The sequence below is a fragment of the Synchiropus splendidus genome, chromosome 3, assembly GCF_027744825.2.
Source record: "Synchiropus splendidus isolate RoL2022-P1 chromosome 3, RoL_Sspl_1.0, whole genome shotgun sequence".
NCBI lineage: Eukaryota > Metazoa > Chordata > Actinopteri > Syngnathiformes > Callionymidae > Synchiropus > Synchiropus splendidus.
The window spans coordinates 23,367,489-23,655,846 of NC_071336.1; the positions used below are offsets into that span (position 1 = coordinate 23,367,489).

The following is a 288,358-nucleotide window of genomic DNA, read 5'->3' on the forward strand; positions in this document are numbered from 1 at the left end:
AGTCATGCACTTTGTCACCGTGGATATAGAAATATGGAAGCTCTCAAATTAACTGATACATGTGATGAGGAAAATGTTCTTAGTGGTGCTGTGATGCAGAAGCTTCTGATCAACGAGATAAAGAAAACCAAATAGAATCTACTATCGTAGGCTCTTTGCTTCTTGTTTTGTCTTTAATGTACCTGTTGTTAAGTATGAAATATCATTTTATTTGGTTTACAAATGTTAAAAAAATGTTTGTATCAACATTGCAATCTTTGGAAAATTAATGAAACAAACAAACAGGCTGCCCAGACGAACACAGATAAGTGACTCTGGAAAAAATTTTATTTTCATTCTCTATATAAAAGAAGACGTGTCCGACTCTAAGCACCTTATCTCTACATTGTCCACAGAATAATTCCATATTATGCGCAGCACCCTTTGAAGCTCTGATGATGTCAGTGAGTCACAAGTTCTATTTCTTTTGAGGAGCAAGTCAACCGGCTCCACCTTAACCTATGTTGATCATCCTCCCCAGTCACTGTTATCCACATCATGACCTATTTTCCCCCCATCCATGGACCTCATTGGTTGTATTCCTCTTCTCCTTTCACCAGGTGCCCTCATTTCGAACATTCCTTGTTCACTGTCTCTCCTCTCCATGTGTCCAAATCTTATCATAACTTATGTCCTTATGACATGTGCATCTTCAACTCTGCCTCTTCCAACTCTGCTTCTTGTCTTTGTGTCATCCATCCATCCATCCTCATCCACGTATCCGTTGCTGGGTCACGGGGGCAGCAGCTTCAAAAGGTTGAAATGCTCCCAGGACAGTGAAGAGATATAATCCCTCCAACAAGTCGGTCTCCATGGCATCCTCATGAGATGCACAAACCACCTCAACTCCTTTCAATGTGCTCCGAGTGACAGCACTTCTCACCCTATCTCTTAGGGAGAGGCTCGCCAGCCATAGAGGAAAACTCATTTCAGCCACTTGTATCCGGGATCTTTCGGTCATGACCTAAAGTTCATGACAATAGGTGAGGGTTGGGATGAAAATTGATCAGTAAATACAGAGCTTTGCCTTTTGGCACAGCTGTCTCTTACACACAACAGTACGGAAGAGAGATTGCAATTCCAACCTGCCATGCCAATTCGCCGACCAATCTCCACCTCCCTTTCTCACTCGAGAACAAGACCCCAAGATGCTTAAACTTTTGCACTCGAGGCAAGAACTCATTTCTTAACCGGAGCTAGATATCCATCTGTTTCCTTTTGAGAACCATGGCCTCAAACTGATCCTCATTCCAGGCTCTTGAGTAATATGATTTTATCATTAACGCTTAATAAAATATCTTGAACAAATACCTTGTAATATAGCGCCTTCATATTATAGCATGTTTTAGCTGTAGTTCTGAGACCTAGTTGCGCAACATTTTTATAGATTTTATGTTGATGATTTATTTTAGGAACCATTAAACAAAATGTTTATTTAATAATGACATCACATGTTTTCTGCCTGTTACCTGGATCCCAGATGAGTGAACTCCTCTTCCTCGACACCTGGCTGCAGTGAGGAAATCTCTGCATCTTTAACATCCATCTGAAACTACAAGAAAAAGCTAAGAATCTCATATCAGTGAGCCATGTTTCATGGCGCGAGCAGTTATTCAGACGAGTCATTCCAACACCATCCCACTCTTCTGCGTCTGGCAGTCCAGCATTGTTCCCAATAGGACTGACACAACCCACAATTTTAATTGGCTGACATACTCTGTCGGTAATGGGTGTTCATTTAAAATCAAACGTCAACAATTTGTCAGAGGTTTGTTTTAAAAACAGTGGGGCCTAAAATAACCGCATAATTATATGAGTCACTCTGCCACTCAGGAAAAAGATAATTTTTTCTCCACCAGAAAGCAGCCACTCCATCTATACATAAACACGCGCACAGTGTGGCTGTGTGCGTAATATTTTTGGATCATGAGGGGAAGAAAAAAATCCACTGGCTGTCAAATTTTATGTTCAGTTCATTGGCCAAAGTAAAGGTTTGACAAGAAGGAACACAGTCATTACTACTGGCAACCATAACTTGTCACCCCGGTGCTGACAGCTACCCAGACTGCAACATTGTGATCTGATTTCTGGCAGCAAACTCGCAGCACATAAACAAACAGGTGACTTGCTCAAGAGATTGCCAACCAACTTGAGTTAAATCAACACTTGCTCTGCCTTTCTCTGTCCTCAGGTGAACACGCTGCATTTGACACATCTGCCAGTCGGCCGCCATGCATCGCTACTTTTAGCTCAGCGAGGAGCGCCAGACGGGAGAAGAGCAGAGAGAGGAGGTTATTAATGGTTTTCTTTATTTTAAATGACAGTATGAAAACAGTGGTGGCACCATGCGGGTTCGGCTCGCTGCAGGCTGGTCTTCCATCCCATCTGTCTTCCTGGCATTTGAGTCATCTTGGTCTTAATGGGCCAGAGGCTGCCGCTCAACTGGCTCAGACACTTTCCTGCGTTGTTTCTACCTGATTCTCATGGTCCAGCACTATGCACCTTTGACTGAACATCGAATTGGGAGGAACAATTCGAGTGTTTCCAGACCAAACCCACTTGAGATGCAGCACTCTCCATTTATTTAAATCTTTGTAACAGACAAGACAAGATCTTGAGAGGTGCTGTGTTGTTTATCTCTCCAATTTTGCAAGGAATCGAGTCCAAAATGGAAGGTTTATCAGTGAATTCACTTCTACATCTTTAGTCTCTCAGCATTTTCAACTATTTCTATTCTATGATCTTGACTGATCGGAACCACCATATTATCTCAGCATGAACTACATCTGTGTAAGATCCTTTGATGGTTTAAAAATCTGTAATTCGCCTTAGTCCTAGCTATTTATTTGATTTGCATTTACCACATCAGCCCTCCCCGACCCTGCTGTCCTTAAGTGGTCGGCTCTTAAGTGTTGCCAGAGTAAGAACACTAACAAAGAGAAAGGGCTCTTCAGCCCATATCAGTGGACCCAACAGCCAGAGGACTACAGAGAGTGTTGATATTTTTAAACATGGACTCCTTTTTTGCACTGCTTTCAAATTATTCATCCATTTTTTATGCTTCTATGACCATATTTGTATACTTTTATTTCATATCAAATCTAGTTAAGTCCTTTTATGCATTCTTTTTCTCATAAACTGCTTCACTACATTTTGTTTTATCTGTACTTTCCCAGTGCAGCTCATCTATTACTCGTACTAGAAAGAATAAGATATCATCAGCAAAATAAAACATTGAGATGACAGTAATCCAGCAGGTAAAACATCCATGAATAAAGTTGTTCTTTGTATACAAATACACATCCGGTTCTGAGCACATCAAATTAGTTTCTCAATTGTACAGCTTTATTGCAAAACTTTACATGTATTTTGAGGTAGGAAAATATACAAGAGACATGGAAACGAAAACGTAACGAATTTGTCATGGCAGGACATATAAAGACAAACAACTAATATTGTGTCACAAACAGGTTAATCCAAATTTCTGAACATTTAAACTGTAGTTTTCATTCGGCAACCTTCCCGCCTGCAGGAGAGCGTTTCATGAACAAAACCAAAACTCCTGTTTTATTGAAATGAAAGTCATGAATTCTGTAGCAGCGTTTTTAATGACTCATACTGATACCTAAGAAGCATATAAAAAAATAGTTGTGTTAGACACTCATTCAAATACAAAACCCTGTACTAGAGCACTTGTAAAAATGTGCCTTGAAATAATATATATCAACGAGCCGTAAGTGCCATTACACACTGCTATAGCATAGGGTTTACACCATCAATACTCGGACACAAAACGCAACCAACCACTCAGTTTCAAAACATCAGCAAAAAGTATTTACAGTTCATAAATGTCCCGTGAATTCCAGACAGCTTCTTTTCATGCAGGTGTCAAGTTTTTGTTGATGCTGCCATGGAGACGACCTGTGACCCACGCGGCGGAGCAAAGGCAGAAATATTTCAGTCATTGACAGCGGGGTTCTGATCAAGGCCTATTCATCAGCACGCCTCCGGTTTACAGCCGTGTCGCGGGTCACTCAAATCACAGCAAACACCCGGAACGCCTTCCCTCCAGGGGGGTTTTGAAGACTGCAGGTGAAAGAGAAACATGTGAAGTCAGTGTGTGCCACATACGGAACATTCCTCCAAAGAAATGGTGACAGGCACACACAAACAGATACATGTCACTCTGTGGGAGAATTGTTAGCGCCAGCATGTTGTGTGACAGATAGGACACAGCAGAACAAGGCGGCTCAGATACATCACTAATTCTGTGCACTCTCCAGGGGCTGTTTGTTTTCACCAAAACATGCTGTGATGCTTAAAAAGACGGACACTGACAGGCATCATGTCTCGGTGCAGGCTTTGTGTGCTTGCACGTGCGTTTAAAGTACCCTAAACTGAATCAGTCTGACAAGTTTAGAAGGCTGGGCTGCAAACTTTAAAAAGAAAAGACCCTATTTCTTCAACGTGAGACTTTTTCTTATACATTTAAATTGGTTTAGTCCTCAATTGTTGATTTAAGCTTCTTAACATTCCGGCCGCTTCTGTACAAACCGGCGATGTCTCTGGTCTCTCCATGTTAACACGTGAAAACACACTTGGTTGTCTGCACTCGCTTTTCTCTCACTGAAAAGAAATGTGCCTCTATTCAGGCGACTTTTTGTTCATTAATTCTGCTTGCAGCTGAAGGTGCGTTCTGTGCCCAGGTCTGATCTACGACTTTGCTTTTCTGGAGTGCAGAGGAAGTGAATGAAATTGATGTTAAAAAAAGTCAGTATTGACGGAAATGGTCTCAGTGGCCTCAGAGAAAGAAGGTTGTCGGTTAAATTCCAGCTGGAGGCGACTCCTTTTTGTTTCAAGGTTCTTCCCGCTGCTGCTTGGGTTTCTCCCCGGCACTCTGTTTTCCTCCCTTCGTCCTATAACTGGTTAATTGATGGCCCTGAATTGTCCGTAGTTGAAGCATGAATGCATGTTGACTGTATGAGTCCACTGCGACAACCAGTGGCATGCAGTTCAGGGAGTCTCAGGCCTCCTGTCCTAAGAGCTTATTTCAATGTTCATCCGCATCTTCTTCACCTCCAACGTCTTACCTTTCAGAGTAAATGCCATTTTGATAGGAAGCGCTATATTGTCTCCGCTTGTCTACGGGCATCACATCTATGTATCCGCCCACATGGTTCCTGATGACTCCGGCGTGTATCGCTGCCCGGCATATGCTGGAACTCTGCAAGGTCAGCGAGAGCGGTTATCACCTGCCACGTGCGGCGAACATTTTAATAATAACTCACATCTGAGTATATTCCAGAGCCAATGACCCTGTATTCACTGGAGTTCTCTTCTAAACAATTTCCCGGGCAGTACAACCTAGTAAAGAAAAACACAGTCAGAAAACAGGATTTAAAGAAGCGAAACTGACTGAGGGAGCGCTTCAAACCTCGGACAGTGTCTCACCGGCCTCTGGTATGGACACAGCTGCGCAACTGTTGTCTCACACGTAATCGCTGTGACTGCAGGAGAGAAATGATGAAAAGATAATCATCCTCAATTCTCCAACTACTTCAACTACAACGCACCTGCTACTCTGGAAACTGTGAAGGAATTGGCGCTCTGATATTTCCTGTCCAGCAAGACGCAAGTGTTGTTCCACAATATTCTCAAATCAGATGAATAAATGAATAGTACGGTTCTCACCCGAGAGTCTGGACGCCGTTCTTGTTGGACTTTATAAAATAGTCCTTTCGCCCTTGCCTCGTGACGTCGAGCCATCCTCCATCATTATCAATGATACCAGCATGCAGACCAGCCCTGCACACACTTGATTGCTGCAACACAGGATCCACATTCGCCATCGTAATTCATTTACTGGTGAGTTTGATGACATAAATGCTTATATTCCAAGAAGATTAGCACAGTACAAGCAGTGCAAAAGAAGGCAAAAAGGTCGAGCTATCATCCTTACGGTACACACCATTTCATAGTAAACGGTCCCAACCACTTTTCCTGTGGCATCCAAACATCCAGCTGGACACTCGTATCTATGTAAATACAAAAATTCTAGCATGTTACAAATGTTTTTTTTCCCTTTAGATTCACTGCGTTGCAGCATTGGAACCTGTTGCACGGCGTTCCTTTACATTGATCACGTAGCTTTGTGTCACAGGTCACTAGTTGTGCTGGAAGAAAAACAAACAACAAGAACATCATTCATTCATTCATTGTAAATCTGTAGTCAAGCATAACTTTAGCTACACTTTGACAGCATGACAACTTAGTTTTCAAAGTGAATACTAACATTTTCAAACATCAATTTTATTTCTGTTCTGCGTAAGTTCATCAGACCTGGAACTTCTAGGTTCTTTTTAAAATCAATAGTTATTACAAAACTATATCTCAAATTACTATTATTATTCTTTTTCATAAAACCCCATGGTTTTCTTGTAAAATACAAAACCCACCCAGATCTTTCTCCTTTTAAACACATTTTCTCCCTGCACATCTAGCCACAAATGTTAAGGCTTCCTGCTGAGAAGAAAGTATATCTTGTGAGCTTAGTAAACAACATGAGTGGGATGCAAACCAAAGTAACATAAAAGCTATGTTCGCTCTCGTCGACACATTGCACAGCAGATAGAAGCGAAGATAACTTTAAAAATGGAAACCCAGGTGATGTTTTTCTTTTCTTTTTCTTTCGACATCGGCCACATGTTTTAAACAGCTTTTCTTGACAAAGATTTGCAGAAGAAGGGTTTCTAATTTAACTAAGGATTTGACCTTCATGTCTTCAGAAGTGAAACAGAAGCCTAGCTGAACAGAGATTTCTCTTGAGATTAAGATGGATCCAACTGGTTTCTAAGAGCAACGCAGCCATGAGAGCTCAGTAATTTGAAGAGCTGTCCGTCTCACACCCGCTGTCCGTTCGGGTTTGTCACGATGCACGTTCACCATCATCCACAAAAGACACCTAAACTGGTGTGAACATGCTGAAGCTCAAACTGAAACGCAGCCTTCTATTGTGACGCTTGAAATACTGAAGAAGAATCTAGCAACGTAGTTCGGGGTGGTCAGCAGAACTGAGGGATGTGTCTCAGCTTTCAAGCGCAGGCCCCTTCCAAAGAAGAGTGGGAGCCATTTAGAAACCACAGCGAGCCCTTCTCGGCCTTCTTCAGCAACCAAAAGCAAATACACACTACAAGGATCACGCTTAAAAACAGCTCCCTGCTCAGAGGGACGACTGGCAGTATGAAGCACACTCCAGGAACTGTCAGGGTTCATCAGGAAAGTGACAGATAAACGCCACAGAACATCAAGACAATTTACGATTTTTCTTTCACGCTCATTATCCTGCATTGCTTGTACAGCGCCAAACAAGCAGCTGATTCAAAAATTCTTCTGGTTTTGACCAGATTCTCTTGAACTCATCCAATACAATACTTCCCAAAGTGAAACCTCCCTTGCGGAGAGGAAACCAGATCCAAGGTAAATAGTGAAATGGCAGCTTACACATCTGCTCTGTGTTGACCACTTCATTCTTGTTCTCGTCCTCTGTGGGGGGCACAGTGGGGGCTGGGGTGGGGATACCAGCAGGCTCTGGTTTAGGGGCCTGGGGCCGGAACCGCTGTGGCGCACGGGGAGGCTCTTGTTCAATGAAGTTGTTTTCTTCTTTTTCCTCCGGAGGACGGTTGGGGTTGTCATCTTTACAACAACAAAAAAAAGAGAGATTGTAAAATATTCCTAGAGGTCTCTGGTTTTCAGTTTCTCAGCACATACTTTTGTAGCAGAGGTTGTCCTTGCATCCACCTCCATAGCTGGGGGGACAGGCGGAGCATGGGGTCCCGTGTTTATACGGAGCATGGCCCCACCAGTTTCCCCTGCAGATCAAAAAGAAAACTGTCAAAGACTTTCTCAGTAGTTTTCTCTTAGGTTTCCTCAAAAAAACAGCTCTTACTTTGGCGAGTAGTTGCAGACCAGATAAACAGCTTTGGCCCAAATCTGACCCCACACGTTCATGTTGTAGCACAAATTCACGGCGCATCCAATCCGGCTGCTTGTGGCCCACACCAGCTGCAGAAAGGAGATAAACCTTGAATTCAACAGCAATATTGCTTCATAAAGTCGGACCTACCTGAGTGTAGTGAGTGCACACAGGACCAGAACATCTGTAGGGGCAGTAGGGGTTACATTCCTGAGGGTACGGGAACGAGAAGTCTTTGACTTCATCGTACCAGGCCTGGACGTGGAAAGTGGGTGGGCGATACCTACAGATGATTGACTGAGTTACTAGGACATTGGTAGTGAAGTAATATGACCCATTAACATAAAAGGTAGATGCATATGTCGTTTATAGTGGTCCTTGTAGGATTCTCGATTCTTGATCCAAATCCACTCCTGGATTCCATCCCCTGCTGCCACTGCAATGACCTGCTTTTATATATTGTGGAGGTTTTAGGCCAATGGTTTGACTCTGAACAACATATTTGGACCAGATAAGATGAGCTGTCGATATTTTTTTTTTTTTGCATTTTTAAAAATCTCTCCCAATTGTTTGAACTCCTGTTTCTTAACTTCATTTCTCCAGTGAATTCTGGAGCCTGCAACACCCACAGATGTAGCTGTCCGGGACCATGATCAACTGTTTAGTGGTGAAAAAGCTTCAACTTCAGGATGAAGTGTGACAACATATTTAGTGTTCATTCCGCTGGGAACAATTTCTTTTGAGAAGCATGAGGATGCTTTTCATTTCAGAACACAAATTCTTCACCAGAAATCCCTGTGGAAGGCCCTAACCCAACCAACTGCTCTGCTTCTCATCCGTCAACCATGAGGTGAATCTTGTACAAGGATTACCTTGACAAGAAACCGGTGACCTGGACCTCAAGTCTTTTGTTCGATGTGCTTAATTCATGCGTGAATGTGTATTATTCAATATATTGTGGGGTCATCCAAGAAAGTGACAATAAATAAATAAATGAAATGTGACAAATAAGATGTTGTCTGACAATTATTTTTCTAATAAGTACATAGCAACAATACAGCATTCAAAGTTAAACCTTGCCAATGGCTAGTTTCCTAGTTCCTAGTTTTATTCGCAACATCAGCACTGTAGCTTGTGAGGCTATATCCGGTTACGTTTTTTTTTTTTTTTTTTAATGAATCCGTGATTGTTGGCTGTCTACTACAAACGTACAATACATCGACTAAACTACCCTAACTGACTGACACAGAGCAGAATGAGGAGAAATCATGTAGCGTCTGTCTCTTTCTGGTGTATTTGTTTCTAGTTCAGCTGCTGGGTTGCCCTCATAACATTTCAAGTAACACCCGACTTACGACTGGGATCAGTTCCGACCAAACGGTCGTACGTCAGATTGGACTCAAGTGGAAAGCCATTCAAAGTAGCCGACGCAAGGGTTATAGGTGCTACTGTAGTGGTAGATCTCTGTGTGAGAGTGTGATGCTGGGAGACTGTGCCGTAACTGTCGTACGCGATGCCAGGCTGCTACGTGCCGCGATACCAGACATTAAAAAAAAAAAGCATCTGTTGGCCGTGGCCATAAGTACGGGTGGAAGTAAGTCGAGCAGGTTGTAAGTCGGCTGTTACTTCTATTGCAAACTCATACAGTATGAACTAAGTAGCTGAACCAGAGAGCAGTCTGGGGTTAGTAGCTAGGACGACTGCTACAGCAAGAGGGTTGCAGGTTAAGGCAGCCCTTTCATGTTTTCCACCTGCTTTCACCGGGCACTACGACTAGCACTATGACTACTCCAGACTATTGACCCTGACTATTGTCCAAAGAAGCTGGAATAGGCCTGTGTCCCGCTGTGACCCATGGCAGATGAACAAATAAGTAGTTAAACTGTTAGTACAATAAGAACGGTAATGAATTTAAAACTCTGTCGATATGACTCTCTGACTAGGACTCAACTGTACACCACAGTGAACAGTCTCGCCAGGAAAAGATTGGAGTTTCTGCTGGGGACATTAAATGCCACAGCATTCTTCTGGTTGTTGGTGAATTCAGGTGAGAACAAAGTTCTTTCTCCATCTGTGATTTTCCATCTCAGACGAGAATTCAAACAACTTTTGTATATTTATGGTACTGCTGCACTTCTGGCCCTAACCATGACTGACCAGATGTGTCCTCAATATTCACCCAACCCGTGCTTTTTCTTTTTTTCTCCCATTTTCGATCTAACGTATTATTAGTTGTTGCTACTAATGTTACAGTCGTTGGTTGGTGTCACCTTAAAATGATATTGGACTGATAGCAAACTATCAAGAGGTCAATGACCCACAGAATTGTAACCAACTGTTCACAGCGGACTTTCAGTTGAAATATAAATGAGTTTTAGATGGAGCAGTCTCATGACGTGGCACTGACATTGTGTGTAGAACAGATGACCAAAGCAGAGTTGGAAGGTCACAACCTTCCTATGATCTTATCGACCTGTCTCATTCATCGCCTTCAAAACCGAGCTCAATTGCAAGTCGATATATTGCTGAGTGTGTGAGGTCCAATCATTCGCAACAGTGAAGTCAGTTGCAGTGCTCTGAATAGTTCCCACGATGCCTTGCAGCCTCGTCAACCGATCACCCGAAATGTATGGGCAAACAAGCTTTATGTCGTCAAGACGGAGATCAGAACATTGGAATTACAGGCATTTTATGAACATTAAAGTGCTTAAATGTGCTGTTTACAACCAGTCGGTCTATGGAGGCGGAGCTGCTGGGACTCTGGTCTCAAATTGACCAGGGTGAAAACGTTGTGTAGGAGTGCTTCAATGTCAACAAAACACCTGCAATTTTATCAGTCTTATGCGACATGTCAAATCATATTGGCAGCATGATGTGTGTTCTAAGTTCTTTTTCATCACCAGTCTCGATGCTGGACCCCGTTTTCCAAACTGGTCAGAGGTGATGCAACTGCGACCACCTTATTTTTTGAGTTATGTGAAGAAGTGTAATGTCATATTCCTCTTTTGTTTTATTGTTAGAAAATAAAAAAATCATTTCATTTGCATGTGTTTTCAAAATGTTTTGTGTTTTTTTTGTTTCGGCCACCGAATTGTAGCCTCTTTTTCTGTACCTGCTGCTGAGAGAAAGAAAAACAAACATGAACAATAAAGAATACTCAATATATTTATAAATATTTCATGGTAGGTAGATCATTGTGACTAGGTCATTTGACCATGTTGACCATGAAAAGGTCTGAGCACCTGGGAGTAGAACAAGAAGTCTTGAACACATATGTCAGAATAGCTGCAATTTTTTTTTTCTCTTACGAGAAAAAAACTGGTTGTAATCCATTTTGACTTGACTCTCACCTTCCCCAGTGAGCCCCTAGATTTTGTCCAATCTGGGGTAACAAGCCGGCCGGGCCGTGCTCCCACAGACAGGTCTCGGCCCACTCCTCTGCTGTGCGCTCCAACTCCGTGTCCCATTCCTGCACAGGAGACGACATGTAAAGATGCTGAGGTTGGTCTGTGCAGCCTGCAGGATCTACCAAGCTAGTGCTGAAATGATCAGGAAAAGAAAAGTTACAGAATAAATGAAGACACTTCGAAGGAATATCGCCCATCGGACGGCTGCACCTGACGCCTTTTCCCGCAGTTGCTGATATTAAAAAGCTGTTTTCCTTCAGTAATCCCTTCCATATGTATATCCACTCTCCAAATTCCCCTCTCGGTTTAGTTAGTCAGCCATCACACTCCCATTCTGGGTTTTTTTTTAGGAATGCAAAATGTGTCCTTCCTCTCCACTGACCTACATTCTACCGCAGGAAGAAAAGAAAAAATAACACCAGCTGTAATTTCTCCTAAGAAACTCATGTTATTGCACACCTCCACTTGCACACTCACGATCATAGCAATGGGCATTCTAGGAAATTCAATTAGGCAGTGTGTGTTTACGGGTGCGTGCGTGTGTGTTTATGTGTACACTTGTGGAGGTGTCAAAACTTTTCGCACTTCACACTTGGGCCCCTGGAAGTTGTAGCTTACCCACAGAGAAATCTCATCCAATAACAGACACAGAAATGTGCGGGCCACAGTCAGCACCACCTACTCCATCCACCGTCACCCACTTACACACCCGACGGCTGTTCCCTGCTCCACCACAGAAACACATGCCACCCCAACTACAGGATGTCTGGAAACTAAATACAAAGTAGCATTTTACGTGAAACAGCTACTAAAGTGATTTCTGTAAATTGTGTCACGTGGAGCGGCCGGTAATGTTGAGCAACTGTTGGTTTGGTGCAGCAGAATGGGTTCACAAACCTTTGCTCAATTGAAGCTTGCTGCTTGACAGGTTACTGAACTCAAAAAAAAGATGATCGGTGTCTTTCTTCTTTGTCTTTTGGCATTTATCGTCAGCAAGTCGCCCACCTTAATCTCCCTCGATCATTCTCCTTGGCCACAACTATCTTCAACTATCAACATCCATGAATCTCAATAGTTGTCTTCTTCCTTTTTCCTTCTTTTGCGGTGCAGGTTCCTCCACTTTCAACATTCCTTGTCCAACATATTCCCTGTCCCTCCTGGATGATCCGACCGGATCAGTGGCAAAGAAGCAAGTTTCACAACATATGGGGAGTTTTGGCTCCACGGGTTACTGTCAGGAGGTTTCAATACCTGACTTCACAACAATAGTGTGCAGTGTTGTAGTCGAGACCACCTACTCAGGACCAAGCTGAATACCGAAGCACAAATCAGTCATATAGAAACACATTTATATCTCACTGCAAAGGAAATAGTGTTTTGTTTTTTTCAACATAAATCAATAACGTAAAAAAGCACTTTGTTTTGGTCTCGTCCCTAGTTCGTGTCAACCCGGTCTAGGATTTGCTCAGGTCTCAGGTGAGGTGGTCTCGACTACAACACTATCAGTGTCACCACAAAGGTGCCAATAAATCAGCTTTGAGGTGATGAGCAACGAAACAGGAACCAAGTTTGAGTTGGTGAGGACGGGTTTCCTTTGAGATGATGCTATGGAAAGCCACTTCAGGCATCAGGCTCAGGGGAATAATGGACAAGGCAACAACAGAGGTACAGAGGAGAGTGCAGCCAAGGTGGAACAGGTGGAGAGAATATACAGGCGAGATCAAAGGAAGAACAGTAGCAAGAGAATAATGAAAGCCTTATAAGACCGTAGTGAGACCTGCCACAATGTAGGGCTTAGAAACAGCTGTGGTACAAAGACAGGTGGCAAAGTTGGATTACAGCTTATACAGTTGAGTACCATAAGGTACATGAATGTGCTAACAAAGACATGAGGAGGATGAGAGTGACTAGGGAGGACGTGCAAGATGGAGATGAGAGCCTCTAATGTTTTCAGTGTAGTGTTTTCACTTTCAAATGGACGATCTGGTGCAGTGGTGCTTCAATCCTTGTCTGATTTAATGTATTTCAAGACACACATATATACTCCATCAAGAGTATATGAACAATGTAAATCTTTTTGATTGTTGCGTCTTCATATATTTTGGGAAGTTTTGAAGCCCTCACCATGACTGACCAGGGAAGTTTACCTGTAGTCACCTGGCCCACATGAGGTTGGCATGAAATAATGAGTTGAGAGATGCTGATACATGTTTAATGCATTAGCACAAGTCTGAGTGATACTCTGAATTTAAATAAACTGTATAACTGTATCTTAAATATTGGGTAACACTGAAATAGTTTGTGTTTAAATATTTATACATACTTATGAAGTTAAACCATAACTACACTTATTGTCATCCATATTTATTTGATGAGGAGGGTTCCGTCCTAAATATTTTCTACAGTAAACTTTCTCCTGTTCCTCCAGCAGAGGAACCGTAGTCAACAGCTGCTGCACCCACCACCCTGTTCTCCATTCTGGTGGGGCCTGTTAAGAAAACAACTGCCCTGTCAATGTCCGTCAACACTGTGCACGCTTTATTGTTTATTTCGCTTAACACTTCATTAGCAGTTGGGAGTCTTTTCTTTTTTTTTTCGTCTCCTCATCTGGTTGCGTTCCAATGAGTGTGTAGCTGGGCTTTCTCTGCAAGCTGAGGTGTCGGGTACTGGCAGAGAACACAAAGAATTGCCTAAAATGGTCATTGGTTACTGGTAGAGGGCATTGCATGGTTTAACACCTCGCAGCTTAAAGAGCTTAAGATTGCATCACCCATAGTGGAGTCATACAGTTACTACTATACTGCAGACAGTGTCCTCATCATGTGACCCATAATTCACCAGAAAAATGGATTCTAGCTACATAAAACTCAATTCTTTTTGAGCTTCTTTATGCACATGATGTTGAGGACGCATGCTTGGACCACTTCACATATGTCTGTGATCCTGTGGCATGTGCATCCTGATCACTTCCAGTAAAAAGTCAAGATTTGTGAGGGGTGGACAACAGCACGTCACATGATGGAGAACTGTTTGGCATCTCATACTTTTGCAGATGATTCGCTCCTTTCAAAGTGGAAGAGTTCAAGCGTCATGAAATCAACTTTCTTAGCATTAGTAGCTCAAGTACAACGACACATTGATGGTCCAGGTAAAGAACGATTTTGTCAGGAATCAAAATAGGGTCCCTGAAATAATGCGTCTTTCGGTTGTCTGGTAAGTAAACAAGGAGGAGAATTCTGGGTCGAGAGATATAAACTGAACTGCGAGACAGAAAGACAGGTGCTTAACAGTAAGATGATGATGGTCTGTGGTGGGTTGATAAGTATAAGAAAGGTAGAGCCACAATGCCTTTATCAATCACAGCAGAGCGTGGACGTTCATCCAAGGGAATTTATGGGCCTCTGTGTTGCACAATGACAGAATGAGAAGGGATCCACATGGATAAGAGAAATGGAGTCGGAGAGCATGAAAGAAGGAAACAGACAAGGGCTTTGGATCGACGCTATCTATGGCTGTCACAGATTGAAGGAGATGGTGCTCCTGGACACACATCTCACTAAGAGTAAGAGTTGGGACATACTTCACATCACCATCCGGAGCTGAAACAAATCTAAGGAAACATGATCAGGAAATGTTGTAGCTCACTAATAACCTCAAGTACATCAAGTATTGGCAGGTATTCATGCGCACGGACACAAACCGCAGCCTGACCCTGCACACCAGAACCTAATAAGAGGCGATGGCTTGATGGAACGACCGCATCTGGGCGCATCTCAGATAGAGGGAGATGAACCTGTCCCTGTCTGACTGTCTCCTCTTCTGTCCCCTGCACATAGGTGCATACCGTGTGCATTAACATGACTATTGTCCACCTTCAAAAATATTACCATCTCCCTTTTATTCCTCTTGAATTTAACATGTGGCCTGACTCTCCATATTTCACCCCAAAGTGCCCCTGAACTAAAAAAATACAGACAACTGTAACAGGAGACAGTAGAAAGGAGCTGCGCACTGCTGGCTCAGCAATTCTACAAACCCGGAGGCCTGCCAGGCAGAAACACACATCCACTCACACATCCACTCACACACACACACACCCACAGTCACACACAGGGGGTCCTCAAAATTCAACCTCTCAATTACACAATTACACAGCCCAGGCAATGGTCCCGAGCAGGAAGTGTTTATTTGCCTTCACTGAAGAATAACACTGGCGCGTATTCGGTCACTCCAAAAGCTGAAGATGGACGGACGATAAAACCGCCGTGTGGTATACAGATATTTTCCCTGCTAATACAATTTGGGCCAGCGTGCAACGGCCGTTTTGTAACGTTCTGTACATATTTGGAAGAGGTCCAGATGTTCGACAGGGAAGCACTTGACTTTCTGAGGGCGGGTGGGGTTTTTTTTTCTGTGTGTCAGTTGGGGGGGAGACAGCTGGTAAAACATGCCTCGGCGCTGCGCTCTGATTCTAATTGCACTGTGTAACGTGATCTGGCACTGTACACACGCGCGAGATCAAGTCAAACAAATATTTTAGCAGCAACTTTTGAAACATCTGATGTGTTTACAGAATCATTTCAACGTGGGGTTTGTATGTTTAGCGTGAAAGTTTGAAGCCAGTTTAAGTTTGAGAATCGTGGTCCCAGCAAGCTTAGAAACATCTGGCTCTGCTTATCTGAATCAAAAGGGTGGATATTCGATAATATCTCGGGCTATATATTGAATGGAGCAGCATATTTCTGATGATTAAAAAAATCGTTGTTTCAAGCTGTGATGTGTTCAAGTAGACAGCGAATAAAATTTCTGCAATGTATAATGAAACTAAAGAAAAAAGACCTGCCACACGTATAGAAAATGTTTGCAAATCTTCGATATTTCTGATTTGGAATGGATTGTCGCATATGTCATTGTGATGTCAACGGAAATGCACAACTCCCTGCTTAATTTGAATAATCTGACTTTTGGAATCATCTGGCTTCATTTTGTCACGTTCATGAACTGGATTTAACATTATGAAAAATGTCACCTTTTGTGTTTTTTTATTTCCCATTTGGCCAAATATTTGTTTGCCAACTTGTGTCCCTTAAAAACACATATCCAGCTAGTAAGGGACAATTGCCGATTCATTTATTATTATTATTTTTATTTTTAGACTTCATCAAGGATATCATAAACATTTTATCAAATGTGGAAAAAATGGTGAGTCAGGAATTTGCGATTTTGAAAAATCCCCGCGCTAAACATGGCTGGGCGCTGACAGAACCGGTATTCTAACCATGGACTTCTCCTGTACTGCAGAATGTCGTTGTTCAGAGTGGGTCAATAAGTCGTATCTCGTTGATGGCAGAGAATCCAGGGAAAAGAAATGTGCTGTGAAATGTGTTATGCAGGTCAGCACACTTGAAAGACGCTATCATAAAGTTATATTGACGTAACCTGCTGGGACTGTGTTTGAGAGCCAAGAGAAACGTGTGCCAATTAGTCTGGTGACTGCCGCGGAGCTTAATAGTACCACAGGGTACACTACTCCCAGAGTTCAAGCGGAGGTCGCACATTTCGCAACTCACCATGTACTCCATGTTGGACGCAGGTGGGTAGACCTGACCTCGGAGCTTGTTGTGCAGGTCTAGAATGAGCTGAGCGTCAGTGTCGGAAATGGCCCTCTTCCCCCTCTGCTTGGCCTTCCACGCCTCCCCGCTCTCGTCCAGGTACTTGTCCAGAATCTGCTGCCAACTGGTGGAGTTCTGTGGCATGGCCATGGATGTCGTCGGCTGGAGCAGCAGAAGCAGGGACACGCCCATCAGTAGGCTTTCACTTCTCATCCTGGTGGGAGCTCAGGTTCTTGAAGGACTTGGGGAGAGGATGGACCAGCACACAGATCCAGGCAGACTAGTGAAGGGAGATACATGTTTGTTTTTTTCAGTGACAGAGGAGAGGCAGGCAAACAGGGTCGTCCCTCCAATCAGGTGGAGTCATGCAGAGCCTAATAGAGCCATGTGAGTCACTATATCCTCCGAGTCCAACATTGTAGCTCAAGTTGGAAAAGATTGTAAGATGCTCCTGATCACTTCTCAGTTTAAGGTGAAAACCTTCAGTCTGCATGAACTTGTGAAATGTTCACACTAAAATATAGTCTAAAATATGACAATGTTGAGCATTGCAGAAATGACGTGATGGAAAACATATTTACATTATATTTACATCATGTGATTATATCATTAACAAATATAACAAAGTAACTAACAAGATGTTGCATTAAAATCCAAATTGTTTTATTTAATTTACCATCAAAAAAAGCTAAAATGTGTACAAAATAAAATTAGAAAATTTGAAATAAAATACCAAGACGACTAGACCCAAAATGCTTAAATCTATTGACCTGCAACTTAAAACATACATTTTGTCCCTTTCGTTTCACGACAACACCGTCTGAAAATAGCAGTTAGAAACGTGATGCTTATTTTGCTACCATGTGAAACACCACGTCACATAAACAGTAAAAATCAGGTTGATATATATATTTTTTTTTACCTTGACAGATGAAACTCGCGTCTAATAAAGCTGAAGCGCACGACGAGTTTCTCCACTGTGGCGCACAGGGTTCGGTTGAGAAGAAAAGCCCACTTTCTCAGCCGTTCCCTTCTTCTTACGGGATTTATGCACGAGTGCGACAAACTCATCTCTGACCAACATTTTATTCTGAATTTGGCTGCAAGCGTGCGGGGTCCGCCCCCTCCTGCACAGGCCCGCCCCCCCTCCGCACTGTGCCAAACCCCAGAGGTCAGCGAGGACTAAAATACCAGCAGCACGAAATGTTGTGGTCAGAAACTTCAACTTCACGTCCCTGTCTCTGTCCCTGAGGTGTATGCCTTGAACTAAAGTGTTGGTCAAAATGTCCTCTGATAAGCTATATATCCATCCATTTAAAACCTCAATATACTGTGTATATATAGTGTATAGTATAAGAGTGATTCATGAACCTCTGTCTGTTTTTGGAACATGAGAGGAAACCAGAGTTGCCTCAAGCGAAACAAAAATTTATTCATCTTGTCTACTTATCTATCCGATATCAATGAATCCAGTCAGTCCTCTTTTACATCCTCCCATCCATCACTCTTCCAGCTGTCTGTTCGCCATGAGGTGACCACTTTTTTTGCAGTGAGGTTCCGTTATTAGAGTCAAGCAAAAAAAAAAAAAAATCAACCTTATGTTTTGGTCTCCTCTACCTGGAAACGTGTTAAGCTAATGCGATCCAGATACGATCCCGGCAGAAGTGGCCCCCTGCGCTTGTGTTGAACCATTCACAGGTGATTCCTGAGAGAGATTAAAACACAAACACGCTCTTTGTTAGTTCCCAAACGTGCAGTCACTGTTTCCCTTCCTGCTCCGACGCAGTGCGAGTTCCATAATGGAAACAGGCAGGTTTTGTCTTTGTCGTCTGGTCATTTTCACTGTTCGCCGCTGCCGCACGTGTGGAAACAGGAGCTAATCACCTGGCCCCAGTGGGGGCCTGTGTGTGTGTGCGCCCCCTGCTCATACTTTCCAAAGACACTGTTTGAAGCTATGCAGGTCTGAGCGACATGAAGTTCAATACGCACTTTTCAGGCAAAAGTGACTTACAACTTGATTTCTAAAGCCCCCATTCAGACTGCATTGATGCTCACTGCGATACTTTATTAATCTGCAATCCATTTTGTTCAGCGTGTCTAAGGTCATACAGTATCATGGGGGCAGCAGCCGATGTAAAGAGGTCCATCCTTCCATCTCCTCAGACATTCTCCAGCAAGTTTTGAGTGAGAAGTACAAAGAGGGTCTGGAGAAAGCTTCTGAAAGCGTTCCAAAAGAAGAGGTCAGGGGAATCCGAAAGGTATCTGGGCATTGGACAGGACATGTATGAGGGCCGTGAGTTAGGGGTGAGGTGTGCAGCAGGACCGACGGAGGGCTTCATGATGAGAGTAGGCATGAGACTTCATGAACCATGATGTTGGCAGATGAAATAGTGATTTGTAGAGAGAGTGAAGAGAAGAGGAGTTGGATGTCTGAGTTGGAGAGATGTAATAGAGAATGCATGTGGGTGTTGATGAAGAGGACCTAGTGAAGATGAAGGGTTTGGAATGAGTCACGACAGAATCAAGGGAGGAGAAAGAGAAGCCAGGCAGGGTGAAACAGGAGCAGATGACTACGACAAACGGCATCAAAATGTAAAGGGGAGCTTTATAGGGAAGAAGTGAGACCCGCTGTGATGGATGGTTCAGCGCCGCTGACAAATGCAAGAAGCAGTGTGGGAAGTGTCAGAGTTCAAGATGCTCAGGTTTTCATTGGGAGTGACGAGGAAGGACAAGATTCCAAACAAGTATATCAGAGGATCAGCTCATGTAGGAAGGTTTGGAGACCAAGGTTTGAACATGTGGAGATTGAGAGACAGTGATGGACAAACAATGGTGGAGAGGGAGATGCCAGATAAAGAAGAGCTTGAGAGACAAGGACATGAAGGGGGGCGGGAGTGAGTCGGGAGGATGCTCAAAATGAGTTTAGGTGGAGGAGGCCAGCTATGGAAACTCCTGTGGGAAAAGTCAAAAGAACTACTGCAACAAACTGACATCTGTTTTGGTTTAATGTCGATAATGCAAGTATGTAATACTGCAATACTCAACCTCATCTAAAGTAGAATTCCACTTCTTAGATGGCACCATAATCTCTTAATGCCAGGAAAGACAAAGAGAAGAAATGATTTTATCACGCTAGTTTGTCCGCCCCGTGGCTCGGCCATGTTCACCTCCGATAGCCTCCAACAGCCCCCTCCACCCCAAACGCTTCACCCACAGCTGAAATAGCACCACGCTTGCTTTGCTCAAACCTCCCAGGAGAACAGCTCCACTGAATCATCCATCAAATTCAGTCACCTCTTAATCAAAGCGCCGAGCTGATTGTGACATAACACAACATTGCATCCAACGTAATACGTCTGTTTTCTTATTATCAACATAGCTTTTTTAAACATCATTTTTACAACCTGAACATGAATTTAGACCCTGGGAGGAAACAAAGAGTCGAGAAACGTTTACATTCTAAACCTGCTCTTCGCCGGCCACGACTCGCCTAAACCAAGTATCCCACTGCATCACAAAGACTTTAGATCCCATGAGTAAGGAAGTGGAGGATTTAAAAAAAAAAAAAAAAGGTCTCAGAGGGACCATTTAAAGGAGTTCAGCACTGAACTGTAACTTTTGGTATGTTCAGGTAGACAGTTAAGATTAAATAGCGCAGATGGCAGACTAAAATACAGACCAGGCACAAAAAAATGACCAGATTAAATGATTGTCTAAAAGAGTCACAATACAAACATAACAATGGAAAAATAGAACGTTACAGGCAAAAACAGAGCCACCCAAAGGTACAAACAGTGAGCTTTAGTATGGAGTTTGAATATCTGCTGGGTCATGTTAAGAATGATGCAGTCATCTTCTGAAGCAGTGAAATAAAAAACGCCACTCCTGCAGGACTTTCTCTTCTCATAAACTTAAAAAAAATCTGTATCGCAGCTGCTAAACATACAAGTCTCTCGTTGCTGCTTATGCAAGCTCTCTTCCATGCAGACCCACAAGCAGGTTCAGATTTTTCGATAAGCAACTTCATCCAGCCGGTGAGAAACTCGGTGAACCCAGCAGAACGCATCAGGCCTGCCAGGGTTTTCTTCCACTCAAACAGTATCCTCTGGATCAAACGGAAAACCCACATAAACACTCTTCTTTTTGCCGCACGTTATCTAGCCCCACATTTCCTCCCTAATGGTGCAGGCTGAGTCGAATCAGAGGAGCTTTGAGGTGAATGAGAGTATCAGAGGGCATCAAGGTGATTTAGCACATCATTGCTATCAGCAGTGAAGGCAGTGGGTCGGCCTTATCTGTCTCTACCACCTAGTGGTGAACAGAGGATAAGGGATCTATCAGGAGAGCTCCATAGAAAGTCTGATTCTACTGCAGACAATGCAGCATCAGCCAGAAGTCCCACTCACACCCATCACCCAGCCTACATTTTACTGCTGATTCCGGTCATTCTTTTTATGAGTGTCTCATAAAAGGGTTTTTTTCTTTCCTTCTGATGGAATAATTCTGTCATCTTTCACAGGATGCTGATATTTTCCAGATAAAAACGATGAACATTAGAGGAATTGCTGAGAAATTCACTTTTAAAACGGGATATTGGCTCAGTCATGTATTACACTCAAGTCATGCTGTTAGCCATCGGTTAGAAATTCCATGTCATGTTTTTCAAGTGAATATTGATGTAAAAAAATGTTTGTAGTATTGTATTCCCACTATATTTGTTTCATATATTCGCCAATCCATTTGTCTGCGTTTGTCTGCTACAAAATAAAGTTGAGCAGGTCAAATGGCCATCGCATCTGGATCCACAATTCTTTTGAAGGATTTGTTATCTTTTTCTGCCGAGGAAGTTTGGACGCTACTGCCGCCTACTGTCCAATTGAGCTCATTTGAAATAAATAAATAAAAAAATCACTGCAAAGAGCGCACTGTGCGTTTTGACATTTTATTAATATAATCCAGTTGTTGGTTTTGCAATAAAAATGTAAGATGCATATTTTCTGTTTCCCCAACAGTCTAATTATGTTTGACATTGACTTGAATGACATGTCTTTCTATTTTATTACGTTGCGTCCAAGATTTCATCCTACATTTTAAAGAGTTTATAAAGGAGCAAAGTGCAGGTCCCACTTTTCCTGGATATTTGTGTGAGCTTTTCTCAGTTACTTCTGATCTTTGAAGTCGTTTTTCTACAGTCTTGAAGTATGGAGCTGGATACTCTCGTGAATTCTGACACATTATTTTCTGGTTGTCCTTTTTCAGGCGGCATGGCCACGTAGAAATGCAGCGTCAGCGCGTTATCCGATTAACCACCAGGTGTCAGTGTTGTTCAGCAAAAATCCAACTTTGAACCCAACAGGTGCTGTGGAATTAGATTCAAAGATTGGTTTCCATCTTCTTTTTGTCAGAAATAAATCCACTTTTGTAGTGACTCAATACGACAAACTCTTTACAGGAAAACAGCATGAGTAACCACTGTCCTTACAGTCATCGTCCTTTCCAGCAAATACAAAAAACTAAGTGGCGATGATGCAAATGGCCACATTGTATTTGTTTTATAGGATAAGTGAATGAAAATGAAAACGCTGACTTTGACTGTAATAAGCCACCTGAGTCAAAAATAGACATCTGCATGCTTGAAACTCTGACTCCATGTCTGAAGTTAGGTCAGTACACATTTTCAGCGGTGTGCTACCATTTAAGGTACTGTGAAATCATCCCTCCAAGTAGTGAACTCATGAGGTCAGCATTGTTTAGAGCCAGACATCACAGACTTGGTTGCACACGTTAAATATGATAGTCATAGAGTTTAAAAGCCAAATCCTCCACGCTCTGAAGAAACAATGCACAAAAGAGATTCCAAATCACCGTCTGCAGTCGGTGCCCTGGACCAACACTAACACTGGGCACTGGTTTGATTCCCAGCGCCTCCTCACGTGAGCTAACCGGCACATAAAACAGACACATGCTGAATCTCTCAACAAAGTCTGGCTGGCCTTTACCTTTCACTGTCCAGAGGGCTGCCTAGTGTTTCTGTCAAAGAAATGCCTCACACGTGCTAAAACCACATGTGAGCTGAGCTGTTAGAGCGCAACCTCGTACCACTTTGTGACTTCAGATGACAGCAGATGGCGATTTTACTGACATCACATAGGTGTGAGTTCATGAGAAGCAGCCAGAGGCTTGATGGGAATGTTAATAAATAAATGCTGGAATACTTTTATAAACACTGACACGTCGGTGTGTTTTAAATGTGAGGTTCAAGTGAGAAAAAAAAACTCTTTCCCAAAAAAGCAAAAGGAATTACAATACTATGGAAGATTCCTATCAGTAATATGTACAGTTTGCTCATAGTGTCGTGAGACATCCTCTCAAGCAAACCATGGCCATTTGACATGAGGATCAACAGACCCATTTTACCTTTCCTGTACAGATTGTTGACCAACTGTTTAACTCACTACATCCATGCCCACGGTTCTGACTTGAACCCTGTATAGTCTTCCCATTCCACACCACCTGTTTCTTCATCAGTTATTCATTTATGAAGTTATTCCTGTGACACCTGTTAAAAAATGGCTTCGAAAGAAAAACATTTCAATTGCTCCAGTCTCCAGCTACTTTTGGTCTAGTATGAATAATGGTAATGCATAATTTCTAACTCAGTCCAGACAATAACAAGTCACTTTTCCTCGAGGAACGACTCCTGTACTCTCTTTACTACTGTGTTTGCCTGGTTGTACACAGGTGTGAATCTTGTTGACCTACTTCTTATGACTGTGGTCATGAGATTCTAGGGCCTTGGACAAGCCACGTCAACATGACATGCTTATAAAAGAAAACAATTACAGGCAGAGTGATTCCGATGACCAGCCAATTGTGTAACAAAACCACATCATTCCTGCTGTTACTGTTGCAGAGCATTTTGACCACGTGTCCAACCTGAGGCGCAAGGGCCCAATCTGGACTGCCATGTTGTTTTATTTGGCCACAAGAGCTTTGCATCCAGTTCACTCAATATGAAAAATACCAATTTAAACTGCACTGCAAAAACTATATTGCTTTGTGGCGTGGGGGGCTGCTGCAGGCACAAATGGCTTCTTCTCTGCTACTGGATATCTTCTCTTTTTGTAACTTTTGGAGGATTGATTTAGCATTACAGATGTTGGATTAAGTGCTTAAGGCTTCGCAGTGACCTTGTCTGATAACTGACACATATTTTGGATTTCAGTTTTCAGTGAAAACTTCTGAACTCAGAGCCAGAAGCCATTAAGCTAAGTAGCTAAGTTAGTTGCTAACATTGGTAAAAACAAACAGTCTAGTCCAAATGTTGGTCCAAAGAAAACTATCAGTGGTAGAGATCGAGGACATTCACTTGACTTCCTTACTGAAGAAGACTCGGTTTGGCAGCTGCTGCAAGTAACATCACTCCATATCCAGATCGCAGGAAAGGTGGAGAGCTTTCATGACCTATAGATACTACAGTGATCAAACTATGCCAGGCGACAGGTGACATTCTAACTGTCTAATGTGAACGTGGACACTTCCAAAAACCCCAAAGTTGGAAGAGATTTAATGAAATATATGAAGGTGATTGTAATGTAATGCTAATGTTATGAATTTGAGTCAGTTAGGAAGGAGCAGAATGTATCTATTTCCAGCCTAATGGATCAGCTCAATGGAGGGTAGAGTGGGAATTGCTTTTGTTTAGACTCATGTGTCCTTTGCTAGTTTTAGACCGTTCAATGAACAAACCTTTTTTGGGCCAATCCAATTTATTTATTACCCATCTCTGTAGCTCGATGCACCCGCACTTTTTTAAATTTTATTTTATTTATTATATTATTATTATATTTATTTTTAGTCAAATAGTCATCATCATTGTTGTTGAGAGATTTACTCTCATCCATGCAAACCAAAAGCACCACCCATCAATTTCACTCACTCTTCACTCTTTTGTATCCAGTCCAACACCTTTTCAACACCTGACCGCCTTAATTTATGTACAGCAAGTCACGTTGTGTGATTGGATAGGTCGTAAAACAGTTTGGACTCCTACAATGTCAAGCCAAGAAGCCAAAAACTGTTAAAAAGGGAACAAAATGAACCTCTTCCTGCAGACGGACGTGGTCACTCACTACACACATGTTGAAACCTGGCAGAGGCCACTATTTTTTAAAAACATATTTCATGTCAGACTTAAAATAGTCAAATGAACCCGAAGTTATTTCACAGATATAGACTTTTATTTCACCAGCAAAGGTTTCCTGTCCATTTATTAGCATTTTAACATCTTAAATTTATTGTCTTGGCACAGTATTCACTGAAGATTGATCATCAGTACTCAATACAGTTCCTGGAAATGTGAAAAAGACAACATTGCAAGTATAACAAGGAACCGGGCTCACTGGTCTCGGATTAAAGGTTTCTTGACTGTTCAAACTGCTGAGGGAACTAAGTAGAACTGGAAAGTAAATATAACTCAGACATGACGTCTAGAGCAGGACAAATACACAACAATATAGATTGAAAAACAAATGCTTTTGCTTCTGTGAACTGTAGCATTTGGAGTTGTTTGCAATTGAAGGATGCTTTTAGACTTTTGTTTAGATCCACAAGCACCTCTTAGGTGCCGTCATGAGAAGAACGTACCTTTGCATCAATCACTCTGTGTGTTCTCATTCGAGTTGTCCTTCAAACTCTCATGACACTGAACCTGCTCAGCTGAAAAAGATTATCTGACACATCAGTAAATTTTGACCACAGGAATCTCCCTGATGCGTCAGCAGGTCTTGGCATACGCTCATTTAGTTAGATGTCACTGACCCAAGCAAAGTCACTCATGTATTCTCTCTCTTTTATGACTCTTTCCATTGGGTCTATCCTTTATAGCAGAGGTGGGTCTCTAAATTTCTCAAGGAGCCAGGTTATACAGTATATTGTGTCAAACCCAAAGAAAGGAGGGTAAGAGAAAAAATAAACCTTATCTGTGACTATGAAATTAGGCTTCAAAAATGCACAGAAAATGTTGCTGTGTGCTATTTAATTTAAACCACATTCCATTTAAAGATTCTCAATGTGTCTCATACATTTCAAAATCTACTTTCAATTCTGATGTATTTTTATGGACAAGAAATAAAAGTAGCTGACAGAAAAGAATCAGAAGACAAAAGACAAAAATGTCTTGACTCCAGGAGGGCCACATAAATAAAGTCAAAGGGCCGAATTTGGCCCCCGGGCCAAACATTGCCCAGGTCTGCTTTATAGCATGTGACATTTAATGATCTATCAGCTGGGGAAAAAAAGCAGAAATGACCAGTATCTGTCATGTAGTTGCCGCTCCATTTACAACATATTTTCCCCCCCTTTGACACACGTCCTTAACATTTTCTCACGATCTCGTGCTGACAGAAGAGCGAGGTAAAAGTCAACAGCAGCTCCTTACACTAATCATATCACGTCCGTTGCTTTTGGACTTAGGATAATTGTCTTTTGGCCCCGAGTGATATGCAAAGTCTTCCAGGGGAGTTAACTGGGGCAGCTGGGGACTATGGAGTTTCAAAACATAATGGACTGTAAGTTTTGAATAACAATGCCAGGTGCAGTGCGTTGAAAAGTGATCGTCTGCGGAACGTTCCACAGTCCTCTCCGCACATTAACAGTCAATTTTATAATGCATAAAGGTCACATCAGTAAAACAGTTATTTTGGAAACTCAGTGTCTGGACTTGCAATTCGTTCTTCAGGGGCACTCAAGGAGAATTTGAGAGTCAAACCTCAGACTCTGGAGAAGCAGTGTAGTTCTTGGCCTGCACTTTACGCTCAGAAGGGTCATCACTGTTTCAAGGGATTTTCCCCAGTCAGTCCACATAAGTTCAGTGGACTAGTTGACCAAGTTTTTTTTCATTGGTAGCAGACCAAACAGAAGATCCACCATCAACTTGGTTGATCGAAGGAAAAAGGTTGAATTGGTTTTCAATGGCAAGTGAGGGGACAATGGAGTGGAAAACATTCATTCACCTGTTCATTGTTGGGTGTCTTTGCCTGACAGTTGAACACGCATGTCTTGTACTGCAGATGCCTCCCTGGCGAATCCTCTGGAGACTAGTGTTGTAATCGAGACCATCTAACCCAAGACCGAATCGAGACCAAGACCAATGGGTGGCAGGAAGTACAAAACCAAAACCACCGACCAATCCCGGATAAAGAAACGCTAGACTCTTATTTATTTTCAGAATAAATCAGGGAGTGATTTGGATTTAGTCTCACCCCCCTCATGGGTGTTGGGCTTGACCCAGTCTTGTCGCTCACATCTTTGGTCTTGGCCTTGGTATCTGCATGTTCTGGTCTTGGTCTGAAACACAGCACTATTGAGAACATCCATCTTTACATATTGAGCTTATGCCGTTGACTCCTTCGGGCAGTTTTGGGAGAACATGAGTATTCGGTCTTGTCCCTCCAGTCTATAAGGGTGCAGCATTGGCATCATCTCTTCACTTCAGACAGACAAAACATCTTCGGATTCTTCTCTCCATAGAGATGGTCAAACATGTCTCTTCCTTTGAGAAAACCTTTTCATCGGTAGTCAACAAAATAACACTGTAAAGCTGCATAAAAAATGTCTTTTTATTTTTTCCCCCACAAATGTCAGCCTTCTTGGCCAGGCTTTGATTTACCATTTCTGTTTTGGCTTAGCATAGGAATAGGGGGGCCACACACTGTCTCTTCATTTTTGTTGATGCTAGCAAACAGTGCCAAAGTCAACCTTCCTTATTAGGATCCACGTGAAGGCCAGCCATGGTTCTTTTTCTCCTGCAACGAAGATTGTTGTGGCTCTTTTTCTACAAGAGTGCAGGCTGAGAAGCAAAAGCACTGTAGCATAAAAGGCGATTTGATCAAAAAGGAAAAAAACTGAATGAAAATAAACAATTTTATTAGAAATACAAATCACAAAAGTGAAACCATAAATATGTTGTTGATATAAATACAGTCAGTGCGAATCTTTCTCCATTGCAAAGTTTTATTTGTCACATTTGGAAAAAAGAAAAAAGGGAGTAAGCTAAATTTAGAATTTGACAGAAAAAAAAACTTAACTAAGAGGAAAGGTAACATCAATTGCCAGTTTCATGTTGGCAGGCAACTCGATCCATTTGAAACATCTGACATCAATAAAATCACTGGTTTTAGATCGATATCATTCAACTGAAGAGAGGTTCTAAAATAAAACGCTCTCACTGAAATCGTATTTGGCAATGTTTGGGATTCCTTATTTGAAAGAGGTGTTTTAAGCAGGTGGATGAACGCTTGGTGATCTATACCTGTGGAACAGATGTTTCAAATGAAAGTGATTTCAAACAATAAAAATATGAACTGCAACTGTGTTTTGTTAAAACATCACTGGTAAACAAACAATTGCCAGTGACCTATATTTCTTAAATAAAATTAAAAAAAATCTTTAAAAAAACAGTTTATTTTCCAACATAAATACTGCTGACAGGTGAAAACCCTTCTCCAAAATTATATGATTTAAATGCCATCCTGTATTAAATGAATAACTTATTGAGTAAAGGAACTTGTAATATATTCAAGGTATATAAAAAGGCATAATAATTTCCTTGTATTTTGGAAATGTACAAACAATTAAGGTGCACTTGAGTGCCTGCAGCCCCAAAACACAAATCAGTGATTATAGCAAAAATATTAACAATGGATTTGTACAAAAATATTGGTAGAAAATACCAAATGAAACCGCACCAACCAAGTGTGTGATACAGGAAAATGTACCAGCGTGTGTACAGATAGCACATATGAAGACGACGTGCTGGTGTGACTGAAGTCAAGCAGTATTTTCATTTGTAAATCAAGTTAAGTGCACTTTTGTTGAACCAAATTGAGGAATAGAAACCACAGCAGCCTGAGTTTGCAGTTCTGAGCCTACATGCTGACTATCCCAGTGTAGGTTTTCACTGTGAGGTTAAAAGTTTTGATCTTCATATCACAACATTCCAACATCGGCCGAGCACACAACACCAAGGTGCGACGCCGATAGAACCACAGTGAGCAAACAGGAGCAGCTACGATGGTGTTTCATTCTTAATTGCCACATAGTTTGTGGCCAAATAACGCTGCTGCGTAAAAAGTAAAAGCAGCACCCTGCATTTCATGTGTTGAACGCTCCATTTTAAACATAAATTATATTCAATAACACATACTGAAGAGATTCATTTACAGGCTATTTACACATGATCACTTGTAATCGTCGCTGCCATCAATGTGTGGTTGTGTCTTTAAATAAGCCATATATACATAAAACAATGTGGTCCAAGACGGTTGTGCAAATTCGATCGGCATTAATGTCTCTGTGGCACAGGAGGTTTTCGGCGTGCGCGGAGAGGAAGCTTATTTGAACCAGTGCAGGTAGTTTGTCTTGAGAGCCGGGAAACACATGTTGTTGCTGCAGGAGCCACCGTAGCTGGGGGGGCAGGCGGAACAGGGAACACCCACTTTGTAGGGAGCCTCGCCGATCCAGTTACCTCTGAAAACCACAAGGGTTTGGTGAGCCACAATGTTCCAGTCCAGACATCTAAATCTTTCACAGTAACCTTGAGATGTGGCAATGTTAATTTACCGTCTATACATGTAACACAAGGCCCACGTCAGAGGGAGAACCTTCTGTTAGCGTGACCTTCAGTGAGGAACAGTTTAGTGAATGATTGATGAGGTTTCATGAAACAGAGTCCTGATACTCAGAGGCCACCAGGTGGCACTGTCTGCTATAAAATGTTTGGACTTGAACAACTAATTCAATGAAGCCTCACATCATTTCTAAACCAACGGTGCCATCTAGTGGCCTCTGAAATTAGGACACTGTTTCATCAACCCTGCAAAACTGTTTCATGATACCTCATCTGCCCAATTGTGACTTTTTTCAATGAGATTTCACCCTCCATGCAAAGGGCTGCTAACTCCAGCACAACAATGTCATGCGCCATTTGTCCAATGAGAATCTTAAGGCTTGTCTTTGATCTCATGCCTGACTCTGTGACTGAGACTTGCGAATGGGAACCAGGAATGTTGAAGAAATTTTATTTCCCTAGACGGGAAGCTATCGCATCCCAGGAAATGTCCATACGAAATCGAAACCAAGAAGAAGATTAAAACAAATGGAGAAACTGATCACTGGTGACTGACGTCTTCTCAGTTATATGAATAAGATCTGGTCTCTGGTCTCGGTCATCATCTGGTGTTATTGCGATGAGATCTGCCTGGATTGAGACCACTTATCTGCTCATTTAGCAAGCTGGAAATCCCTATTATTGTATTCTTTTTTTACCGTCATAGATCATTATTTTGTAGCAAACAGTGAGCCAAGGTAAATGGGTATCCAAGCGGACCAAGTGTAGTCTTGGGAAATCCAAAATAATTGGTAGACACTGGCACAACAGAAAACTGATCTAGGGGTGAAGATCAAGAGGAATATCATGTGACAATAGCTAATCCTGCCTAGTCAAGTGTTTTATATATATATATATATATATATATATATATATATATATATATATATATATAGGGGTGAGAAAACTGTGTGTGTAGGTTGTCGCGCCGCTTTCTGCCACATGTCAGAGCAGTTATTCACAGACCAGACTTTTGGAGACAATGACCTCTGAGAGCAGAAGGCCACACTCAGACGCACAGAGGCCACATTTTCAATCATAAAATAGGTCATCAGTTTTACCCCAACACGCCATGAATGGGTCACACGTACAAATGACATTGGAATTCTTATTTTACTCTAGTCTCAGAGTGCCTCAAGAGTTTATCGCCGTCGTACGAGTTCACAGGCTTGTATCGGGATAAGCTGAATTTCCGAGCCGCATGAGTGCATTTCACAAGAGCAGCCGACTTTGTGAGGATTAGCGCTGCCGTCATTAGGTCAACAGGTTCGCCCCATTATATCATAAGTTTCATCACACTTACTTGGGTGAGTAGTTGCAGACAAGATACGTCGCCCTCTTCCACACTGATCCCCACACGTTCATGTTGTGGCACGTGTGAACCGCACAGCCCACTTTGTTGGTTGTTGCCCACACCATCTAGCACAACACAAACCCCTGCGTCAGTGAAAGGACATTTGAACCTGTCGTGTCTCAGCTTCTCTCCATCCACCTGTGTGTAGTGGGTACACATGGGTCCGTAGCATCTAAGAGGGCATCTGGGATTGCAGTCGCGGGGGTATGGAAAAGAGTAATCCTTGACCTCATCGTACCAGGGTTTCACCAGCTGTAGAATGGAGCGGTACCTGGAACAGGAGTAATAATGTGGTCAGAATAGTATCTTCTTCTTCTTTTTCTTTCGGCTTCTCCCTTCAGGGGTGGCCACAGTGGATCATCTTCCTCCATCTCACCCTGTCCTCTGCTTCCTCTTCTCTCCAACCTACAAACCTCATGTCCTCCTTCACCAACTCCATAAATCTCCTCTTTGACCTTCCTCTCCACCTTCTGACTGGCAGTTCCAACCTCAACATTTTCCTACCAATGTACTCACTATCGAATTGACCTATATTGTCTGACGGTGTCTACTCAGCCTAAACATTCGGTCAATTTCTGTTTATTGAACAACCGATGACAGGAAATTAGCCTTGGCTGTTTCTGTTTAATTTTGGAAGCTAAAGCATGTCTGTTACTAACCTTTGACTCGCAATCACTAGAGAGACATGTATCCACTTTCCCATCTCTTATTTTATGCCCTTCAAACTGCAGCAATACTTTTCTGTTTCCATGTCCAGATTGATTGTTGACATGTATAATCTAGGCCTCTTAGCGAACAGGTAACTGACTGTTCAGTTGAATCTGTGGATTATAAATTATCCTGGCCACATAAAATGGCTTGGTGAGCCAGATTTGGCCCTCGAGCCGTGAGTTTGACTCGTGTGGCATAGGGTGGAAAAAGGTTTAAGATTTAGATTGGAGATTACAGACAATGCTGTTGAGCTGACCACAACAATACTGGTTGTATATAATGAATTACAGTGAATCTGTATTCCAGTATGTATTTCAGCTATTCCTGGCTGGAGACACCCAAGACAGGTTGGCAGTCAATTCTGGGGAACAGAAAAATAACTTCTTCATTTTTGAATGATGTACTGCATATCATTGTCATGTTCTATCACCGAATATGTCATAGCTCAGGATGTATATCACAGCTGTTTGAAAACACAAATGATCGCACAACTAGAACATCAATTGGCCAGTAGAAAACACATTGTAAAGCCATGTGATTTGGGGTCTCTCTGTCGACTTCCTAAGGACTGCCAATTGACTCTTATCAACAGAGAGTCTCTAGTGTAGCGGTGGGCTTAAAGTTCCTAAGGGGCCAGGTTATATATTGAGACCGTTGAGAGGGGTAGTCAAACCCAAAGAAAGGAGGGTACGAGAAAATTACAATAAATATCCAGTGATGACATCATGTGTGATTACGAAAGTACACTTTCAAAATGGACATGAAATGTTGGTTTGTTGTTACATCTACTTTTAATTCTGAAGTATTTGAAGGGACAAGAAATACTCCTAAAATAGCCAACGGAAAAGCCAAACAATTAAGAAAAGTAAAGAGAAAGTTACGTTTCAGTTTCATCATAATGAAAATACAATGCACACAAAAAAGAATGGACAACAACATTGTAAGTTTTGTAGTTATATATACTCTGACTCCAGGAGGGCCACATAAATACAGTCAAAGGGCCGCATTTGGTACCTGTGCCGCACTTTGCCCAGGTCTGCTCTAATGCATGATGAAGCTCTTTGACGGTGCAGCCTCCGTAAGACAGAGATTTACTTTAGTAATTCAGAAATGGGAAATTACAGTGCGATAGAGAATTTCTTCATCTGGCTTGTGGCTGCGTGAGTTTTAACTGAAGTCTGATTTGAGCTCTAAGCTCCTGTAGCGTTTCATTGATGTTAAGTTTTTTTTCTTTGGAATTTTATACAAAAAATGGGCAGTTGAATGATGCATTTGCACACATGAGCCATATACAATAATTCATTTTCTCTTTAGAAATACATATGTTAAGAGGCCTCTACATTGACTGGCAGTCACTGACTTCACCTCCAACATTTCTCGGTTCATTTCCCTTGAGATACTTATTTTAAGTGCCCTTTTTCCAAAGAAAAGTCAAGACCCGCAAAAGGGTATTAAAAAGAGTTGTCCTCGTGGGTTTCGGCTTAAAACAGCGTTTTTGTTTATTTGAGACAAGCATTCCTGAAGCAGTCACTAGGTCACAGTGCAAAAACTTTTAGGAGGAAAGAAGAAGGGGGCTACGAGGCAACGACCATGACTGCTGGGGGAGAAACGTCCCTGAGAAGAGCAGCAGATGTCGGTGTGGGGGTGGGGAGCCAAAGGTCACTCACCGTCCTGTCCTCACTGAGAGGTTCTGACCCAGAAACCTGAGAAGATGAGGTGGTCCATGCTCCCACAGGCAAGCATGAGCCCAGTCCTCAGCTGTTTTAGCCAGGGTGTCATCCCACACCTAAACACACACACACACACACGGACATGGTGAGAGCATGGAAACCATATTACGTAACTTTTGGAAAATATCGTCTTCATCTCAAGCCCCATTCAGAGGGACGATGTGCGATAAGAGGTTAAACGTTGCCATGGCAACAAGCATCAAGTCAACCCTGAAAACTGTTGCATAAATAGAGATGCTTTTGCAATCAAGATACGATCACCATGGCGATAACTTTTCAGAGGCATTACCAATCATTTCTTCCACTTTGACTTCACTACTCATGTCCATGTTCAAACCACATTGTAAGAAGAAAATAAAAACGTGGACTGTATGAACTTCCTAATAAGTATGGACTATGACGTCATGCCTAAAGTGAAATAGGACACATGAGCTCCTCTTCTTCTGGAAGCGCCTACTCTGGTGGTCCGCTGAGAAGCTGATGTCATTTGATTAAAAAAAAAAATCAAAATCAAAATCGAGCTCAGACTCTTGAGTGAATCGCTCACGTCAGATGATTAAGCCGTGTTTCTCTGACGAACCGCCCAGACGCACTTGCCACTTCTGCGGTGACGGACAATGAATGAAAGTCGTGGACTCACCATGTACTCCATGTTGGACGCGGGTGGAAACACTTTTCCCCTCACTTTGTTATGGTAATCGAGGATGGCAAGCATGTCATTCTGACTTATGTAGCGCTTCCGCCTGCTTTTGGAAGTCTCTGCTCCAATGCTGCGCGCTGCGCCAAAGTGGGTAGAATTCGAGGCTGGCGCACTGGTCGCAGCCAGTGCACTTGCTTGGCATGAAAAGCAAAGAAATACGCAGCACAGGACAACTATCACAGGCTTCATTTTGGAGTATGGATGTACCCAAGTCGCGATCTAAAGGAAGGATATAAGAATCCTGTCAGTTCGTGTGAGAATTGCGCGCGTTTTCTTCCGAAATGAATCAGTGGCCAGACGCGACTGACTTACCCTGTGCGGCGCTGCTGTACGTCTCACTGGCGGAGGAAGGGAGGGCTGCTGCTCAGGACTTTGGGGGCTTTGCAGACTTTGTGAGAGCTTCAGCAGCAGTCCCTCACTGTGGGTTTTTATATTGCAGAGGAGGATGCAGGAAGTGCGCTTGCCTCGGAGGTGAAGAGGCGCGACTTCTCTGGCACCTGGACTCCAGCATCACTTGATGAAGATTTGTTTTGGTTCTGACCTGAACTGAACTAAAGATCCAAACTGTGACGCCAAGTCTGCTCTTTCAAAACAGCCACTTTGCGAACGTCAACTGTGGCAGTCACTATTATTTACTATTTACGCTTGATCCAGCTGCAAAACGTTTGGCAAAAACAGACATTAAACATGTAACAAATGCAGAACCATAATACAATCTAGAACAAAGTATATAATTTTGGCGTTAATGGAATCTTTTCAGAAAAGGACTTTTTTTTTAATCATCATACAACAGATGCACTATGACACACATTCAAATCTGAATTAAAAAAATCATATTTTGCGTGTTTAAGAAGCCACCATCGGATGGTGCCACACAAAAGTGTCATGGAAACGTGCCCACAGCTCTTTGCTGAGTTGACAACAAACTACAGTTGCAGATAATTGGTTTTACTATTTATTATTGCTCAAATTATGAGTACGTGGATGTCAACGATACATGAAGTTGAGCTGGGAGTATCAACTCTAATTCTTGATTTGATGACTTTGAAGTGGAGTCACAAATCGATGTCACCGCTGACACTAAAATGAACGTGGGTTTGAATTTGTGTTTGAATATTAGCCTGGCTAACTGTTTGCTTCCTCTCCAGGGTGTCCCTTGCTTTTTGTCCATGGTCTTTACAGAACGCTGCTATAAGTTAGATTTTTACAAAATATCTGAGATTATCTTTAACAAAAAGTGATGTAGCTTTCCACAGCACAAAAGATTGAGCTGTCATTTCTGTCTCTATGTTCAACTCTTTTACTGATGTGTCACTGGTTCCGTCAGTGGTGTTAACATTGGTCTGTTTCATCAGTTATTACAAACACAAGTAGCTGAACATCTAAAGTTGCAGTAAAAAGGCTCTTTACAATAAAGCTGTCATGTCATTTCCACATACAGGTCATTAAGTTTGCGCTCCCCGCGGCCTCCGGTCATCAGACATGTTTTTATAAGTCCTCAGAGAGTAAACGCTGGTTCCATTGTGTCCTCTTGGGCTTCTTTGTTATTTTCACAATCCTGAAAAGCTCTACACTCGTTCAGTGTGTGGTTCCAGCTGTGCGGTTTTGCAGGGCAGATGCTAAGCCAAGTGAACGCACACACTCACACACACAAAACTACCGCAGGTCATCATTTTCATTGGCAGCTGTTGAACAAATTAAAACGACGTGACGCAGGAACCCACCCTCCCCACTTTCTCCCCCCGCTTCTCCAGCTCTTCCCCTTAAAATCTTCTTGGAAATGATGGGCTTTTCAGGTGCAGCCACACCAGAGGGAATTTGTCAGCCACACGATTTGCACTTGCTCTTCACAGGGACATTCAGATGTGGATATTATTGAACTGAACAGAACACTGATTTTGCTTTCTGACTCCACAAAAATGATCCTTAAGTAAACACGTTTTATATGCCCAACTCAAGAGTCCAGAAACAGCTGCTGGAATATTTACACATAAAACTATTGTATTCTTTAAAACTGCTTTTACTGAATCCATCTTTTGAGATTTGTTTTCTGTTTCCCTATAACCACTGTACCATCACATCTGCGCAGTATTCACGCTATTCCTCTGCCAGCGCTGCCTGCCAACCAAAGACACAGATTAGCATGGTGCTGAAATCCTATTCTCAAGTTTATGGCCATATTATTATTCGAATCCTCATTGCCGATGACGTAGTGGTATTCTACACCAGTGCCGATGTTTATTCAGGCATTGTTTTTCAATCCAAGCAGCTATTTCTAATGCACATCGACTTGAGGGTGCCCCGCTTATCCACGTGGAGCAGCTGGGTCCATGCAGAATGCAATGGATCATCGGAGAGTCCAAACAAAAATGGACCAATCAAATGGAAGCTAGCAATACCGATAAAGTCCACCGCTCGAATCAAACACCATGAACTTTCCTTAGAGCAATGGGCATCCAATAATGAAGTGAACTTTTGCACCAGTGACTATTGTGACGTCACCAGTAAAAGCAACACATTTATAAAACGTCTAAATGTTTTACTTACTTTTTTTGTATACAGTATTACACCCCAAACAGTGAGTAGACACCAACCTTGGGTTGCAACACATGGGTTCTGTCGTAACGTAAACGTATGAGATGTCATCAGTCAACGGCAGAAATCCCCGGAAAAAAATTCAACAGTTAACAGGAAAATAATTCATACAATCCGCCTCAGTTCAGTGTCAAATGCAATGTATGCATCTGACAACTTTTACACGCTGGGTCCAGAGCGGAAAACCGTCGCCAACGCTTTGTCACTGTGTAAATACTCCATGAAACTCTGTGTTCTCCAGTGGTAACTGCAATGCACTTAAGCCTTGTGGAAAGAACCACCTGGCATAGCTTTAAAACTAAACCCCATCCACTTTACTTACATGTGGACAACAATTGAGTCAAAAGCCTAATGTGTCAACACGCAACATTAGTTGATATGAGTATAACGTATACTCATATATATTAATGTACTCATATACGAATAGTTTATATTTATATGAAGTATGCAACTCCTTACGAGCTGATTCCTGTTCCAGGACTGGAGTCCATGTGCATTATATAGATATTGTATAGATACTTACCCCAGTACACAATACATTCACCTATTACCCACTGTCTGTCTCTGTGTATTACCATGACATTTTTAGCGCTGACCTCTATGCTAAGCATTTTAATACTATTTCTCTTTCATGTTGAGACTACGTTGAGTTTAAAAAACAGTGTGTTTCGGTTTTCTAGTTCTTGCTATTTGTTAACGTGACTGTAGATGACTGAAGGAAGCTTGTGTCTCTGGAACCGTATGCTCAAACCCCTGATTTACCGGCCCTTCAACATTCAAAAATCATATATCAACATAACAGAAATGACAGACATAAGGACATGAGGTGAGTTAACATGACAAATTCAAGCAAGCTTTGTTTCTAAGAACATCTGACGTCTGACTGTGGAGAGCAGCGTCATTCGTCCGCCAACATTCCATCCTCCTAACCCAGATGGTAGCACAGATCAAGACTCTGGTGTCTAGTCTGCTCAGGTCTAGACCACAGCTCCCTCCTAAATGATCTGCCTGCTCCTGCCGTCCAAACCCTGGATGCTTGTCATGGTTGTGTGTGTGGTCTGGCTGTACCGAGGCCACAGAATATAACGCAATGGGTTTTCCCTTTTTTCAGCGTTCTACTAATCTGATTATTTTATTTTTTCAGTATCATTTGTCAGTGCTTAACAATGAGAAACGTTTGTGGATTAAAAGTGCTGCCAGATTTTTTCAATACATCAACGTATTTGATGTAGATTTGCGGTTGCTGGCTGCTCCAGGATATTATTGAACGCTTGTCTTCCACACTCCATTTATTAGAATCACAACTGCAGGAAGACTGCTGAAGCCAAAAAGCAAAAATCAGTTAGTTTTTATCACGTCGGCCCATGAAGAACAGATGAGTAACCGCGGTACAATACTGTAGTTCTACTGTATGCGCTGCCCCTCCACTCACGCAGACGCACACACTTTTATTTTTCCCAAAGCTCTCTCTTCAGAAGCTGAGAATTCTCCAAGTGCTTATCCTTGTTTTCAGTGTGAACTCGATGACTTCTTCTCACCGCTCTTATCTTATTATTTGTTGTAATTGTGGCTTAATTTGCTGCATGCAGTGCAGCGAGGGTCGTGGGTCTGTTTGGCAAAGACATTCTTTTAAAGATTTCCGCATTTATTTACCTCCAAGATATTGTTCCAAGTTTCCCTGTGCAGTTCCCCCCTTTTACGAGGCCTCACAGGGACCAACGCTGATGTCAGAGCTGCAGACAGACAGAGGTGCACAACTAGAGCGAGAGGGAAGTCAAGAAATAATAAAATACAATACACCTGCAGACAAGAGACAGACAGAGACGAATCAAATAAAAGACTGGTTGCATTTCTGAACGCGGAACAGGACCCTAAAAATCTTGAGCGCTCCTCAAGGGAGCTGTATTAAAAAAATATGTTTTTTTTTAAACATCCACCTAGACAATTTAATAAATAAGACAATTTCTCTGGGTCGGTGCTCCACTCTGTCTGCTTTTCCAGTAATCATAGCACGTGACTGCAGCACAGCTGTGCACTCAACCAAAGGGTTTTGTTACGGTCCTGGCAGACACCGGCGCTCATGGGAAAGTGACCCAAGTTCCATGTAAAAACCTTTTAGTGAACTGCAACAGCTTCTGGTTTATTAGTCACCAAACCTCTAGCAGACACATGACCAGTCAATTATTGCTTGAATCTGAAACTTGTGCTACTATTGACAAATAAATATATATATATATATATATATATATATATATATATATATATATATATATATATATATATATATATATATATATATATATATATATATATATATATATATATATATATATATATATATATATATATATATATATATGCAGTGGTGTTCCTCAGGGCTCAACTGTAGATCCATTACTGTTCTTTTTGGAGACGTCATCCACATGATGATCTGCAGCATTTGTTGGTGGATGTTTCCATGCTTGTTTCTGGATGTTTGGATTTGATCACAGACATGATGTAGTCTAGATATAATGTATTATTTTCCACTAATCTAGGTGTTTGTTTTCAGGTCTATATTTGCAAAACTGCTTCTTATAGCTTAACCTGCTGTGTTTCCTCAGTCACCAGTTCTGGTTTTGGTATTAGGAAGATTTATTTATTACATTATCATTGCGTACCAGTGACTGATCTATGTCAGTGTGGTGAACGAGAGAGATTACACTTATGATTGACACACTATTTCTTGCTTTTAAAATCTTTAAATGAGCTGAGCTCCACAGCTATAGACCACCGAAGATTTGGATGAGCATCTTAGCCATCCAGGTATAAGCGTAGTGACTGCCTGAGAAGGTTGTGGACATCTGAAGGCACATTCACACCACACACGACATAGAAAGTGGTTGTTGGTTTCCAGCAACCAACGCAGCCTTCCTTCTCCTCTCAAGTAGTGTTCGAAAAAGAGGTCAATCTGCAGGGGCACCGGACTAAATTTTGTGAAAAGTCAAAATTGGAGAGGCATATTCGTAGACCATTATCCACTGTGGAAGGCTGTCATAAACATTTGGACGCAGCTGTCGCGCTTCAGCTTCTCTCCCATTACACTTCTTCATATTGTTGATGTTCATTGATTAACATTGGATAAGTTGACTTTTGCGTCCAATAATGAAGTCGAAAGCAGCCTTTAGCAGTGTGTGTTGATGCATTAGCTTTTCAATTGAAGCACATGTTCCGCCTTACTGCTTTTGTCGTCAGTATAGGACACAAAAGTCCACTTTCCCAACATCAATATGTAACACAATGGGAGTGAGGATGGGTTGCATGGCCAGATCCAGGGTTAGATGGGAAGCTAAGACAGTAGCAGTTCAAATTGTAAGAAAGTCAAAGAGTGACTTGTTGTCTTTAGAAAGACTCTCACGGATCAAAGCAACTCACCGCCAAGTATCAACAATTCAATTGTCACAGGTTTGAGTGGCACCTAGTAAGAGACTGTGTTGGGGCAGCTCAGGGCTTGGGAAGTTGTGATGTCACCGCTTTGTTTTCGTTGGCAGAGGAGCGATAATAAATTGTGACATTTCGTGAGTGGTTTACATTGGTCAGAAGCCCAGTCTCTTAACTTTAAGCTGTCCAGGCTGCTTTCTTCCACAGGCTGCTGTTCTATCAGAAGAATATAGTGTTACATAGCAAATACTTGCACCTTTCACACACTCGTCGTTCAGGCTGAACATATGCTTTTTGTGAGAAAGTTTCAACCCTGTGTCACCATCAGACGTCCATGAGAGCTGTGTCAGTTTATGAGCATTATTTTAAGAACAGTGATGAAGATGTCGTGGGCATGAGTGCTGTTTCGGCAGCAGATTTTTGTTGTCGTCTGGAACTATACGACGCTCCTCAGTCAACACTGCATCTACTGTGCTTCCTGCTATAAGATGATCCAACACAACCTAAAGCTGCGCGCGTGTTATATGTGTTTGACAAGGTTGTTTTACCAAACAACAACCTCGACAAACACAGGCGGTGGAATTCTTCACCGTGTTGTCTGGAAACCTGCCGCGAGGGCTCCAATTGCTGATGTTCCACCCAGTCTCCGCAAAATCCTTTGTTCCTAGCAAAGAGTCGACAGCGAATAATCAATGTTCCATGCTTTATTCACAATTGAGGATTCCTCAGGGTTGAAAGGGCCGGCTAGATAAGGCAACTGAGCTCCATTGGGTTTAAGCTGAGATCTATAAAGTGCTTTAAACAGACTTAACAAACATTATGTCAGTAGAACACACACAATTAAAAAGCCATCTTCCACTAAGGTTCTGTTGAGTGTGGGAAAAACCTGAGGGATCACAAGTGGGAGGGGGTCTTCTTCAGGAATAAGTCGCTTAGCTCGTGCATCTATTTTTGACATGTTACATTCCTTTGCCCCCCACATATTCTCACTCATCTATAAGACATTTACAACCATCTTTGATGCTCGGGCCTTGTAAGACCGGGCAAAGAGGAGCTTGCGGTAGCTCGCAGACATTTCTCAGGTTCAGATGTCAGCTGACAGAGAGACAGGCAAACATGAAAAATCCAGCCGCAGCTAAACTTGGAGTTCAGAAGCTTTATGATGTATCTCTATGACAGAGAGTAACAAAAACTATCACCTGAGCCTCAGGTGTGACGTGCCGGAGCCAAAACATCAGCTTTTAGCGGCATGAGTGTGGGACTTTTGTGCCATACGTTAATCTTGTTTCCGAGCTGAAGAGCATTTTAATTGAAATTCCAAACTATTTTATTTTAGTACTACAGTAAGTTTTAAACGATGATGTCTGACGACAAAAACTGTGTCAAGAAAAACCTGAACCAAGCGTTTATTCGGACGGAAATTGAAGCTGCCATTTGACAGACTCGGCCAATAAAACAAAACTAGCAAGGAATTAAGGCGCTAGTGAAAAGCACATTATGCGTTGCTCCTGATGTTGTGCTTTGTTCCCTGCTTTCTGGAGGACCGAAAACGTTTGAGTGGAGCAATTCTTCCGACAGTCTCCAGGTCCCTCAGCAGGAGCTGGCAAAAGTGTTTTCGGAAAGGGAAGTTTGGAATTTATGAGTTTCCATACTTAAATCCAGGTGACAGTCAAGCACCTAAAAACCTCTGAGGCAGAGAATGACAACACATAAGAGCAGCTCTGGTGAATTCAGGCGCACAGGAACAGTCAAGCTATTTATACAGTAGCAACCTGACTGGATACTTTTTCAGTTTCCATCGCCAACCAGTCAAAGCTAGAAGTTCAACATGAGCCACAGCAAATCCTTTGGAGTGGAATAAAACAGTCGAATAAAAGTTATGATTTTGCTACACCATGCGTCGGCCAGTCGCCTGTGCGATAGCGACAGCGCGTCCCATCATTGATCGCTCCGGATTTCCTCTTTAATTAAACACCCCACCGCAGTTCTGAAAAATCCCTCGACGACTGCCAATGTGGGTGGTGTTAGATTTGATCCGTGCTGACTTTGCACATTTGGTTAAGAGCTTTTGCGAAGCTGGGAAGCTCACAGAAGGCTTCAGAGTGCAGCGGTGACATCTGGTGAAACGTACAAGCCGTCGTTAACCGATACGGCGACTGTTGTGTTGGATTACTCTTTATGTCTGCTTTCCTTGATCCTATTAGATCACGATTAATCTGCCAAAAGCAGAGAACAGAGAACAACCAGCAGCATTGTTAAAGTCATTATTCTCTCGTCACATTCATAGAAAATACTCGCGAACAATATTCCAGTGATTCATGAGATGAAGAGCGTGAAGAGCTCACACCAGTATGATATGACTGCATCTCTAGCACAGTTCAGATCTGGCCTGGAGTGAGGTGTTACCTGTCATTGACGCTCAGGAATGGCCAAATACCCTTGTCTGAATGCAGTTTGATAGGTACTGACCACTGCTGTGGTTTGGTAGGTACTATACAGTTTTATCTTCATGTAGTACGACTTAACAACTAAGGTTCTTCTGCTTTACTTGAAGCATTTTATTTTACATGTAAGATACACGTCTTCGTTTCAAAGTTGAGGATGACTTTTTATTGGTTCACAATTCTACACGAGTGATAGAAAGAGAACGAAAATAATAACTTTTGTTCTCTCTCTATGGTTTGTGACATCAAGAGATCAATCATCACTGCGTCATGGCTGAGGCCGTGGTGGCCTTGACGTCAGTGTTTTTCTTGGATCAGACTTATCAGAAGAGCCGTGGTGTTATTCTGCACTGTGTTCTGTCTCGGTGATGGAATTCCAGTTCGGATGAGAAGACTCTGAGATTTATGATATTGCCCGCATTTCTGCAGAAACTGCGGGTTTCCCAAACCTTTAGCAAGTGCTGATGGTAAGACAGGTCAAAGATCCTGTACTTGAATGACTATTTCCCAAAGAGTCAGCCAGAAAGTAGTTGTTTTACGTCAGTCTTGGAGATTGCGACAATGTCTTAAAAACAAAAGCAAAACAGAACTGCAGCTGACAGGAACCCTAGAAGTCCCCATGCTATATATATATATATATATATATATATATATATACATATATATCTTTTGTACTTTGTTTCATTTTATATTTACATGTTGTGTACAGAGCATGTTACGAACAGAATTTCCCTCGGAAAAAAACAAAGTTTTCTGATTCTAATTCTGATTCCGACATATATTCCAGACACTACCATTTATAATGTGAAAGTATTACAGTGAACTTGTGTGGGTGTGTGCGTGTCAGTAATATGGTGCACCTTGATAACCAATAACATTTTCATAATGGTGCAAATAAAGCTGGACAAGCCGTAGACCAGACCCGTGCAGACCCCTTCATTCGTCACTCTGTTTTCCACCAAACAAGGTGACCTCAGATGTTTTGCGCTTGCACCCCTTTTGTGAGGCTTGAACCCGCTGCAGCAGGTGGCATCTCTTGTAAGAATTTACAGCTCAGTTCTCCTGGTTCAGAGCAAACAAGCCGGGTTTTATGGGGCAAACACTGAGAGGTCAATGGCTCCAGTCTTTAACTGTACGATGGAAGTTAAACGTGACTTAATGTACCCAGAGACCAAGAGTCACACTGTCAAGGTCTCGATTGCTCCCTGGTGGTATAGGGACTAGGATTCCCATTAAGTTTTAGTTCTTTAAAGGATTCATTGTTGGTGGAGGGTTACGCTCTCTGAGTGCTTGTCAAGTTTAAGTTTACTACGAAATGGATTCGATTTTCAATAGTGTTCAGAATCCTTGTTTTGTGAAGCGACGTTCAAAGAAAGCCTTCGTCTCTCATGGCACGTCTCCTCCAACACAAAGACCTCTAAGTGGGAGTCCAGAGCACACGGAGGGTCGACTTGGAGGTCTGTGATATGAAATAGTTTGAGACAACCTGCTTGGAAAAGAAGATATACGCGGTCTGTTGGTTTAATACGAGGCAGCTTGCTGTGACAGAAATTGCTTGTTAGCAACCAGGAAATTTGTCTGGGTCTTGCTAGACCCGGGACAGGGCTGCCCTGGGCCAAAACATATCCAACCAGCTGTTGCCTTCCACTTTGGCTTGTTGAACACTGAGTGCATATGATGTATCCAAACACCCAGAGCCAACACACATTTCCTGTCCTTGTTTCCCAAGATATCAAAGTGATACAGAAACGCATCACTCACTCACTCAACAGCGTTTCCCCCCACAGGCTACACATGGTTACAATTAGTGGACGGTCTTTTTCTCAGTTTCTATTGCTTTAAGCAGATGAGCCGCATTTCACCCTGATATCAAGCCTGACACTTCACTGTCGCATGTTTATAAAACGAAAGGCTTTGTAGTCTTTGGAGCAGCTCTCATCGAGAACCTACAGCTGCCTGATGTCCAGTTTGCACCAGCAGGGTCATTTCAAAACAATTTTTTGAATCCATAACATTCTGTTATGGGTTCATTTACAATATGGCTGTCATTTTATAGCACCATGTTGCCCCAAAAATGACAGTGGAAAAGTTAAAATAATAGCAATCTTGTCACAAGACATGAAACAGGGACAGGCGTAAGCTAGAAACCTTACTCGTGACCTCGAAAGTTCCGTAAATGTATGGCATAATTTTCCACCTCGCCCACGTTCTTTTGTTTCATTCATTTTTTCTACAGCATCCTGTGTGCTGGAAGATTTGCAAGTGTCCAATATTGGTCACGCTTTTAAAGAGACCAATGTCGCGTGAAAATGTTGGTTGCCCACTCCGGTGTAGGTAGCACACGTGTCCGTTTGTGGAATGTGTCTGGGCGATGATGTCACGTTCTGCAGTCATGTTCAGATATTTTGAAACCTCTTTATGAGTAACTCACATTTATATTAGACAGAGATCATTTGCCTGACATATGTTTGTTCTTCATCCTGGTCAAGCAACAAATGTCGAACATGTTTCAACATGCTGTATAAGGATGACCGCTGCTTTACTTCTTTTTGAAACCTTGGGAATGAGAATGTCTTTTCCTGGACTGAATGCACCCCCACCCACCACAGTTAGTCTCAGTTAGTTATTTGAAAGTCACTTTTAACGTCTGCCATGTTGATATTGAACGACTGCAATACTGCAGGGTTCAAGCTGAGCCGTTCAACGGGTTATTTCTGAGAACAGGAGATTAGGTTTAATGCTCACAGTGAACCACAGTTAACTTCCTAAAACTGAAAGGTTAATGCAGATGGACGGTGATTTGATGAGAGATGGGGAAGTGGAGGAATGTTTTTTACTTCAAAAGAAAACCTGACTGGCTCTTGCATTAGGAGATGGAGTAGGTGGTGATGGAGTATGGTACTTGTATTTTGATACTAACCACAGGGATGGCTAGCTTTAGCCCCATTTGCTTAGACTCTAGTAGAGCATTTCATTAAAAATAACTTTAATTGACCCTATTGAGTTTGATACCTCTGAACATGCGTCAGCCATATTTTATCTGAGTTTCATTGTAAATAAACTGGACATGCAGCCACACTGAACTATTGACTTGGGAATTGTCTGCAATGTTGATCAGAAGTTGAGGCGGAGTGTTGATACTCAATGGAAGAATGGTCCTAGAAACTGCGTTACTGTCAACATTTTTCATAACTTGAGACCTTTATAAGTAGCTGATCTCATGAGGTCAAATAGCCATTGGCTTAAGAATCACTGTACATGACAAGTCTGTCATGTTTAATACCTAAACACACGGTACGTTCTCATGATAACGTACCGTTCAATTATACTATATAATAACTGAATTAATTTAAAGTAAACATCCGTTTAGTTCTCCCTAAAAGCTCCCACTTAAAGTCATCCTTGCTATTGCAATGTTTGACATCAGGTTTAAAAGTGCTATTTCATCTAGAATTAAATGAATTCTCATGTTACAACTGCATTCTGTGGCGTTTTCTCCTCAACTTTTGGCAGCCAAGAGTGTTTTTAAGTTGATTTAAAGAAGCAAAAATAGTCTCACCAGTGTTGCAGAAGAGTCAACTTTGTCTCAGCTGTTATTATTGGGGGAACAAGAGATCGGTCGAACGACTGCATCCTTCTCGGGATTTGTGAGCTGTAGTCTTGACAAACCTTTCCCTGACCTTTGACCTAAAGAGATGAGTCTGCAGACGCACAGTAGCAAAAGGGTTCCAGATGCTGGAAGTCTGCGGTCAGAGCGATGTTGTCTCTTCAGACTCATCACTATAATTTAATGTTTCAATTGCGTTGGATCGCAGGCCAGTACTCGCATTGGTGTTGACTATGATTGATGCTAGTGCTGAGACCAGCTGGTCCACGCTCCAAACAGTACCAGGTGCTTCATGCAACACATCAGTCTCTGGAAAAATCGACCAGATCCTGAACCATTCTTTTTAATTTGTATAATAAGGAAACACACTGAGGACACTCGCATATCTTCCTAGATTTTTCCAGTACCTGCAACAGACCGAGTTTCATGCAACTTCAGTCCAAGGGGAGATTCAATGATGGTTTCAGCAGAACCATAAATAAGAAAAACAGGTGCTCTTGTGAGTGCAGACTGTTCACATGTCGGGATCCACCGCTGTGAAGTGATCTGTGGTTGTTTCTGAAAGAAACGTCTGTCACCGTTAAAGCACCCTCAGCAAAGATCACTCTGTCGGAATGACACTTGCGCTTTGACTCCCAGACCCATGAGGTTGGCTTGACTTCATCACCTCTGATGCAAGTGCCCGTCGCTCAGCCCTGATTCTTTCTCTTCACAGCGAGTCCAAGAAATCCCCACCATTCCTCCCCCTAACCGGGTTCAGAAATTGAATCATCCCGAATGACTTCTTTTTCCTGGTCACACTTAGGGGGCTTTAAAGATCTGCGACGCTACTATGATGATCTATATTTTGCGGTTTGAAAACCTCAGGGAGCTGCCACATTCTCCATTCATGGGTCTTGCAATAGCACTGTGCACCAGGAGCTTGAACTCTGTGGCGATGCCCAGGGTATTTTTGATTCATCTGCAAATCATTTATAACTCAGGTGACCAGATCTGAGCGCGCTCGTGGCACATGTAGCCGTCACCTCTCACGGACCAACTCACCTGCTGTGACTTTTGAATGGCCAAGTGACAAACTGATGCACAGTTTTAAATAACAAGTGCCCAAAATTTGAACAATATATGAAACCAGATGGAAGCCAGATCCCAACATGAACCCAGTGACCAAGGTCTGGCTCATCTTTTGTGATATAAAAAAAACCCAATATTTTCAAAGATGTCATTTTCTGTCTGGCCAGGAAAATGCAGACCAAAGCTCTTTTGACTATTAAATAAGACAATTTTTATGTAAATTATTGAGACAGTTATTGTAGGCAATTAAATGTGAAGATGATTCACTTGAGGAAAAACACTTGAATTGTTTAGTTTGACGATCATTCAAATTTTCATGGCATGAACTTGAAGACCTAAGCATGAATAATGTACAACCCTGTTATTGCTTAATGCTCATCACACAAAGACCCTGGAATCAATATGTTTCCTTCAAGTTCTCTTAGCTAGTTGTTGCTCCATTTCTCCTCAGCATGTTCAGCGCCAGTGAAGTGACCCATGTCATCAAGAACAGGCTAAGGAAACACATTCCTGGAACTGAACCACATGTGGAGGAAAAGCAGTGGGTGGTAGTGACGTAAAACACAGTCAAAGAACTACTATTAAGACCCCCAAAACAACATTCCCTTCTTCATTGCTTTCACGTTCCTCCTTGCCATGAAGATAGAACGTAATACCAGTCTTGAAAGTGAGGAACTTTTGCAAGTGCATGTTTTTAGGGTGAGCAGATTTGCCGTCATTGGTTGATATGGGGGAACTTATGAGCCACATCTGTTTCTGGGAAATGTGAAAAACCCATAGACCTGTTAGAAAGCAGACAAATTAAGATGGTTCTCCAATAACATAGCTGAATAAAATGTTCACAATGAGTCAATGAATACTGATAAAAACGTGAAGTTAAGTGACTTGCCGTTGTGTCCCTCCAGTTCAGAGGTCAAAGCAAAAGCACATCCACGATTGGAATTCTAAATAAAACTGTGTATATTTGCCTGTTTAGAAGTTAATATTCTTCTTCTTTTTTTACTTCCCGAATTAAATAAAAATGTATCGAGAAAATACCTGGAAATGAAATCCCTTTTCAAAAATAATATTTACGTGTTTTAACTACAGTTCTGTTGCCAAGATTCCCACTACTTAAACAGATCTGCCATCCTAAGTTTTTAATCTAGGGTCCTTAGATAAAATGAAATAATACTGTGTATAATATAATGTCATGTCGTAATTACATGTAATTCAGAGGAGTGGGACTTGTAATTACACAACATCTAAATTTAAGATTCTTTTTCTTTGTTTTGCTGGACGGCACCTTATGTTAGAATGTGGTTCTGTAGGAAATGAAGGGTTGATCCCTGTGGCTGTAAAATCCCACCTCATTTGTATAAATCCTATCAGTGAATTGTATATTGGTTCTGCTCAGCTTTCAATGCACAACAAAATCCTGTCCACTGTAGCATAGATGAAATTCACACAACGATGTGATAAATGAATGTTTCCCAAAAGATCATGTGGAAAGTGGATCCAGAAAATCTCTTACCAGGGCCACCCGTGTGTGAAAGTATGGGGTAAACCGCTGAGTGCAGATGAGCAGTGCGTGGAATATCAATTCAAAACCACAATGTGGGAATCACAGAGATATTTCACTATCAACCTCATGGGTGAACGTTGGGTAACACACACAAGCTCTGAGGATAAATGTTAAAACCCTGTTCCAAGTTCTGACCCAGATGATTTTCCTCACTTCCAGGTTGAACTGAGGAGACCTTAGAAACTCTTAAGGACCCTCTTGTATTCTTAGCATAATCCATTTAATGTAGCAAGCTTGGGCACAGTGGAAATATCATTATCCGGCACGATACATCATCCAACCCAAAAAATCAAAACACTGGCGAACCACATTTTAGGCCAAATAAAGCCAAACACAAATTTAATTACCTGACACACGATCCGTCCTTTGCCCCCATTTTACCCTGCGTGTGTTCACTTTTGCTTTCCCTCAATAAGATGTGGATTCCCCACTTTGAGATGAAAATATACCGTCGGACAGCGAAGGTGTGGGTTGGTTTTCTTCTGTTAGCAGCTAGTGATGGGATTTATTTTTGCTCTGGCTTGTGCCCTGGCTTCATGTTGAGACCTCAAGTCTAGGTGAGGACTTGTGATCTGTCACGCTTGCCATGGGAGTCCACGTTGGTCTGAGTGAAAACATGGTCAACAGCTGAACTCTTGTGTAGGACTTTCTGCCGCTTGGGTGGATCAGTCAATAGATGGTATATTTGTTGAATCCCAAGACTGCGTTCTTTGCTATAGTTCTGATAAAATGTACATCAACACCCAGATTAATCTATCTTGTGGAACATGTGGCCTCACTGCTTGAAATACTTCTGAGGTACAACCACCAAAACTGTTCAGAAGTTGGACGAACTTGCATACGAACTCAATCATCCAGCCTTCATTTCCCAAAATGATTCTCTTCTTAACTGAATATCAAACACGTCCAGTCCTGTTTACCTGAACATTTTTGCATCAACAGTTTGACTCGAGCATCGAATGCACAAAACACCCTTCATGTGAACCTGCAGGACATAATGCACAATGCAATTTTTGACTTAGAATCTGAGTCGCAGTTCACTAGTTTCGATGCAATTTCATCTCAGTTTGTTAATACTTCCTGTCAGCCAAAAATGGCGCCCTCACACCAAACCTCCAAAAGCATTAAACTCATGATATGGCTTTCTTCTTTTCCCCTAGATGCCATGGTAATATAACAGAGACAAACAGTGAGTTCAGCTCCAAACTGTTCGTTTTCCTTTGACTTTACAGCTTTAAAGACAAGAAGAAACTTGTTGAAAATATGCTTTTCATTTATGAATATTGTGATTAAGAACCTCTTCCTTCATTCCCCATGTTTTATGCTTTATTGTCGTCATTAACATGTGCAAGGTATCAGTTCAAGTTTTCAGCTGATGTTATCTGGCTTCACCAAAAACAGATGTCTCGATTAAGTCACATCCCCCCTTCAGTGTCGGTACGATGTCCCGCACAGCTTCACATGAGGTGAACTCGATGTCCCCCATTATAATATTACAACATCACCACAGTGTTTTATTATTATTATTATTTAGACTCTGTCCCAGCTAGCCAGGACCTAACCCCAATGCTCCACTGCTGCTATGATTTATTTAAAATCACTTGTGTGTTAATTCAGTATTTTGTTTTTTTGAAAAGCCGACACCTGCATGCCACCTTGTGCCCAATGATAATAACTTTAATTACAACTTTATTTATTGGAAAAGTAAAATAATACGCTCCGCCAATCATGACAGTTATGTATTGGGGTCGCTGCCCATTCATTTTTAACAGAATAACTTCACAGATGAATAACAGCAATAGCAGTAATAACGGATGACTGTATTTCAATAAAACATTATTGGTTGGTTGGAAATGGGTTGGATGATGAACGCTTGCTTGTATCTACAGTGGCATATACACTGTGTCCTGTATTCTGCTTGGTCTTGTGCTTGTAGCCCACTCGCCCATCTCAACCAAGTCTTGGTCTTGACTCAGTCTTGGCTCTGGTGGTCTTTTGCTTGAATGTCAACTGGTGATTGTCAGAATTTGGACAGATTTTTTGAAGGGAAATGGCTATGGTTTCTATATGCCGCCACTAAGAGAGGGTTTTCAATTTTGGTGATCCCAGGATCTCTTCTCCCTGTTTCCATCTAAATCAAAGACCATGTTTCTCAATCCTAAAGGCCCAGGTGGGCAGGTTCAAGTCACTCAGGTCCTTGCTCAGGTGCAAGGAAGTGATGGGGCATGATTAGAACTGGTGAATTGGCTCCGTAACTTTATGTTAGAGTGATACAAAGTGTTGCTCTTTGACCAAACAGATCTTGGTCTGTTCTTCTTCTCTAAAGGAGCTCATGAAAAACAACTGAAATGTGAAACCACAGCTGACTCCATCTTTAGAACCACCTGATCGGGATCCTGTATGATCATTTACAGATGTGGAGTCTTGATTTTGATAGAAGCCAATGTCTCAGGTGAACTGCGTCACTTGAAGAAAGGGTCAAGCAAAGGGCTTAAATAACTTGTTAAAGCTACTTTTGAAGCGGTTTATAATGTTTATAAATTTGCGAATTATAGCTATTTTCACGAGTGCTTATGGTCAATGGTGAATTGAATTTGCTTATTGAAGCAAGTGATTTTAATTGATTTTACATGAGGAAATGCTGCTGCTATGTTGACCACCAGATGAATGGTGTGTTCTAACAGATCGTTCTGTATCGCTATTTTGGACATGTTTCAGAAATAAAGACCACAAAATGTCAATATCCTCTCTTTCAAAATGGAGTTGGGATGATCCAAGAATTTTGGTCTTTTTTTCCATCTTTTTAAATGCGTCATGGCAAAGTAGTGAAACAAATTACTTTAAGCAGTGAGTAACTTTTTTTAATGACTGCATATACCCGGCTGGGAGAATGGCATAGGCCTGAGCCTGGTCTGCTGGGGAGATGATGTCTCTCCATTGTCCTGAGAAAGTATTGGAATTCCCTCCAAGGAAGCTGGAGGAGGTCTCTGGAAAAAGGCCCATGTTGTTTAGACTGCTGCCCTAGCAACACAACCCCACATGTGGATGATGGATGGATGGATGGATGGATGGAGTGGGTCCGTTCAGTCCAGCTGTGCATGTTAAATAGTTTGATGGTGCATCCCATGTTGAACTCCCACAGTGAATTTACAGAATATATTGTAAGAATGTTTGACTGTCAAATTTAGGCCTATTTTTTTCAGACGACAGTGAGAAGTGTGTGCAGATTTTGGTGGTGTTTAGAGTTAAAACTGTTCATGAGCTCTCCCATCATTAATGGATACAGCTGGATCAATAAAATCGAATCAAAGGACTCATTGTTGAAGTGAATTTAAAAAACCAAGCTCAGCCAACGCTATTAATTTAAGTGGTGACAGCATTTCTGACATAAACAAGAGAATCAAATTTGGACAAAAGCACAGAAGGTTTTTTGTGAAGCACTCTTTGTTTCAGCATAAAATGAGCTAATTTTATTCGCTTACTCCCAGAGTTGGAATGAATTAGGAAAATCGCTGCAGGAACCCACCAACCTTTCTGTTGTTGGAAAGACCCTGGGTGTAGGCGAACAACATTTATCAACAGTTGTGGCTTACTTATGGTCCACGCCATTCAGGTTGGTGTCTGTTTCTTTTTTTCATCCAACAAGTGCGCTCTGTTCATCATGTTCATGTCTGGCAGAATCAATTCAAATCAGGAGAAGATTGCGCTGGTGAGTGAGCTACCGAGGAGCAATCCAGTTTTCCACTCAAACGGCTTTGAGTTTAAGCAGAATCATATTCAAAATGCAGAAAAATAATGTGGTTTACGTTGTTGATTACATTCATATATCATAAGGGCTTTGAAATTGAGGTTTTTCATTTTTCTGTTTGGGGTATTTCTTTGAGCCACCAGTACTTTCTTAGCGCTATGTTGAATTGTGAATGCTCCGTACAAGTGTTTCTTATTACATGTAGTATTGTGCTTGGCGGGATTTTCATGGCCTATCTGCCAAGATCAAATTGAATTTTTCAGCTACAAATGCGGCATGCACTGTAGTTTCAGCTGTTATCCGGTGACCTTCAGCGGTTTAATCATCCAAGTCAGTGTTTTCACTGAATTAGGCACAGTTTACATGATGCATTGTACATCCACTCAAAGCTCCCATGTGAGCACTTTTAACTTCATATAATATAAAGAAACACTGAGTTACTTTCGTACTATAGTCACCTTTCCCCATCCTCAACATATATCAACATATAGTTTCTGTTTTTCAGTTTGTTATTGTTTTCTTTTTTATGTAGAGAATGCTAGCAGCTAAGTTAAAATGCCAATTTATGCTCCCCATAAGTACAAAATTGTCCCCGTCCATTTCAATGTTACCGTCACTGATCACATATGGCATTCTTGACGTTGCCATTGCTGTTCATGAGTATATCCACCAGAGGGAGCAGCCCATAGTCAAAAGTTAATGACCATGACAAACTCCAAACAAACTTAGCGACTTCTTGCACAAAAGAGAAAAACAGAGGCAGCGTTATAGGACGCGGTGGTTGGTGAAGTCATTAAAATATATTGCGACTGGAGGCCTGAGCATTTCCGCCATTGTTATGTTTTCTCGGTGTCTCATTAGAGCTGCACATCAGGTAGTAAACAGGAACACTGCCCACAAGGTTTTGGTGACACTGCACCATGGTCTGTGTCCGTTTTGCGGATATACGGACAAAATGAACGCAGAGCACGGACATGAGGCTCCATCCGTGTCCAGACGTTTAGCATAACATTGAGCATAAATGGGCCTCATGCCTGACAATTTTTTTATTTATTTAATTTTAGCATTTTTTTTTTCGTGAAGAAGGCAAAGTCCATAAATATTGACGTTTGGAAAATGATTCTGATTCATTGTTTATATTGATAGTTAGAAATGTTGGCGTCTACAACGATCATTGAGCGTTAAAAGCAAAACTGTGTCGTCTCTGCATCATTCATCCAAGGTAGCAAGTGGCTGGAAACACTAGTTCATCACACGCAAGGAGCTCTGAGATACATACCTATTACAAATCTGTCAAAGTCATTAACACCTATGGGGATTTAATCTGAAAGTCCGTTTTGAGACAGGAGAAATAGGAGCGCAGGAAAAGAACCACCAAGGACGTGCAGCACCGAACTAAGGTTCATCCAAGGTGGGATTTGAGCCCAGGATCCTCCAGCCAGCCACATTAATGCTGAAGATGTTATAGGCTGTAAGTTTTCACTCCTTTTTTGGAGGTTGTCTTGTTCAAAAGAGAAAAATAAGTTTGCAGGTTTGTTGAAGGGCTGTGAAAACTGTGACAGACAGGAGTTCCATTTTCGACCCACGCATGTCTCTTTGAAGACATTTTGAAATTATTTATAAGATATTGCGATACAGTGGTCTGTTCAACAACTGTGACAGTATGTCCACTCATTTGCTCTCAAGAAAGCAGTTTGTTTTCCTGGATCAGTGTAAACAGATTGGCGTATGTACACTGAGGACTAAACTGAAGTAAACTATTACCTCATTGGTTTTTATAATACAACAGCATTATGCTCTTTTCTCGAACAGCTGCTACAAAAGTGTGTCTCATCTAAACAAACTCTTGTTTCTATATCAACACGCTTCTTGACTCCGGGATTTACAGCCTATATATATGATTATCAGAATGTCATTTGCATAGGCTGGTTGATGAACCTGACTGGTGTACAACAATATGTACAATGTTGTATTTTCATCTTGGAAGTCCTGCTGTAGGTTTGATGATTTAAATTTGAACTTCTGCCAGCCCAGAGGTCAAACGTGAACCTGTCTTGGAATGTGTAGTTTGCTGAAGCTATGTATTTATATTAGGATATAACTCTGAAACGCCTTGCGAGTATCCGATTCTCTACAACAGTTTCTTCGCCCAAGAAAAAATACCGGTAGGTCGACCTTGAATGAACTTCCCAGTTGGACCAGCTAGAACAGAACAACAGAACCATTAATCTGTGTCAACTTAATTTCTGGTAGCAAGAAAGAAATATATACAGTATGTATATACTCACACACCGACCTTTGAAGGCCGAGCAATTTCACAGGATTTTACCTTTATTTTCTGAGACTCTGTAAAACAGATGTCCTAAATTTACGTTGTATCTCTTATGTTATTCCTCAAAATGAACACCACTTGTCTGGTGTGAGCTCAGCTGAACACGAGAGGTAATGTTGAGAAACGAGTTCCCTCCATCTGAGCCAGATTCTAGCAGAGAGGATGAGAGCCGAATATGGATAACAACCAGTCACAAACTGGTCAACAACAATGGCATGCTTGACTCAGCCACGTCTGTTCGCCTGAACATGAATTTGTTCCAGCATGTTCGACAGGGCCAGTTTAGTATTTGAAGTGGGGATGAATGGGAGTGCTGGACTTCATCGTAATACATGAACGGACGAACCACAGGGAGTAAGTGAAACAGCTGAGCTCATTTTTAACAGTTAACAAACACTCCATACTTGCTTGTTGGAAAGGTCCCACTAAATAGACCAGACTTCCCTTTATGCATTGTGACTTGCGTGGCTTGACTGGGTTTTAGCTTCCATACCTCATCTGTGGCAAGCCCATGACAAAGTAGCACGATATGCCAACAGATCTGAAAACTGAGGTTTTATGGAAGATAAGCTCCTATCAGTTGTTTTCATCCTGACCAGAGGTGATCTTGAAAATGGAGAAGGATTCCATCTATTGACTTTTTTTTTACATAATTTGGACTTATTGCCTCCTTGCATTAATGGCATCCTCGCTCGAAAAATGCACATACCTGAGGTTCCTCAAGTGTCTGTACTAGGTTGTCCTCACCCCTAAGCTCTCAGTTATGGACTACAAGTAAGATCCAACTTACGAGATGCTCGACTTACGTCCACCCGTACTTACGACCACGGCCAGCAGCTGCTTTTTCTTTTTTTTTATTCTGGAACCGCAGCATGTAGCAGCCCGGCATTGCGTTCGACAGTTACAGCAGCACAGTATCCCAGCATGTCACTCTCACACAGCCATCTACCACTACAGTAGCACCTATAACCCTCACGTCGGCTATTTTGAATGGCTGAATCTGATTTATGACCGGTTGGTTTGAACCAATCCCGGTCATAATTTGGATGTTACTTGTATTGTGAGGTTCACTTTTGTCTTCAAGCCTCTTGCATGTTGACCCGTAGCTATTTTACTGTCAAATGTTAATAGCACCTCATATGGCTGTCATGAGCTTGTGAGGTGCTGTATACACCAAGTGAATTTCAAAGGAGAAACCTAAAGGAGTGCCACTTACCCTACCCGCATCGACTGTGCAGCCTACTGAGTCAGGAAACACCATGGAAGGGAAAATACTTGAAATGAAAGTCTAAACTGTGTCAAGATGGCTGACATCTGCAGCAATCTGGGATGCAATGTCCACTTGAAAATGTTTTAGGAACACACATTTAACCTCCTCATTCCCCCCACTCCAAGGTGAGGGTGGCATCTCAGACTCAGATCGGATGGACGTTGCCCTTTGCACCTTAGTCTGCACCACCTCCTACTCTACCTGACTTTCATCCAACAGCTGTCCGGATATGGGTCTCAGCAATAGCCTTAACAACTGAGCGGTCACCGCTTCAGGCTCCTCATATGGCAACTATATACTGCAGGTTCACACTGCAGAACGTTAGGAAGCCTTATGGACCCAAAAAGATCCAGGTCCAGACCAAAAAAAAAAAAAGCGCATATTCAAAGAACGCATTTTAACGAAAGATATCTTTATAGCTCATTTGTGCGATGACTTACTTTTGGTGCAACAATACCTTTTCTGCCTCCAGTCCAAGCTTTCTCACTTCCATCCCAAAACCGACCTGAGCCAACTGCGATTGTACGTAGTGTTTGGAAGTTTTGCAGGTTCACCCAGTTGCCAGGCAAACAGCCACATCAAGCAAGTCCTGCTGTCAGCTACTGCTGTGTGGGTTTGTGTTTGCCCAGTCTGTCTGTCTGTGAACATCCAACCAGCTCACACACATCATCACACCACCGTCCACCGTACTTGCTGTGTCAGCAAGAACATGTTTTATGCTCCACTCCAAGACACATCTCTGGGTTTGCCTCCACTTGTCAATGTTTATTTTGAATCCCAGCTCTTCCACTACTCTGGAGTGAGCGCTAATAGACAGATCCCTCATTCAGTCACCAGTTTTGGTGCATTGTCAACTTGACTGATTCAGTTCAGTTCAATCTGTCTGACGCTGTTCAACAAGGTGAAGGAAACGTTTGTGAGATCGCGTGACATTTGGGATGAAGCCAATGCAACTGTAAATTTTAGTCATAGTGGAGACACCTTTGCACACAAGTCACTAAACTATAAACACAACAGTGTCAAACACAACAGATCCTTTCTACATAACAATATCGTTCATCACAAGCACTTCAAGGTCCATTTATTTCCTACATTATATTCTAAATTTGCAGGTGGCGCGATCGGCGCAGCCCCAGCTTTCAGTTCATGCCGTCGTCTCCCTGCGCGACCCTGACATCTAGTGGAGTAAAAACGTTAAAACCACTTGAAACCACGCGTGAGTTGTAAATAATTCGAAAGAGAACTGCTTTTCAAACATAGCAGTTTAATCTGAGCTCTGTCGAAGCGGATGTTTAAAATACAGAAAATCTGTTAATAAAATGAGCAAAAATATTCGCCTTTTTCTTGTTGGTAAAATTGGGAAATGTACCTGCTCCGAGGAATTGTGATGTTTTATAGTATCTAATTTAAAGCATCAACGGTAAATATATGGCAGTATAGATATTTGGCCAATAGAGGTCAGTGTTGTCTCGGTTTTGTGTATTTAGTTTTGGTGCCTCCAACTGTTGGCAACGAATTTTATTTGACCAGAAGAGGTCACTGCTCTGTTGTTGTCGTCTTTTTCTTCTCTGCATGTTGAAACCTTTATACAGTATAGTGTATCATGTACCAGAAACAATGCGGTGTAATTCATATAATGACATGTAAGCTAAGCAAATATGAAATGAAACGAATGTCCATGGAATAGAGGAGATTGGCTCTCATATCCTTTCTGGGGGTCGACAGTGACTCACAGACAGTGTTTCTTCAATAAATAAAATAGTAATATATTATCCTCTTGGTTCTCTCTTCACAGTCCGATATGGGAAGGAGCCAAATCAAGACTCATTGTTGATTGATTATTGATTTCAATTGCAGTTTTCTCGACCCTCGCCTTTTCAATTATATACACACGCAGTATATTTTGTTCATTAATTTATTTTTCTTTTATTGTCATTATCAACATTCAATTATTTTACAGGTATTCATTCCATTCTTTCTCAGTTTTTCTTTTTTAATTTATCATTAAAAACAATAATAACAATGATTAAAAAAAAAACCTATTACTACACCGAAATGTGTTTATTTCCTGGATGAACAATCTTTTCCCACTTTATTTATATTAATAAAGCCAGGTTGAGGTTAGGACGAAACAAAAACAAGTGACCAATGAAGAATGCAGACGAAGGTCTGAAGTAATTACTAGCAAGTAAAGTAATTATGAATTAATGTAAAAATAAATAAATAAATAAAACAAGCATAATAGTAAAAACAACTGTTAGATGTTAATTAATCTTGGTTTGTTTTTCGCTTTCCATTTGAGAACAAGGTTCTTCCACTGAAGGCTAATTACATATTTCACACTTATTTGATCTGTTGCTTTGATTAAAAGAGAAATTCAATTTCAAGTGCTTTCCATCAGATGGCCATTTACTAAGTCTGCTAGAATATTTAAAATCAAAAAAGCACATTAGAGCATCAAGTACTTTATTGACACGCTAAAACAATTCTATTATCCAAACTAATGGATAGAAATTTAGGGTGGTGAAGAAGAGAGTGCAGGCGGAGTGGAAGGGTGACTCTGTGAGTCATCTCCTCTGAGATGACTCAGAGAGGAGTGATGGAAAAGTATCAACAAGAGTAGAAGGGGTGCTTTCATCCTATGACGAATGGCTTAGAGACTGTGACACAGATGCGGGAAGTGGAGCTCGAAGTGGCTGGGTTCAAAATGCTCAGATTTCATTTGGGGATCACTAACACAGACAAGATTGGAAATCAGTACAATCCATGAGGAGGCGGTGTCGACATAAAGTTACTGAGGCCTGAATCTGGTGGTTTGGACGGATGCGATTAGGGAGGATGTGCAAGACAGACGAAGGTGGAGAAGGATGACTGTGCAGATTCATCTATGATACGGAGTAAGTGAGGGGGGGAAATCGGTTCTGCAGAAAACAAGAGCAAAGGAAACAGCAAACTTTAGTTCTAAAACGTAATATTTACAAAGACAAAACCGATATATCAATATCAAGTTCGGCATTTCTTGACAAAAAAAGCCAAATTCCGGAATTATTAATTGTTGAGAGTGGCGTGTTGTTCAAAAATCCCGGTCGATGTGACTTGCTTCTGCCGTATGACGGCAAAATAAAGGCTATTTTGGGAGCGGGTGCATCGCGCGGCGGAGAGAGAGCGAGGGAGAAGAGAGCGCGCTGGGGGCGGGGCTTGTTTGTGACGCGTAGATTGGCCGTGTGTCTCTCGTCAGCGGGGACTCGACGCCTTTCTCGCTCCCTCTTTGATCAGTGGGTGAGCGGGGGAGACGAGCGAACGCGGACGGCTCCGGTAAATGACGCCCACCACTCATACCTCCACACTGACCCCAGCGCATGCCTCTTGTCTTCCATCCATGCCTGGAAGTCGACCATCCTCATCTTCCGACATTTTCTCCCTCTAGTCGTCATCATCTGCTCAGCGCGACCTGTCAAGCCTCCATCGGTCCTGGATCCCCTCACCCACCCCCAGACTCGGTCTGCAGCTCCTCTTCCCCTCAGTGTGTGTGTCTGAATGACGGGCGGACGGTTTGATTTCGACGACGGCGGCACTTACTGCGGGGGGTGGGAGGATGGCAAAGCCCACGGACACGGCATCTGCACCGGACCCAAGGGCCAAGGCGAGTACGCCGGCTCCTGGTCCCACGGCTTTGAGATAGTCGGGGTCTACACCTGGCCCAGCGGGAACACCTACCGGGGCTACTGGTCCCAGGGGAAGAGGCACGGGCTCGGCGTGGAGAATAAAGGCAAGTGGCTCTACCGTGGGGAGTGGAGCCACGGCTTCAAGGGGCGCTACGGAGTCCGGCAAAGTCACAACACACCTGCCAGATACGACGGCACCTGGAGCAATGGGCTGCAGGACGGCTATGGGATCGAGACCTACGGTGACGGCGGTAAGAAGCCTTTCCTCCGCGCGCGTGCGATATGGAGAAGCATCAGTGCATTTGATATGGTGAGGGGTGAAGTCTGAGATTCAGGCACGCAGCCCCCCCCTCCAAACCCTACGTTTGATTTACTGCACCTGCACACCCCACTTTTGGGGCTCTTGGAAATATGCAGTTTTATGATGAGAGTGAGTGTTCTATATCACTGACTTTGTGTGGTAAAGTGAGCGCAGAGCCTTCACTCCCACTTGGCGAACTAAGCGGCCCAAGCAATGCTGTAAGATTTTATTACAATGATTGACAGACACATTTCATAGTCGTCTTCATGGCTCTTCAGTGTTTCATGAGTTTGTGACAAATCCTGGCGTTCGCAGTTACTCGGCTATGACTAAAAAATAAATAAAAATAGCCTCGATGACAAGCTAAGATGCAAAGTCAGGTCAAGTGCTATGTTGCTGTTTGACAGAAAAACCATGCTAGAAACCAACTCAAACAATCATACGTTGAGCTCGCAAACCCTCAACAGTTCTTAAACAAGACGATGCACAGGTGGGTGGAAGCGGAACAAGCCGTGGGATGGCGACTGCCGAGATTGGCACCTGACTGTTGCGTCTTCGCTGTGCCAGTCAGCTCAGAGGATACTCAACACCTTGTCTTAAAGTAGGGGTGAGCAATCCGGTCCGCAAAGGGCCTGAGTTTTGCAGGTTTTCATTCCAGTTGATCCTGCACACACAGTTTAACCAATGAGGTGTCAGCTAAAACAACAAAACAAGCAACACCAAACTGACAACACCCGTGTTGGCCAGCTGATATTATCGGCCAGATAGTTGGATCATTTTAAAGTAAACTGTTTTGAAGCAGGTTTTCCCTCAATAATGAAAACTGATGTTGAATATGTTGAAAATGCTTTTGTGTAACTTCAGTTGAAGCTGTGGTCTTACTTTTGACACACATGTTTAATGGAGTACAGGCACAACAGTCGCAATGATTAATATGGTCATTTCATGACAGCAGATATGATGTGGCCTGAAATGAGTTGCGTACAGTATACCGGTGTTGGTATTTATTGGTATCAGGAAATCTAGTGTTTGGCCAATATCAGCATATTATATAAAATGTCAATATCAGAACAGTATCGGAAGACTCTACAATGAAATGTTTACATAAATCTGCTGAATTTTTGCCTGAATATATCAAGACATTACTCCATTAGATTGAACTCAGTAAATCATAAACTAGGCACCATGAGTTTCCTACAGAATTTTCAGTTCATGTTGTAGAATGACAAAAAAAAACCCAATTGTTTCCTTGATAACTTTAATGCCAAATTTAAATGGATTCAACTGAGAGCCAGAAACAGATATTGAAGTGATTGTTGCCGAAAAAAAACCCTGTTGCATTGCTACTGGTTCTCTCTAGAGGTGAAGGCATCTGACTGTAAAGGTAAAGTATTGAAATAGTTCAGATTGAATCTATGTTTTAGCTCACTCATCATCATAAAAACTCAATTTTAAAGCTCAATGATGGAAGTGATTCAGAGTTTACTGCTCTCTGGGTTTCATGAACACACCATGGGACCGCTGAAACTTTTCATTGAACTATTGAATTAGAAAAACTGAATAGATTTGCTAAATCACATTTGTCACTGCACTTATGTCCCCACTGTGGGATGAATAAAGGCCATCCAATCTAAAAGAGGTGGTTGTAGATTTCCTCTAGCTAGGAGTTGTTGTATTACAATAACTATATTATTTTATCCCAACTTAAAAACCTTCACACTTGTTGGCACAATTGTTGCCCATGCCCGCCTGAAAGCAAAGAACTTGGAGAGTGAAGTGGAATTGAAGTCTGTTGATTATCTTTATGTGTACCATTTGCTACCAAAACATGTTGCTGAATAATCTCTCAGAACAAATCTGAAATCTTTTTTGAGGTTTTTTATTTACAGTTTTATATCGGCGCCCTCTCATGGTCTTCATGACACGATACAGTATTTCAGGTCTGTTTTTGCTGAAGAAGAGCCAGTGAAGTGTCTTGTCAACAAATGCATTCGGTCACACAGAAAGTCCTCGGGTCATGCTGAAAGTGAGTGGTCGATTTAAGACCTCTCTCTCTGAGCTTTCATCTCACTAATAGGTGCTGTGTTTGCAGATTCTGTTTGTCTAGAGACCCGTTTGATCAAGGAGAGAGCTTCCTGGAGAGAGCAGTGTACGCCAGTCATGAAATAGACTTGAGTTTTTGAGCGTGAAAGAGAAAGGAAAAACGTAGCATTCTCTTTTGTATTTTCATCTCCACTAGCTGACGCCTTATTGAACAGAGATAATGTATCACATATGATGGCTGCTGGGGAGGGGGGGATGGGCTTGGAAAATCAGCTGATCCTCTGGGATATACAGAACATCTGGCTGTCTGACCCAGCAACATCCTGATAACTTGTACAGCGGGGTCACCAAATTGAAATGCAGCGCAGAGCCAGCCTGTTAATCTCACACTGTTTATCCACCTAAATTCCTGCCCAGTCAAGTGTACGATCCCTTGCGCCGTAATGGTTCAATCCAGTGATTTGGTCAATTAGATGCCGGTGTCAGGCCCGCAAGTCACGTTCGACGGTGAAAGCATGGTGGCGAGATGGCGCAGTGGCGGCGCTACAGTCGGCTGGCACATGTTGATTGAGCTCAGCGACAGCCAGGATTAATGAAGTATTCCTTTCATTATGTGACTCATAGCGAATCCTGATCTTCAGACACAAACGGATGGTGGTGAATGTGCCTACTGTCAGTGGGGGAGTTGCACACTGTCTTAAAATAGGATCCTGGCTGAGCGATTCACATTTATCCCAAGTGATCTGTGGTGCCTAAATCAAATTCCCTGATTGAGCTAGCATTCCTCGGTTTGTGAAAACATGTTTTCATGGCATTGTTTGTCGAGGTAAATACTGTGCAATACTGTTTTTACAGTTCTGACTCTGTGTGCTTACTCAAAGGTTCTTTTTGATCATGGAGTCATCTTTGCATTTGTTTTCTGTAAAGAATCGTGGCCTCATATTTCCTGATATAATTTATTTTGTGTTAGACGTGCTTACGTCAGAACCACCACTTTGACGGTGTGAGATACCTAAAGACACCTGTGGCATGACAATAGTCAGAGGGTTCCTTTTAGGTTTGAGACTCATCTTTGGCTCTCCGTCTGTTTCTCAGGTACCTATCAGGGTCAGTGGATGGGTGGAATGCGTCATGGCTACGGGGTGCGCCAGAGTGTTCCCTATGGCATGGCTACCGTCATCAAATCTCCGTTGCGTACATCTATGGCCTCCTTGCGCTCTGAGCAGAGCAACGGCACTGTCCTGCAGGATCTCTCTTCCCATGCTGACACTCCCACTGGCAGCCGTGGTGGCTTCGTACTCAACTTCCACTCTGACAGCGAGGTTGTCACGGGCAAGAAGAAGGGTCTGTTCCGAAGGGGTTCTCTTTTCGGTAGCTTGCGACAGCTGCGGAAATCAGACTCCCGGACCTCAATCTCCAGCAAACGCAGCTCTGCCCGTAGTGACGCCACCATGAGCCGTATCAGCTCCAGCGATGCCAACTCTACCATCTCCATCGGTGACGGCGAGCTGCCAGATGAGGACTTGCTTCTAGAGGACCATGTGGATGCCACCACCACCGAAACCTACATGGGCGAATGGAAGAACGACAAGCGCAATGGATTTGGTGTTTCCGAGAGATCAAACGGAATGAAGTACGAGGGCGAATGGCTTAACAACAAGCGGCATGGTTACGGCTGCACGGTTTTTCCTGACGGCACCAAAGAAGAAGGGAAGTACAAAAACAACATGTTGGTGCGAGGAATAAGGAAGCAGTTGATTCCGCTTAAGAACCCCAAAACTAAAGAGAAGGTGGATCGAGCGGTGGAGGGTGCGCAGAGGGCCGCAGCCATTGCCAGGAGTAAAGTGGAAATAGCTGCTTCCAGGTACGCTCTGTTTGTGTTCACTCTTACCTGCCTACATGAAGGTATCTGGTGTGTAAACATGAGCCGCTCAACTCCTAAAAATCACAATGTTTTTCGGTTCTCAGTCAGGCAGGGCTTAACAACAAGAATCAGCATGTTTGTGTCGCAGCATTTTGCAATACATCTCCATCGTCCTCAGAACAAGTCTGTTTTCCTTCATCAAATATTCTGGCCACAGGTGGTTACTGTTTATACAGTATTAGCACCTGACATATTTTTTTTCCATGCTGATAGGGGCCCAGTACCAAGAGGAACCAAGACCTTGAGATGTTATCATTTGTGCGTATCCAGAGTCATTGCACATGAATACAATGCTCTGCCCTTTAATTTCCAAGGAGATGTGGCAGCCAATGACGTTGATGTGCGAATGTACAAGAACAGTGTATCTGTGCATATCATTGGCCAATGATGACACTTTCTCCTCCTGCCAGGTTTTGCTCCGACGTGGCATCTGCTCTTTAACAGGTGGATGCCGTGTGACCTTTTCCTTTAAAACCTTTGCTCCCAACTGGGACACAGTTCAGGGAACACAACATTGCTTTGACATCCGTAGGTTGCTCTGCTCCACAAGAGTTCGATGTGGAGCATGTGCAAATGTCAATTGGCTTAAACTGACATGTCACCAGCCAATCATCGTCAAAAGGATGGTTGAAATGATTTGACAGTGTTTCTACAGGAGTGTACATACGCAGGTGGCCTTAAATGTTTGCGTGCGAGCGGAATGTGAAATGTTCCAGGGGAAAAAAATCTCATACCTTTAAACGGAATTGCTGTACCAGTATTCATCTCCTGCACTTCAGTAGAATATGCATTAGATTGTGTTTACATGACGTGGACGCGACAGGTACTGCTCTGTTCATCCTCACAGTGTGTGCATGTTTGTGCGCATCGTCAAAGAAAGGGATCAAATAAAGGATTGTACATGAATAGAGCTCCTCATCTACCGAATGCCATGGCAACAACGTACAATAGAGCAAATGCATTACCTGATACTGTAATGAAGCAACAAGGCCGAAAGCATTTTAGCCGACGCTGCGTGTTGATACCAATAAACAAGACTGCTGGTTCTGTAAAGTGATCAAATAACTCACATCAGTATCTATTTAGACTGTTGCTTTAAAACATCCGACTGCGGTGCTTGGAAGCCAGTTATGTAAGTCTCGTTCTACAGCGCATGCAAAAGATGCACTCATATCGATCCGCTTGTGGTCACATGTCTGTCTGACCATGTGGATCTGCGGATGCGAAGGGGGACCTGCTGGCTGACATTAAAAGGACAGAATAGAGAGCTAAATGATGCGCACTGGTAGTGGAATATGCTTAGCTTGGGGTTAGAGAAAACCATGAATTCTGAAGACCAAGGGTGTGTAACAGCAGAGATATTCCATCTGCTGGTGGGGTGGAGCTGCTGTCCTGAATGCTGCTGATAGGCAAATATAGTGAGCTCAGGCAGCGTACAGTGACCATGCCCCCATTCACAGGTTATCTGCAGAACATGGACTCACACACCAGTTATTCAATACACTTCTGTGTGTGTTTAGTTGTTAATGGAAGGGGGCGGGAACTGAGAAAACAAACGTGTGTAGATGTGTGTCGGCTTTTGTTCTCCATCACAAATGGATGTTTTGACCTTTATTGCGTTCATGGTGTTTTTAAACATGGGTAATTCCAGGAAGTAGTTGTTGTCAGTTCATGTGGCCCATGAGAGTTTTAAATTTATATAGCGCTGTCTTATTTATTAGCTGTTCATTTTGTGACCCGTGAAGTCATGGAGTCTCAGTCATGAAAATGTTTCATACACCAGGCCATTATACGCTAAGCACTGATCATAAAATTGCAAGCAGGGTTATTTAATGTTTTGAATGTTTTTAAGTGTGATCTATTTATCCTTGTTCATGAAGCAATGATGTCTTTTATTCGGTCAGTCGGTGATCCCATGATTAAAAGGCACATTGACGTTCTGTTTACTCCCATTTTTTCTTTGAATATGATTATTAATGTCATTTCGCAGCTATGTTTTCATAATCTAATTCATGCCTTTTGAGAAGCTTGGTTATCATGGTCAGTTCACTACCTTTATAATGACCAGTTTCCAACAACTACTATCTCTTTTATCTCAAATGTTGCTCCTTCTTTGGGCCCTCCCTCCGTATTTACTGAAAGATAGATTGCAACATGTGTTGCATCATGCCGGCGTTTACCCATCCACCTTCTGATAGCCTGACTTTACTTTAATGTGAACAGTGTAGCATGCTATATAAAATCACGACATGTGACCTTGATTTACCTGAGATAGATATTTAGACCTTTTGGCTTTTTTTTTGTGAATCCAATACCTTTTCATTAGTGCAAGAATAAGACGTGAACAACAGTGGGTGAATCGGTTGGTCTTTCTCATTTCATGATGTGGAGATGGGAACAAAGCATGCGTCTCTGGCTGCTGCACACCCCTCGCCACTCAGCTGTCAAGGCGTCTATTCATGCAGAGTTCATATTGTGCTGCTCTGGCATCCCATCGAAAGACGTGATGTAGTTTTTGTGGTCTCCATGTTAATTTTATTCTCAGCTCCTGGCTTTGGGGCACAAGCCCTTCACTTCTGATGGAGTAAATGGACGAGATTCACATTCTAGTCCATTCTAAAACATTTTCTAAAGCAGTAGGATTTTGGTTGAGAAAAACTGAAGTATTCTGAAATGCAATACCTGGTTGCACTTTATGAATAGTGCACGATAATCTCAGTTGCCATCATGTTATTGATCTGTTCTTTGGGATTATAGTCCTATGGTTGTGTTTTTGAAGTATGTGTCATTGGCAGCTTTCTCTAAAACCTCCTTCCTTTGTTCCGTCAGTCTTATTTAATTGACTTTTTTGTTGTACCAAAGTGAGAGGTTAATTTGATGCATCTATTAATTTCTTCCTGTTCTAAAAATGTATTGGTGAAAGTCTGCGCACGCACGCTGTAGGAACTTGTCCTGCTATACTTGTGGGGACCAATTTTTGGAAACACCTCCGGGTAGGTTGTACGGCCGGGCAGTCCCCACAAGGAGGTTAAGCCTCAGTTTAAGGATTGAAACTTCAAATTATTATAGCTGAATTGAAGTTTGGTTTAGGTCCTGGCTAAGGTTAGCCATTTGTTTTAGACACTGTATTGGGTGAGAGGCTGGGGAAAGCATTATGGCAATGAGTGGTCCCCACGAAACATAAAAACATGAGCACACACATACGCGCGCACACACACACACACACTCACGAACTGTTAGACAAACATACAGTGAGTGTGTCTGTGATGTCTCCTCTGCTAGTGTGTCAGCACAGTGAGTTCTGACTAAATAAGGCAAGGCATCAGTGGCTTATCAGCACCAGCCAAGAATATATATCTGTCCTACCACTGATATAGCATCCCACTGCTACTATCATCTCTCAAGGATGCTTATGTGTCTGTATAAACGAAGAAAAGGTTTAAGTTGAAAGCGAGACGCTGCTTAGGTACAACAGAAACGACACAGATCTGATTCCAGGATGGTTCGTCCATCACCTGCGTTCGTCACCTGCCCATTTTAGAAATAGATCTTACAGCATCTCGCCATGTTATTGGGAATTATTTTAACCATCAGCGCGTCATTTTAGATTCAGTTTACATCTCCAAATAGAGGTGCGCGCGCGGTGGATTACGTCTTGGCGTGTGTTTTTGATACTTCAGAGTTTTTATGATTTGTTTTTTAAAGTGTAGTCTCACACATTTCACATGCCTCCAACAGTTTTACAACGTGACAAATTCTTGGTGGAAGTAAGGCGGCAATTTGACATTTCTTGTCCCTGGCATTTGCCCAAATGACAAGCCAGGAGCTGAGTATAAGGTTTTTACCCAGAAAATTCTAGTTCACAAGGCGTCCATTTAACTTCTGTGATTGTTTGTCAGCACTACACATCCACAGGTGCATGAGTTGCATCTTTGCAAAACTGAAAATAATTTTCCAGTCAGCCAAAGAAGTTGACTGAACTTCTTTATTAGGAACTAGTGTGCACTGATAATTAGCATGTAATACGAAAATAATAGCACCATCTTCATGAACCTTTCTACCTTAAATGTTGATTAGATTAATAAAAAAAACTTGGGTAAAATACTATAATAAATAAATTATATTTTGAAAAGTGATGATTGAGTCCTTTAAGTTAGCTTAGGTTAACTGACTGACTGTACTCTTATCACTGATCTACACAGGTGAGCCAAGGAAATCTTAGAATCTAGGCACAGTATCATTTGAACTCTAAAACCTTTGGAAACAACATCAGAATTAAGCACAATAAAACCCCCACTACTATAACGCAGCTAGACTTGATATTCTGTGTGATGTCGCTGTAGAAATAAACCCTTGGGCCTGCACACAGACTCAAAGACGTTCACAGTGTTGACAATAAAAGTGTCTTCCCAGACTTTTTTCGTCGCTGCGGCGGTACAGCTGAAAGATTGTGTTTCAACGACATGCCGCTCCACCATGAGGCTGTCGCTTGTGATCTCTTCAAGAATAACACTTTTCTGCAACTTCTCAATACTCGAATGAGTCAGGACGCTGAGGCAGGCGCCACTTGGTCAGGCTGACTGGCAGTGATGGGAGTCATGTGGAGCGGAGGACTGTTATGAAGTCCAGAATCACGAGCAGGGATTGGAAATGTAAACGTATTTCATGTTCAGATGAAGAATACCTTGCTGCCATGTCTTTAATGGACAAGATTTTATTTTAGTAAACTGTTTATCTTATCACCTGAGCGTGAATGACCAATGCTTGAGCCCCAGTCGTGCCTTGAATTTGACTTGGAATAACATGAAACTACCTTTTTTTTTAAACATGACTATCTCTGACTCATTTTGAAAACGCTACAAAGGTTCAAAGGTAGTGGTTCATTTAGTCTAATGGCAAAGGGTTTTATTCTGGTTTATGGTCCAAAAACATTCACAGGTTGTCCCTCCGCTTTGGCCCGGTGCATGTATGGGTCACTCTCTGTCTATAGCTGACCGGGTAGCTTTCCAGGGTGTCCCTTGTCATTAAACAGAAGTATCTTCCCTCTGTGATCCAGCATCCCATAAATGCTGTTCCTGCTGTTCCACTTTACCGATCTGCCATATCATTATGACTCCTTTGGTTCTGTTTTGCCATCAAAACTCTGGTCTCCTTTCGCAAGAGCAAAGAAAGGTATTTGTTGCTGAAAGTTTGCAATGTTTAGATGTAGCTAATATTGATCCACAGGTCAAAGAGCAGTAGAGAAAGTTGTTGATTTTATGATGATGGCAACAAGCCTTTTCACCCCTCACTTGTAATTTTCCACATTTGAGCCAGTCATTAACAATATTAGCGTTCATACCATTGAAACTGTGCGACTACAACAGACAAATATTTGGAGAATAGCATTTGCTTGTGAATCATCGCTTACATAATAGTTCTTTTTGATACCTGCAACCACACTGTGCACTTGTAACCTCGGAATATGGCTGTACCTCTGCTGATTCTGTGGAAGGGCTGATTGGCTTGCTACGCTGCTGCCGGCTCCAGATGTTGCTGGATGGGATTATGACTTCTCATGTTGATATAGAGTATTACTTTTCCGCTGGGAATCTTCTTTTGTGAGGCCGTCCTTGTAATCACAGTCGATGATGACGCTGCAAGTGTGTGTGCGTTTCCGTCATACAGTCAGCAAATCCTTTGATTTCATTGTATCTGTGTGTAGCTATAAATACAAGTGTTTTTCTTGGTGTATTTATTTCCCTGCTGCATTTACAGAGCTGTTTTCTGTGGCTTACATCACAATATTGTGGGCAGATGTAACCTAATGCTTCCTTTGACTTGGCTTTGAAGAGGAAATTGATGGGTGTGTGTGTGTGTGTGTAAGTGTATGAGCTGAATGGTGACAGGAGATTGGAGAACAGAGCACAGACCATGATTAAAACTATTCCTTAAGCTTAAGTGGTTGCCAGGCAATGTGACCTTTACTCGCACAGGTTGATCTTCAGAGCTCGGCAGTCAAATGAAACACACCGGATGTGTGTGTGTGCTCATCTGTGTGTCATTGCTGCGTTGTTTCATGCAAACCTGTAGGTTGTGATTTTTTAAAATGCAATTACAATTGCACACAGTGTGCTTTTGCACGGCTTTGTGCCATTACTTGTGTCAATGCTCAGCCATCTGAGATCGTACGACGAGAGTAAGCCGTTGTGTGGGATTTGTTCACTTGTATATTCATAAATATAGCCCAGATGCCCTGTTGGACGGCTTCCTCAAGTGTCTCTGGTGGTTACTATGGATACTGCATCACACTCGTCATCGCCGTGCCTGCCGCTTGTTGCTTTCCTCTTCAAATGAGCTGCGTGAAGAGACACTGGTTGTGAGTATCCTCCTTGTTTCCTAATTGTGATGCTCAACGAGTTCTTCTTCTTTGTGAGCAAAAAAGAGACACACATTCCCAGTCAGACTCACAATGCTTGAATCCCAATGGAACTGTGTGCACACTCGCACTGTTTACACGAGCAAGATAATGGTCTATTGACTTCTTTGCATCGGGGGACTTCCTGAAAATGAGAGTCCGTCAAATGTAATTTGCGCTGCCATCTTAATAGTATTATTTTCATAGTGTTTGAGCAGTTAGTCAATAAAAGTGTAGAGCATTGCACTGAGGTCTATATTGGTGTTTATGACTAAAGCACTACAGTCTGATTTATCACTTGTCATCAGTCATTTTTATTATGTTCTAATTACAGATTTAAGTATAGTCTCAGCTTGTAGAGAGAACAGAAGGGCCATGAACAACACCCATGGCTATGATGAAAACAAATTTTATGCATACATTTCAGTTTTGCTGTTAATTCCCATACTGGGGTCATGGCGGTCGGTGCCCATCCCAGCTATGTAAGGTAAGAAGGCAAGGGAGAGAGGCTCAGTTTGTTCCAGCGCACAAATAAATTACTTTCGATTACACTTTAGCTTGGGGAACAAATATTAATTCACTTCTTATTTACTGTTAGCAATCACTAATTTGTATTGTTTTAAGCTGACTCTGTGTGACCATTCGGGAGTTCAATACTGTCGTGCTTAACAAGATGCTAGTCAGAACTTTAGAATAATTGCCGTAATTTCCACTCTATAAGCCTCTACTTTGTTCTTGCGGTCTGAGCTCTGCGGCTTATATAATGGCACAGCTAATATATGCATTTTTACAGGCGATGAAATCAGAGGCTTTTTATTTACTCTTATAGCTCTGAAAACGTGCTGTTTTCACCCGCGTGTCCGCTGCTCCGCCAACTGTGCCGATTTGTGGAGGACCGGAGACTAGAAGCAGCAGCTGAGATCGGATGTGATGTTGGAACTTCGGAGCATTTTGAACGCTTTAATGTCAATAAAAGATGTGACGCCACTCATCCTGTAACCCCTCCCACATGCTGTGGTTACACACACATACAGCAGACACTCTACATTCACTCTTACACTAGTTTTGAAAAGCATTTTTAAGCCGGAAGCACCACTGACCTCTCTATGGTGCAGACAGCACCACTGCACCCGCGGCTTATCGACCGGTGCGGCTCATGTATGAACAAGATCTATTTTCCTTCGTAAATTTAGTGGGTGCGGCTAATATTCCAGTGCGTTCTATATTGCTTAATATGCTGCCTTTATATATACAGTTTATTCATGCTTCAAGTGTCAGCTAAGTCAAAGACTGGACTTCTGATCTTCACTAGCATCTGGTCATGTTTGCTGCTTGGTTGGCTAATAGGTGAACTTCATTGGTTCTTCATCCTCAAATTGACCTCTGACCTCATCAGTTCCCCATATACCAGTCAGCCACGTACAAGACCATGCTTTACTCAATGAGCGCTTGAAAACCTTTGATGTTAGCAAAGGACGATAGCATTAAGGATGTTTTCTGAGGTCTTTAAACACGATCAATATGACACTGTAAATACTACAAAATCCATGTTAAACGACGTAAAATGCTCAACATTAAGTCAAGTGAGCAGTCTGCCATAAATTAAGTGATCAAAAAGAAGACGTTTAACTTTTGTTTTGTTTGGTTCGCTCGTCTCCCATACGGCCCCCGCCTCAATCGGGTCATTAGCTGCATCAGCTGTGGCCATCTTTCACTGGTGGTGTTGACACTCGGAGTGAGCACTGAGGTCCGTATCCCTGAATCTGCCCTTCACAAGAACCAGAGGGATCATCCCTGCGAAGGATTCAGTGTCATTCTCTCAACACACTCATGAGAAGGAGGGCATGTTGGAGCCTCAGCGTAAAAGGGCCCTTGAGATGTGCAACACAAATGTGAACGACGTAGATGTAATGTTTACGATGCCGTAGCGGTTGTTTATTTAAAAAACACACAATCTTAAGATTGTACTGAACATAGGTGAGTGATTCATAACACCGTCTGAAGTGTGAGTGTACGTCAGAATAGTGTTGTGGAATAGCGGCTAGTGTTGCAGCCTCACTGCAAGAATGTCCATGGTTTGATTCCAGCTTGAGGTGTGTTCGGGGCAGACCGACGTCCCTCGTGCTGCGTTTGTATCTTCACCCAGGCTTTGGTGGGTTTCCTCCGGGCACTTTTAGATCTTCTGACATGCTTAGAGCAAATTGTCAATTTGTTCTTGGATCAATTTGAAATTGATTGATACGACAGATAATGGAAATTAGCAGCAGGTAATAACTGGATGAAAATGTTGGTGGTCTCATATTCTTCTAGAGTTTTATTTAATAATAATGCAATCCATTTATTCTCACTCGTAAGTAGTTTTGTGTGAGAGACAACTCCCCTTTGAAGGACAGTTAGCTACTTGTTTGTTTCCCTAATACCGAGCAAAAGAGAAGGATTAGGGAAACATTTCTTCTCTAATAATGTCAGTCATGCTCGGGTAAGCCTGAATTAATACATGAATTCATCGGCAAGTCTGGATAGAAATTGTGCTGACGTGATACTTTTTTTTGGCTGTGAGACATTTTATTTGCCCCTTTGGATGCAGCAACCAAATTGAATTCCCTGTATATTTAATTCGATTTTGGATCTCAGCTCAAGTGATGAAATTGATGGATGGAGTTCAGACCGTTGAGTGTTGATTTTTACAGAAGACAAGGTCAAGACTGATATTCTGTCCCACTATAGGCTGCACCCGTCAGCATTCCATTTACCCAGCCTGGACTTAAGAGGGTTGGGGGTGGGGAGGGCGACAAGAGGCAAAAACAGAGTAGATCTGTGTCAGCATAAGGGGGAGTCCTCAAATAGGCCATAGCCTGGGGAGCGCATCACTTACAGACTCATGGGCCACGTAAATAATTTCACCTCTAATGAGGCTGTTGCGGTCTCTGTGAGAAGTTGTGTCCTGTCTTGCTGCCCCACGGTATTTGAAAATTATGAATACAGTGATTTGAATCGTAATATGTGGTTCAAGGTGTGGCAGAGAATACTGCTGTCAAACACGGGTAAACTTTAAAACAGTAATACTCCTCTAATCATGCAGTAAAAGCATTGTGTACAGCGTACCTTTAGATGGTTGTGCCGAACATTAAGATTCTGATTTATTTGAGAAGCCAAGGTCATTGCCTTAAAATGAAATAGGAACCTAACTTACCCCATTGCAAATGAAAAGTTGGGTAGGTGAGCTAAAAAAACAGTCCAATCCTTCTTCAGAAGCCAGGCCTCCATGGCTGCACAGCATGACTTCGCTCATGTCTTCTCATTGCAGTGAGTGGACGCATGTAGCATTTGAGTTTGATAGACATTTATTGTCATAAATTATTATGTTGCGTTCAGGCAAGATAGGCGGGGTAGGTCATCTTGAAAAACAGTTTGTACTAGTTACACTTTCAATTCTAAAGTTCATCCCCTTTGCTCTGATTCCTCCCCTAAGCCACGCCTCCTTGGCTTCTCCTCATCAATTTGTTTATGTTTTCCCATAGCCAGTTGCACTGAAACTGAAAATGAAATCTAATCATTTGTTACGGGCCGGTTTTGCAACTGGTCACTGAGGCAATACGAGATTTTACCCTAAAAGTTAAAATTAACTCCAGGGCGAAATGTGGAAGTACTTCCAGCGCCTGGTTCCATCCACCCTCTGGTTGCCAGAAGCAAGGCTTGCGGACCAGGTTGCCATTATTCTGTCGCAGAAAAATCCTAATAGTTCTCACTCCCTAAGTGTCACATGTTAAATATCATCAGATGGACTTTTGCATCTCAGTGTCACGCACACATCAGCCTTCTAGAGTACCTTAGTTGCGTGAATATCCAACTTCAAATCAAAATGTGCTTCAACAGACGAAAGACCTGATGTGTAGTGGTTGTATTCTGCTGTCCTTGTGGGCCAATATGGGCCTCCAATCATGAGTCCCCTCTCACTGTCCTCCACCCACAGAAACTCATCAAGGCCCCTGCTCTCGAGCCACGTCAGCCATCTTTGACTGAGACCCCCAAAGATATTTCCAAGTCTGATAGAGATGGGTTATCCACTCAAACCTTCTCATTTGATGCCAAACCTCCTCACTCAGTTCAGGCCACCCACTTGAGAGCTTCTATTTGGGTAATCTCTGATCCTATCTTGTGATTTTACTGCTCAGTTCTGTAGCTGTTGAGGGAAGGAAGAAAATGATCTAGAGATACAGACAATTCTCTCTTCCATAGGTGTTCACTCGTCCTACAATCCCCACACTTGCAGACAAGAATGTCTGGATACTGAAACCTCTCCTTTTCAGGCAACACATCATACTCACCACATCAGGTGTATGTTTCCAATGCGTTCCTATCCAGTGAGGTCTTCCAGTCACCAAACAATTCTATCTGTAGCAATACATTCCTGAAGTCAGTGACCTGTAAACCATAGGAGACGTGATCCATTCTGTTCTATAACTCTTACAAATCACTACAATCTTTGAAGTGAATTATTTTTGTCACGATTTAGTTGAACTAAATTTTGCCATTATCCAACCGACAATGTTTGACAGCATGTGTAGAGCTTGTTTTTGTAGTAGTACTGTCAGCTTCACCTCCTGTTGAGCATAATTGGAAAGACCTGTTGCTGCACTTGTCTTCAGTGCCTCCTTTTAATGTCTCACCCTCACTGGATCTTAGACACCAGTGCATTACACAGAGAGAAAGAAAGTCTCACAGTAGCATGTCACATCAAAGCATCTATTCGATTTCCTTTCAAAATGATATCCCAGTTCAAAAAAGGAACTGCTGGGATGTCTAGCAATGCTTGTCCTCCTCTGTCAGACCTGTGTGTGGGACGCAGGTATTTGCATGTGTGTGTTTGCTAAATTCAAATGCCTGAATTTGTTTGGAAGGATCATCAACAAACAAAGCTATTCTGAAACACGGTCACTTTTGTTTTGTTTGCTCAAAAAAAAGCCAATGTTCAGAACAGCATCATCCTCTAGTTGCGTCTGACAGATGAGTCAAGTCACATGTCAGAATAGGCTTGGAGTGGCAAAGCTATGTATTGCCAAAATGTTACTTAAGGCCATTTATTTTTCTCTAATTCTCAATGGCTATTAGTCATGTAAGAAAGTATCGATATGCCCAAATATTGCAATACCCCATTGCAATATATTATATTGATATTTTTGCTGAAATGTTGCAACACTTGATTGTGTGATATTGTCTTCCAAGTTTATTACATTACATTAGATGGCCATTATTAATCTTATCGAATCTAATATGAAGATGACAATATTAATATTTAATACATAAATACTTGGATATGCTCCTGTGTTTGTAAGATATTTAATAACGTTTTTTTAGCAATTATATTATTCACAATATTATAATATTATTCACATTAAATTGTACTGCATTATCTGATTTCCCCTTTAAAATGATGACTCTTATTACCGAACCATATATTGCTGAACTTACAGTATCACAATATATGGCAATGTATCGTATTGTCAGCCCTGTATCAGGATGCATATCGTGTCATAAGATCCCGGCCAACACTCAGCCCTAATCGCTACACAAAAACATACAGTGAGACGGTGAGCAGCGACTACAAATCAACAAAGACTTTAGGGAATGTCGACTATGAATTGTGTCACTCCAACTACATGGGCACAACAGAGCTGCAGGGCAATGACATCATCATCTTTAAAAAGTTGTTTGTGCAAAAAAACAGTGTTTTCAAATCTGTAGCTCAGGGACCCAACTTTTCAGTGTCTGTTCCTGGTTTTGTGTAGACGGATGGTCTATCTGACACGGGAGGACCGATATTTATGGTACATTTATTTATAAAATCATAAAGCATATATGACCTGAATCTACTTAATTATTAGCAATATAGCATTACAATAATATTTGCATTACAGCTGTGGTGTTAGTAGTCAACAAACATAGTTGCCTTTGTCAAACATAAGACAAACTGTGGAGTTTTTGTTTGTTTCTTAACCAATTTGGTGCTAGAATTCAGCATATAACAGAAGGTCCAGTGTTTTGTGGTCTAAAAACAGTCTCGTAAAGACAACTTTTTATATTGTGATAACTTGAATGCAGTTATTTTTCAAATAATTTTGAAGATTAAAAGTCCTTCCTTAAAAATATGAAAGAAGAGATGAGACTGAAAATCCAATGTTACTCAAATACAATTCATCTGGAAAAAAAATGAACCCTTGTCTTTCTCCTCCACATGCCCATGTTTTCTCACCTTGCATTTGTCGCTCCTGTTATCCCACTATCACACTTCCACTCCCTCCACTTGCCGCCTGTCACCTCCCACATCCAGACATCCTGTCTCGGCACAGTGGCTTCCTGTATTCGGCCCTGACAGGCCTCTCTACCTAAACAGGCCTGTTGAGATCCTAAGGACATGTCATGACCACGCTGTAAACATTCATGACATGTTCATGTCTCCTTTCACTTGGCTGCACATTCACACATTTCAGAAATAGACCCATTTGTTCTTGTGTTCGCATTTGTGCCAAGTGCAGGAACGTGGAGTCGAGTCAGCTGGCTTGCGGAGTGATGCAACTGAAAGGCTTTAAAGTCACTCTGACATGCTCTGTATTAGAAACCATCTGATTGGTTCTTAGCGTGACACCATCCGCATAGCTTACTGTAAATGACTGCCAACACATTGTTCAGACCGAAAGGAGCCAGAGCTCTCTCACCATCGGTGGCATGAAAACTTCTGCAGGCACCTTAAGTTGTTAAGCTGTTTCCCAGTAGAATGTGTGGCTTGCGAAACAAAAAAAAAAAAAAAAACTTTTCTTCCAGGTTTGTTTTGGGAATTTCAGATGAGAATTTTTTGATAAATCTCTGACTCATAAATCTGCAATAAACAGTCAGACTTTTTTTATATCTCTGTGATTGTTAAGCTCTCTGTTGGGTTGTTTGTTTTTCTTTCACTCAACTGGATTTCTCTACCTTCTAGTCTGCCCTTTGTATTTATGAAGGTTTGAAACCATTTTTACAAGACATTTCACTGAGAAACTTGATTTTTGTTTTCTCATTCTTCTGTAATTTTTGTCATTTCCCAGCGCTTGGTGTAAAACTAGGGTACAGGATGGTACAATGCTCCATTAATGTACTTTCTTTTCACTTACAACCCTGGTACACAAAGAAACCAAGTGTGACTTTTTTTTCCGACAGTCGACAACATCACTGTCAGTGTGTCCTTTGTCTCCGGTTGATGCTGTGACTTATTTTGGGAGTGGAAACGATGCCTCATTCTCCGTGGTTCCTCATGCATTTTAATAAGTTTGTGTCTGAACTTGTCAGAGCAAGGGCAGTGTGAAGGAGGACATTCGGCAAGGTTATATAGCAGCAACCAAACATGGGGCATTTCAAGCTGAAAAGGTGGATGAGGCCATGCGTAGTAAAGGAAAGTGTTGCTTCCGTGCAATTCACGTGTTACTGTGATGGATTGTGTTAATATGCAGTTACATAATTGAAACTGATGGAACCTAATGGAGGTCTGGCCGTCACTGTTTGTGTGTTTTCATGTGTACACGTAGTAACTCATGGTTTAGCATAGAGGGATTTGTTAAACAGGTCACCCTCGGCTTCTCTCTGTCTAACCATGGTACGCTTCCATAATACCTCCCAGTGCTTATGCTAAGCTCTCTATGATCCAAAACCGTATTACTCTTCTGCCTTTTGGTTCTACAGCATCCGTGGTGCTGATGCAAGCATCCATCACGTCATGGCTTTAGATGCAGGCACTGTTTTCATACCTATTACTTTTGGATTAGTTCCTCTGTTTTCATGACATTTATGTTTAGCTCAATGTGATTCCGTAGGCAGGTAAATAAATGCTCATTTTATTATTCAGCTAAGATGGTGCTGAGACGCACACTATCGTGCTTAAATGTATTTCTTGGGGCACTCTGGTTTCGTCCCACAAACTGACTGTGTTTGCTTGTGAATGGTCTGTCTGTAAGAGCCCTGGCGACCTGACCCGCGTCTCCAGTCGCTCGCTCGATGTAGCCAGATATCCTCCAACCTCTGTGAACCCTTCGAAGGAACTAGGCGAGAGGTTTTGAATTAAGCAAGTACCTTGTGTTGATGATTCAATTTAACTTTTTTAAAATTCAATGGTCTTGTTCTGTGTTATACATTTGGCATTATGTGTAATACGCTGTAGTTATCTTGATATCCTGCGTTTGCAAAATAAAAGAATTCAAAAGTAAACAATAAAAAATAAAGGATGGAATAAAAAAAGAAACAGTTGCACTTTGGTCCATCATGAGAAGTAAAAATCCATTTTCTGAGACTTTTAGACGTAAATACTGTGGAAGCTGAAGTGGTTTACAGTTTTAAAAAATGGAAGCTAGAAAGAAACTAAAAAGAACATTTGCTGCACACCATGATAAGCATACCTTTCCAAACATTTTATGAAGACGACGGTGAAATGATCTGTGTTTTTTGTTTTCACGCTGGTGGACATCTCTCCGTTGCGGTCCAACAGCAGCACAGGAATCCAGATTAAATGCTTGCCTTGACATGGATGGCCAGGCTCCAGCTGGAAATGTGGGATTTGAGCTAGACGAATGAGAAGATATCTTGTGTTTAAGGGGGATGCAGTGCTTCAAAAAGCATGCAAAGGGAGAACAGAGAAGTCAAGGATTAGGAGTTATGTTGGAAATATTTAACCTTAAAACCATGACATTCCTTGTGCCTCAGTGAACATGATTGAACATTCTCTTATCTGGTATGAGTCAATGTTTATTCATGTGTTTCTATTCTCCTCCTCTCTCCTCAGGACGGCACATGCCAGAACAAAAAGTGAGGCTGCAGACCAGGCGGCTCTCTCTGCTGTGCATGACTCTGAAATTGCAAGGGCGGTTGCTAGAGAGCTTTCCCCCAACTTCTATCAGCCTGGTAAGACATGTCACACAACATACTTCCTCTTGGAACACAAACCAATTCAACTCATGCTCTCTGACGGATTGACCAGATCAGCTTCGACTCTTGTTATTTCATAAAGCTTTGTAGCCTTGTTGACCTTCATTTGACCTTCAGAGTTTACCATCATGTTCCCCAACAAGAAACGTATCATGTATTTCAGACATCAATATTGTGCAGTGGCGCACAGAACACATTGCTGTATGCTGCCCTGAAATACAAAGTCTGTCCAGTTCTTTACACACCTCTCAGAATCGTCCACCCAGTTTGTCAACTGTGGCCCATCTCTCACCGTCTCAATGGTCCAACGCATCTCCCCTGACACCTGCGTCCTTTTCCATCCAATGAAAACTTTCCAGTGACCATTCGTGTCTGTGCGCTCAAACTCCCAAACAATTCATTACAATGTCATTGGTCACCAACATAACAACATCAATGCTTTCTTGTTATTCTTATCTCTAAAGATCCCTGGTTACTCGGGACACACAATAGTGTACATACAGTATGTGATGCTGTTCAATATATTAAAGTGCACAGGACTTTAAATCAAACTCCTTATATCATCCAATGCACTTTTAATTTGCTGAGTCATTGCAGATCATGCTTTAGTATGTGAGGCTGAAACCAAGGAAGAGAGCGCAAATGTACAAATGTTTTTGGGGGTTTTTTTTCAATGGATAAAAGCTAAAAGCCCTGCAGTATCTTACTTTTTGAAGAATTGCTGTTTCTGAACACTTTTATGTTGGTGCATAGTGTGTTACATTTATGGACTTAAATAGCATGTTTCTGCAACCTCTGGGATAATGGTGAACTTGACATGTTAAGTATTATTAAAATCGAGGTTACTGTTAAAAAAAAAACAAAAAAAACTTGTTGCTTGCCGATTGTTGAGGCACAAATGTAACAGAGCTCGTAATGGGAGACTTTTGGTGCAGAGGAAACCGACCACAATTGTGGGCCTTGTCCAAACTGGCACAAAGCTGAGCATTGCTTCCATCACTTTTTCTGCATGGAATCTCTTGGCTCTTTTAATGACTCAAAAGGCAACAAAAAAATGTCAGTTTCATATGCTGAGGAATCTGGGAAGAAAATACTTTCAGTGCAGTTGAAGTAGATTAGATTACTTGTTTGTGGCATATATTCATGTTGAAACCTAATAGAAGTGCTAGTCATGGTGTCCTTAAATGCTCCTTGTTGAGGAAATGAATGGGTTCTTTATTAGCTGCCAGTGTTGAAAATGTACAATTTATGCTGTGTTTTTTGAGTCAGCACCAGGAAACCATGCAGTTGCAGCACAGATCCTCAGTCTTCAACAACTGAAGAGAGACTTGAGAAATCTTTTCTCACATTTTGCAAATAATAGGTAGTTTGGCTATAACAGAAGTAATACAATGTTATTGATTACTTGATATATCATTTGGATCTAATAATATGAAGTGGGCTGAAGCGATATGGTGGCAAGAGCTGCCTGTGCAGGTCACCAGTCCATCATATTCATACACTGCCTGCCCAAAAAAGTTGTTACCTGGATTTAGGTCCAGCAGCATTATGTGCTCAGAGGATTATTTCTCCACCACAATGGCAATAATTCATTGGTACTGTATGATATGAGGCATCATTTTCCAAGTCCGGACAGGCAAACAAATGGTTTCCCCATTCTAGGATTTAGCAATATGATGATATACAAAGTATTTGTTGATACAGAGAGCTGGATAGCATGTTCACTGGAGAAAGGTAAAGACTTGAAGGATCAGGAGAAACTGAACATAACACAGACACACAAGGACAAGACATTAATCGACATCTAAGAGAAGGCAAAACAAAGAGAACAAAAAGTCTGACATGCAGTAACATATGGCTACTATTCAGGAAAAAATAATTCAAAGCTGGGGCTGAAAAAAGAACAATTCCTCAACCTGCTCCTTTTCAATCTCTCTGTCATGAATGATGTCATGCTTAGGGTGAATGTAACATGTCAATAGATATGTGTCAATGGACACAGTATATGTTTCTGTTGAATCACCACCAATTTATTTTGTTTTATAAATAAAGCTGCAGCTGCTACTGCAGCATGTTAGCGCAGTGGAGCTCTGTGGCTGCTTACTAGGTCCGTCGCTTACAGACTCATCATGTAAAACAACACAAATAAAATAACACGGGCACCGCAGATGACAAGGAGCTCATTCCTCAGGGAAAATGAGTCAATGGCTCTGTTATATTTTGGATTCAAAATTACAGATGAGGTACACATTTTATTTTTATATGTTCTCTTCTGTCTTAGGAGAATGACAACAATAGGGATACAGCACAGGCCATTTTGGTCTATATTACATTTGTCTAACCTCGTCTTACTTTCAGGGAAACTTTAAACTCTCAAGCTTCCCGAGCAACTATACTCTTAGTTATCCATATTTTCCCCTGTACTTCGCAGAAAAATGCATTTAGCCATGTTTTATTGTCATCAACAAGACTACATATATTGTGTCAACTGATTAAAGGGTCACAACTGGAGAACAACGTTGTTGACCGCATTTTGAGAACTTTTACCACCGTTGCTCACTTGTCTTTGATCTGTTCTCATGGTGTGTGACCTGCCTTTCTGTCTGTCCATATATTTAGGTCTATGAGCCAACTAACCTTGGGCCTTTGCCCAAAGGCAACACAAAATAGTTAGTGACAAACTGATGGAGAATGGGACTCATCCAAGCATGTCCTATCACTAAGCCGTAGAAATGGCCAGCGAGGGCCAGAAAGACTGTGGTGTGTTTGTGTTGTGGAAACCAGTGGTCATGGTTTGGCTGGCCGCTGAGGTGTGAGAGGAGAGCGTCCTTGCCTTTTAAGTGGGATCATGAATGAGAGAGTGGCTGATGTCATTTTAATGTGTCGCACAGCCAGGGCGATATACGAGCTGCAATATTTAGTCGTTCACTTACGCAAGCGCCTGACGAAACGCTAATAGTGGACCTCAAATAGCAAGTTCTCATAAATTTTCCTTTTACTTATTGAGGTCATATTTCTACTTTGATGTCAAGCTTCTGCCTGAGGTTGCTCTCATGATTAACTGAGGTTCCTGCTGACGTTCAGATGTAAGATAAATAGGAGTTCTAAAAAAAGTGCTCAGCTAAAAGTCCAAACGTTTGTTTGTGTACATCATGTGTATTTAAAATAAGAGGAGGGGAAATGAGTGCTGCGGGCACCCGTAGGATCGGCACCCTCATTGATGAATTGTGTTTGACGGTACACAAGTTGACCTATATTTTTTAGAAAGGGAACAAATGTGTTGCCACCCAAAAGGTCGGCAACCTCATTTGCTGTCACGACGCCTTTACTTTCACTAAATCCTGGAGGGTAACAACATGGGTCTTAAACCCCTTGTTGTTTGTAACCTGCATGTCAGACTCATTACAGATTATCACCCAGATTGGGAGTGGTGTGCGAGAGGGTCACAGGGAACAAGACCCTGACCTTTATGATTGGTCCACACGCAGCAGCCAGGAGGGGATTTAAGGGTGTGGCCTGTGTTGTGACGTTAATTGGGCTATATTTGTTGCCAGCGCGTCCTCAGCAGGCTCTAATGGAGACATTGCTGAGATCCTTGTGCACTGAGAGGAGCTCAGGCTCACACTCGCCGCTCTGCAGGGCTGACTCTGTGAGCAGCTGTCCCTTCCTTCAGCTGAACAGTTGGGTGGGTGGAAGGGGGCAGCCAGGACCCCTCCCAGTCCCATTTGACCTAGTCATTGAACACTTCAACCAGGTGGAGCCTTTGAACTCTGCACTTGGTGGTAGTGAAACCGGAGCACGACTCTAGACATGCGATAAAAGTAGCAGAAGAAATGACAGGCGCTCGTCTCTGCAAGGATGCTCAGGCAATTGGAAATTTGCATGTGCAAATGTATACAACATGCTGCGTCCTTGTGTCGTCCATGCCATCCAGTCAAAGCATGACAGCTCCCCCTACCCATCTGCCAGCATGAGTAGGAGGGAGAAAGTCAAAATCTCAAAAGCTACAAACTGAGTCATGGATCTGAAAGTTAAGAAAATATATATATATATCACTACGCACATGCGAGGCACAAGAGACTTGAATTATGTGATTCCTGAAGTATCTCCTATTCAGCTTCATTCACAGTACATTTAGAGATTGGAAAAAGAATGAGGCTGAAGTAGTAGTCGACTGGAGTTTGACGTGAAGACAAACTAAATTCCCCTATTTTTTCAAAGTAAAACTACACTTGAATTAAGCTTGTCGACCATTTCCATCTGAATGTGCCACGTCTGTAATCGTCATTTAAGATTTTCAGGACTTTTATTATCTGCTACGATCCAAGTTTTCCAATGCGAAGACACTGTCAGTAAATGTGTGTATGTGCGTTCTCCTAAACTAAAAAAAGTCCTATTTCTCACAAGCACTCACATGATGCAACTGACGACTTAATTTGGAAATATGCTTAGCATTGCTTTTGAAAATTTCCCTTTTTTTCTTTTTTTTTTTCCATTTTTATGCTCCCTAGAAGCTGTGGTAGAAGAACTGTCATTCCCATAATCCAAGTAACAAACTGAATGGGATCCATTCCTTCCAACTAAAAGTAGTAAAGAAAGTTAGGTTTCATGGTTCTATTGAAAATAGCGAATTTTCTTTCTTTCTTTTATACATTTGAACAATTCTGTGAGTCAGTCTGTCAGTCACAGTAGATCACTCATTGTTGTTCTTCTGGTATTCTTCAGTTGGTATGCTAACATCTACTGTAGCCCCCGCCTATAAATGTACCCAGATTCATACATGCACGCATGTCACTTGGCCTGACTGAGGCCCTCGTCTTGTTCCAGTTGGTCATCTCATATTAGGGTCAGGAAGGGTTAGGCTGGGGTTTAACAACCGATTCATCATGATTTATGTCTCTGCATGTATGCAATTTTCCAAGAGCGTCACAGAATATGAAATGGGCTGAGAATTCTGACATTATTATGAGACATAAAAATGATCACTTGATCACAAAAAGGCGATGTTTTTGTAGGAAGAGCTGAACTTGCATGAAGATGCACCTCCAGCAAGTTTGATATATAGTTATTGAGTCTATATGGAGATGGAATATTAACGTCAGAAACATTGCTTCCAACTCCTAAGACATTATGGAACACATGGAACAAAACTTGCGCACATTACTTGAAGAACATAAACTGCATTCGGATGCGGGGTATAAAAGTGTTCTTATTTTCTCTATACCTTCGTAAGTGAAGGTGTTTGGAAATTAGGTGTGGGGGAATTTATATTGCAATATATTGATGCGATCTCAGTGACAAAAAATAATCAATAAAATGATGGCAAATATCAATATTTTATTACAACTCACAATGGGTAAATTTAAAATCTCTCTTTCCCGCTTACAAACTTAGCCTAGTTTGCCTGTTCGCTCGGACTCCACCATCATGAATACATTGCCCAGTGAGGGATAATGAAAAGAGCTGGAGACGATGAATATGAGATGTTAGAAAACATTCAATGAACACCAAATTAAGATGATCGACATTTGCCTGTTGCTTTGATATACATAAGCTAGCCCCAGCGCAACACACAGTTGTGTCAATGATGAATCATATCTTTTGTTTAAAGCATGTTGTGAACGTAAAATGTCAAAACTCAAAATCAATCCTCGATCAGTGAAGTGATATGGGCTACTTTGACGTTGGCTTTCCAAAACGCGTGCTTTGATTCAGAGTTTATTCAAACTTTTCTGTCAAAACTGCTGTGAACATATCCAGGCTATACGTTGCATCACTTCCTTGAAACATGAAGGCTATTGTAGCTGAATCAGAATCAGAATCAAATTTATTGCCATGGTCAGTGGGGAGCCCACTGACTAGGACAGTGCCTTGGAATAAAGTGCAACAAAAAAACAAATAAAATAAAATAAATAGAATAACATTACAACAAGGCTGTTCATGAATTTAACAGTCTGACGGCCGAGGGAAAGAAGCTGTTCCTGTGACGGGAGGTTCTGGTCTGGGTGGACCGTAGCCTCCTGCCAGAGGGAAGAGGAACAAACAGTCTATGTCCAGGGTGAGAAGGGTCGGCTCTGATCCGACCTGCACGTCTCTGGGTCCTAGAGGCATACAGGTCATGAAGAGGTGGCAGGCTGCAACCGATCACCTTCTCAGCAGAACGTACGATGCGCTGCAGTCTGCTCTTGTCCCTGGAGGTGGCACTGTTGTACCAGACGGTGATAGAGGAGGTGAGGATGAACTCGATGATGGCCGTGTAGAACTCCACCAACTTTGTCGGCAGTCGTAGTTTTCGTAGCTGCCTCAGAAAGAACATTATCTGCTGGGCCTTCCTGATGAAGGACCTGATGGTTGGCTCCCATTTGAGGTCCTCAGTGATGGTGGTTCCCAGGAAGCAGAAGGAGTCGACAATAGGAATGGATAAACCAGCCAACATGAGAGGGGACAGAGGAGCTGTTACTCTCCTGAAGTCTATGACCATCTCCACTGTCTTCTGAGCGTTGAGCTCCAGGTTGTTGTTGCTGCACCAGGACACCAGCCGCTCCACCTCCCTCCTGTAAGCCGACTCATCTCCATCTGAGATGAGCCTGATGATGGTGGTGTCGTCCGCAAACTTGATCAGCTTCACGGACTCGTGGCTGGAGGTGCAGCAGTTAGTGTACAGGGAGAAGAGCCATGGAGAGAGAACACAGCCCTGAGGAGACCCAATGTTGAGGGTCCGAGTGTCAGAGACAGTCGTCCCCAGCCGCACACGACTGTGTGACAGCTGCTATATGTTCTTTGAACTACATGGAGCACAAGAGTTGATCGCAATAGATGCACTCAACACTAGATGGGAGAATAGTTGCTACTCACTTTTGTCATGTTATCCATGTTCTTGCACTTTAACTCGTCCAGCTGGACATGAATTGCAGACAGTGTTAGCCTTGATGTAAATTTCTTTGAGCTCAATTTTCTTTGTACGTTTTACATTGAATAATTGGATCATTACATGAAGTTTTCTTGTTAGCATTTACCTTGACATCTTTCTTCAGGTCAAGATTGTTCCTGTCCTTCTCCAGACTCAAATATTCCTTACACCTCATCAACGCAATGCTCAAGCTAGAGATAGCAGTTCTCCAACTAGTCACAGATCACCGATTTTTGGAAAGCTCGACCAGCCAATAACAATTTTAGCTGCTACATATTTTACTGCATACACCTTCAATAGTTGAAAGTTGTTTCATTGAAAAACAATATCTTTGAATACAGCAGTATTTTGCATTTAAGAATTAAGTAGTGAGGCAGTAACAACACAACAAAACAAATAACGTGTGTCAGACAAGTATCTGAGGCTCTTCATGTTATAGCAGCATTACTTGCTCCTCAACTAAAAAGAGTCTGGTCATGTAGTCCATTACCATGAGTTCCACAAGCTCTGCGCTTTTCATTTCTGTGCTTCAACTGGCTGTAGCAATGGCTATACCAGCTTCAAATGCTGTATCAGCAGGGTTGGCAAGTTCAAAATTTAGATTTGACCAAGGTCCCTCCACAACTTACTCAATGTGAAGCTGTGCGGTTGTGTTGCACGTGTGTTTTGCACGTCTGTGCTCTTCAATAAGCTACTCGTTTTAACTTTAAACTTGGTCCCTGCATTGCTAAAATGGATGGATAGGATCGGTTTCCAAAACAGGAATTACCCGATCACCAATCGTGCAAAGTTAAGGATATTGGCATAGACCGGGCAACGCTAGCTCGAGCACATGCTGCACATTTCCTCTCAGTCTTATGTTTATATCATTCTTCTTCTTCCACGACCAGCGTTGTCGCCCAATTTATCATATGTTGAACACTTGTGGGATTACCACAGCAACGTCTATCTGATCACCTACCTATCAAAAGCCTCGGGGAACTGGAGACTGCTTTGCTGCGACAGTGGAATGCAGTGCTCATGGCATTATTCAGAGACTTATCTGTTCTATCGAGGACATTGCATTGCTTTTATTGCTGCAAATGGTGGTCATTCATGCCACGGATTTCCTGTTTTTTTCCTCTGCTGTCCAGTTTGCCCAGAATTAATATGAAATTTTACGCTCTTTAACTTGGGATCTTCCCACCAGGCATTGTTTTGAATGTTTTTCACTCTGCTCTATTGGCTATGCTTTAAATTTAGGTTTGGCAACAGAGCCAGTGCAGTTGCTTAAGTAATTAACTCCCAAACTTGTACCAGCTGACCAGGCTGGATTCCTTCTAATAAAACCCTGAGAGAATCCACTCTGCCAATTAACTGCAGAATTTTAAAGAGAATGAAACTTTGCTGTAGGACCATTTCATTCGCTGGTTAATGCAAGGATTTAGGGATAATTACTGAAGAAAATACTTAAAACTCTTTGGACCTTACGCGGCTATGGTGTGAAAAAAGGGTCAGGGGATAAATTAAGCTCGCAGTCTTCTGTGGCTGGTCCAGGCTCGGACAGTTGGCTAATAAATTAGGGATGTCGCAAAGTCAGAAATACTGGGGGTCGATGGCTGAAAAGATTCCTAGTGAAGGGCAACGTATGCCAGTGGGATTAGACGCTGGTTCCTTGCTTGCATGCGCATGAAGATTCACTTTTAAACCCGTTTGATTGATCTCTCGGATTAACCCATATTCTAGCCCAATGACTTAAACACACCAGACTCGTTGGAATTACATCATCTTACAGATGTCTTTCCAAGGAATCGCACAAGTCATTACACGGCGAACGAACCCTAACAGTCAAATAAGGAAAGTGGAGCAGTTTTACACAAGATTAGTTTGAACGAAACGTCGATAGATTGAGAGTTGCCTCAGTGTTTGCCATCTGATGCCTTTTAACAAAGCAGTATTGTCTCGCTCTCTCTCTCTCTGTCTCTCGCCAAGACACCATAAAAAGGTCTTTGCTTTAGAACAAAGACACAGACAAGGTGTTGTTATTTTTCACATTCACCAACATGTTCTGCTAAAATGTGGAGCGAGAATGAATAATACTTGAATTTGGCTTAGAGCAGGAGTCAGTCCCCTTTTTCTGTTAGAAAGACATTTGAGCCCCACCAAATAGAAACTCACTTGGAGACACAAAACCTGTATGACCACTTTATAACACAGCTGCATTGTGTTACCTTTTATTAACAATGACAAACTGAAGGTGCCAGTTTTTGTGTCATAATCATGAAGGCCTGGGCCACAACAACATATTTAATGTTGTAAGTGTGAGGAATGTAATGTAGAGGGTGGTGTACACAGAAAGAACAGCAGTTTGCATAGTGTTGATGGTATGCTGAAAATACGCAAAATGAACATTTCTGTGTGTCTCCTCAAACTGAAACAGTGTACCTCTCTGGTAAAGCCTATCATCAAACATCAAAACTTGCTTGCTTGCAGACTATATTTATTAACCCAAGCTTCAATTACTGTTGTGACTAAAGCATGTAGATAAAATGCCAGAGTTTCCACCAGGATTGTTTGGAAATTACCGAAAAAACAAAACATGGAACGGGAACACAGCTAGTCAAGAACCGATAGAGTAACAAGGAATTTATTATCCATTGTTCCAATGTTTCCACTTTGTTTTGATATGCTTGGTCACATGAAATTTCATCTTTAAAAAGAGATCATTATTTGAAGGTGTGGCAGCACTCATTTAAGCTGTGGCAGTGCGCCAGGCTTGTTTTTATGTAGCGGAAACTCTGAATGTATTCTGCTTCCTTTCACAACGTGGGATGGGAGGGGCAGATGGAGCGGAAGTATAAAAGTGGCAATATGGGGTAAATGTACTAAAAATATGTCTACAAGTAACATCCGACTTATGACCGGGATCGGTTCTGACCAACCGGTCATAAATCAGATTGGACGTAAGTCGAATGCCATTCAAAATAGCCGACGCGAGGTGCTACTGTAGTGGAAGATCGCTGTGTGTGCCGTGGTCGTAAGTACTAGTGAGCAGGTCGTAAGTCGTTATGGTACTAGTATTTGACCAAAAATGACACAACAAACGGAGCATGGTTCAAAACAATAACATAAAGCAATCTCTGACTGCATTGTTCACTGGAAGCCAGGGATCATTCTCAAGTCAAGAAACCAACCGTGGCACAGGAAAATACATGACAATTACACTTACAAGTCTGTAGAATAATCCAATAGCATGAGGTAAGCAAATGAACCACCAGAGTGAGTCGTACTGCTCTCTGAGAAGATTCACCTTCTGGCTTCTGCCAGTTTCAAGTACGATTTGCATCACTGTTGTGGAAAAAAAGGTCCAGCTGTGAATGCGTCTGGCCACTGTCAAGAGAGGACAAGAGAGAAAGTCGAAAACAGGAAGTCTCTTATTAATCAGGGTTGTCCTCCGCACCTTTGCAGCATAGGGAAGAACACGTAGTGAAGTGTGGTTCGCAATGTCGGTGCTCCTGTTCCCATTATTGGCGGAGCCACTGCCACTATTTTAGGTAGACTGAAGAACCGTTAAAAGATGTTTGATGTGCTTCTGCCAGTTTTCTTATCACGCCCTATTACTTACGCCCACTCCTGCAGAGACACTCCCTACAATGAGAAATATTCCTGGGAAGACGATTGTCGATGTGTTCAAAATAAAATGGGAAGGAAACGGAACATAATACAGCGGTAAAAGCAATGGACTATTTCAAGGGGAAATACATTTAGAAGGTTGTTAAATATTACCTGCCAGGTCAGACTACACAGCCCTTACTGCAGCATTCTAACGGAACAGTCGGTTCGAGTGGACCAGCTGGATCTGATACAAAGCTATGTTCAGACATGAAGAGTCTAGTGTCATGTTGGAGGTGCTGCCGGCCAAAGACGTGTCCAGTGTGATTAATCTGGTCAAACGATGTAAATATTTTACCAAGGGCTTTAGACAGTTGGTAACAATTGTGGTGCTTGTGAGGAATCTTTTGATTAAACAGCATGCCTTTGCTTGCTGTCTTTGCCAGGGCCCGATTATGTAAAGCAGCAGTCGAAGGAGCCTGTGGAAATCAAAGAGCCCCCTCCTGTTGAAAAGAAGGAAAACTCCCAGAAAGATTCTCCGCACTTTTACCGCAAGGGCACCACGCCGCCCCACTCACCTGTGACCAGCCCCGGAACCACGCCTCCGCCCTCGCCTCACTCCAGCAAGAAGAAAGGCCATCACTTCCATAACAGCACCTCCCACAAGTCAAGCAAAGAGGAGAAGGCCTCCAGGAAAACCAGCAAAGAGGAGAAGTCAAGTCATAAGAGCGCCAATGATGAACGAGCTAACAGAAAGCCAAGTAAAGAAGAGAAAGTGGCCGAAGCCCCTCAAAATTCTCACGTTCAAATCGAGGCGCCCCCTAAACCTGCCAAGCCATCACAACCTGCCCCGCCCTCGGCTCCCCCACCTTCGCAGCCGCCCACCATCCCTGTCAACGGGCAGCTCCATACTCAGTACCACAGTTACTATGTCAAAGCTCCCACGAGGGGACCCCCACCTCCTGACCCTGGAGAAGATGTAGAAGAAGAACCTAGCGCGCTGGAGCTGGCACGCCTGCCCCCTCACTTACTGAAATCCTCCAGTACGCCGACCCCTCCGAAGCTAGCCTCCGTGAGGGAGAGCAAAAGTGACCCAAAACTCAGGAAGCAGGATTCACTGAAGCCAAAGAGCCTTGCAGACACAAAGAAAGCCAGTATGGAGATTGCTGAAAACACAGAAGAAACAGTAAGAGTGCCTCCTCTGAACACACCATGTCGCTTGATGCTGAAGAAGCTCAGTGTGTGGTTGCTGTTTTGCAGGGTCCGAATTCAATCCTCGTGGCTATGGTGATGCTGCTGAACATCGGGCTTGCTATTATATTTGTCCACTTTCTCACATGATGAGTCTGATTCTCAGGTGAGTCAAGGTCAACGTGCCACCCTCTGCCTCTGACGGCAAACTGTCCAAATTCTAAACAACCTATTTCCGTTGCAGTGTTACCGTGGCAACCAGTTCCGTTGCATCACTGGGCTTGGAAACGGCTACTGGCACCAGTGAGACTCTGGGCATCTGTAGGTGTTTGGAAAACAGCATGGCACCGACAAGAATCAAGATGATGTCATCACTACCAAGGACCAGCTTTGGTCCTGGACGAGGCCGGCTGGTGATTTAGCACTCGACGAGCTGAAATGAAATGTTGTGTCTAGTGAGTTTCAAAACTTATAAAAAAAAAGTTTCAATAATGTAACCAATCATATGATGTCTGGAAACAAATCTGAAGTAATTGACACCCAGGTGCGCTGATCCAAGCAGCGGCTCTGGAGCTGGCTGGTTTGGCCAAGATGGCGATGAGATGACGAGTGGAGATGCACTTTTAGATGACGGGAGCAAACAGCTGCCGTCTATTTTGTCATCTGACGTTTTGATGAGGAGATGTGAGCCTGGCCGCTGGGACAGAAGAGGTGGGGGGGGCAGTTGTAGCCCGAGTGTGCTCAAGTGTTAGTGAGCATCTTTTCGGGTTTCACACCAGTCTGACAACAGAGAGCTGGACAAGACCGCTGCCAGCAGTCGGTGCTAGCACGGTCACTTTCCAGTCTTACTCTGCAGTCCAAACATCAACGCAGCTTACTCAAGCGCCGACCCTTCTCTGTCAAACACTCCCTGCCTGCGATACACCTTATTTTGCTATAGTGTAGGTTTCTTTCATCTAGCCTTGCACTCCTGATCTTGGTTACCTTCCTGAATGAGTAATATTTCCCATTTATTGTTTAAATTTTACTCATTGAAATGAAGATGTCATTTAACATGATGGTGAAGTGCAATATGTTTTATTTTGTTTATGAAGAGCTTATAATATATTTTGCCAAAAACAAAGGAGTGACGTGGTACATCTGTCCAATTCAAAGTCAAATGTGTTATTTATTGAAACTACAGGCAGGTGGAACAAGCTCCAATGATTTTTTTTTTCTCTCAAATTTTCTCATCTCCCTTCTCCTTCTGTGAAAGTGGAAAAAAGTACTCCAAAGCAATTTGGCAGTTTCCACACCTGCTTCTTCAGTCCAGATGTGCTTGCATGAACCTTGTGACTGGACTTTGTGGGCAGTTGATCAACCGTTAGAAATGTGGCTCCAGCAGCGAAGGAGATGCCTTTTCAAAGTCTTTAACTGTTTACCTCAGAAGAATTGAGGAGGAGGGTGGGTGTGGGGAGGGGGGTGGGTGGGGTTTGCGCTGCCATCCTTGTCTTAATTTTCGTCGTGTGTGGGACTCTGACTGTTGTCATCACCTGAATCATGCTTTTGCATTCATGTAGCTGTGCGGGTATGGCATGAGTTTCTTTGATTTTAGTGGTTATTTAGATGAAACTGTCTTTATCAACACAAAATATATATTTATTCATTATACAGCCGACGGTATATGTGTTTGTGAAAATGTTTCATCCGAAAAAAAGGGCTTTATAAATGCTGCAAGTTAGATTTTAGATTCAGTTTGTCTGTGCAGCATATGTTTGGAAAAATACTTTGGCTTATATGTTTGCCTACTTCCCAATACTACTGAAAGCTATTTCTGGTTTCAGAAATTAGAGAAAAATATAATATATAGAATTATATTTAAAAAAAAATATATATATATATCAAATGAACCTCAACACAGTTAGGCATCACACCCTCATTTTATTGTTTTAGCTTTCTTCTACATGAGAATGATGGAAAACCAGAGGGTTCCAGTGTTCCTGAGATATTTTTAAACTGCAACCTTGCATGTTGGAGACATTTATATTTAGATTATATTATAGTATTTGTAAAGGTTTTTACAGAGCACAATCCAAAATCTGGTATGAGTTGGTATTTTTCTATCAATTTGCACACCTGTATTTTGACAATGAATCTGTTTGTAATCGGTAATGTAATGCACATCTGATGTTTGGTTGACAAAAGAAAACTTTATTTGTAATTTGGTGCACTGTACGTACCACTTGGAGAAGTGGGAGGAGGATGTACTGGTTTGAGTATTTTTGACATGGAGGAACTGCGGGAAACTTTTGATATCTCAAGGTTCATGTTGCCCCATTGATTTGTGGAAAGTCTTTGGAGATAAAGTTCTATGTATAACAATAAAGATGTTATGCCTTGATAAACTCATTCTGACTGTGTATGGTGGTTTTGTAGCGATGTAAGTTGAACGTTTTGCTACAGTGCACTCTTGCCTGCTTCATCCCTTTGTGGAGCCTCCACTCTTATTAAACTTGAAATCATACTTATTTTTTTACTTACTTACAATTTGGGAGACTGGAGGAAGCGACATTCTGCTTTCACAGTGAAAAGCTCCACCACAAATGACATTCAGTGTGGCCACTAAAGACATGTTAGAGCTGGGTGTGGTCAAACAAATGGAGTATCAGAAAACCTATTTTAAAAACCATGTCAAATGCCAAACTGAAGATACTAATGAAATTAAATTACATTTGTCTCAGTATCGAATACAACTCAAACTAAACATCTTTTTTTTGTTTGCATCAGGACCTACAGTAAAAAAAATGCTGAGGTTCAGCATTACAGATGACAGTAAAATCTTCTATTGAGAATCGTATACATTCCAATGTCAATGTCTTGCTTCATAGAGCTTCAACAGGCCGGAATAAAATTAACAAATATTGAAGAAAGGAAGAAGCAAAATAAGAAACAACTCACTGTCAACCACTGATCAAAGTGACGTTCACGTGTCTGTCTTTCTTTGGGAACAAATCAATTAATGTATTTGCTATAAAATTAAAAATATATATATATATATATTGTTTATTTTGCATCAGTTTGGCAATAACACAATAAATCACAATGGTGGCTGTATTCACGTTTTTATAAAACCTTATTTAAAGTAAAGCTCTTTTAATGTCTAGAAAATATTTGTATAAGAATTTCAATGTTATAAGAATTTCAAGTGCATTCAGAGTGGTGGAAACCCTGGGCATTGTGTAGCGAAAAAGATCCCTGAACAAAAGCAAACAGATGCTTTTGTTTGCTTTTGTTCAGGGATTCCTCCATGTTTGTTGTTGTTGTTATCATCCTAGCTGCCACGTGTCTTGTGCATCAGTGGACCAGGAACTCCTGCACTTACAAAGGTTCCCTGTTGTCTGGAGAACAAACTGTTAAATTAAAATGATTAAATGCAATTAAAATATTGTAACGCAATTTTTGTTGTAATTAATTGTAATTAAATTATTTAATTTGACTTCATTTAATTAGCTAGGTGAAAACAACCATTCTAAATAATAGTGTTTTAAATTCCGCTCTCATGTTGGCTGAGAGTGCTCAGCTGATCATTTGGTCTGGGTGTTCTCCCTCGGCTCCTCTGACCTCATACTGACCTTTTCATAATGAGATCCAGGGGGAAAAAGACTCGGCGTCAAATGAAAGCGTCTTCATCAGTGTCCCACATTGGTGGAACAAGAGCAGGGCGGTTTGTCTCGGGTGATTTTGTACCGTTTCCAATGCTGATCAGCGCTGGATCAGTTTCAGGTTACACACACTGTAGCACCTGCCCATAATCAGCCCACACCATAGTCATGCACTTGCAGTAGACCCTTGGCCCCTGACGCAAGCAGACGCTTGAAGTCTTCCAGCTCTCACTTTCAACAGTTGTTCCGAGTGTTAACAAAGAGCCCTCTGGCTTTCTTCGCTCTGGTCTTCTGCTGATTTGACGTTAATCGAATTATAGACCCTCTGCTATATTTACTGGGAGCACAAGCTTGTATCGTACCGACACCTTTAATCTTGGAGGAAACCAAACACTTATGACTGAGTCAATAATATTACAGAATGCGTCTGTTGCAGCCTGGCACCCTCCAAAAGTGGTTGCACAGCACATACGTGCAAATAGGAGCCAGTGGGTTGCACTTCAGGAAACAATCTTAAACAGATTCCATTGACCATTTTGGAACTCAGGAAAGAACCAATGAAAACAGTCCTGTGATGCAACAGTTTTTTTCATGAGAGAAGTGCTTCTTATTTCATCCTGTTCACAGGTTACGTTCTCGTCGATTCCGCCCAGATCAGACGAGGAATTTATTTGAGTTCTTGTTAGAATCGTTCTCAGAACTTGCACCGCCGCACTCACAAGCCCATGCCATGGCCCCGCCCACTCCTCATGTCACACTGACTAGCAATGGAACAGCTCCTCTGACCTGCAGCAGGTAAACACAGTGTTTTTACACTCCCCTTCAGAGTCCTGTTACATTTCATATGGATATCTTTGGATTGTCCATTAAATGATTTTGCTGTTTATAACAGGTCTTTGTTTGTAGTTTGATGTTTCAAAAGAAGTCAGTGTGAAATGACTTTAATTTAAAAGATTGGAGGTGGATGTGACCCTACAACTTTGGCGACGTGCTCTGCTCACTCTCCCACGGTTCCACTCATCACATCTCAGTAAGTATTCACAAACTCATGTGGAATAGATGTGGACACACTCCTGGAATTCCATAATGGTAAAAACATATTTGTCAGAGCAAACACATAAAAATTTCAGTGATTCAATCGCACGTTGTGTTTTAAAAGTCTAATTTTCCGGCTTGTCCTCATAATGCTAATAATAAGAGTGACTTTGTGGGACCCGTGCCCTTTTCGGTTTTAGCACCCACCCCCCCAAAATGTCCGTGCACGTGCACACACACATTTTTTGAAGCTTTTTGATAACTCCTGTCCAAGTGTCCGTCTGTCTCTCAGTCATTGGTGGGATGGATTCAAAAGGAAAATGAATTAATGAGAAAAAAAATGAAATCATTAAGCTCATGATCAAATTTCGGGGAGAAGTAAAGCAATGTTGAGTATTAATGGTGGAAATACTGTCCAAAGCACAATGACAAATACATTTAACTGAGGAGGTTGAAGATGGAAGTGGTAGCAGAGCAAGCAAGTTGTAAAAGCAAGTGCATATCTCAACTTTTCAAATGATTTAGCGATACGACAGACAAACGTGACGTCCATGGCTGAGCTAATAATGCGGTTATTGTTTGGTCTGCTCGTCCTGAAAGTAGTTGAACAGTTGAAATGTCTACCGCCATTTTCCCTGTCCTAAATTATATTTAACTTCCCTCTGAGCCTGGGCCTCTACCTTCTGACTAAAATGCAGCTTGCTTCTAAAATTGGATTAAGTCTGGTAAGCAGTCAGAGGATATCAGTGCCTCGCTTTTTTTCAAAACTGTTGGGCTCAGGCATTGCTATCACTCGGATCCTCTTTCCATGCTTGGAATATCAGGCTTCGCGGTGCGTGTCTTCATCAGTTGTATTTGCTTAAACAAATCTCAGCAAACCATAAACCTGTCATTTAAACACAACTATTGTTTGATCCAACGCGCTACAGTCGACATGGTCCCCAGAGAGTGGTGGTTCAGGCTCGATTTCTCCTCTGACACAAGCAAGATGATGACAAGTGAATTCGAAGGGGTCCATGTCTGGTGAGGAACGGCTGATGGGGACATTCATGCAAATCACACCACGATACTATACATACTGTATTGAGGTGGCAACAACAAAATACATCATTACAAAGAAGTAGTACTGGGTTTTCATTCCATGTTGAAATTGTGTCCATATGCTGCCATAAAACACAATGATTCTGACAAGGTTCTCATAAGTGAATCAAACGCCACCTCCAACTTATGATGTCACTGGTGATATCAAACACCGCTGTGCACCAAAGCAGTGGAAGTAGTGGCAAGTAGTGGCAGTAGTTACAAATAATGAGGGATTTGCCGACGTTTTTTGAGGAACAAGAGCAGGTTTAAGTAAACAAAGGACTTATTTTTATTAGTACCACATTGCTGGGAAGCGATGACTTAAACTATTGCAAAGATTTAGTGTCAGAACTCATCTGAGACAGATGCAGCACTGAACAGTAATGTTAAGAAGGGTCAGCAGTACAAAATACATAACACATTTGGGACTTACGCGATCTTTTGCCGGTGAATATTGACGCCTCAGCCCCATTGTTTTGATAGTTTCCCCACATTGTTTTGATAGTCTTGTGGTCCATTTACATTCAAAATCCATTGCCATTTGCAGTGGGTTTCAAAACTCATTTGAGACAAACTTTCAGAGGCCAGATGGTTGCCACTCGTCCCTCATTCTTATAACTTGTTTCACCTATATCTTAAGACGCAGGAAAGAATAGGCTTGCATGTTCACTGGCACAATTAGAATGGTTCAACAAGTCTCCTCTGATACTGAAGATGAAGATCTCCACATGCATTCTCACAGTGTGCTGACAGGATCTGCTTCCAGTGACGTCACATACAATTCCGGTTCTCGATTTTATTGACTCACAACTAATTTACACTTATCTATCGTTGTAATTCAGCAGAACCACCTTTGTAGATTTGGCAGATTTATTTGCATTGTTCCATGCACTCAGTCTTTTTCACTTTTTCACTCGTGCACAAGGCCCCCAGATTCTAACAGTTGAGATTCCACGTCCATTCCATATTGATATTCCAATGTCGTGTTAAAAATGCACATGACAAGAGAAAACTCAACAGAGCTCAATTTTCTTTCAGGTTTCCAAGGAATGGAAGAGGGGAAGTTTGACAACATGCCAAGTTCAAAAATTCTAAGGGTGTCAAGCTAACATTCTTCAGTTGCAGCCAAGTGCTGTGTCTCCAGCTTTCACCAGATTATTGTGTTTCAGTTTATATGAGCAGATGCAGTCACAGCAGATGGTTTTATGAGATTAGCTTTTAACTAGTTGAGTGTAATTCCCCCTTTTCTATGCAGCTGTACAGACACTTCTCACATATTGTCACAACTGTGAAGTGAAAAGATGATATCTTGGCAGGCATCATTCAGATTTCCACCATCTTTTTTTTCTATTTACTGCACACAATGATCTCTGAAACTACCTCCGGGCATCGAAACTAAACATGCAGATCAATGAAGGCTGCATTGTGGCACTACATATTTGTCGCAAATATCACGTCCACGCTGCCATATATATTTATGAAGCTCACAATTTTGAAATTTATTGCAAACTTATCTGTATATGTAAAGTGTTTTTCTGTTCTTTCTGGTCACAGATTGAACATGAGGTGGACTGAGGGGGAAAAGAGAAAAAGAAACTCTAATTGTTGATGCATTTGGATGTGAATTTCGACTTGCTTTTCTAGATAAAGCACATGCCTGATAATTGATTTCTTATTTTACATGTTTAAATTTTCATCTGTGTATAAGTCAACAATAATGTTCAGTAATGACATCTTAGCATTCAGATTCTCATGAAGCTCTAACTAGTGATACAATTTCTCCATTCAAATCCAGAGCATGGAGACATACACAATCCCAACATCAATTTTTTAAAAATGGACCAACTCCACCGGCCCAGCGGGGGAATTGCAGGTCACAGTGACTTGCTGGAGGCAAAAGGAGCTCATATCCTCAAATGCATTGTGACAGGCCTTTCCTTCTTTTCAGAGATGAAATGCCCACAGACACTCCTCCCCCACCTTTCTGACTAACCTCTCAAATACTGACCTGGTTCACTGTAGTGTTCATAAACAAGCGCAGCATGGATTTTAGACAATGCATGTGAAGCTGTGGACATGGACTGCGTGTTTGAAATGATTCTGTACTTATTGTGAATGATGTTCAGTTTTTGTTATCATATCTTATGGCTTGTTAGTTTGTGTTTTCTTTTTATTTCTCACCATCAATATGTTATACTTGTAGCTGGTGACGTCCACTTGATGCAAGCGACAAAATTCCATCGATTGTAGTCATTTCTCAGGTTATATTGAAAGTTATTTCTCAGGTTATACAGTCTTTTACAGATCAACTCTGAGTTTCTCGCCAAATACATGCACCAGGCTGCAGCGACATCTAATTCAGAGGAGAATTCTTCAACATGGACCATCGCTTGGCTGCCATTGTCTTGTCTCCCACCTCCTCTTGTTGGTTCAGTCAAGATTCCAGGAAGGAACCGGCTCTTTTGATCGCTTTGTTGAGTCAATTCCTGTCTGCTGTTTATAAAGGGCTACTCCTGCAGGCCACCCCGTGCTACCACCGTGTAATGGAAGAGCGCTGCCTCCATTTCAGGTCGCCTCGATTAAGTCCTTTTGGGGGAATTTCTTGGAGATACACTGCATAAGTGCTGTAATGCTAACACCTGTGTCATCAGAGAGCATCACTGAACATATACAATAAAGGGTTTTTAACTGCAGACCAGGGCAAGTGCACCAATAGCTTGTCCTTCAGCTGGCGAGTTGACTTGTCACAATACATATAGCTAGATTCAGAAATTTGAATTTTATGTGCACTTTTCCTTTTTCCTAATCCAAGTTTAATATTTTGAACGTTTATTCTCCCTTGTCATATTCAAACACAATCTCGAATCTAATTGAATTCTATGCAGGTTAATCATCAATGCTGACCGGGAAATTCTTCCATTTATTGTTGACTGTAAACACACACAAAAATAAGAGAAGTGTCACCATCTCATCGCTCTGAAAACTCCGTAAGCCTCAGGAACATCCTGATTCTTGAAGAAACTGTCATCCTCCATCAAGAAGTAAAGTGATCCATCAAATGTGCAAATTCATGATTTACACAAGGTGATCTGTTCTCGGCATCAAAACAATACACTTCATTTTAGATTTCAGGATCAAGCTGAACAGGTTGGTGGACAACTGCGATACAGTAGGTTAGTTGGTAGGAAGTTGGAGCTAAGTAGCTATTAGCATTTTGTTGCCAGTTCATACAGTGAAAAAAGCACATAGTAAATAACCCCTGAAACTGTATCAGGATAAACAAGAACCATGAGGGGAGGTATTTAGGATGTTGACTGAGAGCAGTTTTACATGTTTGCATAAACTTGAATACAAATGATTTTTAGCTCCATTAGTTCAACAGTTAATAAAACTCACTTTTAAGGCAGATTGAATACCCAGTGTTTAAGTTGTAAATACCAACGTCAGCAGGGATTATATTGATTTATAGTCAGGGGCTTTAAAGTCATAATGGTCCAGTCCGATGATTTGTTAATATTCACGACCTTAGGCTTGTGAAGGATGTTTGATATCAACGAGCATGACAAGAGTTTTGGCATATATTGTGCGTATGTGTCAAGGAAGCCCTGTTCTGAGAGGCCACTACAGCCTCCCCAAAAATAGAGCCGCGAGCAGCTGCAGCAGGGCGGGTCAGTCATATCAGGGGGACATCAAAGGGCCCGCCGCCACCCGCCTGCTCTGATTATAAGCACTAATGGTGTAATGGGGGACTGGAAGGTCAGTGATTGTTTTTTATGGTGGGTGTATGTGTGTCTGGGGGGGAGGGGAGGTCGACCCGCTGCTGTTAACAGGCAGCGAGAAGCTACCAGAACATTCGCTGGAAATCAAAACTGATAAAGCTGCTGTTGCAGTAGCCGCACGTGTGCGACCCCCACAGAGGTCATCAGTCGGAGCAACTTGTTCATGAACTCTGGCGTCACCTTGGTCTTACATGTCACTGCGGTGGACTGAAGAAAGTATTTGTCAGTAGCACACCTGAGTCAAACGCAGTGATTTACAAGCAGTTATTCGGGTCACCGCTCAGATGGCCTGCGTCCATTTAGGCGCCTCAAATTTCAACAGTCATCACTTTTCCTGCATGAAACCAGTCCTGCCAGGATGAGTGCAGTGTCATTCCCAACCCCTTCATCATGATAATGTCATGATTATTGTTTTACTTTTTAAGTCTTGTTACATTTGTGGCATTAAAACCACCTGTCTTCAGTCAATACATTTTGACTATTAGGGAACTATTCCCCATGATAATGCACAACACAAGACTCCTGTCCTGTCTGGTTGTTTTCTTTTAATTCGGAGTTCTCTGGAAATGTGTCAGTCATATTTAAGAAACACCTGCCAACACGCGTCACAGCGAGAGTAGACTTAGACGAGGGCGCCATCTATAGGTAACTTGGGCACTCGTTGGTTCTATATTTATTTTATAGACTCCTCATTGGAAGTGAAAATGATTAAAGCACATACTTTAAAAAAAATCATCTTTCAAGTGTTACAGTTGCTCTGCATTTTAATTCGTCTGAAAATACAAATTGTGAAAATTGTGAAATGAATTAATCGTGAAATAATATGATCACACATGTAACAGTAACGCCACGCTACTGGTGCCCGTGCTTGACGACAAATAAATGATTATATATAAATGCAATATTGACACGGGGCTACCGGAAGTTATTTTCATTCACCAGCTGGTCTCCACTCAAACTGTTTCCGGGTGTCAACAACCTGGTAGCTAGTCGTTAGCCAGCCAAGACACGAACTCCACATTCTGTCGAAGAGTGGTAAGAACCCGCATTCCCCACCTCTGTTGCCCCTTTGCGTTTTGTTATTAAGTCTCGACTGAGTTGGTGGATGTGTTTAAACAGCCAACTCTCGAAAAATAACAGTCTCAATTGGCGTCTGTCCGGTTAGCTTTTATGTTAGCTGCAGTTAGCAATGAGGTTTGGGATGGTCTGCGAAAATATACCGGCTTTCGCCTAGGTGTTCGCCTAGAGGTGGGGTTCATATTGAAAACTTGATTACGTTCGCGCTTCTGTATTCATTTCTGTGTAAAGTCTGTGACGCGTAGAAATCAAAGGTCGAGATGAATTAAAGCGTATATAGTCATAATCCCTTCACGAATTTGACCATCCTACTTTTAGACCGCACTCGCCGTAACTCGCCTTGTATGCACGGCAACACATTTTGTCGCACTTTGAATGTGTACATCGATTTATTTTAATGTTTTAATTTAGTTTTTGTTTTGTCTTTCTAGGACCACATATTCTGGATGAAGATGGGTAAGTTAATGTTATTTGTCTTGCTACCAGTGTAAACTGTGGCATTCACTGACATTATTAAACCTCCTTCAGGAATGTGGGCTTTTTTTCGGGGGGAATTTGGACTTTTACCTTGTGTTCCCTGATGAGCATTGAACAGCCTGTGATCTAGGCAAAAAAACTGAAAGTAAAATGCTGGCCTGTGCTTTTTTTGCCTCCCATCATTTGTCACACTTTGATAGTGGAGGCTCCCACATTCCTGACCAAACAGCTGCTGGTCGTATTGAAGCAGGACCATCTGCTTTAAGACCATCCAGCTAGGTTGAGTTAAACAGGTGATGTGGGGACTGACCCTGAACAGTGAATTATACCACTGCAATATAGAACAAAGGGGAATATTTCTTCATGTTAAGGTGTAGTCCTACATAGCTTACTCCTACTGTGTGGGCAAAGCCCCTCAGTTACATATGACTAGAAGACAATTGTCTAAAAGAATACAATGTCCTCTTCCTGCTTGTGGTGTGAGTTAAGTTGACTTAACTGGAGTGACTCAATCTCCGACAAAAAAAGTCTTGATTAGTCCACCCCCTCTGGATCTGAAGACTCGTCCACTAATGTGTAAAACCAAGCGGGGAGGTTTGAGGTACAAGTTGATACTAGGTCTACAGGTAGATTAGTGGGACTTCCACTATTATAATTGCAATGTAGACCCACAGCAAATGGGTCTGCATTGCTCTTCTGTTCCCATTCACACAATATTTACATAGCTGGTGCCATAAATGTCTTGCCTGATGACATTGCTGTTAAACTCTGAATACCACAGAACTTCACATCCACCTGCTGTATCTCCTACCATGAAAAGACTTTAATTCATATACAGTCGCAGTTTGTCTAGAAACCCAATGTTGTTAGTGGAATACTTAAGTTTCTTGATGGCTAAATGCATGATGCCATTATATGAGAACACAACCTAAAAATTACGTCCTAAACTCTTTTTGTTCTGTCTTGATCCGCAGATGGTGAAGAGAGAACCTATGGTGGCTGTGAGGGGCCAGATGCCATGTATGTGAAGTTGATTTCGTCTGATGGTCATGAATTTATTGTGAAGCGAGAGCACGCCTTGACATCTGGGACTATCAAAGCCATGTTAAGTGGGCCAGGTGAGCATACGACTTTCAATACTGAACCCTTTTGTTTTCCAAGACTCTTATTGAATCAAATCGACTAATTTTAAATTATCTATTTTCTTGTCATATTTGTTGGTGTTTGATGGTATTTTGAAGTAGCAATTTGTGTTTCCGATCCACCAATCTATTTTATATCTTTCAAAAGTTAATAGACACAGGCACTATTATCCATTGTTATAATAATAATTGAAATACTTAGCCTTTAGCCTTTAGTGGTGTAACAGCATGTGAACAGATATTTTAACACGCTTTTGTCAGTCAATGCACATATGGAACAAATAACATGTAGTAGTTAATAACAGACACTAAATTTACGTGTCAAATACGTTTTGTGAGGGACAGGTGGCGACCTTTCAGATCTTAATAGAACGCCGGGTTTAGTGAAAACTAGGGTTTTTTTCAGAAAAATAAAAACCGTTACTGCAAGCATGAAACCAGGTTTGTGATTGGCTGGTTACCTGTACTTTTGCCACTTTTATGCAGGATGTATGAGAGAAATTGATATTGTTGATTTTGCAACATTAGTGTTGTGAACATTCTTCAGTCTACATCGATATGAGTCCGATATATCCCTGTGCCACTGTTGTGAATCAGTATCCTATGAAACCCTGTATTCTCACCAGTGTGACTTGCAGCAAAGCAGGTTTGCTCACATTGCTGTATCTCTGCTACATGTATATATGCACGCCATTAACTGCAAACCTCATGTTACCCTGGTTTGTTCTGTAGCCTGTGCTCATACAGGACAGTTGTTGTCTGACCAGAGTATTGGAACGATATCGCATATTCCCCCTCTAAGCAGCCTTTATTACAACTTGCAGGTCAGTTTGCTGAGAACGAAACCAATGAGGTGAACTTTCGGGAGATACCGTCTCATGTCCTGTCCAAGGTCTGCATGTACTTCACTTACAAGGTCCGCTACACCAACAGCTCCACAGAAATCCCAGAATTCCCCATCGCTCCGGAGATCGCACTGGAACTGCTCATGGCTGCAAACTTCTTGGATTGCTAAAGTTATGGAGACGATGTAGCTGCTTTAACACTTTTAGATGTTTTGACTATTTAACATAATGTGTATGACATCACAAGTTTTGTCATAACTTTGCGTATTAAACAATTTCATTTTAGTATGTGTGAATATGGCAGACTGCATCACTTGGCTTGAATGAGAAAAATGTTATCCCTACTCCTCGAATCCTTCCTTTCCTTGTCTGCCTCAATAAAGAACTGTTTGGAAAGACTTCTGATGACTTTTAACATTGTTTCAATTAGCATGTTTGATATCAACTGTGCAACTGGTGAATTCGATCACAGAACAGCTCCTGCTATTCATTTTGTAATGCTATGGAAAAGATTTCATAGAAAGACCGGAGCAACCTGAAAGCTCTTTCAAACCGAAGACCATGAAAGTTAGTTGTGCACTGAAATGTTACTGTGTGCTGTTATTCAACAGGATGCTGGACATGAATAGTAATGTTTGCTGTATTCCTCACATTGGTTCAATGATAATTACAGCTTGCTTTTTTTTGTGCTCTCAATTTTGAAATACGAGTGGAATAAACTTTGCTGACACAAGATGACCCTCCTCAGTATCATATTTCCAGAATGAAAGCAGGGGGAATTCTTGAATGGAACTATTTATTTTGCTGCTGTTGCTGAAATAAAGTGAACAACATGACAAGTGAGGTGACACTTGGCTTGATTCAGTCCTTGCATGTTTTCTAGACTCTTATGAATACAGGAATTCGCAAGTTAGACTTGAGAAGCTCAATTAAATATAAATACAAAGTCCATCAGTCAGTTATTTGACGTCAGTTGACGACACGCAGTGAAACTATGTGTTCGCTCTTATTGCTGCCGGACGCTGCTATTTAATCACTGCATCTGTGATCCATATTTACGAGGGCTCTGACGTCAACCAAATGTGCATGTCAACTCGCCTTTGTTATTGACATTTTAAATATACGGCATGCATTCAGCAGCAGTTATTTTTTAACGCAACTTGAAAACGTCAAACTGGTCGAAAGGCACAAAAGAAATGAGACGCCAAACGAGTGACGTCGGTGCTTGTTTCCCTCTGTCAAAACAACTTGGCGGTCACGTGACCGCCTGACGTACTGTCCTTGCTCCGTGCTGATGCAGGGGGGTTCCATCATGGCGTCGATGCAGGTAAGAACACAATTGACATCGACAACAAGTTTTACGTTGGGTCGCGCCTTATGCCCCCTCTTAACCCAACAATTTCACCCCTTGTCTATCGTCGGTCTCTTGTTTGTTCGAAGTAATCGTGGCATCTTCATAAAAGCGGTGACATTTACTCTAAACTCTGACGCGTCCAGCGCTAGCAACACTACTAGCTCATCTCCAGCAACGACACAAACCAGCTTCCTCGAGTCAAGTCGTTGAGACGAACGTCATGGCTTGAACAGAAACGCAGCGATTAACGCGTCTCACGTCGAAACTCTCTGGTTGTTCGAAGCGTTAAGACAGGTAACTACTGAAATTAAACTGTTCCGGTCATCTCAGGCTGAACAGGTGCATTACACGAATGCTAGCGGTCGAGTAAAGGTTTGTATTCAGCGACCAAAAATCACCTGCCACAATCGACAAATAAATGAGCCTCATATATTTTTACTCATGTAAACAGCGTAGCATGTGAATTGTCAGCAACTTGTGCGTGTTGTGTCGTTAGTGTTTGGTATCTTTCGAGTATGACGAAAAAGGTGAACGCGCTTCTATGTCAACTATGCTAGTAAGAAAGGCGCTATGAATATTTTAGTTGTTTCATTCCATGTCTAACCTGCTCTTAGACATTCATGAACCTTTATGCTTTCTTTAACAGAAAAGGTTACAAAAGGAATTATTAGCTCTGCAAAATGATCCACCCCCTGGAATGACGCTAAACGAAAAAAGTGTACAGAACACCATCACTCAGTAAGTATTCCGATGTTTTTAAATGTCTTGATCTTTGTATGAAGCGTGATGCAGCTGGCATTGGAAAACAAACAAAATTCAATGTTTAGTTTGATAATGCATTATTCCAGAATTTCAGGGTTGTCTTTGTTCTTAAAAAGAAGCGTACTCATAGATAGTCTTGTGGCAGCTTCAAGGTTGCTTTCACTGGAATCATAGAGCAGGTTAGTTGGACGAGAACGAAAGCTGTTAAGATGGAGGACTGAGTTTCAGTGTTGACTTACAAGAGGGATTTGGGTCACTGATCTGAGTGTGGCCCCTCTACGGGGTGTCCCTAATGCAGTGTCACTAGTCATCCCAATGAAATATTGAAGCAGGAGTTGGGTTAGGATAACAAGGAATTGAGCTGCTTACATGGCCATGACTGTCCGGAACATTGTCTAAAGTGTTCCACTAATACCTTCTGTCTGGGTTTATTGCAACAAATGACAATCTGTTGCCTGATTTTGTGATAATTTTCGTGAAAATATTTCACAACATTCACTCAGATTGAGACAACTTTTAGTGGAATGACAAGTTTCACAACCTGTCTAACTGGCTACACAGTGTCTTTGTTTTTTTCAGTTTGGGCCGGTATGTCGGGGCGTGTCATTTTGTTTGAGATCAATTATGTCAAACGTGTCATGATTGGTCAGTGACTTTTGTTTTGGTTTCCTAGTTTCAAAAATATTACATGTGCTGCCCAAGTGTTCCATATCAATTGTTTTTTTCTTTTTTTTGTTCACTCAGAATGTCTTATCTATTCAGCTTCTTCTAAAATCTTGCATCACATATTTTTTATATTTCATAGTTAAAACTATTTTCAGATTTGTATTTTTTGCTTGGTTTAGACTTTAGGAACACCTATTTACCATTATTGAACTAATTACTTAATTATTAACTGAGTAATCTGTTGTTCACAGTGAATTTCCAGTGACCATTCCAGGGTAATATAAAGTCAACCTTCACAGGATAGAATAAATACTATGAATATAATGAATAATGACTTATCGGCTGCTAATACACATATGAATATGTTTATTTATGGTAATATGTGTTCCCTAATCTGAAGAGCAACCTCTGAGACCTCTGATTTACATTATTTTAAATTAGACTGCCTTAATTCTTCCCAAAACGAGTGAAGTCAGTCTCTGTATGGTCTTTGATGATCCGCCAGAATGCCCATGATGTCCACTACTTTAGCTCTTGTCCAATGTAAGCGGACATTTGATCCATTGTTGCACAACCTTGATCTGACCATGACGGTGACTCAGTGGATAATATTCGCGTACAGAAAGGAGTTGCCTTCATTTATTTGAAAGAGAATACACTGCTGCAATGCAATGTCTTACCTGATGTCCCCTCCGCAAAACAAATGTGGCATTCATCAGCAAAATAATTATTAGCCATGCCAGTGTATGCTTGACCTCTGTCCAACTACACTGTGAGAAATATTTGCAATGATAAAGCAGCTTCTAACCTCAGAGTTAAAGAGCCATAATGAATTTAAGAGACACTCATGTGTAGAAACTTGTGTGGTAAAACATACTGGGTTTGACAATTGCAAGTAAAACATGCCACTCTTGAGCTTTCATAGACACTCTTGCCATTTATGCTTGGAAGATAACTGACCTCACAGGATGACTCTGGTCCTCAGGCTGTGTTTACAAAAGCCACAAGGCCTTAAACCTTAACCTACATGTCTCCTTGCTCTTCTTTCTCCAAGGAAATTAGGTCAGTGAAGCACCCGTAAGTGCTCCTTTTGCGTCTTTTATGAGTCCTCCTTTCTTAAGTACATAATAAACCAACCGTCCACTATGCCTTTTTTAAAAAATTGAGCTAGGAAACTATGACTGGGAAATGTTCCAGGTGACAGCATAAGTCTGACAAAGGTCTCTGTTACCTAGTTGCACTTCTGTCACTCGGACCTGATTGGCATTATCGAATACACCCACCAGCATCTTCACTATTGCACAGCAGGGTAGCTCCAGTAGCGTATATAGATGGCTCTTGATCGATTCAGCTTCTAATTGCTACTAATCTGGTGTTATAACCTTGGAGAGCATTGAATTTCACTGGCTTGAATCAGTGAAAGCCTGAGGATAAAATCTGATCACTTACGTTGACAGTACAAGCTATTTATACTCTTATTTTGTGATATTTTATGTATGTTTGTGTATGTTTATTTAAGTTGTAAGACTAGATAAAACACTACAAAGTTAATTCTGATGAGTTACAGTTTCACCTGATTCCTATTTTGTTTGTACAGCTTACATTGAAAAAGAGATGGCATGTGATCCGTTCTTTTTTCATTATTTTAAGAGGTCTGGCTGGGTCAAGTCAGCCCTGTAGACACTGTGTAACGTGTTATCTCATTGTGAAAGATGGGTGTCTATTTGATAAGCGTTATTGTTGTTTTATAAGGTCTAACTCATTGTCAAACAATGCTTTAATATTGTATGTTATTTTAGGTGGATTGTCGACATGGAGGGAGCCCCTGGCACACTGTATGAAGGAGAGAAATTTCAGCTGCTGTTCAAATTTAGTAGTCGATATCCCTTTGATTCCCCTCAGGTACGCCGTTCCGCTCTGTTTTCTTTCCAGTGTGACTCAAAATGTTATTCATTGTTTCAGACACAAAGGACAGGTTTAATTTACAGATAAAATGTTGATCTTGTGTGAAATTAATCAACCTGAATTTAATTTGATGGATTTTGTTTACAAAAGCAATACATCATATTCATATGCACGATTTTGCTTTATTATTCGCTTGTCATTAAAAGGCATGCTTGCTTTCTGTAATGCATGTTGATGTTTGAAACATTTTTGAGATACTTTCCGTCCTGTTTTGTTTTTTTTTTGTTACAACAATGAGTCTTATCTTCTTGACATTGAGTCACACAAGGTCGTTGGCTGTCACAGTTTAAAGAGTCTTTGTTGGGAAGCTGATGTGCTGATAGAGATGTGCTACGAAAGCCGTGTTTAAATGGATTAGTTTTACTCAACAATCTTATTTCACTCATCAGAAGCCTGCTCACCTTAAAATAGAATGTGAGCTGGTGTCAGGGGCAATTGGATGAGCTTTATAGCGGGTCAGCGGGTTCACTTTTCCAGAGAGTCGTGATGAGGCACTTTTTTTTTTCTCCCAATGTCAGGTACAAGTTGTTTTAACATCGAATTTGAGAAACTTTTAAACATTTCAAACAAAGGAAATAATCAGTCATCCACATTAAACTTAAAACCAGATGGTACATCATGTTACTCACATTGATTCATGTGTTCCAGGTAATGTTCACAGGAGAGAATATACCAGTCCACCCTCACGTGTATAGCAACGGTCACATCTGTCTGTCTATCCTAACGGAAGATTGGTCGCCAGCTCTCTCAGTGCAATCTGTTTGTCTTAGCATTATTAGCATGTTGTCCAGCTGCAAAGAAAAGGTAAGGTGGCCCCTGTGAGAAACTGTCTTGACGTCGTGCTCAGAAGGCAATATGTTGATGTGGCTACCTGTTGTGTTTGCAGAGACGACCGCCTGATAACTCTTTTTATGTAAGAACATGTAACAAAAATCCAAAGAAGACAAAATGGTGGTATCACGGTGAGTACTCTGTTGTACAGATGTCAAAAGAAAGAATACGAGTTGATATTTGTGCCTTATTCAGAACGTCAGGAGTTATGTGGTATGAATATAATGTTGTCATAAGTTCTTGTGAGTGTGGTAGTAGTTATTGTGCATGATTCTTACATCTCTTTCTTTTTGTCTTCCACAGATGATACGTGCTAATGTACAAACTTTGTTATAACTGTAGAGGAAAGAAGTCCTACTGACCTACGTAAAGCACTTTTTAATCATTCAGTCTCTGACCTTTGACTGGAACAATGGACACCATGCGCTGGAGGCTCTTGACCGCAGTAGCCCCCTGGGACAGTTGGATGCATGTTTTAGTCTAACTCCAAGAACGAATATATTGAAACATTTGAATGCATCCAAGATGGATCATCTTTGGGGCAGGATGCTAATGTTGTGGCAAACGGGCAGGGTGGATTTGTAGTTGTTATGTTTCCTGTTTCAAGATTACTATTGTTTTGTTTTGTTTTTTTTTGCGTGCGGCTGCATTTTAGGTCCTTGTGTTGTGCAATAAAATCCCATGGATGCATGCCTGGGCCTACACAGAAATCCAAATCGAATCCATGTCTGGAACGGGTCGGACCACTATGACCCGGAGTCAATGCCTCGTCTACTCTTTTTTTTAATTTTTTTTTTTTAAGCATTCTTATTGTATGCACTGTGAAGGTTAAGCTCAAAGCACTATTACACAATTATTTTCATCTGGAGACCTGTCTTCACTGTTGCAAGGTTTTAGTTGAACATTTTATCAAGAGGTTACATAATTGTCGCTTCATCTTCCAACTTGAGACCACAGTACTGCCTGTTTTTGAGTGGAATGTTGATGGGAATCGAACAGTTAGCGTGGTGAATATGTCTTCTCGTGACACTGATGTGCGGTGGCCTCTCTTCCATTGAAAGAATGTCTGCTGGAGGGCAGGGTCACATATACTTTATTTTTATGAGAGTTCTTTTCTATTTCATGCTTTAATATATGCTTCTATAAAGTTGGACTTTTTTTTATGTCTTGGGTTTTTGGTGCAGTTTTTTTTTCAACCGTCAAAATGGTTGCTGGGTTAGTATGTTTATATATATATATATATATATATATTTTTTTTTTTTTTCCTTTTGCTATTTAAACTTCCTCAACAAATGACAGTCATTTTGCATTCACATTTTTTTTTTATTCCCCTGGTCAGAGTTTTGGCTCAGGTACTTTTCGATAAAGTGATCACCTCTGAAAGGAACCCTATCAAATATTTAACTATATTTTCACCAAAAAGACTGTTACGTTGTTGAATGCTAACATGTCTACTATTATTGTAAATAATTATTTTAAGGAAATTGTAAAAGACATTAGCAGGTGTGTTTACTTTGTCACAGGATGATGATAGGAGTGCTTTTATTTGTTGGACGTTTGTCTGCATCTTTGGCTTATTACTACTGTTGCGTCAAAAATTTTAGTGATGTGGGTGTGCATGCAAGTTTGGACCCACTAGCTTTCCTTATTGGCATTAGTTATTGTTACAGCTATAACTCTCCATCAATGTGTGATGGTTGATGGGACTGATATAACACCTCAAGTCCTGTCAGTGGCCATGTTATTACTTCATTCCAAAAGTGAAATTCATCACTCTCTGGTAAACGATACTTGAACTTCACATCTTTGGTTGCTTTTCCAGACTTATTGTTTCGTATCAACATGAGTGAATGTGCGAATACTAGTACTGTAGAGGAGACAACCACAGCACACTGATAATTCAATGATGTATAAAAGACTTTGACTATATATTAACCAACAAATGAAGCCCAATTGCTATGCTGGCTGCTGAGAAACAAATATAATTGTGACTGTGGATGCAGCCCAGACGTCGGAGTAGTTGGTAGAGGTCTGCAGAACGTCCAGGCTAAATTATTATAATTTGGGAAATCTATTGCTTTTCTGTCTTTTCTTCCTTTGTCACACCCTCCTTTTCCAATGTGGTTTAAAATCTTAGTTTGAAAGTTGATGCGAGTGACCAAGTCTGAGGGTGAAATTATTTATATTTAAACTTTTGTTTTGAGATGTGCAAGCTCCATGTTATAGGTGCCTGTTCATTGTCACAATCAATAATAAAGGCAAAGATTCACTTTTATTCAATGTATTTGTACTTTTTCTGTGGAGACTGAATGTGAGACGTTCAATATCATGGTGATATATTTTTGTGTATTATTCTGCTGACCATTTCTTAAATAATTTTGTCATGCTTTTACTCGTCCTTATCACTATCCTCTGCTCTGTTGCAAGACTGGATTATCTTTTTCTAGGACTCTGATTTAGGTTTTTATTGTTTGCTGCTTATTTCATAGTGAAGATAATGAAAACGGTTCAGGCTACTATGTTGCACTGAAAGCAAATACTTGAGTGCAATAAATTTTAACTTGTTTATTGCGATTATAATCACGTGGGCACCATCTATCTCATCGTCATCAATAATATGTTATATACTACGAATGAAATTAGTTTATTAACGTATTACATTGATTATAAATATATATACAATGAGCCGCTCTGTTTATGAACTTAATTGTGAAGTGTCCCTTTGGTATTATCGTTTGCTTTTTAACGCAGTTATACTTTTTCTTTACTTTTTTTTTATTATCACGGGTGTAAATTAATCCTGTATTTTAAACTAAAAACAATAAAATACTTCTTTTTTCGGACATGAAAAATGTCGACCCGGACCGAACCATCGTATGACAACTCGGGGGTCGTCAATTCATTCTACAAACTCTAAAATATTGCTAGTGTCTTAGACATATAAGTCTATTGAGTTTCAATTTAGAAACATGCATGACTTCTGGTTGTTATTCAGCATATAACGAAAATCCACAAGCTAGCTGGGTTAGTTTTTTTCGCTTGCATCGGCGAATTATTTGGTCTCTTCCCACTTCCATCCAGTTCTCTTTAGTGTTTGCCAATGTTGGTGGTGTAACTGGGGTCTGGCCCTGGACAAAGGTAAAAATATTCCCTAAAATACCACCCAGTGTGGTGCCATGTAGCCTCTGGTTTAGTTGCTTCTCTGTATTCCTCGTATTCGGCGTGAAAAAGGGGCAGACTTGCGTGGATGCGGTGCGGATGCTAGCTTGAGGGGTATTCGGCCGATCTGCCATGATGAGCTTTAAAGCAGTACAAGTATCGCAACACCGGCTGCCTAACCAAGATAATAGCAATAAACCTGAACTCGTTTTAGCCCCTGTGCATGCTTGTGTGCTCTCTTGCTTTGTTTTGACGAGCTGACATTTGCAGCGTAACGCCGTTTTGTTGGTTCGTAAAATGTTAGCTCCCAGCTAAAGACTACTGTATACAGGCGCAGCTCAGACCCAGGTACGAAGGTTTACATGCCAACAAATGTTCTCTTTGCTTCATTGCTGTGCTGCCTTCATGCTGGACATTATTTAAATTAGAAGAGGATAGCTGTGCTTTTAAGGTTGGGATCAGTCGGTGGTGGTGTAGCCCAAATTTAGTCATTTGTGACCCCGTGTTCCAGTAATACATTGAAGCCATCGACCATTTAACCCCTGCACAGCGCCACAAAACGCCTCACCTCTCTGTCAGATTTGTCCCCAAAGATATAGCTGCATTTGTTTGTATTAGCTCGCAGGCATATTCCTTATCCGTCATTGTCCGTAGTTGGAACTGGTGAGCTTTTTCCTCAAGTATACCGAAGACAAGAGTACTTCTTGTACTCTTTGAGTTAAATCATTAGAATTGCATTTCTTAAGAGAACAATAATATTAAAATTACATTATAATAATAATAAATTACTAAGTCTTTCTGCTGCAACTCGTCATGTAAAAAGACGATCCCAGTGGACATGGGTCGAAATAGCGTCCTAGAATAATAACATTGTGATTAACCTACTGGTATTCGGTTATGCATGTGCTGACATGCTATGGATTTGCTCCTGCTATTTATAGTGCTGACAGAAATCATGCATATTCTCTGATAGACAGACAGACGTGGCATCATATACTCTGCAGTTATCCCAGGTGACTGAGTCACATTGGTGGACCTGTCAACACTGTAGGTTCTATCACTGGAAGTGAGTTGTAGGTGGTTGGAGTTTAACCTTCTTCAATTAAAAGTTTTGAAAAGCATTGTTGGCAATGGATGGGGTCAGTGGGGGCACCTTGATTTTCGATGGGCCTTGTCATGTTTTAGTCAAGCACAGCGATGTACAGTGTTTTGTTTGCTACAGTAGCTGATGGTTTTCCTCAAACATAAACTGACTAATATTTGTCTTCTGTAGTACAAAAACATTTAAACTGTGACTCTTTAAATACTTACCACCTTTGTGAGGATAGTCTTAAATTAGTTGTTTATCTGAAACTTCTGCGAGATATCTATTTTACAAGATTACTAATTCAATGTATTTCAAAAATAAGTTTTTGTGTGAGGTCCCTATTGTGTATAAAATATTAATACACGATCATAACCACCAAACGATGTGTATGCTGAGATAAAGGCAGCCTTTGAAGAACTGCACTTCATGTATTTTTCACTGAAAAATAGTTGGTAATGACAACTAGCTGGATGTTGCGAGCAGTGGATTTAAACCAATAGATTTAAATGATTATTTTACAAATAAATTCTATCCTAAACCCCAGCCTTTAAGAGCTAATGTTCTCTTTGTAACCTGACATAGCCATATGGACAAAAGTCTTGCTGTTCATGTTGGAAATATTGATTTCCTGATATCATATAACTGTGACTTTGAAAACTGTGTTTCTTTGAAAATAAATAAATATTACCAACAACAAAGTGGGATGCCACTGGTTGGCTTTAGCTGTTTATTACGTTGGTTTCTCATAGCAGTACGTTAAATTACCAGCGCAAAACATTTTGCAAAACAAAGGTTTGTGGAGCTTATAAGCAGGACGTGAAAAATTTAGATTTTATTCTCGATATGGACATGATTTAAATACATTGTTGATTTTGCAGCGTTAATGTTTTGGTGGTTCATATCGTTCCGATTATGATACATCTTGAAGCCTTACTTTGTTCTTTTGGTTTCCTCTCACGTAAAGTGATTTACTATGTGTTTTCATGTGACCTCTGATGAAACGGTTTCTATCCTCATTGTAAACTTTGATATTTAACTTGAAACATTCTATTTATAATGACATCCTTCCACCAATTCAGAATTGGACAAATCACAGAGATCTATTTCATTTCCTTATGCATCTTCCTGATCACTGAAAGTCATGCACTTAATGGTCAAACATTTATGAGGCTAGACAGGATTCCCTGCCTCATTCCAGGCTGCTCGGCAACAGTAACATGAGCGAGGAGCTCCATAATAAAGCGCCATTGTCTCATTGTGTTGGCACTTGGTTTATCAGAATTATAGACAGGCCTTCAGGCTGCTCAAAGAGGCTTTGCTCTCACAAAGGTGACCCTCTGAGATAGATTTTTGTTTCCTTCACTTGATACATTTTTGTTATGCTTACAGGTTTAGAACATGGCTCAAGTGAAAGTACAGGCGTCAGCACCCCTGGCTGGTCCTGGCCTCTCCACCAGTGTTTCCGTCACGGCCATGTCCAGCCCTGGCTCCCTGAGTCTGCAGCCCTCTGTCAACGGCACAGCCGTGGCCCCCACACCTGCCTGCCCTGCTCCAGCAGTCGGATATGGGGAGACCCCTGTGCCACCTTCTCCACCAGGTCAACTACCAATGCTCAGAGTGTCAATTACTTGTATATATGCTTAAATAAACACTGTTGAATACTATATTCACATAGGCTCACCACTCACTAGCAAGCTTCGCTTACAGACCGACCAAGAACAGCTGTACTAATTCTAACATTGCAAATAGTGAGCTGAAATTGTTGAAAGAAAAAATACTAATAAACATGATAAACTTTTTATGTGCTCTATTATGATGAACACATCTAGGAGAAGATTTGTAATTCAAAGAGGTGGTCATGAAACATTACTTGAATCCATGAATTTCGGGTTCATTCACCTGTCGTGACAAATGCTTTAACCCTCATCAAGAAATAGTGAAAGATTTAAAGCAAAAATGGTGGAAATGATTTGTCTTAATTATTGCTGGTCAAACTGTAATCAGGTTTTTATCTTTCTATGTTGCAGATAGCCCTTCTAGGTTATTTCTACATTTTAAAAAATATTGAGTTCAATTCTTTCCCCCGTTCTTGTAGGCCCGCCCCAGGAAGACATGGCAAACCCTAAAGAGAAAACTCCAATGTGTTTGGTGAATGAGTTAGCCCGTTTCAACAGGATCCAGCCTCAATACAAGCTGCTCAATGAGAGAGGACCTGCGCATGCTAAGGTGAGGATATATTTTTTGACGCTCTGAAGTTACTTTTTGACTTATAGACATTGACGGTACGTTTTATATACTGTATATCTGTGTGTGTGCATGCATGTTTGAGATTTATTTTAAATCTGTTTTCAGTGGTGAAGACTAAAATATTAAGGTTTTACTTATTTAAAAAAGTGCACAAATTAAAGTACTACGTAGTCATGTTTGTGAAATGCTGTCCACTGTGTGGCGCTGTTGCAGATCTTCACCGTGCAGCTGACATTGGGGGAACAGCAGTGGGAGGCAGAGGGAACCAGCATCAAAAAGGCTCAGCATTCCACTGCTGCCAAAGCGCTGGATGAAAGTGTGCTTCCCAGACCAGCACCTAGGTCACCTAAAGTTGACATCAACAGCAACCCAGGTGACCATAGTTAAAAATCTGACACGGTTTTAACAATAATGTGCAACCAAATGTATGTAGTAAATGTTATGAACTTGGAAAAAAAGAATGAGAATGTGGCTTTTTTTTCGTATCCTCAATAACGTGTTTAAATTTTTGTACGTCTACATTTTCACATATTGAATCTAATGCTGTAATTATTATTCTTTCATAATTGAAACATCGATTTATTGCAGGCAGTATAACACCTACAGTGGAGCTAAATGGTCTCGCTATGAAACGAGGGGAACCAGCCATCTACAGACCTTTGGATCCCAAGCCGATTCCCAACTACAGAGCCAACTACAACTTTAGAGGGATGTTCAACCAAAGGTGAGCTTTTCTTCAGAATAGTGCTTAACAAGTTGTCTGCCAATGTGTATTTCACAAGTTGTCTTAAATGTTATTTATTTAGTTTTATTTATTATTTCTTTAAATAGATTTTTTATTGTGTGGATTTCTGTTTTTGTGTTCTAAAGACTTAAAGATTATCATGAGATCTCGTGATTTAGATGGTGCTGATGCTGTGATATATTGCATTGTTGGGCTAGGATTGTGGTTGACGTAACAATAGTATACATATACAAAGAAGTATCACAAGAAGCCATGTCAGTTTAAACGATCACTGAACCGTCCTCCAGGTGGCAGTATGTCCTCGCTCAATGGACTTTCATAACACCAAGACCTGTCCATCGTGGTTGAACGATCATTCTGTTACACAAGTTTGGAGCGTCATCCTTAAAAGCGGTGTGGACTAGATCAACTTCATTAATGAAAGCCATGAAACAAGTGATATGCTTTTTAGAAGAAACATCTGACTCACCGTCCATCATGCCTTTAATTATGTCAATGATTTACTCACAAACAATACATGTACATTTCAGATGCACTGTTGGCTCACTGTGATTTCAATGCAACCTGTGAGCTTTTTACCAACTATTGCAGTCTATATCATCAATACACTCTTTGTTCCTGTTTTTAAAACCAGGGTTTAGCAGAATTCATTTACATCCGTCACGGCAGATTTTTTTTTAGATGTTTTATTTAATCTGAGCTTCACAATTCACAATATTTTTTTTTCTAAAAAAGTAACTCTAAATTACGAACAGTATGACCTGCTCTGTGTCTTCCACCAACTTATGTCTCTGTTGAGCAAACACACTCTCGACGACAGAATTTGTTTCTCTGTCTGACATCTGCACAACCAACACTGGCTGCTCACACATGAGCTCCTGTGTTGTAATATCTGGATGTGCATGAGTTGGAGTGATGAGCTTTACACCCTCACTGGAAGTATATCCTTTGCATTCTATAAAGGAGTAGGTGTGGTTCTCTGACATCTCTTGTAAGATTACTTTTCCTTAGATATTTTTAAAGTCACTGCAGATGAGACATTAAAGTAATGAAGGATGAAAGTGTGTTACACAATTTAGATCAATACATCCAGTATCAGATGGCTTCTTCACTTCTGAAAAAATATATAAACTGCATGTTATTAACATCCATTTTTGCATCTTGAATGAAATCACTCGGAAAAAAGTCATCTGTGATGTTGGATAACGGAGTCTAGTCAGCAGACATTCGAGCATCTGGCTCACATCTTCTGCTAGTTGACCCATGCAGCAGTGAACAGGGGGTGAAAGACAAATGTTTTTGAGGTGGAGAAGAAAATCTGTCTTTAACTATCTGTCTGTCAATGTCATGTCGCAGAGATAAGTTTCAAAGAGACAAGCTATATATCTTCCTGCTGTATTTGGTTTCCTGATGCCACTTCATAAGTTGAAGAAATCCTAATGTGGCGGATGCGAGGGGGTGGGAGTGGAGGGCGTCAGAAACATGAAAAGAAATGAGAGCATCCATTATCTCAAGGTCACTTATGTTTTCATAAGGTCTCTCTGTCAATGCGTTTGAGCCGTGAATTAATGAAAGTGAGACCTTCACAATATGAATTCTCTTCATTAGTTGACTGACCATGTGGCAGAATGACAGGCCATATCCATAATCACTCATCATAACGGCGCTGTAGTGAAACTAAGGTTTCCATATGCCCATGTCCTTACCTATTATGATGAATAAGAGTGATCTGGAATTGTGTTGATGGAAAATCTAACCATTAAGAGGGCACCCTGGCTCTGATCCATCAGAGCTCTAATCACCACAGAGACCAGTATTGATTCATTCAGAAAGTGCTCTGATGACAAAATATAGCGATAATATGTAATGTACATTTGTCAGTGTCTTCATGAATCTTATTTATGGCCAAAAGCCCGGGAGTAATTTCTGAGCATTCGTGCTCACATTTAGATTTGCTATCCATCTCTGTTCCGACTAAGACTTTTGGATGCAATTGTTCAATTTCTAAACTAAATTCAAGAACATTCTTGATGAGGTTGCATCACTCCAAGTGGCTCATTAAAATGATGAGAGTTTCTTTTAGCCAAAAAGGCTGTCTTTAGTGAGGTTTGGTCATTAAATCTGGGAATTATTCCTGTTATCTGCTTTCCTCGGAGGCTTTCTCAACCTCTCTTCCCAATAAATGATCTCAGTTACTCAGTCTTTTTGTTGTAGTTTGGTTTAACACGATTTCACAATAAATGATAAAGTGATGAGCAGTTTTGTATGGATATCTGTAAGAGAACCTACTGAGTAAAAGTTGAAGTATTTCCGGTGATATTCTTTTCCCTAAAGTGATTAACAGTACATGAAGTGTTATAAGAAAGTTGTTCCCATTCATTTCCATACAATCAAAATCACTCATAAGCTCTCATAACCACATGAATATAGACACAGTTGTCAATGCAGGGGCAGGAGGATCGCCCTATCGATAATAATCTGTGTTCCTACAGGAAGAAACTGTTAAAAAAAACTATTATTATTAAGAGTTTCCCCAAATGATAATTGTCCTAAAGAGAGCCACTCACAAGTCACTATGTTGCAAAAGGTATAGCTTTCCCATTACACTCCCTTTTCTGTTCTAGCGATAATGCTCGATAGACACTTTTGGAACGTTTCCCTTGAAAATGAAACGAAGAACATTCGAGGCTCAAGGTTGTGCTTGTTTGTGGTAGGTTGAAAAGGGAAAAATCATCTGTGGAATTTTGCTGCTGTTTGGCCTAGTGTCCTTGTAAGAATCACTGGCATCTCTGCATAAAGCAGGAAGACCGCCCTTATGTATGAACTATTAAGAGACAATGGCAAAGCGCTCATCCTTGGGCAATGGATGTCCACCTCAATGTAAGGCATTAGAATGGTAATGAGATGGGAATACTTTTGCAGGTAAGCACAAATCCTTGCAGGTTTATATCCTCATCTCCAAGTAGCTCAACCTCACTCTTGCTGAAGGCAAATCTGCCTGGGCCCTTTCTATACCCAACCTTTTCTCCCTTCTCTCTATGTTCTATCTCCTGTCTCCTCCACACTCCCCTTCCGCAACACCAGTTGATATATTTGCTGAAAACTTTTCTACTTTTGGGATTCGCATTTTAAGCGCTTGATGGGGACACGCTAGGCCTTTTCCTCCTCGACAGATTCTGCTTTTTTATCCATCACCTCATCACAGTCAGCAAAGGCAGCTGCCAAAGCCCCCAGGCTGAACACATCAGAGGAGCAGCCTTTTATTGTCGCTCTCCTTTTATGTGTTTAATATCTACACATATCTGTGTCAAGTAGTAAATCAGATGAATGAATTTGCAGACAAAATAAATTACTGTGGGCGACAAGCCAGACTAAAGAATAATTTGTCTCACTTGTACAAATGGGTGTAAACTTTTGATGCGAAAGATTTTTGGGCGATAGAAAGTGGGTGGAGGAGTGAAACTCAACTCCAACAAAAACAATGTTTTGGAGTGATGCAGGCTCCGTCGATTCATTGTCTTTTGCTCTAAATAGTTTCATGGTCAGCTCAGCGCATCATTGGCACATTCATTATTTAATTGTTGTCATCACTCTGTGAGTTTTATAATGCATGCAGTTGTAGAGCTGTTCTTTATGTCTCCGTAGAGTGATCATGTAGGCACTTTTTCTTTTTGCCATTTTCTCTTCCAAATTCATATTTTGCTCTGAGTAATGTTCAAATTTGAATTGAGTCATTGAGTTCGATCATGTGGGTGTTTTTTTTTAAATTGTTTTCCGTAAAGATGAATGGAGGAAAGTGGCAACTGCCTTTGCAACCTGCTGAGACATTGACTAATCTAGGTCTTATTATACGCATCTGGTTTTGGTGCTGTTATTCACATATGTTTTTAGTATGGATGCTGCGATCAATCCGCCACCGATCATGATCGGTCGATGTCCGTGTGATCGGTGACTGCTGATCACTGCCTGTCATTGCCAGTCACAAAATCCATCACCTGTGAGAGTCTGTACTCTTTTCCAGTTGTCCTTTTAACAGAATAGTTGCTGTGGTCTGCAAGGTTTTTTTCCTTCTTTAAGAGGTGTATAAAAATGTGTGTCTGAATTAAAATGTGTTTTTTATCACGTACACACAAGGCCTTGTTTAATTCAAATTCTAAGTCAAGTCATGGGATCGGTGGTGATCAGCCGTGGAAATTCTGTTTGGAGCATCTCTAGTTTTGCTGGGACTTAAAGAGATTAATTTCAGTGTATTAAAAACAGACAAGAATAATTTATCGACACTAATGAATCAAACATTTTTTGCATGTTTTCACCAAGTGCGCCATGTGATTTCGTAAAACATCCATGATGAAAGAGACTAAATGAGGTTGCACTGATGGATGAAGAAGTTGGTTAAAAAAAACTTCAGGATAGAAGCACCAAAAATGCTGTTGACACTTTATGAAGCGAAGAGATCACTCATTATTGGAACACTTCCTCCCTGATGTTGAAGCTGAGGTGTACGGATTCAATTTAAAATTGGTCATTCTGGTGTCAAATACTAACTAGAGTTGAATCCCAATGAATTAATATCAAGTCCCACCTCTTGTTTTAATACATTAAATTTTATCCATACTTACCCATGGTCACTCACTCTGAGTACTCACTTATCTCTTCCATGGATATGTGGCACTTTTCATTTCAATGTATCCAAATCCATTTGAGTCTGATACTTACTTACATCTGAGTTCAATTTAGTTCACAAGGAAAGTGTCCTATTCTTGTTTTGTGATTCATATTAACTTGATGAAGTTTTCTCATGTCTAGATCATAAATGACCTAATGAGGTTATCCAACCCATAGTCCTTAAAATAGGTTGTAGGTCATGCAGACATGTAGGTCAGGATAGTCAAAGTGAAAATATTTAGGCTGCAAGGCAAACGTTCTTCGCGCCCAAAACAAATTGTGATTGGAAAGAGAAGATCAAAATAAAGCTTTCCTTCATAACAAATGCGTTTTAACGAGGAGCGTGAAACAACAGGCCATGGTGCAGTAATCACAACGAGGTCAGCAGGTTGTATTTTAGACCGACTCACAGCCAGTTGAGTCAATACGTGTTCCACAACTGACACAAAAGGGTCAAAGAGGTTGAGACAGCCTTCATTTCATTTCATTTCCTTTATCGCTGCAGTGGGTTGATTCAGACATTGTACATTTGGACTGCCTATTGTGTTGGTACATAGCTTGACTACGATATTGAATCATAATGAAGTAATAATTCTATTTAGTTTTTGTCTTTTCTTGCTTTTATCTGAATCAATTCAAACGTCTTGTGAGATCCATTAAATGGGGAATTAAGCAATGTATATAAGGACGGGGACCTTACATGTTTGAACCAATGCGGTGCCACTAACTGGTACCTGGGAATCGGTACTGGTACTCAATGATACAAATTTTTGGAGTGAATGCCTCTGTCGGTCTGAGGGACCTCTAAATGAAAGTGCAAGCTATGCTAAATTATATACGCTCAACATATTTCCCTGTAGCAGACGGAGATGACTGCATAGTCATTATAACTTTTTCATCATGTGAACCTGATGAGGAGAAAACCCTCCTCATTTGAAATTTTTCATTGTTTTACTTTCTTTGTTTTAGTTTTTTTGCTTTGTTTTATCTCAGTTATTTCGCTTGTACTTCTTATTTTGTTATGTAAGGTTATGTATGTTCATGTTTTTTTTTTTTTTTTTTTTGTAAAAAACTAAATTGTCAACCTGCACTGAACAGCCAGAAGAGCTTTTTGTCTGGTGCTGGTGACACAGTGCTCTTTGTTAACACCTAATTTGAGCCAACTGACTCACATATACCATATATACAGAGAACTACTCATCCCACACACCTGGATGTTTGTAAAATGTTTTGCTGCTAAATGGTAGCGTGCTAAAAGGATGCAAACTGTGTAACAAGGACCAGCGCACAGGGGACCAAGTGGCTTTTTTTTTTCTTCAGTCCGCTTTGTTTGAATGTGAAATTTGGTCTTTGTAAAGTTCCACCATTATCATTTCACTTGAAACGTCAGTGATCTAACAGTGTCGTACATGGTAATACTGCTGAGTGTATCGTTGTAAATCCCCAGTAATCTGAAACAGGAGACAGCAGGTGATCTTATGAGACCTGGACTTCTGGCAAAGGAGAGCGCTGAGAAATGATTACAGGGCTCACACAGAGAGCGCTTTAATCTCAAGCACAAAAAGGAAAACCACAACAAACTCTTAAAACAATGGCCTCTGTCAGGTTTCAACCACCTAATTATAATACCTTATAAAACTTGTGTGTAATGTTCCACATCTCCTGGCTGTTCTTGATCTAGACTGATGAAATGTTGTTGAAAACTATGCTTGAGTAGTTGATATAAGCTGTTCTTTTAAATGGCTTATTTAAAATGCCCCCGTAAATACTATAGGATAGACCATACTGATATTTCAATCCTGGTTTAAATCCTTCTCATTTACAGTAAATTCAAATCAAAATGCATTTTTGCTTTTAACAAGATGGCTATTCATTTATTTACCACTTAAAAAAGCAGATAATTTATCATTAAAATGTCACTATTAAGAGTCATATCCTGAATTCCCAACTTTCATGTTCATGGGTTGTCCAAGTGTGATTTGCAAAAAAGAGTTTTCAGTTTCAGAATAGGGTTTGGTAAATCTGCCAATAGTTAGAGATGGTTGACAAACAGCTTTTACTGGAGGATGTCAAAAGCCCTCATCAATGGAACCCAGATGACACCATTCACCATAGCAACACGTGAAAGTGACGCTCTTCCTACTTCTCCTCAGAGGATATGGAGTCATTAATGACAGTGTACGCAAAAAGCGACCACTTTGAAGAAAGAATGGTGACCAAATCAATGTTGTTCTTAAGTAGCAGAAGAAAAAGTTTCTTTTTAATTGTGCCCTCACCAGATGACCAGATTTTTGCATTACATTATGTTGATGCTGATCCTGCATCATGAAACAAAAAAAAACGGCGAGTCGACTCACCTCCAGGAAAACCAACTCTGGTTTTTCACTCACTCTACCACCTTTCTGAAACAGGCCCCAGGTCTAAATGCTTGTTGTTATAGTTTGTTATACATTATTGCGTATCCATTGCAGCAAAACGGAAGACCACTCAATTTCCAAGCCAGCAAAACTATGCAGCTAAGCTCATTGTATTTGACAGTATTCCATTTTCCTTTGCTTGTGCTGTTTGTTCTTTGCCACAGAAGTTCTCTACCTGGCCGAGAGCTCCGCTGGTAAAATGTTCTGGCTCTGGTTTGTTGTATAACTGTATTTGTTTTAGCTTTGCATGTCTGTATTATCTAGATACTTCTCGGTAATACATGTCCAGATGCACACACATCATCTCCACCATCTACCCACCAACTATCATAAGTCATTTTTCAATTTGATTTAGTCATCATCATTTTATTTTTATGCTGGCCAAGAAATATCCTGACGAATGATTGATTTCTGAAGAAGTCACCAGAAAACCTCCCACTTGGTTTTGGTGGTTTCCGTTGTCATAACTTGTCCAGAGAACTTCTCCACATCCCCACCGCAACTGTCAATGTTGTTGGCTACATGGACCATTTCATCACCTCAACAATGCATTCACACATGCAATTGCGTGAGGATGAAAAGAAGAAAAGCAATCACAGCAGACACAAGGAATACATTTCTAAATGATGGTCTGGATAAAGGACAAAAGTCTGGCAGCAGTGTGAGAGTGCAGCTGGTGGGAGAGCAAGACTGCCCAAGTTGCTACAAATTTTGCCCCTCAAAAGCTCTGTCACTCTTTTCCCCCCTCAGGGGCAGCCCAGTCCCCATTTTTCAAGACACAGTGTGTTTTTGTTTCTGTGTAATTGTTTATTTGGCAAAAGATGTTTTGGTGGTCAAGCTCATTAGCGCTGAAAAGGAGACCAGGCAAACTGATCCTTGTTCTTGTGTTTCCCTGTGTTTCTGCTGGATTTAAGTGTAACAATAGCTTTTAACCTGCGTGCACATCTACTTTATTCACAGTTGTAAGTCGTTGGCTCAGATTAGGTCTTCAGTTAATTTCCGTTTGGTCTGACTTGAACATTAAAAATAGTTATTTTTCCTTTAAATTATGTTTCAAATCTGAGATGAGGGTTTCAGACGTGCTTTACCAGTGGAAGGACGTCTCAAACTTGCACCAACTCTAATACTAATTCTATGTTTTTGGTCAATGCTATTGCCTCACCTTTTTTTTGTTGAGCACAACTATCTTTTGTATGTCTAATCTCAGTATTTTTTCTCATTTCTCATTATTATGTATTCACATGGACAATCAACTTAATTAAGTTTGAAAGCAAAGAAAATTTAGGGAGCAAGGGGTTAAATGACTTCTGCCAATGACATTTGAATATCCAATCGCTACTAACAGAATAACAGTGTAAATGTCATATTGTCCTTTGATTATATTGACATTCAGATCTTTCGTTTGCCGTCATGAAAGTTTGTCTCTGGTTTTCACTGATGTTTGAATGACTCGAAGATGAAATGCTAACCTTTCCTTCAGAGCCAACATGATCAACAGGGGAACTTCATTTCCTGCTGCTTAAATGCCGATGACTTATCATTTAATTAAACTTTACAAGTTCCTGCAGTTACTCGTCATTTCTGTGCAAACCAGACTAGTGTTACAACACATTCATGTGTTTCCAGAAACATCTTTCTCCTCTTTCACTGCAATCTCACTTGCACTTGTGTTAGTCTTTATTTTCCCACAATTTCTGCCGGGGTCTCCCTTAATGCTCGCCTCGCCTCAACTTATTTCATTCTGTTTTCTGTCTTATCTCTTCCTCCTTGCACCTGTACTGAGGGGTTCTGTTTCAGCTGCTCCCCACTCAGCTCAGTACTATTGGCTGTAGACAAGTGTTTCACTTGGCATGTCCTCTGAGACCCTGGGGCTAAGCTTGACATGCAATGGCCAGGCAGACCTCCGCCCAAGAAAGACTCCCATGGCCATGGGGAGCTGAACACAGATGGATGAAAAGAGGAGTGAAGGAAAGACAGTCTGTGAAATTGCTGACTCACAGTTTGGCCCATGAGGAAGAATTTAAAGTCAAGATGTGAAGGACAGATGTGAAGAGAAAATGTTTTGCAAGTCATTTAATTGTGTTGGTTGCCACTCTATTTTAAGCCATTGTTGTGTACAGACATTTTTATATCCTAGTTGTAATGTACATATCCAGTTCTCGTAGGTTCCCTGGTGTCTGGGCTTTTACTGCAATTTTATGTGGTCATTATCACGATTATACTTTTCACTATTTTTCCAAAGATGTACATTTTTTAATTTTCTTCTGAATAACCCCTTCCTCTTGTGTGGACTGCTGTTGTCAACTAAGTTCTTGCAGTGACATTTTTGCACTTAAAACCTATACTCACTCCAGCCCAGCTTTTAAGTCTAAGGAGCTTTTCACACTGCAAGAGTCTGATTCGCCCCTTGCTGTGAAGACTTGCGCCACTGCCCCTCAGATGATGTCCTTTTTTCTTCTAAGCTGGCAACACTGTGTGCTATGTATATGAAATCATGTACAGTGTTACCTCGGTTTTCGAACGTCCCGGACTTTGAACAAATCAGAGTTCGAACAAAAATTTTGAGATTTGTTTGCTTCGGGTTTGGAACGAAAATCCAGAACTCGAACGCCCCCGATAAAAGCTGGAAAAAACATAACGTGCGCGGACCGATCAGCTGACCCACGCCACACCCTGTTACTGTGTATAACGCAGCCACTGGACCGTGGTGGAGCGTACACTCCACGGTTTGATGTCCTGGAGCTCGGACAGGGATGAGGCGAGTCTGGGACAGAGCGTTACTTGGTTTATGACTTTGTCACAGCCAAACTGCACAGAAGCGCACATTCAGAGCTGGACACGCACCGGGCACCTCTTCACTTCTGGAGAGACGTCACTCACTCTGCAACCCCTCCCACATGCAGCGGCCACACACATAGAGGAACAGCGCACCTGCAGCAGACACTCTACATTCACTCCTACAAAAGCCTATTTTAAGGCTTGGAACACATTATTTCTTTTTCCATTCATTGTAATGGAAAAAAGTCGATTCAGATTTCGAACAAATTGCTTCTTGAACGGCCGTCTGGAACGGATTGTGGTCGAGAACCGAGGTACCACTGTATATGATTCATCCACACAGCTCTCACAACAGCAGAGACCTTCCTGGGACGAGATGCAGCTCTGCAGGCGGGATCAACTCCCTGCCTAAAACCTGGTTCACACGTGTTCATGTCGGATATCTGAGCCGAACACACTTTGTCTCGAGACAGAGGTTGCAGTGTGAAAAGCCCCTAACTGTGACTCTTAACCTGAGAGTTACCATTGCGGCCAGACACTGCTATGGTCGGAAGTCAGACAAAATGAGTCAGAATGTATACCTGGAGAAATTCTCGACTTGCTTGTTTTGATTGTCTCTAATATTTATAGCCAAAGGATAAACATTATCAAGGCAAACAGGATCAGTCTCTTAAACCCAGAAACCACTGCCAATTGTCGAAATATTATATTTCTGAGAATAAATCCACCAAAGTAAGTCTAATCAATTGCATCGCATGTGTATTTTGTCAGTTGTGGGTATAAAATTCAAGTGCAGATTGGTAGAGAAGAGACACGACGTGTTGAAGGATTTCACTTGTTAGCATTCCCCCGGCTTTCCTTTCCTTGCCCTTGATTTGGCTAAACAAAGGAGGGGGCTATCGTGCACACACACGCTGACGTGCAGACCTATATATCAACATTTGTAACAGTTCAGTCCATCTCCGCCTGGAGTCAAATAAAGGCTGGGAAATCTATGTCTGCTCCTGATGAAAGAGGCCAGAAAATATGTGTCCCTCTTCTTTGTCCTGCAAATCTTAACCTGACATCCAGTAGTAAGAAATAAGTCAAGTGCTTAGCCAGCAGTCCGTTGTGCTGCAATTGACCCTGATAAATGATGGGGTTCAACTTGAAAAGGATGAAAACGTTGCCAGCTACTGCTGGGTTTTGAGCTGAAGTTCGATGTTATATGTATGTATGTATATTTTTAATGCTTATGTTTTTTTTTTTTCTTCGCAGGTATCATTATCCTATTCCTAAGATCTTTTTTGTCCAGCTCTCTGTTGGAAGTCATGAGTTTATTGGAGAGGGACGCACGCGCCAAGCAGCCAGACACAATGCAGCCATGAAGGCTCTGCAAGCCCTCCGCAATGAACCCATCCCTGAGCGGCCGCCACAGGTACGTAAAAAACATTTAATATGGACACGATGACTGTTTGGGGCTTAGAAGGGAGTACATTTGTCTAAAAAAAAACAAAAACATTTGTCTCTGTCCATTCAGTCAAAAGCTCCCAAGCTTTTCAGGGAATAATAACAATAATAATAATAATAAAATTTATAAAAATACAATGTCAAATAAATTAGCGTCTTTGTGGAAGTTTGCACTCTGCCTGTACTTTTCTAGTTCATTTTTGTATTCAGTGGAGACTCCTTCTGATTTTCCCTGGGTCACATTCAAATTTCTGTTGGATCTGTAGTACTAGCTTAATTGGGTTTGACAGAACATACATTCCTGTCTTTTAAAATACCACTGGTTTAGGTTCTGCCAGATGACACAAAAGATTCAGGCTCCACCTGATGACGCTTTTTTTTTTCAGTCAAAGTCACGAATAGAGACGTCGTAAAACTTCAAAGAGTCATTGAAATGTTTGTCCATTTGAATTTCTGTTTTCAAAATACCAACAAGCTCTCGTTGTGTCAGTTACCTTTTGGTTTTGTCCACAATAAGTGAGCACTGAGAATACGTTGGTGTGATTTGACAGCACAAAATTGCAAGCTTGAAGGCATTTGCTTCTTTTTTTTTTCTATTCGCTGCATCATTGCTACTTACAAGAGCTTTCTTGCAAGAATATGAATCCTTGTCTCATCCTATCTTATCGTGTGCCAGCTGGGTTGTTTTAATAGGCGTAGACTGAATTGATTTGACTGTGAAGAGTGAAGTTTTGAAGAATTTGACAAGCAGTTTTTTTCCTTTTCATTTTCAGAATTAAAAAGAAAAAAGGAAATGCTGTATCCATGTCTTTTCATGAAAATTAATTCTTGCCGCTTCAATGTTGCCCGGAGTAATTAGGAGTTCAGAGTCTTGCACAACACAGCATGACCCTGCAGACATAAGAAATCAAAACTCTCCAATGCCGGCCAACTATTCGACTTGCTTCATCATGTGGCCTCCACACCACTCTTGTCATTTTTTTTTTTATATGCAAGAATATTTAGTATTGGTTACCTAGCGTGTTACCTAACCACCTCGGAAGACTTCACTTTTAATCAGCCCCCCTTTTTTAAAAGCCTCAGAGCTGGAGCAGCTTTTCGTAGTGATACTCTGCTTAGACAGTATTTCAGTTTTAATAAGGCGAATGCCTGGTCTGCTATCATTGGAAGGAATCTAAATCCTTGCAGGTTTAATTATTCTAATGTAAAACTTAAGCCCTGCTATCTTTCTGGTTTTAGTTTGTTCCAGTCAGGGATTTTCTTAATGCCACTGTACCTCTCCATAGTTACCCCTCAGGCATCGCGCCTAACTGTTGCTATCATCTCCCACCGGAAATCAAATTACCCCATATCCTTAGTGCCTGGCTTCAGCAGTGGTTATTCAAAACGCTTTGGCTCCTCTCAGTTGCCTGACTCGCTTTCTTGCGGCGTCTTCTTCCATAAATGAGGTCTTTGTTTGCTGATTCTTCTGTGTCTTGCTTTACAAATTACAGCACATTGTGTCTCCACTTCTGTCATTCTGTCTCCTCACAAGTGTGTGCACCTACATGCAGAAAAAAAGTGTCCATTTTCAACAAGTTGTCAAGACTTTGTTTTTTGCTGATGGCAGTAATGTAAATTAAGGTTTGCGTGTACAAGGAATTGAGTTAAACAAAGGTACAGGCCACCAATAAGTAGTGACAATAATCTAAAGTGAATTTCTTCGCGATTTTTGTGTTGTGTTGTGATCAGTTGTTGCCTGTTAATGCAGTTTTTAGCTACACATGCTAACCATACTGCCGACAAAGACTTGGTAACAAACGCTATATACTGACGCATCTTGTTCATGCATACAGCTTTCACAATGTATTCACACATCTATTTAAATATGAACACAAGAATTTTAAATCTGGGACAATTTAAAGCAAATAGATCCTTAGGTTTCTGTGCCTATTCTTTGTCTTCAATATATGCTTTTACATATGCATATTTTTTTGTCTAATGAGCACAATCTGCATGAGGAGGATTTGTCCATAATTTTCATACATTCCATGCATCAGTTTTTTTCTGTACTTCGCTATGAAAAGGTCTTGTCACCCAAGGTATTTTTTAAGAATTAGCATACGCCTCGATTCATCACTGTCACAGCAGGGTTAAAGTGCTTCGTCATTTTCTCATAGGTGTGCCAAAGCATTCACAAATGGTCCATCTTGTGCATTATTCATACCATTTCACTTCTATGAATTTGTTGGATCAAAGCAGTGAATAGAAAGGCTTGAATGTGCCTTGCTGGATCAGCCCCTCTGCCATCTTTTATTTTGTTTTTCTTTATTCAACCCAATTAATGGGAAAAATAACTTGCACACCAACATGAAACAATCTAATATCTGAAGTTGAACATTTCACTTCTTGGCAATCATGGAATACCCTGCTGAGTACCCAGCTAGACCTGATCTAGAGAAGATAAGGTAAATGCTAAGAAAACCCAAGTTTACCCTACGCAGTACTTCCTCTCGGCACACTACTCTCAACACAGTATTAAGCAGTGCATGAAAGAATCTAAATGGAATGGGTTAGTATTACGAGTGACAGGCAATACTTAACTCTCTTGCCAAAATTCTTCTTTGAGACCAGATGGTCACCAAAGTTAGACAATCAAAAGTGGATGTCTGTTATTTTCTTCAAAGAAATCCAGATGTTACTTCATAAATTGGTGCATATTATATTCATTGATGAATTTGTGGTTGTTTTGTCACGTTGTGGTGTGATCTTGGTTCCAATTTGGGATTCTTCCCACATCAAAAGACCTGAGTATTGTTTTTGTTCATGTGATCCTTAAAGGATTGGCATATCTTTCCTGGAATGGTGTTCAACTGGTTTCATAAGCATTGTTCAGTAATATAGCAAATATTGGTTGATGACTGGCTTACACAATAACCATGCACATTTATTCACATAACCTACTTTTTTTTAACTGTGCTCTCTATTCTGGCAGAGCCCTGAGGAAAATGAAGAAACGGAAGACGGTGCTGATGCAAGCAAATCGGAGATCAGTCTTGTCTATGAAATCGCCCTGAAGAGGAACCTGTCTGTTAACTTTGAGGTGAGTGAAACCTGGTTATTTTGGAAGCAAAATAAGTTTGGTCAATGTAAATCATGGGTTTCTGAAGCAGACATCTAATGCTGACGGTTTTAGGAGACAGTTTCACTTCATGTGATTTTGATTTCAGTTTAATAATTTGGCAACTAATCATCAAAGGCTTTCCTACATTCAGCTTGTGGGATAGTTGGGCATTGTGTTTGAATGCTAACTTGTGCCAACCCAACAGGTTGTGCACCAACTCTTCCAAGCATTGTGTGCTATGTTTTGTTTTATTTTACCAGATTTTTATTTCATAGTGTGGCAAACACTTACTTTAATGTATGATTTCTTTCACATTCATTTATTCAAATGTACATGAAACAAATTCTCCTCATCCAAAGGCAATAGATACAGCAGTGGAACTCAAACGCCCGTGTTTTCTTGTTCTCCATAATGGTGTTGTGTTGATCCTGGCAATTCCTTTGTGCCTCGAGATGAGTTGAAGCTGTTGATAATAAAATGTCCAGCAGCTGTATCAAGAATCAAGTGACTTCATTTGAAAACATTACACAGAAAAATGAAAGCAGCTGTTGTTCCCAGATCTCAGCTTAGCACATTTCCTGCAGTGCTACTTGTTCATGTGTAAAATGTTTACAAACCCTTTGAAACGACCAACAAATAAAAGCAATTTTTACTTCATGACATGAAATCTGCTTCAGAAATAAAATCCCATGCATGGTGCAGTAAATACCACATTGTAATGATGCACCTCTCGTGGACAAGGTGTTACGAGTGCGATGAGCAATATGACGTCACAATGTGACAGACAGCTGTCAAGTCTGGCTGTAGCGCAGCTACAAACCCGCCCACCTCCTAATTTGTGCAAGCCACATAAAGGAGGGTTCAAATGTGTCATCTGCATTGGATCGGATTTGCAATCCATGTATGGTTTAGTAAGTTAGTTTCACATTGTTGTCTTCTTCATTAACTGCACCCTTTATTGATTTTCATGTCAAGATTCCTGATAAAATGAACCTCAGCAAGGCCTTTGGTGAACTGCTGCTTGGTGGTGATTAAGCGCTTTGTAATTTCAACATCATTTACTTGACCAATACCCTGATGAGTGCCAAAGACAATGGGAGCTGTCTTTCCTCTGTGCACACGCCTTTCCTTGAAATGATTCTTTCCTGTGACATTATCTTGTAAAATCGTGTCCAGTGTGTTCGGATGTGGGCTGGTGAAGAAAGGTGGATGATGTCGGAAATCAGGTCCCAGGGAGCACTTATGACTGTTAGCATGACAAAGTTACACAGAGTTTGTCTTCCGTTTCCTTCCTAGCACTTCATTGCTCATCAGACCGTGCATGGCTGTTTTTCTTAGAACTACTGTTATTAATATCTGCGTACTAAATTTGGCTTGGCATGATTTTTAGACAGTCATGTTTTCCATGTCACCGGTAATGCTATTTCGAAGATTGGTGTTACAGGTTTTACTGCATTTCTCCAGGCTGCTTTTTCACACTTTCCCATTAGAAACTTTCTTTGTTATGGTTTTCAGATCCTTCTTATAGATTACAAGATCTTTGCACCATTCAATCCTGAGTTGGAACGCCATCTTTAGCTAAACACAGCAACGGTCGAATATGAAGAGATTTGATCAGCATATATGGCATTAAAAGGATAACAAAGACTAGAGCTGTGCCGTTTGTGAGATGGGCCAAATTATATTCGGTTGCTCAATGCAAAAATGTATTGACAGATTCCTGCTAAGACACAAGCTTAGCACACAAACAGGAAACATGTCTTCATAAAACACAGTAAAAAAAAAAGAATCCCTAAAATAAATCATATTATGTATGTTCATTTGAGATTAAGGTTGCTAGATACAATCCTAGTTTTGCTTTTGAGAAGACCCTGCCACTAATTTTCTTGCACATAGCTAAAATCATCTCATTCTTACACAAAGAGGATCCATCAGACTCTGCGAGTCGGTGTCTTCCTTTCCCATCACTCGGAAATGTTGCGGGTCATTAGCAGCCTCAAAGCCAGTTGTCTCATTTAATCCCCCGTCAGGCAGTATCAAGCAGATGTCAGCATCAAAGAGGAACCAATCTATAAATCTCATCTTGTGTGTTGGATTAGAGGCTCCTTTGCTGTGGCGGACACAGGAGTAGTATGGCCTGGGCCAAGAACCACCCATCTTACAAGAAGTGGATTCCCTCCGGGCTTGTCCATCCACTGCACTTCACAAAAGAACCTTTCTCTTATCCAGACCTTACTATTGTAATGTCCCGCTCCCAGAGCGTCCTCTTCCAGATTACCTGAGGTCTTGAATGCTTGTGTCCCTAGACTGCTCTGGGTATTAATGTCTGGATTAGAAGCCAACTAGACCGCCTGCCATGTAAAAGGAAAAAAAAAAAAAACAAGAGATGGAGATAAGATACAAGAAAAAAGCGTTTCCTACATAAAACCTGATCCTTGTCACTGGGTGGGAGACGGGTGTGTGGCTGTTTGTGTGTTCGTGCGTGTGTGTGTACATGTGTTTGTGTAACGAAGTGTTGAAATCCCATCCCTGTGGCACAGATTTTGTGTTGTCTGCCAAGACACTCTACTTCTCCTGTGCCGCCATCCAGGGCAGAGTGTCTGATGTGCTCATCAACCTTCCAGTCTTATTCAAGTGCTGTAGTTCTTACAATTAAAAATACCATCTCGCCAATACCGTGTTCTTTGTCATTGTCTTTGTTTTTCTTCTTTCATGTTGCCATCTTTTTCTCCTCCTCCTCCAGCTCTTACATTTTTGTCATATTTCTTCTGCTACTTCTTTCTCTACTTGATATACTAGTTCATCTTCTCCTTTGTCTTTGTCATTTATCTTTGTCTTAGTCTTCGTGTTCATTGTGTTCTCCTACTTTTTCTTTTTTTGTCTTTGCTCTTTGTCATCTTTCCCTCTTCTTCTTCATCTACTTGTTTGTGTTCTTGGTTATCTGCACTGTCTTCATCTTCTTTCTCTGCTGCATTGTCTATAGTCTTAATTATTTTAGTATTCTCCATTTTTCTTTCATCTCTGCTTTGTCTACTTTTCTTTTTGTTCATCGTTTCCCTCTTCATCTTTGTCTACTAATTCTTGTTGCTCTGTTTGAAATAACTGAAGAAAGCAGAGTTGGACACTCTACTGTGTTATACTGTTCCAGGTGTGTCAGTAGAAACTTAAAAATATAAATGATTACCAGTTGCTTAAAAAGACATGTTGTATGACATAAGTCTCCAGGACAGAAAGGGGAAGCTTAAAGTTATACTACCTCTTCACACGGAGTGTTGTAATGCTCAAGAAGTTGCCGTGTTCTATTTCCAGTTTACTGCGATGAGTGAGACCAGGACATCCCCTGGTGGAATTTTGGCACTCAAATTTGGATAGCTTGTGCTCCAAGACTCCCCTAAAGCACACATGCTTTCATACTGTACTCATTGTAGGGAATGCTGATGGATAAGCTCTAATTCCACTAACACTGGGTCAGTCATGTTTGTTTACACAGGTTACAGCGTGATAAAGTATGAGCTCTTGAATGCCATTTAAATGTGTCTCTTTATTATCTAACTCTACTGGATTCAAGCAAGTGCTCTTGTCTTCATAAATAATCCTATCATCCCACTGGTAAATATTGTGTTTTCGGTCATGTTGTTTAACTGCCATTAAATGGCAAGTAACCATTTGTATTATGATCATTATGTCTTATGATTCGCCAAGCATGCAAGATGGATTGTGGAGTTTATTCTTGCATTTGAGTGTGTAATTTATTACAGTAATGCTAGTAGGAGCAAGACAGCAGCTTTTCTTTCAGAAATGCGTGTTTCAGGGAGACTTACCACTTTGTGGCGACTGAAACAAAAGCACCTGTTTTTGCTTGGCTCACCTGAAATTGGGCTCTGATGTGGGACGGGTGTAAGTGATGTGAATGGTATGAGTTTCGAGAGAATCCACTTTTCAGCTGGCAGATGAAGTTGTGAGTAAAATCACTTATTGTAAAGACTAGTCATGTGGGAAACGGAATACTCATTCGTGTTTGTATTTTTTTTTTCACATGTATGGGAGCGCCCCACCTGCTGCACACACACTCATGCACACACTCAGAAATTGTGCTTGACTTCACAGGAAGTCATTGTGATTGCAGAAGCATGACCTAACACCAGCCGGTGTTTGTTTAAAATCTCCCAGGTGACCGAAGTCTAGAGGAAGGAAACTTAGCCTTTATCGCTTGAGACCGTCATGTTACTCTTCAAATGTGCCTCTCACGTCACTGTGTGTGTGATTTGTATATGTATATAGTACACGTGGGTGGGTAGCTGCCTGACCATCGAAAGCAGATGTTTTAGACCACCTGCTGAAGACATCTTGTAGATTACGCAGCACACAGTGCCTCACATGCATATCATGTGCTGTAGACATCAACACCCACTTTCACCTGCCACCACAGTGTACATAGCATGGTAAACCTGGTTCACATGGAATGATTTATTCGTCCTTTAACACCGAAACCTGTTCTGGATTAACCATAGATGATTTCATTTGCATCACACTTTTATTTGTTCCTGTGTAATGCTTCTAGGTGTTAAAAGAGAGTGGGCCGCCTCATATGAAAAGCTTCCTCACCCGAGTCACCGTAGGAGAATTTTCTGCAGAAGGGGAGGGCAACAGTAAAAAGCTGTCGAAGAAGCGTGCTGCCTTGTCCGTCCTGCAAGACTTGAAGAAGCTGCCATTCATTCCTGCTGTGGACAAGCCCAAGACACACTATAAGAAACGCACCAAGACCATCCTTAAGGTATTTTCAATGCACTGGAACTGTGGTCACCAACATTTTTTAACTAGGATGTTTCTAGCATTTCAAGATCTACCAGTTCACTTTGTCATCAATGATGTATTTGCAACGCACACACCAAACTGGTAAAGCCACATATAATAGGAATAATAGAAACAATACAAATAAACTGTATAATATTAAGTGAGATGATGAAATATGACAACAAATACATTTGTAGCAACAATGGTGGCTGACCTTCACTGAAGTGAGAGAGGTGGGCCGCGAGATGCTGAACAGAACTGGCCCTCTCAGTGCACTCCTGGTTGAAATTGAAGACAATAAACATATTATTGCTAGGGATGCGTACAGCTTTTTTGTGACCTAGAACAGGGTGTCGAACTCGAGCACAAACTGGGTCAAAACTTTGGAAGCAGCCACAGTAGTGGTACAATGTAAATCTCTGTTTTTAATTACTTTTGGATGAAACAGTCTTTGACTCAATAAACATTATTTGTAACTTTAAAACTTTACCTTTCATCTATCTTTGACTGCATCATTTAATTTAGTTTTGAGGAATTTATTGACCAATCTTCAACAGTCAAAGTCTTGTCTTACTTCATGAGACCTTCATTTTCAGATTTTGTTACATTTACATTTTGGGATTGTATATATTTGATGCATCATCATTATCCATTGTTAAAGATGGAGAATTGTATTTTGAAGTTAAAATGTTCACATTACTGTGCAGCCTCCCTGTCAAAAACACCCCTGAATGGAGAGAACCCTGACTATACTATGCTATACTGTACTATAGATTACGGAAGCCTTTTTAGCTACATTGATATTTTGTTTGATAGTGCTAATTTATTTGCTCCTCAGACTGGGCCAGACTATGGTCAGGGCATGAACCCCATCAGCCGACTGGCCCAGATCCAGCAGGCCAAAAAAGAAAAGGAACCTGAGTACCTGCTGCTTTCAGAGCGAGGTTTGCCACGACGAAGGGAATTCATCATGCAGGTAAAACAGTACAGGCTTTTCTAAGTTCTTGTGTAACTGTGTACTTTGTTTACCCTACTTTAAGTCTTGACAAAAAGCAATTCGTGTGAGGACCATATGACATTGTTGGGACATTTGGCTGGTCCCCGTGTGGTTAAGCCTCAATTTGAGAATGAAGACATTAAAATAACTGGGTCATTATACTTGGGTCTAAATTTGGTTAAGACTTGGTTAAGGTTAGCTATGTGTTTAGGATATTTGGATTTAGAATGAGAGGCGGGAGAAAGCATCATGGGGATGAGAATGTGTGTGTATTGATGTATCTGTATAACCAAGTGCTTGCATGTCTTTATATAACGGGACTATTTACTTAAGAAGGGTGTTTTTGAGTCTAATCTTTATTTAGCTTGAAATATTTCCACCCTCCATTGTTCAAATGGGATATTATTCATCCTTTGTCCCAACATTGTAGTCCCATTGTAGGAAAGTGATTTTTCCTTTAGTTTGGTTCCAGCAATATAAATACAAAGACACATTGAGCCTTGACGCCCTCATACTCAGATATACATTTATATTTATTCTATTACATTGCTGATATTAACCTTAAGAAATTATGGGTGTCAAATTATCGTGTTAATGGCGGTTATTAATTGCAGACATAATTGGCCCTTTTTCCATCAAGCTTTGTCATCATCAATGGTTATGTCCTCTGTTGTTATTTCTGCACTTTGCTTTTGTGCTTTTCTGCTTTATCATACTTTTTCATTTATTTAATCATTTGAAACAACAAGCAACTGGATCAGTTCACTGTTCAGTATTGTTGTTGCTCAGAAATCTGCTCTTATTGTTTTATTATGTGTGAACACTTTAGACAGGCCTCTCATTTGATTTATTTTGCATTGAAGAACAAAGCAATATTCCCCCTGGCACACATAACTAGAGGTATGTGTTCATGTTTGGAACTCCACCTGCTCATGTTTAAAAAAAAAATATATATATATATATATATTTATAACTTTTAAAAGCTTTTTTGTGATACTGTATGTCACAATAATATGAATTGAACTGAAAATGCCACAAGTTGAAGTGTTTTCTCATCAATAGTAATTGAGTTTAAATAAGATTTTTATTAGCTTAACTAATTATTTATTAGTTAGTTAATCACAGTTTTAAAATTGCCAGACAGTGCTATTAAAAACATGATTGATCGCAGTGCACATTTGGACAGCAGGTTGCGACCTGTTATTCTGTATCTCACTCACTTGCTGTGTGAAGAAAAAGCCCTGATGCTCTGTGATAGTGACAAGTAGTGCAAAAGGTTTGTGGATTCAGATGGTATTTGAGGAGGCCACCAAACTTAAATCATCTAGTCATTCTCCCACTTTCATCATTTCTTGAAAATTTGAATGAAATCCGTTCATTCAACAGTGAGATAAGCGCTGACAATCATATGACCTCCTTGGTGCAGTTGATATTTTTGTGTTTTTCTGACAACTATGTCTTTGTCTTGTCCCACATAATCCTCCTCTTTCAAAACTTGAACTCTCTCTGCATCCAGGAGTAATTCGGCCTTACCTTTTCCGCGCACCCCTTTGATACACACATCCGTCTCTGAAAATGCATGTCTGTTCCCTTTTGTGCTGTCCGCTCGCTCTTCTAAAATTTCCACATTGTTTCTCTTTTGTGAGCAAGAGGGCTGAGATGAGTCTCTGTTGGCCTTTCCTTTGTCAGAACTCATCACCGGGTACAATAAATGTTCCGTCCTGTCTCACTAATCCTCTGCGTCTGTAAAATTGAAATATTAGATCCATTGTGATTGTTGAAGCTCATGTTTTGCATCCATCTTGCATGTCTAAATACACACTTGATTTGCATGTTCGAGTACAATGACAACTTTGGCTCGCGGATGTTCGTGCTGCATAATTGTCTCTTTCGATGACAGAACAAATTCAGAAATGACTGCTCGTAAGTGCTTACTTTTATAAGTGTATTCCTGTTATCCTTGCCCAGTGAGTGGTGAGAGTGACAGTGTTGAAAGCAATAGAACGACTGTTTGGATCACATGTGGGAGTATGTCTGCGATCAGAATTCTGAAAGCTGTCTTTTTCTTGAACATGTCCTTGTGTCTCTTTGTTCATTCAGGTAAAGGTGAATAATGAGGTAGCCACGGGAACAGGACCTAACAAGAAGGTGGCCAAGCGGAACGCTGCGGAGGCGATGCTGCTGCAACTGGGTTACAAGGCATCAACAGTCACTCACAGTCCCACTGAGGTACAAAGACACCGCCTGCTCTGTCCTCTGAAAGCCCTAAGAATGAGTGACCTTTAAATTAATGACTGCTGCATTCTCACTGGAGGCTGATGTTGCTTCTAGGTGCGCCTTGGGTTCTCTACCTTTCTGCTTTCCTGATTGTCATACGTCATTATTGTTCTGTCAACTGCTGCTTTTAAAAACACCTTCATATTGAAGACATTGTCATATTTTAATTATACTGCATTTTGATTTTGCAATTAAGTGCAAATAGAGATTAACAAGGCAGGAAAGTAAGACAGGCAGTGACACACAATTTGACCCATTTCTAATTTCAACCATTTCATGCATGACTTAATCTGGCCTACTTCAAATTTTTCAATGATGTTTTTATTGTTACTTTTGAAGAGTGTTCATTTGAAAGAAAATTTGGGGTTTCTTTTCTTCTTATGCTTTTTTTCCCCTCAAATCTCATAGTCTTTGTGTAGTTTTAGTTGACATAATAATCCCTGCATAGGAAGTCTCCTTTGTCTCCACTGCCCTTCATAACAACCAATGTTATTTTGAACCAACTGGTGTGTTCAGATGGGAATAAAATGGCTAGGAACCTGAGAAGTTGGGTCAAGCTCACAATCTATTCGTATTCGACTTTCTCATCTGCAAAATTCATCAGCCAATGCACACACTTGTTACGTGCCTGATGTATTCATCTTTACAATCTTCTTTGACTCCTCCTCATAAAAGTTGTTGCATGCTTGATTGTTGAATCACAGCAAGTACTTTCAGTAGGGCAACAAATGCTTTCAGAATATCAATGCGACTTGTCATTTTGCTTGTGTGTACTTGTCCAACTGAGTACCGGTCGTACTTTTTAAATATGTGATGAAACGTAGGTTTCTTCTTTAACAAAGAGATCATTATTCTGAAGGCATAGCGGTTCTCATTTAAGCCATGGCAGGGCACCACAATCGTAACAGAAAACCCATCCTCCATCAGCCATGTTGCTTTTGACTTTTACATTTTTGTGTTGATACATGTGATGCATTAGAGTCTTACAAAATCTGTGTACTATGATGTATCCAACTGACTAAAAGCATTCAAGGTTGTTCTGCTGTTGAGGGTTCTAATAGAAATGACAACAATTTCAGCCTTGAAATGGACAATTTCTGAGGAAAAACACCGGACAAACACGTTAAATTTTGTCGACTTATGGTGCCATTCGGAATGGCATATAATTCAGTTGGATGTGGGCAGGACGAAAGTAGGAACATACTGTATCTTCCTTATTAGAATAAATTCCCCATGTTCCTTAGAAAACTGGCGGACGGTTTAATGACTCATTCACATGCACACTGAGATGGTCTATATAAGAGATCTGTCCTCTGGTATTCTGACCACACTCGCAGAGCTCCAGGGATGATGCTGCCAGTCAATAGGTCCCTTTACTGCGGAAGGATTACATGGATACATCGATTTTCCTTCTTTCACGTTGTCTGGCTTCTCTGTGTAGAACTGCCGGGCATTTTTTTAAGAGTACTGATATCCAGGTGAAGCTCTGTACTCCTGTGCTTTCATCGTCAACTAGTTACGTAATCTGTAGCTGACACTGTTGTGTTTTGCAAGCAATCATTGATGACCATCATTTTCTACCCTTCAATGATTTTCAAGCTCAAGTGAGCAGAGCTAGATTGAGATGATGTTACATAACTGAGCTCACTGGAGAGCATTCATCATCCCCCCTGATGTCTCATTAGTTTGATATGTTCTTCTGCATATTTTCCGTGCAGGCAGATATAGTGTGCGACTCGATGATGACACAAAGCTCTTATCTGAAGGACTGTGGTTTGTAGAATTAATGAAGCCCAATGCTTGGATTTTTATGTTGTTGGAAATGGCAGTAGTGTATGTGGCTGTTCAGTTCCTTAATTTATTTTTTTATTTTTCATCTCTACATTTCAATATGTTGAAAAAAATTGTAGAAATTTATGGAACCATTGAGAGTGCACATCCAACCACTTCACGTTTACTGTCAAGATGGGTGAAGAGTCATATTTCCCAACTTGATTCAATTCAAATTTCATTTGGTTTCGGATATTTCTGTCACAATAAGGTCGGAGGCTTTCTTGGAGAATTGATGTACAAGAACCTTCCAGCTTGGTTGCCTTCTGGTTCAAACTGCTGTGTGCTGTGGAAAAGGCATTTTAAATAAATGATTCTGGATGAATCAGTATTAGGCCATGCATAGGAAATTATTCAGATTCAGACGAGTTGATGTTGAATTAGTGCAGTGGGGAAGCCATGTGATCTGTACTCACTTCAGCAGCTCCAGTGAATATGGACTCGTAGAATCTGACAAAAACACGCTTCTTCATTAAGCAGTTTAAAAAAAAATAACTATGCTCCATGAAGTCCACAATTGACTCACATGAACGCACTTCCTGATGTCAAGCAGCTTCCTGTCACGAACCAAACAGATGTAGTCCACACTTATTGTTGTTGTTAAAGGACCTGAGACTACTCCTGAATACGCCGTGTCAGAGAGGACTGAAATAGTCCAAGTCATTATTATTTATTTCTACTTTTTTTTTACAGTTCTTTTTAGGTTGATTTAGCTCCATTTTAGATCATTCATGCCTTGTATTTATTAGTGATAATTCGCAACTCAGTAGGTTTTAACTTACTAACATTTTGTAGATTTTGTGATACAATTTATTTATTAATATGACAGTACAATAACTTGAACCTTGTATTATCTCATATCCTTTTAAGACTTTAAATATTTTAAACATTTGAATCTCAGAATTGAACAACTATTATCATTATGTTAACACTGTAGATAAATCTTAAACCATGGGTTAACGTTCGTGGTCTCCTTCAAAACCCAACCTTACTTACGTGGGTAGGAACCAGTTCTCAGAGAACTTAATACATTTTCAAACAACACATATGAATATTTTACTTACATTGGGTGCCACATTGCATGAAAATGAAAATCACAAATATACCAAAATATTTTTTCATTAAAAAAAAAAATCAGTTTTTCGTTTTATGCAGCATCATTTTTGGAAATGTTTGTGTACTTGTTTGTTGTATTTGGTTTAATTTATTGTTGGCAACATGTTTGTTTATGTTGATTTTCCAACTGTCAATAACACTGTGGGTGATCTTCCATCAACACGACAAGCTACTAGACAAGCGAAAATGCTGGCGGCCTACTTCTGTCACCTCTCCTCAGACAACCTCTACCTCAGTTGATCATTACAAACTGTTTGCCCAGCTACTGTTCAGTACTTCTCACTCTTTAGAGCCCTCTCTTTTCACACTGTGAGTGCCACTAATTCCTCCTGCCTCCTCTTCTGTCTGTTCTTTGGAATCTCTGTTGCTTGGCACTCCCACCCTGGGATTGATCTATGCTAAAGTGTGAAGTGATGCTGATCAGACGCGTTTTATTTGTCCATTTTACACATGTGTTAGTAACTGTGTGCGTCTCTCAGACAATCATACCAGAACTGAAGACACTCAAAAGAGTCTTTTTACATTAGAATCCGTTGACAAGCTCCTTAATTAAGTAGCTGGCCTGCACAGACAAGACTCCTTAAGCAACCCCTCCTGTGAGTGCTTGTCTTTTTGTGGTCCAAACAGAAGGAAGGAACTTATCTGACATGCGTGGAAAAGCTGTCTGTTGAAGAATCTACATCTCTCTTAGCGTCTCCCTCCTCTCCAACTCTCTCTGTTTCACTACAGATGGACAACAAAGGCTGGAACGGACAAAAGGCGTCTTTTACTGAAGCAACAAGTAGCAGTGAGTATCCGCACGTCTTTTTCTATTTCCTTCTCCTCCTCCTCTAGTTCTCTTCATCACTCCCTCCATCCGCAGGTGGTTTAAGCTGCCGAGAAGGCTTGGCGTTTAATCTCTGTGACTGGTCAATGGGCTTCTGACTGTCAGCTTAATTGGCCGTGCGTCCTCGTGGGGAGCCTGCGAATTCAGGCTCATTCACAAAGGCTTACAGAGCCGGCACACTGAGGCCCACCGGGGAGTCCCCCCCCATGGCCTTCCTGTGCAAAATAAAACGGAGTCTTTCAGTCAGGATTAACGTAATAGCTCATCAGAGCAAAGATACGAACACATTCACCGAAATTACGCTTAAACATCTCTGACTTCCAGTTAAGTATTATAATTCTAAACTTGATGCCTATCACTATGCGAATACACAAGATAAATCGGTTGCCAAGATGTGTTTTGTTTTTTTACCCTCCCTGCAAGAATGTGGGCAAAAATATTTAAATTGTTTTCTTAAATTGACCCGCAATCCCTTACCTCTTTTACTGTCAAATTCTTGATGCGTGCCACTTTGTAGTCTGGCCTCAGACTAGCATTAAATGGAGATATCCTGAGGATTTTGAGACCAAATGTCCGATTGATGTGGAAGGTACCTAACATTCATTAACCAGCAGCAGACAACACTTTTCCCTGGTTGCTTTGCCTGTATTGGACCATTTGGATTTGTTGATACAATACGTATCCAGATGCAGGAGTGACAATATGATATGTCACCTTATCTTATATATTAGTGATATATTGTTGTATTTGTTAACAAAAAAGAAAGAAAAAATCTCCAACAAATAATTCTGTAGTTGTTTTGAGTAGCATCCACAGATCCCGTGATAGCTTTGTCCTACATCAGTGTGGCGGGTTCGTAGTTTTATTGCATTGATTCTGTCGTTTCATAAATGACACGGCACATCTTGTCTGTCTCAAATGAAGTCCAATTACTTGCCGCCAGTGGGTGGTCAAAAGCTTCAGTTAAATCAAAAGGTGTTTATTTAATAAATGTTGATATCATGGTCTTAAAATATCACGATATTACAGTGTGTCAATATTTTACACTCCTACTCAATATGGGGTTGGACTACTGTGGTGCAGCTGCAGTTTTTTTCTTAACATTTTTCAGTATTTACGTACGAGTGGTGTTTTTTTTGGTTCCATATATTTGATTTTATGTAGCCACACATTAGTTGTCTTCAATGACTAAATTGAGATCCGATTTCATTTCACCCCCAGAAGGGCCTGTTCCAGCCTCACGTCCTCATCTCGCAGCATATACACAAGGAATGTTTCTCATCTGTTTTCGTATTGGTTTTTAGACTTCAGTGTGTGTTGAATAAATTGACCAATGGAGTCATCATCTCATCAGCTCTCCCTTTACACTTGGAGACGTCACCATTTGTTATTATAGGGACTACATCACAGCAGCCGACAAGAATCTGTTCCAGTATCTAGTGAAAACAAAACAAGTGAGAGAATCAGTGAGTCAGGGTGGACTCATTGCTTTTTGGAATAGCTCTCCTACGTTTATACTGCGCCAGCTCAAGCGAAAACGACTGAAGCCGAGAAAATTCACACCTTTTGAAACTGAGTCTGCGTCAACACCGGCACAAGTTTGTGATCTTCAACGGTCATCATCTGGCGATGTTGTCCGCTGACATTCCTGCCATCTTGTTTTCACTGAAGTGGATGTGATGTTGTTGTATCTCTACAAGATGGGGCAGGTAAAATGTAAGAAATATCAGGGTGCAGAAGGAGATTAGTAACAGCAATTCCTCTTATTATGGGTCTGTGGAATACCTGATGCACAGTATTGGAGATTGAAATACACACATTTCAATATATTCATGATGTAAATTACCATATAGAAAACAGGAATCCACAACCAGTGTCTTTGGGATTTTCTTGTCTGTGTTCCTTCATCTCTAGCAAAGACATTTGTAGTTTGTAGAATATATCATAGCTAGGTTTGCATAACAGGATGCTAATGCTCAACCCAATCGTCTTAATATCTTGTGATGCCTCTCAATAAATTCCATTGCCCTTGAAGATCAACCAGTGAGATAGATTAATTGCTCAAGTTGAAAACAAACAAATAGCTCTATTGGATTTGAGTAGGGGATCATCACTCGAGGCAGCTTCTGGCAGCAACACTGCAGCCTGGAACAGAAAGGGAATGTGATGCTCCAGCTTAAGCACGTTAATTGGTCACGCTAATCGGTATAAATTATTGTGTTTACTCATTTTCAGTTTAGCAGTCACATTCTAGATCCAGAGCAGGGGGAGGAGTCAGTCATTGATTTGTCGCCTGAATCACCAGTTTTTGCAAAGATGATTTTTTTTGTTTAAACTCCTGGTGTTATCCAATGCATTCTCCTCCTGAGTTGTAAATTTATGCTCACTGACCATTGAAATTTCTCAAATCACAAATCACATTTTTTTTACTCTCAGGATGTGCTGGCTGGTAGGATTGTCTGAGCTTATTGGCTGTTGATAAATTGTCCACCAAATTGAACATATCGAAGTATTTTAACTTTGAAATGTTTTACTGCGTGTTCACTGGTCAGGCCTGTGCAGTTGAAAATTATTGTAAAAATATTTTCATCTTCCTTGTCGCACCGCTGTTTAAGCCTCCCATTTTCAAGACCAACATTCAAGCATGTCTATAACACTAATTTCAATTCAGTAATTGTTTTGGGCTGGTTCATGGCAACAAGCAAACATGCTGTCTGGGATTTGTACCTGGGCCATGGCAAAGACGGCACAGACTCCCGACCAATAGGTCGCGAGTTCAACCAGTCTTATCTGGTAACCCTATAATTATGTCACATCATAGTTGGTATTTGGTGTTGTTTTGATTGTATGTAGTGTTTTTGCTATTTCTGAACAGAGCTCCAGGAGAATCCATGCTTGTGAATAATGAATCTTTTAGGAACACTAGAGCACTTCTGAAATTTAGTCATCAGTTTCTTGTCCCATGACAAAAAAATCTGTGAAATGTGTTCCCAACTTTAGGAGTTATTTTACCTCCAAACAGTCAGAGAAACAGAGAAGATCACTTTACCTCCTTGGCAGAGGATATTGGTTTCTTTCTCTGGAGTAAATAAGTTTAATTAACATGGAGGCATAATCACGCGTCTTTTCCTTTTAATTTAATAATAGAAATTCGACTTAATCCTGCCTCGCCTTAATTTATTTGTCTCTTTTACAAATTTGTTTCACATTTCCTCTTCCTTGTGGATATTCAGTACACACTCTACGAGAAATAAATTGTCTTCACTTCAGGAAGGGTAAAGAAAAAGAAATCAAGAAGTTATTTTTCTTTCCTCTGTTCCCATGGGCGCTGCGGCCAGGCTTTTCACTGGCGTTGCCACATTTCATTTCCTGCTGTGCATATGTGTGTGCTTGTGCATGCTTGCGTGTCCGTGCATTGTGCGCATTTGTGAACTATGTGAAGGTCCTGCTCCACTGTGGTGATTTATAGCGGTGGGCTCTGGCCCTATCTGTTTTCGATCAGTCTCATGCTTGGTTCTGGCTTCCCTCCAAAACTCCCCTGGCCCACTGGACGCCGACCATGGGTGGGATCCCTCTAAAATACTTCGCAATAAGCACCACAAACACATGCTTGTTTTCTGTATATCTATATCTATATATACAGTATATACATATATATGGTATATATACTGTATATTTGACGCCTCTTCACTTTTGCAGCTTTTTGCTCTCCTCTGCTCTCACGCTCTTCTTGCCTCTTACAGCATCTGACACCAGCTTCAAGTACTCAGTCACATGCAAACATCCTCACATTCACACCCACTTTGGCAAACCAACACAGAGACTTGCATGGATATCATTCACAACCCCTCTCGGCTCCCCAACCCATTATTGTCCATGCACAGCTGATGTCATGTTGGCTATCACATTGTATTTATTTATTTTGCTACATGCGGAATATATCAGCTCACTACACTTTTTTCCCCCCATAAATTCAACAAAAAAAATAACAGCCGAGAGTTGAGAGAAATGTTCTGGCCTCTGTTGTGGAGTCTCTTAATTGTGAATTTACTTGAGAATCACTGAGTCAATGTGTGTTTGTCTGTACTTACTTGTCAGCACTGTCAAGTTAAAGTTAATAATAAACAACCACAATAAAATCCTAACATATGTCAGTCCAAACGTGCAGTGATAAAGACAATGAGAATTCATTAATTTGAATGTCTTTTCTGCCAACAATATAGTTCAATATAGTTCATTCATTCAAATAAGTAAATCTCACCATTTAATAGATCTGTTTAACATTGAAAAAGCTGCGTGTGTGTGTGTGTCTTTGTTTACATGTGTGATGTTAATCAAACAGGAAGCAGCCTGTCAATAATACATTCACTCCAACACTTTCTCACAGCTGTTGCACACACACAAGTAAGCTCACAGACGTGGTGTAGACACAAATGCAGCTGGTCTTCCTGCCTCTGGCGACCCTGACTGTGTTTTGGAAGCTCTGCATGGTTTTTACATCCACTCATCCTTTACCTCCTCTATCATGTGAGGTGACTCACAGCTCCCTACTATCAATTACCTTCCCTAATACCACACCCTGTGTTCTCTAGTGCTCTTCAGACTAACACAAAACGGTACCACCCCTGGCTGGACCGTGATGTCAGGAATGTAAGTCAAGTCAGCAAGAGATTTGTGTTTTTAAACATAAATTGTGTGATCTGTTTCAAAGCGAAAAAAATCAAGTTAGCCATTTTGATTCAATGCTTTTCTTAAAATATTCATCAAATTTCAGAATTCCCTCACATGAACTTGCAGAAACATCCTCCTGTTTTGGGTGAGCTGTTCTCCAAAAGATGTTAGAAGTGAACCAGGATTCCAGTTAGCTGACGCTGATGTTTCCCATCAGTGATGAAATCACGACTCTTCTGTTGATATTGGTCGACGCTCCGCTTGTCTCTGTGTTTGTGTTTCACTGTGAAAAAAAGACCCTGTGATGGTGCGCCAAAACTGCCAAACCACATGAATCTGCCATCTACGTACATGGATGTGGCTTGATGCTGCGTACACACTTTCTCAACTGAGACATTCTTGTGTCTTTATAAACCCACTACCTGCTCATCTTCCTTCTGCATTTCTTCCTGCAGGCCCAAAAGGTTTGTTGCACCTCAGCCCAGATGTGTACCAGGAGATGGAGGCCAGTAGAAAACAGAGTAGTGGTACAACAAGCACTGGGAGCAGCTCATCGAACTACATAACTTCCAAAGATGCAGGGTCCTGCTCTGCTCCACTTCCCCCAGGACACACTCCGTATTACAGTGGATCATCATCTCCCACCCCCACTGCGACCATGGCCAGAGACCTGCTGCTAAATGGACAGTCCCCAACGGTTGACGCAACGTTGCCTGCGAAGGGAAAGAGCCCAACTTTGGCCTGTGGCACCACAGTGCAACCTGCACATCAGCTGGAATATCTTGCTCACATCCAAGGCTTCCAGGTGAGACACAACGATATCACACAGTTGTATGACATTTATTTATTGCCCATTGATTCACGACCAAGCAAGAATTTGTGTGGAAATTTTCATATTTAAAAATAATAAAATATGAAATTCATTCATCTTAAATCCAAAAAAACCAAGTGGGCACAAAATTTGGTGGCACATTGTTTTTTTTTCCCTATTGTTATTATTCAGTTACACAACTGAAAACATACTGTATGTTTGATTCACCTCTGAACATTAAAAGCAATTTATGAATGAGACTGACTAACTGAACCCAAGTCCCTCAGTTGCTTCTGTTGTTTACTTGGGCTATAAACGTCATAAGAACAAACTGCCTTTACTTGGCTGACGCAGACTGTCTTTAAATCCCTGCTTCCTTTACTGTGGATAACAACGCTGTTCATTTATGCTGCAGACACTTTTTAATCAATTTTTGAAGAAAGCATTTAATCTTAACCAACTGAGGGTTCTTTTAAAAGGCCTTTGTTATTGCTCTGAGGCCTCCTGTGTCTGTAACCTGAGAGAGCGCCACTGACCGACCAAGCCCTAATAGACATGCAACCACCAGGTTCTGTTTAGTGGAATAGAAATGTTGGCATAGGAGTGTTCAAATACATTAAAGCAATCCTTCCTATCATACTCTAATAAATGTTTGTTTGTTTTTTTCTCAAATTACTACCACATTTCAATGATAAGTCAGAGAAAGCATTTGTGTCCTTCCTGTGTTGATTTAATATGTGATGAATCAAGACTTTGAATGAGACTGTGTTTCATTGAGGGGATGTTTTACATCATGTGGGCTCCAAGAGAACCTTGGGTTGTTTTACACAGCCTTGTCAGTGAGTTCTTTTAAGTCCTTACATGTTTCGGACGGGTAAATCACAGATGGTTTTTCCTTTTTACCTCGCGAAGCACAACTTTGTTTTATGACAACTTCCTCTTGACTGCTTTCACCAGTCTCTCACACCTACCAGGGGATGTTATTGGTTATTTGATAACATTCCAATGGTTCGATTAGTGACTTTCCTTTTAGGACGTGATTGCGTTACCCAGATTACAACACTGGATTAAAGCAGCAAGGACATTCTCATAGTGTCTGTTTCATCTATCCAGCTCCACAGACAAAAGCCCAGGCCTACCTGCTAAGCCCTTCTTTTGATTTGATTGGAAAATAGCCTCTGGTGGAGGCTCTGACTGGATGTTGTACTCACGCCAGCTGGGAGCAAAGATGTTGGCACCCACTTCGGTGTGTTTGTATGTGTGTGTGTGTGTGTATTTCCTATTAATTTGGCTGGCTTGTTGTTGGCACGGGGTGTATGTGCACTGGAAGTAGGGCAGAAACAAAAGAGCAGGAGCTAATAGACAACACATGGATCAAGGACGAGGTCCTCAGCAAAAGTAACACAACAAATTCAGCTTCTTCCTCTCGTCGCTCTTCTGCAATTGTCATGTTTGAGTCCGTTTCCTCTGGTTAGCCGCCTTGTTATGTGTGGTTATACTGGATGTTGAAGACATAAAGAGGCAGAACTTTGATTTATTTGGAAATAAGTGTATTAAGTGGATACGAGTATTTTGATGCCTTTGAAAATCTTTTGCAAAATTGAATGGTCAGGGATGTGATGAAGTCGCACATATTGACTGTGGATGGTGACCCTTTTAGTGCTCTGGTTGATAGCTGCTGACCACTGCAGACCAGGTGTTGCCAAATTAGGTGCAGAAGGTACCAAAGGTGGGAAATGTGAAGAGTATTGGAGAGTCAACCAAGCAGCTGGCATGTGTTTTGAAAGTAACACGTTTTCAGCAGAAATGACACCGTTTCCTCTTGTTGAGTTTTGCAATGGAAAATATTACCAAAGCACTTATGATGATTTTGTTGTGTATTTAATTGTGCCTTCAGTTTTCATTAAAAAGACGAGATAATAACATGGGTGCTTTTCTTTTTCTCTTGACTTTTAATGGCTCAGGAAATTGGGAAACTTAAACTTGGCAGCAAACTTAGCCCCTCTGTACTGTAACGTTCCCAAGTTGTGTTTGTTTATCTTCTCCATCAGTCCTGTCCACCTGCAAAACCCGTAAGCAATAACGGACCAAAGATTTTAATCTTCAGTTTGACGTTATCTCGTTATTGCAATCCTGCTCAGGGAAGCATATTGAGAGACGAAGGAAATCTGAGAAGTGGAATAAGTTAAAAATCCCATGTTCATAAAAACACCATCCTTGGCGGGTGGCAGGTGTTGATATCAGCACCGTTCCCAGGATTTCTCACACTTTCTGTTCGTCTTTCCCTCCGCTTCCTTCTTTGGCTCTGTGTCGAAAACCACTTTGAAAGCTGAATCTACAGCTCTGAGTGGCAGTTTCTACCCTCCCTTTTTCATTCTTTTTTCCACCTTTTTCATTCTCTCCTCCCTTCTTTGTCCCAAATGTCAAAGTTTCGGCTTTTTGCCTTAACATCAAAGGCTTGATCTGGTCCAAATTCTTGTCATCATTTTAATTCTTAACTCTCTGTTTATTTAAGGATTTGCATCAGCAAATGCATTTCGGTAAAACTAATACCATGTTTTCCCCAGTGTGGCTGATGGCTTCCAGCTGTGCTCTGTAGCATATTTGTGTGAACAGCAATCTTTTTTTTTCTGCTGCACAAATCAAAATAAATGCTTTTGGGTGTACGGGGTGTACAACAGTCATCCTGCTTACATGGTGGCCTACACTGTGTGTGTGTGGTAGTGGTGCTCTTGCTCTGCGTTTGTCCAAGTAATGATCTTTCTGCACCACAATCCAGCCCCTTTGAAGCTTTTAATCCAAGACAACATCTGTTGCATTCCCAAAAGCAAATCAGATGAATTAAAAGATGCTTTATGTTGTTTCGAATGACGAAAAATTTTCAGTCCATGATCATGTGCTGAGTCATTTCTGTCCGCATGTACTTTTTATTGTGATAAATTGTTCTTTTAAATGTCTGTTGATTCTACACCCTGGATTTCTGTCATGTCGTGACAGAGTATCGTAAGTGGTCAATGAATGCATATGTGGTGAACCAGCAATGGTTTCAGGGTTCTTCCCAGCATTTAAGTACACATCGTCGGGGCCCCTGCACAGAGATCTATTTCTTATTATCTTGCCTGTACCTGCGCCCCACAAAAAAAGAAAAAAAATCTGTATTTCTGCTGACATGCGGGCTCACAATGGCAGCTTCACTTTGTAGTTCATCGTTAAAGAGGACTGTTCAGGATGTACTAAAGCTGGTCGATTTGCCAGGAAAAAAAAAAAAAAAGAACGAAACCAACAGTGAGACCCTCAAACCACCTCAAAACTGTTATTTCGGTTTCCCACACTTGTTATTCTATTTTCCTGCTGCACTGGTCTGCCTTGATTTTGTCTCCTTAACATATCACGGATGAGTTCTCAAAGACGGTCAACAGCACAGCCAATCAAAAATACTTGTTCAAATATTTGCTACTAATCTTTTTAAAACATCAATAAAAGACAAACTTGAGGCAAATGAAAACCAAGGAGCCACTGCTTGATCCATGTCGCTGATGCTAATTGCAGTTAGCTGCGCTCTGCTTACTAAGACTTAGCTGCAGTATTGTTCCTCTGAGGTTGTAGATCCTGTTGCATCTGAGGCAGTGTTCTCTCTATTTGGTCTCTCTTGAGCACCAAATCATTACTGAAAGAAGGTGTTTTGCACCTTTTTTTGTGGGATAATTGTGTATAATCTCAACTGAGGTTGAAGGTTCAATTAATCGTGATTTTTGCTAACATCGCCCTGCCATAGGATGCACCGTGTTTTCTGTAGTGGTATCGATATCTTCCATCCTCCCTTGTGTCTGAGTTCCATGTTCGGGTTATTAAGGTCATGTAATGCCTTCGTCAACCATGTCACCATGCAAGTAAGAAGTGCATGTGTAATAGTAATTTTGCAATACGGTGTCAAATAGAAAACTGGACAGTCAGTTTATACAGTATATAAACCTTGGGATTACGGTGAGAGAGTCATGTCAAAAGCAATTCATTAAATTACATCTTGTCCCATTCAACCTGAATTGCTGAAAAGGCCATTTTGGCTGGACTTGTTTGGGGAAAAAGCTTTGGTACATCAGCTTGTGCTGTAATGTTGACGTTTACTACGGCATGGACCTGAGTAATGTGTTTCAGTGGTCGCTACTATTGTGCTCTGAGTTCAGTGGTCACCAGTGGTGGAAGGTTTTGACTCATCCACTCACACAGTTTGTGTGAGTGGTAGAATGAACAACTGGTGAAGGTGAAGCAAGATCAATTTGCATTTTTGCAATTTCCAGGTTGAGCGTTTGTCCTAAAATCTTCCTACACTCCTTCAGATGTCAAATTTGTCAAAAGTATTTTTTTGATAAACTTGGCCAATTTCAGTCTAATGAGGTCATGGTTTGTTATGGTTTACGTAACTGTATCGGCAACTCTACTAGCATGACTGTCAATAAGCCTGTTATTCAATTAGTAAAACTATCGGACCTGAAGTGAAACTGTGCAGCTTTAGTCATACCATGATGGTTTTACGATCCGGAGCATTTGTTGAATGAAATGTTGACTCCAGGGAAAGAACTTGTTGCTTGAAAGAGAGGGGTTCAGTCTGCAATATTTTCCTACCTCCTGCCCAGAAGCTGTTTTTATTATTGTGTATCCTATTTCTGTCTGACCTGCAAAACAAATTCTTCTTTCTTGGTGGGGAACAGTCATTTAATCATTTTGATCAGATTGAGATGTATTTTCATCTCCAAATAAAGTTGTATTACTGATAAAAAAATATATATTATGGGATAATCGGTCATATTTTAACATAAAAATGACCCATTTAGCTAACATCCTGCCAAACACATACAATTATTCACAAAACAGTGTTATTATGCATAGTGCAAGGACATGTATTTAAAACCTTTGTTCAAGCAAGGAACAGCACATTTAACAACTCACTCCTAACCACAATAGTATTCCCTTCATCTGAGCACGTCTGATTTTCGACACATTTTGAGATGATTTTTCACCCATGCGACTATTTTTGGGATTGGTCAGACTTTTGTCATTTCAAAGTAATCGTAGCAGAAGACCGTTGTTTCTTTCAAGTGCCCAAACACTGTTTGACTCTTTATCTCAAGTGAGTACATTGACAAGATGCATTCTTTCCTGTTAAGTAGCAACATTTTTGGGTCTGGTCCTCCAGCGCTCCCCAAGTGTATACAAGCACCACACTTCAGTACTCTTGACCCCTTGTGGTCTGCGCTCAAGTGGCTCAACTTGGACCTCTAATTACTTTCAGCCGATTATCTCCATGTCTCTGTTGGGAGCCTGTGCTAACTCAGAATTTGCCATTTGACATTTTGAAGAACATATTTTCTGCTCATCAAAGATAGTGTTATACAGTATATACATGTGTGACAAATGGGTCCATGTCCTTGTCTGGTGTCACTTACTGATCTGTGTTTTTTGATTGTTTTATCAGTTTGCCTAAATTTCAATCTTTGGTTGAAGTACTAGCAATTCAGTCAGTGTCTTATTTGTTTAACACCACGATACTTCAGGAGAGAGTGATACCTTTTGTCAGGCCAACTTTACAAACTATTTCTAGGGCAACACGCATATAGACAAACAACCATTCACTCACACCTTCACAGCTATGGGCCATTTGGAGTGCCCAGTTAATCTGAACCCCAAGTGGCCATATTTTTGGACGGTGGGAGAAAAGTGGAGAACCCAGAGGAAACCAAGGAATGCCATTGTAATCGAAAATGTAATGTTGACATGGTGGATATCTGTCTATGATCCAAAGCTTATGATATAACTAGCATTTCTATTGCGTTTTCCCCTGTGACAGGACATTCTTCTTTGTCTTAGAGGTTGTCACAAGTCAGCATTCTCCTTCTTTACTGATCATAAGCCTTCTCCCTTGTCACACCAATCTTCCTCATGTCCTCATCCACACCCATGACAAGAGAGATGTGAATCATTTCTGCATATGGTGGCTTGCATCTTTGCAGTGATTCATCCCACATTCTTTTGCTATTGTTTACATAACATCGTCTGGTAAAATATAAAATGTGTTGCTTTAAGTTAAAGCTCTATCTTTTTGAATTAGGATTGGATTGCTTTGAGCATTGTGGGCTTGCATCTATGCTAGGCTTTTAGCACAACTGTGTGTGTCAGAATTGCACAAAATATCAGTTAATTTTTCAGAAAATCTGTCTAAAACATTCCGAATGCACATCAGACTCACAAAACAACAGCAGAGCTTGGTAGTAGTCTTGCCGTTTTACTCAACAATGCGAGAAAATGTTTTGTTTTCATGATTTCAAGATAAGACAAGATTGCACAGTTTTGTGCGCAGAAATGTCTGATTTGTGGTCTTAATTTAAGTGAAAGACATGTGGTACGTTTTGGTCTGTAGTTACACTAGCAAAGTGTAGAAGAAATGTAGAAGAAAACTGCAGACTGAGAATTGATATTCTGATGCTCTGATTGCTTTTTAGTTTGTGCATGTTCATGTTTGTTCAGATGAAGAGAACCATTTGAAGAAGAGCCATCAAGCTTTTGAGAACAGATGTCAAAGGTCGTTCCACATTAGTGCCACCGATCAATTGCAGGCCTTGCGTAACTCTCCTGCTTCTTTGTCTCTAAAGGAAGTGGATTAGAGGCTGTTTTCCGAGTTGGGACCTGGGATAATTAGTTAGGCCTGTTTAGAATGCATACACTGGCAGATGCATACAAACATGCCCTCTAAACGGACAGGCTGCGTGGAAGAATAGACAGTTTGTTTTCAAGACGCCGGTTATTACAGTTTCTGCAAATCATCTCAAATGGGATGATGCCACAAATGCCTTTGATGTTGGAGGCTCTGGCGGCTTTGTTTCCTGCCTGCTGCTCAGAGTTCCTAGTTGATTCTCAATCTAATCACGTAGTCTTTTTTTTTTTGTTTTTTGCTACTAAAGAGACCTTCAGGTGATAATTGGTGGCTTGCCAAACCCTCTCACTACTATTGTCTTTTAGTGACTGCTGCAGCTGGTGCGAATTTATGTCGTCTCATGACGAGTGTGTCAGTTGGCATCAGAGAGGGGGAGACCGTCATTCAAAGATTTAAGTTGCCATCAGCAGTATGTTTCATATTAAGTCTGTGAAGACATAACTGCTCTCGGTCGGACTGTGGTAACGGCAAAAGTAAACCTTACTCTCATGATTCGTTTTCAATACAGTGTAATTAATGCGCGGAAACCTCTTCGGAAAATCTCCTTCGTCTTTTCACATTTCAGATTTGGCGTTGGCACAGCCTCCTCCACCTTTCACAGTGTGCATCCTCCATTTCACACCTCTCCTCTTCTTGTTCTTATTTCCATGGTTGTTCTTTTATGTGGTGCTCGGACTGGGTGATTATGGCCAAGACAAAATCACCATTAGTTGAACCTTCTACTTTTTGGTTTTGGTCAACACACAATTACACCCATTTCAACTCTGCTATTCTATCTAGAATATATCCTATCTATTATTAATATTAACATTATTTACTCTATGTAAATACACTAAGCTGTTTATGTTATGTAAGAAGGTGCAGAAACACTCTCTGTCAGTAAAATCCTGGGGCTAAGTTGTTCCAGGATTGAGTGCCTCTGTTATCCAAGACTTCTACTCAGATGAAGCAGATGACATGGAGCTGGGTGTAGATTTAAAGAACAACATGGAACAAACGTAACTACAGTACTACACCCCAGGTCGACCTTGAATCACACAGATGGTGTAAATCCAGTGGCTGCAGAAGAGAAGCGATGCTTGGCAGCACCAGCTTTGTTAGCATAGTGCAAAATGCAAAAATGGACGAATTGCCATTCAGTTCCGATTTCAATGGATCAAAAATATCAGTCCCCGAAGCATTTAATGTAGCTTTAACATATCTATTGGTAAATGAAGTAGAAAATGGCTGACATAGCATCTTGTTCTGGCATAGCTGCATCTCAACACGCAAGTTAGTGTAATGTCACTCTCCTGACTGACACTGATTTGAGGAGTGCTGTCTATTCATGGTGTTCACTCAAATATTGTGATACTCGATTACACAATATTGTATTACTATTTTTGCTGAAATAACACAAGACTTGATAATGTATGTGACGTTGACTTGATTTTTCAAGTTTGTTATATCAATATTTAATACATCGATACTGCATTTTTGAAGTGTTTGAACATTTTCTTTTGTATGCTGGGTTTATTTTGTTGATTAAGGAAGCAATTCATTCCTCTGTTGGACTACGAACTTTTACTGAACTTGATTTAATTCAACTCAACATCAGCACACACAAAATATACCTCAGATATAACAACAGTCACAATATTTACATTTTAACGCCCTAACCGTCTTTAAATAGCAGGTGTGTTTTGCACTGCCCTTTATAAGGTGACATTGTTTTGCAACAGAATTTTCCTCACTTCTTCACTTAAGTGCTCTCTTTATTGACATGCCTCTGTCTAAATTCTAACCATCACCAACTAAAAACATGAATCAACTGACGACAATCCCCGAATTGTAACTCAGTGTATGAGATGGAAGGAGACGTAAATCTCCCTCTAAGTAAAGGAAATAGAGTGAAACTACACATAAGTTTCCTTCAGCACCATCTCAGGGCCTCACCCACAGCTGGAGACCCGACAGCTTAAAATGGATTGAGCGAGTGGCGTGCCTGCAGATCGGGCAGTGTTATTGCATCATACATCACAGACTCCTCTGGCTGGCACATTTCCTTCGCTCACTCATGTCTTGAATCTCCAAGCTCACGCAAGTTTTTAGCATGCAGCAACACTTGTGAGATTCTTTTGAAACCTTTTTTTTTTGTGTTCTTGTCTGATTCACCACTCAAATGCCGTATTCAGTTAAACTACTCCCCCTCCTCTCATTCCTTCTTTGAGAGCATCTGAAGCCCGGAAAATTTATTGGAGATTAAGTTGTCAGAGAATGCTCTCTGCACAGCTCACTTTACTGCATTCATAATTCTTTCACATAACAGATAACATTCCACAGTTTATCACTCAGGACCCATATCCTCCTCAGTAGGATCTGTTCACGGGTACACACATCATAGACTCTCTTATTGTATGTATTCAGATGTGCTAGTCAGACGGTTATTCCAGCCTCAACATGTGTTTTTTTTACACACGTGTCGGTTACCATGGTTATTTATACGTGCATTGTCTTATACAGGGCAGCCTGGACTCTTCTCGACATAATTCATTTTTGAAAAGCATGCTCAACACATTCTGGAAGCTTTCAGTCACAGATCATATAAGCCTGTTAAATCTGTGTGTGCATACACTGCACTTAGGCTTGAGTGTGAACCGTGAGCCGGCAAATTGAAAGCAAAATACAAAGAAATTCTAAATCGATGAGGGAAGCTTGCAGACTTTCCCTAGTTGTAGGAAAAAAGACACCTGTAGTAGAGACACGCAAGATGCTGGATTAAGGATTGCTTTATTTTTTATGTGCGTCTATTTTTCTGTCAAACTTCTCAGCATACTTAATAGTAATCAAGCTTTATCAAAAGTCATTTCTGCAGTTAAGAACAATATTCTTTCATTAAAAGTCAAAGTCATTGCTGCCCTTGAGAATCAAACTCTCTCATTCTTGCCTGCTGGTTTTGTAAGGGTCACAATTGTTAAGATTCACAAAGCTTTGAGATTTCAATCCAGCAAATACTCAAATTTATTCTCTCTATTTTCAGGTGCAATACAGCGACGCACAAAGTGGTAAAGATTTCGTGACTTACCTGACTCTCTCCCCGGTGCAAATGACTTTCCACGGCACTGGGAGCACCCTTCAAGCCAGCCATGACCAGGTAATTGAATGCAGTGTCACACTTGTTGCTACTATAACCTATGACTCTGCATAGCTTTATATTTCGCTACATCGTGTTTGCCGATAGAATATATGTACCTTTTGAAGGCTGCGCTGGTTACTAAAATGAAGTGGAAGTTGATTTCTCCTTTAGTGAGATTTCAAGATGACTCACGATTGTACCACCTAATGTTTGGATAGAATTCGTTTGAACAGACATTTAAGTTGAATATCATTTCTCTACCGTATGTTTTTCAACATTGTGTCATGCATTTTCAACACCCATAAAACGTTTCCACAAAAAATACAAGTCGCACAATAACAGCACGTTGCTTATCAATAGTTGTGTCCTTTCTCTAGGAGACCACTTGCCAATAAACAAAACAAATACTCCCTTTCATATAAATGACTCAAAAACACAAATTTGGAAAGGCAAAATGAATAAAAATATACTGCCAATAAAACGTTTATTGCTCCATTTTATGACTTTATGATGGATTATTATAATGGCCACTTTTAGCCAGATATGTCAGGGTCTGTAGTTTTTGCGCACTGTAACTACACTGGAACACAAAAGTGCGAGGTAAAGTTGCATGTAACGGGGCAGTAGTCTGATCATTGTTTCGACGAGCATCTTTTCGTTTACTTGGTCATCAGCAGAGGACTCTGCTGTGCTGTAATGTTTTCCTCGATCGCCCTCCCTCTTTCTCACTCACTTGCTCGCTTTTACTCAATGTATTCAAACAGGGTTCTTTGTCTAGTGTTGCCCAAGCAGAAAACCAGTTGCTTACATTCTATCATCTAAACATTGGACGCGTCTTTGTTCAGCGGTCTTCAAAGCTTTAATAAAGGGTCTGTTCTGTCCTGAGTGGGACAGCTGACAAGGGGCTAGTGTCGCCACTGCTAGCTGCAAGCTGAGCCAATATAGGCCAGGCAGGTCTGCGTCCTCTGGACCTGTTGTTGCCAGGAGCATTGGGGCATGACCGACTGTTGGAGGAGGTCTTTTTTTTTTTTTGGCTCATCTTAGTACAGTTTGGAGTATGGCCACAAAGGGAGTACCTAACAATGCAGGGTCAGCATCATCAGCCCCCAAAAACTGACACTTGAACAAAGTAGGTCTGTAGGGTCACACATTTGCTTCAGTTGATCATCATGGTGAGAATGGATTGGTAGTGAACAATAACCCTCACATGTCTGCAAATCCCTAACACTGTTTTTTTATGGACTCACACCGACTAAAAAGTCATACTTGAAAAATGATTTTTTTTTCTTTATTAATACCCCATGGTAATATGTGACCTATTTTACTGCCCCATTGACATTTAAGTCTTGCATGAACCGTTGAATGGAACCGATGCCTCTCTACCTTTTATCTAGTACTAAAAATAACTCCAACTGAAAAATGTGATTCATTTCTTCTCGGTTAGCTTATATCTCCATTTTTCTAAACAATGAATGCTTTTTAAGTGAAGACCAAGACAGGAGGATCGGAAATTTAGGCCATCCCACTGAAAAAAAACAGAGCCTCCAATTTCTCATGTTTCAACGAGCTCAAACCTCAATGCACTAATGTGGTTTTGATTGTCAGTTTTTGACGAGTCATTTCTTTGACTATTATGTTTTTGTTTGGGTTTTTTTGGCTTGCAGATGTATACACTTTTTCTGATGATAGAAACATGAATAATAAAAAGTTATCCTGCCTCTGATAAGTGAACCCAAAAGCCAAGAATCAGCGTACCAATATTAACAAACTACAAATGTACGCACATCAGTGGGTGGCCTTGTGTGTTAAAACGCCATTCACAGTACACAGAAAAATGAAAGTTATTATTGGCCTTACCTCATAAATGGAGATGTAAAATCCGCCTCTTCAAACACTTGACAGAGTCTGGATGTTCTCAGATATCCTGTTCTACCGATAAAATCTGAGTTTGAGTTGCCAATTATTAGTTCCGAGATTTTCATGTTTCTTATGCTGGCTTTAGCGTTCACTAACCAGCAGAGCACTTTTTTCTGAGTTATTGAGGTGGTGAATCTGACAGCTTCTCTGTGGTATGCAAGACATACATATATACAGCTATTTTACCATTTGTTCATAAACAGGATAGAAGTTATTCATATGTATTGTGCATATGGTCCTTACTAGCTCCGTATGTTATCTTGCATATGGTTTTGAAGTGGTTTGGTATCATCCCTCATATTTCCACAGACTTTTCAGTAAATATTTCGGACTAGTGTTATATTACCTTTGTGCTTTTATGATTTTTTTTCCCCTCAGTTTGATGGATTTAAAGTTTCTTACATTCTTTAGTAACCAGGGAAAGCCGTCTCTTCTTTTATTCTTCAGTCTTGAATTTTTGGAGAGCCATGATCAGATTTACAGATTCACTTGAAGTGAAGTTTCATATGGGTGGCAGTAAAAGTTTATTTTGATACCATAGACCTCGGAAGTATGGCCGGTAACGAAAGCATGCAAATATCAAAAATTTAAGCCAATAACCTGGAATTACTCACTGCCCTCATCTATTTTCTTTTGTACCGTGAAGCTCTCATTTTTCATCCCATTGCAATGTCATGGGACAAAACTGAACAATTATTATAACATAATATAATATAATTATGTTTTTTTGTTTTCTTTTGCTTGACTGTCAGATGTCGCACTCACATTATTGATTTTGCGATGGGTGTCAGATGTCCTCATAATACACACATGCCTCATATTTTTTGTGGTTACTTGTCATACAATATCTGTCAAATAGAAACTCCACCTTTGTTGGTTTAATCTTTTCTCTGAATTGCATTGATTAAATTATTTTTGAGCTGAACAATTTCTATCATGGTATAATAATGTTTTTAGTCAGCAGTAAAAATATTTTTGTTGTGTCCGCTTCACGTCTCTGCCTCACAAGATCAAAGACACTGGTATCTGGCAGAATTTGCAAACTAGAATATTGACTGATACGACTGAAATGTAGTGAATATATTAGGGAGTACAAATATCGCGGCACGATGAGCCTCCACCTTCGTCACTCAGCGCTCAGCTGAGCTCAGTCCTCATCGTCTGCATTCCTGGAGGGAAAGTATGCGTGGGAGATGCTCACTTCATTGCTTTCCTGATCTTGTGTGCCATCTTCTCTGTGCCATCTGCCAAACATGTGTTTGGCAGTAAGCTGTGACCCACCCAAGGCCATGGATGATTGTTTTTGTTCACAACTCTCGGTTTAAGTCACACATTTCTTCCTATAAATATGTTTAGCCGTAGGTGAATAGTCAAGTTGCCTGCTAATCGGATGTTTTTTTAAGTGTATTTCTGCCATTTTTTGTTGCCACTCACCAGCCTTTTTTTAGCTGGATACTTCAGTGTCCAGTCTCTCTGTCTACTCCGACACCTTCAAGGTCACATCCATTTTGATCAGTCAATGCTGCTCAGTCCAAATCCCTTTGGTGAAAGGCATTTTCAGACATTCATTTCCAACTGGACTACATGCTTTTTAGACAAGCTTATTTCTGTGTTTGTTCTCCAGAGCTGAAGTAACTGCCTGACCGTCCGTCTGTGGCGGCAGTAGGACACCAGGGGGGCCAAGGCCCACTGAGCTGTATGTGAGGTGTCACTGGCGCGACATGAGCGGCCTGCAATCGAAGATGACAGGGTGACTGTTGTCCACCACTGGACTCTTGTGTGCTTCCGTGTGTTTTGGTGTGTGTGCCAATGGCTTGCGTGCATTCATGTCCTCAGCTGAGATGCCGCAGTCCCTGGGGCTTGGTCTCCCAGACTGTCAGCTGTGGCTGTCCAGGTCTCCAAAATCAAAGGCAAATTTAGCTGATCGAAAATGACATCTTGTATAATTTAAGACTAAAAGTAATGAGATTGAACCCTCTAATGAGGAGTAGCTTTTGTAATCTCATAATTCACCCTCTGCAGTAGCAATACACTTATTAGTTCTGTAATGTTAATGAATGTTTATTTATTGTTTATTCATGTTTATTTCGCATGATATATTTTATATTAATATACTGCAATATTGTGTTCAGTTTGCTTCTCTTCTCTGCAATCAAGATTAATCTCCCTCTCCCTGAAATATAAATTAATCATTCGGTTGCTTTTGCCAATTTGTAATGAACTGACAAATTAAATAAGAGAGAGTCGATGCCTATCGAATGTTTCGACGTGTCACCAGCTCATGGCTGGGGACATTTACCCACCTGCCTTTTACTGAATGCTCTTGTAGGTAAGGATTATTTCTGAGCACTGTTGATCGTTGTGGTTCTAAATCTAAATCAGAGACATATGTTGTAATGAAAAAAAAGTACAACATATGTCCATACCAACCAATCAGAAATTGTGCCACTACTGAAGCGAATTTATGATAGCATACTGTATGTGACTGTACCATGTCACTGCATAGATAGAAAGTACTCTTTAATTACCCCTAGTTTCTACTTTTTCTTTTGATGTTTGTTTTTTTCCAAATAAAGTGGGCAGTTTGTCATTTATTTAGTGATTTAAACTTTTTTTTTGTTTTCGCAGCTGATTGAAGATTCCAATAGCTGTAATATTACATTTATTTGGGATACTTTGACAAGTACAATAGTAGCTTTGTTAGCCTGATTGACAACAGCACGACATTAGAAAATGAACCCCTCTCTCTCTGTCACAGTGAAGAGTTGTAAAGGAATATGTTTGTAATCGCCTCTGGATGCGGTCTTTCTAAAGTGGTCTACCTAAAGACCTGACCTGTTGACATTGTGCCTCAGTTAGAACCTGAAGTACATCCAAGCATTAATTTTTAATGATGTGATTTTAAGGCACTTTTTAAATATCCTGCCACATGATGCAGACTGCAACACCTAAATCAAACTGCAACTGCAAACTGCTCGACTCGGTTTCAGAAGTCTGTATCTTACTCAAAGCGCATGGCTGCATCTTTTGCATGCCAGCTGTGGCACCAAAGTTTTGCATTCTTTCCTACTGTATATCTTTTTTTTCTGTTGTTTAATTGCCTCATAATTCCAATACTTTTACAGGAAAACCGATTGGTGTTAGGTACTGCTGTTATACACATGCATGATCAAACCAGGTGTACAAAGTAGAGGGAAAAAATAGCTTTTTCGATTATTGTGATTTTCACGCTCTGGTGACTACTGGGATGGTCTACTAGAATTCTCTATGTAGTTAAGGAAAACAGCAGGAGAGGGAGCTGGGGTTGTGTTTGAAGTCGTCCATCCTGACTCAGACGTTTCCACATTCAGTGCTGCACGGGGGGTCTTGCAAGAGTGTTACCCAAGCAGCAATCGCAGCTGTCAGACATCCTCTCTTCTTATCCGTCTTGTCCGTCTCCCCTTTTATATGCCATTGTTGTGAAACCAAATAGTCTCACTCGCAGACAGCCAGATTCAGCACAGGCGAGGGGAGAAATCAGGTGATATATTGGCGTCTCATGCAGCTGATGGACAAGCCACCAGAACAGTAGTACGTCAGCAGGGTTTGCCCCCCAGTTTTTAATCATGGGAAATAAATCTCTCTCCACTATTCATCCGTCCTCACCTGGTCTGTCTCTTCATATGTCCGACTGGATGGGCGACTAATGTTGCGAAAGCAGTGGACCTATTCCTGTCAAAAATGTTTTGTTTCTTTTGAGATTTTTCCATTTAAAACACACTATAAACCACCATTATTGCGTCTACCTCCCTGATGTGTGGTGTTTTTCGCTTGTTTCAATGTTTCCACTTTGTTTAAAACGTTTGATTAGATAGTTAAAAGAGAGATCACAATTCTGACGGCAGGGGAGTTCTTATTTAAGGCGTGGCAGTGCGCCACGTTGGTTGACATGTAGCGGATACCCTGGTCAAGATGTGTTGTCATTCTGTTTTTCTTTTAACTTTAATTTTATTGCACGTACACAACGTGCAACTAAGAAAAAAAGTTCTAAAGTGACATTGAGCATACTCAAATGGGTTTTACTTGGCTATAAATAATTTTCCTTTTTTTTCAAGTCTTAATACATTTTATTAAATGTAAGTGCATTCATTTGTGCCTTTTTCCATTACCATAGTAAGTATACAAAATACCAATGTAATAGTAAGTATAAGTGAGATTTAATGTATCTACAAAACTTCATTGTTGCGATTCTGTTGTTAATGCAAAAGACGTTTACGGAGAATTGATTAAGAATGGACTACAAGAGCCGTGCTGGCTGCCAGTATAAGCTTTCCACCGTCCATCCTAATCCAGGACCCTTTCGTCAGCCCAACTCTTCCCCTCTCACTGACAATTGTGAAGCATGTGAGGAGCGATCTGTCCCATCTATCTCTCTGCAAGGCCTCTTCAGGAAACACCTTTCAGAGCAATAGATTGGAGTCTGATGGGACTGGATAGCAGCAGTGAAAGAATGATGGAGGAGGCAGCTGATAGTCCACTGATTCAGTTAAATAAGAGAGAGGTATCTTTGGAGACTGGAGAAATGGATGGACTGAAAATAGAAAATTTGAGATGAAATGAGGACGAGTAGTGAAAGAGGAGGAGAGATAAGTCATTGTCTTTTTTTTAATAGAAGTGGAAGAGGTGGTGAGTGGAGCAAGCATAAACCACAGATTTGCCTCGAAGGAGATTCAAGTGGACCCTTAGTACAGTGTTGTCTTTTGAGATTTCACATGATGTGGAACTACTGACATAGAGCAGTAAAGTGTCCCTTGAAATAAATACAATTTTATTACTTCATTCCCTGCTTAAGTGACATGTTGTGTTTGTGGGCTTCTATGAGGTATATCACATATCAAATTGGGTTTATACACATTTTGAATTGATGTTGATGAGCTACATGTTACTCCATAGAAAAGTATCAATTTAACCAAGTGTGAAAGAATGAATAATCACAATTCCCAAAAGTGAATTGTATGTGTGCTGATACAGCATTTAATTTTATTTTAGTGCCAAAAATACATTTCAGCTAAACTTCCACATAGTTAAAAATTGAAATGTGTGGATGAGTTTACAAAACATGCTCACATTTACAAGTGATTACAGTCAATGTTTCCCTTCCTTGTTGTTTCAGTACAGAGTGCTAGTTTTACACAACAAAGGTGTTACATTAATTATCACCTCTATGCTAAGAAGAGCAAGATGTTTGAGCCGTGGCCCTGTGTCTTCACTCTCATTATGCTACGTGTGACTTGCAACACACCCAAATGTGTTCTGGCCTCTAAACCAATCACACTTCACACCCCGATGGGAAGCATATGCAAGGCAGTCAAATAATCTGCTACCTACCTCTTTGTGGCGTCTGTGGTTCGTTAACTTAATGTCATTTGATACTGAGTGATAGTTGGACTTGCTGAAAAGGTCCCTGAGATAAGGCAATTTATTGTCCCTCACTGCTCTCTCCTCTGACAATGTGTGATGTGCCTCACCTTTGAAAAGACACCTTCACAGTCTCTTTTTTCTTCCCGTTGCAAAGGTTAACATTTCCCCTTTTTCCAGTTGTTAAAAATAACTTAAACAAGTCTAACTAAAAACTGATCATGTGATGTTTTGTCACTGTTCACCGACCATTTATTAGAAGTGAAAGCAGTGAAAATGAAGGGGCTTGGCGGGTAATATTGATGGGAATCTGCCTGGTCGTGTGCAATTTACATCCTTTTTCTCTACACCAATTACTCATGAAAACTGCCATGTGTATTATTTTCATTGGGCGAAACTACACCCTTTCCCAGACTACTTTCTAATTAGTTTTTTAAATTATTCCGATATTAAATTTACCTATGTCTTTTATTCATTTTAAGTGATTTTCTGAATGTATTTCCCCAAAACATGTTTCTATCTGGAGCATATACAGTCGTGAATTATCCACTTCAGTTTGTATTTTTCATGTGATTCTCTCCCATCACAACCTGAGATGTGTGTAAATTGAAACCTCTGACACATTTTAATTCAAGTAAACTAATATGTCTTGTGGCGTTGTTGTGAATCACTACCTAGTGTTTCGTTTTAAGTGTATGTTTGAGCATAATTATGTCATGGATACATCTGGATTGGTGAAGAACCAGCCACACTATTATGCCTTGTGTTGTTTCCCTGACTCAATGAAATAAGATCTACCAGAAACTTTGCTTGTATTTGTATCCAGTAGTTGTCTTTGATTCTCCTAAAGCATGTGTTGAAATTGCATCCCAACAACGTTTTTTTTCTCTTTCTCCGTAATATTTAAGCCCTTGGGTACCAGACAAATAATAGTGTTCAGTCATGAATCTTGCACCAAGTGACCCTCCTTGTTCAACAGTAGGTAGCATTGCTCCTAGCCATGGGAGTCAGGTCATTAATGTCCCATGTCAGGATCAGGCCCTTGTGGCTCTGTGTACTGAGTTATGGAGATGAGCGTAACGACTGGGGAATGTTTTTCTGTCTGTCTGAGACGTCCCCCGTCCCTCCTCCCCTTCCACCCTGGCCTGCTTCCCCACCACCTTTCTCTCATCTGGATGTTAACACATTCTCAGCAGACATTTTGTAACGCTCAAAACAACAGCCACAACAGGAGTTAACGCCACTTACGACAGAGGTGTCACACAGGCTGACCGTTAAAGTGAAGCAGTGTGTGTGTGAGGATGCATACAACTGCATGTACTAATTGTAATATTTTAATCTCCTCTTGTGCCTGTAGTTGTGTTAATGTTATGTTTTTTTGGAGAAAAAAGAGTATTAATAACATTAATAATTGGAATTCTATTTACTACAAGATTGCACCCCAGCAGTTGATGTTATTGTGGGTCTGTCGTCAGAAGATGCGCATCACAAGATTAAAAGTCTGGTATGTGAGGCTTAAGCTTCCTTGTGAATCCATTCATAAACATTCTTAACGTTTTGATACACTTTTAATGAGAGGTACTACTTTGATATTGATCTCTTAAGGCACAATAGTCAATAACCCAACTGATGTACATTTGCTTAAGAGATTTGCACACAAGGCAAGAAGAAGACTTAAAGAAGACTTGGAATTGAGAAATGGCTGCGACATCTGAGGACTCCACCACTCTCAATGAAGCCTACTTGATTTATAAGAGGGCAGCGAGTGTGGGTGTTGCTTCCAGAGGCTCACAGGCCACGAGGTCCTCCATTAGTAGCCTGACCTCTGTTTTCATGAGACCAACCACTGCATAGGAGGACAGTGAGAAGAATGGTGGCATGGATGGATGATGGCACAGGGGGTGGGGGTATTTGGTTTTTTTTTTTTTTACCGTAGAAAGTCTGCTATTTACATTTTCATGGGAGGCAGGCAACAGAAATGAGAAACCGAAGCTTGATCATTTGTCAGTGGCCTGCGGTTTCCTAAACATCTCCTGACTGTGCCTCATCTCTGTTTCTCAGGCTGTGCCTACTCCCTTTTTTTATGGTTCTTCTCACAGTTTTACAGGCCGCAGTCTAATTAGCTGTGTCTTAATCACGCGTTTAAGCGCAGCGCTTAGCGGGTGTTTACTGTCTGTTGGCCATGTTGTAAAACGTGCGAGGTGGCTTGTAAAAGTGACCACAAAGGATTAAGTACGCACTTGCACATCCACATTAACTTGCAAAAATGACATTTGAGACTTTTCCCTGGAATTCTGTTGGAAAAATTACTTCATCAAAGGTTACATGACAAACCAGGAAACTGAAAAGCTCCTCGTAGTCAGACTATTAAGCTACATTTAAACAGCTAAGAGAAAGTGATATTTCTCCCCATAGGACTATACTTCCTCAATTTTGTTGACAAAATGTCAGTGACAAAGTCTATTCCTTTCTACCTGGATAATGTGGTTATTAGCGCTATTAAGCCATGTAATTGAGTGATCTGCATTATGCTGCACTGGTCCTGAGGTCTACATCAATGTCTTTGGGGAGTAAACAAACCCAATACCAGTTGCCGTTTTGTAAGTCCCAACAGGCCGATACCGATTTATTTTTTGTCTATTGTATTTTATTCACAGGTAAATGACTCACGAAAGTCACTTTTTTAAATACATTGTGCGAACCTACCAAACCACCTAAATACAATGTACTTAATAAAAGATAAATAACTTACCTTTTCAGTGAACAATGACCAGATCTAACCTCCAATATAAACTTCACTTTTTGTGAATACCAGAAAGTTGCCTGATGTGCCATTTCGTCGACTACATGTCCAGGGAATGAGTACCAGGGGTCCAGGTGCACTATTAGCTACTGAAACCTCCTTCCACCACAAATACTCGGCTGCTTGTCCAAAACGATGGACATTGATTTCGTTGTTTTCATTGATTGAGGTTCGCCGTCGTTTGCTTCCGCACCGTTGGCCTCTTGGTAGCGCTCGAATTCGGTGCCCTGATTTGAGCCCAAGTTTTTTGTTCACAGCAAAGGCTGACTCCTTGAGACAATTGCAGTTCAGGTGTCACTTTCCTTGATGGAGAAGTTCAGCTTAATAGCCTTCAGGTCTGTGCAGCATCACAAGTGTATGATTTCCCAGAGAAATGCCTGTTTTATCATTTTTACAACGTGATGTAATGACATTACACATGGTGTATAAATATAAATGGCATCTTCATTAAATAAAATAAAATTCTCCATATTTTTGTTATTATATATTTTCTCTATTTCGACAGCTCCAGAAAGCTGACGGTGTTGAACCACCGCTTCGATGTGCTGATTCTGGACCTCCTTAAAACAAGTTGGTCATTTGCCCCAGTTACTGTCTCTGAACATCTTCTAGCTACCTGTTACCAGAGTTCAACTTCTCAACTATTAACAGTTGAATCACAAAGGTGACAGTGTTCTAGAAATTGGGCACTGAAACAAGAAACAACTGTTCCAAAGGGACCCAGAAACCCATTCAAGCAAGTGCTATAGCCCGACTATTCATGAAAGCATGATCAATGTTCAAACAATTCAGATAATCAAAGTTTACTGAGGAGATGTTTACTCCCGGGCGACATTCAGATAATGCCAGCTACACAAAAGTATAGCTGCTCTTCACCCATTAAATATCAAGTTACTCAAGTTACGGCCTTCACCGTTGGCCGAGCAGGAATTTTTCCTGACTGTTTTCATCGATGGTAAATACTTGAACTGAAGAATAATCACATCTTTTTTTTAGTCGCCAACTACTAGGTGGGTTTGTATCTAGAATGAAAGGAAATCATGTCATGCTGTTGTTGTTCGTAATTAAGGGCCCTCCATGCTCACGTCAGTCTGTTTTTGCTCATCACATAAGCATGCGCTTTGTTCCTCTGGAGGTTTCTTTCAATTGTTTATGAAGGTTGTGTGACAGCTCTGCTTTCTTCAAACCAGCTTAATGGTGTGGTAGTAACATTTAAAGAAAGACATGTGTTTCTCAGTTTGAATTACCATCTATGGCTAGTTAGTGTGGCCCCTGGACTCTTTCACGGACCCAATCCTGGTGAGAGAAGTTTGTTCCAGCAAGGCATGCCTCTTGATATAAGCGCGCTGGAATTTATTGTTTTTAGTAAACATGCTTAAGACATAATCTGTCCCTGTAGTACACATTGCCAGTCGTCATGGAAACGTGGTAGGGTTTTCATAACACTTGAGGGGCTCCCCTGGGCACAATGGGTTCAGTTGGCTCCAGTCACACCGTGAGGTTTGAGGCAATCTCAGCGAGATCTTTTTAGATCCAAAACAAATTAGAACACAGAGCACCATATTTTACTGGATGCCCCACGTGTTTGTTCCAAGTGATCAAAAAGACAGAAGGTTTTAAAAGCTCTGTGACTGTGCGTCCTCTCAGGTTACTGGATATTATTCCTTTCTAGACGCACACCAAACACTCTATTAAATGTGACAGGAGGAATATTTCTGATGGTAATTGTCAGGAATTATTGGACACAGCTGGTGTTCCTACGTTCAAGACACTTCCTTCACCGCGAGCTCAACCCATTGCGACGTTACATCCCTGCGTTACTTTCTTTCCTCATCTGTTTCCTCCAATTTTTTTTGGATGTACTATTTTTAAATTGGTTAGTCTCAGAACGTAGGTGTTGCCAGAGATGTTCCCCTAATTTGATCACACAATGTTTATTAAGAACATGATTTTGGCCTGTCTACAACTGAACTCTGAGGCAATTGTTGGCTGATAACGATGCTTGCGCACAATTGTTGTCTCTCTTCCCAGAATTAAAAAAATGGTTATTTATAATACAAGAAGACATGGATGAATAGCGTGAGACCTGAATCTGACAGTTGTCTTTTCACATTTTAATTCTTGTTCTCCCACACAAGTATATCTTAATTGCTGTTTTGGACTTGAAACAAAATCCTCATTTGTGAGTTCTTGTGTCTGACGGGTTTTAAGCCCAGTTGTACTGGATGGGTAGTTTACTATTAAAAAAAGTCTCTAGTAGTTCTTTGAATCACAGTCCTGTTTCAGTGTACCTGCTGTCTTTGGTGTTGCGACAGTTGTGTGTCTTGGCTCACCACTTCAGACCTCAAGATGACATTGATAGCCGGAGTCACTTGGGCGCTGTGGTTATCACTAAGACAGTATTTAGTTGGATTTGTTCTGTGGATTAAAGTCTCCCTGATGAAGATGTCTCCCTTATTTCCCGTTCTCAATGCGAACGCTTCGGGTTACACAACCCTGGCGACTCAGCTTTGTTTTGTTTCCCAGGCGCGCAGTGAACAACTAATCAATTGTACGAGGCTTTACACTTCATCACAAAGTCAACCACTTATCACAAAAAAAAGCGAAATCATTCTTTTAGTTCAGCAGTTACAGTTGGCCAAAAATGGGGATTGTGAAAACGTGTAATCATTATCTTGGACACAGATGTGAAGGTATGAAAAAGAAATCACTTAAGGAGAAGTTAGACAGCCCAAGGGACTGATCAGTATCGCCTGGCTAATAAACAGACGAGTGTCTGAAGGCTGGCCTTTCTTCCCACACTCATTTGTCCCGCACCCCCCGGGGGGCTGTTTAAGCACGATTAAAGGAGAATCTCCCTGTGGCATGAAAAGCTTTACCATCTCAGGTGAAATCTCTGGAAAAACCGGATGACTTTGTTGGTCAGTGTCTCACCGTGAGTCATTTCCTCCCCTGCTCTAGTGAATCGTCATGTCTTTTCAGCTGCTGGATGCTTTCTATTCTTAGGAATGTTGGTGTTCCTCATTTCTGAACATAAGACGCATGAGTAATAAATGAAATCTAATGTTTCTAGACTCTATTTCATTATCATCAGGGTGACGTAGTATTGTGCTCATACCTCTGACTCACTAGTGATTTCATGTCTTGCACGATATCTAGTGGTTGATTTTTTTTTTTTTAAATCAGTGGTTTCTGATGAAACTGTTATTTATACTTCAACTTTCTCTCTGTGGGTGGATGCTTCCTCGCCCTTTGATTATGTCACACTCATTTCACATAGTGTTCTAAGGTCAAGGAAAAGGCTATCAACCAAGTCATTTTTGGGGATAGATGTCTTCACTTACACGAAGTACTGTGATTAGTTCGTTTTGTTTTGCGATCGGTGGTCAGCTCTTTAACATTAGATGCTCCATTCAAAAAAGACCTAGTTCAGTCTGTGGTTCCTCATCATTCAGTTTCATGTCAACAGGTGCCACTAATGCAGGAAGAGAACAACAGACTTCTGGACCACACCTTTCTTACACAGTCACATTCACTGTGAAAGTTACCGCCAGATAGGTGGATGACTCATAGCAATACTTGTTGTCTTTGGAGCACAACAAAGGCTGACAAAACTTTTTACAGCAGCGTGGAAGTTTAAAAAACAGATATGAATGTGATGCAAGTATACAGAGTACTAACTGGTATGTTGTGCCTTTAGTGTAACTCCATCCCTCGTCCGTTGGTGTAATTGTATGCATTTGTACGCCTTTCAAGACTAATCGATGGGCAATAGCTGCATTGTGGTGGTAATAATTTATGTTTTTGTTCTTCTTTAATGTTCATCTGATTGTGATGATGAAGTTGAATTTACAATCATGATCTGGAAAACCAAATCAGGGTACAAATGATAAAAGAAATCTTCTTAATGCTCATGTGACTTGCTTTAGTCATGTCAGAGAGACTCGGTGTCCTTGGTGGAAGGATTCCGTCATGGTTGTCTCAACAAACATGTAGAAAGGTCACTTAGTTCTAAGATTTCCAAGCGTGTCTGCTGAGAGGAGGGTTGGTCCTGGAGCATTTACTCCCTTATTCTGGAGGCAGATATCTGATTTAAAAAATAACAAAAAGGAAAAACATTTCTATTGGATCTTTGAATATAAAAGTATGCCGACTTTCAGTTTAGCAACTTTTTTTTTTTTCGCAATGTCTCATATTTGTGTGTTATCTAAGCAGCTGTCTGCAGCTGGATCTGTGTTTCCTCTGAGATGCTCTGCTGACACCACTGGACTTTGGTATGCTGAGGTGCTTCTGCCCCTCGGCCTTTGCCCATATGTTTTGAATTACGCCCTAGGAGGTGCCATGCTCGGCAGTGCAGTGATAGGAGGGGATAAAGCAGGCCTCTCCGGCCCAAATGACGCATAACATGGCGCTGCGCCCCGGGCCCTTATTTATGGCTTCCCATGTCAGAGAAGGCTTGGTCCCCCGGGGAGCGTCATGGACGTTACACTTAGCAATACGTCAGCACTCATCTCCTGCCAATTATACACACAGAACACTTTCTGATCACCAACTTGTGAGTGGCAGCATATGCACATATATGTGAGCTGCACACGTGAATCAAGGATGTGTGCTCATTGAGGAGATAGTTGAAGCGCTCTGCAACCACAGTTAATCCACTGTTGCACAAGAAGTGAGGCGGCAGATATGAAAGGCTACTTCAGAGGAATTAACGTCATGTCAGGCTAGAGCTATGCCATTGCCAGGCACACACTGCCTCTTTTATCAATGCCTCTGATGTAGAAGAGGATGTGAAATCTGGAGACAGAGTGAGGAATAGATTTGGAGAGAAGCTCTGAATACATTTTCGTACATATTGCACCACATTAACAGATTGATGCATACACTGCCAGCACTTATGCCTGCGCAGGTGTTCTTCTTGAGCTGTGCGGGAATGTGCCTGTTATCCCAGTCCAAGGTTTTGATGTGGATAGAGGCGAAGGAAAAGAATTTACAGGATATGAAAGACGGTAGATGAGAGGAAGCTAGAGAGTATATGATACAACGGAAAAAAAAAATCCACAAAAGATAACATTTAAAAGCATCTAAAGAGCATAGGAGTGATGTGATATGCTGGCATGGGGGTGCCAAGAGGGTTAACACAGAAGGAAAGATGACGGGGATTTTCTCCTCTCTGGTATCTCATGTTTCTTTGTGATTCTGGGAGTGAGCGCAAAAGAGGGAGCACTGTCAAGGTTTTATGTGGCCTTTTGAAAACAGAACAAGCCCTCTGCAGAACAATATATCCAGCCCTGACAACAAGACACTCATTTTCCAACTTCCCAGCTCCTGCCTGCTGCCTATAAAACACCCTGTTTGAAATCCACTCGGGTCATTGTTTAGTCTAGTGGCCCTCCCTTAGATCATCCTCATTAGAACTGATCCTGCTTATGTTCCATGTTATCCTATTTTTCAGCAGAATGATTGGTCACTTTATAGTTGAGCCAAAGTAAGTTTTGGTTACAGGCCTTCCACGCACGCAGCACATTAAAATCAGAATATAGCAAGTCAAACAAGGATTTCCTGTGTAGGAGCAATCAAGATAAGGGATGACTTTAGCTGTCTCACAAGTTAAAAATGCATTTTAATTTAAAAGCAAGGGTCAACTATGATGACTGTATTTTTTATAAAAGCTTGGCGGACATCGGTAGCCACACCCAGGCCGTGTAATTTTGAAAACGCACTACGCTGCAAACCTTTGACCAGCACATCCACAGCTGACGCAAGCTTAAACTCATGTCACTTTGAAGTAAATATGGGACTTGTAAGATGGAATCTTGGAATCATCCACAATGTAAGGCTGTGGTCAATCATGTTGTGGTGAAGTTTCTGATACAGATTTGTGATTTATTTCAGTTTAAATTGTCATAACACAGCTATCACACCAATGGAGTCTTTTCATGAGGCTTGTATAAAAGTTACATTAACTGATCCACAATTGGTCATACAATATATTTAATTCTTGGGAGTTTTTACACAGAGTGGTACGTAACCTTTTGTTATGAGCTATAAGGCTTTTGGCTTTTAGGTTTGTAGTACCTAATGTGTTTAAGGCTCATCATGAATGGGATGTTCAAATTAGATCCCAAAAACCACGACGAATGGTAAATTGTCATGGTAAATTTTAGTGATTCACACAAGATTGTGCCTTCGTAGTTAAGATAAAATGTAACTCTTTGAGCTTTAAAAGTGTATTTTCCATCACTAAACAGTATTTCCAAATTTCACTTTATGTATATGTGTGAGCTAATTTGCAGTTGCCGACTGCTTTAATCCATTTTAGAACACAATTTAACAAGCAACAACAGCTCCCAGAACTCCTGACTTTTTATATTGAATCAATGTGTGATAGCATCTGTCTGCTGAAATAGCTGGATTAAGCTTGTAAAGACCAACAAGACTCTGCTTTAATTCAAATATCTTCTTCAATCTGACTCTGGTGGGTTTAATACGTCAGCCCTTCACAAGACAGCGATTGTGTTTAAACAGGTAGCTTCTGTCTGCACAGATCAAAGTGCTGACGCTGGATCGGATTAGTTGAGGCTGAATATGCTTACACTGAGATGCTCTTATCCTGGGAAAAACATGGCAAGAAAAATGCTGGTGGTCTTTTCTCTTGATGACCTTGTTGTCTTTGATGGCTGCCAAAGGTCCAGATGGCCAACTGTGGCTTGAAATCTCAACAATTCTTCACCTACTTTCTCCACATCTTATTTATTTTTCTCTGTGATTTGTTTCTTGTCAAGACCTAACCCTGCTTTGTTCTTCCAATACATCTTTTATTGTCTGGATGGCTCCAATTCCCACCAAAATGTCTTCACCAGAGCTCAGCAGTCCGGCAGCTTGAGCTGTCAGTAGGGCTTGATTTGTCATGGTGGTTGTGATCCACTAATCCATCAGCTTCTTCAGGTTTCTGCCACCAACTCTTGGGAAACTGGCTCTTTGTCTGGCCATGGCGTTGATGGAAGCAAAACCTCTGTTGGTGAAACCATTAAGGGCCCAGCAGGCCCAGAAAAATGAGCCAGCCTTGTCAGTCCACATCAGGAGCTCAGCCATGTACACAGATTGTCTTCAGATACCGTGCCACTAAATGACCGCAGTCAGGCCTTTGAACTAACCTGAACAAGAAATGAATGACCATCACTGCAGCTGGTGATGAGTTCCGAGTTGTTTCATCTAGTGAGTCTCTCAGCTTCTGTTGTGTATAGGAACACAATATCGTCCACCACAAGTGGTTTAGAGAACTTAATAACTCATAATTTAATGTTAGTGTTGATGAAGAACTGGAATGTTTTGAAATGTTGTGACCAGTGAAGACGCAGTCTTCCTTCTGAATATCACTGTGTTGCAGTATTTGCTACATACTGTGTTGCTACAATGGGAGTTTAGTTAATGTCAAGGCACAAAGTTCATGGAGAGAACTATTGATTTAGAGGGAAGGTGATGTAATAACAAATGGGAAAGTGAATGTAAGTTTGCTCTTCAAGTTGTATAACCGGTGTATCTTTTTTGTGTGAAACGGTGTCGTTCTTGAAGGATGTTAACATGTATGTTTTGACACTGACAACATGGATAGGGTTGTCCAGTACGTGTCTAGTATGATGGGTTGTCTTTATTGTAGCACACACACACACACACACACACACATTAAAGACCTTCTGAACGAGACAACATCCTATCATGTCATCCTCTGACTCATCCCCATCCACTTCATTCTGCGACATAGATGGAACACCAGCACTTTGCTTGTCACAGCTTCAGACTAAACACACTCTTCTGGTGTTGCTGCATCAATGCAGAGGCGGCTTCTGACGACGGCCCACTTATCTGGTTAGAAAAATAATGTTTTCACTGCCTGCCTTTCCCGCTGATAGGTGCAGTATTTCCCCGGCCTCTGGTGTCTGGCTGAGTCAGAGATTGGCTGCTTCAGTTCTTCAGCCTGCCTGTCGTATATCAGCAGCGGCCACTGTCAAAGTCTGTCTGATTTATGGCTGTTTATCAGCAGTCACATCCCTCCTTCAACAGATGGGAGTCTGTTATTTACTCAGGGAGAGAATTATCCCAACACTGATTGAATAAATACAACAAATAGGAAGTCATTATGAGGATGATGATTGCAATTTATTGCTCATCCGCGAGCCAAGTTTCTGATCGCTCCGTGTCACCTTGATGAATCGGGTCTGAACGGTCTTATCTTATTTGCGTCTTCAACCTGAGAACCTGTGGAAGGCCTCTTGTCATTGTGAGCGCTCGTGATCTATGAGGTCCCTTGAGAGTCTTTGGGATTTATGTTTATTATTGCTCCAAGTCTTGTGGTGGGTGAATGCAGACAAGAAACCTGATGCGTTCAAATGGTCTTGTTTAGACTTGAGACGATATCGGTTGGCTTTTCATTGCCCTGCAAAATATGTTTAGATTCATCAATCACCAGATTTTAAAGTTAAAAGTCTACACAACCATATACAAATATGTTTCCTAAATGTTTTTATGCTGTTATACTGACCAGTGGTCTTGGATGACTTGTGACTCTGACCTCTGTATAATATTATTGTTTTTTATATTCGACACCATAATAGTGTCTTGTTGTTAGAATTTCATTTATCATTGCGTTCATCTTTTTCGCAATAAACAGTACAAATCACAGTGATGTCCTGGAACATTAGGAGAACCATATAGGTGTTGTATGCTAACGCTAACCTTCTCCATCTTTAAGAATAGTTGGGAGAAGGAAATAAATAAACAGCATCACAGCACCAGTAAGTGACTGCCTACACACTTTGTTCATGAAAAACATCATGCTTGTAGTGAGGCAAAAATTTCAGATCAGCATTTTCTTACATGAAAAATGTAATGTGCAATATATTTATCTGTAAATATCCACTTATCACTTCACATTGTTTCCTAATAATAAGTGTAAAATGACCAAAACAAAGGTTACCATTAAAGAGACAGTTATAGCCAGCTGACATTGCAATATGATTTTAAGTATTGGTCTGCAGCGCGTTTGAATAGTGTCCTGCTTTAACTTGAACGCTTAATGTGCGCGTTTTTATTTCTATCCACTTAACTCCCTCAATTCTTCATTGAACAGCAATTAAAGTGTCTCACTATCATGTTGTAGATGAAGCTGAAAAACCATGAATGTGCCTTAATGTTGGACAAGTGTATGACTTTAATGACGACACAGTGTTGTATTGCTGGATTGCAATGTTCCATCCCCTAAATGGTGCCTTTAAAACCCACATTAGTCTGTCACTTATTCTAAATGTGTCTGGTTAAAGTACTTGCTTTGAAGTGACGGTTGAACTATAGTAATTGCATTTGCTCTGCGGTTTTCAGCGTAACATCTACTATTCTCCTTCCCTGTATTGACCAGTGCTTGACAGCGGTTATCTAAACTGAGCTATTACTCAACACCATTGGTGATTCAACAGCTTCTGTATTAACGCCCTCAGACCCCGCTTCCCTTAAAGGACATGACATTTTTGCCTTTCAGCACCTTGATGGCTAAACTGTGGCCTCATGTAGGGACACTACCTGCACCATCTTGGAATATCAGAGTTCCACCGCAGCCACCGAACAAACGTTCTGTCCAAATTTCAAGAGTCTGTGAAAGTTCTTTCATCTGAAATCATCCAAATTTGACTCATTCTCCCTAGGATTAATAAAGAATCATGGTAACTGAAGTACAGAGACAACATTTTAGTTTTTTGTTTTGATTTTCTTCTTCCCACTTTGCAACAGTACAAACAATGATTTCACTGTCAACAACCTTGTGATAATGAAATGATCTGTTGCTTGTTTGTTTCATGCGTCATCATGCCAGTTGAGTCATGAATATGTCATCAAATTATTATAAATTATTAGCCATAAAAAGCCTGGAAACAATGGAGACAGTCACACCGTGGTAGTAATTGGGTTTCTGTCGTCAATCTATTAAAAGCCTGGTGATTGACAGCTGTTTAGTTCAATTTTCTTTTTTTGGAATGCAGAGTAGAGTCCTTTCAGTGCACATTAAGGATTTTAATACATATGGTGGACAATCATGAGACAGACTAATGACCGCATAGTGGGCTTGTCAGCTCAGACTAGTTTCCAAAGCCTCCATTATCGAGCTCATTCTGTTCCTTCTAATGACGAAGACCTCAAATTCTTACCCTCGAATGTGTGCTCATAAAACCTCCCAACTGTTCACATATTTCATTTATTACATTACTGCTGCTGGCACACACCGGCAAGATATGAGAAGTGAGGAAATTGCGTCATATTATTTTTGGCATAAGGAAACAATTATTTATGCTACACTGTAAAATTTGTCAAAGAAAAGTGTGTGAAAATGCAGATGATGCGGAATTTCTGTGACGGCCGATTGCTGCGTGTCTGGTTGCGATTATCGGCAATTGGAAATAAGTATTCCCTGAATAGTGCAAGTCTGTGAGATGTATATCTCCATAAGCTAGGCGTAGTAATTTAGCACGCCGACTCCTGCAGCTGGTTGTCCAAGCGCGGCCGGTCAACAGTGTGGATGTCGCTTATGTTGAAGGAAAATGTACAGACGCTCGAACATCAGTTGCTGGCCCGGTACCACTTAGACAAACAGTCAGCAGAGAGCAGCCAAAGACAACAGAAATTGAAGGGAAAGTGTCCTGCTGGCATCGTGTTTCCCAGAGTAAGTGTTATTTGAAAAGCAGCTGAAGGGTGACACTCATTCTCCTCCCACTCGGTCAATCTTTTCCTCCCCTGCCTGCTTCACTCCCTCACTCCACCATCTGTTCTTGTCTCTCTTCTCAGGCTGCTCTAAGTGCCTTGAAACAGCTGTCGGAGCAGGGCCTGGACCCGGTAGATGGCCCCATCAAGGTATGAGCATCACACAGAGACTGGCACTCCATCATGTTCTGTTAGGTTGTCATTGTGTTTGCACAATCCACTGCTGCTGCTCTGCACACATGAGTGCACGGCTTATCAAAAAGTGCTAATTGCCCTCTTATGTGAAATGAAGATTCTGTGTCATCCATTTTAACGATTAGATATCTCACTGAAGTCTGGCGAACAGTAGCTGCCTCAGTGTGGATTTCAGTCCAACTTCATTCACACTCAGTTGCGAACTGACAACATATTCAGGGCGCTATAAAATCTGTTTTGTTCTTTTCCCTAATTCCGTTTTTTCCTGTCATATTTGGGGAATTCAGTCTTGATTTGTGGTAGTTTCAGTTTTTGTTACTCTTGTTGCATATTTCCGTGCCAAATGTAGTGTTTTCTCATTGTAAACAGCAAACATTTATACAGATCAAATGGAAGTCTATTTTCACCTGGTCATACAATACCTTAGCAGCAGTCAAGCATTTCAGACTCCATCCAAGGTAACTTATTTAAAATGGAAGACTAGTCTTTCCATCGACTTTTTCCACTCTTTTACTAGTTTCCCTGATCACATGACACATACACTGAAATAAAGACTCCTCCTGTGCAGGCTCGAGTGGCTCATCACCGATCATCATCAGGTGGTTCTGATGTAGTCAGCTGTAATTTCACAGCTCAGGTCATTTTTCCTGAGATCCTTTAGAGAAGCAGTTACCCCTTTTTATGATAAAACTTCTATCCTCTTTCTGCAGTCAGTCTGGGGTGCTTGTTTCAGTGACGCGAGAAGCACTTGGTTTATTCACTGCTGTCACAGTTATCCACTTCCAAATAATTGTTTTTCGAAACATCTGCAACAAGCACCTGTCACTGCGGTTGTGACTCAGAACGCTGCATGAGCATCTGCTCCTGTGAGCGTCTGACACTGATAATGACGCTGGCGTTGTGCAGAGGACCACATCGATACTAAACTGGAATCTTGGTGCGGCGGGCTGGCAATGCCTTCCAGAGTAGCATTTCCGAAACACACAATCCTCTTCTTCACAGAAACGACCACAGCCACATTATGTGAAATTCCACGATTTTCCGTGTTCAACAGCATATTCTGTTTTAATCAGTCAACTCCACGACTCCGTCCGCAATACCGCGGAAATCATAGTGCCCTACATTTGTAGCTGAAATACGCTAGCATCCAAGATTTGAAAGCACCTTCGCTAGGTTGTAGCCTCTGCAGGGTTTGCACTCTAACGTACCTCGTGTTATATTCCACGATGGCTGCCTTTGAACTTCAGTACAGTGATACCACAGCTGGCTTTCAGTCAAAGTTCTTTTCAACTTTCCATCATTGTAGTTCAGTTTAGCCACAGCTATTTATGCTCATTTGTATTCATGGTATGTCCTCAGTGGTGTTGGCACTCGAGGTATTCACGCTCAAAATTGTCTGCCTTATTTTGGCTTTGATTCGTTTCTGTGCAGGCTACTTGGTTGATCCTGCCAATAGCATGTGCCTGTCTCATTGACTTCTGCTTTGTCTCCTCTATTTATCAATTACATTGCTATTTGTCTGTTAGGCAGTAAAATGCCAATTTTAAGGCCAACAATGATTCTCTTTTGACCTTTAAATTTATCCTGGAAAGTATAAACAGATAAATGAAGTAAAATGTCCGTATTTCCATCTTGATGGTTTCTTTTTCCTAAGAAACCTGTTCTTTTGTGGTCATTTATTAGCAATAACTCCATTATCTCCATCAACACATCACACCTTTGCCTGTAGTGGAGTAGAGACACATGACAGGGCAATCTGTGCAAAAGGGCAGGAAGCATTATCACCTCTTCTCACATAGTTCCAGCCATTTCAGTTGAACTTAACCACGGATGATGTTAAGACCCACACACACAAGCCTTTTAAGAACTGCTCTTTGCTCAATCGCAACGCATGTCTCCCAACGTAAAAACTCTTGTTTTTCTTTTTGATGACATCATACGAAAGCAGACATCCCGCTGTCCTCTTGTCTCCTTTTGTGGCGAGGAAGGAAGAGGAATATTAGGCTTTACTTCTCATAACCAGAGAGGAAATCACTGTCCGGTACAGTATTGGTAGACTATTTTCATAGTAGGTGTGCCGTGGGAACAACACATTTGGGCTGCTTTCTCTCTGCCCCTGGTCTCTCTCAGAGAGGAGCTGATGAAAGACAAGCATTCTAATTTGAACACTGTAATTACATCACCATTAGTGGTGGAAATATGGCTGTAATTACACTTTCACCTGCGCAATTATATCTACGTTGACTCTCCAAACTTCACTCAGTGGTCAGCAGGACTTCTGATTGTTTCTAACAATCCAGCGATACACCGATGTAACTGTTCAACCTCCACCAAGGTTTTGGTCTCTAGTGTTTCACTTGAGCAAATTCAGGTAATGTTGCGGTCCAACGGCAAGAAATAGTTTTTTACTTTTGTCCAAGTTTTAATCCCACTTGCTTTGTGAATGGAACACAGCTATTATTATTAGTGTGGATCAGACCATCCCCTCGCTGCAGAACCTGAAGACTGATAATTAGAGGAGGATCATTGATGGGGAAGGGTCAGAGTGAAAGGTCAAAACTTTCACTTTCTGATGTGGATGCCTTGGTGAAAGATCTGTCTTTTTTCATTTTTTTTCTCCTTAGCACTGACATCCAAAGTTCCCTGACCAGAGCCAGAAGTCTTCTGGTGTGGTGTCCACATCTGCGTCAAAGTTAGCTCACAGTTGACCACATACAACAACAATGAAGGCCACACAAGCACCAGAACACAATGCTTATTTCTGCCTCCCTTTTTACTCTTCGTAATGTTTGGATGGATGGTGTCAAGAAAATGCACTCTTGGCTTGGTGGATGCAAAGAGCGCACCAAGTTGAAATTGAGTAGAGACACAAGGTGCAGTGTAATTATGCTGATTATTATGCTCCCATGTATTTACCACATCATCCATGCAGTTTTTCTTCATCGTCTCACCGACACCAGTGCTTTTAGGGGCCTCTTGTACAATTCTTTATTTCAGTCATCAAACATTAGATAAAGTGGAGTAGTTTCACATTAAAAGTAAGACTTGAAATGCTAGTATTAAGGCATATCTCATTAAAGTTTACAAAAAACACACTTCATCTTTCAGGAAAACAGTCATCCACTGTTAAAAAGTTACTACAGGAAGGTTGTCAGTGATGTTTTTTATTCAGCGCAGTGCGTCATGAATTTCATGATGAGCAGTTCATGAACTGTAAAAACTCCAAATCTTACCAAGTTTGTTAAGCCTTATTTTCAGTCCAAATGTCCTACATTCAGTTCTATGTGACTCAGAGGGACGGAGGGACTTCTTTTAAGACAAGACAATCTAAAAAATGTCGTTGTTTTTTTGACTCTATTGACAGATTTTGAAGTTATTTCACGGTACTTTTACTGTCATAATTTATCTTAAATCAAATGGGATGAGATATTTGCACTGAAAATAAGGCTTGACAAAGATTTTCACTGCTTACATCGAGTGATTGAGTAGTGTAGTGGCCAGAACATCTCGTCTTCTTTCCTCCGGAGATGGAGTCTTTTTTTTTTTTTCTTCTAAGATTTTCATGAAATGACTGTCGGTACGATGCTGAGAGTTGGTCATTACTCAGCCTTTTCACACCAACACTTGTCTGATATTGTGACTTGTGCCATTCTGGACTCTCAGTACCTTGGTGCTTTCTATGGAACCAGCCCAAAGTGGGAGGGCACTAAAAAGTGTTCTTCTGGATGGGAGTAAATTGCACATAGGAAAAAGTCATTTTAATATTTTGAAAATTCTTGCTGCTTTCCTGGAGTTCCTCGTTTTAGTCCAACAATCAAGCATGCAACAACTTTTGATAATGTGGAGACGTAGAAGACAATTTCATTGGACGCATCTGGTTTGTAACAAGTCTGTGTTTTTAGGTGATATATTTTGCAGATGCAACTGAGTTCATGGTGCTGCCTCTTGCTTTTGTTTGATATCGCACCAAAATCAGAATGGACTCCTTAGTTGACAGTGGCATTAAAAAACAATATACCCTTATATGTCAACCAATCATGACGCATTCCACAGGCCACGGCGAAGAACAGACATATACTTCAGAATTTCCTCTGGCTCATTTAAACATTTGAAAAAAAAAACTAGCTGCCACATACGGCGGCAGGTAAGCGCACAGATTTGGTACCTACACGGGCACAGAGCCATTAAGGTGCTCAGTCTGACCAGAACTCTCTAGTGCCTGGTGTCTCAGTCGAATTTTCTTTTTCCACCGCAGAAAGGTGAATCATTAATGTGCTGGGAGAGTTTTTTTTTTCTTTTTTTTTGTGGAGTCCTTGAAGCAGCGTGACCTTGACAGACTTTTAATTTGTCTCTGCAGAGCAGCGAAGCCTGCGGGAGGGAGGACGGACATTAAACAGACTAACTCAGGCACCACCACTCAGGTCTGCACGGATTCAAAGGCTGTCGTCAAGGAGCTGACAACCCGGACCCCTCTTCAGCACACACATACCTGACAAACCTCTTCACCCCTGATCCTCCTCCTAACCTACCACCCACAGTGTCCCCCCTCCTCCTCCTCCTCTTCCCTCCCCTGCCTGCCTTCACGATTGCCACTGTATCCTGCAAAACCTGTCAACATGCAATAGGGTGGATGTGCACGAGAAATGGCCGACTTTAAAAAACAAAAAAACAAAAAAAAAAAGAAGCATTTCCTGAGTCTATGTGAAGACAACACTATCTCAACACGTTCAGTCATGATTTCTATATTTGAGTGATGAAATACCACACGATGCATGGGTCTCCAGGGGAATCCAAAGTGACGCGCTGCTCGGCTCATTTCCCTGGTAAATTTAAAAAAGGCCATGTCACTGGAATGAACGAAGGGGACGTGCGTGCAGTAGCTTACTTTGTGGGCGGGGAGTTGACTATGTTTCTGTTTCTTTTCTTTATTCCGTTATTTTATCAATCTAACCATGCTTGAGTACTGTATTTAAAATTAACCAACGCCAGTGCTGTGAAAGTTGTAGTTGTTGTCTTCATATATAGTCACCAGCTTACCTTGTATGCTGACATTTTAAAAAAAGGCTCATCTATCTCTATGGATGTGTACTACTCGCATCTTATTCCAGGTTACACCTGGATAAAAAAAAGGGGAAAACTGATGTTAGCAGTAATCAGTAGAGCGTTGACTTCCTGAACAATCTAACTGTCCCTTTTTAATATATCACACAACCACGTGGCGTCGCTGGAGTGACAGAGGTCTCCAGCGATCCCATGTCAGTGGGTCGTTCTCTCTCTCTCCTGCCACAGTTTTGTCGATCACATCTACACCCATTGTGAGTGTTGTACTGACCCACCCAGGCATCAACTGGGTGCTTTTAATGCTTGAAAGCGCAACCTGGGAGTGGACGACGGCTGCGTCCCATCATGCAGAGACCCCCTCTCTCCCTTCTTTGACTCACTCGGTCACCGACGCTGAGGATGTTTTTTGTCTTCGCAGTGAGCGCTTTGTGTATTAATGTAAGCCGTTTGTGTGACTGACACGCAGTAAAAACACCTCAGTTCATGTGGGAAACAAACTCTGTCTCTTGGTTTTTCTTCTCTACCGGCGTCCTGTCTGTGTCCTGCCAACATCTGAGCTGAACGTGACACGATCTTTAGCTGGTTTTGGAAGCAATGACGAGACTCAGGTCGGCGATGTTATTGAGTGAATGTTTCAGAAGAAACAGATCCTGGAGCCCAAAACTTAGATTGAATGAACTGTGAGGCTGTGAATCCAGTTATCGCTGTTCCAGGGTTATGCATTGAGAAAGGGTTGCTGGAGTGTTGAGGGACCTGCTGAGTGATCATGCACAGTCACTCTTTCTTTTTTCATATCTGAGCCTCTCCGACACTCAGCCCTCAACTAATTCATTGAGCTGCCAATCCCTGGGTTCGACACCCTGCCTTGTGTTGTGTTTTTCTGTGAAACTTTAGGTTTTCTCCTACATAACAAGTCCATCTCTGACTCTTCTGGACCAAGCCAAATCGAGAGCAGCCTCAAATGAAATGCTCACAAGCACCACTATCGATTTCTGGTAGATAGAGATTCAGGGCGTGCTAAAATGTGTGTAATAATAATTACATTGTAATAATAATAATACTGTGGCATGCGCCACTGTTAAAGTTGTTTCTGATATTATGAGAATTTTAATATTGATAGTGTTGTCTCCCCCTAAGTCATTGTGTGCACATCTTGGTCTCAGCCAAGACCACAGAGTCCGGGAGCTTTTCTTTTTTTTTTTTTGGTCCCTAGTGGGTTGAAACAATGCCCAATAATGTTGTTGGTTTTTCAAGAGCTGCCACCTGAATGGTACCTTGGTGCCAATTTATGAACGTAGTTGACCTGTTCACAGTTGAAGGGCACTTTGAACGTATCGATCTAACATTACCTTAATAATAAATATTCACATCTTCTATGTACAGGACTCCTTTTTTAAAATTCTGCTGATTGTGGAAGCAGGTTTGAAGATGGAATGTTTCTCTCTCTCTCTCTCTCTCTCTCTCTCTCTCTCTCTCTCCTCACCTTCTCACCTTCTCTCTGCCGTGCTCGTCCTCCACCTCTGCTGATTTGGAGCAGCAGTCGCTCCCATTAGCAGGATGAATTAGACGCTCTATTTCAGCGGTGACTGATGGAGCCAGCAGTCGGCTACAATCAGGCGCTGCTCACACTCGCGTGAGCAGCTGATCTATTTCCTAAAATCTTGTTAGTCTGGTGGTGTGGCGACTCCAGATGAAGTGTTCTCCTGTGGGCCTTGCCACCAAAAATAGAACAGAAATCAATGAGAAATGGTCGAGAAAGAAAGAAAGAGAAAGAGCGAGCCATTGATTTTATCTGCCATCGACCTGATTGACCTGACTTCAGCATGTGAGAGAGATGGATGTCAACATCGTAAAACTTCAGCCTTTACTGTCTGCGTTAGTTTTAGGAAGACCATCGGAGTGAAAACAACACTGGATGTGTTCCGACGACAGGATTCAGATGGCATCTGTCTGTGTAGTACTTTGTGATACCCAAGGACTGTTGAGGACCCTTCATGATGTATGACTTTCTGCTGCCGACTAAAAGAAAGTCTCCTCTCACAGCTGAGCTCACATTCCTGCTGGAGCATCAATATTCCCCATTACCAGTGTTAAGCAAGTAACTTTGTAAAGCAAAGTAAGTGTAGTAGTGCATTAGTGTAATCCGCTGAAATTTGAAAAAGGGATATTTTATGTTTTATTACAATTTTGCTCAGGCAGACTGTACTTTTGCTGAACATTTTTCAGTTCAGTCAAATGTGCACTGTGCTGCATTGAGAGCAAACAAAACACCAAAACCTTATTTTCATTTTGGTGGAGCTAAGGCAAAGATGATGACATATTAAGATTTGAGATGTGTGGACCTCTGGACTGAGGCTGCTGTCATGGAGGGATGAATGGAATCTTGTCACCTGGCTGCGCCCAATTTAATCCAATCCATTCCTCCATCGTCCTTGACCATCGACAAGCTTCCATCACAACCACAAGTCAGACATTTTTTTCTGAAATTATTTTTAGAAATACCTGTATATTTTTATTATATTTCTAAATGTAGAAATATATTTTTAGAAATAAACAGATGCATTGAAATTAAGCATATAAAAACACTTTGACTCAGCCAAAAGAAAACCTATCGCACCGTCACGTTCAGGGACTGGTTTCTTGCGTAAGATTCTTATGTATCTACAAAGGCCTTATGACAGACCTGGGCAAAGTGCGGCCTGGGAGCCATATGCGGCCCAATGCCAGTATTTTCGTGGACATTTTTATGTCAGACTAAAACTGATATGTTGGAATTTTTCTGCCTTTTGTTTTGCTCTTTCGCTTTTAGTCATCACCACCACTAGCATGTTCTCGTTTTCATGTTCCTCAAAATACATTGATGGCATATTTAAAATATATTTTGAATTATTTTTTTTAATTTTGAATGTCTGGTCCATAGTTATGTTGATTTATATTCAAATTAAATGCATATAAAATGAAATATTTCAATAGGTCTCAAGACATAGATACACTTCTTAATATCCTTACTTACATTTAATCTTTTTCCGCTTATTTTGTCCATATTACGTAAGTGTATATTTTGGATATTTTCCCGTCATGTGTTTTTAGTCATCGCTGTCTTTCTTTTGATGATGGCCCCTCACAACCGTTACAGTTTCTAATGTGGCCCTTTAGGAAATGTAATTGCCCACCTCTGCCTCACAACATGGTCATCGTAAAGATCGGATACACGGTAAGTCGAGTTGTTCGTCCAACTGGAAGATTGATCAGCTGCACGAAAACATCCCTCGTCCGTCATATTGTTCTCTATCATCCCAATGTGCGACAGAAAGTTGATCATCTTCAACTAAAATAGCACAGTTCTTCTGTTCTGACTTCTGACTCCACTTCAGGCAAAAGTCAAAGGTCACCGGCGAGACACTGTAATTGTGACGGAGATGTGTGACGGCCTTTAGATAGAGACGTGTGATAGTCAACCAGCTTGTTATTAGACAGTGCCGATTATTACATGATCGTATGTACTTGTACTCTGAATATCACATGACTCAAGATGTGGTGTGAAAAACCATGGATGGCCATGAACAGATGACACCAGTCACAGTACAAAAAGAAGCAGCATTGAAGAATATATAGTATATATATACAGTGTATATGGACAAGCAAATCACTGCTGAACATTCAGAAGGAATTAATCCATGACCAGCACATTCCACGGTTTGTCTCTCTCTCCATTGTCATGTCAGTGGAGCATGTGATTCTAAAGCCTGCAGCGGCAGACGGACTCTGCAGCTTTACAGCATAAAACGCACATGTGGTTATGTAAGATTCTTTACGTTCAGGTTTCCTCCAGGTCGGCTGGTGACATCATCATGGTTCACATACTCTCATGTCACCTTTTACTGTGTCCCCAAGTGTAACATAACACTTTTAATACTTTCATACTGTCAGCTGTGAAAAGAGAAAAGGAGCCCTGATGTTGACCTTCTGATACGGCTGTCAGTCTTCTCAGTTGTGCAAAGAGTTTTTCGCATTTTTCATGGCACCTTCAGTGCACCGACACTTTCCCTTGGCTGAAAAGTTGGCTAAAAACTGAATGCACGACCAAATAAATGCGCTGCAAAATGTGAAGAGGGAATGAATCGTTGTTATGAAGCTGAGGCTCAGAACACTAAAGTTTTCCGTGGCTATTCCCCCAAACTAGAATAAAATGCAGAAGAGATTGCGATGAACTCGTGACAGTTATTTATCATAAATAAATTGCGATATATGTTGCCCACCCCATAATGGAGACATTTTTAAACAAATACATTTTCAGCAAATCTGTTTCTGCAAATAGCGTCAGTAGCTACATTTTTTTCACAAATTCAAAGGGATTTTCTACAGTAAGCACAGCTGCACTTTGGCCGAGGCATGTGGTTGAACAAAGTGTGCCGTGGCTTAAAAAAGGTTGAAAAACACGAGTCTAGATTTCCTGACTTAAAATTACATTATCACGCCACTAACAAGACTCTTTCACTCTGAAATCCATCCATGAATTACAAGTGGAACTGAACACTGGTGCCCTGAACACCCTGAGGAACTGACTCTCAGTCCAGCACCAGGTCCGTTTCTAACTCACTGCCATTCATCATCATGGTGACAATTTGACTCACTGTTTCATAGACTGTGGACGTTCATTTTGTTGTGCTGCTATTGTTATTGCGATTGGTGTTGTGTTTGGTCCTGAATGAAGGGAATAGTATGGCTTAAGCCCAGATCAACTGCTGTGGCCACAATCCACTTCTTTTCTTGTAAAGTTGCAGCTGCAAAATTGTGGACTTTCTCACTGTTGATAGTCCATAGCTTTGGTTGAGCCCAGACATGACACTCATGAGCAAGACATCGAGCACCAGCCTTTTGTCCTTGGGTTCCTTGGTTTTTAGCTACATGGCTTGTTACATTTGCACTAACTTTTTTTAGGCATATTTTCTACTGGAGGTTCATGAGGACACCGTCTTCTGTAGTGTAGACAGCGTAAAATGAAACAAGAGCAAAACAAGGAAACCTGCTTCTCCTTGGATCTCGGACAACTGGACACCCCAGAGGTGCAATGAGGGCGGAACACAACTGGACCTGAAGCATATAAACAGCCTGACTCCTATTTGGAAATATAACTTCATATATCAGAATTCTAAGCTCTTAAATCAAGTCCACAGCTCCAGACAGCTTGGTGCGGTGTCAGATGTGACAAGATGAAGTGAGTGAACACTCATGGCCAAAGCATGTTCATCATGAACACAAGACTCCCACGTAATAATCTAAATCACTTTATTAATTTAAGTTAGGCAGAGACACTAAACATTGGAACCATGTTCGCTCAGTGACAGAGCAGTGTTCAGAATATAACAAAAGAAAAAAAATAATGGAGATTTATTGTCAAAAATAAAGGTGTAAAAATTAAGAGGTAGAGAACTTCGGCTCATCGCTGTGACTGACGGAATGCGCCCGTTGGAATGTTACTGAAATAAAAGAAAGAAAAGGAGGGGATTTTCACAACAGTTACATTGAAACACATTTCACTTTGACAAGACGACATCAGTGTCGGGACAGCGGCTCCAGGTCTGGGACGAATTCACCAAGTTGACAAACCGTTACAAGATAAAATGCCACAGAAGACAAATATTTAAATGGACCCTTCCTTTTACATTCTCCCTCTTCACGTCCTCGCAGGATAAACGCGCTCATGTGGTTTGAGGTCAGTCGTTTTTCTGACCCTCAACACGAGTCGACGGGCTGCTTGAGATACGGGACAGGCTGTACATTTTGGTGGCTGGAGGGGGGGGGGGGGGGGGGGGGCTAAAGTGTATACATTGAGCCTCTGCACTGGCAGTGTGGAGAACAATCATTACAATTACAGTGCATGTCTACAACAAAATACAAAAGAAGGTGAAAGTGTTTTACTGCCTGTACAGTAACATACTGTATATTTCCACGAGGACACTAGATAAGGCTGGTGACTACATTACGCAAGTTACTTACTGGATATCTCTTCGGTATGATTTAAAAACTAGTGACACAGTATATAGACGTCGGTATCGTTAAACAACAACAAAAGGACGACAAAAAAGTCAAAATAGATCCTTTGTGTAGTACACAGCTTTCTTTGTCCCAGAGGAACAATATGGTAAACCGTTTGCATTTGTTCAATGCAAGTGCACCAGTCTAGATTCAGTCCGTCCTTCCTTCTATCCATCTGTTCCGCCGTCCTTCCTCCCGCTTCAGCCTCAGTGGTTGATTCCTCATGCTTGCAGGTTTATGTGCCCTGGTTCCGGATTTGCACGGCGCCCCCTAGATTCCATTCTTTGCCTCGTTGTTGTTCATGGCCTCCTTCCTCTGCGCTAGGAAGGGGTACATGCATTTGTCCGCGCCGAGGAACCGGTACATGCAGACGATGGCCTCAAAGGGAAGGATGCTGAGGGAAGAAGGCCAAACGTGTTAGAGGTGGCTCAACTCTTCGGTTCGGAAGATTCACACCAGCGCACCTTTTCATGAAATTGACCATGTAGACGATGCGCGGTGTGCAGATCATGGGCTGGTCGGTGAGGATCGCCCTCATGGCCTGTGTGACGCAGAACTCTGGCTTCAGTGGAGGCAGGAATGGTTCGATCTCCTTCCTGGGCGCAGAAAGTCAAAGTTGAAAACATGATCATATGTGGTTCAGTTACAAGCATCTCTAGTTCCAGCATTAGTTCAAGTGACATCTCAGCCAAAGCAACCCATGATGCAGGGGAGCGATGGCCAAAGCTTCAACACTTCATCCACCCTGATGTTTAGACTTAGGTGGACAGAGTCACATCACCCTGCCACCTTAACTCAGTTCCTCTGAAATACTGAAATGCAATTGATCGAGATGAAATCGTTTTAAAGACTTCAAGTAATGATTCCATCTCCAGCCGTCGAAGGTGAGCACCCCACCGGCTTTCATCCATCGTAAAATTGATTTCAGGATTATGGTAATTACTTTTAAATCCCGTCTCATTCTGGCTGACAGATGCGTCGATACATTGTCAATAACTTTGGAGCCAACTTGCATCCATCAGTCTGTCAGCATCTCGGGGCTAGCGGAGTTAACAGGCTGCTGCCATCCAGGCGCTTTGACTTCAGAACACTGGCTGAGTAGTTTTCACTCAGTTCTGACACACTACCATTTTTTTGGGTCACAAAACATTTGATTTTCCCTGAAAGCTCTTTGAAAGCTCTGAAAGCTCTCAGTTTGACCTGGTTGTAAAAATTGGGAGTAAAAAAAACAACACTCAGATTTCACATCCATGTGTCTATGAAATGAAATAAGGAGTAACCTCATCACCGACCACGTACTGTGATGAACAAGGTTTCCTGAAAACTGAGTAAAATAGTCAAAAATTCCAGGAACAGTGTTTGTTTGCTTCAATAATTCTGACTAAATTATGGCCAAACATTTCACCTGAGTCGTATAAATTAAATAAAGCTGGAAAAGCTTATTCAGATTTTTACGCCAAGGGGTGCAATCCATCTTCATATGCAACAAGAATAACAGGTACACGGATAATACTTTAACATTAACACGTAACATTCCATTTGCAAAGTAATTTCCCCCCACACTCTCAGTGCCAGTGATGATCTAGTTTCCATACTTGTGACTGAGCTCAGACAGGTTCTTCAATATTTGTCATCATTAGAATCAAACTGGCTTGTAGGTGCAGCTTTGCAATACTGCTGGAGGAGATTTGCTCCTATAAAACATGTGCTCTAATATGTAAATTTGACATAAAGATCTGTAAAAAAAAACAAAACACTTGACATTTGGTGAGAGCAGTGACTGCTCGTGCTGGATTAAACAACAACTCCTCCGTCCACCTGGACAAACACGCCTCGTCCATTTATCGTGCGGCTACTCTGCCCCTCGATCAACTTTAGTAAGGCTCAGTTGTTTATTTTGTCTGGTGGAATCTGCAGCTGCTGCTGCTCAGAAAGGGAGGGAAGAGAACAAATAGTGCATCTCCATCTTTCTGAAAGGCAGCGTGGGGGGGTGACTTTATTGCTCACACACCTGGAGACGTCAGTCTCATTTTTCATTCTGCCGTTTTATGAAGTGTGTTTGATAAGAGAGCGATTTCAGCTTCAGAAATGTGTTGTCAACACACAATGATTAACTCCCTCCAAAGCTCCGGCACAATGACATTCCAGCGGTAGATTGCACAAACATCAGACAAAGTGAGGACTATTTTCGAGGCAAGTTGGAGCCCGGGTGCACCTGTTGGTGAGACATCCGCTGGGAAAGCGGTGGTCTTTGTTCCAGCCGGCGCTGACTAATGGCACACAAGTAACTACAATGTCCCGGCAACAACGCCAACCCTCTTTGAAGATCAAATTGTGTTTGCGAGGCAATTTTATGTGGTGAAAATTACAGACGACTGTTACCAGGTGCAAAAGAGCCTTTATGAAAAAAAAAACACACACACAAACCTTATCCGGCAGCCTTTGAACATCCCCGTGTCCACCAGGTACGGACACACCAGAGTCATGTTGATGCCGTCCTTCTCCGAGGCCTTCAGCTCGTGGCTCAGAGACTCGTGGAAGCCGATGGCACCGAACTTGCTGGCGCAGTAATCCTGTGAGAGAGAAGCAGAGCAGGTTCTCTGTAAAACTGTGCCCACCCAGACCACATCATCAGACCTGCCCCGCGGCCACGTTGCTCTCTCCTTGCTGTTAATGACACCACCACCACCACCAAAAAAAACCCCTGAACAAAAGTCACCCACTCTTCTACGGTTTCATTAGAATTCTTTCTCGCTGCATCAGAATGGCGCTGTATTGATGTGGTCTACCGCCAAGCAAATCCTTCAAAACCAACACGGATGCACCTCAACAAGCAGTCGGCGGATAAAGAGTCTGTCCACGACAGACGACGGCTTCGGGTTGCTTCGTGGTCGCGTCACAAGCGTCTTCCACTCAGGGGGCCTCTTTGAAGTGGAACTGAATCATTGTGAATGAACGCTTGTACAACACGCACACAGCCGGAAAAACAAAGCAGAAAGGAGCGGAGCAGTGCGGAGCCCGAAGAGAGACACTGTTCGCAGTCAAAAGGGATGAATGAGAAATGGGTTCTGGAAAATATCACAACAAAACTTTCTCAGGTCCCAAGCAATTGACTCCCTCTGTGTTAGCGGAGATAGATGGGCCCATAAATATTAGAATATGTGTTAAAATCACACAACAGCTCCAGGGTGGGGGGGAGGTAGGGGAGAGGCTATAGGAGGAGAATCCAAAAAAAAATCAAAGCGTGGAAATCTGCTGTGAGCTGAATGTGAGAGTGAACAAAGCCATGATGAAGATGTCTCTGTCCCTCGGGGAGCTGTCAGCTTATTCTGGCCCCGGGGCCTGAGCCCAGTAGGGCCCGCAACACCCCCACTGGTGCGAAGAGAAGCATCTATAAGAGACTCCCCGACGCTCATCTGTGTCCCTTCATTTACTGGGTGCAGAGAGGAACCAGTGGAAGGGGCCTAACCTCCCCTGGCTCAGTGTGCTAACTGGCAGAGTGAAGGACTGGTTTTGGATGGTGGGAATGCTGAGTGTGTGTGTGTGTGTGTGTGTGTGTGTGTGTGTGTGTGTGTGTGTGTGTGTGTGTGTATGATACTAACCTCCACACCAGCTGTGCTGAATAAACCCAGGGAGCTGGCAACTGTCACAATGTGGCCATGATTCAGCTCCAGCATCTTCGGGAGAAACGCCTTGGTGGTCTGCGGGAAGGACAGAAGGGCAGATTTTTAAAACAAAAAAACAAGGAAGGTTAGTTCACTTGTGCCAAACCCCTTTGATCCCCATGAAAGTGCCTCCCCTCCTCACTCCGTGTCTCTCCGCTCTCCATAGTGACAGAAGCGTCTGAATGAGAATTCATATCCAAAAAGCAGGAACTGACTGGATGTACTTTAATATGGAAAAAAAAAGTGAGAGGACAGCAAGAGCGCTGGAGCCGGCGGGTTTGTATTCATTGGACGAGCAGGTAGGCAGTTTTCCCACACAGATCTGGTGCACGTAACTGAAGAGCTGGTGAAAACACCAACAGCTGGCCTCCGTTCACTCAGCGCCTCCGACAATACAATTCATCATCTCGTCAATTTACAGATTCACCCGGAGATTAAAGAGATTTGAAGCCACAAATCCACAGGCTTCATTTTGGGCTTCTCAACAGCCACCTGGGTCCACATTTATACCCACCCACGATCTAGGGTTTACAATCTTCTGCAGCCTGTTAACACGGCGACACTGACAGCTTTCGACACTTTTCAAACCAAAAATATAGAACTTTACGCTCGTAGATGATCCCAAGAGTTCGCTCAAACTGAAAATGACTTGAATTGGATTCGCAGAATTAGGTTACCCTAAATTCTATATAAGCTGTCGAGCCGGCACTTTCTTACTGCGCTCATGATGCATTCAAGAACAAATAACATTTGTTGGTAACTATTCTCGATCTCAAACAGTTTTGTCCGCCCAAACAAACTTAGCATCACCACATATTTGCTCTCCGCTGCAGGTCACGGAAGAGCGCTCGGATGCATATGCATTAGAACAAACTGATTTTTAATGAACATGAGCAGCAAGCTCTGCACTGCTGCTCCGGTAAAGGAAGTGAAGGCACATAAGATTTGGACCTGAAGAACATGGTGTTTTGATCCTTTTTCTTTTTTGTCCCTCACATGTGTCATCCACGGAGCGCAGCGGGAGCAAATCAGCAGGTGTGACATGTGACAGGAACTGGCCAATCACTCTCCCACTGGGAGGTCGACAAACAACCAGCAGGCCTTTTGTTGGGAGCGATGCTGCCGCGGGGAGGAACAATGACAGCAGCCTGCTCCTTTTGCTTTCATCAAAAGTGCTAAGCAAACATATCGACATTCCCATAGCACTCGTTCCGGTGTGAATGTGAAATCTATTTAGTGCCTCCGGACTGAATTTGCCGCAGCAAGAACTTCTCAGGAGCAGCGTTGTTAATGCGCTCGTGTTAATGCAACTGCTAGGTCGGTAGCGTGAGAGAAGTCTGGCCAGAAGAATGATTCAGACCTCTCTGTAGACATGAGCTGGAGCGAAGCGCGGCTCACCGTACCAGGTAGTGCAAGTCATGAAACCACCGGCCGGGGAGGAGAAGCTCATTAAAAATAATGTCAGCCCAACCTTCGCCCAGATCCTGGACAGTATCTCGGAACGTTCATCAAAGTCTGAGGAAGAGCTGTGCTGCCAGACATCAACCAGCTTCAATAACAAAATGTACTTATTCTCAAACTGACCACGAGCAGCTCAGTGCGGCGCTCAATGACATGCCATCCTACCCTGATGCCATTTGTGACACCGATTTTTGGGACCAGGAGGTGAAATACGTTTTCATTGGCCTGCTACGATAGTTTGTTCTAGATATTTTAGGTTTATCCAGAGGTACTGAATTCACGTTTTTTACATTATTTTTCTGCATGATTTTGCTGCTGATGTGTTTCACATGTGCCTGAAACAATTCAGACCATTCCAATTGGTGAGTACACTAAGCTGCTAGCTAATTTTTAGAGGGCAACTCCCCGTCAAACAGCACCATGAACAGGAGTCAAAAGAAGTCTTGTCTGAGGAGACTTCAGTGAGTTGTGTGCAGATGAGGCACTGAAACACCAGTCCACCTGAAGTGACACCGCGTCGTACGACCCGCGGCTAACAAGGACTCGCGCTGAAATTTGACTGAGAGAAAGACAGGAAACAGTGACTCTCCGAGGATGTCCTGTTTCTCCTGGCAGTTTCTCCACGTGGGCGTGACCCCCCGTGACCTATGGGACACAGAATGTGTGAAGGCAACCCGAGGCTCGTGTCTTCCATCAGAGCCCCTGTAATTGGTTCTTGACGCTCCCTGGTTCCGCTAAATTACCCGCTGACATGGCCGGGCCTCCTCCTTGGCCCAAGTGGAGCCGCTCTGCCCGCTACAAGCTCCTAATTGGCAGAGCGTTTAAGCCAGACAAAGCGTCCTGCACCTGGGGTGTCAGGCTGCATTAGTGCAAGCGCCTGACCATCAGGAATATGAGCAAAATATTGGCCCTTGCGCGGGGCCAGATGGCCATTTAATTAGGCGGACTTCCCCCTGGACGCGAGAATGCATGAGAGGTTGGGAGGAAGGAATGGCAGACAGGGAGTCCACAAAGAGCTCATCTGATGCTGCGGCCGGAATTTGAGTGGGTCGGCTTTAGTGGTCACCAGAGGAGAGCGAGAGATGCATTGGTCATGTGACGGGAGTCGCTGCTGGAGCTTTCCCTTTCGCCTTCTTGATAGCGCTTTCCAATTTGGGACTCCATTTTGAGGAAGGGATCACGCGGTTTAAGCAGTCGCACAATCTCATAAACAAGAGCGTTCTGTTCAATAAAAATAGCCAGCGTGTCGTGCGCTTTGCCGTCATGGCAACCACCTCTGGTACACATCCAATTATGCAAGACAAATTTACATATCAGCCTCCGGCTTTCCCGACGAAACCCGCGATGAGAAGCAATAATTTCAGTGAAATCTGACAGAGAGCACAGCAACAGGTTGCTTCTCCGGGAGAGGGTTTTTTTCCCTCCTCAGATTCAGGAGGTGGAAGACTGCGGTGTTCTCCCCATCCACTGCTTCTAGAGTGACATGACGGGGCGGAGCTGCACAGTACAGGTGCTCCGGGCCTGAGGAGGGGGCTCATATAAAACCAGTCAAGTAGGACCCTTCTGCCTGGCTGCCTCCTTTCTGTGGATACAGCAGGAATGCGGCCTGCGCAACTTGGCTCCTGTCGACTGGCATCTTGTCAAGCTGATCCACAGACAAGAAACCAATTGTCAAATAAAGTGGGTCAGTAGCAGCTTACCATTACGCTGTGCGGATGGACCGGCACTGCCTTCTTCCCTCTGCTCTTTTCCCGCCACAACGCTAGCTAGACCTCCCTTTATTGACTTCAAAATGAGAGCCACAGTCCATGATCCACCTGCTGGATGAGCCGAAGGTGGGTTCCTGATCTAGATTAAAAGGCTTCAGAAACCTCCAGCTGCACTCATGAAAGCGTCATTAAAAGTGATGGTCCCCTGCCTCATATATATTAAAAAAAAACACCACCTTAAGGGAGCTCAGAAGTGAATCATAGCTGTTCATCCATGTGTGCGTCTGTGTGCGGTGGAGCCGGAACAGACAGAGTTGGCCTCCACAACTCCGGAGCAGCTGCACCCACTGACTGAAATCAACTTGGGAGGATGGAAGTGTGGGGTCTCGAGTCTTCCTGGCAGCGGCCCACAGACACATTCGGATGACCATCATTTTCCATCGCGTGTCAATTCCGGTCTTGTTCCCACCAAACAATGCGACTGAATTGAAGATGACCAGAGAATCTCGCAGAGCAGACGTGCAACTGATCCTCCTCCCGCCGCCTTATCACAAGTGTTTACATCAGAACTGAGGATTCATGTGCGGAGAAGTCTGGAATGTTTCCACACAAACCATTTCCAGGAGTCCACTCTGATGCTATGAGGCTTTTACATACTTATATAACTACTGACTACTTTAAGGCTCCCTCTTTGATGTCTACTACCTTCCAGGAACTTAGAGTTCGCAGGCATTTACTCTGGGCTTCATCCGTGTGTACTCAACGGCTTGACTTTTAGTCCTTCCATGTTGTTTGCTGGTCGCACATGAAACAATTGCAAGGCTGATGAAACTGTTAAAAACACAAAATCTAATGGATGGAGTGAAGTTATGGCCGGAACTTTACTTTCCAGAGCCAAAGTTTCACAATGTGTGTGAAAGCAGAATTCACCCCCATGTGCTTCCCACATGAGTGGGTCATGATAATAACAAAGTACACTGTATTCCAGGCAAAATACATCCCATTCTTTAAGCAATTCAAAATTCCACCAAGCTGGACACGTGGCTGCGACACCAATGTTATGCCAAGTGTTGGCTGCGCTAATCCGTTTTTGGCCATTTTAACTGAACCATCCTCTAAATACATTTTTAAAAGTAATGATTTGGATTCTGACTTTTAGAATTGTCAGAAAGCCAGTAACAAAGTTGAATTTGTGATTTTAAAAAATCCTTTGGAATTAAACTAGCGCTCGCAGTAACACTTCATCTTTATTCTGCTTTCAGCACCGATCACGCATCGCAAAAGCGACTTGTGTTCACATGGTGGAAACGCAGACAGATAAATAGGAATCTGTTGTGTGATGTTTTGAGCACATGACCCAACCCGACATTGTGTGCCTAAATGCACCTTATCGTGTTGACAGTTTTATGAGTACAAGATCAACAGTCTAACAAGATGCTGCTTGAGGTCGTGCAGTCCAGATGCACGAGAACACGTGGTGAAGGTGCATCACGACTGTATGAGGAAGAAAGGGGAGCGGACAGGTCTGTTCAGCTTGTGTCTCCAATGAACCACATCCTCTCAATCTAACAGTCCACATTCATTAGAACCTCTTTTGATCTGATCACCCCCCCGCCGCCACCTCTAAGAAAGCACACTCTGCACAGAATAAGACAAACACAGGCGCCCATGAAGCATCTTTCAACCCACCACCATCCTGATTCTTAATCCTGGATGTGAAAGAAGCTACGAGCTGCCTGGGATTCAACAGAGAAACCATTAAGGTGGCGATTCACTTTCATTACTAAAATCACTTTTTGGTGGGGGTGGGGGGGTGTAGATGAAGAGGAGACTCAACGTGTGTGAGCAAGTTTCATGACAAGCACGATTTCCCGTGAAACGCTCAATTCCCAAGCGTGGCCATGAAGAAGGGCACGTCCACAAGCCTTGCACTAAGCCAATTTGTGCTCAATTGTTCGAGAGAGGTGGCCCTCTCCGCGCACCAAAATCAATTCTCCTTCCTGGATTTTTAAAAAACCGGCAGGGAAAAGAAGGGGTGGGGGGAGCTTCAAGCAAATCACGTTCTCTTGAATGGATTTGTAAGTTCCATGACACGCTGCTGCAACAACTGTCTCTCAGCAACACCGAGCGATGCATCACAGCACCTGGACTCTGGAGCTTGTGCTTATCAACACTTCTCTCCAGCAGGTCCACGCTGACAAGAGCTGAGCGACTCAGCCTGAGCAACACACAACAAAAACCACTGACTGCCAAAAGCAATGTGGCGCGCGGACATGGGAGCGGTCCAGCTCACGCACACCGCTCCCCGCTTCCATCATGTGGACCTGAGTTGCACAGACTTGCGGACCGAAAGCTGAACATACTGAATGGATCATCGCAGGTGGAAGCTGCCAACAGGCAGAACAGACCCAACTTCATAAAGGACCCTTATCTGGCGGGAGGAGCGGGAACGTTGTAACACAACTATATATGGTCAGAACTGAAAAAAAAGTAAAGCCCTGCAATATCAGTGGTGATTTTCTGCACATTAAAATAACTCCTCAAGCCTCAATTTAGTGTATTTATCCCACACTTTCAATAAACCATGAGAGCGGAATTGATACTTCATACTGTGCTTCATTTAGTCTGTGCAAGAGAAATGACAGTTTTTCACTAGAATGAGGCCATTTCAACAGCTTCAGCGTGTATTCCAATCGAGGCGTCTATCGGGATGTTCAACTGGTTCTAGCGAGGGAACCAACTGAGACATTCAATATTTAACATCACAGAGCTACTGAGTTCCATCATTGTTGACTTAAATCCAGAGGGATTTGCACAATATCAAAGTCGACTTTGGAACCCATTGTAAAAAATTGTCAAGAAAACATGAACGTGCACAGAGCTCGCTGGGCAGAAGGTCGCACAAACACACCATTGATTCAACATTTCAATGGACAGGCAGTGAGAATTGAGGCAGGGAAAAAAGTGTTTCTAGTTCCAACAGTGTTGGGGTCACATTTAAAGCAAATTTTGGATCAAGTTTGTGATTTAACTTCTTAGAATAAAGGAAAATTTAGAAGAAAAAAACTTACTGCTGTCTACATTTAACAGTATGAGCTGCATATTAATAGTGAGAGTTTCAGCGTTCAGGAGCATAAGCGATTTCGGGTACGAGTTCCTTCACAACCAGATTATTTCTCCAGCCAGATGTCCATTTTTGATGGAAAGCAGTTCATTGGGACTGATTTCATTGTGACTTACAGCTAGTGCGAGATATTCGTGGTGGATTTTGCTCACAATTTTGGGCTTTGGAGAGCAGAGGAACAAGGGGTGTGATAGAGGGACATTGCGACAAATGAAACCAGAGATTCTTTCTTAACACCCCAGTTAGTTGAACGTGAAGTGTGACTCCCATTCCTACAAACCCTCCATGTAGGCACCAGAGAACAATAACAACTTCAGATGAAAGACTCAACAGGCCACTTGAGGTCATGAATAATCACATGGGCTTCACAATTAACCTGCTTTTGTGCACTCACCCAGAAGTGTGCGTGGCAGTTGACCACCATGGTGCGCTCGATCAGCTCGTCAGGACACTCCAGGAGGTGATGGCCGGAGACGACGCCGGCATTGTTGATCAGAATGTCCACCTCACCCACCTCGCGGCGAACCTTCTCGGCCGTGGAATACACACTTTCCCTCTTCCCCACATCGCACACGTAGGTGTAGACCTGCGGCTGGAACGGCGGGACTTCCTCTACACCTCCCAATGGACCTGGAGGGGCAGAAGACAGGGTCGGGTTAGGAGTTAGCAAGACGTATTTTAGTGATTTTCAGCGGTTTTCCCGTCACTAATGAATCAAAAAAGTTGCGAGGTAAAGGAAAGAGAAGAGTCTTTTGGAATTGTCAGTTACCCTCTTTGCTGATCGGAGTCTCCAGATCGTGATAAATCTGCCGGACCATCTCAGCCGTTTCTTCGTTACTCTGGCTGTTAATGTCCCACAGCACCAGGATCGCTCGTCTGCGGGCGAACTCCTTGGCGAACAGCCTGCCGAGGCCGCTGCCGGCGCCGGTGATCACGCACACCTGTCCGGCCACGCTCTTCTCCTTCGGCCGCACCACCCACTTGGCCCCGGCGGTCACGAACGCCCAGAGAACCTTCAGAATCACCACGAAAAACTCCGCGAGGATGATCATCATCCTGACTTTCGCTTCACAACAGGAGGAAGGAGTGAAAGCGGGGCGACCTGTTAGCAGCAAAAGCGAAACAAAAAAAACAAAAAAAAAAAAAAAAGCAGCAGAAGTTAAAGAGAGTTGAAGTTGTGTTGCGGAGCAGATCGTCCGCTAAAGCCTCCCACTTCCTCTGCTGCTCTTCATGTCATCCTGAAGCGCGTCTCGCTCGCTATTTATTCAGTCCACCCATCCATGCTGGATCCAATAGCGCCGAGGCTTGAGCGCCTGTCAGGACGGCTGCGGCTTCACCCGGGAGATTCCATCCATCACCAGTGTGGTGACACCCCCCTCCCGTCATGACCCAGAACTCCACCATACGGACCATCATATTGCTCACAAACTTGCGAGCCCCCTTCTTCACTACTTCACTGGAAACGTTGAGTGCACACAGTCACAATTGAACACAGTCGGCTACATACATACATATGAAATTATTTAGCCATTATTGACTGACTGCTTTTCATTGTGCGCATTGCGCAAAATCAATCGATAAAGACTCACGTTATTCTAATCCAGGACACAGTCTTCACCTGTTTGCTTTTTTTTTTTTATCGGTCTGTTCTTCACGTAAAAGCACTGTGCACCGGTACAAAACGCACCTGAATTGTATCTTTTCATTAAAGACGCGTTTGACTGTTGTGCAACGGTTTGCAGCAGAGGTGGGCGTGTCCAAGTATCAAGCCAGTCCGAGATCCGAAATGATGCAAACCATTGATGAAACCACGCGTCGCCCATGAACAATAGCAGATAAATATGCTCCGAGGAGAAGAAAAACTAATCCGATCAAGAAAGTATAATGACGAGATACTTCACTGTCACCAAAACATGTCGGGGTTGGAGCGCAAACCTGCACTCGGCGTTAATCTGAGTGAACACAGTAACAATGTTTAGTAGCGCCCGTTGTGAAATGGATTAAATGACCTTTTCCTGGGACGAGAACAGCGGTTTATAAACTCAAGTTCTGGCGCTATCTGCTGGTCGAAGAGTGCAAATTCAGTCTCTGCCTCAAAGGCGAAGAAGATTCATTTAAAGAAAGTTCTCCAAAATATCACCTACAGTTTTCCCTCTGACAGCTTTAGAGGTTCACCGATGATCCGTGATACTTGTCAAACTGATGGTCAACCAAGTAATTTCTTGTGGCCCGGAATTACATCAATAATTTCAAGTTCAATATAAACCAGATCACAACTTCACTGTTCAGCAGACTTTCTTGTAAGGAAGATGATGATGATTAAATGTCTTACATTTTAATTCTCGTAAAATTCAATCATAATTGTTACATTTCATATTTCTTCTTGAAGAGTAATACAGCCACTCGGGAAACTATGATCGAATAAAGGCAGCCTAATATCATCTAATGTAATATTAAGAAAAATTGACTTTCAGTGACTGTGCTTATACATCTAGTCGAGCTTTGTTGAGTAAATAAAAAGTGAACTTATAGAATAGAAATGTAGCAGGGGAATAACTGGGTTGTTTTGATACATTTCTTAACTATGCAATTTTGAAATGCAAAAATGTTTGATATATTGGACAGATGGAAGGGAAACCCACTATTACATGAGCCCTCTGTGACGAGTCATTTCAGGCTCCTCTACTGCAGACTCCTCTACTGCAAACAATCTTCATTGTCAATCTTCATTGTCAATATTGTAGGCTATAAGTTCAAGCAAGGTAAATTAGTTATGAAACAGTGAAAATATAGTCTTGTGTTGTTATAGTATCTATTTCTGTTGTTTTCAAATGTGACAAACAATAAAGTAGAAGAATAATATGTTTCTTTTTATGGTGAACATATATATATTCACGTGTCAATATAATACGTGACACTGTGCCAAGAGCACAAACCAACTTATATTTATTGATAGAAACAGATCGTTCAGAAATACTAGCCTCAGCTGTGCAGCAGATGCTTTGTTGTGAAACATGTAAGAAAAGGGGAAGGGAATTTAAACGCATGTATTAATGTATTCACCATCACCATGGTCACCACGAGTCACCATGATTAAACAAATCCCGTAGTGTGGAAAAATACTGCTCACATGGCGTTAGTTGTTTGCAGATTATTTAAAAGAAAAAAAGAACGAATATTGGACATTGTTTTACATCTTTAAAGTTTACTATTTTTGTGCAGGCATATCGAAGGTCAGCGCTACCACCTCGAGCCTTTAACACGCGCATGCGCGGTGAAAATTTCCTCTTACTCGGTGGACACAATGGCGGACGCAGAGTGAGTGTTCATCGCTCAAGATAAATCTAGTTCCATCCAATGTTAAAACTGTTGTTTTCATACAACACGCTGTCGAAATTAGGTGTTTGTATCAATAGCATTGTAACACAACGTGTATTGCGAGACGCAATGATTATGATACGGTCTTATGAGACTGGATAGGTACTAGCCTGATAGCATGGAACAACATGGCTGTTTCGCCTCGTTCTTGAAAAATGTCTTGTATTTCTGTTCAGTTGAATGTCTCATAACAAATACTCGGACGTATGAGTATGTGCGTTCTTTATTGGATGTCCGTTGAATGTGTTAAGTAATGCACCGGTACATGTGTCGGGTGTTCGAGCTAACGGCGCTAGCCGTCACCGGTCAGAATGAACGTCGCACTGTTGGGCGCATGTTCATTTTTTAAACTAAGCTATTTATTTTCAGAAAAGTTCCTCCGGTCCCTGAGAGCCTTTTAAAAAGGCGGAAGGCCTATGCCGCCTTGCAGAACAGGCTCATGAAAAAGAAGCTGGCTGATAGAAAGGTGAGTGGAAATGCTGACTGACGCGTGCAACTGACCACGTTTCACACAAGTTTGTATTCACCTAACTAGATGTTGTGTAATCCACGTGAAGGCTCGCAGAGCAACCAGAAAGCTCATTTACAAGAGGGCTGAGAAGTACCACAAGGAGTACAGGGAGATGTACAGGCGTGAGGTCCGTATGGCCCGAATGGCCCGGAAAGTGGGAAACTTCTATGTTCCAGCTGAGCCCAAACTGGCCTTCGTCATCAGGATCAGAGGGTAAGTTTTGGTCTGCAATAAGTGGTTACTGACTTCATTTACATGGATTGCAATCTTGTCATGACAAGCTAGTTCAATTTACACAATGTTCGGATCAGAAAACTAGTTCAGCCCATGGCAACATCCTTTGTTGGGTTGCTGATGCGCATCACCTGAACCCTCTCGCTATGGCGAACTATCTGCTGCTGTTGTGGCTTTCACACAGATGAATCATAGTTTGTCTTGCAGCACTTGGGATGGATCTAAATATCTAGATGTCTTCACGAGTGTGGTCTTGATCCAATTGTCTGGTGTTATGAGTGACTTTCTGATGCCTTCACAATTTTATGGGTGATTTCTATATGTGGGTTTTTCTGTCATGAATTTAAATTCCAGCTATCAAAGCCTTGTTTACATCCCTGCCTATGAAGGGAAAATGTGAAATGTGGCACAGCTTGCAATCCATGTAAAGCCTTCTCATATGTGGTTAGTGATGAATTTTCTTTCCCCGACTTATCGACTATGCTGATAAAAAATGTCTTAAATAAGCCAAATGATGTCTGAAACCACATCCAGTCTGAGCTGACAGCAACAGTTTTTAGTGAAATGCGTGCTAATTGTGTCTCCCCCCCTCCCTCCCCGCAGCATCAACGGTGTCCCCCCCAAGGTGCGCAAAGTCCTGCAGCTGATGCGCCTGCGCCAGATCTTCAACGGCGTGTTCGTCAAGCTGAACAAGGCTTCCATCAACATGCTCAGGATTGCGGAGCCTTACATCGCTTGGGGGTGAGACACCATTTCCTCAATCATTGAATCAAATGGTGGTCAAGGAAGTGTAAATGCTTTGGAAAGTGGTTTATGATGCTCAACTTTTTTCCCCGTCTTATCGACTATGGTGAACATTGATTGAAACAAAGCCAATTTTGTCTGAAACTGCTTTCCAAAAATGTGATCCCTATCCCTCTCTTGATGGTACAAATGCAATATATCAGTGTGCCTTGTACTTTTATAATGTTCTGAGAGGCAAAAAGTCCAAGTTTTATGGAAGATGCATTTGATGGCTCCTTTTGAGAAAATATTTTGGAGTGAATTAGCTGCACAATGGAAAAGAGATCTCAGTGAAATGTGTTCATTTCTGCGTCATTTCATTGTCTTGAATTGCATTTGTCTATTGCACATCCCACCCAGATACCCCAACCTGAAGTCTGTGCGTGAGCTCATCTACAAACGTGGACATGGCAGAATGAGGAAGCAGCGCATCGCCCTGACTGAGAACGCCCTGATCGAGAAGGCTCTCGGTAAATACTGTGCATTCCCGTTACATGTCTTGACTGTTCATGCCAGCAAATATATTGGTTACAGCTTCAGAGTGGTTAATGATGTACACTTTTTTCCCCGTCTTATCGACGATGGTGATTAAAATCCAAACTTTAGCCAGTTGTGTCTGAAGCCACTCAATCTGTACCTTGCAGAATTTTGCCTCTGACATTTCTTATCCATGTGGTAATGGTTATTGGTGAATTAAAGCTCCTCAAAGGGTCATCAAGTGCTTTTCATGTGCAGGAAAGTATGGCATCATCTGCATGGAGGACCTCATCCATGAGATTTACACTGTGGGGAAGAACTTCAAGTCTGCCAACAACTTCCTGTGGCCCTTCAAGCTGTCGCCACCACGTGGAGGCATGAGGAAGAAGACAACACACTTTGTGGAGGGTGGAGATGCTGGAAACAGGGAGGATCAAATCAACAGAATGATCAGGAAAATGAATTGAAGCGATGGTAAGTTTTCACAGAACACTGGAACCTACAGAACGTGGTTAATGATGCATCTTTTTTTCCCCGTCTTATCGACCATGGTGAAAACCGTCTGACAATAAGCCAAACTTGACTGAAACCACTTTGTATTCTGTTTAGCATTTAGTGAAAGATGAGTGATACTGTACTGGCTGCATTGGCTCATGACTGTTCATTTTGTCCTGCAGGTTTCCAGAAGAGTTGCTCTGTTGAATAAAAATATAGAAAACTTGTTTTGATTTTTGGCCCTGATTTTATTAAAATCGTGTTCAGTGTGTTTGTGCCACTTTGAATATATTCATTTTTCAGTATAATGGGCTTTGCCTCAGGTCTTCAAGACCATACCTCTAAGTCTGATCCACAAAGAGCCACAGTGGGTGCAGGATTTGTTTCCTGATGTTCAGGGCCACAGTCCAATCGGGTCTGATGACTAGTCAGTTGATGTGCCTGGTTCTGCTTGTTTGGTAGGAACTTAAACCTGCTCCCACAGCACCCACTAGTGAATCAGTTCGAAGCCCCTGATGTAAATGGCCTACATGTACTGTTTAGGTTACAAATCTCCTTGCGCACGGAAATTGTGGTGTTCCACCTGATCATACATGGCTGATCTATGGTTAAACATGGAATCATTGTAGCCCCAGTTTAAATTCTTGGAATTCAATTGTTTGAGGAACGCAAAATGCCTTTAACACTATTTTCCAAAATGTCCTCAAATGGGTGATGTCCTCAAACCCTACTAGTGTGTGTCTATTGTGGGTGTTAGAACACAATCCAAGTATATTGTTGTGAAAGCACAACTGAGCTATGAACAAATACGTTCGTAATGTGGTTAAAAAAAACAACCCTGTTGGCTGTACATCAGCCGTAACTGTGGAAGAGGCTCTGAGTGAGCAAGACAAGGTCGCTCGAGGTTGATCCGGAGTCCGCGTGTTTCCATGGTAACCTGGTCGCGTTGGCAGCGCCACCTTTGCTACTCGGACCTTCCCGTCGACATGTCCTCACTGGAGACCTCGAATAACCACAGACATGTGGGACCGTCACCGGGATGAGTCTTTGGGTCACTGCTCCGTTACCGTTCCCGGTCAGTGTTGCATCTTTACCGGGGGAACGTTTCATCTGCGGCCCCGGTCAGACCGGAAACCGAGTGCAAATGGCAGTCGGACGAGGGGGATTCAGGCCAAGACTAAGACGGAAACATCCGACCATTGAGTCTATCAGGAGTAAGCGCGCCATGCCTGGTGTTGACGTCAAATGGTGATTTGAGTGCGTCCGCTGATGGTGGCTTCTGTGTTGCAGAGTCCAGGGACGGGAAGCCCTTCACTGTCCGCGGGTAAGACGCAAACTCACTGATGGCTACGCTCTCTGAATTCCATTTACAGCTGTTCGCTCACTCGGTGTTCATAAACAGATGATGAATTTAAACGCAAATCGACGAAGACTTGCGGTTAAAATGTTACAATTTCCGGTAAGGTCTTCTCGCGAGAAGTTGGTTTATTGACACTTATCCCTCAGAAACCTGCGACACCGATGTGTTTTGCAGCCCCGTATTTTCAGAAAAACTATTCCAAAACACGTCTTTCTGCATGTGAACAACAGAGGCGATAAAATCTTCCACTTCGCCGTGTTCACTCTTGTGGTGCCCCCTGTTGGTCTGACTGTATTTTTCTGCGCAGGTGAGACGCTGAACACCTTCGCTCCCTGATCTGTTCGCAGGTCTCCGAGTTTGGCAGCTGATGGCGCACCGCAGGCCCCGATGAGTGAGCCGCTGGAGGACGTTGGTGGGAGACACTTCCTCTTCAACAACACACGTAAGAAGCTTGGTGCACTACGGTATTGAAATCGTCACGATAATAATTCATTTTTTAAGATCAGTTTACAGCAGGCCATTTGCTTGGCCGGTATTTATACGCGTGTTGAATCCCTTTGTTTGTTTCGTCTGAACGACCTTAATACAAAATGTTCTTGAGTGCAATTTCAATAGAAAAACCTCAGATTTGTGTCAGTTACATTAGTTGAAGCGTATTGCTTTCTCAGAAATTATATTTCTGTTGGTGCGTTGATACATTTTCTAATAAACCAGTTCCTACTTGGTGCAATGGTCGTTTGGATGATTTATGAGTAGCGTGGAGAATAGTTGAGAACATTAATAAACGTCTCCCTGAAATATAGTGTTCTGACTGTAGTACATAACATCCGCCGTTAGGTGGTACAATGTTACCGCATTGTGACCGATCAATGAACCAGTTTCTCTAAGAATTCAATATTTTCTTGATGCTATTTTGTTCTCCTTAATGGAAATACTCTGTTCACAGTAACAGAGAGCAACAGAGCTGCAATACTCCGGCAGCCAAGGGACAACCATGTGACCAGAGGAGGGAACCTGCAGCCCTTCACCTTCTCTAAAGAGCTTTCCCACAGACATGCAGCTCGACCTTTCACCCTTCGGTAACCACTGACTTAAAGTGTTGGCTCCAGTGGCTGGAACGGTTCATAGCACACATCAGACACATTATTGGTCACAAAACACACCATAGGAAGGTGAAGCAACTGATACGGGCGCGCAGGATTGTGACATGATCAAATAGCAGAGGATGAATCAAACTGAAACACTGGAGACGTGCTCTGCCTCAGACTTCTTCAACTGCCCTGCAGGAATCATGACGGATACCAGCTGAACACACACCCACACATCCTGTCTCTGACCGCGCTGGTCCTTAAAGGCCGCAACACCTTTCCAGTCGATCACTGCAAAGTCAGCAGGTAGCTTGTCTGCCCACGTGATGAGTTTGGGCCCCAAACACTCAACACCACTCATCTCTCTTCTCTTCAGGCCGAAAGTCAACCACGCGGCCTACATTGCACCCGCCGTCAAAGACGATCACAAGGGTGAGTGGCCCGAACAATTGTTGTGCTCATAAACATTTGTGTTTGAAAGGCCTGTTTGCAGGTGTTTTGGAGGCTGAATTGTACTCATGCTTAGACTCCCAAAACATCCCGGTTCCTCCAAACCTGACTACAGTGTGCCATGATGTTTGCCTGGAATTCTTCTGATGCCTGAAACTGAGAGCCTCACGGACCACAGCTGCCGTCTCTTTGGGTTCTTTCACTGCAGCATGGCTCTATGTTGGTTCTGGTTAATGTTAAAGAAGATGTGTTATGTATTTCAGTGATTCCTAACCACAGGAAAAGAGGCCTATGGTTGGCTCGTGGGCGCCCTCTAGAAGTTTTTTGTTTTACATGTCTGGGCCATGAGGGCCGCCAGACGCTCAGTTTGAATACACTTGCCACATAAGGTGTCAGTAGTGTGTCAGTCAATTGACCTGACAGCTACAAATCTGTGTTAGTTACCAACTCTGGAGAAGTTGGAAAAAACTTGAAAAAAAAATGATAAAGAAATTGATGGTTTTTAAAACGATTTGGAGCATTTTATGGTGATACTTTCATTTACACTTATCTCACTAAAATGTGTACTTATGTGTGTGACATGGATCCACCATAAAAAGGTCAGATCAAAGGTTAGGTTAAAATCCAGACTCATGCCAAGTGAACATTGCAGCATCACAATACTGATGTTATTTTCCCCTTTGCCATGTTGCAGCTCTGTTATATCGGGACCCGGTGCTGGGAGCCTCGCGCTCTTTCATCCAGAGGATCTCGGAACTTTCCTCTCTGGAGTGTGAGACTGTGCGACAGGAGAAACTCTGCAAAGTGAAGAAATGCCGACGGAATCCCTCCTGACAATCACCCTCCTCCCTGACTGGCTGCTCAGGAGTTAAAACTGAACACTCTGTGCCAAGACCAGAGCAGAATCCTTTATTTCGGACGCCATGCTCGTTTCGGTGGCTCCTTCTCTCCGCCTCTCTGTCCTCCGTGGTTTTCATTTGCTGTTTAACATGGCTGGTTGTTACGTTTTCCAAGCGTTAGTGTCGATAATGCCTCGTAATGCCATCTGGCCCACACGAGCACTGTATAAAACAGCATGAACATATTGGAGCGCTCCACCTCAGATAGCGGTTCATCTGGGACAGACTCAGAATAGAACCACTGCTTCTTCACTGTGAGAGCAGCCAGATACTTCCTAACTGGCATGCCTAACTGGGAGGAGCCCCCTAGAAAGACCCAGGATATGTTGCAGTGAGGAACTTTTTTTTTTACATATAAAAAAACAATCTCATGGATTCTCATAAATTCCAGCCACAGGAACCAAATCCAATGGTTTTCAGCTTGAATTCCGGAACAGGGTATTGTTTTTTATTCTCCTTAGAACGTCTTCTCTGCTGCCTCCTCGCTCACTATTATTAGTTTGTTGTGTGTGTCTCAGCACTCCTGTAATGCAGCAATGAGGTCACCAGTCCCGCTCTTCCGCACACAAAAACCCCTACTCTGTGGTGAAAAGGATCATTAACAGTGCAAAGCACAAAAAAAAAATGTTCCTACAGTGTGAAAGCCGTCTCCTTGGTGACCACAGTGTGTTTTGAGAGCGAAGTTTGAGCCTCTCTGCTCTCACTGCTGCCCCCGTGACCCAAACTCGTATAAGATAATTCTGAAAATATCTAGTCTTTTTCATTAAATGTAGTTATTTGCCAAAAACCTTCCCTTGAGTCTTGTGTTTGTCTCATACATTCCTTCCAATATCTAATCAGGTCTCTTTCCCCACAGTGTTTTTTTCGCTGTTTAATAATGACACTTGAGAGTCCCAGGCTCTCATGTGGTACATATTGGAGGAAATTTTGTCCACTTACATTTTCATGCAAAGTTTCAATGCTAATGCTTTTTTTTGACTACGTTTGCTAAATTTCATGGGCTTGGCTTGTCTGAACCAAGCAAAGACCTCCCTCTCCTGTGAGCAGACATCACTTCAGACTGCAGGTTCATCTCCAGTCACTCAAGAAACAAGCCACTTGTGAAATGCCAAAAAGTGAAACTGCCTCGTAGTAAATGTCAAGACTTCAGGAACCCTGAAATATTATTGGATTGTTTGGCAGTTGTCTCTCTTCCTGTTTCACTCGCGGTCCAAAAGACCCACCTGGCAGAACCCTGCTCCTGCACCAGACACCCACACACCGATTGTGCTGAGAGCCCACGGACCCAGATCAGGGTCCACAGAGGAAAAAAGTTCAAAGGTTAGTAAGTTTGTCGACACTGAAGTGAGGAAGCCTCTTGATGTCTCGAGGTCATGGTTGCCTTTGCACGTCTGAGACCTTCGTAATGTTGGAGAAAGAATCTAGCCACTGTGGAATTTCAGACCTATGTGAGCCCAAATATGAACCAAGACTTTTGAAGTTTGACATGTAGCCAGTGTCCTACTGTCAGCTACAGCTGTCAGCATCTATGCGAGCCTTTTTTTGTCATGGGGTCATGTGGCAGTGTTTCGGGGTTCTTTAAATCCGCTAAGCTGCTCGGGGCCACGAAAATTGTCTTGGACCCCAGACCAAGAGTTGGACGCCTATAAACTCACTTTACCTTCTCATAATTTAACAAAATAAAACACTCAAAATGGGTTTAACTAACTGGATTGAATACATTCAATTTTTCAATTTGTCAGAATGCAGAGGGGGCGACATGGTCTGGACTTCAAGGTTGACAGCAAAAGCCCAAAGTGAAGGCGACACAGACACAGAAGTGATCTAAATAAAATAAAATATAACAATAATAACAGAATGGACGCAAAAACATTGCTTGAGAACTTTGTATGCAGGTTTCTGTGACAATGACAAATCAGTTAAACCTCAAGTTCTAAATCATCCTCTTTATGGCCTGCGCTCCCCACCGCCACCAGGTGAGGGCGCACTTTAACAGTCGCTTTATTTATGGCGCTAATGTCGTGTGACGAGATGCTCCTAAAGCTCCCCCTGTCATCTGAAACGACCTGTTTCATGGCTTCTGCTGCAGAAGAATGTTTTGACATCGAATCACTTCACAGACTGAAGCATCTGCAGTGAGGCTGATGGCAGATGTTGACAGGGTCCTGTATCCACTGTAACTGTTGGTATCCTCTTTGTTTTACAGTGATGGGTGAATAACTGAACTTTCTTTTTCATTGGTGAAAAATTGACCTTTTTTGACTGTGTTGTTCAGGTCCCATTTAAGAGGACATTCCATCTGATGATGGGGATCAGCCACCCACACCGACATGAAAGAAGCAGGACTCGGAGCGGGGACTTTACAAGCCGGCCAGGAAGCACTATTCCCTTCTAAGGCCGAGGAGGCAGACAGAGTTATTTGCATGTCTCTGCTTCACCCTGACATGTTTACTGAGCGGGACAGCAGCTAAATAGAAGCTGTGGTTTGTGTTGTCAGGCCAGTCGCAGCCACGTCCAGAGGAATTCCAGCCCAAACATAGAGCGCATGGCGACAACATTACGCAACTGAGCGTACGGATGACCTTTGGGAAGAGACCTTGGGGTAGGTCCAGAGCTCTTCTTCATTTAATCTAGCATCTCCCAGCCACTATTTGCTTTCCAGCTAACTCGAAGACTGAAGATTTGGGCTCTCGTTTTTTAAATGTATATGCTTCATATATAGCTGCTGGTGGTGACGCATCGGCTCAGCTCAAGCACGAAAGGAGATCTAGTGCGCAGACTAAATAAAAGCTTCTAGTTACCCTCACAAATAAAAGAAACTGTGTTGGTAATGCCACAATCTGCGGAGCCAGACCCAAAGCCAACTCCCATGGTAACATTCGACCCACTCACTGCTAAAAAAAAAAAAAAAAAAAATATATATATATATATATATATATATATATTTTATATATATATATATATATATATGGTGTGGGGTGGATGGAAGAATGGACACGGTGATTGTGTTTTTGCCTGTGTATGATTGTATTGTAGTGTTTATCTGCAGTTATTTGTTGTCTCTAAAAATGAAAATAAAGTTAAAAAAAAAAATCAGAGACTTTGCCTTCTGGCTCAGCTCTTTTGCAAGGTAACCATTTGGACCTTTAATCAAAATACTGCTTCAAATGAGCCTTTCAATCAAAAATGTTTTCAGGTTTCCACTTTCATCCGTCGTCATCACCCCTCCTTTCATACGCAGCCTGAGTTTGCAAGGAAAATGCAAAGTGTGTGAGAGAGGCGGCAGGTTTGCGGCCGCTCCTCGTCCCTCATGGGAGAGTTCGCCTCAATAGTAAGTTACTTTATCTCTTTCTTTTGACTGTGTTTAGAAGCTCATAGTAATTCATCATTTACTGACATCAAATATTCACTTCAGCAACATTTCAGATTACTTTAATGACTTTATTTGAAAGGGGAAAACCTCTGGTACAGAAGATGATGATACTGATTTATGCACAAGCATTTATTTTTGTTAAAAATCTGACTTTATTTCATCTGAGTTATGCAACTTTCGACCTCAGCCAGGCTCACAGCTTTGCATTCAAACGACATGCAAATGTAGTTTGGAAACACAATGTTGGCTCTGGCTCCATTTGTCTCCTAGTTTTGAGAAAGAAATATTCAGAAGTGTAATTGTTAGAATATCACATACTCCACTGACATTATGTTTCTGGGATTATGTGGAACACTGCTATAGAACACGAGTAGTTACACACGGAGAAGTCGAAGCGATATGTTGCGTAACTTTTGTACCGGAGCGGAGGTGAAGTAGCAAATCACTTTGTGCTGGACTCCCTGCCAGAGTCCCGTCCGGAGAGATGCAGCTGCCAAAAAACCCAAACACTGGAGCCAATAGAGCAAAGTGAAGGAGGGACGGCTCTAACCTGACATTTCCACTCCTAAACTTGGTGAAGGCAGACACATCAGAAGAGCAGCGGGTAAGATCAACTTTATTCTTCTCATCTGTCATCTCAAATAAATTTTGTTAAATAAGAAAAAAATAAGAAAAGAAAACAGGGGCACTATTGCTGTTTTTTCCCAAGTGGAGACATGGTGCTGGGAATTATATTCACCTACAGATGTTATATTGAATTTATTTCAACTTCATCCTATTAACCCTGATTTAGCTTCGTTGCTTACAGGAGTATCTTCTCTTGTCAGCCGATCTCATTGCTGTAGGTGTAAAAAAATCAACTGAAGAGTGTAGCAGCCATGGCAGCGACACAAACTGCGCAAATAAAACAGTACAGATCATCCTGATGCAACAAAAACACATCCATTGTTCAGTAGTCTAAAAAATGTAATACAGTGAGCTGTCGAAGTCTTTCAGTGCATGTAGCTGGCAATGACAGTGTGTGTCCGTGCTGCCATCTTCAGGTGACTGTGCAGGTCAGTGATGAGATTATTTACATTTCTTCTTTAAAGAGCACTTCAAATTTACGCTTAAAAAGCATTGGGATCTACAAACAGATAAGACCAGGGAGCTATTCCGTCCAGGAGACCATGTCACTTGATGATGATGTCACGCTAGACATGGGCCACTGTGGTTGATGGAGTCCGGTGAAGGACAATTTGAATATAATTTTGAAGCAAATTATCATCAGCATTCTGAATGAAATATGTCGTCATACTTACAACTCAAATAACCAGCTTTCAAAAGCACCAGAAGTCGGGAGAGGATCCAAAAAGTGAAAAGGTTTAATCATATATTCGGTTATGATTTCACCTTGAATTGTTGAAATACATTATGGGACCAATGTAACGCACCATATATTAGAATCAGAATCAGAAAAAAATGTTCACTGAATATTTAAAAAACCCCAAATGAAATAAAAGAATAAAATAGTGTAATAAAAAGACAAAAAAGGAACGCGAAATGACTAAATTAGCTCTAGTGAAAAAGGAGGTGCTGAGCGGCTAAAGTGACTAATGAAACACTGAAGAGCAGAAACAGCATCGGTGCTTACTGTTTACAATATGTAACATACAAACACCTCATGTTGAGCTGGGGGCCACACTGACTTGTCTCTGTGCCACAGCGTCATGGATATGTCCAACCTGTGGAACGATGATCCCGAGGAGCTTCTGCTGGACCTGGGCTTCGGCTGCGACGAACCCGACCTCTCTGGTCGCATCCCGGCCCGATTCATCAACTATCAGTCTCAAGCTAAAGGCATCAACCTGCAGGTCTTCCTGGACGCGCAGAAGACTCGCGTGGACTTGGAGAACCCGGACGTCAGCAGTGAGTATCACGGACCAAGCAGCTGCACCTATAAAGCAACACATGAATGTCCAGAGCATAGAGTGCAGCCTGGGGGCCACATGTGGCCCTCATGAGCGAAATTAAAAAACACATTTCATTTTATTTTTTTTCCTCTATTTTAAAAGTATATATTTAATAGAGGCGGGATTCAATTAAAAAAATCGAATTAATTAGAGAATTTGTGATTAAATAATCTTAATGAATCGTAGTTTAATGGTACAAGAATATTTGTCACAAAGAAAATTGAAGAATTTTTCAATTTCAATGAATTTGGTATATTGCTGAATCAAATGATGAACCCATACATACATTTAAACAACAAAATATTGTTTACTTTACATCAGTTTGACAATAGCACAATAAATCACGGTGGTGGCTATAAGTTTGTATATCACCTTATTTAAACTAAAGTACTTTTAATGTCTTGAAAATATTTGTCTTTGAATGAACCTTGCCCCCCATAAGTTCAACGTTTGTTGTTGTTGTTTGTTGTTGTTATCATCCTTGCTGCGATGTGTCTTGTGCATCAGTGGACCAGGAACTTGTGCACTTAGAAAGGTTCTGTGTTGTCTGGAGAGCAAACAGTTAAATTTTATTTAATATTTGTAAGTTGACTGTATGAATATTCCTCACGCTTGAGTTGATTCTGACATGTATTTCTTGGTTTACAATTGTTGACACTGTGATGTGTGACTGTTACGTGTCAGTGATCATGAGAAAGTATAACAGGGATTATGAGGGGAAAAAAACTTTCATTTTATTTGTGTTGAAAATACATTTTCACCTTTAAATATCAGCTTGTCAATACACATTACAGAAAGGACGGTAAATGCTGTGCTGATTTGCATATTCCAAATGAGTCTGGCTCATGCTGGGATGCAGCTGGTGTCTGAGTCACTCGTTGGCCGAAAGGAGGACTAAAACCTCTCACCTGATTCTCTTCACTCAGATGTGCTTTGGTCTATTGAGTGCATGATTCATGTCAATGTTTTTAAACATTGTGGTGTGTGTTCATGTATTTCTTCCACTGCGCAGGTCTAGTACTGAATGTTCACGTCAGGGCAGGTTGGCACAGTCGGATATCTAAACTCTGCCGACTCTTTCAACATTGCAATTTTTCTTGAAAGAGGACTGTGTAAGCTAATAAATCTGAGTCTAAGAGTTTGTGAGGTCAGTCATCTTCATGCTTCCTCCTCACGTTGGCCTGAAAGTGGCGGTAATTTTTACCTTCTGTGGTGTGCTGCAGATCGCTTCAGACAGGTGGAGGTGCTCCAGCAGGTGTCGACGGCCTTCTCCTCGCTGAGGGGCTCCTCCTGTCCCGCTGATAACGTTCCTCCGGAGGCCCGCGAGAGGAAGCGCAGGATCGTAGCGCTCTTCAGACAGGCGTCCAAGAGAGCCAAGAGCCAAATCCGTGACAAAGAGTCCGACCCACTGACCGTCGAGAGCAAGGCCAGACCTGGAGTGCAGTTACCAAACACTCAGAAGACCATGGACCAGTCCGCGCTCCTCATGAATCCTGCTGATAAAAATCAGGGTCTGACTCCTCTGGTGGAAGAGGATGAGCTGGATCCACAGCCTGATGATATTCAGGGGAGGAAACCCCAATCTGAGTCTCTCTGGGACGGTCAGCAAAAGACAGGGGGCGCTTCACTGAAGAGAGGCCGGAGACTGGCCCAGGAGTCCTTTGAAATAGAAGAGGTGAGGGTCGAGGTTTGCTTCACAACAGTGCTCTCTAGCTGCCTGAAAGGAAGGCGCAAGCAAGGCTGAGCTCAAGTTGAAGTCTTTCAGCCCTTCTTCTCTTCGTGTTTGGGTGTTTCTAAAATCCATGTGCAGCACAGTTTCCTGCTGTCTAAATCAGATCCTTCTTCAGCACTTGTTCACTCTGAATCAACTCTGTTATTCATCTCGCTCACCATCGACACGTGTTATTATTTGATGATAAACATGACGTCACTCCAGAGCAGTTCTTCCGACGCTCGCTCAGAAAGTGAGGCGCTCTTCTCTTAAAACCATCGAAGCTGTCACTGCTCATTGATCTCCGTCCATTACTGAAGAGGATGATCTCACCAGCTGCCGATCCATCTTTGGCTCCCTCATCTTTACTCCTCCTCCTGCCTCCGTCTCACTGACACTCATTTATTCTAGCCATTTCCTACTAGCATCTTCTCCCCTGCCCTCACCTCCACCCCCCACCACATTTCTCCCCACCTCCTCTTTGGTCTCACATTCGAGTGTATGAATATAAGTGAAATTAAACTGCCTTTGCTGAGAAAGTCTTTGCTTTTGGACGGAAATTTGAGCTCTGTCATCTGACACTCAGAGTAGAGCGGATGTCTGCGTGTAGAGAGTGCGATAACATCTTGGATCTATGGATGTTGGAGATCACTTCCACCTTCTTTGAGCTTCTCATTAGAATGAAAACAGTCGAGCTACATATAAATGTCATTTGTCATGCGGTTGCTTTGTTTATTTCCAGATTCAGAGTTTTGATGAAGGTGGGATCTCGTGGGTCAGTTCTGGAGCAGCCGATCACATAAGTGGGTAACACATTCTGTTGTGTGTTTAAGTAGAGATTTCTTCTTCTGCATCTGTTTTTTTCCCCCATCGGGTGCCCCTTTCCCCTGCATGAGAAAAGTACCTTTTTGCCCATTTTTCTTCTTTTTTTAAATTTGCTATAAAAAAAAGTTGTTCCACACAAATTCCACCAAAATGTATTTTGCTGGGGTTTGATATTTTTAATTATTATTTAGTTGAAGTATGAGGTATCGTGAAACAATATTGCAGGGTTGATGAACCAGTGTCCTAATTTTCAGAGTCCACTAGGTGGCGCTCTTGGTTTAGACATGATGCCAGCTTTTATTGCATTTTACAGTAGACTGTGCCATCTGGTGGCCTCAGGACACTGTTTCATGAAACCTCATCAACCTCTCCATATTGCTTTTTTGATAACTATAAAAGCACAGGGACAGTGCGTTCCCCCGCCGATCGCGTGTCTGCATAAAAAGTTTAATGAGCAAAACTACTCAGTTGACCAAAGAACTGTACAGGCCCAGGGTACAATGCATTACATTTAAAACATGAACCAGCCCCTTGTGTTCTTTAGCACTGCTCTCTAACACCGTACTACAGTAACGCTCTCCCCAAGGATAAGGAATAGACACAGTGATTCATTTTTTTGCAGTGGATTCCCTTCTACTCCACTTGGAGTAGAACGACAGTTTGCCATGTCAAAAGATAAGTCTTGATATTGGAAATTTCTGAAGCAAGTCCGTGGTGATGTACAGCAGGTCTTGTGTCATCATCAGTGTTGTTATCTGGACTCTACACTCGTTTTTTTGTGTGTGCGCAGTGCGGAGAATGAAGCGCAACAGCAGCTGCCGGTCAGACAGCAGCGGTTTTCTGGAGGAACCTTTCATCCCGACTCTCTCTCAACAGCCAACACCAGGAGCTGATCTGATCAAGGTCGTCTGCCTTACGCGATGTATAATTCAGCGCCAGTGATCAATGTCTGACTGATGTCCATTGACTCTTCTCTCCAGGCCTTGTCGGGTCTGTCAGGAGGAAGTACAGAAGGCCAGAGCAGTGATGCGCCGGCCTCTAGGTCACAGAACTCGTCTGTCCCGCCTTCAGCGTCGTATTCTGTGTCTGTTCCTGAGGAAATATTCCATCCACCTGAGTCTCCATCCGTCGTCCGCTCCCCGCTACTCGTTTTTTCATGTCACACCAAGTCTGACTTCTCCAGGTCAGACTTGGACAGTTCTCTCAGTCCACCTCCTGCACCCTTGTCACCCGCCTCCTTCCCTCACCCGTCATCATTTATATCAGCAAAGGCTCCCAATTCCTCTGATGTATTTGGTCTGAAACCTTCACACCGCAGCACTGCAGCTGTAACAGATCAATCTTCATTGAGAAAAGACTTGTTGCCTCCTGCGTCGGACATCACTTTGCAGAAGAAGCCAGATCATTTCTTCTGCCCCTCATCCGGAGAGACAACTCCACACAAAGGTGACAGCCCATCATATGGATCATCTACCTTGGATGCTGGAGATGGAGGAGATAAAGATTCCCGTGTCATGAACTCTGATCTCAAAATCATGCTCTCAGGAAGTGAAAGGAAAAGCGATGATGCAACGTTCGGTAGAAAGAACGCCAGTTCTGAAACTCCTAGCTTTGATCCAAACCCCCCCTCTCAAGTCTCTCAGTCTGCTTGGTCACCAGAGCTGATCGGCACGATGTCACCACACACTGACGAGAATCTTGAAGATGAAGTTTTTCATTCTTTAACTGGCGGCGGCGTTTCTTGGACCCGGCAGTCGGAGGTGGTGGATGAAAGTTGTGCCTTTGAAAAAGAGCCTTGCCTCCAACATACTAATGCCACAGACAGCTCTGTAAAACCAGGTCCAGGAGAGGACGTTTCGACTCTCTGTCAGGAAAACTTGCATTTTGACGGTCTAGAAGTTCCAGGCGAGCAGCCACACCTGACCGATCCACATGCTGAAAGGCGTTCTGAACAGACACGTGTTTCCCAACTTAATCATGCTGATCCCGATCTTGAACTAGATGCTTCTCATCTGCTCATCAAGCATACAGAAGGTGGCAGAAACCCAAACTCCGACGTGAAGAGTGTCACACACTTGGATGAGAAGGAACGTTACTCGATCAACAGCCAAGAGGACAAGAGTGTTGTGGTACTGGAGAGGGCAAAGGGAACCGATGAGGGCAAGGCATTACCCAAACAAAAGGATCACAGCGCTCCACAGTTGAGACCTAAAAGACCAGCAGAAACGACCCACACTTCAATCAGTCATATCGAAGAAGCTCACAAGATCCATCTGGGTGAAGAGGATTTTTCTTCTACCAGTGACGCCTCACCAGGTGACCACTTGTCTGAAGTTGGGGCTGAAAGCGGTATGCAGACCTTTAGAGAAGTAAACAAGTCCTATATCCAGAAAACAGCGAAAACCTCTAAAGGGACGACAGAGGACTCACAGCGTCACAGCATTGCTCTTCAAGAACATCACGCTTTTGAGCCACCTGCGTCATTCTCGCAGAGGTGTCCTACTGTAGTTACAGGAAAACCCCTTCCTGCAACCTCCTGTGATGAGTCTTCAGGCCCTGAGAAGGCTCACATGGACAATCTTGTTCAAGATGTTTCTGCCAGGATTGATTCAGTAGGTGAGTCGTTCTCTAGCCAAAGGCCACAGGGCAATGCTGGAAAACCTTCCCAGGATTTCTACTCTACTGATGAAAAGGAGACTCTTGGGGAACATTTAGAAAACCCTCCCAAGATCCTGAAAAATCAAGGCAAGTCTGAGAGTCCACCAACCTCAGCAGCTTCTCAGGGACCTCACCAGGGTTTTAAAAGATCTGAACCCCCAATATCATCACCACAGTCAAGACTGCTAGATCCACCTCACGTTTCCATCTGCCAGTATGACCACTCACCTCCTGAAGATCTCGTGATACAACGTGACTTTCATTCATCTATCAATCCGTCAGTTATGGAGAACTCCTTCAGTCAGAGCCAAAAGTCAGATGAAAGGAGTGAGAGAGACGCTGTGCTACAGGTTTTTGATCGTTCTAGTGATGGACTGTCCAGAACATTTGGCAGCTGCAACACCACTGACCTTAATGTCAGTCCAGAGGAGGCAGGCTTGGACAAACAGGGAAGTGAGTCCCCAGTAAACAAAGGTGATGGATCACCTCGGCAGATTGAAGGACTTCCAAAGACAAGTTCCCAAAATACTAAATATGATCACATGGACTATCTGGTCCAGGTAGAGTTCCATACCACGATCGATGAGTCCTTCATGGATGGCTCGTACCAGGGAGGCCACGAGTCACAGGTGGGCGATGAAGAGGACGTTGATGTAGTGAAATGCAATTTTACTGTGGCGAACAAGGCTGAATATTTGGACAATCTAAAAGGTGTCCATCAAGAAAAGGTGGAGAAGATGGTCTTAGATAAACCAAATTCCCCAGCTTCTAATGGAGAACCTCGTCGCGTTGGACGTCCTGAATCATCCGCCCCTCAAAAGACCAGTCCAGTCACCGAGCTCAGCTCAGCGGGAGTGATCAGGAATATTCCTGAAAACCTCCCAAGCACGATACATCAAACTATCTCTGAGCACTCTCAGGATGACACCTCGGATTATCTTCGACAAGATGCTCCCCACGTGAGGAAGGCTGACACCAGCCAGGAGACCTCAGCAGAAGCTCAAACAGATGTGCAGGGTAGCGCTGAAGACAAAAGGAGAGATGACGGTTCTTCTGCCAAACTGATCTCTGAGGAGATTTACTATGAAACTGCGCATTCCATCGATGAACCAGGTCAAGAACGTGACCAAGGAGACCGTGGTTCTTCAGTTCTGGGTCTGATTGAGATCGAGACGTTAGATCAGGTGTTCGAGACGTCTGTGGATGGATCTGAGGCCGAATATGGAGACGCCGACTTCTATTTCCAGCAGCTGGATACTGAGAGGCGGGTGTACTGGGCAGAACCCATCATGGTGTCAAATTTGTCCTCTCTCTCCGGACGGTCAGACTCAGAAGAGAATACTGGTGGTGATGTGGGTTTCTTCTCCACTGATGAACCAACATCCACCCAAGATGCCTCTCTGGACACTTCCTCCTCTACTGAAAGTCCATGTTCACCCCACTTTACGAGCATCGACCCCAAACCAGGACATCATACCTCTGTCCAGATGCCTTCATCTTCATCCTCTCACATCGTCCACAGGAAAGACGTCCCCTTCGTGACAGATTCCAAACACAGGCTCCCTCCTCTCCCGCTCCCTCTGGACACGTCCACTCCGTTCCGTGCCGTCCAGTCATGGACCGACCTTAGAATCCAGCAAACCTTTCCCAGTGGACAGCTTTACTCCACCCCCAGCATGTATAGAGTTCCACTGAAGAACGTCAGAGGGGATTACCAGACTGCATCGTACTCCGTCGACAGGTTGTGTCTGGATGAGGAAGACAGGAGTGGCGGGGTTGGTGAGAAGTACTGGGAAGCCCATGGTGCCGGTCGACCCGAGCATCAGTGCAACTGCTGTGTGAGGACAGGCATCAAAGGACACGGCGGTCCGGCCGTCGCTTCTGTGAGTGCATCAGTACACTAGACACGTTGTCCAATAAACGGACGGTTGGTGGTTTGAAACCCAGAACATACATATTGACTTCAAGTGGACTTTGGCGTCCAATGTTGACCTAGAAGTCTTGCCTTTTGGGTCGCATGAAGGTGCTTTAGGCGCTTCAATTGAAAGGCAATGAATGGTTAGGTTTTGGATGAGGATACATGTAGGAGATGTATGATCTTGATATTTCGGCAACAACCCAAATCTTGTGAAAAGAGAGTAGAAACAAAGACCGTCTGCTCAGTGGATGGCTTTTCTCGATGACGCCATCCTTTCCTCACTCATGAGGTTTGAAATACACAAAAACGGAGCTGAAAGTTTGACAATCTAGCAAGAGAAGAATCTAGTTTGACTGCTGCTCTTTCAGTCTAAACATTACAAGAATAACACTCAGCCATCAACCACTCAACATGTAACACAGACAATTCATTTGTTTGTTGTTGTGTTCCCATAGCTGTTGAATCAGAAGGCCTCAGATCCTGGGGCTTCTTTACATATCAATGTCTCATGAATACGGCAGCCCTCACTATTGTTTGGGCTCCTGCTTTAAACTGAATTAATGTTTCCAGACGTCCAATATGCACAAGGATCATTCGGTTTGTTGTGGATACAGTCATAAAGGATGGTGATGGAGTGTTAGTTAATTCAGTAATGGTCGCTGGAGTCGTTCTACTGAGACCCCAAGGATCATTTTGTGTGAACCTTATCTGAAACACTACACTTCTCCTGTTCTTCTCAGTACTCTCTGGATGAGCTGGAGGAGATGATTCTGTGTCTGCAACAGTTCCGTTCTGTGCTCACCAACATGGAAGAGCAGCTGGCTGAAGACCAGGCTGCAGTCTACAAGGGTCTCACGGAGCAAGACAGGTGACTAGGGTGTAAGAAGAAGAAAAGGTTAGAGACCCAAAAGGTCAGATGGTTTGGACTCGTGGTGAGGAGTGTTGGAGATGAAGAGGAGGACTACGACCTGTGAGGTTCATGATGAAGGAGGACAGGATTTATATTCGATGACATTGAATTTAACATCAATTTTCTGACAAGAAAGTCGACTTGTTTGTCCACAAAGATAACACAACGTTGTTAACACTGAAATTAAATCTGACTTTACAATAAAAATTTAACACAGTCATTGGCATATTCATAGATATTTTTAGTTGCTTGCAATAACCTGAAGAAGCACACTGAGACTGCTGTGTGTTTTTCCATGTGCAGGCAAACCATTTCTGAAATAGAAGCTCTCAGACAGGCGGTTAAAAAGGAAGCTCGCGAGCTGGAGGCGCAGCTGAACGATTTGGTGCTGGACTACGATGACACCCTGAAGCTGGTAAGATCTGTTTAGACGTGAGAGACGCGCCGCCGTGTTGACGCGTTCCTCTGGTGGTCGACAGAAGATGCACCGGCTGCTGCACGAACAGTCCCGGCTGTGCTCTCAGCTGAGAGTGGCACCGCCTAGAGACACGCTCACCTCTGGACACGGCAAGACTCTGGACGATCCTGGATCGGTCGCCCAGGAACTCACTGAATGACTCACACAAGGACAGCTGTAGCAGAAAGACCTTCTAGTCTAGGACTTGTAACACAACCTAACAATCTAGAGATGCTGACTCAGTGAAAGACACTACTTTTCCCTCATTGGACTTAACGTAAGCACTCGGGTTTCCTCTCACAGGCTGAACTGCATGGTGGAATGGCACCAACACTTGCTCAGTCCTGGTGACAATGAGGGACTTTGAACTTTCTAGGCTGTTGATTTTAGATGCTGTTTTGGGGTTCAATGATTCCAAACAGGTCGGTGTTTACAGAGCACGCTCCTGACTGCAGAGGCCGATGGGTCGCAGAGGCCTTCAGAGGACAGGGTTGGAAGGCAACATGGTGTATAGCAGCAGAAGACTAGTGTCTCACTTGTGTGTGTGTGGTGGGTCTGATTTTGAAACAGTAGTCTTTGTTTTGATTCCGGCAACACCAAGGTGTGGATGTTGGTTCTGTGGTACACGTTTGGCTTCTTTAGCACCGTGAAAAATACACGCAAAGAGAAGCTCGAAGAGCATTGAGCTTCCTAGCTGGTGGCTTCCCTGATGAGGAGTTGGAGGCTGTGGAGTCACAGTTTGGCCTGGATTTGCCTGCAGGAGAGCTGGAGAGAGTTTTCTGGTTGAAGGTCCAGTCTGGTCCAGTTCGCCAAGGATGCTTCCTGTGCCATGCAAACACAGATAAACACAAGATGATGCATGGATGGATCGGACAAAGCCAACTGGAGGATCGCTGTAGAACATAGTGCCATGGTCATGTTTCCAAACACTTCTTCCAGCAGGACACCAAGGTCTGGAGCATGGCGACTATTCATTTCAATGTCATTTATCAACTGTTTGCTTGATATCACAGTATGAATTAAAAAAAACTCTCACTCAAAATTGAACTTTTTACTTCTTAAATTTAAGAACATAATCCACGGTGAATCCACTGGACCCAGTGCTTCAGTGAAGCCTGTCTGTCCGGACAGCGCAGCTCATTAGACTGCTATTGATATTGCTTCCAGTAGCTCTCATGCTCTGCAGAGGTGGGGGTCAAGTGGGCGTCACCAGAGGGGGTGGAAGCCCCTCCTCTGGTCTTCATAATGCAGCGTAGCCCGTGAGTCTGTCTGTCTCTGCCAGAGCTGAGGTAAGGTCACTCTCCTCCTCCTCCTCCTCCTCTTCTCTCTGTGTATTTCCTGTCGGTGTGTTTTCTCGCTTTGAATATCGGCAACAGTCATCTGGCCTCATTCATATGCTTCTATACCTTAATACTCTGCTCATGCCGGCTTGTTTCGTTTGACCTTTTGGTTATAAAATTCACTGTCACCACCTTCATTGGATCTCCTCAGTTGTGTTCTTTGCTAATGTTCCTCATGATTCACTTGTATTTGCAAAAAGAGACTTATTTATTAGCCTTTTAATTTGTGTTTGTTTTCTGCTTCTGCATAAATTTCTTCACTCCACTGGCAGTAAAACTGTTACTACTACTACTAATAATAATAATAATAATGATAAAGGTTAGCACTTTCTAGGGCACTGTTCACAAAGCAGTGGTTTGTCTCTTTGTTTGTCAATACCTTCTATAGTTTTCATCATTAACGGTTCTAGAAAGTATCTCTAGGTTAAACACACTCACATATTTGTATTTTTGTTCTTGTGAGGACCTCTCATTGCCATAACCCTTTCCCCAGCCTCCCACCCTTGACTTAACCATCCAAAACAAATTGCTAACCTGAACCAGGACTCTGGACCAAACTTAAAGCTGATTATTATGACCCAGTTATTTTGACATTTTCACCCTAAAACTCTATGTGGACAGGGCAAAATGTCCTCATAAGATGAGTGTCTTGTCAAACACAGGAATACTACTACATGTACACACACGCACACACACTGATGATGATGTATTTATCTTTTGTTAGCGCCATCAGGTCCGCTTCTGTATAACGGATATTAAACGGTGTGTGTGTGTGTGTGTATGCGTGTCGATCTGTGTGTTATGTGATCCGTGCAGAAAGCCCAGAGGGCCTCAGAGATGACGACTGACTGCATGAGGTCCACCCTGGAGCCAGAACATCGACTGACGACAAAGGAGAGCCAGCGCTGTAACTGAACCGATATTTTACACTCACTCACACTGCCATCTTTGTGGGGACATTTAATTGACTTTCATGCTTTTTCTGGCCGCTCACCCTAAACCTAAACAACAACTGGCGTGTGTAGCTAAACAAACTAACGTTTGTTTTTGCTAGTTTTGTGAGGACCTCTTGCCTATTGCCATAACCCTTTCCACAGCCTCTCATCCTTCACTTAACCATCCGAAACACATGGCTGAACTTAACCAGGAGTCTGAAGCAAACTGAAGCCCAATTATATTAAACTACTTTACTGACATTACAACCCTCTAAACCTTGTGAGGACAGGCCAAAATGTCCTCACAAAGCATAATGTCCTCACAAGAAGGTGGCTTGTCAAGACTAGGTACACATAAGTATGGCAAAACATGCCCAAGTGCACGTGTTGAATAGGAAGAATTGAAATGATGATATTGCTTTAAATACATTTATAAAATATAATAACGTCTCTGACATGAAAAGAAAAACATTCTCTTCAAAACTCATTCCCCTGTGATCAAATTAGAAAACCTAAAACGCTGAAAGAAAATGAGCTCATTGTCCAGATCCAGTGCAACAGCAGATGTAACTGTGTTACAGACCAGGAGACCCTCGGGACCCTGACGGACAGGAAGCCCAGCATGAAGCAGGAGGAGGAGGAGGAGGAGGTCTTTGAGCTGTCAGAGTCAGAACTTCTTAAGAAGCCACGCAGGAAGGACACGCCGGTCCTCTTCTCCCCTCCACATGTTCCAGGTGAGAACACACACTTCCACACTATATTCTCAGGAGGCTTCCTTGAGGTCTCCGACGCCGAAATAAAAACAGGATTTATTCAGGAAGAGAAGGAAAACCTGATGAGAAAACCTGGAGAAAAGCCTCCTCTGGGGGAAGTGTTCCTTGGTCATCTGTGAGCTTTGTTCTGTCTCCTCGTGTCTGAGCGTCTCAGTTCCTCTCTGACAGTAGATGGACAGTCGTCTTCTATCCTCTCCACATCAAACTGTGCTTGAAATGGTTCTGTGTGTGAACAGCTTGTACATGTGGGCGAGACAAAGATGGCACAGGGGCAGCATGGAAACTCAGGTGAGACGCTCAGACTGTGCTCCTCTCCTCTGCAGGCGTTCGACTGATGAAGGCGGAGAACCAGCAGGTCTATGTGGAGGACGAAGAGAGCGACTTGTCTTTGGAAAACACCTCACAGCGATGAAACTGAAATCATCAGAGAGACGTCAGCTACTCGGCTAAAGTGTGACTTAGCTCCACAGCAGGCGGGAGTCACATGACTCCATATATTGTGTGAAACCTTTCAATCTTCACAAACTCCCCAGTTCGGATTGAATGCAACTCCTTATAGATGGTTTCTTTTCTTTTAAACTCTCTTCTGCTTTTGTTTAATGAGAAATCGGACTAATATGATTTCATTACTGTGATGGTATTTAATCACCATTCATTTAAAAAATAGAAGTATTTCATGTGTTGTGTACACGTAGAAAGGATTTAATTTCATTACTTTAATGCAGAATGTCGCATCTTAACCTCATTCAGCCGAGATGATGGTTCATTTCTATTTGTCAGAACGTTCAACAAACACTTTTTCACGACATGTTCATCCCTTCTTGTTGTGCTTCTGCGACAGTGTGTCTAGTTTTAGCGATAATTTCTCCCACTTTCGTTCCTAACTTCAGTAAAAGTAGCGGTGACTGTCATTGGAATGTTTCCAGTTCTCAGCACAACAGCTGATTCGTACATGAGTCATGAGTGTCCCACTGAGTCAGTTCAGTTTGTTCTATGTAGCCGACACATATTTAAAAATGTGATTTAAAAATGATTAATGTACAAGTTAATGGTCATGTGGCTTGTTTTCTTGTCCTCTGACTTTCGTGTATTTGTACAAAATAAAAATAGCGTGACTGTAACTATTATGATTAAAGTGTGTTGTGGTAATATGAGGTAATTTATATATGAAAAATAAAATATTTGAAGTGATGAAGACAAATAAATCACATCTTTAATAATATATTTACTAACTCGACAAACAAAATGTTGACTTCTTATATTACTTACACTTTTCATATCAAAAGTCACTTTATACGACAATATTTAATGACAATATTCAAAACAACTGTAATGTGATTTTTGATGCTAATAGAAAGCATTTTCTGGAGGTATATCCCTGCTAAACGGTCCATTTCAACCTCTCGCACACACAAGTGACTGGCTGAAAAGTTACTTTCTCCGCCGCAAGCAGAGGCGCTGCAGTCTCCTGGCCTTTCCTCGAGGGTCGAGGGGCCTCATGTCCGACACCTTGGAGCGCACAAATCTGTAGGAGCTGGTGCAGTAACTGGGCCGCTTGTAGCAGTAAGTGAAGGCACTTTCAGGCTGGGACTCTGAGGAGGAAGTCTCATGTCAGCAGAAGACATTTTTATTCATTCTGGCACAGGTTCAGTTGATGGGTTCCCAGGTGGCTGGAGCTCAGCTACACAGGACAAGAGGCGGGGGACATCCTGGGCAGGTCACCTGACCCTCGACCATCCACGTTTGGCCCTGCCCCTCGTCCCGTGTAGCTGGGATCACCTTAAGCCCCCGAGTTGGCCTGTAAACACTAGTGATGGGCAGATGAGGTTTCATGAAACAGTGTCCTGATTTCCAGTGGCCACCAGGTGGCACTGTCTGCTGTAAAATGTTTGGACTTGAACAACTCATTCAATCAAACCTCGATCTAGCGGCATCTGAAACTTAGGACGCTGTACAACCCTTCAATACTGTTTCATGAAACCTCATCTACCTAGTAAACACCAAGAGAAAACTACGTCTGAGAAGCAATACCATTTGGGTGACTCTCAGTTTTGCCCTCTGTGCCAGAGGCTGACGAGGGTCCAGGGCTTTTGTCGCCTGTGTCTTGCGTGAGGTCCGGCCCTGGTCGCTGCTGCACCATCTCCTCCTGCCTTCCTGCTTCCTTCGGTTCCGATGCGCTGTCAGTCTTCCCAGAAACAGCTGTGCCTTCTTCCTGGCTCTTTTTCGCTTCAGCGTCAGCCTTGTCTTTCAAGTGTGATAACAGTAGTGTCCTCATTAATAATAATGATAATAATGGTCATTTCTACTCTCAACACCGGTTCTGGTTCCAGTACCTTTGGCTGCCTGTGTTTTCCAGGTCTCTTTGTTTTGCTGTATCTCCTGCTGCCACGTTCCTCTGAAACTCTTGAAGTCCTCAGTGGTCAGCGCGCAGTTTCCCTCGGAGCCAAACGCTCGCAGGTTGGAGTGTTTCACCTCGTTGCTTGTGATACTGTTCACACTGGCGGCACATGGCAGAAACATGCTGACTCAGCACCGCAACAGCACACACGGTCAAGACAGGAAGCTTGTTCCCACTTTATTAACTCAAGTAGAAAACCAGGTCTATGTTCCTGCTTGAAACGTGTTTCCATCTAGTGGTGACGCTGTGACACTGCAGCCCAGGTTGCTCTTCCTGAATAAACATCTACAGTGAGCATCACGGAACGTTTTGAATGACTCACCTGGAGCGTCTGAAACCATCCGGTCCTGAGTGAGACGTCATTTCCATCAGCGGCGACACGATCGACTCGATCATTTCCGACAAGACCGCGAAGGTCGGCTCCACGATGAAGTCTATGAAGCCTGTGCAAGAAGGAAACTGTGCTATCTTCATCACTGACATGAAGGGGTCAGCTGAGGTCAAATGTTTCGCAAACAATACAATTAAATCACTAAATCGAGATAATTTTTTATCTCGTGATAATTCCTATCCTAAAGCATTTGTAGACATCCACCTGTAACCACTGTGTCTCCCATGGCTTCGTAACTGTTCGTCTACATTGTCATTCACTGTCTGCAAGTCAGAATATTGCCGACCGCAAAGTCTCTGTGCTTTTAACACTCTGATCAAGTGCCTTCCACTCAAAATAATAACACATGTGGCTAAGCTATACGTATTGGAATTGATATATATATATATATATATATATATATATATATATATATATATATATATATACAGTTATCTCGAGGTATTATTTTTAGGTAAAAGCACTTGATCAGAGTGTTAAAAACGCAGACAGTGAATGACAATGTTGATGAAGATTTCTGAACATATGGGAGACATAGTGGTTCCAGGAGGATGTGTAGAAAATGCTTTGCCATAGAGGCAGTTACGCATGCACTGACATTTACGATTGTATCTTGAGATAAAAAGTATCTCAAGGTAACTGTTATCTTGAGGTACGAATTATCACGAGATAACAATTATCTTGAGATAAATGTTATCATGAGTTAAAAAAAAAAATAAAGTAATGCATGTCACTTCCAGTGCTCCGTAGAAAACATTGCATTCACACCGATCTTTGTGCGACACACGCGACAAGGCGGCAATATGACTTTTGACCTCTTAGGCATGTGATACTTGTGCGGCGATAGTAAAAAAATAAATAAATAAAATAAAAATATATTTTTTAAAATAAAAAAAGAACAGGAATGAATTAATTAAAAATGCAAATAATAATATAAAAACAAATAAACGAAAAAGAGAGGACACATCAGTGGTTGATAAGGCTTTGCAGATCAAGTTAGTGAACAATTGTAGCGAACCTTCTGGCCCAGCTGGACCAACAGCACTCGTTCACCATACTTTTCCACATCCAAAACGTGCATGTACTTAATCGTACTAGGTCACTGTTTACAAACAGTTCACTTTTTTTAGTTATTAATTTGTTAATGTAGGAAATGACATAGTAGCCTAAACAGTAGCGATACAATGTCTCCTAGTGAAGGGCAGGTGAGGTTTCATAGAACAGTGTCCTGATGTTCAGAGGCCACCAGATGACACTGTCTGCAATAAAACATTTGGACTTGAACAGTTAATTCAATGAAACTGTCATCATTTCTAAACCAAGAGCGCCATCTAGTGGCCTCTGAATACTAGGACACTGTTTCATCCACCCTGCATCACTGTTTCATGATGCCACATCTATGCCTGCATCCCGCTATGACAGAGGAGTATGAACATGTTTTTCATCCCAGATCTGTGTACTTCTTAATGCAGATTTATTATGGCAGAAGCCAATTCCCTGTAATTTGCAGCTCAAATATGCTTTATTTACAGGGTATCACTGCATAAAGAAACTATAGACAAAAACAAGGGTACAAGCAAGGCAACAAACATGTGGGAGAGTGCGCGGGTCACCTACCTATTTGAGACTGGGCCACCATGGTGGACTTGCGGTCACACAGCGGGGAAAAAGGGAGACCGAGCTCCGCCTCTTTGTCACCCTGGAAACAAAGGCATAACCGAAAAAGATTTGCTCAACAGCTCTCCACCTGAATACCTGTGTAGTACAGTGGCTGTGCAGCCAAATATAGTTATTATATTATTAATGGCCACTCTTTCCTCTTTTAAAATGTGTCTGCATCACTGAGAGACTCCCACCTGTCTGAAGAACTCCTCCAGCAGAGATATGGTCCAGCGATGGTGGAGGTCCCAGCGTTTGGCCGGGTGGCTGATGTCGGCCGTGTGCAGCAGCAGAGACAGCGCTTTGGGCTTGTCGATCCTTTAAATACAAGTTTCATCTGAGTGTGGAACCCTACACAGACATGAGAGGTGCTGGGGGGCAGAGCGCTCACGCTTCCGGCTGCTGCAGGAGCCCCTTCATGGTCTTGATCTGCTGGAAGTGACAGGACATGTCGGTGGCCAGAACCATCTCCACCACCAGGGACCGCAGCTCTCTAGGGGAAAGGGATTTCTTTCTCGGTGAGAACCTCTTTCATCTTCAGCTACATGCATATGTCTCACCTCCAGTCGTCTTTGGACAGGTTGGCAAAGATGTTATGTTCCCCTTCGCTCTGCATGAGCCGATAAGCTGCACTGATGTGGTGGTTTTCCAGAACAGCCCGGTCGTTGTACAGCATGGCCGTGTCTGATCTGCAAGTTAGGACACTGGATCAGGACGTGGTGAGGCTGCGTGGAATCGAGGTGCTAAATATATGTTTGCTGCACACTAATGGCTACAGTTTAAATTATTGCTGTAAGCAATAGATAGTGAAGAAGTTTAAACCTCACCTTCAGAATTATTATCGTTTTTTATTTCATCAAATGCTGTGTTCACAAAGCAAAACAACAGTTACACAATCCAGCGATTCTGAACACTGGTGATGGGTCGATGACGCATCATGAAACAGTATTGCATGGTAGATGAAACAGTGTTAAGTTTCAGAGGCCACTAGATGGCGCTGTTGGTTTAGAAAAGAGATTAGTTTTCATTGAATTAGTTGTTCAAGTCCAAGCCTTTTACAGCAGACAGCGCCGTCTAGTGGCCACTGAAAGTGACTACACTGCGTCATGAAACCTCATCGAGCCATCACTACTGAACAGAATTGGATCCAAGCACACGAGCGCTCAGTGAACCTGGTCTGTATGTGGAAGTTATTGGTGGTCCCCGTGTGTTCGTAGTCATGGATGGCAGCAGCAAAGACGACGGCGAAGATCTCTAACTCACTGAGCCAGTTCTGAAGAGAGACAAGAGTCACTGGGAAGAATCAGACCTGCAACCGTGACGGATGGACTCGCTCTCTCACCACCATCCCGGTCTTGAGCAGCAGGTAGTGGACCGTCTGGGTCACATCAGCCGCGTGTATCAGGTTGTGATAGGGGTTGTTGTGTTTACTGTAGCCCACCTCCAGGGACTCCACGAAAGAGAGGAGGGAGGCCACGGGGACCTGAGGTCAGAGGAGGAAGCTCATGTCACGAGGAACAGATTCTCTCCCTGCGTTCTGTTCTTCTCATCTCATGCTTGACATCCTAAAAATAAGACGCCGTCATGACGTCGTTCTACCTTGAAGTGATTGATCAAATCGTATCTGGTGAGCAGCTCGTAGAAGACAAACTTCAAAGCGTGGTCTCGGCTGGCGTCATTCAGGGCGAACACATCAAAGGACCACATGTCCACGTGCTGAAACGGAGTGCATTTTTCATAACTCTCTTTCTGTGGGGTCCTGTTTGGCTGACTGGGAAGGTTTTGACTGAGGAAATGAAGTGGCTGGGAGAAGGAAGTTGAATCCAAAAGTACCTTCAACACCGTGATGACATTTTGGGGGTAATTGAGTCCCACCGAGTTCGAGGTCCGTCTGTACATCCTGTCAGAAAGATAAAATGTTTAAAATCAGGCTCCAGTGACCAGCGCTTTGGCCTCCTCCTGCTGTTGGGGAGCCACAGATGATTAGTCCTTGAGGAAGCAGGAGTCGAGTGGGAACATGGGGCGGGACACGGGGGGATATTTGGGTGGAATCAAAACAAACATGTCTGCTCCAGGACAGAGTTGATTTTTGTTACGGATGTATTTCATGAACAAAAGGGTTGTGGAGGGCGTGAAAGCAAACCTCTCCACGAAGATGCCAGCCTGCACCACGTGAACGATGCTGCGAAAGTGAAGCTTGTCTTCGTTGTGCCGCAGCCCCAGAACTCTCTGGCGGGTGAACGTAGAGGCCAGCCAGTCACGGACCTCTAACGGAACAGAGTCCGACTGGATGTCGCTCAGCTCATCCTCCAGGTCCACCATCCGCCTGCGGAGCAAAGAAAACACCTCAGCAGCCGTTTCAAACCCCAACAGATGTCAGGTCATTTGCCTGGCTTCCTCCATGTAGATGGACTCCAGCACAGAGGCAGCGAACTCCAGGTTTCTCTTCAGAACTCCCACCGAAGCTTCCCCTCGCTCCAGTTGCTTGACCAGGCACCGCAACCTGTAACACACACCATCGGATTTAACACTCATTTTTGGTTTCCCAGTCGCTGATATTTGCCTTGACAGTGAGTCTGTTGCTACGTCACCTCATTAAATGTGAGTCTGGTGTTGGCAGTGTCAAGAGCTCACACTGTGTATGTCTGTGCTTGTGCATGTGATATGTGCGACCAGATCATTGTCCCGGGAGACGGTCGTAAAAAGATATGACATCAGAGGCGACAGGAGATGAAGTCTGTTGATGGCGCTTTACTACTGTAGAGTTGAGGCAAGCTGCATACACAGTCGTGGTTCACATCTGTTCTGTTTCCTCCTCCCCTTGTGACTTGACCTCAAGTGCAGCTCTTCTACAGGTCTTTCCCAGAAAAGGTGACAGAACAAACATGAAACATCAAGACTCTAGAGCTCTTGTTCTCCCACTGAGCCTTTATCAACAAAGAACTGCGATCATGGACCATAAGAATCTTAAGGCCCACAACCAAGTGGCATCAAACACAACAGATTTTTGCATGTAAAGGTGCTCAACCTGGTGGCCGTCTTTTCCATTGCGTCAGAGGAATCCACCCTTGGCAGCTCATCGGCGAGAATTTCCGTGGCGCTCCGAGGATCCTTCGGGATGCTTCTCTTCTCACCGACGGGCAAACTGGGTGTGACGGAGCAGCCCAGAGAATTCTGGGACCTGGAGCCTTTTGAGATGTGAAACACTCATTGTCATTCACTATATATATATGGGTATAAAATAGAGAGTTTCGGTGGGCGTACGTGCGAGTCGGGCAAGTGGATGCCGACGCTTTTCTCCGGCTTCATTTGCAACTGCAGAAAGGAGAGGTGATGGAGAGGAGGGTAAGATGGTGACCTCACTGTTGAGTCATGTAGAGATGGAGCTTGTGTTCAGTGTGTTATTAAAGAGAGGTCAGAAGCTTATCACTATTGTGAATAAAAAGATACAGTTGTGATGGTCCTACACACTTTAATTTAATCTATTGATTCCAAAACAGTTTTCTGAAGATAGAAACTTTTTTAAAAAAGTGGAGGAGGAATTGTGACTTTTTGTTCAAGCTCTCAGTTGCATGAACAAAAGGCTCATGAGCCACTTCTTTACGCCACTTGTGTCTCAGTCAAGAAGGAAAATGCTCCTTGAATATTGCGTAATCTTGCTGTATTGTTTTGCCACATCAAATATCGCGATGAGGAGCAGACGGGGAAACGAGTGTCAGTAATCAGGCAGAGACCTTGAGATATTAAAGAAATCAGCTGAAGCCTGAGACCAAGGAGGACACTTCATTAGTGATAATGACTCCCAGAGTTGCTCACCTGACACACACACACGCAGCTATTATTTGCACCAGTCACAGTGATGTCATGCTGGTTCTCCACCTCTGTTGGTTCCCATAGAGACACCAGTCAGTCAACACACACTTCAGTTATATAACAAGCAGCAAAATCGTGACCTTCCATCGATTCCAGATTTGATCTCGGCACAGGTTGAAAATGTTTTCTACTGTCGACTGAGAAAGTGCTTCCAGTCGTCGATTGTGAGTTTCACTGCCATGACGACTGAGACAAAAGGCGCTTCAGCTACCATCCAGCTGAAGGTCACGTTTGCTGAACACAACTCTTTTGCTTTCCCTGTTTCTCGAGAGCAGATGCTCTCAGGGATAAGAGAAGCAGAGATTGAACAAATATCGGTTCAGGTATGGCACCATCTGGCTGACATCCAGGGTAGAGCCTCGGCTCTTAACAGGTTTTTTGTACGGGTTAAGAGTTACAGCAAACTCAGTTGGTCCAAATCTTAGATCTAATATGAATGAGCCCTAATAAGAATAGTAGCTTCCTCCTGACACCAGGGGTTGAGCAGGACTCAGATGTGCTGATGTTCATTCATGTCCAAATGAGAGTGTAAACTGAAGGACTTTGCCCTCTGGCTCAGCTCTTCCACACCAACAATTGTCAATATACTTGTAATGTAACAAGGTCTGCGTTCCAAGTCATGAACTATTATGCATTGAGCCTAGCACTCACTCTTAGTCCCATGAGGAATCCACCCATTCATCCATCCATCCATTCATTACCCATGATCCCATCATCCACCATCATCCACACATTTATCCCTCCACCCATCCATCAATCCATCATCCATCCATCCTACCATTCATCCACCCAATCATCCCTCCATCATCAACCACCCATCCATTCATCTACACATCCATCATCCACCCATTCATACCTCCATCCATGCATAAATCCATCATCCAGCCATCCTTCCATCTGTTCATCCATCCATCTATCCCGGGTCAGCCAAGTGGCATAATCTCTCGAGTGTGTTCTGGGTCTGCCCCACGGTCTCCTCCCAGTTGAATCGAGTACAAGATGAATAAAAATAATACAAGAAAATGACTCAACTTGCCAAAGACATTCTCCTCCCATACAGCACCAGGAGCATCATTACTTCAAACTTTACACATGGTTGTTCCCACTTCTCAAGTCTTATGTTGCTGGACTTTATTGCTTCTTGTTGGCTTAGTTGGTTCAACACAGCACTACACACGTTTTTTTTATTTTCTATAAACGTATTCTATACATTATTTTATCATTATAATAGTAGGTTTAGCTGTTATTATGGAGTCAGAGGTCAAGTTAGGTCAATAATAACTGATCATGTATTATATATAACATCTTCAAACTTTCGTTGCAACTTCTGTTTGTAGGGGAGTTAAGAAGATACAATGAAGATACACAACATATAAACATAAAAGGATATAGACTAGTGGATGAAAAATGTCATTGACTTTCTAATGAAAGTTGTTTTCACCTGCTCAGGTTTAGTCTCTCACTGACCTCATGACAGCATTTTGGTCTCTCCTCAATGAAATATTTAGATTTAAAGCGACATTTATGCTTCTTCAATAATGTTGCCCAATGTGACAAACAAGTGTGAAGGGTGAGCAGCTGCAAGTCAAACATAATAAAGCCTAATGTAAAGGACACCATCTGTTCACCGTCATTGGCCTCTAATCTCAGCAGACACACACACACCACCACCCACCCACACACACACACACACACACACACACACACACACACACACGGCTGTCCTTACCGATGGTGAAGCTGAAGCCATCGATGCTAAAAGTGGCGCTCCGACACTTCTTAATTCCTTGCTTCTTGGTGGCGGGCTCAGCCATGGCGGCAGGTGATGCTGCACCCTCCACAGTCTCAGCAGCTCTGCTGACAACACTTTGCCAGCTGATATCAAACCAGACTGTCTCCTCCTCCGCCCCTGAGTGGCGGTAACCCTGGTAGTGCTTCAAATCCCTGTGGAGGCTTTAAGGAGTGGAGGAGTCGTGCTCTGGAAGAGCATCGCCTCCACCTCCTCCTCCTGCTCCATCAGCCTGCTCTCCAGCCTTCAAGGCCACCAGCACAAGTGACATTTCCACTCTCTCTCCGCTTCACAGTTATGTCATGGCAAAGGTCGACTACAACATATGGAGTCATAACGCTGCCACGGATCTCCGAGGTGGTGTCATCGCTGCCTGGTTTACTGATGGCAGATGATTCATGGAGCGGTGGGTAGTGCGCTCAGTAAGAAGGTCACGGCTTCTGGAGTGAAATTATGTCTGTTCTCTCCATGCTTCATGGGCACTCCGCTTTCCTCCCACAGGCCAAACAAATGCGGAGGTGAATTGGTGACTCAAAATTGTTGCATGCAGCTACGACTTTACTGTCACATACTGTATCTTGAGTGACAGTAAAGTGTCATAGTGTCAAAGACAGTAATATTGTTATGGGTCACAACAAGCAGAAAAACAAAATTACATCAGGGTAAAAAATAAATGTTTGTTTAGAACTTCTTGCAAAACAATGTGACCCGCCACCAAAAAAAATTCAATTCCCCCCAAAAAAGCTTAAATGAATCATAGAGCTAAATTTCGCAAGCCTGCCCTGGGTCGGCCATCTTGGATCTTAGTACCCTAGAAATCATTTTTATCTGTCATTATAATGTCAATCGTGCTCCCAGAAAATCTCAAATCATCTGTACTTATCTTATAGGTACTCTTTCCCATCATATGCCTACATTGTGATCTTTTATTATTATTATTATTACTACTGTTGTTTTTCATGATTAGATGATTTTATTTTGTCGCAACACAACAAGCATTTCTGCATAAGGGATCAATAGTTTCTCACGTCTTGTTCTTCTTAACTATTATACTGTGTATGTTTACAATGAATAACAATAATAGTAATATTTATATACATATAATTGTGATTATTATTGTTATTTATTTATTCTATTTTTTCCCTTAACATAGAGAATAATCCTGGTGTATTGTAAATGTTGTTTGAGTAAAAGATTTGGAACATAAATATAATCATAAACTTGCGGCAATAGTAATAATACATTGTTTGTTAAATCATAATAATTACCAAAATTGTTTGCAGTTGCACTTGTTCACAGGAAGTGACGTGTCACATGCAGTTTTCTCTCAAAACATGGTCGGCATCTCGCATGCCACCGCATTGCCTCCATTCAGAATGGCGTTGCAGCTACCGCACTCTCAGCTTGCAGTTACAGGATAAGGCCACCGGGCGCCGCTGTAGATCACAACACCAGCTTCCCTTGTTAATCTTACTTTAATTGAATTTACGCTGCTTCCTTCTTCGAAAAGCACATGATCGTCCTGTGATCATTATTTTGACCACCCCACGTCCATCAGAAGTATTTTTGTATTTTCTAACTGAGAAGTCTTCCAGACCAAATGGCCATGTTTTCTACACAGTTTTTCCTGGTTCTTCTCCTGACCACTGGTCTGTGTGACCTTTCTGCAGCCGGACCGCTTCATGCGCAGTGCAAAGTGGAGTGGTAGGGTTTGCTCCTTCTCTTTTCATTGTGGGACAAATGTTGGGGAAGCAATGTCGCATTAATGCTCGTGAGGTTTTTCTATAAGTGGATAAATACTTTTCCAAGTGTGATGAGCCTTGAGTCATTTCTTCTTTATTATTATTGATAAGGAAAGATGCGTTGTGATGGTAAAACTTCAGAATAAAATTTTATTTTAAACTACACTGAAGTGACAATTGCCATAATTATTAGACTGTGATTATATTTAAAGTATTATTATAGATTTATTGCCAACAATATTATCTATTAAAACACTATGTTTCAAAGAAAGACAGGAAGAGGATTTAGTTTAGTTTCTTACACAAAGATACGTCATAATGGCATCGCTTAAATGGCTTTAAAATGTTTTAAAAAATATATGAATAAAGCAATGAAAAAAACGTTATTACTGCTTAAATTGAACACATCACTCTTTCATGTTGTATGTTTAAGGAGGGATAAACAGGCATGTGACCTCGCCTTTATCTAAAAAGGCTGTGGGAGGAGACTTAGATACCACTTCGAATAGGAACAAAAACAATACTTGAACATTTGTTACGTCCCAAAATTGAATTATGAACAGTGGTTAGGTTGTTTATGGAAATGTGTAATTGGAGTCATACTTGTTTTGTTTTGTCTTATTATCTTTGGTTTATTTATTTATGTGTTTTTCATAATATAATTTTATAATTTTATTTGATTTTTCGAAAGATAGATAATTCTTTTTTTTTTTTTTCAACCATGGATTTTATAGCCGCAGCTCTTCTAAAACATTCAACTCTGTCCTGCACCTTGACCCAGTCACACCTGTCCTCCTCCACCTCACACTTCTTCTTCTTCTTCCAACTGTCTCCACCTCCCCATCTCAGCTATCACACAACAACCTCATGTGAAACCTGGGTTCATTTAAAGTTCAAGACATGTGAGCTTCTTATTAGGTTGAATAAACCTATCTGCCAGTCAAATCCAACTCAGAGATGATTCACTCCCTGCTAAGATCAAATCAGCCCTGGATGTGAACCAGCAACTGTTTTAATGGCACTTCTTGACCTTTGTTGACTCATCTGTCCTCAAGAGTGGAAGACACGTGTTTTTACTACAGTCCCATTAATATCCATCATCAAAACACCACTACTGCCACCCTTCGGATCGAGCTACGACGCTGCCGAAGAGTTTTTGACAATATATATATTTTTTTCCAACAGGTATTTGGGGATTCCATGTCAGTTGGTTTATGAAGCTCTGGTCACACAGATCAAGAGGTGGGGTCCCACAGCGAGCTGCAGCACTGGAGGGCAGCGTTGCCTTTATAAGGTGTCTACATATATATATATATATTGAGTGTGTACAGTCTCTTGTATACTGCAGATATAGTTGTGGGGACAGATTCTTGGAAACATACCTACCACAAGTTTAAGCCTCAATTTGAGGGTTAAAACTTCAAAATAACTGGGTTTAAGTTTGGTTCAGCACCCTGGTTAAGGTTAGTTGCAGATGTTTAGGTTTAGGGTGAGAGGCTGGGGAAAGGGTTATGGCGATGAAAGGTGTGCATGCATTCTTGTTTATCTGTTCATGTGGGGACCGTATGCTTATGTGGAGAGATTTTGGCCAGTATTAACAAGATTAAGCCTCAATTTGAGAATGAAAACGTAAAAATACCTGAGTCATTATAAGTGAGTATAAGTTTATAATCCTGGTCAAAGTTATGTGTTTGTTTTGGAGGGTCAGGTTTAGGGCGAGAGGCTGGGGAAAGCATTACGGCAATGACAGTCCTCACTAAGATAGAAAGACACCAGCAACTTCTGTTTCTTCAGCTGCAGTCGGCCTCGTCCCACTTCATTTCGGCCAAGCACTTAACGCCCATCAAGAGACACGAGGACCAGATCAACTTCCGGCTCGTCCCCTTCCACTTCTTCTCCTGCTGCCACGTGGCGGTCCGTCTCACTCTTCTATCTCACAATTTCACATTTCTCTGGCGAACCTCACTGACTCGGATTTTGTCGCCCTGATGTCCAACAGGCCATGTCGGTGTCAGAGACGTGGTACACCATCAAAGACCACGGCGCCAACTACTGCAACCTCTACAACCTGATGGAAGGTGAGATCTGGTTCTTGTAAACGGAACACACGCCTCTAGGTGTCGCTGTTAAGCTACGGACTAACCTTAATGAATTAGTTCGACTCCAGAACCACAAAAATATATGTATAGTGGTACCTCGGTTCTCGACCACAATCGGTTCCAGACGGCCGTTCGAGAAGCGATTTGTTCGAAATCTGAATCGATTTTTCCCATTACATTGAATGGAAATAGAAATGATGCGTTCCAAGCCTTAAAACAGGCTTTTGTAGGAGTGAATGTAGAGTGTCTGCTGCAGGTGCGCTGTTCCTCTATGTGTGTGGCCGCTGCATGTGGGAGGGGTTGCCGAGTGAGTGACGTCTCTCCAGAAGTGAAGAGGTGCCCGGTGCGTGTCCAGCTCTGAATGTGCGCTTCTGTGCAGTTTGGCTGTGACAAAGTCATAAACCAAGTCACGCTCTGTCCCAGACTCGCCTCATCCCTGTCCCAGCTCCAGCTGACAATCGGACATCAAACCCTGGAGTGCGCGCTCCAGCCTCGGAGGTGTGGAGAGCGAGCACCTCCCCTGTGACACTCTACCACGGTCCAGTGTGGAGACAGGAAAGGTTTTACACCTCAATATGAAGAGAAAACAGTCAGTAAATGGAGCTAACGGGACACGTCTGCATACAGAGGCTGCGTTATACACAATTACAAAGTGCGTCGTGGGTCAGGTGATCAGTCCGCGCACGTTGTTTTTTGCATCTTTTTTCGGGGGTGTTCGAGTTCTGGATTTTCGTTCGAAATCCAAAGCAAAAAAATCTCGAAATTTTTGTTCGAACTCGATTTTTCCGAATTCCGGGACGTTTGAAAACCGAGGTACCACTGTACTAACCTCACGGAAGTAGAGACCAGCTTCAGCAGAGGAGGGTCTTCTTAGTTTGTTCCAAGTAAAAAAGTAAAAGAAAAAAAGTATTTAAAAAAAAGTTTTAAAAAAAAAACAAACGAGCGCGCCTGCACAACTTAGACTTGAGCTTCTGTATCCAGTTTGGTCTGAGTCTCACCCCTCATTGGTCTTAGACTCGACTTGGTGTGGAGCCCATCAAGTCTCCCTCTTGTCTTGGCCTCAGGTGATGTGACCTCCACTACAACACTACTCACTGTCACAACTGCGTCTCTCTCATCTACTCACGTGATCCAGTTACACTTCAGCCGTCAGCAAATAGAGGGAGCTACGTTTTATCCCCACGTATCTTCTGTTGTGACAAAGTGCACTTAAGAAGTTAAAAAAACTTACTGTAACAGCCTTCCACGTCAATTATTAGAACCGCTGACGCATAAGCGTGGTGTTTTGAGGACGTAACGTTCTCACGTATGAAGTACGGCCTCCTGCCGCTAGATGGCAGAACTGCAGCATGAAAGAGATGAAGAGAAGAGTAAGTTATTTTAAATCATTTGATGAATAAATTCATACATGCATTCCAAAAATATGTTGGATGTGATTTCTATTTGTTTATTCTTTCCATTTCTTGAAAAATTCACTTCCTGTTCAGAGTAATATTTTTGTTTTCGACGGTTTCAAATGCCTGTAATGTTAAACCAGTCAAGCTGACACCAGAGTGAACCCTGCTCTGACCTCTGTCCTTCCCTGAGTCACACACACCAAAGAAGGAATTGATTGAGAAGATTGCAATAGCTGGTCAAGAGAGCCAGCGAGTGAATGTGTTTGATTTAGTTTAATAAATCCTGTCTCACTCTCACCCTGGAATTGAATCATTTGACCAGCGCTTCGATCACTGAAGCACCTCTGAAAGGCGAGGGCCGTTTCATTCCATTGAGAGAAATGGAAGGCAATAAAAACCTCTGATATGAAGACTGGTGATGTCATCAGGAGCGCTGGCGGGGCCAAAACTCACATGTCATAGCTGCAGCCGATCAGTTACAGGCTTTACTCAACATTATTTACGAGGGACTTGGGAACAGTGAGCCTTGTTTGGGAGGGTGAGTGACCACGATTAAAATTTAAATGAACACAGCTGTAAAATACATGATTATTGGAGTGAAATATGAGCATTTCTTTGGTGAATTGCATGTGTGAGTGATGGAATGACAGCTGCTTAGTGTTCCTGCACCTCACCCTGTGTAGCTGGGACAGACTCCAGTCCTCTATGTGGAAGGTGACGCGAAATGACTACTTTGGGCTTAAGTTGCAGCCAAAAATGTTTTATATAGATGATTTTCAGCTTTTCATGTTTTAATGCATTAAAAAATAAGGAAATGGAAATAAAAATATAAATAAATAACAATTATAAAAGTACCCGGAGAGCGCAAACCTCCACCAAGGCGCTTCGGCCCACGTGCCGAAAATGGTCTCAAATGTTCAAGAATCCTTTTGAAATGTCTAGATCCAGAGGGTGATGCGGATCACTCCCACATCTGAATCATTTATTCCTTGAGGCATTTTACATATTTCCTAAAAACTTTCATCCACATCCACCATAACCTTTCACGTTATTTTGAACACAGATAGACAAACCAACGGCATCAAAAACATAACCCCCTTGGTGGTTGACTAAAGGCTCATTTTGTGGAAAAAAAAACCCTAAGTTTTATAATAATATACTTTTAATGATCAAAACATTTCTAAGGCAAGCATTAAATATATATTTTGTTCCTAACAGGAAGTGGTCTGACTGAGGCCAGAGGTTACAGAGAGGTCACCAGTGACTTCATGTGCACACAGAGATCATCCGCCAACTGCACCGTCTACTGAAAACCATCAATACGTTCAATGCGTTGTGTCTATTGAAGACTTGAGTAAGTTGGTGGAAGAATCCCGCTGAAAGACTTTCACCGTTTTGTCCTGCTAATTTACTTTCTTTTCCTGGGGAAGTCTGAAGCAACCTCGACGCATTGATTTTCTGGTTGTTGGAAACGCAGCAGGACTTTGGTTTTTCACCTCTAATCCAAAACATTTATATCCTCTTGTAACTTTAGTCTCATTTTAGTGACAACTGTCCTTTCTCCATTCTTGCATGCGATCTTCATGTGAACTGGACTCCACTTTGAAATAAACATATTCATCTCTGCACCTGAAAAATTCCCCGCCACGTTCATCACATTAGCATGATATCTCAGCTGTCGCTCAGCTCACGCTGCTTCCTCTTGAAGCTTTTATGGCACCGTGGCTTTCTTAGAGGTCTGGGAGCTTAATTTGGAGAAATAAAAACACAAGTGTGTAGAATATAGCTGTGGGTCGTGCTGCGGGGTGAGTCAGACTCTGACGAGGGGCATCACTCTTTCTGACACCTAAACCAGTTTTCTCTTTTAAAATGGCGGCGTGAGGAGGGTAGAGGGAGCTACGGAGAGAAGCTTAGCTGCCTGTGGATGGCGGGGCAGCTTTTATTAAGGGAGCAATATGCTCAGCTGGCCTTCACCATCCATCACTGAGAACCCACCCTTCTCCCCCACCTCGGCTGCAGCAGGGAGGACGTCTTCTCTCCAGCAACCGAGCGGCAGACACCTGTAACACCAGGGACGACCTGCAGCCTCGCCTCTGATGCTGCAGAGATTAACACTCAATGGTGTGGTGCTGTGTTAACATGAAATAAAAACAAGTCTTTTTTAAATTACACTTTTTCGTTCCAGCATATTGTTCATCTTACTTGAGCATATGATCTTATTTTGACACAAAGGACTCTCACTTGGATTTAAACTCATGCCTGACTCGTAGAAATTCTTGCTCACCAGTGAGCTAACAAGTCACAAAATTATCCAGACGACGCCTTGTTAAGAGCGCCAGCGGGGTCTCCCAGATTCCTATTGTTCTCTTTTGCAAGCTCCGACCAAGGCTTGCTGATGTTCACGAGCAGATCTCATGATGATCCAAGCGCATCTCGACTAGTTTTCCGTCCACTCCAGCTGCTATTCACCTGCTACAGTACACCCTCTGCACCTTGCCTGCGGTGAAGAGCAGAGTGCAGGCAAGGTGCAGAGGGTGTACTGTAGCAGGTGAATAGTAGCTGGAGTGGACGGAAGCCTTATGGGATAATAGTAGTGATGGCCAGATGAGGCATCATGAAACAGTATTGCAGGTTTAATGAGACAGTGTCGCAATTTTAGAGGCCGCTAGATGGCGCTCTTGGTTTGAATGGTGGGGATGGAGGTAATAGGAAAACTAGGGAGACAACCGATGAGATTGATGGAGTTGGGAAAGGAGGGCATTAAAAAGACAGACCTGCCTCGGGAGGGTGATCAAGACCCATAAGGGGAACGGATGCTTCAGCTGCTTAAGCAATGCCAGAGGCCATGAAAGCAAAGAAGCTAGAATGGGACATATTTCTGCCCCATGTGAACCATGGCAACCTTTGAAGCCCAAAATGAAGAACCAAAATGACCACTAAAGTTGTTGACCTTGGTCAGAAGAGGATTTGAGTCCAGCGGTTTTTCACTTGATTCCAGTCAACTGAGCCCTGAGGAGCACCATCATGGGGGATTTACCCACATGCCAGCAACCTGGGATGGAGCAGTACCAGATGACTGTGGGGACCAGCCCCATTTTTGTTATTCTTGTTATTCTCTTGTTATTTGTCCTTACCATTGAATGTGAAGTGTTTCGAATAAGGCAACGATTTTGCTTTAACTTTAACTTTACTTTAACTTGCAACTTTTTTTTTTGTACCATGAATTTTCTGGTGTTATGTGCACAATTTTAGTGTAAGTATTTGTTTCCCTGAAACACTGTGATGTAAATGTGTTAGACGAGGACATGTGGAGCTCAGTCCCTACAGTAGTGACCTGTCTGTCTCTTCTATCTGACCACTAACATTAGCCAGGCAGAGACAGGAATGTTATTCCCCCAATAAGAAAGTTATCTGCATCACAGTGCGCTCAGGATACGGAAGAACTTGTGCCCCAAAATACTGTAGTGCAATAACATTGACAGCTAGGTCCTGAACTCTCAATCTCGTATGACAAATCTTTTTTAAAGTCCTGGATCCTTTTGGAAGTCGGGAACGCCACCTACTTTTACTGAACCCTTCAACAGTATGTCCTGAAAACTTAATCAAAATATTACGTTATTGTCAAGTTACTTGCTCCCAGACTGATAGGTGTCAGCAAAACCTAAGGCTCCATAACAGAGTCAACAAGACAATTGGTTTCCGGTAAAGAAGTGTGGCGTTACTTTTCAAAGTGAAGACCATATGTTCCGTAGGCTCGTCTCCCACACGCAGCCTCATGTGTCTGATCGCTAGTTTGAACTGTCACTCATGTTCAGGATAACTCCCTTTAAAAGAGTGGAACACATTTCCTGGGATCATGCAGTTCCTCAACCACCTCCCTTTAAACGGCTGGACTGATAAAACAGAGCGCGGCTCCCTCATAACTAACTGGGCTCATCAGACTCCGGACGGGACAGGGCAGCGGTGGGTCTGACTTCAAAATAGCCAGAGCTTTCACAGATCATTTTTAATTGACAGTTTTCTGTCTGTCTGACACGATTTAGCTGCGCCTGCATGTGAATGCACCCCTCTCTTCCTGCGTCTGTCCAATGAGGGGCGCTGCTTTACATGCGACGTGCATTACTGCACATGTCAATATTGCCTGTTCTGGAATAACATGCTTGCTGTAGAAGCATGTCACCGCTTGTTTTCCTTTGTTTGTTACTGATACTGCTGAGGATGAAAAAAAAAAAAAAAAAAAAAAAAAAAGAAACCACCCTGATCCGCACAAAGTCTGTTTCTGTCTCCCAGTCTCTCCGCCTCACTCTCCTTCCTCTCTGTCGCTCGGCAGTTCAAAGGCTGCCAAATCCTTCCCGAACCAATTAGAGAGTCTGTTAGGGCCTCGGGGGGCCCCAGCGGTGACAGTGGAGTGGCAAGGGGTCTGAGGAGGCAATCCCAGTGTGCAGTGTTCAACAATATCAGAGGAGCACAACAATAGCAGACCATAAATCAGCGCCGGAGCAGTGAATCGAAATGGACTTGTTGGATATGAGGATGGTGGCTGTCGAAGGCACACGCCAGTCAGAGAGAAGCTCGACAGCTAAAGATCGCAATCCTTTGGAGCCGTGCAGCTGCTGGGTTCACGGAGATTTGGATTAAGATTAAAATGAAGATGAAGAGTCTGATTTAGATGAACGTCATAGAATCGGTCCTCACCCTCAGTCGCAACTTTGACTGAAGACTCCAAACTTTACACGTCGACGCGTCACCATTTGGGTCGACTTTTGTTACTGACGCCACTAAATATCATATCAGATGGGACTGGCCTCCTATCAATTATGTGGCACGTGAAGACAGAAGCGGTCCTCAGTAAATATCTCAGTAAATAAAAACATACGTCGCGGACCTTTCAAGTCTGAGGTGACTGTGGGGCGACCTATTAAAACTTTCAGCTCTGTGAGTGCGGATCTTCCAAGTATCCAAGCAAGTCTTCTTGGCATAGCAGCTACTGCAAAACTTTCAAATTGGCATCCTAGTTATATATATCTTAACCACCAGACATGGGGAGTGTTTTATGGTGCTGGGGTGTCTCCTGTAAAAGTTGGATTATTGAGCGCAGTTATCATTCGAATGTATGAGTATATAAAGCGAGCGCCTTTTATCTCATGAGCCTGCAAAAAAGTAAAAAAATTAGGTGTCCTGCGAACAAAGAAGCCCAACTCCCAAACATATTACATCAAAATTGTCACGTTCTTTCCAAACCAAAGTTTCATTTGTTTTGTCATCAAAATGATGCTCTGGATATTATTATGGGTGGCTTCGGAATGAGAAAAATAGAGTGGTTTAAGTCGTACCTGTCCAACAGAACCATGAGCGTAAAATTGTTGGACTGCGAATCCTCTACTGCATCTGTTTCCTGAGGAGTTCCTCAGGGTTCCATGTTGGGCCCTCTACTGTTCTCACTTTACCTTCAGCCACTTGGAGCCATCATCAAGAAACACGGAGTTTCCTTCCACTTCTACGTGGACGACTGTCAGCTATATCTCCCTTTGAAAAAGGATGACTGCCTCTCCGTGAGCCCGCCTCTGGATTGTCTGACAGACGTTAAAGCTTCGATGGCCCTAAACTTCCTGAGTTTTAACGATAAAAAGACTGAAGTGATGATTTTTAGACCCAGTAATGTGATCCTCTGTCTTTTAACCTGGGTCCTCCGTCCAACTATGTTAAACCCGCAGGTAGAAACCTTGGTTTTAAAATGGACAGTGATTTTAAATTTGATCCTCAGATCAGTGCGGTTGTCAAGTCGTGTTTCTTTCATCTCCGTCTACTCTCTAAGGTGAAGACCATTTTATCCAGGCAGCGTCTGGAAGACGTGATTCATGCTGTTATCGCGTGCCGACTGGACTGCTGCAACTGTCTCCTTGTAGGAGTTAGCCAGGCATCGCTGTCCCGTCTGCAGCAGGTCCAGAATGCTGCAGCCAGGTTCTTAACGGGGTCACGCAAAAGTGAGCACATCACCCCCATTTTAGCTTCTCTCCACTGGCTGCCTGTGACTTTGAGAATTGACTTCCGTTCGTTTTAAAAGCTTGAAATGGTCTTGCCCCTCTTTGTCTAGCGGAGCTTTTAACCCCCTACGTTCCTCCGCGGTCCTTGAGGTCTGTGGCCCCCGGCTATGGAATGCCCTCCCTCCCCATCTTAGACAGGCACCATCACTGTCCACTTTTAAAACACGTTGTAAAACGCACTTTTACTTTTTGGCTTGCCAAGCTGATCTTTTTAGTAATTTTTTCGCCTGTCTGCCCTGTTTTAACTTTATGTATGTATTGTCTTTAATGTCTGTTTTATCCTGATTTTACTGCTGTCCAGCACTTAGTGACAATCTTGCATTGCTTTTTAAGTGCTTTATAAATAAACTTGGTATGGTATGGTAAGTTTTACAAACAATGCCCTTTTCTTTTATACCTATTTTTGAATGTGTTTATATGGAAATAAACAAATGGAATGAATTAAGTTTAAAAAAATAACGTTTATCTAATGACCACCATGTTCTTGCTCACAAATACAGACGTGTTCCACTCCATGACTGAAGGCAAACGAACAAAGATTTTGACTCAAAGTCACCAACAAGGTTGATGAATATATGAATCGATTTGCTTTATGAAATGATGATATATCGTCTACAAAGTTGGTTCTGTTGAATTGGAACACTAAATAAGTATAAAACTGAATTCAAATTCAGCCGCATGTTAGTCCTTTTCTGAAGAGAGTATAACGCTGTTTTGGAGCCGACCAATATCCAACTGTAACTGGCTCTGCAGTGTCAAACCCTTCCTCCTGTGACAAGTTTCCAGAACAACATGGCGGGAATAAAAATGCTGTTCTTGTTACGAGTCAAGACGTGGAGCGGGACCCAAGTGCAGTGGTGAAAGTCACAGGAGGCAGGATTGAGTCAAAAAACAATATTTTAATCTTTTAAACAACAATAAAACCACAACATAAGGCGTCACCAAACCGGGTGAATCAAAGCAAAGTCAGAATGTCCAAAAAGAGTCACCAAACTGGCAGATGTCCATAAACACGAATAAGAGTCCAACAGAAAGCGTCACTGAACCGGGAGAAACAAACAAACTCAAATCTGGAAACAGAGAGACAAAAGCACAATGAACAGATATAGTCAGTCACAAAAGAAACCAGGAAACACACGGAAACAGGAGGAAACAAAACACTAACTCAGGCACCAGGGTTTAAGACAGAGTAATCATCACGTGACCAAAATAAAAGCAGACTCATGACACTTCTTCCTCAAAAACGCTACATCCCTTGCAGCGCTGCTGCCGCTTGTTTACATCACAAGTTGCCGGTGCTTTACCCGGCGTTGATGACGGTGTAATCGCGGTGTAATTCATCGAAGCATATGGAAACTTGAAAATGTTTTGTATACACAAAATGAAAACACAGTATTTCTTCTTTCTGGTTGTGTCTTGGTTCTCTGTTGTGCAGTGTTCTAAGGACAAATTCTCACTCCCCTCCTCTTGACTCCGTTGATAGCTCTACAGCTGACTGAGGTCATTTTTAAAACATATCTTGTCGGCTCCAGCCTGTCTGGCCCAAGTGACAGCGGCGGAGCCAAATGAATCACAGAGCACCTGTTCTAGATAATGATATTTCCCCTCATTGGGATGCCACGTACTTCCTTGTCCTCACCTACTCAACACATCCAATCATTCTTTCATTTAGCCGCCGCGCGATGCCACCCCTCTGTGTTCGGTTCAAGCTCTAATAAAAGAGCTGCCTCCCTGTCCGGGTGTCTTACACAGACAATCTCATTTGCTGTGGTCAGTGAGGTAATAATTACATTGAAATATTAATCTCTGTTGTTGAGACGGAGCAATGAATCAAACGTCGCCACCCGCTCCACCCACCGCTAACCTGGCAGATTACAAGGACACATTACTGCGATCCGCTGTCACATGCAGGCGGGACTTTGAAGAGATCTATCTATCTATCTATCTATCTGTCTGTTGGTCTGTCTGTCTGTCTGTCCGTCCGTCCGTCCGTCCGTCCATCCATCCATCATCCATCATCCATCATCTATCCATCTATCTATCTATCTATCTATCTGTTGGTCTGTCTGTCTGTCCGTCCGTCCATCCGTCCATCCATCCATCATCCATCATCCATCATCTATCCATCTGTCTGTGTGTCTATCTATCTTTCTAACTATCTGCCTGTCTGTCTGTCCGTCCGTCCGTCCGTCCGTCCGTCCGTCCATCCATCCATCCATCATCTATCCATCTATCTATCTATCTGTCTGTCTGTCTGTCTGTCTGTCCGTCCGTCCGTCCGGCTGTCGGTCCATCCATCCATCTATCCATCTATCTATCCATCCATCTATATATCTATCTATCCATCCATCTATATATCTATCTATCCATCCATCCATCCATCTATCTATCTATCTATCTATCTATCTATCATCCATCTATCCATCTATCTATCCATCCATCTATATATCTATCTATCATCTATCTATCTATCTATCTATCTATCTATCTATCTATCTATCTATCTATCTATCCATCCATCCATCCATCCATCCATCTATCTATCTATCTATCTATCTATCTATCTATCTATCTATCTATCTATCTATCTATCTATCTATCCATCCATCTATCCATCTATCTATCCATCCATCTATATATCTATCTATCATCTATCTATCATCTATCTATCCATCCATCTATATATCTATCTATCCATCCATCCATCTATCTATCTATCTATCTATCTATCTATCTATCTATCATCCATCTATATATCTATCTATCATCTATCTATCCATCCGTCTATATATCTATCTATCATCTATCTATCCATCCATCCATCCATCCATCCATCTATCTATCCATCCATCTATCATCTATCTATCCATCCATCTATATATCTATCTATCATCCATCTATATATCTATCTATCATCTATCTATCCATCCATCCATCCATCCATCTATCTATCTATCTATCTATCTATCTATCTATCTATCTATCTATCTATCTATCTATGGGCCTCTGATCCCTGTCAGTCATATTAGAACATCCACGGGGCGTGGCACTTTGTTCTCTCCCTCTTAGGGCAATAATGTGTAGATGAATTGATATCTTATCAGAAGTGGACTAATTGTGGCGATCTGCATGGGTTGGGAAGTGACTTTGACCTCCACCCACACTTTGCTCTCGCTGGCCCATTAATCACACATAAATGCTTGTCACAAGTGGTCGCTGTGCTCATCCACCAGGACGAGACCCTGTCACCCGCTTGACAGATCGAGAAGACGCAGGAGCAGGACGGCTGAGCAGAAGGTGAGCGTCCATCCGCAGGATCTCAATAGTTGTTTACTTGTTAACACGCCTATTATCGTTTGGATACTTGGTGAAGTCAGTGGCTTGTTGGTTTCGCGTCGGTGACACTGACCCTGACTGTCAATGCAACTTGAAGCAGGACCTTTAACTGACTTGTTGCATCTGAAAAGTAAAGAAGAATTACTCTAATTTCCAGACTATAAACTGCTACTTTTTTTCTTGCGGTCTGAACCCTATGGCTTACATAACAATGCAGTTAATACATGGATTTTTACAGGAAAACGAGCATCATGCTGCCAAAATATTGTCATATCATCATCAAACCAATGAAATCACGGGCGTTTTATTGACTTTAAAGCGCTCACAATGCGCTGGTTTCACCCGCGTGTCCTCAGCTCCGCCATCAGAAGAGCTGATCTCCTGGAGGACCGGAGATGAGAAGCAGCAGCTGAGACTGGTTGTGGTGTCTGAAGTTTGGACACATGGGCAAAAACAGCCCAGTTTGTTGAAATGAAAAAAATAAAGTAAAATAAATAGATTGTTTTAACTTAAACCTTTCAGCCATCATGACTATCTCATTTGGCCTCCTACATCATTGGTTATGACATCACACTGTATGGGTGCACCAGGTATTGGTGAGTGAAATCTTAGTTTATTTGACTTTAAACTGTGTTATTTGGAGCCATAAATCAGTTTTGGCTGGAATTAATGAATCAATCTCCTATAGTCCCAGTTCTAGTGTGTTCTAATGTAAGTGAAAGTGGAAAGACTCTGGCTCAGATGAATCGGAGTGAAAGGCATGGAACACATGGAACTGTTTTTGCAAAACTCAATCTGACTTCTCAGCATCATTGGTCTTTAAAAACAGCTGAATTCTGCTCAGGGGAAGGGGACGTTTGGCGATGGAAAGCCTGCAGGTCAAACCTCCTCTCTCTAGAGTACCGGGAAGAACATTTGAGTAAATGTACGAGGTGATCTTTCTCACTACTGAACACCTGCAGTCTTGGCACCGAACGTCACAATAGAGACAGTCTCATCCATATTCAGACCTGGATGTCAGTGTGAATGCAGAATAAGTCTTTATTTATGTAGCTTTGTGATCAAATCACTAACACTCGGGTGAACAGATGCAAGTGTCCCTTCTTGTTGCTGTGTTTGACCAGCGCTCTTCCTTGTCAATAATAGATGATTACAGCAGGTAAACTAGCGGCTCGGACGGACAAATATGGAGGGCAAACATTTCATATCATCTGTTTGCTGAGCGCTGTGTGTTGGGAAACATACGTGCATTAAAGTTGCACAAGACAATAAGGGGAAGGCCGGAACGTTCCGACGGTCAATTTACTCGGACCACAAAGTATTCAGACCTCAGAAGGATTTACAGACAAAGGTCGGCATTTGGAGAACCTGAGGCTGCTGTTTGGATGGGCATCAAGTCGATGACCAAATCTGGTGTCGTGGAGTATCTCCTCTTTCCACCTGACAATCGCTCCAATGTTTATAAACCTCAGCAGGGGGGGAATAAACTGTGTTTTAAGTTGCTCTTTCTGGGATAGCAATTTGTTTCCTTTTGGCATTTCCTCGACGTGCACCCAGGCTTCTGAGGTTTGGATCTCTCTCGATGCGCGTGCTGTACCATTTTGAATAATCGCAAGTCGCTGGGGATCCCTGTGCGCTCACGGGTGTGAAGCTGCTGCTTTACTTTTCAACTGGAGCTCAAACAAATCACCTCATCTGGAATCTGGCCTTCTCTTTATTTACCCCGGAGACCATTTTGGATCGCCACATATTCATTTTACCAGTAAAATAGTCAATGGAGAATTTGCTGCAGTATTTTAGTCTTCAGGACCACATAAAACTGTTGCTTTTCTTTCGCTTCCTCACCCGATAAACATTATATTTCAAATGTAGCATCCTGGTTTAGCACCGGGGACTCAAGAGGGGTGTCCAGTTTTAGAGGCTGTGGGCTGGACCCTCAAAGCTTCCGATCTCTATAATGCCTTCTAAAGTAGTGAGCTTATGAGGGGGAGAAAACATGCTGACTTTTTCCACGGCCAGCAGCCCGGCCATGAGGTGCTCACTTACGTGCCTCTACTCGAACTGGGCTCCATCCTGGCAAAGGCAACATGATCCTCATTTTTATTTTTTTTTAAATGGTCTTTGAATTGTTTTTTTGTCAGGAACCTAGAACCTGCTTGTGACAGCGAACCCTGACATGATCCTTGAACGAAAGGCTGCGGGTGTTTGCGCACTCTAATGTTAGAGTTAGAGCAAGAGAAGTTTATCCTAGAAGTTGAGGGATCTAAGGCAGTCGCAGGCAAAGTGTGGCTCAAGGGCCACAAGCGACCCTTTGCCTGCATTTATGCAGCCCCTCCTCAAGTCAGATGAAAAAAAGAAGAAAGAAAATCATTAGTTATTGTTCAATTTATCTGCTCATTTTCCTTCCTCATACTGCAGCCAGTAATAGTCATAAAGAAATGTTACATATTAAATATCATCCATAAAAAGATTATCATTTGACAATATTTCTTATGCCTCAAAATACATTGAAAAAGGAACATGGTAAAAAGGTGCTTTTTTTCATGGGGTCAGACTAAAACTATACAACTGATAAGTTGTCATTTTCTGTCATTTTTTAAAATCCTGTTTCCGTTTTAGCCAGAACTAGTCCAACAGTAAATGCAACACATTCATGACTACATTTGTGTTTCTTCTTTTCATTTGTCATGATAGTATTATCCTCAAAATGTGTTGAAAGAAAACTGTATTTTGAAATAAACCTCTGCAGTACTGTATTTCAAGTGGCCACTTCTGATCTGAAGGACCCAGAGTTTGCTTTTGTTAGATAAATGGCTGTGATTCCGCCACTCCAATCCACCATGTTGCTTTTCCACTGACTTTGGATGTTATTTTAAACACAACTTTAAAGATCTGGAGGAGGTTACTTTGATGGCTGGAAATCAGCGATAGCTAAGCGCAAGTGTCGCAAGTCGGTTTGACATGCTATGGATTCGTTGCCGTTGAAACCTCTCACTTTCAGAGATCGATAACAACCGACTATTAAATTATCCAGCGATTAGTCAAACGCTCAAATCGTTCTCTCTTTCTCTCAATCCACAAAGTATGGGGCTGCGTCACAAAGGAAACATCAAAGGACAGATAACTTCGAGGCCGCATTTGAGCAATTAAAATAAATATTAACACATTTATATTGATAAAAAAACATAACACACAACAAAAAAATATTATTTATGTCACTACAATCAGGTAGATTCATCAACTACACACATCAAACGCTGATTGTTGAGGTAGTCAACTAACAAAACAGTTGTTAGTTGCAGCCCTGCTGTCAATAAAACAAAGTGGCATGGAATAAATCCGTTATTTTAGCTGCAATACTTCACAGGTTGCTGGTGTTAGCAGGCTCAAGTGCTGAATATTTAACACAGAGAAGATAAAGTGGTCATCGAAAGGTGAGGAGAAGCAGGAAGGGGAAGTGATGAAACAATGGTGCTGTGGGTGGGATAGATGGCCTCTCACAAGCCATCTGAGTTGTCTGGCTGCGGAATTGGCCGCCGGTCAAAGTGAATGATACAGTGTGACATTTATTGGAGCCCAGAGAGCAGAATGTGGAGATGGAGAGAAAACTATGAAGTAAAAGAGGAAGGAACACGTCATGAAAGGGTGAAGACGGTGCAAAAAGCAGACACAAATGAGAGTGACGGGGAAAGTTAGGAGTGAATGACACACCGGGAACCGTGGTTTTCTGACGTTAATGTGCGTCTCAACTACTCGCTCAGACAGATCAACTACTGCGGAATTATCCAGACACAAGAGGAATGTGCAATAGCCGCCAGCTCGGCGGAGTGAGGAAGGTTTCCTCTCTTTAAATGGTTGTGCATGAATTCCATGTCATCTGTTACGTCCCATCCGTGCTCCACTTCCTGCTATTACTCACCGCGCCTTCATATATACTTGCCCAGAAGCATTTTGGAAACACTTCCTTGTCACATGAGCTGCTGGAGACACATTTCGCACAAAGCCGTAGCAGAACAAATCACATGAACTCACCAGTGCGATCTTGAATTTAACTCACCGGAGATGAACACGGATGCTAATGGAGTTTTTCCTCGAGCACAGAGATTGTAAACACAGTTGGCGCTGATCAACAGCTGGCCATGTGCTCTCATTCATTCTGGAGTCTGTTCAGGTGTGAAATCCTCTCTAAACTGCTGCAAGGCATGTTTCAAAAAGCAAAGCCTTTTGAAAGATTAATAAATGCTTACATTATTTATTGTCACCTTTGTTTATCCCACCTGAGAGGAATAAGAATAATAGCAGCACAGACGGACCACAGCAAATTCCACTCGCAGGAGCCCAACTTGAGCTCTTTTGAACAGTCCATTGGCAAATAAACAGAGGCAATGATGGACAAAATTATGAAGTTTCAAGCCAAACTTTGAGGAACAAGCAGGCTTCAGATGCGCCGCCGCCAACTGGTGCAGTGATCGCTACTCATAGTTAAAGTATCTATGCTGTGTTTTGGGCTGACAGTAGATGTTTTTTATGTATTTATTCACCCCAAATTTAACCGTGAGTGGTGAGAAGAAGTGGCTGATCGGTCATGGTCCTCTCCTTCTTGTTTAATGTTGGAAGTGGGAAGACTAGCAGGCAACTTTCACAGATGCTTTTCCCAGCCTTTCGCACACTCTTCACGTTCTTGCTCCACAGTTCAGCTTTGGGTGGGATCCTGACCACTGTCTGTTTCCTGGATTGTTTAACAGTGGGAGATCCAGAGATGCATTTCTGAGGGCTGCTTGGAGGAGGTGTTCAATCTCTGAGCACTTTTTGCATTGGTTTTGATTCATTTGCATTTTGAACATCCAGGATTTGTTTCTTCTCCACCGCTAGCTCCTGACTGATGCGTCACATGATGCCCATTAAAGCAGAAAATACTTACCTCCGGTGGCAAGTCAATTTGCTGCTTGTATCACTGGCGCGTTTGTCGAAAACTAATCAACTTGTTTACCTAACAAACACAACTCCAACAACGAATAAAGCAAATTTAATTTCAAATGCTCAAACTTTGTCACCTAATTTTCCGGTTCCAGTAAGATTGAAATTCAATTCTGGGAGCTGCGAATAATCTGCTGCGGGCACTTGACACTGCAGGCTGCAGCCGCGATCCACCTCGCAGGAGCCTTCCCTGCACCTTAGTTGTGATCACTCAGGTAAAAGGCCATTTATCAGCGATTGGAAGGGCGGAGGCGTCAGTTTAGCGACAGGACATGACCACCCATCCATCTACAGCTTCAGCCAGACGCCACAAAGCCGCACGGAGGAGCAGGATCATGGTCGGAGTGGAGGGCCGCTCCGCGGGGGAAACAAGGTCATTGGCAGAGAGGAAAAGAGTTGAATTGCTGGGTAATAGCCAGACTGCAGCTCCCAGCTTCATATATTGGCTTGGAATCCTCTGCAAAATAAGACTAACTGCATCCAGGAACAGCTCAAGTAGTCGACTTTTTGTCTCTGTTCAGTTAATTTATAGCCTAATAATCAGAATCTGAATCTGAAAACTTTATAAGTCCCAAGGGAAATTCCGTTCGCAACATGCTCTGTACACAACATATCACAATAAATTAAAAAAGAAATAATATTATAAAGCGCAAAAAGCTATATAAAAGCTATATAAAACAATGTGCAGATTCAAGAACAGAAACAGAAAAATGTGCCTTCATTGAATCCTTCATTGTAATTTTTTCAGGGATGAATTGTATATTTTTATTGCCACAGGAAGAAAGGACCTCCTGAGGTGCTCAGTCTTTGAGTTGGGTAGTCTCAGTCTGTTGGTCCATGTGCTTCTGTATTGGACCAGGAGCTGATGGAGGGGGTGGTTGATGTTGTCCAGGATGCTCCTTAGTTTCAGGAGCACCCTTCTCTCCATAACCGTCTCTAAAGAGTCCAGTCTCACCCACACCACATCACCAGCTTTGCGGAGTGATGCGCCTCAGATGCTAACAGAAGTGCTGCCTTACCACAACTAAAAAAAGTTGCTTTACATTCAGTCTAGTGTGTTTATATGACGTGCGGCCTAACTTTGGAAGTCTCTATAGCCATCAGTGAGCGAGGAGTGTCACGCTCTTCTAACACAAGATGTATGTATCAATCAATGTGCGAGGTTGGATGTCAGTTATGTGCTTCATTCACACTAGTCGCACTCCTCCTTTCCTATGTGGAGAAAGTTGAAGCATCTTGTGGGCTTGGGGAGTGTGAAATCAAAAGACTGGCTGTCGCTGTCGTGAGGACTGAAGAAAGAGCTGAGCCAAAAGGCAAAGAAGTGTTCTCGCTCATGTAGTGAAAAACTCTGGGAGAGGTGACCTCCCTTTCATGCTGTTTCCGGCCTCAGTATTCCCCCAGAACAGTCAACTGATTCTCACTCCTTGGACGTTACATATTGACAATCCTCAAGTCCCAGGATGATGCTGAAGTCAGAAGTCATTCTGTGTTGCATGTCAACACAGTAGGCTTTCAGTATAAACAAGTTGGTAGTGGAAATTCTTTTTTTGACTGTTAAGAAATATCGCATATTTTCGGGAGTTCATGATGCCAGACAAAATCTATATAACTGATACATTGTATTTTATCAGAATGTTTTTTCGTCCTCTTTCTTATTACGCCATTACTAATTCAACAGTATACATATCATGTTCTTTGTTTTAAGACTAACCTTTCTCTTATGTTTCTTCTTTTCATTTGTGTGTATGTTTTTTTTCTTCTTCCAAATATATATATATTAAGAAAAATGAAATTACACTGAGAAACAAATTGCCTTTTATCTTTCGTAGGTGTAAGATCGACAGTTTTATTGTGATTTCTATGCACAAAAAAATTAATATTTTTATAGGTTTCATGGCATATTTACACTTCCTAATATCATTAATACATGTAATCTTTTTTTCTTGTTACTTGGTGTCATGTTTCGCAGTCATTGCCCTCTTACCCAGTTGATATGAATAACCCATACACCAGCCACAGTTTGTAATGAGGCCCTTCATTTCCATCTTCTGACCGGAAGCATCAAAATGCAACATGGAAGGCTTCAACACTCGACATAAATGTCCACAACATGGGACACCAACGGAGTGAGAAGCTGTTTAAAGTGCTGGTGGAGGAGAGAAGTTTGGGCCACTTCACTGTACAGAGGAGAGAGAGCCAGAACACTGGTAGGAAGATGTTGAGGTTGGAACTGCCAGGCAGAAGGTGGAGAGGAAGGTCAAAGAGGAGATTTATGGAGGTGGTGAAGGAGGACATGAGGTTTGTAGGCTTGAGAGAAGAGGAAGCAGAGGACAGGGTGAGATGGAGGAGGAGGATCCACTGTGGTGACCCTTGAAGGGAGAAGCTGGAAGGAAAAGAAGAAGACTGTGGCTGCTGTCCCCATATTTCAACCACAAATCTGTTGCCTTGACGGAGAGACAGAGAACTTTTTCAACCCTCCCATAGACTTTGAAATGAATTCAATGTTACCTAAACCTAGCTTTATCCATCCAAAATATCAACATCATAACTTCACATCACACTGACTTTCAAAGAACAAAAGGCCCACCTCCAGGGAGCCCTGTCTGAATAGTTAAACCCAAAGGTGAAGTGACGTCTGACCGGTTAACTCAATAGCAACCCACATAATGGAGTCTAGACATTTGGACTGAATATCAAACCCAGCGATCTTCATGCTGGGGACGCAGGAGGAAAAGATCAAGTGAAGAAGATGCTATCACTTTTGAAATATATGGAAGTTGTGGGAGTCTGCTGAGCCCCCGGCCGTTGGAAGAATGGTCTGGTCTTAACATGAATGGGAAGCCCGGAGAGACCATTGTGGGGTCTTTGGAATGATAGCAGGGTGCGAGCGAAGGGGGCTGAGCGACTGTGGCCTGATGGCATGTGATAAGCAGTGGACGGATTTAAGGGCAGCACTGTGGTGACTCTCTGATACACGCCCGCTCCCCCCTTTAGAGACCAATCCGTTGCCTATTCACATTCAGTCTTGTGCGTACAAACCTTCGAGCAGTTCATGTCTCCGATTCCATTCTCTGTAAGCTACAAAGTTAAGAGCAGAATTCTGCTGAAGACCTTGTGTTGATTCTCTTCTCTGTAACTCGTGGTTACTCCTCACAGCCACACTATTAGCGATGCACCACGTCTAAACCTCTGAATTAGCGGCCTCAGAACGAGATGGACGCTAATTGTGGTCCAAATTAAAGAGCTTAATTAAGCGCCGCTACGGACCATTTATCATCGCTAAAACAAAAGCAGCAAGGTGACAGAAGGAGGCGGATCCAGGAGCATGTGGTGCCACTATCAGCCTCCTTTAGTTTAACCTCATGAATTTGAATTCATTTAATGTGTGGTTCCTCTGAAGCCCGAAACAACATCACCGCTTGGTGTGTGTGTGTGTGTGTGTGTGTGTGTGTGTGTGTGTGTGTGTGTGTGTGTGGTGCGATGAAGAGTTATTTGACAGGCTGAGTGATCCGCTACTGGTGGACAGATGAGTGTGTGTGTGTGTGTGTGTGTGTGTGTCTGGGCGACCAGGAAAAGTGGTTTTAGTAGCTCCTGGATTTACAGAGACCTCCCCAATGTGATTATAGTTTATTGTGAGTGCAAGGACCTGGCCGTAATTCAGTTTGAAGAGAACATCAGACCAGCATTAGGACCCGAAAGTTCACACATCGCAATCTGGACCAATAAGAAATAGGAAAGGCTTTTGGTGAGGCATGGAAGAAAGAAAATTAGAGCCGTATTGTTCTGTCTTTTTTCCTTCTTTCTTCGCAGGAATTGCCAAAAAAATAAAGACTCACTTTGTCATCCTTGATGACTCTGCACACGTTGGTCAGAGAGTCTGAGTAGAGGGGGCAGTACTCTGTGACCCACAGTGACCCCTTGTTTGTGATCGAGTAGATGCGTACCTGGAAACTCTGCCTCCTCTCAGGTGTCTCCATTGAGAGGCATGATCTCTTCAGCATGTTCTTCTCCCAGCTGGCTGTGGAGTCACCCCAACAAGATGCCCGAGCTACCTCAGGTGGCATCTCTCAGCGGAGCAGTGGCTCTTCTTTGAGACTCTCCCAGATGACTGAGCTTCTGGAGAATCCGAGCTTTGTATTTCTTCACCTGTCTCTTTGATATTCAGCCTCTACCCAGGGCTTGTTGTTACCGGCAACTTGAGAGCCCAACCTAATGGCTCAGCTCCTTTTTGATATTGAAAATTGATTTTTTCGGTTTAACTATATTGACTGTAGTGTTAATTTTGTTAGACCAAATGACCCCTTTTCTCATGATAAAGACGGCACCACTGTTACATTAACACTATGTGAATGTGGGTTTTAGTTGATAAATTGAAAAGAAATGTTTTGTGTAAAATGTTTTGAAAGTAATAAAACCAAAAACTCCCTTCCTGTTTTTGATTACTACACAAGAAGAAACGCAACACATCCTCCAGTTAGGCAGATGTTTCTCTTTCGCTTTGTGATTGGCTGCTTTCCATTTCAGTTTTATTCATTTTCATCAACACAAGTCTGGCTCCAAAGTTTATGTCATTTAAACACCATTTTTAACTTTATTTTGCTGGTGTTTCTAATAAATATAAAACACGAAGTACTGAACAATTGTATAAGTTGTAAATGTATTCAATGAGTATTCAATAATAAATAGTTATTCCAGATTTTTAGTCTTTTTTAAGCCGTGGAATCTAAGTCAACTGGAATAAATACACCAAATATATCTCTGGAATGAAAAGAATGACTAAAATGATTTTACCAAAACACTGGCTAAAATACATTGAAATTGAGTTTGACTATAACTAGAATAAATTGTTGTGATTTTAAGTCCACCAAAAGCATGACTAACAAAAATCATATGTGAATGACCAAATGTGACTAAGACTTTGGCCTAAGACTAAAATGAACTCTAGTTGAACTCGTAGTTTCAACATATTTGGATATTTTTGATAGTTATCAACAAATTCAAGGCAGATTCATGGTACTGTTGATATTATTTTTTAAAAGCGTTAAATATGAGCTTCTGTTTCTTCAAATACAGTTCCTGGTTAAGCGGTCAGGACAGAGGACTGTGTTTTCATGTGATTATCTTTAATACAATAAATAAAAAATACAGTAATAGACGCACACAAATATTCATGAAGAAGTTCTCTGCATGTCTTGTTAGCTATAGTTCAAACACGGTTATTCAAAGCCTTTGTCCTTCAGCAGTTGTCTCACCGTCTTCAGGTAATGAGGGTCTGGATAGCCATCTCTGCAACACACAAAGATCATGTTGAAGATCCACACAGCCTCCAACTTTAACTTTCAGTGCAATGGAATTCATCTCACTCTGTGTTGGCAGAGTGGTCGGGGTTCGTCTTTAGTGGAATGGTTGGGGTGATGACAGGAGATCCGTCCAGGTTGGTGGCGACGGTGAAGAGCATCTGTTGGTTGAATGCCTTCTCCATCTGCTTGAGAACTTTCCAGCCCTCACGGTTGTCCGGCAGGTAAGCGCAGAGCCGCAGGCCCGCGTGAGGCTGCCCGGGACTGGGGTGCTTCTCCTGCACAAGGAAGACCACTTCACTCCAAAACTGATCTGACCTGACTCTTGTTCGACACAGTATCTCTCCCTGTTATTTACAAACAATTTTCAGAACGTAACTCTTCTAAGATACAGCTCAGGTTAGCTGTGCCTCTACTCTGCTTCACCCCTGTAATTGTCTGAACTTGACAAACCTGATCTTCAGCCTCCTTAACAGGAAGAATGCCGTCCGTCTGGAGACATGGCTCAAAGCTCCGCCCCCACCCTTCTTAAAATGATTCAAACCTTTACTTTTTCTTTTTTGGTCGAGTGATTTTCCTTTGTCCAGATGCACACCGTGACCAACTGAACAATCAGTGATCTTTAAAGTGACAACAATCGCGTGAGCTGGCTCGCCCAACGAACAAGCTACAGTGACATGACACATGGGACGCCGCCACTTCACATACATGGAGTCCTCGATGTGTGGCTGACTTTATTCAGACGTTCTATGAAGAACTGGTGATCCATCCTTCTGCGTCCATGGTGTTTCACTAATCTCACACCGAGTCAGGGGGGCAGCAGCCCCAGCAAAGAGGTCCGGCTTCCACGAGAAGCTTGTCTAGTTCTCAAAGCAAGTTCTTCACCGCAAAATCATTTTTTTAAAGCACGTTGAAAAATAACTTTTCTCATTGTTCTTTGTGTAAAAGAAAAGTAAACTTGAGAAAAATATATTATTGAAAAATATTTGAGAATCCTTTCATATTAAATTTACACATTTTTCTTCCACACATTTGAGAATATCTGGCTTTTTTTTCTGGCTGTGTGCTTTTACCGTTCTTTGCCCTCCAGTCTGCCCCAAAGCCATCAGGAAGGCCACATCAAAGAGCTGTGCTGGCAGCCTGGCCGAGCAGGCTTTTCACTGCATGGAGGACTGGCAGTGCTACTGCTGAATAACCTCAGCAAGGCAGTGGGAACGAAGACCAATAGGTCAACGGAGAGCTGTACAGAGCCACTCGTGACTCCTTCCCTGAGTCATGAACAGGAGCTGAGCCTAGTTTCAGTGAAAGCATCAACTGGACTGAGAAACTTCACTACATCATCAGCAAAGAGCAGAGATCCAAAAAACCCATCTACACTCTGGCAACAGCTGGTGAATTAATGAAAGTCAACTGTGCTTCTGGTCCTGCTTACTGTTTGAACACCGTCAGGGAAGATGTAGTTTATCTGCAGCGTGTTGCCGTCGGAGAATCCAGGAAGCTCTCGGTGCAGGATCACCCAGGTCATCTGACCCTGAGGCTGGCTGCCGTTGGACACCCTGCAGATCTCTTCAACCCCGACATTAGCTGCAGACAGAAGAGAGTTTAAAACCCCTGATTCGTCGTGGAGCTGGAGTGTTTGTGTGTCTAAAGAACACCTTGATGAAGAAGCGATGGAGGGCCGTGTCCGTCCAGGTAGCGGTTGCAGTGTAATTTCTCGGTGCTTTGACTGGAACCCATGCTGCGTGGGATCACACACACAAAAAACAGCTACTATTACAAACTATGCAACCACAACTCCTCGATTTTAAGCTCAAAAGGTATTCAGCGACAAAATCAGAAAATAGAAGTTGACGGATTCCAAACACTTTCAGCGACAATCGCTGCCTTTCTTGAGTGTCATTCCAACAACACTCTTCTTCATGACAAGAAACAGGCTCAGGCAGCTTGAGTCGCTTCTCTGTGGTGTGGTAGACAGCTTGACAGAGGGAAGAACAGAGTGAACATCTTCAACCGGCTCTACTCTGAGTCCGTCACCAACGACAGCGCTGTTGCTGAGTAGAATACCCGTCACCAGAGAACATCACTTCAGCTGCTTCCATTCCTGAGGCGGCTCTTTTATCCAGAGACATAAATGAAAGCGCTTAATTCTCATGAAGAAACTGCTTCTCAGATGACAAAACAAAGACTGAAACACTCCTCTCTGAATCTTGGTCTTATCGTTATCAGATCATATGTTTTATTTAAGTCTGTAAAGCAGGAGTCTTTAACTCTATTACACCAGGAGCCCAAATTGTGATCTCAGCCAAATCAATGGCAAAATAAATGACAATATCAAGGTGCATTGGAAATATCTCGATTATGACCATCTGTATTTAAAGTTCTTGAGGGCCACATAAAATGACTGCACGGGCCTGACTGGCCCTCAGGCCTTGAGTTTGACACCCACCTACGTGGAAACATATTTCAGATCCATCACTTTTCAATCCTTTACTTCTCTTAAAAAATAAAAAATTATCATTAAAACAATAATATTAGTAACTACTATTATACAGGCGTAATTTGAATACTAAAAGATTAAAAGATATGGGTTGTTGAGCTCCGTCCAACCAACCCATCATTCTAGTAAGTGTTTTCTCTAAAGTTTAATTCTGAAACGCAGACATCAGATTTTATTGACTGCAAGTGTCACGTCCCACTTCTCCCGCCTCATTTCTGTCTCCAGTCCTTGTCAGTCGTTGCCAAGCTCTCCTGTGTTTTGTCCTTTGCTTCTCCGGTCTTCAAGTTGTGACGCAGTGGCATCACAACCATCAATCAAAACAAAACATCGACTCCTGCATTGATCAGCATGTTCTACTTCAAAAAGCGGGTCAACCGTATCAATCAAAACCATTCCAACTATTATTCCAACTGGCAGACTTCCAACATGTTTATATTTGAATTGGTAAATTCATAACTTTCCTCCTGCTATTTTAAGGCTTAAAGAACATGTTTTGGGAACTATTTTAAAATATTTTTAATTCATCAGAGTAGAGGACGCAACAAAGAACTCTCTTGCATTTTTAATCATAAAAGCGCTGAGCCAGAAGGCTGCGGTCAGGCTGTGAAATACTTCGACAGATAGGTGCGGACTCTGAGTAGACCTAAGCTCCACTGGTGCTGTTTCATTGGGATGCTTTGCTCTGATTTGGGAACGTCTTGTGGGTGGTTTGATGGTGCCAGGTGACAGGGCGACACAAGGGGCTGCTGACACTGCCACTCATGGGAAAGCTAGTCTGTCTCCTGAATCTGAAAATGTTCTCCGGCCCCATCTGTTGGCTCAGTCGGTCCAGTGGAGGCTGCAGCACCTGGAGTGGAATCATCAAGTAATACTGAAGTACTCGGAGGCGGCGGTTTTGTGGAGACCATGGTGTGTAGCTGCAGCTCAGGTGAAGGTCAATCCTCACTGAGAGAAACTTGTGAGTGAGTTGTGCTTCCCCTGCTCTCTCCCTGACCTCTTGACCTCATTACCCGCACTCATTTGGATACTCCTGCCTGGTTTGGGGCTTTTCTGTCTGGCATTGTTGACTCTCTCTCTCTCTCTCTCTCTCTCTCTCTCTCTGCGCTGACATTAACCCTCCACTCTCCCTTCAATTAACTGTCCGGTCAGCTGTTTTGTCTTGATGGGCTCACAGTTTCAGTCTTCATGTTTCACCTCATACCAGGCAGGGGCAGTTATATTGGTGGAACTGCATGGTTCTGACCTTCTGAACTCACTTTTTTGTACCCTGCTAAATCATATTTAATATTTCATTTGCGAGAGGAGAAAAAACACCGTTAGGAGAAGACAGTTTCAGAGGAAGTCACCCAGCGAAGGAAGTGGCTTCACTCCGAGTCTGGGGTCAGTGGGTTTATCATACATGCCCCAAAAAGCACTGCAACAGTGAAAGCCATTTGAAAGTTACAATTATTTTCAATCTATTTTAAATGTATCATTAAACACAGTCAATAATTCCATCCAATCCCTATGATAGGAAATACATTTTTTTTGTTTTTAAATGCATCTCGTGTTTGGTGTCTGTCGCTTAAAATATCTCCAGGTCACCAACTTCCACGGTACAATCCAAAATCACAACATAATTTCACATATTTTAATGAGAAAAATCAGCGGGGTTTCAGACCTAGTATGACCCAAATACGTATTCATGGTATTCTAAGACTCTGTTTTGGTCCATAATTCATTGGACTGACATTCATGTTTTCACAGTTAAATTCGACTCCCTCTGAAGTCCTTCCTCGTCTAAAGCAAGATTAAAACTGTTGCAGAACACAAGGCATCTGCTTTTGCCAAACAAGATCCACATGATGTGATTTCCTTCCTCTTATGACTTGAATGCTGAAGTGTTACTGCTCGCACAATGAACAGCTCTTTAGCTATCTTCACATGACAACAAACAGACTGAGTTAAGGGGTTGCTTCCATTTGTTTCTCTTCAGATGCTGCAGCCCGGAACAAGAAGCGAACGCGAGACAAATGCGAGAACAGCACGACATGTGTGACAATAGTCATTTCCGTACCTGGTAGAAATGCTCCTCAGCTCCGAAGCCACTGTGTTGTTCTGAGGCTGTTGTTCAGGTCATGATGACTCGAGACAGACGGGTAGTAAGTGGGAGAGAGTGGGCGTGTCGCCCTGCAAGGTTGTGGTTTTACCTGATCAGACGGGTGGAACAGCTTTGTGTGAGTGTCTGCATGTGTGTGAGTGTTTAACCGGCCTACAAGCATGCAGTAATAAGTAAAGCACCACTTACATTTATGCTCCTGATCCATCCAGGAGGTAAAACTGATCCGCTCCCACACCTGTCAGTCTGGTGCGCAGTCCTCGACTGTTCACGTGTTGTGAGGCCTCCACTGTTTAGACGAACTTATGTCGACTTATAAACTAGACACGTAAACGTCAGGCAGTAAAGTAAAGGAAACTAAACAGGTTCATGTTGTGTAAAATTAGGTCAACAATTCTTCTCTGTGAAAAGCTGTGTTTGCTGCCGGAGACGCTGAGGGCGTGTCCTCCCAGCTGAATCAGAAGCATCTTTTTTATTTTTTTTATTTTTAAGAATAAAGAGTTCGGGAATGTACTCATCACAGCAACAAAGGCAACACCTAGTACAAAATAATTCGGTCAAAACCGAACATTTTGATAAGTTTATGCCAACATTTAAGATGATTTAAGCAACAAAAGTCACATCATGATTCGATTGGATTACCATTTTTGGATTGATTAATAATTGGTTTTTTTTTATGTCAAGCAGCATTAGATGATAGTTGAACTCTGGGGACACCTCATGGCGCCTTAGACAATCACGTCAAGATTTTGCAGTGGTGTAAACTGGAATGGAAAATTAAACAAGAAAAAGTGAACTGAAAGACAAGCTGATCAACGCACGGTTTTGTTTTTTTCCACTGACCCCTCACTGCTCAAAAGGAACTGAGGCACTGCAAATGATGTGGTTCGTAACAAGATAAAAGAAACCTAGATTTAGAAGTGTTTTTTGACAAAAATCTTATCTCTAGCATGACCTAATCTAATAGACAGGAAATCTTAAAATCCGATAAACAAGTGCTAAAATCTGATATTTTGCATCGCTGCATTTGTATCATCAAAATAATGTGTGTTGCTTCATTCAAGTGTTTATTCTTGCTTTTAGTTCCAAACATGTTGAGATGCTGTGATATCACAACTCATCATCAAACAGTCATTTATTTCACCACCTTAAAACCAGATGCTTTATGCCTACATTTACTACATTGTAGTGATCCACGGCTCCTCTGAAGCAAAGGATTATGGGAGCAGGGTTGAGATGTTAAAATGGATTGTTAGGATAGTTGTTGAGTGATTATGTGAATTTTCTGCCTTGTTCGTATTTGGGATGTTTGTGTAGAGTGTTCATGTTTCCTTTGCTCACAAATACAGTTAGCACCGTAGGTTTGTAGGATATGTGTGGAGAGGACCTGTGTTCTGTTAGTTATAAGTACTAGTGCATTGTCTTAAACGTAAATTTTGTTGAGTTTGTTGAGTTCTCTTGCTTTTTGATAAAGAAGTCTGATTCTGATATGATCTAATTTACATAAAGTAACTAGGCATTTCCCCTTATTTGTAGTATTCATTATCTAGTCTCTGGTCTTCATACACAGACTCAGTGCAGTGTAAGTAATATATATATATATTTGAATCTTGTTTCAAAAGATCACTTTCAGGCTAATTTCAAATACTTATTATTTATAATTCATCATATAGTGCTTAATTCTAGGTTACACACTTTGACCATAGAATTCTTATTTGTAGTCCCGATCTGGCTTGTTTCACTAATATTTTAATTTCACTAATATCACTAATATCAAGCATGAACTATGGTTCATATTCTTGTTAAAATCTTAAATTTGGAGTACCCTTTTTTTAGAATATGACATTGTATGGGGTCTTTGTTTTGTGGATATGAATGTTTCATGTATATTAATATATTAAAGTTGCTTTTAAAACTTTAATTTGATGTATCATTTAACAATGAATTCTGCAGCAAAATGCAGAGCACTATCACACAATTTATTGTGTATTTGCTTAGCCAATTACACAGTATACAGCTCAGTTTATATGTGACTGTGAATAAAAAAAAACCCCATTAGAAATGTATTTAAACAAGCATAACATGGTTGGAAAATGAGGTGAAGACTGATGTAGGGCTGGCAGTGCCACAAAGCATACAGCAGCATGGATGGCCCTGACTAGCAAAGGTCAAAGGTCTTCCCCTCGTCTTCACACTAACTAGCCTGCTGAACTGTGTGGTGTATTAATTATCTAACCATCAGAATCAACGTCGGCTTCTTGCTTTAGTGATGAAAATAGAGTGAAAGACCTGTGTTCTATTACAGAAAACAGGCCCAGAGCCAAGCAGAGGTTGGAGATGTGGTGTTCTAAGGCGGATGTCTAAAAGGTGTGGAGAAGTCGGGATGGCTTTTGAACTGACTCGGAGTACAAGCCAGAGGGGCACTTTAGTCATGTAGTGGAGCCCATGCTGTTTGTCGAACACCTCATTTTTGTTGTTAAAATATTGTGAATATTACCTTGAAGTCGAGGCAAGTTGATCTTTGCTAGGTCGTATCCAGATGCAATTGACCAGATGGTGAAACATTGACTATGTGGGTTGAGCGTGTGAGTGGCTCCTTTGTGTGTGTGTGTATTGGGGTTCATTTTAAATTAAACGGGTCTCCACTTACTTGTGGAGAGGAAAATCAATTGTGACATTCTGCAGACAGTGTACAACACATTTAATTAGGTGACAGACACGTGGGAGAAGGCAAATTATCCAATAACTGAGGCGCTGGTTGGTTTGGTGAAGGTGAGCGAGCGCAGCGGGGGAGAGCAAAGAGGAGATCATGGGAGGCGGGGTGGGGTGGGGGGAGCGAAGGGAAGCAGTGAGAGTGAGGGGGACATCAGCAGGTCGACTCTTTAATTTAGTTGTTGGCTTGACTTCACGTGCATTTGCTGGGAATCTGATCCGAGGAGAACCAACGCCACCGGACTCACAAATTAGTTCTATTTTCAATAAGGAGATCACAAATCTCTGCGCCGCATTAAAGAGGACTCGTCTGAGAAATACTTTCTCATCACATATCAATACGTATGTTTGATATTCTGGTTCACGTTTTCTCTTTTTTTCTTATGTAATGTTTTGTTGCTCGCTGTTTACTGTCACATCTATGGGGATAAACTGCCAAATGAATAATAGTTTGGGTCAATTCAGTTGAGGAGTCACATTATAAATCAACACACATAGAGAGCTTTTAAATATCATCATCATAAAATATCATAAAAAAAGTACATTTCATACCAGTTGCCATGTTTATTACAAGGCGGAGCAGGACACAGTGATGATGCTCTCTTCTGACACCTAGTGGAGATTGGTTCAGAATGTTTACTGGATTATTTATTTATTTACAGGGGGTGGGGTGTTGTTCATGTATTGATAATTCCATTACTCTCCATTTCCCATATTTCTGGCATCTCTTTGTGATGACAACAGACTTATTCGAAATTGGAAACTGAAATGATCCTCCCCCTGGGAAAGAGGAAAACTGCACCAACTTGGTCTTAGATATTTTTATTAAATGTATTCATTTATTGCAATTGCTCTTATCCGTCGTATTATCAAAGTTACCGGTAATAGTATACATTACATACACACTACACAGGAGGAGGCTCATGGATGTCGCGGCTCGAGGATTATGGCGACTTGTATTCAGCTTCTAGTGGGGTTTCCCCTCGATTCTCACACTGTACCACGACCAGTCCACACGCCACCGTCAAAGACCCCTGAGAATAAGTCATTAAGTTGGTTTTCCAGCATCTCATCATCTGCTTTCCCCTGGAGTAGTTACACTTAGAGCTGTGGAAAACAGAGCACATCACCTGCCCCATACAGAGCTAGAGATTTCACCCTGTATAACAGTGAAGCTCCTGGAACCAGATGTTCTCACGTCTGATAAAGGCGTCTCTAGAAGTCTCTGCGTGTTCAGGGGCAGATGGAAACACGGGCGGCACATTGATTCTACTGTCACTAAAGACATATTCATCGGCTCAATGCCATCGACTAGAAGGACACTCGGCTCCTCCACACATGATGAACTACTCTGTCATCTTTCATCTCGACGTTTCTTCAGTTCGGCTCGCACAGCTTGTTAGCCAGGGGGCATCTATTTACCTAACCTTTTAAGGAATATATTAATATTCTATCACTGAAGAGATTTCCCGATCCAGGAGGCAGGAATTTGATATGGAGCATGTCTGACTCGAGGACTGAGTCCAGGGCAATTTGCACATCTAGTCACAGTTGTACTGCAGGATTTCAACTCAAATTATTCTTGTTTATATGTGATGACTCTCCTGTGAGGTCAGTATTGAGCGGTGCATCGTAATGGATTCCGCTCGAGTCCTTTAAGTCTCAAGGAGACACGCTGAGACGCGGAAAAAACATATGTAAGTGTTGGCGAAGTGATGTCAGAAGGATCAGGTTTCACCCGCTGAAGGTGCCCAGAGACAGATCGACTGTGACAAATGTGATTGTGTTATCAGACGGCGGCTCAGCCAGATGAGTCTTTTAACACCCGACAACAAATGGAGATATCAGTGATATTAAAACAGACAAGGCTTGCTTTAACCTACTTGGCACAATTTACTCGAAGTTAATAGCCTGTTGTAGCAGATTTCATCAGCGCTGAGTCGAGTGGATCACTTCCAGTCCAAACAGTCCGGAGAACCTGTCACTTTTCATCTCATCAGAAGTGCCGCTGTAGCGCCGGGTAATTCGGCAGCAGGAAAAAGTGCCGCTAATGGATGGAGATGTGTGTCTGCAGGGACTTCTCTTGAAGCTGCATCGGCGTGTGGACGAGGAAGATCATTGATTATGTGCATTTTCATGCTATTAGTTATGGAAAAGTGCATTTATTTTGCTGTACATTTTACACTGAAGTATTCACGCCGTAGCTGACTGATGAAATGCAGATTTGAATCAATCTTTATTTTCATTTAACTTCTCCAAACAAGACAAGTATAAAGATAAAATCTGACCATTAAACTTTGGTGCATGTCAAACTCAAGGCCAAATCCATTTTAGGACAGGGCTACAGAGGGTGGGACAGTGGACAGATGTGAGATGTATATTTAGTTTTTGCTTTTTTTTTTCAAGATCAAAAAATGGGTTCCAGGTTTAAATCCTGTGTTGATGAGTTTGCATTTTTTGCTGAAGAACCAGTCACCAAAACCTCTGGTTCAACAGACCAGACCAAACATTGTGAAGATCGATGACATACTATATGGATGGGTACATGTCTATTTTGGCGAGGGAAGTATGGCTGAGTACTGTTGTTTATTCAGCTACATGAGAGGTTCACGTACTAAAGATCGCAATTCTGTCTGCAAAAACAGATACAGAAGGAGGATAAAAGGACTCTGGACACAGACACCAAACCACCTTAACCCTCACCCTTCTGGTTATGATGGACTTCACTTTAATCCACAGATATAATCCTGGTTTCAACAAACAACCTGGCAAATTCATTGCTGAAAACTTCTGTTTTTCAAACAAACCTTTACCGATATGTGTCGATAAAAATAACGCCCACTTCTGTTGCCAAAATATGAACACATCTTTTGAAGCCTTATATAAATCAGCTCTCAGTATAAATATGGTGGGTGATCTGTGTCTTAGGTGTCTCATGACCCTTGCTAGCTGCGGCGCTCCCAACAGTCATAAGTAGGGGTTAACTTGTACGACAAAACAATTCTTTTTGCTCTTGTAGCTTTGCGGTTCCATGTGAACAGACGTATCAATACGTTTGCCAACTAAGCATCTTCTAAGGAAGCCAGTACAAGAGAGAGATCCAACAACACAACAGCTACAGGCTTGGCTGAGAATGATGCTACAACCAGATGAAGACCTTGTGTCTCCATCCTGGATCCTTGCGCCTCAATCAGAGCTGCAGAATTGGACCTTTGGAATTGCAACTCTTTAGACGCTGCACTTCAAAATAAATGAATATTGATGGTGTATTAATCATGTGACGTCGAAGATGACACACGTGGAATACAAAGCAGGGCAGTATTTGACCACTTCCACTCTCTAAATATCGCCATTCTGTACGTCATGGTGGCGACTGAAAGCTCTCAAAATCTTCATCCCTTGTTTTTGTGTTTGTCATCATGGGTTCAAACTTTGTGTACATGTGGTCCACACACTCGAGTGAGGCAGGTCTATTGTTAGCGCGACATCATCCATCACGATGGAGAAAAACCAGACCACCGACTGAGACATTTCAAACTGATATACGAGCCTCTCACAGGACTCAGAGGTCAGCGGGTCTTTGTGAGAAATATTGTGCTCCAACGTCGGCTGTTAAACTGTCTAATTATGAAAGATTATCACAAGCTGTTTGTGAAAAGGTTCCCAGCAGGAACAATGAGGATGTAAATCTGCATCTACTCAAATCAACAAGGCTGCGTCGTGTTGAATACAAAGAGATGCAATGGTCTCTCTGTGAAAGGGCTGGTGTCATGTGTGTCCATGGGCAGAGGAGCCAGACAGGTCAAGGTGGAGGAGGCTGACTCACTGTGGCACCAAAATTCATGTTTGTTTAGCACCCTGCTAGTGGCATCTCTATAGGAAACAATGTTGAAGTCAGCATCCCTTCAAGTGTTGAAAGGGCTTAGGGTTAGGCTTAAGGACTTAATGGTTATTCTTAAATTCCCTTTTAAGAGCTTACTTTTTAGCAGCTTGATCACTAGTCTCTTCATCTCATCACGCTTTCTTCTTTGGCGATCTATTTTAGATTGGTTTAGAACTTTTCTTCAGCTAGATGTTTTTACGCCTCTTGTGGACCTTCTAAATGACCTGGTGGGTCCGATTTGGCCCCCGCTCCTCAAGTTTGACATCAGATCAACGGATCATATTTGCTTTGCAGTTACTCCAGGTGGATTAACTATATAAATACATGCATTTTATCAGGGAAAGGAAGGTAAGAGGAAGAGCTCAAACAAAGTTTTCTCCGTGTAGATAAGATGAGGATTTAGAACACACGGTAATTATCCAATCGGTGATCCCATCAAAGACTCCTCCACAACTTGACAGCAGATACAAGCACACAAACACACACACACACTCCGACACAACCAACAAACACAGGCTGTTTTCTAAAGCTTCCCCAGACTGCTCAGCTTCAGCAGGATCGTCTTGTTTCTTTGTTTCAGCTCTCGACGGACGCTGAAAACAAGCATCTCTTTGGTGTCACCGCAGCAGCACCGGGGAAAAGCCTGATAGAAGGTACGGAACGACCAAGATCTGTTGGGGTTTTTGCCCTTACCCTACGGACCAGGTCCAGATCTGCTGTGGACAGTCAGTGATGAGAAAACATCAGAGAAATACTCTTACGAACCGGTGACACAAGTTCAGGAAAATAATGTGCACTGATGAAAATGGTTCTCTCTGTGATAGTTTCAGCTACATGCATGACTTTATTTGGGTTTGGGGAATTTACAGACATATCCTAACATAACAATTATGCTGTCTCTCTTCATATTTTGGAGTGCATTTATTTGGTTATGCATTTAGTTTCTAGCCAACAACAAAGCAAACTTTGACAGTATAAAGGGTCAATATAGTTTTGAAGTGAGACGTCACGTTAGCTCTGTTAGCGCTGGTGTAGAAAGTCTTTGGTGAACCGACAAGAAATGCTCCATCACTCTGTTGTGAAGCTTCATGGTTGGAGGCACTTGAAGTTTAAAAACAACTGAGTTGCGCATTTGACCGGCTTCTTCGCTGTGAGCGTGTGTGGGAAGAGGAGCGCTGCTGCGACTGATGGACGAGTCGTTGCATCAACATAGATCTACAGTTTATAGAAAAACATGTGACTGAACCCATGTCATGTCCTCACGTTGGTAGATCGTCAACCCGTTCTTATTGTTCATGACTTAATGTCATTATATCGCCCACATCCGTCTCCAGATGCTGCCTTGAAGCTTGCATACCACAGCGCGAGAAACACCAGCGTCGCAGGATATTTTAACGTTGAGCCCTTCACTACCATCAGAATATTCCTACCTTTGAAGAAAGGTGGATCCACATAGGTCCACAAAGGGGCGAAGATATATATATATATATATATAAAAAGGATACGTCCTCGGAATTAGGGACCCTCGGATGTCCTGCAGGGGGAGCCCTAGCTTCTGCCCCCAGTACAATACCATAAAAGAACAGTGTGGTGAGTTACACAGACTTCAACACAGCGGCACTAACAAACATTAGTGCATCCTGCGATTCCCTTCATTTAGGGGCTCCTTTGGCTGCCTGAACAATCCCAGCGCTTGTTCATCAAATTGCCCTCTTTTTATTTTTTGTATGTTGGCTCCCCGTTTCTGTAGACAGGTGATTGAGGAAACAGGAGTATTGAGCAGCTAGATGCGAGAGCTGTAGTCAGCAGGTGAGGATCACATGGTATCATCCTCGTCCTATATTCTAGTTGAGTCTTGAGGCTAGAGTTAGCCCAACTCTAGCCCTAACCAGGCCCTTTATACTGATCATATGAATGTTTCAAGCTTGTATGTGTCTCTTAGTTCTTGAGGCGACATGACAGTGAGTTTGTATTTGACTGAAAGTCAGGTGAGACTTTGTCCTCAGAGCATTAGGTAAGAGAAGCAATCTTACCGATTCAATCTCCTGGACTCTCCTGAAGTTTTTGCAATCTGTTAAATTTCTTTTACACCGTCTAAAATGCAGGTTCACAATATGCGAGAAAACCACCTCTTTGTTACTTCACATCAGTACAATGTAGGAACAGAATCCTGTGCTTAAACAAGGAGAATAATAAGTCCGTTTTTACACAAGTTGTATGAGATTCTGCAGCCTCCTTCTCCTGGGACGGAGCATTGAATAACATCTCAGCTCTTGTCGTGTTCATTCATGTAGTTCAAGAGAAAGTCAGCTCGAAGAAACTTCCAGCAGAAGCAGCTCTCCTGCACACTCCAGACCGCTGCTGATTAGAGGAAAACATTTCTATTTAGATTCTAATGAAGGATTTTAGGGCCACAGGTCACAAGACCCTGGCTGCGACCCAGAGAACGTTTAACTCGAAAAGATCCCCAGCACTGTGACGCATCTTCTTTTGCTGTTATACTTTAATGTGCTCTGAATCTCCGACCACCCCCCCGTGCTCCAGACAGAGCAATGTGTCAAGATAACAGATGTCCCTCTGAGAATAAAAGCATTGCGAGAGAAGAGAAAGATTGATTTCTGCTCCTCTTTTTGCCAACTAAATGGGCCATCGGTGTGTTTTTTATCAATATTGTTATTGTGCGCCGTTCCCTGCCGCCACAACAGAGTGCCCTCCTTACAAACAGGCCCGTCGATGAAGGGAAATGACATCTTGCGATCATAATTGTCTTTAAAAAGGCTTCTCATTGTTGCTGGCCAATTATCTGACTTCAAACAGCATTCCATAAAAGCCTAAGCCTCTCAAAAAAAAAATATTTTTAACAGCCTAGCATGAGCATTTTAGACCCACAGCGCTCCAGAGCTGACACAAAGGAGAGCAGGCTGGAAGACTGTCATATTTGCTTCTCTGATCTTCAAAAGATGATTTATTTTGTTAAAAATGCTGAACCCGGCTCCTTTGGGGAAGATTTCCCGACAGATCAGTGGAAAAGTGAAACCTTCTCCTGCACCTTGGAGGTCGTCACAAATAGATGACCTTGCACAACCTCTGGAGACAGATTTCTGATTTGATTTCAGAGTTACTTGCTGCACTGGGATCAGACTGGCCAATCACGAGGTGAACAGCAAGTGAGTCAGCAGCAGAATGGCTTCACGCCGAGGATGAGCGCCACAGATGTTGATAGAGAAGTGCAGAGAAGGTCAGAAGGAGTTGCACTGCGTCTTTGAGGAGTTGCATGGACTGTGAGGAGGTCTGGAGCATCAGAGAAGCATGTGAGGGTTGTGCAGGACATGTGTGAGGACAGTGAAACAGTGATAAAGTGAGCTAAAGGACTACATCAGGGTTCCACTCTCAGTCTTGTTTGCTATTTTTATGGACAGACTGACAGATGAGGCTAGAGAAGAGATTCCATGCACCTGATGATATAGTGATCTGTGGCGTAAGTACAGATGAGTTGGAGGTGGAGAAAGAGAGAAGAATGCACATATGTTTGTGTGAATGAGAGAGGCAGGAGTTTTGAAACCAATATTCAAAATAAAAAAGTGAATATAGAAAAAATATAATCTGAAAAAAGTGAATATTATAAAAAATAAAGTGCAAAATTATTGCATATTATTCAGTGTTAAAAACTAGGTTTTCAACAAAACTATTGCCCCATATTTTCACCAGACAATGAACACACATTCAGCTATAACAGCCATGTTGGGTTAAACTCTCAGATACTCACAAACCCATCAATGACTACAGATACATGGATAGATAGATAAGTGACTGCCTGGTCATTGACAGTTTATGTTCCACTGATCTATGACTAGAAGTGTGTCTGGATATGTTAATGTTACTGTAAAATATCCCCATCAGAAAACAGCAGACTCATGCACCAGTTGGCTCAGTTTTGTGAACTTTCACAAGCATGTCATTCACTGTACCGTGGCCTCAGGCGACAAGAACAATATTCTTGCACGCTGAAATGTGTGTGTGTGTGTGTGTGTGTGTGTGTGTGTGTGTGTGTGTGTGTGTGTGTGTTCTGGGCATTTTGTCTGCGCGGCCTGAGTCAACCTCTGAAAACGAGCGTGTGAAGGACGTGGAACTTGAGCAGGTGGCTCCCCCACAGGACTCCGGGTGATGAAACGCTGCAACGGCAACTCATCATCATTATTATTAACACTTCGCTCATCAAAGTGTCAGAGTCTGAGTGTCATGTGGCTGGCTCAAGCGCTCAAGCCACACTGTGGTATGGCGCTCGCATTGTTTTTTCTATAGTGACATATCATGTCAGAGGTGGAAGAACGGTGTGCTTTTACGACTTTCTGGTGACCTTCAAGTGTTACGTGACCTTCGGCATAGTGAAGGTGTGGAGCACGGATTCATAAACTGCCATTAAATTTGCAGTCGTGGGTCTCAGCCAACACAACTGATGAAGGATGTAAGACTCAATTGTTTTCCCACGGAGGGTGCTGGTCCACCTGGGTTCCTGTGAATGTACCGGTTTAGCTACAATTCATCTGGTTTCCTTCTTTTATTGAAGAAAATCAAGGCATTTGCCACATGTTCCTGAAAAGTAAAATAGTCTCACAAATGTTTCTACGGGTTTCAGGAAGAGTGAGATGCATGGCTCCTCACGTACAGTCTCCTGTGGATGGAATCTCCAGCTCACTCTATGACATGGGCATTGTTACACTGCGCGGAAGTTGGTGCTCTGTTAAGTATTTGAAGGGAGTAATAAACCAGAAAAAGCTCATTTGGCCAGACCACGTTGCGTGTCACTGGTGGTGTCAAGCATCAAGTGAGATCATCCTTCATCTTACGGCTCAGTACCTGTGCCACTCTCCATGTTTCAGATCACCATGGCATTCAAAGCCTGAAAGTGTTTTATTTTGAAAATGGCTGCTTCCTTTTTGAACGACTCACTTCCTGCTTAAACGACCCACTGTACTCTAGATAGATGTGGCTTCCAAACGTGCACTGGAACAGTTCAGTGCGTGGAAACAAGGTGTCAGGACCGTGCCACGCTCTTTCACACTCCTTAGGTGCCACTTATTGACGGTTGGCATGAGGATTCTTTTCATCTAGTCAACTTTATATGTTGCGTGTTGTTGCATTAGACTTTCAATTGTATCAAATATTTCCCTCCACACTTCATTTCCTCACATTCAAAGAGAATGACTCGGGTAAGAATGAGGATAGGGGACAATCACGAGCTCTCGTTCATACAGTGCAATACTTCTGATGCTACTAGGTAGTGATGGGTAGATGAGGTATCGTGAAACAGTATTGCAGGGTTTATGGAACAGTGTCCTAATTTTCAGAGGCCACAAATGTTGCTCTTGGTTCAGAAGTGATATGTGGTTCCATTGAATTAGTTGTTCAAGTCCAAACCTTTTACAGCAGACAGTGCCATCTGGTGGCCTCGGAAAATCAGGACACTGTGTCATGAAACCTTATCTCCCCATCACTACTGCTTGGTATTCTTAGTACCTTGTTTTCGACACCATGAGTCAAGCTCAAGATCACAAGGTTTTATATATTAAGCGGCATTAACCTCATGTCGCCTGAGTCGTACCTCAAGGAGCACCACCCCATAATTCTTTTTTCATGGGTCGGACAGTCCGTGAACAGAGCAACATTGGATTCAATTGACATGCAACAAGGAAGCCTGACTCCTGCGTCACCCAGGGACGAAAAGGCCTCTTGACGACTGTCCATTCGTGGCACCTTGTCCAACTTGAGAATCTGCTCAAACTGAACCAAAGGGATTAATAAAGTAGGGTCTCTAAGAGACCGTGCAGAGACCTTCACTCATTACAGTTGTATGGTCCTGCAGTATCAGCTGCCCTTGAAGGAAGAGAGAGAGCGAGGGGGGGGGCACTGCTCCGACGTCTAGGTGCTCCCAAGTGTAATTCCGCCTTACATTATAATCGTCTTTTTTACGCGCTTTGGAGGTTATATGAACCATATTCGGGTCATATAACCTCAGAGTCACCTTGTAAACGTGCAAGTGCTTGGCCGCGTCACACTTTGCCATTAGCAATGCTACATGCTAACTAAATTTCGCTCAGAGACTTTGTCCTGCATATTGCATCCAGGTGTGTCCATATTGTAAATATCCATTGTTGCATGGTATTCTTAATGTGTGATACCTTACTGCAATTACTGAGAGTCACCATCAGACGGAGAAGAATTCCTGTGTATGACTGGTTGTTATACTGGCCATTAGAGCTGTTTCTGACGCCATGTGCCTGAGCGATTGTGCGAGTGCACAAAGACAAGAGAGTGATGTATCAACTTAACTAAGTACCTTGAACTCCAGGCACCTTTTCTGGCCGCCATTATGAGGCTTGACCATCAGAAGGGTGACTCCCGCTCACACTCTCTCTTCCCACTTTCCGCCAGCAGGGTAGGTGAGTGTCGGGCTGACCTCCACATAATCACCGCAGTAAGTCTTTTCAGAAGAAATTCTGCTCATGTTCTGCGGTACCACTGTATACATGATAAAGCTCGCTAATTAAGGCCCGGTGTGGAATCAGTGTGTCCCGCCTGTCTGAAGTGGTCATGGGGGGGTGGGTGGCTGATGGAAGGAACCCCCCGAGGAAGCTCCAACCACTCTGCCGGAACGTAACACTTTTGCCTTGCCGTGATACAGAAAGAACTGTCCACAACGGCCGACTGATCTCTGTCCATTTAATGGAGACGTTATTGAGGTAACAGTACACAGGTGACTGCTGTAAGACAACAGGGTCAAGTCTTTATAATACTCCACACACCTGACACCATCAGACATGTGCCTGTCGCACCAATACATGGTAAATAGGTAACTCCAATACAGTCAGTGATTACTGATTAAATGTGTCAAAAAAACAAAAACTTCCTGTGTGCTCATTTAGCATTCTATACATGTCATACGCAAAAAATAAGAACAGTTTGTATCACTACATTATTTACACACAAGTCCAGTAAGACAGATACATGATACTGTACATCTATTGTTCTCCACTGCTGCATAGTGTCCAGCCGGCGTCCACTTCCTTCCCGTGCAAGAGTTTGTAGTCCAGGAGTGGGCAGACCGGTCCTCACACAGCTGGGTCGGGGGCTGGGTTTTTGTTCCAACTGATCAAGGACACGCGGTTTAACCCATGAAACAAGCAACACCAGACCGACCATGAAATTATTGGTAAGTATGTGAAGGTTCCCGATTGGTTGGCGCAAAAACCTGGACCCACTGCAGCCGGTTGTGGACCAGTTTGTCCATTCGACTAATAATGACAGAGGTTGCACAAACATCTTTGAAGGAGTAAATTAAAAGCTTTGGTGTTGGTTCATCACGCAGCTATTAATGTTTGGAAAACCTACATTTTCTTGAATAGTTTTAAATGGGCCTTGAAATGTGGGGATTTTTTGTTGTTGTCGGATTTTGCAGGGAGAGTTAGTTATGCTCATACTGGGGAGAGGACCACCCGACTCAGTCTGCCGAGTCCATGACCTGCACCGTCATCCAACAAGCAGATGGTTCAATAAATGAGGGGTTAATACGTGGAGGGACGTTGCTATGGTTACTATAGTAGAGAAACAAATGGTGCATTCCATTTGTCTTTGGAAGCAGAAACTGAAGTTGGAAAAATATGGAGACACAAGCTTGACTCAATGAGCTGGACACGTGCCCCCTCACGTCTGACTCGTTCCAAGATGACACCATTGATGCATAGTCTGTTAGAGCCATCAACAGCAACTGAAGCAGATAGGTAAGATGGACAGGCAACCCACCTCCACCCCAGTTTCCCCAGCGTTTTGTCGACACTGACTCTGTTCCATTGTGAAGTTTTTGCATCTCCCCCGGCTGGCCTTAATTTCCACTAGCTAAGCTTGAGACGACATATGACGTATTGCGACTACAGAAGCTGTGCTCCTCCCACATCCACCCCATTCAATGATGCATCTTATCTCTTTCCCTACACAACATGATGAGCCTGGATTTCCAACTGAGTTCAGATTCAACCAGTAGATTTGAAAGCTGGTTCATGATGAATATATATATAAACTCACAACCCACCTCCACGGGAGCTCCTTCTGCCTAACCTGCTGACATCATGCTTCCACTTTCTTTCCACTATTTTACAGTTTGGGCTTCGAATTCATATTTTGTGATAAGGTTTTTGGGAATATCGCCTTCAGAACCAGATCACTGTATGATATCTATGTAAACATAAACAATGGGCTCCTTCTCACACAGCATCATACCAAATGACCAATTTCTGATTCATTCTAATAATGTGGTTCAACATTTATCAACACGAGTCAGGATTGTATTTTATTATCGAACATTCCCAAATACATTAGCAGCCAGAATGTTTATCATAACTTGAGGGCAAGAGTCCGTTTCAAATGCAGGTTATATTTAACAGACGGGAGAAGGCTGAGAGAGCTTCCTTAGTCGGCATAGATGATGAATCCGGAGAAGGTGCTGTACTTGTTGTTGTTCCCTCCGTGAGCCTTGCCTCCGTCTAGTTTGATGTAGATCTCATCTCCGGGCTCCAGGTGCAACACGGCGCTGTTGCTGGCGTAGTCGTAGTTCTGATCCGCGTCCTGGGCGATGGCGCTGGCCCGTACCTGCGGCAGCAACACACGCGTTACAACACCAGCTAAAAAGTTGGATTTAGCTGCCGTGATGAGGCTTCATGAAGCAGTGTCAGCATTCGTACAGACCACTAGATGGCAGGGGAACATCACCGGAGCAACTTAACTTACTGAAACAGATCAAAACAAGGCCTGAGGCAACAGCTGACCCATGATATTATAGGCACACATTCCATGTCAAATAACACATATCATTCCATAATGCACTGCAACAGTTGAATAAACATTTGTATTAGAAAGAATAGTGGACAATTTGAACAAGCAACCAGTGAGGACAATGAATGTGGTAAACAAAAACATGAGGTCCGTAGGATTGTGAGTGGCGGTCTCATTCACATGACCAGACCGGTCTCATTCACATGACCAGTTCCAGCCCCGGAGCCTCCTCCCGTTCAGAAGGCATGATAAGTGATGGGTAGATGAGGTTTCATGAAACAGTATTGTATGGTTGATGAAACCTGTTCCCTTGGATACTGCAACCATTGAATTTGTGTGGACAATTTGGAAATAAAATAATTCAGATAACCCTGCACTTCTTCTTGCCGGTTCAGTCCTGAGAAACACAGATAGACTTATGTAACATTAAAAACAAAGTAATAAGTCTCAAATTGATTTTTTAAAATTTTATCCGATGGCAAAATGTGACCAAATAATCTCTGATGGCGTCAGCCACCAGTGGAGCGCAGGATCACAGGAACACAGGATGAAAATAGGCCTCTTCCTCAAACACTTTCCCAAATATATAGCTTTACTGCTCACCAAGATTATTACTTTACCGACTGCGGTTCAGATCAGCAATTGACCTCCTATTGCCCCCCGCTCTCATCGTGTCTCTGACTCATTGTACCGTGTAGAGTGGAAAGATGCCGCATTACAGGAGCGATGTGGTCGGCCAAGTTTTCCCTCACACAAACACCCATAAAAAGAAGTTGAAGCCAAATTCACTCAAATTGCAAAAACAGCTATTTTGCTACCCCACAATATTGCAAAGAAACAAATAAAGCTATGGTGCTGTTTGTCACCAGGGTATATTCTTCCCTTCAGACCCTGCTGTCGGTTAAGCAGGCAGTTTGATCACTGAATTTCAAACTCGCGCTCGTGCTGAGCATCCTATCTTCTGCTGTAACTTCTTCTTAAAAGATGCCGGTGCTCGAGACACAAAAGGAATCATGTTCGGAGGCAGAGTTGAACCAACAACCCTGGAGACCAGACAAGAGGAAGTCAATCATTGAGGTTTATGGATGCTATAAATAAGGGTATGAATAGGAGAGGTGTGACATGGGAGGAAGGTGAAGATTGTTTAAGAGGCAGGAGGCGCTGTAGCAACCCCTGCTGGGACATGCCGACAGAGGTCAGCACTAACCATTTCCATTTAGTTGTGTCCTCTAACAGCCACTTCATATACTCGCCATGACCCCGAGTTAACAACACAAAGATGATGAACGATATAAAACATCTGAAACATCTGGGGCTCAAGGGGACTGTTACAATACCCAAGATTTGGTAATTGACTTGTCGACTGAATTACTATCGTTACACGGCAGCGTTTAGGCACTAGCACCTCAGACTCATGTCTTCTGCTTATGTCCGAATTCATATGTTGAGTCTGATCAGATGGACGGACAGAATGACGCCATCTTTGACATCAACTATAAATAAAACAGAATTTTCTGCTTCTTAAAACTGACTTTAGAAGCTTGTGTAATAAAATATCCAGGTCTCCAGGAGGTCTGTGGCAATGAAAGGTCCACAAAGTGATCCCTGCTTCTACTTTTTTTTTTTTTTTTTGCTATTTGTCGGTGCAGCGTCGGTCAGTCTGTCGAGACTTAATTGGGAGAAACGTATGAATTGAATTTGTTCCCTTCTTCTGGGAATAGGGTTTGTCCAAAGGAAATGATGTTGGATCATGACAAATGTTTTGTGATGGATTTATATCCTGTATGGAATTGTTCAGCAAAATCCCGAAAAATATGAAATAATAATGAATGAAATATTGAAAATATTACAATAGGTAGATAGATGTTTCATGATACAGTATTGAAGGGTTGATGAGTTTTCATGAAACAGTGTCCTGATTTTCAGAGGCCACTAGATGTCGCTGTCTGCTGTAAAATGTTTGGACTGGAACAACTAATTCAATGAAGCCTCGCATCTAAATAAGAGTGCTGCAATACTGCTTCATGATGCCTCATCTACCCATCACTAATAAACAGACGGACAGTGTGGGACGAATAAAGGCCATCTAATAGACACATGTTGGAAATGAACTGCCAAAAACTGACTGGGATGTTCAATAAAACAAAAGGTTACACACTCGTATTTGAGCACAACAGATGATATACACAACTATAAATTCTATGACTCCACTAGCCTCAAAACCACAATACTTTCCATGTCTTTACTATTGAAACTACGAAAAAAAAAAACCCAAATGCGACCAGAAAAGTAAAACATCTATTTATACACAGTCATTCGATCTTGACCAGACGCCAATAACTGGTTTCCCTGTAGTGTCTGGTATCGTCTCCCTCTGTCTCGCTGGAACATGTGAGTGACGGAGAGGGTCCTGCGTGAGAGAGTGATGTCTGACCTGGACCTTTACAAGAAAGCTTGTCGCCTCAGTCTAGACCTGGTCAGCTGGATCACAACCTGTCTGCCTCCCTCCTGTGCGTGAGCGCAGACAGAAACCACGGCTGACAGGGATCTTCATGTGGAGGAACCTGGACTCCTCCAGTCTTCTGTGACACTCAAAGTTGGTCTCAGGGCTAGGGCTGTGTCCCATTTCTCACCCTAACACGAGCACTTGGTTTTGAGTGGCCTCCACTAAGAAGTGCCCCTCAGGTCTAGGTTCAGCAACATGATGTGCTCAAAGAATGAGGTCAGCTGACCACCTGAATATACTGAATGACCAGATTATTCCATCAACGGATTGGCACCTGATGGCTCGGCGTATTCCAAGATGAAAATGCCAGGATTCATCGGGCTCAAATTGTGAAAGACTGGTTCAGGGAGCATGAGACATCATTTTCACACATGGATTGGCCACCACAGAGTCCAGACCTGAACCCCATAGAGAATCTTTAGGATGTGCTGGAGAAGGCTTTGCGCAGTGGTCAGACTCTACCATCATCAATGCAAGATCTGGGTGAAAAATTCATGCAACACTGGATGGAAATAAATCTTGTGACATTGCAGAAGCTTATCAAAACAATGCCACAGCGAATGCATGCTGTAATCAAAGCTAAAGGCGATCCAACGAAATATTAGAGTGTATGACCCTTTTTTTTGGCCAGGCAGTGTACATGTTGTATTGTTCATGTTGTTGAACACCGTAGACCATTTGGGTCGCTAACGCGTGATATGAGAGAAAGTAAACAAACGGAAGAGTAGTCCCAGTTACGAAGATGTCCCTGTTGTCCTCTCCAACATTGTTTTTAAATAAAGTACCTCGGCTTGAAGGGATCATTTCAAGTGTTGACCGGCGAGTGCCCTCGGTCTTAGGAGTATTGTGACACACTACATTTACACGCAAAACCGAGTTTTGGGGTGAGAAATGGGACACAGCCAACTTGCTCTGTCAGGTTGAGTTTAGTTCAATCATCCATCCACACTTATTCTCTGTTGAGCCATACACAGTAGGTTCAATATCCGATGAACACATTCGATGGTACCAAAATCATCTCTCAAAAACAAAGCAGGACGATCTATTGTTTAGCATCCAACTGTCTGGCTACCAGTCCCACACAGCAGCAGCAAACTCTTCAAACTGTTAGAACACAAAACTAGAAATACTCCCTTAAATACTTTCTCTGTATAATTAGATACACCTTTTAGCATCTGAAAAATAACCATTAGTAGTAAATAGGAAATCTCATTCATCTGAGATTAAAAGGTGCACATGTGGAAGGGTTTTTTTGTTTTCTTTCAAGACCTTGCTACAACAGCTCACTGAGTTAAGTTTTGGAGGGTTGGTTTTGTACCAGACCCACTGCACCCCGGACTGTTTCACAGATGTAATGAATGAACAATAGTATGTTGTCCGTAAGAAGAATGAACTGAGGAAGGACGGAAACATCTCGGGACGTAAACTCAGCGCCCCTCAAGCCAGTCTCAGTCGTGTGGTTTCAAGTTACACACAGTTTGTAACACAGCAGTAAATATCTTTGTTTTATTGCCAAGGATGATGGTCTCCTCTTTTTCACTTTAGATCAGTTGGAACTAGTGCTGGGTGGATGAGGCATCACGAAACAGTGATGCAGGTTTAATGAAACAGTGTCCTAATTTTCAGAGGTCACTAGATGGCGCTCTTGGTTTAGAAGTGGTGAGAGGTTCCATTGAAATAGTTGCTGAAGTCCAAACCTTTTACAGCAGACAGTGCCATCTGGTGGCCTCTGAAAATCAGGACACTGTTTCATGAAACCTCACTAACCCTTCACTACGGTTCACTAGGACAGATGGCGCTCTAATATCTGTCACATTTCAACAACAATTTCAATGAAAGCTCAGAAAATTTTTAAACCCAGGGAGCACTGAAAATGAATACTCTGTTTCATGACGCCTCATCAGGCCATCAGTGGTATCCGCCATTCTTTTTGTCCTCGTCGCTCTTACTGTGCAAAAGATACCTTCTTGAGCCACCATTTTGTAAATTATGACTTACTATATCTTTGTAAATGCAAACATATAACATTTTATTTTGATGCAAAGCTACTCTTTGCGGATGGGATTTTCAATTACTGAGGAAAATCAATACTCACTCAGGGCCCCTTGAGGCCCTCGTCCACACATAACTGATGCTGCAGCAGCCCAGTCATGGTGTCAAGGGTTCCATTTGAATGTTTAAAACTTCTGTCGGGGTCCAGTGCTCACCAAGAACACACAGAAGGGCGTTTAAAATACAAGTATCTTTGCTGTCTCAGTCGACAAATATGATTTATTTTTTTTGCATTAGTAATAATATGTTTATAAACGTATATTTGGTGAGTGCATTGTGAAAACATAAAGCAGTCATCCCTGGTGTGGACCAGCTTTTCCTTTCAGAACTCAGGATTACAGATGGGGCTGGGCGCATGGATCAAACATGATTTATAGAGCTTTGCCTTGTTGTTTGGCTTTGTCTTTGCCCCTGACTTTTTATAACTGCCGAAGCTCCTGCTCCAGTCGTATACTGGACCAGACCCAGGGATAATTGAACTTTCTATTTAAAGCAGCACTTCATTCCCAACAGGGGCGTCATTCCAAACATAGTCAAATCTCCTGGGACCAAGACAGGATCAGTCGCGGCTGCGAAGTCCTTTTTTTAAAACTGGATTTTCACTTTTTTTTTTCCTTATCAAGTTGCACAAACAAATCCAGGCTGATAGTTGTGACCGTCCAAGACAGAGGAACCGGTGGGTACAACAACAAACTTAGGGGATTTAGCCCTTGCATTCTTGAGATGTTTAATCCAGGAGATCACGTCATAATCTGTTGCACCGCCACACGACTGCTTGTTTCCCTGGTGAGCTCTGTAAAAAACTTAAGTCATGGTAACATTTCCTTTAGCATCTGATTTGTCATGGCGCGCAGCTCCATGGGTTTAATCCCGTAGATGCTTTCTGTGTCTGGAGCGGTGTGAGGGAGCATCAGTGGCGGCGGCTGACAGGAGCTGGGATGTGCTTGCTGGAGCGGCGCTGCAACACTGGTTTTCCCCCGTGGATTAAATCTGCGGCTGACAGGCTGATCGCCAGAGGGAGCAGGACGCATGACACGGCAGACGGCAGAGGACTGGTTATTACCGCCATGTGCTGCTGCAGTCCGCGCTGCTTCTGACTTGGCTTAGCAGAATGGACTCTCGAAGGTTTGCTGTGCGACAATATGAGTTTGACACAGAGCTTCCTTCGAGGAGTCTTCTTCAGACCTGCAGAAGTCTAAGTTGCTCTTTCATCACTGTCCATCATAGGTGTGTGGTGGTCCGCCGCAACAGTCACAGCAGACCACAGCTGAGAGCTCACAGTCACCAGCACCTCTCTTCCATCCATCCACCACCTGGACATCTCCAAAACATTGAACCGTGCAGTAAAGCTTTCACACCGAGGACACCAGAGGTTTGATCCTAAAAAAAACATCCCCTGCAAGAACATCTCTCACCCCTACTTTTGTTCTCCATCCATCCATCCAACCAGTCATCCATCCATGCATTC

The 288,358-nt window shown here is 42.1% G+C and overlaps 15 protein-coding genes and 4 non-coding genes across 23 annotated transcripts in view; 13 read left to right on the forward strand and 6 right to left on the reverse strand.

Annotated features, from left to right (window-relative positions):
• Positions 1-3,422: 3,422 nt before the first annotated feature.
• crispld1a (cysteine-rich secretory protein LCCL domain containing 1a) lies at positions 3,423-18,098 on the reverse strand. The gene is made up of 15 exons (XM_053859665.1): positions 17,953-18,098; positions 16,989-17,310; positions 11,362-11,480; positions 8,162-8,294; positions 7,985-8,100; positions 7,807-7,907; positions 7,540-7,731; positions 6,152-6,212; positions 6,008-6,074; positions 5,731-5,861; positions 5,613-5,656; positions 5,474-5,546; positions 5,328-5,403; positions 5,130-5,263; positions 3,423-4,125 (listed from the first exon to the last, which is right to left on the reverse strand). The coding sequence occupies exons 2-15, from the start codon at positions 17,241-17,243 to the stop codon at positions 4,074-4,076; spliced, it is 1,554 nt and encodes a 517-aa protein (XP_053715640.1). The 5' UTR covers positions 17,244-17,310; positions 17,953-18,098; the 3' UTR covers positions 3,423-4,073.
• Positions 18,099-29,203: 11,105 nt separating this feature from the next.
• LOC128756290 (peptidase inhibitor 15-A-like) lies at positions 29,204-34,573 on the reverse strand. Of its 2 annotated transcripts, none has more exons than XM_053860673.1 (6): positions 34,505-34,573; positions 34,133-34,433; positions 33,430-33,548; positions 31,190-31,322; positions 31,001-31,116; positions 29,204-29,558 (listed from the first exon to the last, which is right to left on the reverse strand). In XM_053860673.1, exons 2-6 carry the CDS (start codon positions 34,379-34,381, stop codon positions 29,423-29,425), a joined length of 753 nt encoding a protein of 250 aa, XP_053716648.1. In that variant the 5' UTR covers positions 34,382-34,433; positions 34,505-34,573; the 3' UTR covers positions 29,204-29,422. The 2 variants fall into 2 exon arrangements, with proteins under 2 accessions (XP_053716648.1, XP_053716647.1); XM_053860672.1 differs by having other exon boundaries at positions 34,133-34,411; positions 34,505-34,563.
• A 24,883-nt stretch (positions 34,574-59,456) lies between these two features.
• LOC128756177 (junctophilin-1-like) lies at positions 59,457-93,605 on the forward strand. Of its 2 annotated transcripts, XM_053860466.1 has the most exons (7): positions 59,457-59,558; positions 59,671-60,159; positions 63,348-64,116; positions 79,383-79,501; positions 90,473-91,212; positions 91,287-91,383; positions 91,462-93,605. In XM_053860466.1, exons 2-6 carry the CDS (start codon positions 59,781-59,783, stop codon positions 91,365-91,367), a joined length of 2,088 nt encoding a protein of 695 aa, XP_053716441.1. In that variant the 5' UTR covers positions 59,457-59,558; positions 59,671-59,780; the 3' UTR covers positions 91,368-91,383; positions 91,462-93,605. The 2 variants fall into 2 exon arrangements, with proteins under 2 accessions (XP_053716441.1, XP_053716440.1); XM_053860465.1 differs by having other exon boundaries at positions 59,476-60,159.
• Positions 93,606-101,683: 8,078 nt separating this feature from the next.
• Positions 101,684-105,127, forward strand: LOC128755842 (elongin-C). The gene is made up of 4 exons (XM_053859895.1): positions 101,684-101,790; positions 102,264-102,288; positions 103,284-103,427; positions 104,276-105,127. The coding sequence occupies exons 2-4, from the start codon at positions 102,279-102,281 to the stop codon at positions 104,464-104,466; spliced, it is 345 nt and encodes a 114-aa protein (XP_053715870.1). The 5' UTR covers positions 101,684-101,790; positions 102,264-102,278; the 3' UTR covers positions 104,467-105,127.
• Positions 105,128-105,474: 347 nt separating this feature from the next.
• On the forward strand, positions 105,475-112,169 carry LOC128756462 (ubiquitin-conjugating enzyme E2 W). Of its 2 annotated transcripts, none has more exons than XM_053861001.1 (6): positions 105,475-105,623; positions 106,297-106,388; positions 108,878-108,980; positions 109,692-109,847; positions 109,930-110,005; positions 110,178-112,169. In XM_053861001.1, the coding sequence occupies exons 1-6, from the start codon at positions 105,591-105,593 to the stop codon at positions 110,189-110,191; spliced, it is 474 nt and encodes a 157-aa protein (XP_053716976.1). In that variant the 5' UTR covers positions 105,475-105,590; the 3' UTR covers positions 110,192-112,169. The 2 variants fall into 2 exon arrangements, with proteins under 2 accessions (XP_053716976.1, XP_053716977.1); XM_053861002.1 differs by lacking the exon at positions 105,475-105,623 and adding an exon at positions 105,680-105,944.
• Positions 112,170-112,919: 750 nt separating this feature from the next.
• On the forward strand, positions 112,920-185,286 carry stau2 (staufen double-stranded RNA binding protein 2). Of its 2 annotated transcripts, XR_008414149.1 has the most exons (16): positions 112,920-113,012; positions 115,510-115,717; positions 116,216-116,346; positions 116,581-116,740; positions 116,956-117,091; positions 128,230-128,389; positions 131,396-131,503; positions 136,086-136,298; positions 137,157-137,294; positions 139,416-139,544; positions 143,268-143,325; positions 148,491-148,840; positions 158,575-158,688; positions 162,212-162,337; positions 179,618-179,683; positions 184,086-185,286. XR_008414149.1 is itself a non-coding variant. In XM_053859267.1 (15 exons), exons 2-15 carry the CDS (start codon positions 115,519-115,521, stop codon positions 184,119-184,121), a joined length of 1,998 nt encoding a protein of 665 aa, XP_053715242.1. In that variant the 5' UTR covers positions 112,920-113,012; positions 115,510-115,518; the 3' UTR covers positions 184,122-185,286. The 2 variants fall into 2 exon arrangements, 1 of the variants encoding a protein (XP_053715242.1); XM_053859267.1 differs by lacking the exon at positions 162,212-162,337.
• Positions 185,287-190,082: 4,796 nt separating this feature from the next.
• On the reverse strand, positions 190,083-202,318 carry rdh10a (retinol dehydrogenase 10a). Its single transcript, XM_053860591.1, has 6 exons — positions 201,557-202,318; positions 201,182-201,417; positions 194,431-194,529; positions 193,256-193,401; positions 191,293-191,424; positions 190,083-191,222 (listed from the first exon to the last, which is right to left on the reverse strand). Exons 1-6 carry the CDS (start codon positions 201,840-201,842, stop codon positions 191,099-191,101), a joined length of 1,023 nt encoding a protein of 340 aa, XP_053716566.1. The 5' UTR covers positions 201,843-202,318; the 3' UTR covers positions 190,083-191,098.
• Positions 202,319-204,039: 1,721 nt separating this feature from the next.
• On the forward strand, positions 204,040-206,892 carry rpl7 (ribosomal protein L7). The gene is made up of 7 exons (XM_053860592.1): positions 204,040-204,105; positions 204,535-204,631; positions 204,723-204,889; positions 205,514-205,651; positions 206,054-206,163; positions 206,429-206,644; positions 206,848-206,892. Exons 1-6 carry the CDS (start codon positions 204,092-204,094, stop codon positions 206,635-206,637), a joined length of 735 nt encoding a protein of 244 aa, XP_053716567.1. The 5' UTR covers positions 204,040-204,091; the 3' UTR covers positions 206,638-206,644; positions 206,848-206,892.
• On the forward strand, positions 205,349-205,441 carry LOC128756612 (small nucleolar SNORD12/SNORD106). Its single transcript, XR_008414290.1, has one exon. It is a non-coding gene; the product is annotated as a small nucleolar SNORD12/SNORD106 (small nucleolar RNA).
• Positions 205,714-205,805, forward strand: LOC128756611 (small nucleolar SNORD12/SNORD106). The gene has a single exon (XR_008414289.1). It is a non-coding gene; the product is annotated as a small nucleolar SNORD12/SNORD106 (small nucleolar RNA).
• On the forward strand, positions 206,232-206,322 carry LOC128756610 (small nucleolar SNORD12/SNORD106). Its single transcript, XR_008414288.1, has one exon. It is a non-coding gene; the product is annotated as a small nucleolar SNORD12/SNORD106 (small nucleolar RNA).
• LOC128756613 (small nucleolar SNORD12/SNORD106) lies at positions 206,676-206,766 on the forward strand. Its single transcript, XR_008414291.1, has one exon. It is a non-coding gene; the product is annotated as a small nucleolar SNORD12/SNORD106 (small nucleolar RNA).
• Positions 206,893-207,580: 688 nt separating the features above from the next.
• On the forward strand, positions 207,581-211,236 carry si:ch211-171b20.3 (uncharacterized). The gene is made up of 7 exons (XM_053860294.1): positions 207,581-207,879; positions 207,956-207,989; positions 208,373-208,467; positions 208,972-209,104; positions 209,312-209,419; positions 209,490-209,545; positions 210,258-211,236. Exons 1-7 carry the CDS (start codon positions 207,705-207,707, stop codon positions 210,395-210,397), a joined length of 741 nt encoding a protein of 246 aa, XP_053716269.1. The 5' UTR covers positions 207,581-207,704; the 3' UTR covers positions 210,398-211,236.
• A 2,501-nt stretch (positions 211,237-213,737) lies between these two features.
• Positions 213,738-225,239, forward strand: itprid1 (ITPR interacting domain containing 1). Its single transcript, XM_053860135.1, has 10 exons — positions 213,738-213,793; positions 214,304-214,439; positions 215,541-215,743; positions 217,011-217,462; positions 218,241-218,301; positions 219,114-219,226; positions 219,304-222,864; positions 223,640-223,767; positions 224,113-224,224; positions 224,289-225,239. The coding sequence occupies exons 3-10, from the start codon at positions 215,545-215,547 to the stop codon at positions 224,424-224,426; spliced, it is 4,764 nt and encodes a 1,587-aa protein (XP_053716110.1). The 5' UTR covers positions 213,738-213,793; positions 214,304-214,439; positions 215,541-215,544; the 3' UTR covers positions 224,427-225,239.
• Positions 225,240-226,391: 1,152 nt separating this feature from the next.
• ppp1r17 (protein phosphatase 1 regulatory subunit 17) lies at positions 226,392-228,424 on the forward strand. Its single transcript, XM_053860860.1, has 3 exons — positions 226,392-226,513; positions 227,123-227,275; positions 227,638-228,424. Exons 1-3 carry the CDS (start codon positions 226,444-226,446, stop codon positions 227,724-227,726), a joined length of 312 nt encoding a protein of 103 aa, XP_053716835.1. The 5' UTR covers positions 226,392-226,443; the 3' UTR covers positions 227,727-228,424.
• A 277-nt stretch (positions 228,425-228,701) lies between these two features.
• On the reverse strand, positions 228,702-237,467 carry pde1ca (phosphodiesterase 1C, calmodulin-dependent a). Its single transcript, XM_053859685.1, is given in 16 exon segments — positions 228,702-228,906; positions 229,346-229,558; positions 229,648-229,811; positions 230,035-230,155; positions 231,721-231,802; positions 231,960-232,080; positions 232,154-232,255; positions 232,323-232,451; positions 232,935-233,035; positions 233,105-233,245; positions 233,362-233,478; positions 233,596-233,662; positions 233,906-234,265; positions 234,791-234,950; positions 235,027-235,077; positions 237,365-237,467. Coding segments are annotated over 16 exon segments (2,175 nt in total). The 5' UTR covers positions 237,450-237,467; the 3' UTR covers positions 228,702-228,745.
• Positions 237,468-239,004: 1,537 nt separating this feature from the next.
• LOC128755977 (uncharacterized) lies at positions 239,005-241,264 on the forward strand. The gene is made up of 4 exons (XM_053860095.1): positions 239,005-239,128; positions 240,352-240,460; positions 240,961-241,080; positions 241,166-241,264. The coding sequence occupies exons 1-4, from the start codon at positions 239,025-239,027 to the stop codon at positions 241,262-241,264; spliced, it is 432 nt and encodes a 143-aa protein (XP_053716070.1). The 5' UTR covers positions 239,005-239,024.
• Positions 241,265-262,156: 20,892 nt separating this feature from the next.
• dtx3la (deltex E3 ubiquitin ligase 3L a) lies at positions 262,157-267,205 on the reverse strand. Its single transcript, XM_053860663.1, has 6 exons — positions 267,101-267,205; positions 266,870-267,002; positions 263,972-264,054; positions 263,749-263,900; positions 262,383-262,594; positions 262,157-262,305 (listed from the first exon to the last, which is right to left on the reverse strand). Exons 3-6 carry the CDS (start codon positions 264,051-264,053, stop codon positions 262,236-262,238), a joined length of 516 nt encoding a protein of 171 aa, XP_053716638.1. The 5' UTR covers position 264,054; positions 266,870-267,002; positions 267,101-267,205; the 3' UTR covers positions 262,157-262,235.
• A 13,021-nt stretch (positions 267,206-280,226) lies between these two features.
• The window catches only part of c1ql3a (complement component 1, q subcomponent-like 3a), an 11,586-nt gene continuing 3,454 nt past the window's right edge, over positions 280,227-288,358 (reverse strand). The window contains exon 2 of the mRNA XM_053859622.1: positions 280,227-282,149. Within this exon, the coding sequence (XP_053715597.1) occupies positions 281,970-282,149 (180 nt within the window). The 3' untranslated portion in view covers positions 280,227-281,969. The remainder of the gene's footprint in view (positions 282,150-288,358) is intronic.

Coding starts and splice junctions, on each gene's coding strand:
- LOC128756462 (XM_053861001.1), top strand. CDS start 105,591: ATGCAGGGGGGTTCCATCATGGCGTCGATGCAG. Junction 105,624..106,296: donor CCATCATGGCGTCGATGCAG/GTAAGAACACAA, acceptor TTTCTTTAACAG/AAAAGGTTACAAAAGGAATT. Junction 106,389..108,877: donor GTACAGAACACCATCACTCA/GTAAGTATTCCG, acceptor ATGTTATTTTAG/GTGGATTGTCGACATGGAGG.
- itprid1 (XM_053860135.1), top strand. CDS start 215,545: ATGGATATGTCCAACCTGTGGAACGATGATCCCGAGGAGCTTCTGCTG. Junction 215,744..217,010: donor GGAGAACCCGGACGTCAGCA/GTGAGTATCACG, acceptor GGTGTGCTGCAG/ATCGCTTCAGACAGGTGGAG. Junction 224,225..224,288: donor ACGATGACACCCTGAAGCTG/GTAAGATCTGTT, acceptor GGTGGTCGACAG/AAGATGCACCGGCTGCTGCA.
- crispld1a (XM_053859665.1), bottom strand. CDS start 17,243: ATGAGAAGTGAAAGCCTACTGATGGGCGTGTCCCTGCTTCTGCTGCTC. Junction 6,075..6,151: donor AAAGGAACGCCGTGCAACAG/GTTCCAATGCTG, acceptor GTATTTACATAG/ATACGAGTGTCCAGCTGGAT. Junction 5,657..5,730: donor AACGGCGTCCAGACTCTCGG/GTGAGAACCGTA, acceptor CTTGCTGGACAG/GAAATATCAGAGCGCCAATT.
- ppp1r17 (XM_053860860.1), top strand. CDS start 226,444: ATGACGACTGACTGCATGAGGTCCACCCTGGAGCCAGAACATCGACTG. Junction 226,514..227,122: donor GACAAAGGAGAGCCAGCGCT/GTAACTGAACCG, acceptor ACTGTGTTACAG/ACCAGGAGACCCTCGGGACC. Junction 227,276..227,637: donor CTCCCCTCCACATGTTCCAG/GTGAGAACACAC, acceptor TCTCCTCTGCAG/GCGTTCGACTGATGAAGGCG.
- LOC128755977 (XM_053860095.1), top strand. CDS start 239,025: ATGGCCATGTTTTCTACACAGTTTTTCCTGGTTCTTCTCCTGACCACT. Junction 239,129..240,351: donor GCGCAGTGCAAAGTGGAGTG/GTAGGGTTTGCT, acceptor TTTTTCCAACAG/GTATTTGGGGATTCCATGTC. Junction 240,461..240,960: donor GGCAGCGTTGCCTTTATAAG/GTGTCTACATAT, acceptor CTGTTTCTTCAG/CTGCAGTCGGCCTCGTCCCA.
- dtx3la (XM_053860663.1), bottom strand. CDS start 264,053: ATGGGTTCCAGTCAAAGCACCGAGAAATTACACTGCAACCGCTACCTG. Junction 263,901..263,971: donor TCCATCGCTTCTTCATCAAG/GTGTTCTTTAGA, acceptor TTCTGTCTGCAG/CTAATGTCGGGGTTGAAGAG. Junction 262,595..263,748: donor TCCCTGACGGTGTTCAAACA/GTAAGCAGGACC, acceptor TTCCTTGTGCAG/GAGAAGCACCCCAGTCCCGG.
- si:ch211-171b20.3 (XM_053860294.1), top strand. CDS start 207,705: ATGAGTCTTTGGGTCACTGCTCCGTTACCGTTCCCGGTCAGTGTTGCA. Junction 209,105..209,311: donor GCTCGACCTTTCACCCTTCG/GTAACCACTGAC, acceptor ACTGCCCTGCAG/GAATCATGACGGATACCAGC. Junction 209,420..209,489: donor GATCACTGCAAAGTCAGCAG/GTAGCTTGTCTG, acceptor TCTTCTCTTCAG/GCCGAAAGTCAACCACGCGG.
- rdh10a (XM_053860591.1), bottom strand. CDS start 201,842: ATGATGATCATCCTCGCGGAGTTTTTCGTGGTGATTCTGAAGGTTCTC. Junction 201,418..201,556: donor GACTCCGATCAGCAAAGAGG/GTAACTGACAAT, acceptor CTGCCCCTCCAG/GTCCATTGGGAGGTGTAGAG. Junction 193,402..194,430: donor TCAGCACAGCTGGTGTGGAG/GTTAGTATCATA, acceptor TCTCTCTCACAG/GATTACTGCGCCAGCAAGTT.
- stau2 (XM_053859267.1), top strand. CDS start 115,519: ATGGCTCAAGTGAAAGTACAGGCGTCAGCACCCCTGGCTGGTCCTGGC. Junction 117,092..128,229: donor AGAGGGATGTTCAACCAAAG/GTGAGCTTTTCT, acceptor TTTTCTTCGCAG/GTATCATTATCCTATTCCTA. Junction 136,299..137,156: donor GCACCAAGACCATCCTTAAG/GTATTTTCAATG, acceptor TTTGCTCCTCAG/ACTGGGCCAGACTATGGTCA.
- LOC128756290 (XM_053860673.1), bottom strand. CDS start 34,381: ATGAAGCCTGTGATAGTTGTCCTGTGCTGCGTATTTCTTTGCTTTTCA. Junction 33,549..34,132: donor CGTCCAACATGGAGTACATG/GTGAGTCCACGA, acceptor GTGTGTGTTTAG/GTGTGGGATGACACCCTGGC. Junction 31,117..31,189: donor TGTGTACCCACTACACACAG/GTGGATGGAGAG, acceptor GTGTTGTGCTAG/ATGGTGTGGGCAACAACCAA.
- LOC128755842 (XM_053859895.1), top strand. Junction 103,428..104,275: donor AGCCATGTTAAGTGGGCCAG/GTGAGCATACGA, acceptor TACAACTTGCAG/GTCAGTTTGCTGAGAACGAA.
- rpl7 (XM_053860592.1), top strand. Junction 205,652..206,053: donor GAGCCTTACATCGCTTGGGG/GTGAGACACCAT, acceptor CATCCCACCCAG/ATACCCCAACCTGAAGTCTG. Junction 206,164..206,428: donor CCTGATCGAGAAGGCTCTCG/GTAAATACTGTG, acceptor TTTCATGTGCAG/GAAAGTATGGCATCATCTGC.
- LOC128756177 (XM_053860466.1), top strand. CDS start 59,781: ATGACGGGCGGACGGTTTGATTTCGACGACGGCGGCACTTACTGCGGG. Junction 60,160..63,347: donor CGAGACCTACGGTGACGGCG/GTAAGAAGCCTT, acceptor TCTGTTTCTCAG/GTACCTATCAGGGTCAGTGG. Junction 79,502..90,472: donor CCCCAACTTCTATCAGCCTG/GTAAGACATGTC, acceptor TGTCTTTGCCAG/GGCCCGATTATGTAAAGCAG.